This window comes from Trifolium pratense, linkage group LG5, assembly GCF_020283565.1.
Source record: "Trifolium pratense cultivar HEN17-A07 linkage group LG5, ARS_RC_1.1, whole genome shotgun sequence".
In the NCBI taxonomy this organism is placed as follows: domain Eukaryota; kingdom Viridiplantae; phylum Streptophyta; class Magnoliopsida; order Fabales; family Fabaceae; genus Trifolium; species Trifolium pratense.
The window spans coordinates 47555400-47823587 of record NC_060063.1 but is presented as its reverse complement, the minus strand read 5'-3'; the positions used below and the strand labels follow the sequence as shown (position 1 = coordinate 47823587).

General features: G+C 33.0%; 26 protein-coding genes, 2 long non-coding RNA genes, 3 other non-coding genes and 1 pseudogene across 34 annotated transcripts; 12 read left to right on the top strand and 20 right to left on the bottom strand.

Annotated features, from left to right (window-relative positions):
• Positions 1–2027: 2027 nt before the first annotated feature.
• Positions 2028–6286, bottom strand: LOC123883575 (calcineurin B-like protein 1). The gene is made up of 9 exons (XM_045932420.1): positions 5910–6286; positions 4812–4948; positions 3879–3961; positions 3579–3638; positions 3044–3152; positions 2892–2944; positions 2639–2719; positions 2396–2508; positions 2028–2289 (listed from the first exon to the last, which is right to left on the bottom strand). The coding sequence occupies exons 2-9, from the start codon at positions 4888–4890 to the stop codon at positions 2226–2228; spliced, it is 642 nt and encodes a 213-aa protein (XP_045788376.1). The 5' UTR covers positions 4891–4948; positions 5910–6286; the 3' UTR covers positions 2028–2225.
• A 7200-nt stretch (positions 6287–13486) lies between these two features.
• On the top strand, positions 13487–17287 carry LOC123883572 (serine/threonine-protein kinase SAPK3-like). Its single transcript, XM_045932417.1, has 9 exons — positions 13487–13761; positions 14420–14494; positions 15268–15369; positions 15486–15539; positions 15612–15704; positions 15825–15917; positions 16245–16349; positions 16440–16538; positions 16735–17287. The coding sequence occupies exons 1-9, from the start codon at positions 13639–13641 to the stop codon at positions 16996–16998; spliced, it is 1008 nt and encodes a 335-aa protein (XP_045788373.1). The 5' UTR covers positions 13487–13638; the 3' UTR covers positions 16999–17287.
• A 796-nt stretch (positions 17288–18083) lies between these two features.
• On the bottom strand, positions 18084–18155 carry TRNAW-CCA. The gene has a single exon. It is a non-coding gene; the product is annotated as a tRNA-Trp (tRNA).
• Positions 18156–19280: 1125 nt separating this feature from the next.
• Positions 19281–27667, bottom strand: LOC123883571 (potassium transporter 5-like). The gene is made up of 9 exons (XM_045932416.1): positions 27371–27667; positions 26232–26454; positions 23075–23323; positions 22951–22992; positions 22528–22788; positions 22391–22443; positions 21261–21375; positions 20911–21165; positions 19281–20560 (listed from the first exon to the last, which is right to left on the bottom strand). The coding sequence occupies exons 1-9, from the start codon at positions 27542–27544 to the stop codon at positions 19473–19475; spliced, it is 2460 nt and encodes an 819-aa protein (XP_045788372.1). The 5' UTR covers positions 27545–27667; the 3' UTR covers positions 19281–19472.
• Positions 27668–33750: 6083 nt separating this feature from the next.
• On the bottom strand, positions 33751–38176 carry LOC123883570 (cationic amino acid transporter 6, chloroplastic-like). The gene is made up of 5 exons (XM_045932415.1): positions 37693–38176; positions 37243–37465; positions 36236–36566; positions 34621–34849; positions 33751–34500 (listed from the first exon to the last, which is right to left on the bottom strand). The coding sequence occupies exons 1-5, from the start codon at positions 38051–38053 to the stop codon at positions 33917–33919; spliced, it is 1728 nt and encodes a 575-aa protein (XP_045788371.1). The 5' UTR covers positions 38054–38176; the 3' UTR covers positions 33751–33916.
• An 8987-nt stretch (positions 38177–47163) lies between these two features.
• On the bottom strand, positions 47164–47269 carry LOC123887805. The gene has a single exon (XR_006801799.1). It is a non-coding gene; the product is annotated as a small nucleolar RNA R71 (small nucleolar RNA).
• A 9555-nt stretch (positions 47270–56824) lies between these two features.
• LOC123883569 ((S)-ureidoglycine aminohydrolase) lies at positions 56825–62675 on the bottom strand. Its single transcript, XM_045932413.1, has 13 exons — positions 62518–62675; positions 62300–62419; positions 60878–60965; positions 60715–60791; positions 60287–60326; positions 60115–60181; positions 59063–59148; positions 58715–58796; positions 58190–58246; positions 58020–58058; positions 57857–57927; positions 57407–57460; positions 56825–57255 (listed from the first exon to the last, which is right to left on the bottom strand). The coding sequence occupies exons 1-13, from the start codon at positions 62549–62551 to the stop codon at positions 57186–57188; spliced, it is 885 nt and encodes a 294-aa protein (XP_045788369.1). The 5' UTR covers positions 62552–62675; the 3' UTR covers positions 56825–57185.
• A 4202-nt stretch (positions 62676–66877) lies between these two features.
• Positions 66878–90774, top strand: LOC123883568. The gene is made up of 35 exons (XM_045932412.1): positions 66878–67260; positions 67421–67514; positions 68007–68101; positions 68207–68709; positions 68798–69014; positions 69100–69411; positions 69761–69911; positions 70089–70226; positions 70668–70749; positions 71425–71690; positions 71795–71908; positions 74903–75165; positions 75417–75659; positions 75743–75898; positions 77543–77680; positions 77789–78028; positions 78248–78375; positions 78596–78719; positions 79241–79402; positions 79496–79643; positions 79744–79844; positions 80243–80404; positions 81268–81315; positions 81872–81979; positions 82454–82528; positions 83823–83873; positions 84216–84359; positions 84453–84583; positions 85358–85445; positions 86780–86839; positions 86928–87165; positions 88089–88240; positions 88349–88419; positions 89637–89793; positions 90164–90774. The coding sequence occupies exons 1-35, from the start codon at positions 67078–67080 to the stop codon at positions 90326–90328; spliced, it is 5508 nt and encodes a 1835-aa protein (XP_045788368.1). The 5' UTR covers positions 66878–67077; the 3' UTR covers positions 90329–90774.
• A 1153-nt stretch (positions 90775–91927) lies between these two features.
• Positions 91928–95044, bottom strand: LOC123883566 (hepatocyte nuclear factor 6-like). 2 transcript variants are annotated; one of them, XM_045932411.1, is made up of 5 exons: positions 94876–95044; positions 94441–94764; positions 92405–92563; positions 92304–92319; positions 91928–92140 (listed from the first exon to the last, which is right to left on the bottom strand). In XM_045932411.1, the coding sequence occupies exons 1-5, from the start codon at positions 94888–94890 to the stop codon at positions 92100–92102; spliced, it is 555 nt and encodes a 184-aa protein (XP_045788367.1). In that variant the 5' UTR covers positions 94891–95044; the 3' UTR covers positions 91928–92099. The 2 variants fall into 2 exon arrangements, with proteins under 2 accessions (XP_045788367.1, XP_045788366.1); XM_045932410.1 differs by lacking the exon at positions 91928–92140 and having other exon boundaries at positions 92169–92319.
• LOC123887704 lies at positions 93783–93903 on the bottom strand (annotated as a pseudogene).
• Positions 95045–98315: 3271 nt separating the features above from the next.
• LOC123883565 (glutamate dehydrogenase 2-like) lies at positions 98316–101644 on the top strand. Its single transcript, XM_045932409.1, has 9 exons — positions 98316–98571; positions 98731–98844; positions 99693–99914; positions 100013–100087; positions 100192–100308; positions 100415–100665; positions 100857–100932; positions 101023–101109; positions 101221–101644. The coding sequence occupies exons 1-9, from the start codon at positions 98464–98466 to the stop codon at positions 101404–101406; spliced, it is 1236 nt and encodes a 411-aa protein (XP_045788365.1). The 5' UTR covers positions 98316–98463; the 3' UTR covers positions 101407–101644.
• Positions 101645–102786: 1142 nt separating this feature from the next.
• Positions 102787–105177, bottom strand: LOC123883564 (light-harvesting complex-like protein 3 isotype 1, chloroplastic). Its single transcript, XM_045932408.1, has 3 exons — positions 104660–105177; positions 103358–103495; positions 102787–103248 (listed from the first exon to the last, which is right to left on the bottom strand). The coding sequence occupies exons 1-3, from the start codon at positions 105009–105011 to the stop codon at positions 102998–103000; spliced, it is 741 nt and encodes a 246-aa protein (XP_045788364.1). The 5' UTR covers positions 105012–105177; the 3' UTR covers positions 102787–102997.
• A 3724-nt stretch (positions 105178–108901) lies between these two features.
• LOC123886817 (protein FAR1-RELATED SEQUENCE 5-like) lies at positions 108902–109855 on the top strand. The gene has a single exon (XM_045936100.1). It carries the CDS (start codon positions 108902–108904, stop codon positions 109853–109855), a length of 954 nt encoding a protein of 317 aa, XP_045792056.1.
• Positions 109856–111343: 1488 nt separating this feature from the next.
• On the top strand, positions 111344–118357 carry LOC123883563 (ATP-dependent Clp protease proteolytic subunit-related protein 4, chloroplastic). Of its 2 annotated transcripts, none has more exons than XM_045932406.1 (8): positions 111344–111689; positions 112619–112822; positions 115724–115779; positions 116470–116596; positions 116696–116773; positions 117137–117250; positions 117333–117442; positions 118082–118357. In XM_045932406.1, the coding sequence occupies exons 1-7, from the start codon at positions 111426–111428 to the stop codon at positions 117393–117395; spliced, it is 906 nt and encodes a 301-aa protein (XP_045788362.1). In that variant the 5' UTR covers positions 111344–111425; the 3' UTR covers positions 117396–117442; positions 118082–118357. The 2 variants fall into 2 exon arrangements, with proteins under 2 accessions (XP_045788362.1, XP_045788363.1); XM_045932407.1 differs by lacking the exon at positions 118082–118357 and adding an exon at positions 117600–117631.
• A 1369-nt stretch (positions 118358–119726) lies between these two features.
• Positions 119727–122432, top strand: LOC123883562 (expansin-like B1). The gene is made up of 4 exons (XM_045932405.1): positions 119727–119991; positions 120243–120349; positions 120446–120760; positions 122056–122432. The coding sequence occupies exons 1-4, from the start codon at positions 119856–119858 to the stop codon at positions 122254–122256; spliced, it is 759 nt and encodes a 252-aa protein (XP_045788361.1). The 5' UTR covers positions 119727–119855; the 3' UTR covers positions 122257–122432.
• A 1093-nt stretch (positions 122433–123525) lies between these two features.
• On the top strand, positions 123526–124832 carry LOC123883561 (expansin-like B1). Its single transcript, XM_045932404.1, has 4 exons — positions 123526–123774; positions 123883–123992; positions 124095–124409; positions 124531–124832. Exons 1-4 carry the CDS (start codon positions 123639–123641, stop codon positions 124720–124722), a joined length of 753 nt encoding a protein of 250 aa, XP_045788360.1. The 5' UTR covers positions 123526–123638; the 3' UTR covers positions 124723–124832.
• Positions 124833–126977: 2145 nt separating this feature from the next.
• Positions 126978–128646, bottom strand: LOC123883560 (60S ribosomal protein L37a). Its single transcript, XM_045932403.1, has 5 exons — positions 128519–128646; positions 128272–128311; positions 127571–127659; positions 127382–127464; positions 126978–127292 (listed from the first exon to the last, which is right to left on the bottom strand). Exons 1-5 carry the CDS (start codon positions 128519–128521, stop codon positions 127229–127231), a joined length of 279 nt encoding a protein of 92 aa, XP_045788359.1. The 5' UTR covers positions 128522–128646; the 3' UTR covers positions 126978–127228.
• Positions 128647–130344: 1698 nt separating this feature from the next.
• Positions 130345–131183, top strand: LOC123883559. Its single transcript, XM_045932401.1, has one exon. It carries the CDS (start codon positions 130376–130378, stop codon positions 131123–131125), a length of 750 nt encoding a protein of 249 aa, XP_045788357.1. The 5' UTR covers positions 130345–130375; the 3' UTR covers positions 131126–131183.
• Positions 131184–134399: 3216 nt separating this feature from the next.
• On the top strand, positions 134400–138896 carry LOC123883558 (novel plant SNARE 11). Its single transcript, XM_045932400.1, has 10 exons — positions 134400–134778; positions 134867–134959; positions 135543–135636; positions 135795–135832; positions 135947–136035; positions 136498–136577; positions 137425–137481; positions 137580–137672; positions 137770–137844; positions 138415–138896. Exons 1-10 carry the CDS (start codon positions 134702–134704, stop codon positions 138505–138507), a joined length of 789 nt encoding a protein of 262 aa, XP_045788356.1. The 5' UTR covers positions 134400–134701; the 3' UTR covers positions 138508–138896.
• Positions 138897–140082: 1186 nt separating this feature from the next.
• On the top strand, positions 140083–143413 carry LOC123883557 (probable serine/threonine-protein kinase PBL19). The gene is made up of 4 exons (XM_045932399.1): positions 140083–140959; positions 141575–141835; positions 142114–142236; positions 142733–143413. Exons 1-4 carry the CDS (start codon positions 140627–140629, stop codon positions 143153–143155), a joined length of 1140 nt encoding a protein of 379 aa, XP_045788355.1. The 5' UTR covers positions 140083–140626; the 3' UTR covers positions 143156–143413.
• A 1489-nt stretch (positions 143414–144902) lies between these two features.
• LOC123886816 lies at positions 144903–147148 on the bottom strand. The gene is made up of 3 exons (XM_045936099.1): positions 147130–147148; positions 145803–146972; positions 144903–145714 (listed from the first exon to the last, which is right to left on the bottom strand). The coding sequence occupies exons 1-3, from the start codon at positions 147146–147148 to the stop codon at positions 144903–144905; spliced, it is 2001 nt and encodes a 666-aa protein (XP_045792055.1).
• Positions 147149–147159: 11 nt separating this feature from the next.
• On the top strand, positions 147160–149090 carry LOC123886815 (serine/threonine-protein phosphatase 7 long form homolog). Its single transcript, XM_045936098.1, has 3 exons — positions 147160–147824; positions 147911–148001; positions 148095–149090. Exons 1-3 carry the CDS (start codon positions 147160–147162, stop codon positions 149088–149090), a joined length of 1752 nt encoding a protein of 583 aa, XP_045792054.1.
• Positions 149091–153225: 4135 nt separating this feature from the next.
• On the bottom strand, positions 153226–154672 carry LOC123883555 (hydroquinone glucosyltransferase-like). The gene has a single exon (XM_045932398.1). The coding sequence runs from the start codon at positions 154670–154672 to the stop codon at positions 153254–153256; it is 1419 nt and encodes a 472-aa protein (XP_045788354.1). The 3' UTR covers positions 153226–153253.
• Positions 154673–156296: 1624 nt separating this feature from the next.
• LOC123883554 lies at positions 156297–157096 on the bottom strand. Its single transcript, XR_006800233.1, has 2 exons — positions 156906–157096; positions 156297–156804 (listed from the first exon to the last, which is right to left on the bottom strand). It is a non-coding gene; the product is annotated as an uncharacterized LOC123883554 (long non-coding RNA).
• Positions 157097–174180: 17084 nt separating this feature from the next.
• On the bottom strand, positions 174181–179659 carry LOC123883553. The gene is made up of 7 exons (XM_045932397.1): positions 179399–179659; positions 177513–177902; positions 176991–177047; positions 176284–176667; positions 175712–175897; positions 175486–175547; positions 174181–174958 (listed from the first exon to the last, which is right to left on the bottom strand). Exons 1-7 carry the CDS (start codon positions 179535–179537, stop codon positions 174503–174505), a joined length of 1674 nt encoding a protein of 557 aa, XP_045788353.1. The 5' UTR covers positions 179538–179659; the 3' UTR covers positions 174181–174502.
• Positions 179660–218338: 38679 nt separating this feature from the next.
• LOC123883552 lies at positions 218339–220472 on the bottom strand. Its single transcript, XR_006800232.1, has 3 exons — positions 220228–220472; positions 219227–219960; positions 218339–219112 (listed from the first exon to the last, which is right to left on the bottom strand). It is a non-coding gene; the product is annotated as an uncharacterized LOC123883552 (long non-coding RNA).
• A 775-nt stretch (positions 220473–221247) lies between these two features.
• On the top strand, positions 221248–221886 carry LOC123886814 (NDR1/HIN1-like protein 10). Its single transcript, XM_045936096.1, has one exon. The coding sequence runs from the start codon at positions 221248–221250 to the stop codon at positions 221884–221886; it is 639 nt and encodes a 212-aa protein (XP_045792052.1).
• A 9041-nt stretch (positions 221887–230927) lies between these two features.
• On the bottom strand, positions 230928–234397 carry LOC123883551 (NADH dehydrogenase [ubiquinone] 1 alpha subcomplex subunit 2-like). The gene is made up of 4 exons (XM_045932396.1): positions 234267–234397; positions 232117–232209; positions 231869–231975; positions 230928–231238 (listed from the first exon to the last, which is right to left on the bottom strand). The coding sequence occupies exons 2-4, from the start codon at positions 232200–232202 to the stop codon at positions 231135–231137; spliced, it is 297 nt and encodes a 98-aa protein (XP_045788352.1). The 5' UTR covers positions 232203–232209; positions 234267–234397; the 3' UTR covers positions 230928–231134.
• A 1135-nt stretch (positions 234398–235532) lies between these two features.
• LOC123883550 (RPM1-interacting protein 4-like) lies at positions 235533–239941 on the bottom strand. 2 transcript variants are annotated; one of them, XM_045932395.1, is made up of 5 exons: positions 239676–239910; positions 237043–237103; positions 236402–236938; positions 236101–236289; positions 235533–235847 (listed from the first exon to the last, which is right to left on the bottom strand). In XM_045932395.1, exons 3-5 carry the CDS (start codon positions 236834–236836, stop codon positions 235818–235820), a joined length of 654 nt encoding a protein of 217 aa, XP_045788351.1. In that variant the 5' UTR covers positions 236837–236938; positions 237043–237103; positions 239676–239910; the 3' UTR covers positions 235533–235817. The 2 variants fall into 2 exon arrangements, with proteins under 2 accessions (XP_045788351.1, XP_045788350.1); XM_045932394.1 differs by lacking the exon at positions 237043–237103 and having other exon boundaries at positions 239676–239941.
• A 2852-nt stretch (positions 239942–242793) lies between these two features.
• On the bottom strand, positions 242794–242878 carry TRNAM-CAU. Its single transcript is given in 2 exon segments — positions 242794–242829; positions 242841–242878. It is a non-coding gene; the product is annotated as a tRNA-Met (tRNA).
• Positions 242879–245323: 2445 nt separating this feature from the next.
• On the bottom strand, positions 245324–248825 carry LOC123883549 (probable lipid-A-disaccharide synthase, mitochondrial). The gene is made up of 8 exons (XM_045932393.1): positions 248511–248825; positions 248335–248434; positions 247650–247755; positions 247331–247554; positions 247064–247142; positions 246555–246793; positions 245877–246103; positions 245324–245756 (listed from the first exon to the last, which is right to left on the bottom strand). Exons 1-8 carry the CDS (start codon positions 248777–248779, stop codon positions 245558–245560), a joined length of 1443 nt encoding a protein of 480 aa, XP_045788349.1. The 5' UTR covers positions 248780–248825; the 3' UTR covers positions 245324–245557.
• A 706-nt stretch (positions 248826–249531) lies between these two features.
• LOC123883548 (beta-amyrin 11-oxidase-like) lies at positions 249532–264250 on the bottom strand. The gene is made up of 8 exons (XM_045932391.1): positions 263897–264250; positions 262791–263262; positions 262318–262581; positions 261974–262063; positions 261496–261571; positions 261295–261401; positions 251108–251229; positions 249532–250947 (listed from the first exon to the last, which is right to left on the bottom strand). Exons 1-8 carry the CDS (start codon positions 264127–264129, stop codon positions 250848–250850), a joined length of 1464 nt encoding a protein of 487 aa, XP_045788347.1. The 5' UTR covers positions 264130–264250; the 3' UTR covers positions 249532–250847.
• Positions 264251–268188: the final 3938 nt, after the last annotated feature.

The following is a 268188-nucleotide window of genomic DNA, read 5'->3' as shown; positions in this document are numbered from 1 at the left end:
TGTATAGTTGGTTTTTGGAAGTTAAAAGACAGTATAATTGATTTTTAGAAGTTATTAAAGAAGAGTGTGAATTTTAAAAAAATTATTAAGGGTATTTTGGGATTTTTGAAAAAAGGCTACACCAAAACACAATATTTTGCCTTTATCATAAGTATAGATATAGATATAGATTACTCTCATGACTATTTTTTCCGCATTCGAATTCCAACACTCTCTCCTCTCAAAATCATCCTCTCTCGATCAATTTTTTTATTTTATTTTAAAATATTTTTGAATGAAGTTTAAGTCGTAGAATCATAACAAAAAACAACAAGAATAAAAACAAATGGGAAAATTACACTAACCTCCCTTGAGGTCTTCTTAAATAACACAAACATCCCCTCTAGTTTTTAACATAACACTAGCCTCCCTTATCTAATCTATATATATAAGAAAGTTAATTGTTCTGGATAAGTCTAAACTACGCTTGCTTAAGGTGCTGCCATGTGTCCCAAATGAGGATAATTGATGTCCAAAAATTTGATAATTGGACTAAAAGTACACTCCTTTTCAAATGAAACCGAGCCATATTAGCCATTTGGGGCATTTGTGAGTGAAAAAGTGTTTTATCAAACCATATTTTTTATTGTAACCAAGTCATTAAGTCATTTATGTCTTTTTCAATTTGAATGAAACTAAGTCATCTAAACCACAAACACATGTGACATCTTTTCACTTCTCCCAATGTCTCACCAAATTTCAAATTCAAAATTTTTCACCCTCATCACTTATTTTTCATTAACTTCTATAAAAAATTATAAAAATAGGGAGAATAAAAATCATCAAACGTTCTAAATTATAAAACTTAAAAAAAAAAAACTTTTATTCGGGATAAGTTCTAACTTATATAAATTTCAAATTAATTATCATATACGAGACAAATTGTAACTTATAAAGATTTTAAAATAATTATCATATGTGAGACAATTTCTAAATTATAAAAATTTCAAAAAACTTGTTTTATACAGGATAAGTTCTAACTCATATAAATTCCAAATTAACTATCTATACATGATAAATTCTAACCGGTAAAAATTGAGAAATGTTTATTAAATGTGAGACAAGTTATAAATTATAATTTTTTTTTTAAAAAAAATTACTTTATATGGGATAATTTCGAATTTATATAAATTTAAAATTAATTATCATATACGAGACAAATTCTAACTTATAAAAATTTCATAAAACTTATTTTATGCAGGATAAGTTCTAACTTTGTTTTTCAATGTTCTTTTGGTTAACAAGAATGATGTAACTATTTAAAATCTTATGTTTTTTAGGTGCATGTTCAAAGTGAATCTTATGTCTTTTCACAATTTTATACCATATAATTATTTTTACCTTTAAAACTAATCAAAATTCATAATTAACACTTGGCAAAAAATATATTTATCTGCATATTTCCAACAAAATTCTAAATACTTATTAACTATATCTAAATTTTAAAAACATTTGCTTACAATTTTGATTACCAAACTATAACTTAAAAAAATATCATCGTAACATTACGACCCGTGCGATAGCACAAGTCTACTACCATCTCTTCTACCTCTTTGAGGAGGGTTTTTTTTATTTCTTCAATGTTGCACTTTTCCTTCCTGGCATGAATCTGTTTATTATGGGTTTTTAATTTTTATTCTAAGGTTGTAGCTAAATAATTAAATTTTAAAGAAAATCATAAAAGAGTGTAATCCCAAAAGAGCTATGCTGGATTACTGGTATTGAAAATGATGTACAGCCTCCAATGTTGGTGCACAAAGCATCAACAACCAAAAAAGGCACAATGCACAAACAAAAGATTTTGACTGTTTTTCAAATCTGGATATATCCGACCCATTGAGAAATGTTTGAGGGAGAGAGGTGTCAATATATTTTGGAAGAAATACAACTGCTATAACAATGATGAAATAAAAGTATACAACAGCTATATATTTTGGTTCATAAATTTGCCATAATTTAAATTTTTAAAATACGGAAAACACTTTAACTTGGGAAACTGACTGAAATATTTCAATGAGAATGTGATTTACAAATTATAACTCACTGAGAAAGGCTAACTATAGCAAGCATGTCATCTATTCTTTTCTGTTTGAGCTCTTACAAACACATCAAATTCTCTAAATAATATAATTGAGAACCTAAGGTCGTGTTCTTTCAATAATAGTAAAACCTAAAGTTGTGTACTCTCAAGCAGCAAGTTCATCCACGTTAGAATTAAATACAAAACTTGGGAAAGAAGTTGTTATGTCCCTGCATCAACAACAAAATAATAAATTACACTATAGTTTGAAGTTTGAACATCTAACTATGGATAAAAGTAGATTCATATATACCATGAAAATAATCCAGCAAATACCTTAAGTAGGGAAGGGTCATGATTTTGAGCAGTGATGGATTATCAGAAACAAATTTTTGCCACTCGACGATGTCTATTTTGCCATCTTGGTTCAAGTCAGCATCCAAGAAAGTCTGGCCAGGAAAATGAAAAGGAGGTTGGTTACAACTTATGACACAACTTTTAACAACAAACAATAGTTCTTCTGCAGATAGACTTATATATATATAATGTTTTTGTTATTTATGAATTTTGCGAACATACCTTGTCTAGAATTGATTCTATAACATCATCCGCCAACTTCATTTCAGACTCGAAAAGAAGTGCAATTAACATTTGCTTGACCTGTCAGAGATCACCAAAAAAGGGAAAGAAAAGCAAAGTCAAATTAAAAGTATATGAGACAAGAACGACAGAATGCTATAAATAAGAACAGAAGTTTTTACTTTGGAATAATAACAAATATGAACAATTTCATTAAAGACACAATTATATGAACAAATAATCACCATCTTACCTCTTGACGCTCTATAAAGCCAGTATTGTCCAAATCATAGAGCCTAAATGAGACTGCAGGGCAATACCAAATTTAATATATCAGGACAGCTGGATCAAAAATAAGGAATTTAAGGTAAACTACAATGAGTCAAGATCCAATTTTAAACTCACAGTCTATCTTGTCTTCTACTGCTGCATTTGGGTGGAAGACATTGAGGGATCTAACAAAGTCATCAAAATCAATAACACCCTTCTTCTTGACATCAAATAGATCAAAGATCTGCACGTAAAAAGATCTGATACCGTATCACTAGATATCCAGTCAATTGAAAAAGGTTATTTCATAAGGATGACATATAACATTGACCAAGAAATAAATAAGAAAGTTGAAAGGCTAAACAAACGTTGATTTCTATCTCCAGAGGAAATTGGGAAATGAGAAAAATAATCTACACATACGAAGTTGAAAAATGCTGGAGCTATTCAAATGGCTATCAATAGATATGCTTCTTGTTCATCTTAAAAGGAGTATTGAGTTTCTTCTAGAATAACATAGTGAAAGAAACAGCAAAGTTCTTCAATAAACTACATGCAAAAATTGTTGGTCTATACAGCACATTTAGGGATTCTTATAGGCATTTGACATGCTTGCAGAGAACAAACAATTATGGCCTCATTAGTAGAGAGTATAACTACGATATCGTACCCGATTAGCAAAGATATTTTCCTTTTTCTTATTCTTGAAGATTGCCAATTGAAATTCTTCCTGCAAAGAAAGAATAACCATAATTACATTACAGGGTACAAGTTCAATGTGAAGAACAAATATCCATAATGAACAAAAATGATATTTTGATTCAAAGACATTTGGAAGAGCTTATTTGGGCTTATCTTATCACATTAGCACGTGTTTGTAAGGGCTTGTTGTGACAATAGCTTATGTATATGTTTTCAACTTATTTTCATATACTCTTAAAAATTTCTTTTGCAGAGTTCTATGTAGTACCTTGCTTATTAGTCCATCATCAACAACAGAACTGCTGATGCTCTTAAAAAGCTCGAATAATGCTTCGACCTCACTGACAGTGACTGTGAAACAAAAAATTGATGCACAAGTTTAAACTACAAAAACTAACTTGAGTGCTTGAGAAAAAGAGAGCAATTCCATAACAAATAAATCACTAAATGGAAACATTTTTCTTAATAACAAACACAATAGTACCAAACTCCCATCAATTTCAATTGAGACACCAACACAAATGAACCAACAAGTCTCGTTTTGGTTTCTTAAATTAAACTAGAATACTTGCTGAATGCATAGGTTTAAAATTGTGTCAAAACCACGAAAACCTTTTAGCAAATGGGAGAGAAAGCGGCCTTTTCTGGTTGATTTGGTGAATGATGGAAAATAAAGGATTGCAGGCAAGCAAACATAAGAAATGAACAAAAGAATAGCAAATTTAGCAAAACTACAATGTTCTATGGTTTAGTTTACTTCCACAATGAGCAGAAGAAATGCAAATTTACACTATAGCCCATAGCCCAACATTTCCCACAGCCTATATTTACAGAACACGATGAAATTCATTTGTTCGACGTTGAGATATATGACATCAGGGTAGGCCACTAGGCCCTTATTACATTGTCCAGTTTTGCCTACTTCTAACAATAAATCAAACAATTTGAACTGTCTTACCGACTGTCAATACTCAATAACTTAGTTTTATCATCGTTATACTTTATAAGATTCATTCAACAAGACTGCAAAACCAAATGTAAATTCACACTAAGCAGTAAGCAGGTACATTCATAATTCGATAAACAGATCCAATCACAACAATCTAATAACTAAACATACAATTTCTCAAAAAAACTACAACAACTAATCATACAGGAATTACACCATAACACCATTATACTGAAAAACCAGTTGACTTACAAGCTGTCTGTGATGCAAGAATGATTGGATCCTCCTTCCCAGGAAACTGTCTTGTTGGTTTAGAGGTGAAACAGCCCATTTACAGATACCGAGGTTGGCAAGGCAGCACACGGCACAGAACCAGTGCTCAGTTTTACCTGATTTAAATATAGGAGAATGTTAACTTGTGCCCTTAAGGGCACATGTTAAGAAGATAAATGTGGAAAAAATTTATTGAACTTGTGGTGTATTCAATTCTCTAAACATTAAATGTTTTCTATCATTAAATGCTCTATTTCTATTTTTAGGTAGCTTAACATGTGCCCTTAGGGCACAAGTTAACATAACCCTTAAATATATCATTATAAGGATCTTACCCTTCCAATCAAAACCCAAATTGAAACACCATAACATAAAATATATAATTAAGTAAACTTAATTTCAAAGCAAAAATATAATACTCCTTCCGTGACAAAATATAAACAAAAATTGACTTTTTAGATTCATCCCAAAATGCAATCTCTCTACCAACTGAGCTAAGCTCACCGTCACCGAGACTACAAGTTTATAATTATATCAACTCAACATGACTAAAAATTATAATCAAATTAAAATAATGCCGGCAGTCTTAAAAATTCCACAACTGTATGTCAGAAATCAATAATTGTGAGCTCATGATCACAATTATTGAAGAAGACTGTCTGTTAGAAAATATTTTTTAAAACAATTTCTGGCAAATATAAAATAATAAACATATATTAATATAGCAGTAGTTACAGTTATTAAAAAATATAAACACTTGACCTCGAAATTGAATTAAGATTTTTCAACCAATAATCAAGATGAAATAATCTTCAATACAATTCTAAAATAACAATCAAAATCAACAAAATTCCATGAGAGCTAATCAAATAAATTACACAATAGATAAAAAAATTCAATAAAAAACAAACAATGTGATTACTTAGTTTATCCTTTTACACCTCTTATAAACCCTAATTATAACTAAGATCAAAACAAGAGATAAATTGGAGCAAATAATTCAAAAAGGGAATCGAAAAGGTAAACAAACATAAGCACAATAATTGTGAGAATTGGTAGAAAGAAACTCAAACTCACCTCTATAGTAGAAGAAGGGAAAAAAAAAAGTGACCTAGAAAATTGGCATAAGAAACGGTTTTGAATTTAGATTTAAGAAAAAGCGTTTTGAGATTAACGCTGTTTGTTGTTTGTATACTAATAAGAACGAATATTGAAGTAAAGTTGGAAACGGCGAAGTTGATTGGTGTGTGTGTGAGTGTTGTGATGTGTGACGGCACGAGGAATTTATAGCAAAGTAGTAAAATAATATTTAACTTATTGATTAAGAATAGTTAAGAATGGTAAAAATCTTATGACACGCTAAACATTGATTAACTTAGAATCTTTGAGCGTGTGATGGAATATTCTTGAGAAAACAAAAACCGTGTTTAATTAATAGCGTTAATTACGCATTCATGATGCTATATCTTCGTCTTGCTACTTGCTTTGGCTCCTATTGTCAAAACATTAATTCAGTTGACGTCTTTTCTTTAAATGAGTTACCGTCTATTCAATGTTATTGTTGTTAAAGATGGTAGTAGTACGTTTTACGAATGAACTTAAAAATTACTCGTTTATTAATCAATATACTAGAGTGTTAGGAAAATTTACTTACAAATAGGGGTGTTTATGGTTTAATTTTAGATGACTAATTAGAAAAACATAGATTTGATCTGATTTTGGAAATATTCAAATTATAGATTGTAATTATTTTTATTAAATACTAGTTAAAAGACTCGTGCATTCACACAAGTCTATTGATTACAATGAAGGATAAAAAACTTGCAACGAAATTAAAAACAATAAGGATAAATTAGTAACTTTTGTGGTAATCGATTTTAATATATTAGTAATAGACCGGTGGCAAAAACGCATTTGATTCATATTTTATACTATGCAAATTTATGTCAACAAAAAAAATATAATTTAGTTAGGGTGAGTTTGTTAATAAAAATTTTTTGCTGCGAAAAAAAAGGATATTGTTGGTATTATGAAAAGTCAACACTAAAATTTTTTATATCCTCTTTATATATAGGTATAGATTAATATTATAAATACACCGTAAATAATAGGTTAAAATATAATGTATAATAGATTAAAATTAGATTTAAATACAATTTTGGTCTACCTAGTTTATCAATTTGTGCGATTTTGGCCTACAATTTTAAATTTGCAATTTTAGTCCTCATATTTACCCCTTTTTTTTTTTTATTTGCTAACCCCTAGTCAAATTTTGACCAAAATGTGCTAACATGGCAATCTTTTAATACATGTGTGACAATAATTAGCTAGACAAAAATTTTCATTTAAAAAAGCATTAGATTTGGATCTTGAATGTCATCTCTTGTGCCCTATGAAGCATGGTTGGTACACCATGCTACGCACCGAAACCGTACCAATATTTTTAATTTTTTTCTCCGCATGGTACACTATGGATACACATGGGGTACGCCAAACACAAAAAAATAGGATTTTTTTTCGGTATTTTTTTATCAAAAAAGAGTAAGACATATGATAAAGGAGTAACAAAAATATAGGATATTGGTGTAAATGAACGAAATCTATTTAATGGAGCCGGTCTTGAAGTTGCAAGTCTTTTTCTCGATAAACTTAACCTAAAAGCCGCTCTTTTTGTGCAAATTGTTTTTTAGTTTTGATATGTTGTTGTCATTTGAAGAATGCGATTTTTTTTTTTTACTAAGGGTCTGTTTGGTAAAAAAAGCTATAAGCTAGCTGATAATTGATAAGCTAGCTTATAGCTGAAAAACTAGCTTATAGCTGATAGCTGAAAAGCTAGCTAATTGAAATTAAAGTGTTTGGTAAAATTAGTTTTAAAGTGGTTAATAAATATAAAATGACATAATTGATAGTGGGTAGTTTATTTTTTAGAGTGGGTAGTTATTAAATTAAAGGGTAAAAATGGAATAAAGTGTAAAAAGCTATAAGCTCAAACGCTACTTGAAATAGGCACTGTTTGGTAAGTCCAATAAGCTAGTTTATAGCTTATTGAACTAGCTTATAAGCTTGTTTGAAAAAAATGTGAAGTGTTTGGTAACGAGCTTCTCTAACTAGCTTATAGCGTTTTTTGAGATGCTATTTCAAGTAGCGTATGAGCTTATAGCTTATAGCTTTTTCATTTTATTCCATATTTACCCTCATTAATTTTATTTATTTATTTTTTAAAAATTATAATAACTACCCACTAACACTTACAAAAAAAAAAAAAAACTACCCACTAACCATGTATTTTTATGTCATTTTATATTTACAACAGCTAAATTTGCCAAACACTTTAATTTTATTCTACTAGCTTTTCAGCTATAAGCTACCAGCCATCAGCTATCAGCTATAAGCTAGCTTTTCAGCTATAAGCTAGCTTATCAGCTATCAGCTAGCTTATAGCTTATTTTTAGCAAACAGAGCCATAGCATCTGAAAAAAAGTATAAGCTAGTAAAAAAAGTTTGTTACCAAACACCTCTAATTTTCTGAAACAAGCTTATAAGCTCGTATAAAAAGCTATAAGCTAGCTTATTTGTGTTACCAAACACACCCTAATTTGAATTACTTTTTAAAGTATGATTTTTTAATGTTTAATTTTATTTATATAATTATATTAAAAAAAATTATACAAATGTACCCGTACCTTAGTTTTTCTAAAAATTTCGTACTTCGTACCTATGGGTGGCAAAGCGGGCAAGCCCGCCCCGTTTAGTCCCGGTCCGCTTAAGCCCGCCTAAAAATAGTACGAGCCGAGCCGAGCCAACTTAGGTGGCCGAGTCTAAAATCACAGCTCGTCCCGTTTAATGGCGGACAAGCGAGTTGGTGGGCCGGCCCGTCAAACAAAAAGTTTTTTTTGTTTTTTATTTTATTTTTTATTTTGACACTTGTGTTGTTACGAAAAACATGTATGTAGTCACTCTAATTATCAAGAAAGTATTTGACTTTGTGTTTAAGGTAATGAATCGGGAAAAAATATGAATCACACCGTATGTGATGTTGATTCAAGTAATAGAATAAAAAAGTAAGTTACGCTAGAAATCCGGTGAAGAAGAAGAACGAGTATGAAGACCGAAGAGACAAAAAGAAGCAAAAACGACAATAAGAGAGTAAAGCGGTAACAAGTAATCCTAAATTTGGCACCGGTCGTATTGTATGAATGAATAGAAGAAAAAAAACTAAATTTATTTTAAATAAGTCTGGTATTTTATTGGGTTGGGCCGTCTCATACTATTCATTACTAAAAAAAATAGATTTTAAATCACTAGGTTTAGTCTAGTGGTGAGAGATTTGGTTAGTACGTTATAGGTCCTGAGTTCGATCCGCAGCTCATTGTAAACAAAAAAAAAATATTTTTATGTAACTTGCGGGCCGCCCCGTGCTCGCCCCGCTTTTTAAGCGAGTTCGGCGGGGCGGGCCAACTAAAGGAGTAAAGCTCAAAACTTAGGCTCAGCCCCCAAAAAATGGCGGGGTAAACGGGTCGGCTCGACAGGTTGGACCCTTTTGGCCACCCCTATTAATACTATTGTACCATACCTGTACCGGTACCTAGGTAACATTGTGCCACTTCTACATTTGTCTGCTAATATCAATCATCAATAGTAAAAATTTGCAAAGCAACCGCATGAAGACTTGCGAGATGGATTCTCCGCGGTCAAATAGTAACTGCAGGTAAATCTCAACCACCCATTTTATTGATGTTTTTTTTATTTATTTATCAATGTTGAGATAAGCATTTTCCTATCACGGGAAAATTAATAGACAATCCCATCATAAATTTCACCTTAAGATAGTTGGAACTTGGAAGAGGTTAATTGTTGGGATGCACATTATGTGCAGTCAAAAATCATGACTGCATGCAGTCAGCAAGATCTGGACTGTCCGATTGAAATCAGACAGTTCAGGTTTTAAAGTTAGATTTTTTATTATTTTAAAAAATAAAACTGCATAAGATCTGTGCCGTTCAATTTTGATCGTACGGTTGGAAATTACTAACTGCAGCCTGACTGTATGGTTCCTGAATTCATGGTACAATTCCTAATTGTTGAGAGAAGGTGAGGGTATCGACTCAAACAAAAGGATACCTAATTTCACCATCGGAGCTAATTTTGCAATGATGATAGTAGCTAGCATAAAACAAAATTGCACCCATCATTCGCTAGCAATTGTCCAAGTGGACTGAACCGTAGTTTAGAAGAGCTAACCGCTAAAATTGACTCTTTGTTTTTTAATTTATTTTTGTCATTCTACTTCATTTTTCGCGCGCCCTATAAAATTATTAAAATATCTCCATCCGCTACTTAATAGTGGATTTTACGTTTAAAATCTTGAAAATTTCACGGTAGGAGGGTGTTTTTTTTTTTTCTCAAAAATCTCATTTTTACCAGTTTTCTATTTAAGCAGTGGATTATGTCTGCTGGACGTTATAAAAATGAGAAAATTTTATGTTAGGGAATTTATTATTTTTTTTGACAAATTTCACATTTTTATAACATCCACTACTTATAACACCCCCTAGCAATGTAAATTTCTCATTCCTACATGAAAATTCATTTTTATAACCTCCTCTACTTTAAGTAGCGGATAAAAATGTGAAATTTTAGAAAAAAAACTCCATAACATGAAATTTTCTAATTTTTATAATATCCGCTACTTAAGTAGCAAGTAGCGGCTAGAGAACTGATAAAAGACTGATTTTTGAGAGAGAAAAAAAAATTCTCTTATACCATGAAATTTTTAAGATTTTAAACGTAGAATCCGCTACTTAAGTAGCGAATGGGGGTATTTTAGTAGTTTTATAGGATGCGCGAAAAATGGAGTAGAATGATAAAAGTGAATCTCATCTATTAAAGGAGCAAATTAAATTTTATTTTCTAAATAAATAAAAAATGCAAAGGGTGATCAAATGTATAGATGTGAAAATAGGTCTTTAGAGATACCACCATAAAAACACATAAAGAGATCACTATATTCATTTACTTTTCAATAATTTTAATTTACATAGAACAAATTTCTATGGATGGTGCATTTGAAAAATATCCCTTGCAATTAACTAGGATCGACTATGAGTATTTGGGAGGTCTGTTTGTATGTTTAAAACGTTTAATTTTAATAAAAAATTTAGTTTATATGCACCGTCAGTGTAAAGTTATTTTACACATGCGTCAAATAATTTACTGACACATCATGTATGATATTTACAAACACATGATATGTCACATTCGTTAAATGATGTGACAACACATCATTAAATGTATATGTAAAAAATCTTTACATTTACTATGCACAACAATTAAAGTCTTTTTTTTTTTTGTCATACTTCTGTTATAAGAAACTTTTCTCAACTGTGGAACGAACTATTACTCGTTTTTTGCAAAATTGTTCATCCTTGAAGCATATAGATGGATTAGGATTGCATGACTATGATGCGTTTGGGACCATCTGATCTGTGTGATGAATCCATGTTCCTAAATCCTAATCTAACCATGTGTTAAGCTCTTTTAATTTATGTTTTCTTTTAAAATTTAAATAAGATATAATTTTTTGACAAAGTTTAAATTTAAATAATAAGATAATAAAAATTGGTTTTTGTGTAATTTTTTAATTTTTATTTAGATTAGCTGCTTGAATATAAGCATCCTTCTTGCAAGAACCGGCTTGACATGCTACGAATCCTTCGAAAAGAGAGAAATGGAATTTCTCTTGCTTTCTTTTCCTCCCAAAGTTCCACTTTTTCCAACGTGAGAGGGTGGTCATTCAAAACTTGCAGGCTCCAGTCGCAACAATATGAGCTGTATGGGCTAAGCCCCATATAAAGAATAATCAGATTATAGAAACATTGGTCCAAAACACCCTTATAACAAGCCAACTTTCTTGATAAGATAAAGACTGAATCAGTGATGCTTAGAAATAAAGACATGATATGGAAATTTTTACCGAGATTATATCTTTGGAATTGGAATGAACAAAGGGATGCAGATTCTATGCACTCAGAAAAACATGCATTCAGTCAGTTCCTCATATACCATTTGATTGAAATTACAAAATATATTAATCTGATCTGATGACTATGATTCACCTGCAGCCACTTTTTGACTGCAGGGAATCCAAATCCTAAACAAAGCTCTCACACGAGAATAAAACGTCCACCCCAACTACACCACAACGACTCTATGGACATGATAAGCACAATCATATAGAGTTAACCGCCAAAGTGTGTATATTATAACACACATTTCATATCTCATGGCACCAACCTTACTTGTCATTGACGTGTCTTTGCATATACATCCGCTAAACCCATAGCAGGAACACGTACTACTATAGACTTGATTCTCGTATTTAATTTCTGAAAATTGTTTTACAAAATCTATTTTTTCACAAATATCTTTGCGCGTCTAAAATATCAAAAAGATCATGGCCGAATAAAGCTGTATTTGTATTTGAAGTCTGAGTGTTCTCTACAATATACTACGTGCTCCCTAAAATTATCCAAATACGCTTTACGGCAAATAGGGAAAACTTAATCAATAGAAGCAAAAAATAAAATAAAATCATGAGACGATATTTTAAGGATACTACAATACTTCATTGATAACATATGCTATCAATTTGTATATCAAGGAAAAAATCCTAAGCATGTGCTACTTGTAAACATCCAAAATTTGTTTTCTCTTTTGTGGTTATGTCAAACTTAACTTTCATATCCTCAACAATTTTACCAAACAGAATATGCGCCAAAACATGTTGAGCTTTAAAGGAGGACATTGTCCTTCCTAGTAAATCCGCTTAAGTCAAAACCAGAAATCCTGTCATGAAGATCATCCAAAACAGTGTCAAAATCAGATTTCATATCACATATCCCATTATGAACTACACCAAAAATTAAGTCCTAAAAACCACAAAAGCGTATAAGGTGACATCTATTGCAGAGTTTCCACTAAATCAAACTTAATCAACCAACCTTAAGCGTATAAGGTCTCCAAAGAAATGACCACCACTAACCACAATATTTTCAATTAATAAAAAAAAATATGAAAAAAAAGGAGAAATGAGTAATGTCAAAGTGAAAAAGTGAAAAATATAATTAATAAATAAAAGATACATAATTTTTTTTATATAAAATTAAAAAGTGAAAATAAAATACTAACAAACAACAAACATGTATAAAACAGATTCCAAATCTCCCACCTTCTTTTGTTTGGTCGACAGCCACTCTTTTTGCTGTCAAAAGACAAAAAAGAAAAGAAAAAATGAGGCTGTTATTTTACTTTAGCCTCCTTCATAACAGCAGACACAAATAAAGAAATGAAATTGAAACTGTATAGTGTTTCATTCATACACGTAATAATCTCCAAAGTCCAATCCAATTATTACCTCATTTCCTTCCTATAAACAGTATACACTATTACATCATTCAATTTTGTTCTATTATAATGTTCATGAAAGCAACTTATGCTTCTAATTAAAATAAACATTCCACACTTAACTTTGTAACACATTAAAAATCTTGAGGTAAGCCTTCAGTTCTAATGGGTCCCTTTTACATTTTTCTTTGAACTTTTCTTTAGTTTGTCTGTTTCATATTAAATTTCATTACATTATCATTACAAAAATAAATGAAATTATATTATATTATATCTGCCACCTTGTATTTTATATTTTTTTTAAAGACATATTCTTTTGTATAGTGTCCTTTGTTTCTGTCTTTTTTATATCTCATTTGGTCTTTCTTTGTTGTTTTAGAGAGTTTTGGTGAAGAGGGTTGACATGGAAGAAAGATATGAGCCATTAAAGGAACTTGGTTCTGGAAATTTTGGTGTTGCTAGGTTGGCTAAAGACAAAAAAACTGGTGAACTTGTTGCTCTCAAATACATAGAGAGGGGCAAAAAGGTAAAAATTTCGTTTTTTTAAGATTTATTCACTGCCCATGAATTTTAATTTCAGTAATGCTGTTGTTTGTTAACTGATTTTTCTTGAGTAATATTGTTACCTTATTTTGCATATTTGTGATGCTGAAATGATGTTTTATGGTATGAAAATTTATTTAGAAATTAATGATTTTTTTTCTTTCAATTTTTTAATTTACTATAATTATTAGATATTGATTGTTAAGATTAAAGTAGCTTTCATAATCACACTCAGCAACACTATGGAAAAGTGTAGTGTATTAACAAAGCTTAATTATTAGCTTAAACTCTAACCAAGTAATTGGGCTCAACGCTTCACCAAAAAGGACAGATTTTGGGAGAACTCAGGTTCGATTCCTGGGTGGAACAATTTCTTGGCCAGACTTTACTTACCTCGCGGCCGAACTCTGGACTACTAGGGCCCCTTTCCCTGAGGAACCAGAGGGTTATAAACCAAAAAGTGTAGTGTATTAACAAAGCCTAATTATTAGCTTAAACTCTACATTAGGAAAAGTGTAGTGTATTAACAAAGCCTAATTATTAGCTTAAACTCTACATTAGGGATATTTCATTTCAAATTTTTTTGTTAAAATTCTTTGTGATATGTGTTTCTTCTAAGTGAGTTGTGACTGTTATACCAGATTGATGAGAATGTGCAAAGGGAGATAATTAATCACAGATCATTAAGGCATCCTAATATTGTCAGGTTCAAAGAGGTAACACTTTTTCTTTATTTCTTAAATTGTTTCTTCATTAGGTTTGAAGGGGTATTTTGTATGTAGTATTTGATTAATCTGCATTAGTTTATAATTAAATGATTGAAATTTGTCTTAAAAGAGATTTGACTTGTTCATAATTCAACGCGACCGACTCATAATTCATTATTTTGTATGTAGTATTTGGTTAATCTGCATTAGTTCATTATATTGAAATGTTAAAATGATCTTACAATAACCATGAGTGTTCTAGCTACTAGCATCTTTCATAAGTTGAAATTAACTTTTGCACCAATTCTTTTCTAGAAGTTCTCTCATTTGGCTTCTTTATATAACACCTAATCAGAATTTGATCATAATTGGCAATAAATTGAATGGTGTATGCGTCATTACTAAAAGAAAGAAGGTCATAATCATTCGCATCGAGACAATTGCTGTTGATAATACACTAAAATGTTTATGCTACATACTGTCATATTACTAGACCGTGCACGCCGATATCATATTTTGAAAGATGATGAATAAGTATAACTCATTGCATTTAATATTATGATTCGTTAAGCCACTAGGTTTGGTCTAGTGGTGAGGGGTTTGAGTAGTATGTTATAGGTTCTGGGTTCGATTCCCAGCTCATTGTAAACCAAAAAAAAAAAAATATTATGATTCGTTGAACTTTCCTTTCGTATTCAATCAGTGAAGCAAGATTCCAATTCGTACTATTTAGACCTTTCTGAAGTTATAAAAAAATTATGAATGAGATATTTGTTCCGCAGGTCTTGCTGACCCCTTCTCATTTAGCCATTGTCTTGGAGTATGCTGCCGGTGGTGAACTCTTCGAGAGAATATGCACTGCTGGTCGATTTAGTGAAGACGAGGTTATAAAATTAATGTGGTTGAATTCAACTGTCGTTTTTCATTTTAAATATTCGTATACATGAATAAGTTTTTCACATCGAAATTTCCTAAGTTAATGATGTTCCTAATGTTACAGGCAAGGTATTTCTTCCAACAGCTACTATCTGGCGTTAGCTACTGTCATTCAATGGTATGCAAGGACTCAGAATTTGTTGTGTTCTTCATATAAAACTCGTATCTTATATCATGCTTTGTGATGTAGGAAATTTGTCATAGAGATCTGAAATTGGAAAACACTCTCTTGGACGGAAATCCATCCCCTCGGCTTAAAATTTGCGACTTTGGTTACTCCAAGGTTATTAGTATTTCACATACATGATCCTTTTCAGAGATATATCATGTTATGATACTCCTATCTTATATTATATTCAAGGTTATTAGTATTTGATGATTTTCACATTTAATTCAATTGCAGTCTGGAATACTGCACTCTCAACCGAAGTCAACAGTTGGAACTCCTGCTTACATTGCTCCCGAGGTTCTATCACGAAAGGAGTACGATGGAAAGGTACCTGAGATTTTCTTTGTCATTTCTGTAAGGGCTTTAAAAAACATGTTTCAAGCCACACTGTACCGATGTTAACAGCCATGGTTTAACAATTGACATATAGTAATAGTAATGACTCGAGTCGATTAAGTGTATGTTTGGTATCACGATGAGTATGCCAGAATCACAGTGATCCAATGTGATTTTGCAGAAGCTATAGATTGTAGCTTTTGGAAAATCACGGTGGATCACCCTGTGATTCTGACATGCCCACCGTGATACCAAACATAGGCTAAACAGTTCATCGCTTGGTCCAAAATTGTCGATTCAATACGTGTTTTTGTATAGATTGCAGATGTTTGGTCCTGTGGTGTGACTCTATATGTAATGCTAGTTGGTGCATATCCATTTGAAGAACCAGAAGATCCTAGAAATTTCAGAAAGACTATTGGGGTGAGCTATTATTTAACTTCAACATTAAAATACTATTATGATTAATCTCTGATAGCAGGAAATTTAAACTCAGATTATATCTGTTTGTAGAGAATAATAGGTGTTCAATACTCCATACCCGACTATGTACGCATTTCTGCAGATTGTAGGAATCTTCTATCACGCATCTTTGTTGCCGATCCTGCCAAGGTATGTATCATTAAATGAGTTTAAAAATCATACAAACAGTTAGAACTACAAATGTTCACAGTAATGGCCTAAGAAACGGAAATTATGTAAGCGCCTCTAACACCACCGATATAAATCAAGAAAATAAAGAACTTAGATATTGTATAATGAGATTATGTTCATTTTTCATACTAATTACATTTTATCATTGTTAAAGAGGATCACCATCCCAGAGATAAAACAGAACCCTTGGTTTTTGAAGAATATGCCGAAAGAGATAATTGAAGCTGAAAGAAAAGGTTATGTGGAAACAAAGGACCAACCAAGTCAAAGTGTAGAAGAAATCATGAGGATCATACAAGAGGCGAGGATACCGGGACAAGGATCCAAACCTGGCGAGGATGGTCAAGCTGACACCGGTTCAATGAACATTGAAGACGACGAGGAAATTGATGTCAGTGGTGAATATGAAAATGTGTGATTAATTGAGAGGTTTCATTGGTGGATGGATGCTACATTGTTTATAAGACATCATGGTCTGCACTATTATCAACATTACATTCATGTTCTAATGATACACATTATACACCTAGGTTTGAAATAGAGTTTTGTGTTTATTTGAGTGTGAATAACATTTGATAAAAAAAGGCTTGAATTGGTTTTTATTCTGTAAATCCCAAACTAAGGGGGAAATGGTTTGATACACAGTTTATGAGCAGTTCAAAAACTTTGGTTTAATGAAAAAAGGTACATTTGCTACCTTCACTTAACTTTATGGTTGCTCTTCGCCCCCTAAGTTGATCAGAATCCCTCCTATATCCCCCCATCTATCGGTGAGCTATCTCCCGTCAGTCCAAATCTTATCGGGAGATATGTTTTTTTTTTTTTTTTTGAAAGAGCAAAGAAAATGATTATATATATAAACGGGAATTGAGGAGCACAAAGGAAATAGTACAAGACGTACTTTACCCACATCAGGGGATAAGTACATAGAAATACTCAAACCAAAAACAAAGGCTGGCCAAAATACAACTCCATCCAAAAAAAAATGCAATCTAAAGGATTAACATATCACTCATAATATAGGCAATGCGAGTTTGTTTTCTTCACCAACATTCATTTCCAAGAAATACACTCTTAATTCTTTCCAAAACCTCCCCAAGATCCTTATTGGGAGATATATCTATCTTCCGGTAGTAGTTTTTCTACTGTGAGCAATCCAGAGGGGCGAAGATAAATCATCTAATTTTGCAAACATAAAGGATTAAAAAGAAAATCATGATGTGTAAAAATATAAAGTGTGTTAAAATATGTGTTAGTCCAGTCCTATACTTATACCACCATGAAATCATTTATATGGAAATTAATGCATGAGATCATGATGTAAAAAAAATATTAATCAATAAATTTCCTTATCAAAATGGTGTGAAATTTAAAACTAAGGTAAATGTAGCAGACAAAACAGAAAAAATGGTTTCTGAAATTGGAAAAATCACATTGATATAAGATCTGATTTGGTCCTTTTGTGAATATTCTATAAAAAAAAGCTAAAAAGGTGGGAAAAATTGAACCTGACGTGAATCGAACACGCAACCTTCTGATCTGGAGTCAGACGCGCTACCATTGCGCCACAGATCCTTTGATGTTAATATTGAGAAACAATCATATAAGAAGCTAATTACATATATTTGTTCAGTGTTCCTCTCCACACAATATCAACACTGTGTAACATTGAAAAGAAAACATATTTTCCAATCCAATAACTGCGAGTAATTGAATAATTGAATTAAGGTTCAACCGAATTCTTCATAGTTGAAGAAAGTTAGTTGAATACAAAACAACTGAATACGAGACAAGCGAGAATTTCCTAGGTTCATAGAAGTTCACAAAGGTCGTGAAAGTGTTAGAATCAGTCAAAGATGCGTGGAACTTGACAACTTCATGTTTATAGTGTCACTAACTGAAATGGATAGTTACACTAAGAAAGTACAATTACCCAATGTACTCTAGTAGATGAAACTACAAACACACTAACAACATGCACTACATAAGCAATATATATTGGTGAACACTATGTTATACATATTATGTGGATATGTATCGGTACACGGTTTGAGTGGATATTGTGATTGATTCACAAATAATATTTTACATATTATTAACTACTTCAGTGGGAACATATTTTACATTCAACTCTTGCTGCTCCAATATTAGGGAGGCAAGTGTGCTCAAGAATGTTGGCTCAATCAATTTATGCAAATTTTAGCCATTTTGTTTTGGGTAAAATTCAGTTTTGTTAACTGACTAATTGCTTCTGTTAAACCAGTTAGTTAGTTTACTTTAACTATAAGTAGTTTGAGGCTCATTGATACCCATGTAAATAATAGATTAAGATAAAGAGAGTAGAAAAGAAGGCCATGGGCTCCAATGATGCCAATAATGACAATAGCAAAAGGAGGTTAGTAATGCAAGAGTTACAAAGAATATAAATATTAGGGGGTCAAAGACATAACCTCTGGGTTATGGCCCACAATAATAGTTCTCATTGTGCATCGATTAGAGTAAGTCTTGGGTGGTCACAAAGATTTAGTCACCTGATTTGGTCACACACACATGTGTGATAAAAGATAGAAAAATAATTAAATGATATGTATTTTTATGTGAGTGTGATTAAATGAAGTGACCAAATATTTATGATCATATAAGTATTTTTTCGCATCAATCATATATATAATAAGATAATATCAATTTGCACACAACATATAATTCACAATCTGCTTTTTTATTTATGTTAGAGCAATGCTTTTCACTTCTCCATGATTCAAAACTTACATGACTTGGTGGACAATTTACAAACTTAAAATAAAATTACACACAAATACACATTTATCAATATAATACACAACCTCAATTGTAGTCAACATAGATAGATACATAAGAAGTCTCAAACATATGTTACAATTCATATGTCATTCCAACCTTAAGAAGTCTCCTGTGTGGAATAGCTATGGATTGTTCTGCCTGCCTAAAATTCTTCCTCAAGAAACTATAAGCATAGTTGACAACAATCTTATTCAAAATAGAAGAATTTGGATGAGCTACTACTTCTGCTTCACCTATCATATAAACCACACCTCTTTCCATTGCTTTATCAATAAACTTAATTTCCTCTTCAGGTCCTTGGAAGATAGGTGCATAGAAATTTGATGATTTTGTCGCACTTCCAGGTAATGATCGTATCGAATCTGATGATACATGAGACACACCAAGACTTGGGATGATTCTACTTGATGAATTATTAGACCTTGGTTTCAATTCTTTAGCTGAATCATCTTCCCTTTGATCACTCTCATTAGTGGAAGTAGGTGCCACTAATTGTTCACTTGTAGTTACATTATTAGTATTAGTACCATCATTAACCTCAAGCATGAAATTCTCTTGTTGAATGAATCCTTTGAGATTTTGCATTAATTGTGACTCAAACTCTAAAGGATCCCCAAGTACATCACTGTAACCATGCCTCACAACACATCGAAATATTCTATACTCCCTCGGTTCAACTTGTCGAAACAAAAACCTTTCTTCCAATGCAACTCTACTAACAGGAATTGTCTTGATGGAAACAAATACAACAACCGAATGAATAGATGGTACACTAGCTATAAAATGTGGAAATATCGGCGGAATTCCTTGTACAAGCTCAGAATACAAAAGTCCAATTCCAGGCACTCTATGAACATCAGTGTTGTTGGCTAATCCCTTCAAATACTCGGTCGAAACTTTGTTTTTGAGTTCAAACATGTATCTTTCTTTGTGCACATAATGCCAAATTCCCATAACCATTGTCAAGACAGTAGCTAGTACAATTGGAAAATATCCTCCTGCTGTAAACTTGGTTATTTGAGATGATAAATAAAGAAACTCTGTGCTACCAAATACCAAAAAGAAAATGATGACCATCCATAAACTCTTCTTCCATATAACAAGCATTATAAGTGAAACTAGTGTTGTTGTTATCATCATATCACCAATAACAGCAATCCCTGCAATAAACATTTTCCATTGTTCACATGTTACTTTAAATTAAAATACTTATAAGAAATACGTGTTTGATCTGCTAAAAAATAAGGGACAGGACAAGTTCAATTGCACTGTGTTTGATTTTAAAATTGTTCTTGTGACTAGACAAATTGGGGGGCAAGGGACTCAACAGAAACTAAAATTCTTGTCCCTCACTAAGCCAAATGACAACTTTTTGTTCATCATACATCGTACAACAGAAAAAGTTGGTCAATACCTTAAAAATTTGACATGGACTATTCTGTCCGGTACTAACATTTTGCAAATCAAACGAATCATATAGAAATTACGGATTTATAAACTTGATTCTTACCATATGCATGACTGATATTTTCTGTGGTCTTGAAGGCAACACAGACTATAATACATCCAATCATGAACATGTAGTTGATCTCTGGAATATACACTTGACCTTGATGCTTAGTTGAAGTATGCACAACCCTAACTCTAGGGAAACAACCTAGACTTAAGGCCTGTGATATGATGGAAAAGGCTCCTGAAATCATAGCTTGACTAGCAATAATGGCAGCACCAATAGCCACAACAAATGTTGGCCAATACAAAGGGTCTGCAAGTTATTCACATCAATAGTTAGTAAAAGTGAAATTGATCAAATAAATATCCTTTGTGTTTATGATTTCACTTTAAAATTAATCAGCTTACCAGGTATACTATCATAGAAAGTATTTCCCACTTTGTCAGGAAACTTTCTTAGATATGCTGCTTGTCCAATATATGCTGTCAAGATTGCAGGGAATGTAACAAAAGAAAAGCTAATCTGCATACATATGATATATGTATATTAGAAATTGGAAAAATGTTGAAAATTAGAGATTGTCTAGCTATCACTTTTCTTAGAATTTTGAGTTATACATTACTCTTACTCAACCTTACGAAACTCGTTTGTAATGTGAGAATTTTGGGTTAGGCCTAACTCTAACTCGATCTTACTACACTGACTTGTAATGTGAGAATTTTGATTAGGCCTAACTCAATCTTACTACACTGGCTTCTAAGGTGAGAATTTTGGGTTAGACCTAACTCAACTTTAAAAACTCACTTATAAATATATGTTTAGTTCATCTATCATCTAATGTGAAACTATTAACACACACCCCACACGCCTGAGACTTGATCCAGGTGGATATCTTGAGTGTGACCCAAGTGGCCCGATTTTAGAAGAGGTTCTTATATCATCGTAAATTTTTATATTTGGTCTTATTCAGCCTTATAAAACCAACTTATAAGATGACAATTGTCTCCACTTATAAATATATGTTCAGTCTTAGAAATGAGTATTGGGCCTAACTCATCCTTACAAAACCGGCTTGTAAGGTGAGGATTGTCTCTAGTATATAAACACTTAGTCAGGCCATCTCTCAACCGATGTGAGACTCTTAACACACCCCCTCACGCCCAGCACTATTGGGCTTGGTGCGTGGATATAAACGGTGGGTGGCCCGATAGCGGAAACCTGATAACAGGTGGCCCAGCGGATCGTGGAGAGGGCTCTGATACCATCTTAGAAATGAGTATTGGGCCTAACTCATCCTTACAAAACCGGCTTGTAAGGTGAGGATTGCCTCTAGTATATAAACACTTAGTCAGACCATCTCTCAACCGATGTGAGACTCTTAACATTCAGGTCATCTCTCATCAATCTCATGTGTAACTTTTTAACATTTTTGGAAACAAAATAATGCGATATCAACTTTTTAGTGCACATATGTATCTTAATCAAAGAGTATATCATATCATATTACAAGTATAAATGTATAATTTTAATTACTTACTTGAATGGCTCGTACACTGAAGTGACCCAAATCAGCAAACATAGCCTCAGATCCTAAGATTATATGTATCTTAATTAGAAAATTTAAAAACTATACACAACTTAATAAGATTAATTAATAGAGTATATGTTACTCACCTGTAATGCATAAAAAGACTCCACCTAGTGATAACCATCCTTCTTTACCATTTCGTTTGAAGTAATCAACTATATATTTTGGATTAAAAGCTCTTAATACTCCAATGTCATGTTTGAATAAATTGTAGAGACCAATTCCACCAATAAATGTAAACCATACTAAAATAATTGGAGCAAATAAAGTTCCCACTTTATCAGTACCAAATCGTTGCATGCTAAATAGGACGACCAAAATTGCAACAGTAATGCCCACAACAGCATCTACAAAAAAAGAGAATAAACATTCTCATGCATTGAAAATCACATTTTAAAAAATTGTAACTCTTAAATTTATTTATTTTACTATTATTTCATTAATTAAAATAGAGACGATACAAAATCGATAATGATAATAATATATAAATATAACATTAAATGAATTACCTTGACCTAGTGATGTACTGATTCCGCTCACCGCAGAAAGGACTGTATTAAACATTACGATTGTATCAAATAATGTAACAAAAAAAAAAGTCTCAAAATTGTTAAGCTATAAATTATAACCAACCTGAAATTGATGGAGTGAGGATCCCATCTCCAATGACCATGGCAGTTCCCATTATAGCTAGAAGTAAAAGTAGAATTCTTGCAAAATGACTATTCTCAATTTTATGCTTTAGTTTATAAGCTCTTTTCTGCTGGCTAGATGGTATTTCAAGCTTGTAATTAGAAAGTTCCATGTCCTCTGGCTGTTGATTGGGAGCCAAACTCACCTTTAAATATCTACATATCAATGAGTATAGTGCAAATGCTCCACCTATATATCCATTGAATTTTTTTTGAAAAAGTCAGCACTTTATCTCTTTTTACATATCCTTTTTAAAATATTTTATAGAATTTAATTTTGATATATTGTGGCCAACAAATCAATCATAACTTTAATTTTAAAGAATTTATGATTAAAGTCAAATATAATATGTTTACAATTTGATTAACAGTGTGTAGAAATATTCATAATTTTTTATAATAAAAATATTCATCAGGTGAATATAAATTGATTTCTATTTTATTTCATTAAATAAATTTCATGTAGAATTAGTTAAAGTCAACATGACATATTAATAATTATAGTAGACATGATACAATTGTTGAGATAGTTACGTAAACATGACAAATTCAGATATCAAAAATGCATTTAATTTTATGAAAATGCTAAACACTGTTATCGGTGCACTATGTAAGCATATTAAAATTTATCTTACTAATATTAGTTTTATGTTTTATTTCTTTTTCTGTATGCTTAACAAGTTTTTGAAAATGACCCTTAATTTTAATTCTTTTTACAAAATGTTGTTTGATATTATAATTTAGGAAAATGTTATTCCAACACAATTTTCAAACAAAAATATAACAAATATACGCTTTTTCTTTTTTTAATATTATTTGCATGCATCGATTTCCATGAATATGAGTGGTAAAAAAGTGTGTCAATTTTATGTCCCCAAATTTTGTGTTTAGATAATACTCCTCTATAATTTATAGCTATAGAATAAAGAAAATTTCTCATCCCACCTACCCACTTTCTCACCACACCCCTGGAAATTCCATTTTTGCCCTTGGTCAAAAAATTCGGAACGCGTTTTCCGAATTTTTTTTGCCTTCAAAAACAACTTCGGAATGTGTTTTCCGAATTTTTTCCAAATTTGAACTAAAAAAATTCGGAAAACACGTTCCGATTTTTTTGACCAAGGGTAAAAATAGAATTTCCAGGGGTGTGGTGAGAAAGTGGGTAGTGGGATGAAAAATTTTCTAGAATAAAAATACAGTTTCAATTTTCAAAAGATAAAAAAAGGCTTTAACCCGTTAGTCCAATTATTAGGATAGTATCACCTTGGGAAGGTTTATCGATCATGATGTTATTAGTACTTGTTTATTTTAATGTAAGGTGCATTAATCTTTTTTTTGGTCAGTAAGGTGCATTAATAATCTAACTCGATGACAACGTAACCACGATAAACTAATTGCGTAAATAATAATTAAATCAAGATTGGATCTCGCTGAACTTAAGGACAAATTTGATGCTATAAGCCATGACCCATGACAAATGAAATAGTAATACATACCGCTTCACAACAAAAACATTACTTTTAAGCTCAATTTTTTTTAAAATTCTTAAATTCTTGAATTTAGTTTTTTTTATACAAAATTCTTGAATGTAGTTTTCAATAGTAACATTTTTGTTTTTATAGAACAAGTTCTCATACGGGATAATTTCGAAATTTTATAATAAAAAATTAATGAGTTCAATTACTTTTCTTACAAGGTGTGAAATACTCCTTTTAATACATTTTAATGAAAAATCTAAATATGTGCGTTTAATCTGCTAAAAAAACAGAGGACTGGACTGGACAACTTTTGTTATACCCTGTTTGATTTGAAACTGGACAAATTAGGTAGTAAGGGACATGACAAAAACAAGAATTTTTGTCCCCCACTGAACCACGGTACAACTTTTTGTCCATAATATAACTATAAAAAATATGCAAATACCCATTTTATTTTTGAATATAAAAATATTATCGCTCTATATCTCTCCGGTACAGTTTAGTGAAATACTTTTATAACAACAAAAAATAGTGGCGATCATCTAATTTATTTATTATTTTGTTTTTTACCATCGGTATCCGATTTACCGGGTCGCCAAATCTGATTTGAGGGTCAATTCTAGCAAGTTGTCCCTGTCCTCTTCGATTGTAGTTGTAATGGATCAAATCGTAGTCCTCCCTAGCAAGTCCAACATCAATCACTACTGAACCAACTAACTGTTAATTGATTATTTTATTTTATTTTGTTTTGATGAGTATTTTCAAAATATTAAATTTTTATAATTTTTACTAATAAACGATATTAGTTATCAAAATTTTTATAATTTTTGCTAATAAACGATATTAGCAACGGAGGTAATATATATATATGTGTATGGGATATTCATATAGAATATTAATTCCTCTTTCGTTTATGGATGTGTTTTAACTGAAGAGACTCCATTAGTATGACTTATTTATTATCAAAAAAAGGTTATAAAAAAAGAAATACGGCTTATTTAGAGACAACAATTTTTTCTTTATATATATATATATATATATATATATATAAATGAAGATTATATATTGTGACATATAGGTATAGCATCTATCTATTTTATCTAAAGGAGGGGACATAGGTATTAGGTATTTTATAATATAACAAAAATATCATAATTTCTTTTGACATACAAATGGTTGTTGGCTAGTTGCTACTTTTATGTTAGGTGTACAAATGGACAAATGGTTATTCATTAAAATATACATGAGTTTTGGTGTGAATTTTTTTATAATACCAACAATATCTTTGATGTTTTTTTAGTACTAACAAATTTTTTTTATTAACAAACTCACCATAACATAAGACATTTTTTTTAGCAGCAAAAATCTTTTATTAACAAACTGACCATAACATAAGGTATATATTTTTTTTTGACATAAGTTAGACACAGGTAGACGCGGAACGCGCCTGTCTAGCCCCTAATATATAAAAAATATATAAATAAATATAAAATTTCAATAAAACGTGAGACAATCAAGAAAATAGTTTTCTATTTTTATTACAAAAAAGTCAAGAAAAGAGTTAGATTAGATACGTACTATGTAATTTGATTGAGTCAAAAAAATAATGATGTTACGTACCATTGCCATTGTCATTAGCCCATAAGACAATAAAAACGTATTTGAGCATGGGAATGAGCACAATGGTATAGATGATTAGAGATAATACTCCAAGAATGTCATCGTTGTTTTTAATTCCATCTGTAAAAGTACTAGCATACACATAAAGTGGTGATGTTCCAATATCACCATATACAATCCCTATGCTTTGAAATGCCAAACTCAATGTTACGCTCCAACCCATCTGCACATTAAATGTTACTAACATTGTAAAACCTTTCTTACATTGATGGTGTATTAAAATAAATTTTGTATATCAACAATATATTGATCTAAGAACTCAAGAGCACTTAGATGAGATGACTCGGATCACTTTTAGCTTAACCAAGATCCTGGGTTCGATCCCTGACTTGGGCATGCAGAAGTGTTAAAACTCTTAGGGAGAGTTTGCCACCCATTTGGGTTCCACAAGGCTCGAAGGATTAGTCTCTGCAGTTGCGCGCAGAGGATACTCAGTTTACACAAAAAATTCTGTTGATCTAAGAAAAACTGAACTTGCAAGGTTTTAGATTAGAGTTTTTTTTTCTTCCGTAAATTAGATATCATATGCATGTAACTGTATAGACTAATCCTTTGAGTCTTGTGGAATTCAAATTGACGGCAAACTCTCTTTAAGAGTTTTAACATTGCATGTTCAAGTCAAAGATCAAACCTCAAACTTTGGCTAAGTTAGAAGAGATTCGCGTCATCTCATTTAAGCGTTTTTGGGTTGATTAGAGCTTTGTTGATGAAAAAATGTAGTTGACATGACAGACTCAATAAAAGTAGTCAGCCAGATTCTCCGACAAAAATTAGACATTACAAAAGCGGGAAATTCTAACTTGGGCACAAACCCAAGAAAAAATCATTTAGGCACACACTCACAAATATAATAAAATTAAAATAAAATTAATATTGTCTCATCATTTAGTCATTTATTCTTTAATTTTTTTTGCACATGTGTGTGTACCTAAAAGATTTTTTTTTGGGTTTGTGCCCAAGTAAGAATTCTTCTACAAAAGTTAGTGGATATTTCCCATCATTTTATAAAATAAAAAAAAACTTAAACTTTTAATAATAAATTACATAAATTAAAGGGAATATATGGATTATGTATAGACCTTGGAATGGTGGTTTGCATTCATAGAAACTCTTCCAGCTTCCAAGTTGAGAGAGTCTACACGACGTAGTTTTGCCCATGACACCTTTCTATCTTTCAGCTTCTTCTCTGAAATCTCCTTTGTTATCTCTGTCTCTTCCTCTATATTCACTTCATCTGTTTCACCTCCAGTCATCTTAATTAATTAATCACTTTTTCTTTTTATGACTTATATGGCTTTAAGTGCTGGAGGTGTTGAACTTTGTACTTGAGCATTGCTATTTATAAGCACAAAATTTGGTAGATCTCGATGTCCTACAAGTATAATATTATTTACCATGAATTTTTTTATGTAACAAAGTCATGAATTATTTTACAAGTAAACAATTTAATTTTAATTAAAATTATTCCAATCACCAATAATTGTACTATTTTAATTCTAATCCCGCCAACCCACTCAAAGTCCAAAGTTGACTATATAAAGTTTCTCTGTCAGTTAAATTTTATATATTATCAATTATTATCAATTATGTCAATTATGGGATGATCTAATTTAAAGTGTAATACTAAATTTCATATTGGCTCAATTATTTTTGGTTTTCTTCGTCACTACTGTAGAATTTAGTTGCACGTTGGCTAGATGACCATATACCATTGACATAAGGGCATGGGAAAGAGACATTGAAGTAGGAAAAAGTTGAAAAACAACACATAGATTCTAGATATTTACTTTTGTCACCCTATTGGATATTTAAGTAGTGGACGTTATTAAAAATGAGAAATTTTGAGGAAAAACACCCTCCAAGATTTTTACCTGTTCTATACTTAAGTAGCGGATTATTTTTCTACTTAAGTAGCGGACGTTATAAAAATGTAAAATTTGAGAGAAAAAAAAAAACACCCCCTAACATGAAATTTTTTCATTTTTATACATCCACTACTTAAGTAGCAGATTTTTGAAGGGAAAAAACACTCTACATGAAAATTCAAGATTTTTACCAGTTCTCTACTTAAGTAGCGGATTAGTTCTCTACTTAAGTAGAAGACGTTATAAAAATATGAAATTTGAGGAAAAAAAAAACACTCACTAACATGAAAATTTCTCATTTTTATATATACGCTACTTAAGTAGCAGATTTTTGAGGAAAAAAAACACCCTCATACCATGAAATTTTCAAGTTTTTAAACGTAAAATCAGCTACTTAAGTAGCGAATGATGATATTTTGGTAATTTTGTAGGACGCGCCCTAGAATCAGTAAGATGACAAAAGTAAATCTGAAGGCTCTAGGTTATGGGCTTGGACCCAACTAGTGATAAAGTCCAATGTGTGATAGGCTTTGAAGAAGAACATGCGATATAAGATGATTTTAATAAGGTATATTCCTTTTGTAAAAAAAAGGGTATATTCCTACTTTTTTTTAATAATAAAAAAAAAAAAAAAAAACTCATAACTAACCCTAGTGTAGTCTGCGGATCATCGAGTGATGTAGATAACTCCGTGTTTGCTAGTTGGGAGGTATGTTGGAGATGGCCGCTAAACAAGACTTTAATTTGGTGTGTATTTTTAGCTGAGTTTGATTCAGATTAGAGATGAGTTCATTTTGTCCCATAAGTCCTAATTCAACTGGCAAAAATATCAAAATTGATAGGTCGGACGTCGTGACCCAAGTTTGAACCCAGAATCTCACAATTATATGTGAGTTTAATTTCAGTGGATTACCACTTCATCTAAGACAAAGAAAAAAAAAGAGATAGAATTCATTCTGTAGCACAATATAAAAGTTATATTGGGTTGATTTTGACCATTATGAATTGATCTAAATGAACTCATATAAGACAAGGATATAACTTTCTCATATTTAAATTTTAATTTACAAAATGTGAATGCAAAGTTTAATTTAATTTTTTTTTCTTGATGCATTCAAGGGTTTGAAATTTGGCACAAAAGAGAACATATTGTGGTCCTCTCATAATGAAAGTTAGGTCAAGACGTTGAATACATCAAGTGGTTGTTTGATTTGGTGTACAAGAAATCCGGCGTTTCAATAATCATTTACCTTAATTTTAACGAAACTCGATAACGTCTTTGGTCAAAACTAAAATGTGCGGTTAACTAGGATTCCACCGCGAAAACAAACAAACCATAAGTTAACACTACGTGTTCAAACAAATTCATTCATAAATTCAAAACCTTATTTAGAAAAAGAGTTTTAGTCACTTAAGCAAACATTCTTTAACAATTCTACCAATTCATATTATTGTTAAAAATCTTACTACAAAGATTAGAGTTCTAACTTACTCCACTTAGTATTTTACTAAAAAGCTAAGATATAAAGAATTTTGTGTGAGAACAATTCTTATTCAAATTTTCCTTATTTTACGGTCGAAATTTCTAGATTATCGGAGGTTAACAAAAAAATGAAATTTTTGTATTGTCAAAAAGAATTTTTGTTCCAATTATTTTGGTTATTTTAAATATTGATCTCAATATCATCAAATTCTTATTTGTAAATTAAGATAGACATAGTCATGCATAATGACATGCATGAAGAATAAACCGGAAGAAAGCAAAAAACCAAGTTACTAGTGGTGGATAGCCGTAATAAGATTCTTATCTTTGAAAAAGAGAAAAATATATAGAAAATGAAGTAAAAGATAAAATTGTTTAAATCATCACTTTTACTTTTTGTATGGACCAATATCCTTAAACCCTATACCAAAATGACAAAATTGACGGCACTATATTATTGTGCCTGCAACATGCGTGAACAATTTTAGTTCATCTTACATAAAAATCACACTTTCAATAGTCTCTCTACACGTGAGTCAAAGCAAACAACTATTATTCTCTACACGTGAGCAATTTTTCCAATGTTCTTGGTAGTACTACTATTCTTCTTTAACTCTTTAAATTTCTCTAATTCTTAATTTAAATTAATTGAATTATAAAAAATTTAAATTTTTAATATTTAATATAAAAAAATGAGTTATGAAATATTCGGATAAAAGCTAGTCATGAAGATTGAAGAGCAACAAAATTTTAGGTAGAAAATACATCTAAGATATGACGACCTTCAAAACCTGCTGAAAAAATTATAAATAAATTGTTCGTGAATATGTAATTACATGAAGAGGAATACTATATTTGTTACAAAGTTAGAAAATTACTAACTCCTAGGAATAAAACATTTTCCGGAAAAAAATAACTTTCACTTTTCCATGATTTTAATCCCAAGAAAGTGGGTGAGAATAAAAGGTTCCCAACTTCCCATGAATAAGAGAATAATAATGAAATAATTACCTAAATACCCACTCTTACAAGAAACATGACTATCATTAACCAAACATTTTTTTTCTTTCAAAATACCCGGGAATAAAATGAACACTATTATTTCCTGGAAAATATATTTCGGGGAGTGAAATTCTCAACCATGAAACAAACGCACCCTAGGTGTTGTTATCTTAATTTACTTTAAAATTGAAAATGTTGAAATTTAGATCAATGACGAGTATTCATGGAGGAGATAATATTTATGATATTCGTGTTTGATCTATTGGATAAATGTATATTTTCTCCGTCTCAAAATATAAGGGAAAATTAGTCAAATAAAGTTGATGTATTTAGTCTAAATTTTTAACCAAATACATTAACTTTCTTTGACCAATTTTTCATTATATTTTGGGACGGTGGAAGTATACCTGCACCCCTATTTTATTGTTTTGGGAGAACAGTCTTCACTCATAGTAAATTCTTAGTCTTGTATGTGTAATTGTGTATTATGTCGATTTTTTTTTTTAAAAAAAAAATCTAAAGCATTAAAATAGGAGACTGAGTTGTTAAGCTCATTAGTTTAGTCCACTTTGACATAAGTGTCCAAATTATCTTCATCAATCTAAAAAGTTAAAAATAATGAGAAGCTGAATTGTGTATTATTCACTTTGACATAATAAGGGCTGCGCCGCTTTCAATTTTTCCAGCTTTCTTGTTTTTGATCTTTCTTTTTCCCATAGAAATTAAAGAGTTGAGATCTTCTCCATTTCTTATGTTTTCCATTTCTTCCATTACCAAAGTTTTTAAATATTTTGGGGTGTATAAATGACATTTGGACTCACTTGATGTCACATTTTTACATTTATATTCCCAAAACTATATAATAATGGAGAAAATGGAAAGAATTGGAAATGGAGAGGATCCTAACTCGAAATTAAACTTCACCGACTAATAAAAGTAAACAAAAACTTTTGCCATTCAAAAAAATAAAGTAAACATTAGGGATGAAAAAAAAACTCAAACCCGAGAGACCTACCCGAATCCAAACCCAAGTCAACGGGCGAAACCCAATTTGACTGGGTTTGAGTTTGGGTTCGGGTGACACCCGATAATATGGATGTGAGTTTGGTATCAGTCAAATCCACACCCGAAACTCATACACTCACCCGAAATATTTTATAATTACCTAATTATCCCCATAGTCTCCCTCAATTTCCTTGGAAGACCTTAAATTTTAGTTGTAATTTAATTTCTTGAAAGTCTATGTTGTAATTTCTTGAAAGTCTATGTTTGAATTTCCTTGGAATACCTTAATTTTAGTTGTAATTTAATTCAAAGTCTATGCTGTAATTTAATTTCTTAAATTTGCAAATTATTTTCAAATGTGCTGCGGGTTTGGGTTTGAGTAGAAAAAACCCGAACCCAATGGGTGTGGGCGTGGGTGTTGTTTTGCCACCCGAATAGCCTTTGGGTTTGGGTTTGGGTGATGATTTCGGGTGTGGGTTTGGTAAGTGTCAAACCCGCACCCATGGGCGCCCGTTGCCATTAATTCACCCAAAAAATAAATAAATAAAGTAAACAAAAATTCTCGCAATTTAAGCTATTAAATTTAGTTTTGTGGTAATTGCTGAGAGATTTAAGTAGTATGAGATTCTGAATTCGATCATCTGCTTCATTGTGAATAAAAAAAATTTGTACTTTTAAAATTAATTTACATTGATAGAAATGAGATGATTTGTTTTTGTGAATGTAATTCAGTTCACAGGAACAAATACTACTATTTTGATGGATCAACTAATTATTAATATTTATCTATAAAAATAAAAATCACAACTCAAATGTCCAAAAACATATTTGAGAATCAAATTGACTACTTAAAAATAGTTTTGAGGATCAAAATAACTAACAAAAAAAAAAATTGTGAACCTAATTGCAATTTCAATATATTCAGGGACAAATATGACAATAAGATACACTTTTAGGAACCAAAATAGCGGTTTGCCTATCATGACACTCATTTTCTTTTCAAATTATTTTCTGGAAAAATTACATGATTTTTTATTTTCTCATTGCACTTGACTTTTTTTTTGACCAATCCACCACACAACATCAGTCAAGTCAAATTTAATTTTCTTTTATTTAATTTCTTTAAAATATTTATCATTATTTTATATTTTATATAATTCATCTTTTTTAAGGGTAAAGTTAAATATTTTATAAACTTGTTGCACATAATTTGCAAAAATTTCCATAATCACAACTTAGTTGGTATCTTTATGAACGTTTGAACTTGCGCTTACTTCCTTCTCCACATTTCAAATGTCTAATTATCACCACTAAATTATTTAACCAAATTAGTAAAAAAAAAAAAAAAACTATTTAACCAAACAATAAACAAATAAATAAATCATTGCACAATCAACTTTAAGGCAATCGTTCTAAGACGAATGTATATGTATTGTGTACTATGCATAACTGTCTTTATAAATATGGACTAAAGATTAATTCAGTACAAAAATCCAAAGAGATTTACTTCTCGTGTCTCTTGGAAGTCCTCGTTTGTTCCTGATAATTTCAAAAATACCTCTCTCGCTACTTAAGTAGCAAACTCAGGGGGCGCCTAATCCAGGGAAAAATAGTTCACATCCTAGGAAGCGAACCTTAAAAAATAGGGGGCGAAAGAAGGGGAAAAATACAAAAATATTATATTTTATAACTGAGTTTACATTTTAGGATGCAAACAGCTTTTATAACTGAGTTTGCATCGGGCATTGCGAGGAGAGTAGTATTAGAAGGCCGGGGGAAGGCGGGCGTGTGAGACTCAAGGGTTGCGAGAACAATGAATCAAATCCGAATATCAAACCTTTTTATTTCAGGCAACATTTTGATGGGCCTGCAAAAGGATTTGTGTAGTCTTACAATTGGGCTTACACATCTGATCCTAATAGCACAAAAACTGTCATTTTAAAGTAATTTTAGAGGTGCAAAAAGTTCCTCCCAACTACTAAAGAATGATTGTTGGTTGATTAATTTGCTTGGTAAAATGACTTGTTTGAATCATCCTCGACTATGTTAAATTTAAGTTTGAGAAATACAAATTATTTCTCTTTTAAATTCAAGGATGGAAATAGATCCAAATATATCATTATCTTCAAAGCAGCATTCCTTTGGAAAATTACATCATTCTATCCCACAACATACATTTACAATTTTAGTGTGTAGGATAATAATTTGCTATATAAACTAACTAAATACTAATGCACTTTTTGTTAGGAAAAAAAAACAAAAGTAACTAATTAATGCACTTGAATTTCCACCTTAGTTTGTAAGTTAGGTACACTCAAATTCATGACAACTTGATTAACACCATCCAAATTTTCAATCTCCTCAGCTTGATATGTAGAGTGAACACCATAGAGCACATAAAACATGGTAATAAAACATGACCATATAGCGAAGCGTTGAAAAGAGAGTGTTTTGAGCGTCGTCATGAGAAAAACATTGAGAAAGATGGACATTGAAGGTGGCCATGGCATGAATGGAACATACCAACAATGACCATATTGTTGTTGTACAAGGTTGATGTCACAAGGCACCATGTGTTGGAAAAAGACTATGATTGTGATCATGAAGCCACCAAAGAGTACAAGACCCCACCATTGTTGTTTGAATTTCCACACAATGGAGAAGCATAAGGAAGTGATGGAGAGGAGAAATAAGAACAAGAGTGTGTGTAAAGGCGGAGTACGGCCGGTGATTACATATCGACGATATATTAGAGCATTGGCTACCATGTAGAATACCATTAGCGTGCCGATGCTGATCAACTCAATTATAATGTCTAGCTCGGTGAACAATGCAATTGATGCGGTGCAAAATCCTGCGTCAATAAAAGATACTAATTACTATACAACTGTCTCAAAAATATTTGAACTCCGAGGTTACAAAATCAAATTTTTACCACTGAATTGAAACCTCGAAAACAAAACAATTTGCTTACCCAAAAAGATAGTGGCATTCAATGGAGTGCCTGTTGAAGGATGTACTTTGGCTAACCAAGATGGAACAAGTCTTGCCCTTCCTATAACACAAAGGTATCTGGCTTGTCCTAACATTGCAACAAGAAGAGAAGCCACTATACCTAAACTTGCCCCAGCTCCAACAATGTTGCTTGCCCAACTCCAACCAATATTTAGGAAAGCCATTGAATATGATGCTTTCTCTGATATCTAGTAACCATGTCAAGAATATATAGCTTTATGATCATTACAATCGAAAAAAAGAAAGAAAAAAAAACTACAAAAAAATAATATATCATGTGCATCATTTGGATTTTAGACAAAAGTGGTCATTTTTTAGTAGAAATATTTTTGCCTCCAAAAAGAATTCATTCTAAAGTTGAGAATTGATTCTAGAATCGTAGAATTGATTTTGACGCGTTTTTGAATGTTCTTGAGTAGAAATAATTTTTCTCTATGAAAATTGATTCTAACTTTTTTTTTTTATCAAAAAATTGATTCTAACTTAAAAGCTAGAATTTGGAGATTTTGCTTCTACAATTGATTTTGAGCCTTGAATGTACTGTTCAGCCAATTTTTACATGAATGTATTCAAACATACATCATTTTTAGGCTTAATGGGCAAAATATGTTTTTCGTCCCTACAAAATTAGCGAATTTTAGTTTTCGTCCCTATAAATAAAAATCTCATGTCTTGACAAAAAAAAAACTCATGTTTTCATCCCTAATTTTTTTTAGGTTTCGTTTTTAGTCCCTAAGGACTAATTTATGCTCATTTAGATGTCAATGTAATAATCCGTTTATGTTCAACGAGAAATACTTAATGGGTACAAGCCCAAATAATTATTTCTGAGGCACATTTACAACATGTAAAAAAAATTAAAGAGAAAAGAAATGAAATAATATTAATTGGTGTGACAAATTTATTTCTCATTTAATTTTTGTGTATGCCTAAATTATGTGTCTAAATATGTTCAACATGTGTCTATATTATATCTAAATACTATGTTAAACCTATATATATATATGTTATATTGTCTATTAGAGACTAAAAAGCAAACAAAATATTTTATAAGGATGAAAACATGTGATTTTATTTTATAGGGACAAAAACCAAAATTCAATGATTATTAATTGTATAGGGACAAAAATATATTTAATACTTAATTTTATATAATCAATTCCTTCCAAGGTAAAACAAAACACACACTACTTGACAAAAAAAAAACACACACACTTTAAAAGAAATTTCCTCCAAACCTAATATTTGACATTAAATTGACTGTTCAATTCACTTTTAGTTGAATGCTTCCAAAAAAAATCAGTTTACTTTCAACCTACTTTTAATGAAAATCGATTTGATGCAAACCAATTTCTTTATGTCACAACCAAACACACACTTGCAAAGTTAAGGTCCAATTCAAAGCCTACTATTTGTTTTTTTTGAAGAAACTAAAATGAGATATATTAACAAACAACCTTCTCAGCACAAGATGTGCCAAAGTAGACTAAAAAAGTTTACAACATGTCACAGAACGAAAAGCCAACCAAAACATATGATTAAATACTATTTGTTTTATTATATACATCACTGACCTTATTGTAAGGAACCATGATGCACAAAGACAGAGCCATTAAGCAATAAAGCAAAGTGGTTATAAGAACTGAACCCACAATTCCAATTGGTAGGCTCTTATAAGGATCCTTAACCTCCTCAGCCATAGTTGAAGCTGAATCATAGCCTATATAACTAAAGTACACTATTGCTGCTCCATCAAGAACACCTCTAACACCATAAGGAGCTATCCCTTTTGGATTAACCATGTTTTTTGCACTTCCATTGCAATAACCAGCCACAATGATGAATCCAAAGAAAATCACATGGAAAATTGTCATGATGAGGTTCAATATGGAGCTTTCCTTTGTACTGCAATAAATCAAATAATAAGAATGATAAAAAAAATATAATGTTGACGACTCGTAATTACTCATAAATCCTAATCTTTTATTGATAATATAAAGGAACTGTAGTGTAGCTACTCTGCAGTCAGAGACGTAGGAAAAATTAATTGACTTTCATTACTAAAGACCGTGTGTTCATCGTTTATTTAATCTTTTAGAGATGTTATTCTAACAATTAATTATTTGGTTTCAAAAAAAGAATGAAAGAATCATTTTCAAAATCCACTAAAACTAGTTAAATATTAAAAAAAAAATAATGGTTCAGCATTAATTCCATTTCCATCCATTAATTAAAAAAAGTAAGAAAAGAACACCAAAATAGATGCAAAAGTAGTTTGTTAGATGTCACATAGTAGTATGATAATATATTCAAATATCCATTGAAATAAGGACGACAAATATAGTTTTAGATTATAGTCGCAACTGCAATTGTGGCCGGAATATAAAAGGTTTTAAGGTCTCTCCAGCGATATTACAACTCCAATTTTGACTGTATCAGACATATTTTTCTACATTTTTCCACAATATAATGGTTCGCAGTGTAATTCGCAACTACAATTTGAAACCATGATATAACATCAAACCAAACTTTTTTCTGAAAAAATCAATTAAAGAAACAGAAGCAACAAAACAAACCAAACCTATGACACAAGCAGAGAGTGAGAAGAAGAATGAGAGCCACTGCTGGAAAATCCAACATGTTATAATCCTTTGGTAATCCATGAACTTCCACTCTCCATACATTTGGATTATTTTCTCCAAAAGCAAAGCTCAAATATTCTGTAAAGCTTCTAGCTACAGCAGCATTTGAGAAAACATACTCCATTAGTATATTTGCCCCACCAAAATATCCCAAGAATTCTCCTACATCATCAATACCAACAACCAAAATTATGCAAAAATTACACGACACTGGCATGTAGACATCAGTAATAGTTTGAGAAAAGAAAATTATTGGATGTAACATGTGTCAGTGTCGGACGCGTTACTATATATATCCGACACCAACATGTGTCAGATACACTTTTAATTTGAAGTGTCGGTGTTGCATAGTTAAGTTAAAATAATAAAGTAAGATGATTTTTTTTTACCAAAGGTTAATCTTAAATAACTGAAAGCTCCACCAGCAACAGGAACTTGAACTGCAAATTCAGTGTAACACAAAGAAGATAAAAGTGCTGATATTCCTGCTATGATATAAGATATGAAAACTGAAGGACCAGATTGATGAAGAGCAACAGGACCAGTTGTAACAAACACACCAACACCAAGCATTCCACCAACACCAAGAGCTATAAGATCATACCAATTAAGTTTCCTTTTCATGTCTGCACCTGACCTCTGTCTCACTTGGTTGAATTCTTGGTCTGGTGTCCATGTTGCTAGCATTCTTTTTCTAAGCCTGTGAGGTGTTTGTGAAAGTGAATAGACATAATTTGACAATGTTGTCATGTTGTTGGTTGTTGAAGTTTGGATGATACTAGAAATTATTGTATTTATGAGCACTTTGTTTCTTGGCTTCAATAAGGTGTTGGATTGAAGGTTTTTAAATAAGAATTGGAGAGGGAATTATTATTGCTTTATTCTTTTTTTTTTTTTACTATTGATATATAATAAGAGGTCTTCATCTAATGTACCCTAGCTTAGCTAGCTCTTTTGAAAGTACATAAATGTCCCTTAATGTTTCTCAATATTACCAATCAAGCACATACTTCTTGAAATTATATCCTCTACGATTCTGTATGGTGTTGCAGTTGTAGAACCATTAAATTTAAAGATATGAATATAATGGTCACTACAATTTCAACATCATACTGCAATCGTAAAGGATCTAGGTCCCCCACTCCTCTACAACTGTGCAATCAGTACAGCTAAATATTTATCATTGAATCAAGGTGCAAATTAGATTCAATGGTAAGGATTTGATTGCTGAGGATTGCACTGCTGGTGCTTCGAAGACCAAGAACTGTGGCAAATTTTTCGAAAGAAAAACCATTGAACTAAAAATATGAAGAGTAATTAGAATAATGAGTAATGGTAGGGAAAAGCTTAATATTTATTAAAAATAATTATAGCTAAGAAGAATATAAGAATATGAAAATGAACTTTGACATAATTCTTTTGAAGTTTTCCCTTGAGATTAAACACTGAAAAGATGTGATTAGCATCCATAAAAGCACCAAAAGATTTCTGCACTAAACTCAAGAATAGTTGGACTTGATTCTTGTGTACAAATTAGAACATTGTGGAGTGGCCATTATACAATTGTAAATGAGAGGTTGCATGTATGCTTTTTATTTTAATTAGAAAAAAGAAACAACTCCTTTACTAAGAAGGAATCATTTTGTATAAATAGTACTAGTTTATTAGGCCTGAGAGTATTTCCTAAATTTTATGTGTGAGCCTATATTGAATTTCAATAAGTTTAGGTTTCTCACCATTGTTAAAATAATTTTTGCATATCTTGAAAGAAATCAATTATGTTCCTTTGATTGTGACTTTATATGTGTATTTACTTGTAAGGGATGTCTAAAATAATGGTAGTCCTGAAACACACAAAAAAGAGGTATAATTTGGGGGTTGTTTGGATAAACAGCTAATTTGCAGTTTTTAGCATAAGTTCTTACGATGATAATCGCTTATGTATATATAAAAAGATAAAATAAATAAATTGTTTCTATATATGTTACGTGCTGTTTTCATAAGCTGTATTGCAGAACTATGAAAATAGGCTAGAAAAAACTTATGAAAATTATCATAAACTATTTTTATGAGTTCTTCCGAACAGTCTCACAAAATTTATACTAGTAAATAAACTCAAATAAGTTAATACAAACAAGTCCTAATAGATATGTCTTCAAGATTGAGGTCGACTACCTTTCTAATGAAAGAATCACTATGATACGTCTTCAATACTTTTTCCAAACATTTGATAGGAAGATTGCAGTCGGATTTGAGTGGATTTAAAGATTATGACGTTGAGGTTTGACACCACATTTTAACTCTAAATCATCTCATTTATATGTTGTTCAATATCCAATTTTTTATCTAATGTGATGTGAGACTCTTATTCCTATTCATACTCGATATACCAACAATGATCAAGCATCATCACATATTTTTAGTTTTAATTTCCAACTGAATCAAGTCCTAGTGATGCATCTGGAATCCATATCCAACTCTTCACCTGTAATATTGTGTAGATTTTGTATAGTCTTCCTCGGTACGTCTTATGCTGGGGAGGCTGTTTATGTTAATATATCTCATTTTGGTTTCTTAAAAAAAAAAAAAATATTGTGTAGATTTGATGTGATTTTACATGAATGCGCACCCTTTATATATGTAGTATAGTTATGTAGTATAGTAATTTTATTTTATTACTCAATAAAGTATACCTTATTGAAACTCTAGCAATAAGATAACAACTGCTCTTAAATTAAATGTATTATACTTGGACACATTATATTTATAGCATATGCTTATCATGATTTTGGGTGGGTTCAGCCGGTGCTTAATTTTATGCCAATAAGATTGCAAGAAACATATACATGTAGGAGCAACTTTATGTACTGTAAAAAAAAACTTTATATGTACATTTTATATAAAAATAATTAAGATAATTGGGAATCCGTTATATAGCAGTTAACTGTTAGATTATTAATTTACATAAGTCAAGCAAGGTTATCTTGGGCTGTCGCTTTTTCAGAGTAAAATATCATACATGATCAATTGCAAGACCGAAAGCCACCTTGATAATAATATAAAATAAATTAATATCATTTTTTTTTGTGGAGAATTTATATAAATTCTTCAAGTTGTACTTATAATATTTTCAGAATAAAAAATATGATAAATTCTTCGATACACATCTTATTTAGATATGTATCGATTCACTCTTCAGGTGAATAATATAATTTTGATAGGTTTATTCATTTTTGCACCAATTAGAATTATTCATTCGGTTGAGATGTGGGGCATGTATATCGGAATGAATTTAGCTCGTAGGCAACGAATTATCCATCTTCAAGTAGAAAGTGATGGGAAGGTGTTGGTCGACAGATATGGTAACAGGAAAGTGCAATGTTAACTAAAATATTCCTACTTTGATCAAGCATATTCGTTATCTCAATAACATGATTTGACATGTTCAGTTTTAACCATACATAACGAGAAGAAAACAAATCAGTTGATTGACTAGCAAATTTCAGTCTAACTTTTTGATTTGCATGTTCTAGGGAGTCCTCCTAGAAAACTCCAAAGTCTCATTTTTTATGATGTTTCCGATGTTTGCATGTCTCGGAGTGTTCGCGTAGTATTTTAGTTTCTTTTAATTTCAGTCTAATAGGAAAGTGCAATGTTAACTAAAATATTCCTACTTTGATCAAGTGTATTCCGTTATCTCAAGAACATGAATTGACATGTTCAGTTTTACCCATACATAACGAGAAGAAAACAAATCAGTTGATTGGTTAGCAAATTTCAGTCTAACTTTTTGATTTGCATGTTCTAGGGAGCCCTCCTAGAAAACTCCAAAGTCTCATTTTTTTATGATGTTTCCGGTGTTTGCATGTCTCAGAGTGTTCGCGTAGTATTTTAGTTTATTTTTTGGGCCCACCCTCTTTTTATAACAAAAAAAATATATATATATTCACTTGCCATATATAAATAAGATGTATATTAGAGTCTTTACTTAATAATAATATGAATTATAAGCATTTATTTACCATTTAAAAAAAATACTTCTCCATAAATATAAAAAAAAATTATCTATTTTCTTTTATATTTCTTACCTCCAAGTTATCATCTCCCCTCTCTTCATAATTCTCAAATAAATCCTTGAGTGTAACTTAATCTAATTTTAATGGCCACTTTCAAGTGCTGATGCTGAGCTTATTAATTACACACGTTGATTTTGTCAGCTAATGTTTTTTTCCTCGTGTGCTCATTGTCTTTTGGAATAACTCCATTCACATGAATGTGTCGTAATCGAATTCTGATATTTAATTAACAAAGTTAAAAGGAAGCCACATTTCTTAGGAAATGATTATAACTTCATTATCACTTAATTATATTTATTACAAAGAAAAGCCGAAGTTTAAGGATGATGAATTGATATAAAAAGTATAATGGATACCTATATATAGTGTAGCAATTTCAATTTCCATTTCCATTGAGAGCGGATCAAGTTTGATCAAATACAGAAAACTAAATTAATGGAAATTTGATTCTTAGAGTCTGCTAAACAAATACAATATTAAATTATAAAATAGGACAAAAAGAAAACACTCTCGGTTTTTGAACAAGTAGGCTTCCGACTTAGAGATATTTGTGAATCAGACGCACAATTCATATTTCGGATTCCAAACAATATCAAGACCATAAGATATAACTTGAAGTTCGACATTAATAATAGAAGTGAAATCACAACTTCCTACAAAATCTAGTATCCAACCTTCATAAATGTTTTCCAAAAGACTACAAAAAAAGTCGGACGACCTTGAATTACCAATATAATTACCATCAACGTTGACCTTTATCACGTTCTCTGGGGGGAGGGGGCCAAGAAACAAGTCTAGAGGTTGATACCTTATCAGAACCACCAAAAGCCTTCTTGGTGGAGTGAAAGAGTAGAGATTTGGCGAAGAATATTCTAGAGAAAGTGACCATCATCTTTGAAGGATTCTTCGTACAATATTTTCAGATCATCGAATAACATATGAGAAAAGTATAATATTTTCAAAAAATAATATATAAATAATCATATAATATTTTATTCGCACTTAATTTAATTTTAAAAAATATTTTATAGTGTCCTTAATTTGTTTTAGAAAAAACTCTTCATCCCTCCTTTCTTTCTCTCTTTCTTTTTTTTTTAAGAATTCCCTCCCTCCACTCTCTTAGAAAACTCAAATGTGTTGGTAGTCGATTTTTGGTGTGTTAAGTGAAATATGATATTTTATATTTTTTTTAGTGAATTACATGATAGATAATGATGATCATATATATATATATATATATATATATATATATATAGTATTTTAATCAATATTTTAATTTGGATAGTATTACCAATCATACCACCATAATACTCCTTTAAAATCATTCATCAAGCTTAATGAAAGGTCTGAATTTTAGAAAATTTTGTTCACAATTTTCAAGACACATATAGATTCTCTCAACTAACAACCATGTAAGAATTTTCTTATTGGTCACGTAAGCATACAATGTCATGTCACTCGGTAAATGGATACATGGACATTTTTGTAATGAATGATCATTATAAGGGTAATAGTATAATCTATTACAAAGTTAAAGTCAATTTAAATTTAAAACTTAAAAAATTTAAAGAACCAATTTATTACACACGTTAAACTTAAAGCCTTTAATGCATTCGACTATTTATAAATGAAAAATAATTATGTCCCTCTCTTTCTCTCCAAAATTAATTAAGACCCCTTTTTTTTTGACAAAAATTAAGACCCATTCAAAATGTATTATTGTATATTGTATTAGATACCGATAAATGCTAAATAGTGCGAACACTAGTTAAAAGTATATTAACATGAAAATTTTATTTTGAAATTTGTGTATTTAATACCTTAAAAATATAAAAATTTATTTCTCTAACATTATTTTTATCTTGTTGTCAAAAAACAAAACTTTAATTTTATTTTACATTTTTTCTTAGTATGCTTAATAAATACTCCAAAAAAGACGTTTATCACCAAATTTAAATATGTCACTTTCAATTAAGATTTGCCAATGCTCAGTACTATGAGTAGTCAAATTTTGCTTATGTTTTAGTCCAGCAAGTATAATTTGTTTGTTTATATTTGAGTCCAAATGGAGAACAGTATATTTTGAAAATAAAAAAGAATTAAATGGGTAATGCTGGTTGGTTTTTGGAGCCAATTTCTGATGTGGGATTGGTGGTTACAAACAATAGAACTTGCACTAAATATAGAACAATCATTATCCTAAGAAGCCTAGTTAGACTATGAAAAATTCTATGCATATCCCTATATTATATAGACCACATATGTGAGACGTACATTGTAGGAACAAGAGACATTGATAATACTTCATCGTGAGGTATAAAATCTGACAAAAAATTGTTCTTATTAAAAATCGAGTTCGAATTCTCCCGAACAATTCATACCAGGGAAACTCAATAACTAATTGTATTTCAATTTTTCTTTTTGTGAATTTACAATATTATCAATGAAAATCGAACCTAAAATCTCATGCATACTATTCAAACTCTTTACCATCGTCCACTAGACAAAATCTAGTGGCTTATTGTATTTCAAATTTCAATGGAGTCAAATGTTACAAAAGTTAATTAAAGTTTCCTTGATTAAGTATCTAGAATTAATTAACAAATGAGGGTATGTGGCCAGAAAACTAGTTTTGAAAATATGCTAGAATCATTCTATGGTATGCACCTTAATCTAATATCTAGGAGAATGATAATTGGCTACAAGCCAAAGAATCATTAAGAAGGAACTTTAGAGAATCAAATTTGGAGACCATAAGGAACTAAAATACATATAAAAGATATAGCTTTAGGATATTATTAAATGCAGGATTTGATACCTTTGAAGACTCACAAAATACATGTAAAAGATGAAATACTTTCCAACAGAAAAGTAGAGACAATGTTAATTAATATGATTTTGATCTAATCTTTTGTTACCACTAATCATAACACAAAGGGTGGGACCAATTCAGATTTAATCACATAAATTCTCTAGTGAGTCTCGTGGAAGCTCATATACCACATGCTATTAGTTATTCTAATCCATATTCTAAATGGTTTTGTTTGGACCTTAGACAAAGATTAAACATCTTTTGATGATAATGTTATTGATTAATGATTATAATAATATTATCACAAAACCAAAGATAATGTAAAGGAGATTCCAAACATTGTGTTCCCATTGTTAAGACTCAGTACAATTTTATAAGTTGTGAAGTGCTCTTGGAGTCTTGTGATTTATACCACACAATCCTAAATAATAATATTGAAGAATTTTCATATTAGCGTTTTCACAACCTCTACTTTTAAGATAACTGTTACTTTGACTAGTAGCTATGAAGTTAGCTGATTTTACTACAGTTTCTTCACTCTTATATTGTCTCCTTAATGTTTCTCTGTTGTCTATTTTCAACCTCATAATGCATTCAGAGGTGTATACAATCAACTAGTTTTTTCTTACCAATAATCTTCACAGATATAATTAATCCTCAGATCAGATGTAATGGTTAAATAAAACTTTGTGTTGAGAAGCAAATCCAAGATTCAAATCATCACAAAGTTGCAATAGACAAATACAAAACCTACTTAGATTATGTTTGGATAGCAATTTAAATATAAGTACTTATGTATAAGTTATTTTTATAACAAAATATTAAACTAAGTCAAAATATTTTCATATAAACTGTTTTCATAAGCTGTCATGAAGAGCTTGTCAAATAAGTTGAAAACAGCTTATCTGCATGTCATAAATTGTTTATTAAGTTCTCTAAAACAGTTTTACATGTATTTATCTCAGTAGATAACTTCAAATAAATTAATCCAAACAAACCATTGTTTAGCTGGAACAGATGAACACACAAGGGGTTTATTCACTCCCTATTTCCCATAGCTGAATGATGACTTCACGTCATTACTATGTTTTAACCACATTTTAGGGCATTTCTAGATAGCATTTAGTATGTTTTTATGCAAGAATAAAGAGGAAAAGAATCATGACAAGAATGCTCGGAACACAAGGATTTGAGGCCAAAAAGTGAAGGAATAGAAGTGTACTGCGCCTAGACCAAGGAAGCATCACGCGCCGCGCCCAGAAGCTGCTACAAGTGTCTGTAGATTCTGCCAAGCTGGCGCGCCGCGCAGAAACGATGCTGGAATTGCCTGAAGATTCTGTCAGTCTGCGCGGCGCGCAGACGGGCTGGCGCGGGGCGCCGGTACGCAGATTACACCATATATATACTTTTTCTGTTCAGAATTAGGGTTGGACAGTTTTGACGGCGACAGAGGCACTTTTGAGATCAAGATCAGAGCACGAATTTCTTCATTGTTCTTCATTGTAATGAATTCTTTCACTCTAATTATTGTTGTTTCTATGATTATGAGTAACTAAACTCTATGATTGGATCCTAGGGGATTCTAGTTATTATTGTCTTGAACCATGAATTTCATATGATGTTTTAATATAATTACGAAGTTAGTTTCATTCTTTTATCTCTTGTTCTTAATGCTTTATACAACGTCGCGAATTGTTTGATGATTATAATTGTTTGTTTACTAAGACATTAGAAACGAATTGATTGACCTAGAGATAATTGTACAATTAACTTATTCTTTAGACATATAGGTTTGTTAATTGTGAATTCAAGGATTAAAGGGAAACAAACCTCAATTGATTATAGGTCATCCTAAGACATTAGGGATTGATAATCAATTGAGAGGACTATGTACCAAGACATTGGACATAGTTATTTATTTTAATCGAATCATGAAACTAAGTTTGTAATTTGTTAATACGCATGAGATATCCGAGACAATAGTGATCAGATGAACCGAAAAGATCCAATCGCCTTCGCATCTTGAAAGAAAACCTTATTTTCTTGTCATTTACTTTCTCAAGTCTGAAATCTGAACACTTCCCCCTATTTTATTTTATTGCAAATTACTTTTATATGATCCAATTTACTCGTATTTGATTCGGAACAATCCCTGTGGATACGATAATTATATACTTACTTTGATACTTCATCAAATGGCGTCGTTGCCGGGGATTGTTGAGTGAATCAACAAGGCGATTGGACCATACTTAGTAGTTTTATTGTTTTATTTTTATTTAGCATTCCTTTAAGAAGAAAAACATATAAAAATTAGTCCTAAATTGTTTTTTATTTTCTTTTTCATTCTTGTGTAGTGCAGTTGCTTCTAAAGGTATTTTCTGGTTGTTTATGCAAGGTAGGAAAGCAGCAAGAGAACTTGTCTTTGATCCTGAAATAGAGAAAACAGCTAAAGCAAACAGAAAAGCTGTTCGGTTAGCCCGAGAGGTTGCCCGGTTAGCAGGTGTTGCACAAGAAAGTAGTGAACAAGTGGTTTCTAGTCCAGACACATCAGACAACGAAGCCAACATCATGGCTGGAAATCCACCACCGCCCCCACCAGTTGTGCCTGAAAGGACGTTAGGTGACTATGGCCAAAGAAACAACGGAGAGCTTGCCAATTTGGGTTTTCAACCTAGGAATCCCGTGTCTTTTGACATCAAGAATTCAGTGCTCAGCGCCCTTAAGGAAAATCAATACTCAGGGGCTGAAACACAGTGCCCAAATCTCCATCTTGAGCATTTCTATGAAGCATGTGATTACACAGATCCACCAGGTGTAACCGCATCGGATAAGAGGTTGAGGCTTTTTAAGTACTCTTTAACTGGAAGAGCAAAAGACTGGTTAGACACAATACCACCGAATACTATTAACACTTGGCAAGAGTTGGAGATGAAGTTTATGGATAGGTATTTTCCCATTCATAAGTACCTTGAAAGAAGGCAAGACATAACAAGCTTTGAACAAGGAGATTCTGAAACTCTATATGATGCATGGGAAAGATTCAAACTTTATCTGAAGAAATGTCCTAAGCATGGGCTTGATAATCATACCCAGATGCAGCACTTCACTCAAGGGTTGAGAGCTCAAACTAGAATGTTCTTGGATGCATCAGCAGGTGGGTCTTTGAAGAATAAGAATCAAACTCAAGCTAGAGAGTTGATTGAATCCATGGCTCAAAATGAATACCGAGTTCAAAATGATCGTGGTGCAAAGAAGAAGCCAGGCATGTTGGAGCTTGATACTCAAACCGCTCTTTTAGCTCAATCAACTTTGATGAATACTCAAATGGCAGCAATGTTGAAACACTTTACTAATTCTTCGAATCCACAAATGCAAGTCATGGCAGCTCAAGATGTGAAATGTGATTTTTGTGGGCAAGGTCACTCAAATGGTGAATGTTTTCCTGAAGGTTCGGAGGAAGCTAAGTATTTAGCTAATTTCAAGAGGAACAACCCCAATCACAACCCGTATTCAAACACTTATAATCCGGGATGGAGGGATCATCCAAATTTTGGTTGGGGAGGAAATCAAGGTTCTTCTCAATCTCAACAACAACCATCTTCACAAAATTCTCAACAAAGGAAACCGTCTCAATTAGAAGATACTCTTACTCAATTTATCAAGGTGACTCAAGGAAATTTTGAAGCTATGAAGGTTAGCCAAGATCAGATGAAAGCTAACCAAGACATTGCCAACAAAAATCATGAAGCTTCAATCAAAAATCTTGAAACACAAGTGGGTCAATTGTCAAGGCAGTTCGCGGCCACTCAAAATAATGGATTTGAAGGTTCTACAAAAGATAATCCTGGTCATGAAAGCTGCAAGGCAATTAATTTGAGAAGTAGAGTGGTTCCTTCACCTGAAGTTGTGACGAAGAAAAAAATTGAGTCTACTGTTGAGGGAGTGAACGAAAAAAATGATGTTGAGGGAGAAGTTGAAAATAAACATGAGGGAGAAGTTGAAAAAGAGTGTGAGATAGTAGCTGATTCTGAAGTTGAATTTGAGGAGTTAGTTGAAAATGACAAAAATAAAAAAATTGAAAAAGAGAGTGATGAGAAGCTAGTTGAAAAGAAGAGAGGTAAGGGGGTGGAAGAGAAAGAAGTTTACAAAGAGAGGGAAAATTCATTCCATGCCAAATTACCATATCCGCGCAAGAAGAAGGCAAAGGCAAATGATCACCAACAATTCAAGAAGTTTATGAAGATGCTTAATGATCTTCAAATTAATATTCCTTTTGCAGAGGTGTTGGAGCAGATGCCGGTTTATGCCAAATTTATGAAAGAGCTTTTGACAAAGAAGCGGAAACCTCTTGATGATGACACGGTTGATATGACGGAGGAATGTAGCGCTATAATCCAAAAGAAGCTTCCTCAAAAGAAGAAAGATCCCGGAAGTTTTACTATACCATGTTCTATAGGCAACATTTCCGTTGGTCGCGCTCTTTGTGATTTGGGAGCTAGCATCAACTTGATGCCCTTATCAATGATGAAAAAGATACCTGGAGCTGTGGCAAAACCTACCAGAATGCAACTCTCTTTGGCTGATCGATCTATTGTGCATCCATATGGCATACTTCATGATGTCTTGGTGAGGGTAGCTGAATTCGTTTTTCCGGCTGATTTTGTAATTCTTGATATGGAAGATGATGCCGAGGTGGAACCATTGTTATTGGGTAGGCCATTTTTAGCTACCGGAAGAGCATTGATTGATGTTGAGATGGGAGAACTCATGTTGAGAACACATGGAGAGCAAGTCATGTTTAATGTGTTCAAAGCCATGAAGCACCATGACGATGAACCACAATGTTTCAAGGTTGACGTGATAGAGGAAGTGGTGGAAGATGTCTCAGTTGAAGAAACACCATCCTTACCATTAGAAAGAGTCATTGCTAATTCTATTGATGATTTGGAAGAGGAATGGGATAAAGAGATTGAAATTTGCCTCCGTCAACTTGAGGCATGTAAAGTAGAAGAGACTTCGAAAGAGTTTGAAAATGTGTATGCGGTAGAGGAGAAAGAAAGTGTTAAAGAAGATCCAAAAGACACTACTCCCGAGTTGAAAGAACTTCCTTCTCACTTAAAATATGTTTTCTTAGGGGAAGATTCTTCACAACCGGCAATCATAAGTAGTGAGTTGAGTTCACTTGAAGCGGAGAAGCTTGTAAGAGTATTGCGTGATAATAAAGAAGCTATGGGTTGGAGCATTGAGGATTTGAAGGGAATTAGTCCCGGATTTTGCATGCACAAGATAAAAATGGAAGATGAATATAAACCAGTGGTGCAACCTCAAAGAAGACTCAATCCAACCATGAAGGAGGTAGTGAAAAAGGAAGTTCTTAAACTTCTAAAAGCAGGTATGATTTATCCAATTTCGGATAGTGCTTGGGTGAGTCCGGTTCATGTTGTTCCCAAAAAAGGTGGAATGACGGTTGTAAGGAATGAAAAAAATGAATTAATACCAACTCGCACAGTCACCGGTTGGAGGATATGCATTGACTACCGGAGATTAAACCAAGCAACACGGAAAGACCATTTTCCTCTTCCATTCATGGATCAAATGCTAGAAAGGCTTGCGGGGCAGGCGTATTATTGCTTTTTGGATGGATATTCCGGGTACAATCAGATTGTTGTAGACCCGGCTGATCAAGAAAAGACGGCGTTCACATGCCCATTCGGAGTATTTGCTTACCGGAGGATGCCGTTTGGTCTATGCAATGCACCGGCTACTTTTCAGCGGTGTATGTTATCCATTTTTGCCGATATGATGGAAAATTCAATTGAGGTATTTATGGATGATTTCTCTGTTTTTGGAAAATCTTTTGATCATTGCTTAGCTAATTTGAATGCTGTTTTGAAAAGATGCATAAGTACCAATTTAGTCTTGAATTGGGAAAAATGTCATTTTATGGTTAAAGAAGGAATTGTGCTTGGACACAAAATCTCTTCAAAAGGCATTCAAGTTGACCAAGCAAAGATAGAGGTTATTAAGGATTTGCCTCCTCCCGTGAATGTTAAGGGAGTGAGAAGCTTTTTAGGACATGCCGGTTTCTATCGGCGTTTCATAAAAGACTTCTCCAAGATAGCAAAGCCCTTAAGCAACCTCCTTGTGAAGGAAAATGACTTTAAATTTGATGATGATTGTTTGAAAGCTTTTGTTGTTATCAAAGAAAAGTTGGTCACTGCGCCCATAATCATTGCACCTAATTGGGACCTCCCATTTGAACTAATGTGTGATGCAAGTGATTATGCGGTTGGAGCGGTTCTTGGCCAACGACATGAGAAGTTTTTCCATGCCATATACTATGCGAGCAAGGTTTTGAATGAAAATCAAATCAATTATACCACCACTGAAAAAGAATTGCTCGCAATAGTGTTTGCCTTGGAAAAATTTCGCTCTTACTTAATTGGTTCCAAAGTTGTTGTGTTTTCAGATCATTCAGCACTTAAGTACCTCTTAACAAAAGGCGATTCAAAGCCTAGGCTCTTGAGGTGGATACTACTCTTGCAAGAATTTGATTTGGAAATTAAGGACAAAAAGGGAGTAGAAAATGTGGTGGCTGACCACTTGTCAAGGTTGGATAATCCCATGGTGACTATAAAGGAGAAGTGCATCAATGAGGACTTTCCGGATGAAAAACTTTTAATGATTTCAAAAAGGCCTTGGTTCGCCGATATGGCAAACTTTAAGGTCGGTAATGAGATTCCGGAAGAGTACTCTTATCAACAAAAGAAAAAGTTTTTTAGAGATGCTAACTTCTACTTTTGGGATGATCCATACCTTTTCAAGGTGGGGCAAGATGGTGTGATCCGGAGATGTGTTGATGAGGAGGAGGCACAAAGTATAATGTGGCATTGCCATAGTGCTCCTTACGGTGGACATCATAGTGGACAAAGGACTGCGGCTAAGATTCTTCAAAGCGGTTTCTTTTGGCCAACACTATTCAAAGATTGCGTGGAGTTTGTTAAAAGGTGTGATAATTGCCAAAGAACCGGCAATGTGTCAAAGAGAAATGAGATGCCGCTCAATGAAATGCTTGAGGTGGAACCGTTTGATTGTTGGGGGATTGACTTTATGGGACCTTTCCCATCTTCAAAGTCTAACCTCCATATTTTGGTATGTGTGGATTATGTTACAAAATGGATTGAAGTCATTGCTTGTCCAGCTAATGATGCCCATACCGTGGTAAAGTTCATTAAGAATAATATTTTTACACGGTTTGGTGTGCCTAGAGTCCTTATTAGCGATGGGGGTAAACACTTTTGCAACAAATATTTGGATAATCTGTTGGAAAAGTACAATGTGAAGCATAAAGTGGCTACCCCGTACCATCCTCAAACAAGCGGACAAGTTGAAGTGTCAAACCGTCAATTGAAGCAAATCCTTGAGAAGACGGTGTCTTCTTCAAGAAAAGATTGGTCAATGAAGCTGAATGACGCACTTTGGGCTTATAGAACTGCTTTCAAGACTCATCTTGGGTTATCTCCGTATCAATTGGTTTATGGCAAGGCGTGTCATTTGCCGGTTGAATTAGAACATAAAGCATATTGGGCTGTTAAATTTCTTAACTTTGATGCAGGATTGGCAGGTGAGAAAAGATTGCTAAAGTTGAATGAACTAGAAGAGTGGCGGCAACAAGCTTATGAAAATGCCGTTATTTACAAAGCCAGAACAAAAAGGTATCATGATAAAGGCTTGGTAAGTAAGGAGTTTCATAAAGGACAACAAGTCTTGTTGTTCAACTCTCGGTTACAACTATTTCCTGGTAAATTGAGGTCTCGATGGTCTGGACCATTTGTTGTAAAGGAAGTTTTTCCACATGGGGCTGTGGAAATCTTTGCACCAGGAGAGGAAGATAGGTCCTTTAAGGTTAATGGACAAAGACTGAAGATTTACAAAGGAGGAGAGTTCAATCGCCATAAGGTGGCGATGCTATTTGATGATGAATGATCTTATGGAGCGTCAAGCCTCGGGACGTTAAACAAGCGCGTGGCCTTTCGGCCACGGACCGTCGAAGCTATGGACGTTAAACGAGCGCTGCTTGGGAGTCAACCCAAGGTTTTTAATTGTTACTAATGTCTATTCGTGTTATGCCTTAGTTGTGGTTGCAGGTTAAGCAAGTGCGGAACGCTGCTTGGGAGTCAAAGAGACAGGCACGCCCAGGCGCCAGGAGAGGCCTAGAAAGGCCTGTAAACACTGACTTGACACGCTCCAGCGCAGAGAATCGGCGCGGCGCGCCCAGAGGTGGCCAGAAAAGCCTGTGGATTCTGTTGTGCTGCGCGCAGCGCAGACTGTATGGCGCGCGGCGCAGGCACGAGTTAAGGGGAAAGAAAAGAAAAACATTGAATCATTCTTCTTCTTCCTTAAACCATCCACCGTAAAACCCTTCTTCTTCTTCTCCACCCAACACCAAACTTCCATTAACACCCAAAAATAACTCACAAAATCTCTAACCCAACACTTATACACCCTCAATCAACCTTAAACACTTTCAAATTCTACCAATCCAACCACAAATCCACCAAATTCTTTCAAAACCCTAACCCCCAAAACAAAAAATTTCTTCCTAAATCACCACACCCACACGAAATTACCACCATAAACCATCTTAACACTCTTCAAAAACTTAAACCCACACCATAACCAAGCCTTCAACCAACCCAAAACCTCAAGAACTCACAAAATTTCAATTTTCCAACCACCCAAAACCCTTACTCGAAAATTTCAATTCCACCCTCTAAACCACATTCAACCTTAACATGGGGAGGTCCAATACTGGGAAGAAGAAGGTGACACAACATGAGGAAGAACCAAGAGTCTTTTGATGTACACACTGATAAGGCTTATGTTAGAGGTGTTATGGTCGACTTCTCTGCTTTGGCTATAAATGAGTTTTTAGAAGCTAGCATTCCGGCAAGGTGTATTTATGAAAATGAATCAATTACCTTTGCGCAATGGCCTGAAGTACGACGACGAGAAATAAGAGATTTCGTGGGTCGACCGGGAACTCCATGGATGAAGTATAGTGGAGGAGAGTTCCCATCCAAGATTGATTTGCAACATTTCCGGCCAGTCGCTCGTGCTTGGGCTGAGTTTGTTGTGCACAATGTGGTACCTGTGTCTAATTCTTCAGAGTTTCAGGTAGAGAATGCGATGATAGTGATGACGATCATGAAGAAATGGGACATTAACTTGGGGCAGTTGTTAAATAAGAGCATAAGAAAAATTGCTAACCATGGGCAGGCAATCTTCCGTTTAGCACATTGCAATCTCATTACGGCTTTATGCCAACACAACCATGTTCCTGAAATTGAGTTGGATACACGTTTCAAGCCTATCAGGGGAATGACCTTGCGGTACTTTAATGGCTTGGACGATGGTCCCGTTGTTGTGAGAGCAAGGGGAGGTCCTGAGGAGCTGCGAGAAGAGGAGGATGAGGAGATGGCGGAAATCGACCGTTATGAGAGTGGCGAGCATCCAACTCAGCAACAACCACAAGAGATGCCTAGCCATCCTTATACCGAAGACGGTGTTTCGGCTTTGATGTTACAGCTGGCTATTGGTCGTGCAGTCGACGTGCCTCACACTTACTATGGTGATCAGTCCGTTATTTACCAGGAGGCCAGGGCAAGGGAAGCGAATTTCAGACCACCTCCCTTGTACCCTCGATACGGCACTTTGGCACGTCTACAGGCGCAACATGCGATTGAGAATGCCCAGAGAGCAGCCAGACAGTTGGATGAGGTAGAGAGATGGCCACAAGATTATGCTGCATATCAGGAGAGAAGTATGTTTGATGAGGCGGACCTGGGCCTCGGAGATCGACGTGATGGGAGCGGATCGTCCCATCCGCATTGACTCTATGGTACTACTTAATCCCTTCAACTTGAATTTGTTTTTGTCTTTTATGAATGCTTGTGTCTGCTTGAAAACTTGTGCACTTCAGAATAGTTTTGTTTAAATGTCATTAAGGATCATCTGTGTTACCATCCATGCGATATGATTTGTGAGTCTCTGTATTAATTGCTTGTTATATTTTATGATAATTAGAAAAATTGAGGAAGTTTCTCAAACATTGACCACTCGATAATCCGGCCTAGCCGTGAGTTTTCGAGCCCAAACACATAACTTTTTCTTGTTATGAGAGATTCCACAACTTAGCTAATTCTCTAGAACTTGCTTTTGTTCTCTTAATTGATTGATTGCTCTGAATTACACACCGAGGCACGTTGTTTGGTACCTTGAGCCTTGTTGAAGCCACCTTTAAAAATGTTATATCCTTCGTTAACCCCATTTGAGCCGAATGAAAAATTTTGTTTGTTTGACAACCCAAGTTTTGAAACTATAAAAAAAAAAAAAGATGATTTTCTTGGAGTTAGATCGTAACTTATGAATCGAGCACATTGCTCATCATTAAGTTTGGGGTTGCTTTTGGTACTAGCAATTGATGAAGTTTGGGGTGGGGTACTAGAGAACCAAAAAGAAAAATATTTTGAAAATATAGTGAAAAAAAAAAAAGAGAAAAAAAAAAAAATGACACCAAGAGAGAATGTAAATGAATCTCTTCAAAAAAAAAAGAAGAAATGAAAAAGGTTCTCTAGTATAACAATGCTTGATTTTTGGGGGAAGATGTTTGAATAAATAATCACGTGAATAGGTGATCGTTAAAACTCCAAGTTTTTCTGCTTACCATCCAAAAATATCCACCCTAAAACCTAAGCCCCGTTATAACCCTCAAGTCCTCTAAAGGTGTGAATTTTTATGCATGTTGATCGATTGTTAGAATGTTTGCAAGCATATGGTAGAATGGCTATGTATGTGTTGATTGAGTGAATTTAACAATGCAAACAGGAGAGAATGTGAGGGAGTGAAGTGATTATTGTTTGGTCAATATTTGTGAGAAGTTCTTGATTTTTCCAATGTTCATTTGTGTGCGAGTACATTGATAATAGGGATGATCTTTGAAATGTTGCATGTGTATGATTGACTTGACTGATTCTGATGTATTTGAATTAAGCTGTAAAGATAGTGCCAGGTTTTCCGATGGATGAAGGTATTCCTTGAGGACAAGGAAAAGTTCAAGTTTGGGGTTGTGATGACTTCACGTCATTACTATGTTTTAACCACATTTTAGGGCATTTCTAGATAGCATTTAGTATGTTTTTATGCAAGAATAAAGAGGAAAAGAATCATGACAAGAATGCTCGGAACACAAGGATTTGAGGCCAAAAAGTGAAGGAATAGAAGTGTACTGCGCCTAGACCAAGGAAGCATCACGCGCCGCGCCCAGAAGCTGCTACAAGTGTCTGTAGATTCTGCCAAGCTGGCGCGCCGCGCAGAAACGATGCTGGAATTGCCTGAAGATTCTGTCAGTCTGCGCGGCGCGCAGACGGGCTGGCGCGGGGCGCCGGTACGCAGATTACACCATATATATACTTTTTCTGTTCAGAATTAGGGTTGGACAGTTTTGACGGCGACAGAGGCACTTTTGAGATCAAGATCAGAGCACGAATTTCTTCATTGTTCTTCATTGTAATGAATTCTTTCACTCTAATTATTGTTGTTTCTATGATTATGAGTAACTAAACTCTATGATTGGATCCTAGGGGATTCTAGTTATTATTGTCTTGAACCATGAATTTCATATGATGTTTTAATATAATTACGAAGTTAGTTTCATTCTTTTATCTCTTGTTCTTAATGCTTTATACAACGTCGCGAATTGTTTGATGATTATAATTGTTTGTTTACTAAGACATTAGAAACGAATTGATTGACCTAGAGATAATTGTACAATTAACTTATTCTTTAGACATATAGGTTTGTTAATTGTGAATTCAAGGATTAAAGGGAAACAAACCTCAATTGATTATAGGTCATCCTAAGACATTAGGGATTGATAATCAATTGAGAGGACTATGTACCAAGACATTGGACATAGTTATTTATTTTAATCGAATCATGGAACTAAGTTTGTAATTTGTTAATACGCATGAGATATCCGAGACAATAGTGATCAGATGAACCGAAAAGATCCAATCGCCTTCGCATCTTGAAAGAAAACCTTATTTTCTTGTCATTTACTTTCTCAAGTCTGAAATCTGAACACTTCCCCCTATTTTATTTTATTGCAAATTACTTTTATATGATCCAATTTACTCGTATTTGATTCGGAACAATCCCTGTGGATACGATAATTATATACTTACTTTGATACTTCATCACTGAAAAGAAGGAAATAAATGCATAATGTTGGAGAATCTCAGCAAGCAAAATAAAAAACAAATGTAGGCATAAGACTTTCTTCAGAAAATAAATACTATTTTGGTTCAGCAGTGTTCTAAAATTTGGACCCCAAAGTAAAGGCTGTGTATAACTAGAATCTCTAGGATGTTTTTTAGATGGGAAATCCTGATTAAGTTAATCATTTCATATACTTGCAGAGATGCTTTCAAAGGCGTGTATTGTTTAAATAATTGGTTAATGATATAATATCAAAGTTAGTATGGTTGAGTAGTTTATGATTTAATCTTATCACAGTTGTATCATCTTCATCGAAAGTTAATTTCGACACTAAGTAATTAAACAACTTGAGAAGAACTGAAAATGCAGTAAAAATATACTGCCTTCATCATTTTGATTTTTGAGAGAATTAATTCATGGTTTCTAAGGGTTTTTTTTTTTTTTTTGGATTATTTGAAAACTCAACTTGGTGTTGAAAATCAATAGTTCAACAAACCTAAAGAACAACTAGTAGTGTTTATTCAATACTGAAATGGAACTAATGTTAACAAGTACTGAAAACATTAATCATATGATGGAACTAATGATATGACGACCTAAACATATGAAAGCTGATAAATATATACATCAACAAGCCTTCTTTTATTTAAATTATGAAATAAAGTGATGGCCAATATCATTCGCGTCGTTTATCTAACGTCAACCAAAATCACAATTATAATGGGCTTCTGTTTACATCTTTGTACAGAAGATAGCGTGATCGAGTTTTCCCCAGTGCACCATACCTGAAGATGAAGACACTGCATGTATTAGTCTATTTGTTGCATGGTGATATGGAAGTATCATGTAATGTAATATAATTGAAGAATGTGCTTGTATGCTCAGATGAAAGGGAACCATGGGAGGAGAGAACTGTGTAGTTTATGTATAGCTTACCATTGTGGGACGAAGGGTGCCATCCAAATGGCATCACCCGCCTGAACCGGGTACCTAATTTCACAGAAAACACACAAAAAACCAAATAAAAAAAAGAGATAATTGTTTATGCATTGTTAGTAATAGTATAGAACTTTTTACACTGTCATGATTGATTGATAGTGTAAAAAATTCACTCGCTCATACATGACCTGGCAAATTCAATGCCACTAACACTGTTAGTAGTCAATATAGGTCTTGGATCCCAGATTCAACACAAAAGCTCAAGAGATTAGATAGATTTGTTAGATTTCGTATATATCAGCCACACCACATCGGCGTAAACCAAGTTAAAATTTCTCTTTCAATGTAAAAGTAATGTTTATTGAATCAAAGAATGTCCCTATCTTGAAATCCATGCAAATCTAGGCCAGTATTTTTTTTTTGTCAGGTCAAGTCTACAACTCTTACCAACTGTCACCCAAACGATAAATGCCTTGCCCTTCCAATAGCAGCAAACCATGCTGGTTATAATGGACCTCCTGCAAAAGGCACAATTTATAAAAATTAAAAAAAGGCCATTAAACTTAAATGTTTAACAAACTAAGTGTCTCGTAGACTTGTATATGATTACCTTAACATTAAGAAATTCTCCAGGCTGAAAATCCATTATCTGCAGGCATGGTTACATCAGTTAAATTTAACTAAAAGTCTACAGCTGACCGAAACCATGATAATAAGAAGATTGGACAGACTTTGACAAAGTTAGGAAGGACCTTCAGTACATGAGAGATTTGGGCTTACATGTATATTGAAGTCATATGCCAAAGACGTTGGAAGTAGCTTTCGCAGTTCAAATATCTGATAATGCATACAGAAAGGAATTAAAACTGTGAACAATTGTACGTGCATAAAAATTCAATCTAGCTTAAAGAAAACTGGAAGACTTGATTGTTGAGAATATATGCCTCAAAAATGGGGAAATTCTAATACTTCACAAGTGTAGAACCATACAGTGACTTGTGTTAATTATTAAACATGGACTGCCGGATTAAATTAAATAAGATATCTAAATTGTTGAGCACGATACTTCCAGAGAAGCCAGGCATTAACATGTTCAAAGTAATTAAATACGGACTCTCTGATTCATGATAGTGATCTGAACCAAAAGCCTGTAAGAATTGCTTCAGGCATTAACATTAACACTGGTAACAGTAGCATTAACTTTTTAATAAACTATCATCGGATATTGAAAAAATATAATGGTTGAATTTAAACAAAAAGGGAGAAATAAAGTATAATGCATTCTAGAATATGGGAACAGTGTACCTCCCCTGGAGTTTCAAGGAGTGGCTGCTTATCTGTCGAATTAACAAGTGGCTCTGGGACATGATTTGGCAGCTGAGCATACCTGACAGGTTATTTAGATTATTCATGTGACTGCTGGCAATTTGAATGAATGCAAAAAAAATTCAATCCTTGAAAATGTACAAACTTATATTGTGAGCGACTACATGTCAAAGAATCTTAAAAAATATGAAAAGGGTTCAACAATCCATTTTCAATATAACTAATTATATGATATCTCATAGTGATGAATGATTAGGTCACGGGGAATTGAGGATGAGATACAATTATTTATAAAATCATAAAAGGGTGGCGGTAAAAAGTACAAACCTTCGTTCAAATACCACGATAATAGCCGGAGCATCAGATTCAATTGAATGTTCAAAATTTGGAGGAAAGTAAGCATATGAATCAACCTGGAATCGAAAACATGGCATAAACAATTCTTTAGCCTCAAGATTATCAGTTTTTCAAGGATATGATAGGCTAGAGGCCAGAAGAAAAAACAAATCAAAGGCACCCCAACTATCACAGTGGACATATTTTTCCCCTGATTTTCATACATAAACATTGGGGAAATAGGCAAATGATCAGAAATAATAATAAAAATATGCTATGCATTTTCCCTCAAACTAATTAATTAAAACAGCCCTTCTTCTACAAGTATAAGTTTATAAGTTGTTAAGAGTCCCACATCGGTTGCAAGATAGCCGGAATATATGTTTATAAAAGAGGGAAATCCTCACCTTACAAGCCGGTTTTGTAAGGTTGAGTTAGACCCAACTCCCAATTCTAAGATAAACAAATATGTGGTTTATGGATGCAGTGTAGATCTAGTTTAGAAACATCATCCCATTTTTTTTTTTTGCATTGTAAGGTCTATTGGTGAACATTGGGTGTATCATTCCGACTTGGAGCAATTTCTCGTGATATATTTCAAAGAGTACATTTGGAGTTAGGAGGCCACAAGTTTATGTCAGTGGAACTGGAGTCTCTTTGCTCTTAAATTTGTTATTGAACGATATTATATTCAAAGTTTCTCTTTGATGAAATTTATTCATGTTTTTTTTTACAGGAATTGCAATTACTAAACAGAAAGAGATAGGTAGATTTATTTCATTTTTTGCCAAATTGGCTCACTAAGTCGCAGTTGTCTTCAACTGTTTCTTTTCTAGGGATATCTTATTCTCCCGCAGATATGTTTTCTTCCTACCATATTTTTTTCTTTCATTATTAAAAAGAAAAAAATAAACATCGTTGCTTTTAAGGAAATATCAATCAAACTTGAATCATTATTAGGGAATTAATCATATAAAAGTACTCAAAACTATTATCAGACTGACATGATCAGTTTATTTGCATAACAATCATAAACTAATTACCTTCAGTACATGGCTCACACCATGAGCACTGGTGACTGTGACAGCACCGTGGAGCACAAAGATGAATCTACACATAACAATATCGTAATTCTATCAAACATGCATGAGCTAGAAACGATGTCAAATGTTTGGAGTTTCAGAAATTGAAAAGATGAAGTAAAGAGTTCACTACCTCTCTACATCATGCAGGGGTAGTCCTGATTTTGAATTCTCTGCGAAAGTGGCAAAGCACAAATCAGAAGCATACCGACTAAACCAGTTCTACTGACAATCATTAAATTGCACAGTCCATTAAAACAATGGTCACAAATGAAATGCTGACAAGCGTGAGTTAAGGGAAAATGTGAAGGTGTTCTTGGAGGATATAATGGCAATTGTAACCCGATATTCAAGGAAGGAAAGAAGCATCATAAATAATATGCATCATTGTATACGAGCAGAAAAATACATCATGTAATTATTAGTAGCGGCAAATATACAGTCTGGAATAATTTATTCCCCCTTGCTGAAGAAAGGTTTCATTTAATGATTGAGAGTACGGCCTATATCTACGCAAGTAAGTAAATATAATAAATTCTGTATAGCGAAACACAATCAAACCTTTCAACTTTGCTAGGTACATTATAAAGTGTGAGCCCGTTTCAGGTGAAATTAAATATGCCCCCAACGTATTGATCCTGCGAAAGGCCAAAGCCAATCAAATTACAACACATAGGGAGGATTACACATCATAACCATAACAAATGAGGATATTCAAGTGTACCAATCAGGCAATGGGCCATAAACATGACTTTCTGGTGATATCAAAGCATGATCTCTCTTATAAACACTGCGTGTGAATCCAGGCAAATCTGACAAACAAGACCACATTAAAGCCAGTTCAATACAATTTCACCAAATGTTTATGTTGTAGAAAATAAATCAGGACTCAACAGTAACAGGACCTTAAGATTCAAAAGATATTTTGATATAGTTGACAAATAAAACAAAGATCAGAACTCAAAACTCCGCAAGTATCTTAATAATAAAGCTTGATAGCTGGGTGTCACCTTTCATTTATTAAATTAAAAAAAAGTACAATTTACATTGTAATGCTATGTCAAACTATATCTTCACATTAAAAAAAAGTACAATTTACTGTAAAGTGAACTTGAGTTACTTGGGGTCAGTTAGAGTTGTTAGTTTTCTGTTTCAGATTCAGGTAGGTAGTTACAGCCATTGGCTACCCTATAAGCTAAAAGCTCTGTTTGGTAACAGTTTTTAAAAAAGAGCTTATAGCTTATTTTACTAGCTTATAGCTTATTTTTCAAACGCTATTTCAAGTAGCTTATGAGCTTATAGCTTATAGCTTATCATCTTTTCTTCCAATTTTACCCCTATCATCTTACTTGAAAAAAATTAAATATTAATTAAACATATCTTTTTTATGTCATTTCACACTTATAAGCTAGTTCAACCACTAATTTTACCAAACATTACAAATTCAATCAGTTAGCTTATGCTATAAGCTGAAAGCTAGCTTATAAGCTATCCGCTATAAGCTAGCTTATCAGCTATCCGCTATTAGTTGATTTTTCAATGGAGTTATCAATTCTTAAATCACTTTTTTTTGCATTTTCTTTCAACTTCTATATGGTATCAGTATCAACCCTTCAACAATTTTGTAAGGTCCTACAGCATGATTGCAGATTTTTTCTCTTCCTTGCAAATCTCGATTATCATTTCCACCTTCATACATTTGGTTATTGCTTTGCCGTGGCAAACCAAAATAATCCCTACTTATCATCTCCGTATCAATTGAGCAATTTATACTAAGGAATCCAATACTTTGTAAGTCAAGATTGGTTTGATTATTCCATACCACCCTAATTACAATGTACGAGGCACTGACACGGAAACCAGACACAACAATGCGATGTATACACTAGTAATAATTAAAATTAACTTGCATTACACAGTGAGGGTGTACAAATATATATACACAAAAGTGATTGAATGTAATCACATATCGGTGTCGTGTGGTGTATCAGACACGCCTTAAATCTAAAGTGTGGGATGCTTCATACTAGGTTGCAATGAAATTACAAACCACTAATAGTTATTGTTTGATTATTGCTTCATTAACCATTTCATTGATATATCAACCTAGAAATAATTTTGTAAAATATAAAGAGTTTACACTGACTTTGAAGGTTAAGAGGAGATAGAGTGGAATCGTAGATTTTCCAATAAAGAGGCTTCTCCGATTTTGATTCTGAAGGAACAGAGCAAAACCCTTCTTGTGCCAATGAATATCTAAACAAACCTGAAAAAATTAAAACATAAATTAAGTACACTACTCTAAGACTTACTATTAAAAATAAAATGGTGAAATGAAATGGGAAGATGGAGAGGAAATAGTACCTGAAATGAGGAAAAGGAGAAAGATACTCCGCATTTTGAGAGAAAGGTGATGATGATGATGAGTAATACTGAGAACGACTGAAGTGTGTGGGTGTGCTGTTGTTCTGATGACTAGACTACTGAAAAAGGGTTGTCAAACTTGTTATATCAGCCAATCAAATTCTTTTGGTTACATTAAACTAGAAAATCGACCCGTGCGGTGCACGGGTTTGATTAGCTGTAAGATATATAATGATTAAATAAGATATGATAATTTCAATAATGTAAGGTATATGAAAAAAGTTGAGTAACATTAAACGACAGTTCAACAATAATTTTGAATAAATATTCATACAAAGAAAATTATGTTATATTACGGAAGACTTCCTTATAGACCACATTCGAAGTCTTCGTCGTATCTTCACTGTCGTCATCGATGATCAATATTTTTAATCATTTTCTAGAAGTAACTCTTGAAATTGCAACATACAACTGACCATGTGAAAACACTTGCAACGGAAGATATATCCCAACATGATTTAAAGATTGTCCTTGACTCTTATTAATAGTCATCACAAAAGAAATCATTATAGAAAATTTTCTTCGTTGAAATTTAAAAAGAATTCTCACGTCAGTTGGTGTCAGAGAAAATCTAGGTATGAAAACCTGATCACCAATATTACTTTTTGAAATATTTTTTCCTTCAAGAGCACGTTTTCCCAATCTAGTAATAATAAGTCTTGTTCCATTGCATAATCCTAATTTTTGATTCAAATTCCTTAATAGCATAAATGGAACTCTAACTTTAAGTCTCAACTTGTGATTTGGAAGTCCCGACGTAGAAATAGTGTTCAAAAATTCAGGAGTATGAACATCATCCACTATTTGACCGTCTACATTTTGTGTGAGTGGAGTATCATAACTCAAATATGTTTTTTCTTCACTAGTAATTAAATCCAACATATAATCATTTATTGTGTCGACTATTGAGTGTATGTTTGGTTTCAATTCTGGAGCATCCAGAATTGATTCTGGACGTGTAGAATTGATTCTGACTTGTTTGGTTTCTCAAAAGTAGAATTGATTCTGCCTCCAGAATTGATTATACTTGAAGCTAGAAATCGTAGCTTCTGATTCTAGAATTGATTTTTACACTCAAATTTTTTGTTCAACTCACTTTTTCATGAATATATCCAAACATAAACCACTTCAGCTTAAAATCAATTTTGGCCAGAATCAATTTTACAGAATCAATTCTGCCAAAATCAATTCTCTCCGCCGCAGAACCAAACACACGCTGAATTTTTAGGAGCTAGTATAGCTCTATTTTGGAAATACGTTAATTATATCGTTCATGTTTTATAAAAGTTGGGGATAGGTGCTTTCAACGATAGAAGCAAGAAGATCACCTGAATTTGGAATCAATAATTCTGATGGAATGTCAAGTTCTAAATCATCGTCGTTGTCATCTCCAATTTCTCCATCGGCAACACCCAAAACCCATTCAGAAAATTCTTCTTTGTTCAACGTCTGCACTCGAAGCACCACCGAGAAGCCTCATGTTTTTACTCAATGTTAAAACTTCACAAAAATTCCAAAGAACCGAAAAATTAATAGTAGCATGAACAACTTCTAGCCTTGTACCTTTGGGTATTATTAGTAGAATTTGTCTAAAATCTCCGTCAAAAACAATAATTTTTCCATCGAAAGGAATGTGTTTATTTTTTTCATCAACAGACTTGAGAATATCTTTTAAAGTTTGATCAACAACTTCAAAACAATGTTTGTGCATCATTGGTGCTTCATCCATATAATGAGCTTTGCTTTTTGTATTAATAGCGCCAAAGGGCTTTTAGGAACTATGGTACATGTTGAAAACTCATCAACATTTAGAGGAATACAAAACCTTGAATGTGATGTTCTACCGCCAGGTATAAGCAATGCAGCGATCCCACTTGAGGCAACTGTTAAAACTATCTCACCTTTTGAGCGTAATGCGGCTGACATGACCCTCCAGATAAATGTCTTCCATGTACCGCCATAACCATAAAGAAAAAACACACCATGTTTGTTTTCGTTAACTCTTGTCATGATTGTGTCATATACTTTACGTTGCTCTGATGTCATAGTTGACATCAATCTAACATGTTCCTCAGCTAATGATTATTTGTTATAATTTAATTCGTCGTGTATTAAACTATTTTGTATATCAGGAACTAATGATGTGTCTGCTCTAGGCATCTCAATATCTGCTAGTGCATATTGTATCAATTGATCATCGGTTAATATTAAATCTGCAATGTTAAAATCAAAATAATGAATGTGATTAGTGACATGACTATGGTTGTGTTTGGTTGTATTGCAAAAAATTGATTTAGCAGAATTGAGTTTGATAATAACTTTCCAAATCTCACCTGATAATTATTCTCTAAATTTATGATCCGGTAGAAAAAAATCATTGATGAGGAAAAACATAAAAAAATTTCGTGATGAATAATATAGTCAACAATAATTTTGATATGATATACTTTTAAAATTGATGATGCTTATCAATTATTGCACATAATTTTAATCACATAATTTTAATCACAATTTATATACTTGCCATAGTGGTTGGAAATATTGCTTTGCATTGAAAGGTTGTGGGTTCAAATCCTAGTCAAGACAAAATTGTATTATTTTTTAATAAAAATTGCAAAATAAAATAGAGGAAAAACAGAGAAAACAAATTAAGGTTTAGTGTTTGCTTGTGTATACAAGCTTATAATATAAAAGATTACCTAACCCCAATAGGATATATTATATTTTTTCTCAATGAAATAAAAAGTTTATTAAATAATTTATATTATATTGTACCCAAAAAAAAAATTATATTATTTAATGAATTTATAAAGTGCTTTTTTATTTTTTTTTAAGAGATAAAGTGCTGTTTTTACTTCTTATTATAATAGAGATCAGAGATATACATCCATTTAGGTTAAATTAAGCATAGACGACCATTCATGTTAGATGATTAGGTCAAAGTTGAATATTCAATCATTCATTTTTAACAAGATTTTTTCTTGCATGTAAAAATTCATATTTAATTAATCATTTCTAACAAGATTTTAATTTTTTGTGAGAGATTATTATAACATTCTAAATTTATTTGCAAAAACTCATTCAAAATTTTGAAGCATACACATCAGTTAACTTAAATCGAAAACATTTGAGTGACCATTATTTGAAGAATTTTTTTTTAAGAATAAAAATGAAATATGATATATTTATAGGAATTAAAAACTTAATTAACCCTATATTTGAAATATGTTAATTTTTTTTTAATGACAATTTGTTAGCTATTAACAAATTACAATATTATGTTAGTTTTTCTCCTCGTCAGAATTTAAACGATATATTTCCAACTCCTTAACCCTTATTTTAACTACCTTAATCAGTTGAGCAAACTATTTCACCCCGATTAACAATTTTAGTTGACATACTTCTCGTGTGATATTTTTACTTTTGGAAATGCTAACGAATTCCCCAAACACTCTTTAAGCTATGTTGCATGGGTACTCCATTTTAGACCGAGTACCGGTACCGGGTACCGGATACGTACCGGGTACCGGTACGCGTATGGTACTCCCCCGGTACGCACCGACGCCGTACCTAATTTTTTTGTTTGTTTTTTGCAATGGGTACACGCGTGGTACACCTGTGGTACGCGCGTGGTACACCAATCCAAAAAAACACGATTTTTTTTTTCTCCTTTTTTTTTTATTATTAGTTTTCTTTTTATAGGAAGATTTACGTTTTTTATTTGTTTATAATATATAGTTGATATTCGTAGAGATGAATGAGATTTATTTAATATATAGTTGATATTCTTGAAATTGCTAGTCTTACTCGCGGTGAACCTAACTAGAGGTCACTCTTTTTAGTGATGATGAAGAGGGAAATAATTGACTCTTTTTGAGCTAATTGGTTTTTAATTTTTTGATGTTTCGAACAATTTAAATTACATTTAAAGTGTGGTGTGATCTTTTTTATGGTTAATTATTTGTTTTAACAATATAACTATATTATTTGATATATATATATAATTATATTTTTTTAAAAAAATTATAGGACGTACCCGTACCTTAATTTTTCTAAAAATGACGTACCCCGTACCGGTACCGGTAGCGGGTACCGGTACCGTACCCGCACCCGGGCAACATAGTCTTTAAGCCATCTTAAATAGTAAATTTTTGTGAAATTTTTATGTAAATAAATGTGTGAAGTCAATATTTTATAGTAAAACCCTTTTACTTTCGGAAATATTTGTGTTCATTTTTTAGTAAAACCATTTTACTTTTATAGAAAAAAAACAGTACTAACCAAAATAGAAAAGAAGAAAGTAAAAAAAATCGCATAAGAAAGAAGAAAGTAAAAAACAAACACACACCCGTGCGGCGGCCGTATATATTGATTCAAACAAGGCGCGAAGAATTAAAATGAATTCAGGGTTTAGCAACTGAAAATTAGGGTTTAACTCATCGAGCTTTGAAGTGAATAGCATCTTCAGAGAAGAAGAAGATTGAACACAATTAGACAACGATGTCTGAAGCTGAAGCAGAAACAGCTTCAATGGTTTCAGTCGTTGCTTCACTCTCAAAAAGCTTCGATCAAGTTCCTCCTTCTGCCGTTCCGGCCGTACTCGATTGCATTTTACTATCCACCGGATTATCTCCGCCATCACTCTTCACTTCACTTCTCAACGATTTCCCTCGTTTTCTCAAGGTATATTCATCTATCAATTTAATTCATATCTTCATTTGTTTCAGACCTTATATCACTGCTAGTTGATTCAGAAGTTTCTAGAATCTGTAGGATTGTTATTAACTAATTAATTAACTTTATATTAGTTTAAATGTTTGATTATCATGATTGGATGTAATAGGATATTATCAAGGAGGATGGTAGTTTGGATTCCGATAAACAACACCGTCTGGTGTCACTGGTGGGCGCATTTTGTCACCTCCTAAAGAAAACAGGTGAGTTGCTGTCTGATTTATGCGTTGTTCTGTTCTATTTGGACATTCACAAAAGGCTATTTTTTGTTAAATGGGTTTCGGAATGGAAATTATAATGCTATGCCGACATGGAGCATTTGCAGCAGCTGTCGTGATACACTTCGTGTATGTTTGGTTCCATTTCTAGAGAGGTCAAAATTGATTCTAGATGTGTAGAATTGATCTTGATATTTTGGTTTCCCTAAAGTGGAATTATTTCTGTCTCTAGAATTGAGTCTGCTTGAAGCTTAAAATTGTAGCTTTTGATTCTAGAATTGTTTTATGCACTCAAATTTTTTGTTCAACTCACTTTTACATGAACGTATCCAAACATAAATTACTTTACCTTCAATTTTAGTCAGAATTAGTTTTACACACTCGAAATCAAATTTTTTTTCACTGCACAACCCAACATACACTTCATATTTTGTTGTTGCAAGGAACCATGTAATTTATTTATTTATTTATTTGTAGGGGGTGATTGTGACGCGATACAACTGTTTTTGTGGAGGTGTTTTCTTCCTTTAGCTAAGGAGCTACAACCATCTCAGCATGACTTGCTGAATCTGGTATAATACAATGTTAAATCAATTAGCTAGGAAAATGTGTTTTGTTGGTGGTTATAGGAGAACTTTTTTTTTATCATCTAACTATTTTGTGATCGGATATGGTAGATAACAGAATCGCTCATGGATGTTGTGATTGAAACTAGTACCTTGGAAGTTCTCGAAGAAACATTGGTGCCAGTTTTTATAAGATCTGTTGGTCTTTCAATGGGGATGATTCATAATGATGATTTGAGTTTGTATGAATGGAGTGGAGAATCATCTCGCCAGGGTTCACATGATGTAATGGACAAGGAACAATTTATGTCTTCATCAAATTGTTTCAAATTGACAACATCATGCAATGTTTTGTCTGTAATTCTGGAAGTGTTTCTTCAGTTTCTGCATATAGATACAGTCACCAAATCAGTAGAAAGAGAAGGGTGTATTGCAGATACATTTGTTAAAGTTTTGACTTTGGAATTATGTAATATGACTGAACGGATGCTTTTACATAGTCCAGAACACAGGTCTTGTGCAATTGGATTTCTTCTTCCTATCATCCTCAAAGCATTCCCTGCCATTTGCTCATTTGAAATCTCAATTCGGGGGCATAAACATGTTTTTTCTCGGTATAACAAGTTGAATTAATTAATATTTATCTGGCTCAATATACATTCTTTTTTGTATGAATTTGTCTTGTATATTACCGGTTTTCAGGGCACATTTCTTCATGAAAATATGGAACTGCTGCAAAACACTATTTTCAATGGGACCTCTAGAGAGAAGAGAAGGATACAATACACTTTCTTTGTATTTCTCTTTTTCCTGGCCGGCAGAAGAATATGAATTTTCTGATAGTGATACAGTCATTAAAACCGAAGAATTTGACATAAGAGCAGAAAAAGAGTTTTGGGATGAGATAAAGACGGGGCTGGTATTTGAGTTCTGTTTAGTGGTTTTCTGTTTGATTGCTTAGTTTATTGCTTTTCTTACTTAAGAACAAAAATGAATCTGTTCAGGTTGACATGGAGAGTTTAGTGAGGAAGCAGAGCTTACATATATTGAAGATGGCTGTGAATATACAAGAAGGTAGCAATTCCCTCTCTAGCATTTCAAAAAGCAATACCAATGCTAAGTGTTCTGTACCTCGTGGGGTGACAAGGAAGGAATTATGGGCTTACAAAGAAGCCAAGTCACTTGGTGTTGGGAAGCTTTCAACGTTAGATGAGCTGATTTATAACAGCCAGCAGTATTGGGGTGCATTTGTGCTTTTATATGAGATGCTTGAAGAATATGGTACTCATTTAGTTGAAGCAGCTTGGAATCATCAGGTATATAATCATACATAGAAAATGAGGTCATAATGTGATGTTTAAGTTTATTTTCTTTATTTTGATATATGTATGATGCGTTTGTCTAGCTCAGAAACATTTTTGTTTTTGTTTGTCTTGTTAACAATTCCTTATATTGCTGGCTTTGTCAAGAAACCCGTTTAAATTGCAGATAATTTAGTGTATTTTGGAATATGAACTTGTCAAGACTTCCTAATTTCTTTGTCATTTGAAGTTTCAGTGAAATAAATCCTAGTAGTGTATGCATTTTCTTTTGGTGTTTTTGTTCTGAGTTCTGTCCTTTTCATAACAAATGCATCTAATATGTTGAAATAATTCTTTTACACAGGTATCCTTGATGCTTCAATTCTCTGAGTCGCATCTCAATGTTGCGACCAATATTAGTAAAGTTCATCAATATCAATTTGAAACCTATGGTGATCCTTTTGATTGGTTATCTATATTATGGGAGCGAGGCCTTCATCATGACAATCCTCAAGGTTAGTGTCGTCATCATTATGGACAAGTGAGGACTCAATCAATAATATATTCTTGTTTTGTTAGCAAAACTTTAAAGTCAGGATATGAATACCATCACCGAAATTATGGAGCTTGTCACATGTTAAATTAGTCCTTTCATCCTTTTTTCTTTTATGGTGTTTACCAAATAAATGCAGTAAGGTGCCTGATCATGCAGTCTTTCCTTGACATCAAGTTGGAGAATCATGGGAACTACATAAAATCAGTGCCTGCAACCTTTGTTCTCGGTCCATTTATGCAAGGGCTGAATGATCCAATACACCATAAAGAATTTGGTACGCGCTTCACTCCTTTGGACCCTTTCAAATGAATTTCTTCTTGTTCATATTTGAATTTATGTTAGGTTTTTCCCCTTTTAGAATTTTGGCTAGTCATAAATCAGCTCCAAAAGCCGTACATTGGTCATATCTCTAGTCAATGTAGGACCTCAACACACTCCGCTCATGTTCAAGATTGGACATCTGGAGTGTAGACAAATATGGGTAGCCCAATTACAAATCTAGGATAGGATTTATACAATCTTGGAATTTGGGATTGGTCGAACTCAATCGTAAATATGCTTATTAATGTTACTCAAATTATTACTTTATATCCAAATCTGATGTTCCAATCCATTTGTTGGCATGATAAAATATTTCTCCATCTCCGTATACTACTGCCTATTGTAAACATATTACATTCTTCTAAATACTGCCATGGTTTAATTGATATTTTAGGTGTAAAAGGAGTTTATACGTCAACTGTGATTAAAGGTGCAGCCCAGTTTTTACGGCAGTACGTTAGTTTTCTAGCTCCAAGGTATGTTTAGAAACTTGTTTTTGTAGGCAAACTGGTATTTGGTGTGTTTATAAAATAAAAGTTCACTAGATTATCCTTTTTATGCCCAAAACCTTTATGCAATCAGTTAAGAGACTTCCAAATTGGTAGGCATACCATGCGGTCTCTAAACAACTTAGACAACTTATTAGTAGTTTTAGTTTTATTAGTTTTGAATTAGTTTTGATGATAACTATCCCCATGTCTCTAAGATCTATGTGAGATTATAGAAGACATTTGATTATGTTTCATGGCTAATATGATGAATGCCATGCTTCCTGCCTAACTTAGTGGATCAATCTTTTTCTTGCAAAGTTTTGGGAGTAAAAGTGTTGTCGTGTAAAGTTCTGGCTTCAATTGGGCCCCCCAGCTAGTAGACGGTGGGATTGGTGCCCCTTGGATTAGTCAGTCCTTGAGTCGGATACCCAGTCTTAAAAACATGTTGTGTCGTTCCAGCGCATTTGACTTGAGTGAGTGTGAAAGTCTTCACTCTTTAACCAACAATTGTTGAATGCGTATTTGATGGATTTCGTCAGCACACATTTATAGGTGGAGGATAGAATCTCTTTTATGCTTATCCTTTATTCATCTCATGATGTAAATATGTAATGAAATACTTCGGCTTTACATTTCTTATTGTCTAAAAGTTATTTACAGGAAGCACTTTGCATTTTTATGCAATTTAGCATCCACTGCTAAACACCAATCTTTTGGACGGGCTGGACTTATGGGCCTTGCTGAATGCATTGCTTCAGCTTCTACTGGCATTGGAATACTTATTCATGCCAGGACAGAATCATCTTTTCCAGTGCAACTTGTTAATGGAATGGAAAATCAAACTGATAAAAAAGAGTTACTGGATATCTTTAGATATGTTGTTGAGAGCAGCAAACAACATTTCAATCCAAGTTACCGACTTCAAGGTTTATAATTTAGTGTACCTGGATTATGTGGTTTTTAATATTCATTTTGATATTCATAAATTTGGGAGTCATAGAATCATCTTACACCTTGATTATGTTTACAGTTTGTGGCAGGATTCTTGAGGCTGCTGCTTCTGTGGTGTGTGCATTTGATATTCCTCTTGAAACTCTTTTGCTTTTCATTTCAGCCTTGCCACGCGAATTCACGGATTGTGGTGGTAAGTGAATTTTCTAATAGGGTCATGTTAATCTATAAATAGGAATTTAACATTAAATGGTACAAAATATTTAATGTTTAAAAAGTGAAATGCACAAGTTCCAAGGAATCCTACATTTTCCTTTCTAATATCTAGTGCTTTCTAACAATCTAATTATAGTCATGAACTTGTGTCGCTACTCTATTTTCAAAAGTGGAAAGAAATAATGCTAAATACCCTGTTTTCCCTTAAATAAATTGTGCAAGAAAACAAATAAATTCACAATCTTCATGTTCTTCATATCTACTGATCCAAAGAAGCTGGAAGAGTGAACTATCAAACTCTTGCCATTTTCTATCCTAAGTTACTGTTAAAATCCCAGTGAACAGAAATAGGAATTGATAGAAGCAATAATAGAAGACATAGATTTTTATTGAATATTGAGAATATGAGAGAAATCTTTCCTCCAAGGGTTTTCCTTTCTTCAGCGGAGCCACTGATGTACACTCAAATGTTTAAAAATCTTAATGATTCCTGATGACAATTTTAGCAAGTGAACTAAATTCGTCGCTAAGTAATAAAATTTATAAGATTCGTATCCACAGGGATTGTTCTTATTTTCAACTAGACAATTAAATTAAATTAGGATTAATAAATAAATTGCAAAGGGGGGTTTTCAGATTGATTTGTAGTAACAATGACAATAATTAAAATCGCAAGAAAATTGAAACGTGAACTTTTAATAGAGAAAGACGATTAGGAATTAATTTGAATCCTCTCTTTGTCCCTAACTGGTACTCTAGGTTCTAGTCCTCAACAATGAAATTCTTATAATTACGACAATATAACAAAATAGACCGAGTCCAATTCCTTGGCTCATCAATCCCGTTTATCTAATAAAGTACCCTAATTCCTTAGGCGAAACTAATATTATCAAAAGCTTTAACGAACGTTATATTAACAATCTTGTCAATTAATTCTATATTCCTATAGCAATTACGATTGACAAACAATTAATCTAGTTCCAGTATAAACCCTAGGGTCAATAGTGATTTATAACTTAAAATCAATTCGAAAGTGATCAATTAACGAAAAGCAATAAACACAAGATTAACTGAATAATTATAAGTTTTCATTGAATAAACTAGAACACGTAGTTACATGGCTCAGATAGTTTCAAAGAGAATCATCTATAATTCCTAATCTATTGAGATTAGTTACTCATAATAATAATTGACATAACAAAAGAGTTAAGAAAATTATACATGAATAACCGATGAAGACCGCGACGGCGAAACCCTAGAATAGTCTTCTCTTTTGCTGCCGGCACGTATTTCTCTATCCAAGAAGTGTTCCCCTTTTCTGATTTTTAGTCGTATATATATAGGCTGTAGCAAATAAGCAGATTGAGCCTCTCCTTTTGACACCTCGCGTCCCTATTCATGCATATCAAAAGCAATTTGTTCTTTTAATGACGTGTCAACGCACCATAGGCAGATTGCATGGCTGGTCATATGCATATGCAGCAGCAAATCGTGCCCCTATGTGATCCTTGTAGCAGCGCGAGAAAAACAGGGGCGAGAATCAGCTCAAATTCTTGAAATTTTTCTGAGTTATTTTTCTCCTTTGGTCTTTATCTTCACCTCTTTTAAGGTGTCAATTTCTTCAAATATTCTTCTCTTTGACCATGTAAAACTCCTTAAAACTAACTAAAAAGCATTAAAATTACAATTAAAAATAACAAATGACCGAATGTCATCAATTCCTCTCTAGTCTCTACCTTGCATCATTCTATTTATTATGTTACTGATTCCCTCCAACTAACCAGCTAACTTCTCTCACTGTCCCGGACTATTTTTTCCTTCTTTTCTATCCTTATAAATATAATACCCTAACAATTACCAACAAAATATCTTCAACAAATTATCTGTCAAAAAAATAAAAATATCTTAAAAAAGTTATTCAAAAATGGTATGTTTTTAACAAATTCACTCATGTTTTTTGAAAACAAATTACCCTTTCTCATCTGTTGAAACTTATAAATGGTATCAGAGCCTATCGATTCAGGCCACTCACCATTTATATCCATGCACTGAGCCCAGTAGTGCTGGGTGTGAGGGTTGTATTGGGAAAAACTGAAGTCCCACGTAGACTAAAGATCAGTCCTGATTAAAGGATGAGTTAGGCTCAATATAGAAACCTAATAGACACAAGTGTCCGTGCTTGATGTTATCTTCTCTAATGTGGACACTATATGGCATCACCAAGTAAGAAGAAGCATTAGCACCAAGCAATGGTGTTAATTTAATAAAACCACAAGTCTATGTTCTTGTTTCTTGGGTCAAACTGAATGAATGGGCTCTCATTGATTATCTGACTACAATTGAACCAAATTTCCCTGGTTGGATATTTTGTAAATTACTTCCAGTTATTGTTCTTCCTTTCTGTTGTTAGAGTCACATTTTTTGAGTTTGGACTTGGGAGCATTACTTGTTACAGTATTTTGTTGGGATATATATCATAAAAAATTGACTGTAGATTGAATTTTCATCACATGCTTTTCTGCGGGATACTGGTGTATCTTAAGTTAGGATATAGAATAAAGGGAAGTAAGAGTAGTTAAAGTAGTTATGAGTTGTTAGAGAAGTTATAGTTATATCTGGATTAGTTAGAGACTTTGTGTATAAATAGTTATATTTGGATTAGTTAGGGAAGTTATAGTTATATTTAGATTAGTTAGAGAGTTTGTGTATAAATAGGAGAACACGAAGGTTAGAGAGTATCTTGGAATTTTGTATTTGTGAATAGTGTATTCTGTGAAGGGGAAACCCTTGAGGAGAGATCCTCTTGTATTCTATCCTATTTCTTACTAATAAAATTGTTATTTCCTTGGAATTCAAATCTTGGGGTTCCTAGCATCTTACCTTTTATTTGTCAATGAATTTGCCTCTAAAATCTGGGTGATATGTGATTTACTGTTGGTATAATGGGACTACTTTCCACTCTTCCCTGCAGGCCAATTAAGGTTGACTGTGCAACGATGGCTCTCTGGTTGTGGTTACAAGGATTGCTGTGCCAGTTGCTGTATTAATGAGATGAAGCTCTGCAAGAATCTTTATGACTTCCCACAGAGCTTTCTTAGCAATCATCTCTCCATTGATATTTCTCTTAATTTTGATGACGGTGACTTTAGTGCATGGGAGTTTGAAGCAAATAGATGGGCAAGAGTGCTTTTCCTTGCAATCACCGAGGAACGTCCTCTGGAACCTATTTTAATGGTTTGCTTTTGGCTTCTCCCTTTGTATTTTCTATATGATGCTTCCCAACTCCCTCTGAAAATTGGGCTATTAATTTATTCTACTAAACAAGGAGAATAACTATTAATGGATTGGGTTATACATAAATTTTACCATACAGTAATATGCCCATTCTATGACATACAATAGATACTGCTCACTGCATTGTCATCCTTCTATCATTCTCTGGCGTGAACACTAACGGTATAAATGGATATTTATTATTGTTGCAGTTCATTCAAAAGATTGGCTCTAATATCTTCAAGCAAAACCATGATTCAACTTACATAGGAGTCAAATTATTGATTCTAGCCTCAAGCTTGGTTCTGGAGCTTCGCAGAGCAAGGGAAAGAGTGATTGAAGGTGGCAATAAAGCCAGAACAAATATAGGGAGTGCCTTTCTTGGTGTAGTTGATGAATGGAGTTTCATAGATGACATTTCTAAGAAGCTTGTTGATACATTTATGTATTTTTTGGTATTATTTCTTTTAATCCTTCATATTATGTTGTGGAAGTCCATTTATCTGTTCACGGTCTTTAAATTATTATTGAAATGCAGGATGATCTAGTTCAGTTTGCAAACTATTCTTGTTCCATTTTCTGGTCTGGTGCTGTTGAAGAGGACACTGCACTTCCTGGTGCGGTTAAAGGAAAACTTGGAGGTCCTAGCCAGCGAAGGTTGCCAATTTCTGCCACCACTGCTGTATTGCATGCGGTAGGTACTTTCTGCACTTTTATTATTGTGGGCTGCTTGAATTCTATTCAGAGCCGGAGATTCTAGAAAATTATTCATTGCGGGTTACACCATTGTTCTGTAGAATTTTTATCTTAAATTGGTGAAGTGTAGATATACTGTTATACAAACAAGTGTCTAAGGGTTCAGGCATTCATTTTCTCAATGATATTTCTAACTTTCTAGCTTTAAAAGTCTACTTTATTCATCAGTGCAATCATTTTAATGGACATGCTTGAATAGTTTAGGCTCTCAACTCTACTGATTTCTATAGATAGAGTCTAGAGATAGGAACTATCCTGTTAAAAACTAAGCTGATAGGTATAAAAAACATAATATATATTTGCTGATAATATTTAACCCAGCCCTTCTTGGGAATATCTTTTGAGCTTGTGGTGAGGACAAAGCACCAAAGGATAGTATTAATCTGGATAGCAGCACATACCTGCCAACCAAAAAACACTAGCAGAATTACCGCCATCCAGAAATTTGTTATACAGGTTAAATAATACTATGCATTTAAATGCTAAAAAATTAACAATAAAAAGTCACAGGTCTTGAGCATAACATACAAGTAAATACAAACAAAAGTCAAGGAAAAAATAAGTTTCATCCTCAAAGCCTTAAAGTAACTAAACATTAAAATTCTAATCAAAGTTGTTGTTATTAGGAATCTTCAAATAAAAGTACCTAACAAAGTAACCAGTGTGGATGATAAAAAATAGAGTCTATGAGTTTGAGTCTTTGAAAGACAAATGACATGATAAACAGAGCAAGGAAAAGAAAAAGAAAAAAACTCTGTAGAGAAAAAATAATTAACAGTCACAAACAAGCACAAAGAATAAGAGGAAAAAGAAAGAAAGAAAGAAAGAAAGAAAGAAAGAAGAGGACAAGGAGGGAACAATTGCAACCTGCTGGATGAGTGGGAAGAGAAAAAAAAAAAAAACAGAGTACCTGATTGGATTGATGAACAGAGTGTGATTTGTTAGAAGTTGCTAGGTGCTGACCGGAAAACACCAGATCATGGCCAGAAAGTTGCAGGAGAGCAGCTGGTTGGATGGGGTCATGCAGTAACAGAGAGGGTAGGCTGCTATTTGGAAATGAAAAAGAGGCAAGGTTTTCTTCTTTGAAATCCAAAAATCTTAAAATACTCCCAAACCCACCTATGCAAGATTAAAACATTATGGGTATGTTGGGATACAGTTCCATTATCATAGCCCAAAAGCACACACTACAAGCCGCGATTTCCACCACAATAGCAGCCGCAACAGATGCGGCACTAAAACAGTTTCCATGCTGTTGTCATCCTTGAAACTTGCAGGGGTTGCTATTTTTGGAATTTTGTTTTTCCTTTACAGAACACCATATATAATACCTGAAAGGATGCTACACCATTGTATCCATGTACTGCCAATATCATTACCGAGACCCACAGTTTCATCCTGTTCTATTTCAATTTCTTTTCTAAGGGTTGATTTATCTTTGCTCAAAGCATGAATGTTTCTACAAGTTGATATGAATTCATTCATGTTCTTTTTTCTTTTTTTGAAAATTTTCTTTGATTAGGCCATACCTTTTGTTTCCCTCTTTGCAACTTGTCTGATTATTCTGTGTTTCACCAAGCAGATGATGTCAGTGAAGACCATGTCATTAATTTTGTTGTGGTGCAAACAAATTAAAAAAGATACTTTGCTTAGCTATGCTTTTACTTTCATGTGGCAATTCTTCTGGAGGACTACTAGATCTCCAAATTCTTTCTCAGAGGTACCCGGCATATTAGATGCATTATCTGCTATAAAAATTGTGTGTTACTGTCACGATTGAAGTATGTGATGATATTCTTTTTGCTGTTGCTTTGTATGTTTAATGCAGACACAGGCAGAAGTTTGTCTTGCAGCATATGAAGCATTAGTCCCAGTTCTCAAAGTTCTAGCTTCCACGTACTGTACTCAATCTTTTCATCTCATTGAGGAAAATGAGCAATTGTTTTCAGATATAGAAGGCAGGCCTCAGTTAGATTGTATGTGTGTATCTTTCATTCAAAATATCAATGATCTCCTAGGAGCAGGAATTTTGGCAAGAACTCGAAGGGCTGTATTGTTGGATATAAAGGTGAATCTTTCTTTTTTTTCCATATGATATTTGGACCGTGATAAAATTAGTCTCCAACTTTGCATATTCATTTCCTCATTCGTTTCTCTAATTCAATTGTACCTGTGTTGTGGTAAATCATACTTCAAATTAACGGTGATCAAGCTGTAGCTGTTAACACTAAATACAGGATGTTAATTGGTTAATTGAAAGCTTTTAACTCATTTTTTACCGATTCAGTGGGCGTGCCTAGAATCTTTGTTGTCAATTCCATCTCATGCTCTCAAAAATGGGCTTCATTTGGAGGGAAATCATGCTTTCTTCTCAGATGACACTCTGAGATGCATTTTTGGTGATCTTGTTGAGAGGTAAGCAACAAAATAATCTATATGCAATTATGCATGCATGATCACATGTGATTTATGGGATTTCTGTTGATGCAGTTTGGCTTATTTATAATTGAGACTATCAAACTTGATCAATATTGTCAACATCATGCATCTTCTTTACATTTTTTGGCTATATCTTCTTTTTCTCCTGGTTTGTCTTATTTTTGAAGCTTAGCTTACTGGAAATTGTATTTTGCAGCCTTGAAAATGCTGGAGAAAGTTCTGTTTTACCCATGCTGAGATCACTCAGACTGTTATTTGAGCTAGTTGCCAAAGTGACGCCAAATGCGCTTGTTTCCTGTAGTAATGTAATAGATGCACAGGTGTACTTCATAGCTTGCTATTTAGTTTGTAGTTTGTACATTCAATTCACTGTGTTGCCTTTAATTGAATGGATTTTAGGAGTACTTGTTTCCATTAGATAAACTTGAAGATTATTATTTTTTGTTAGGTAGCTTTGTGCCCTGATATAAAGCATCATATTTTGTGCTGATATTCCCCAAGGCTCTGATAAGCTACCTTGTTATTGATTCCTTTTGTTATCCGAAATCATAACTATGTAATTTACATCACACACAGATAGATACACAACTACCTGCCAAGAATAGAGCTATACCACAGAAAGAAAATGTGTTAATACTTGATAAAAACAAATAGAGCAACTAGTGTGGTCTGGTGAAAAGAAAAAAAAAGAAATCCATCCAATATTCCCCTGTTGTGAACTTGTGATGATTTCTAATCAAAATGCTGGAATTCTCATGTATTCAATTTAATTGCACGCATGCCCTTTTCTCACCCAACTAGCAGTGACCTAATTGACTTCCAAATTGCTATGTTTGATCAGTTGATGTGGAATTTGGTCCGTTCATCTTGGATATTGCATACAAATTGCAACAAACGAAGAGTTGCTTCGATTGCTGCTCTTTTGTCATCTGTTTTGCACCCTTTATTATTTAATGATGAGAGTATGCATCAAAAAGACAATGCACCGGGACCACTGAAATGGGTATGTGTTCTTACACAAGTTTTCTATTCCTGTGTTTTCTCTTCTAATTCTTGCAGAGTTGCAGATAGTGACTGTTTTATGTCTGACATTCAGTTTATAGAAAATCTTATTGAGGAAGGCACAAGAAGTCCTCGGACAATTCGACTTGCAGCATTGCACTTAACAGGGTTATGGCTCTCAAATCCTAGGATTATAAAGTTTTATTTGAAAGAGCTTAAACTGCTCTCTCTCTATGGTTCAGGTGCCAAACATGTTTATTTACTGCGACATTTTGCAATTTACTTGGCTAACTCTATTTATTTATTATTATTATTTTATGAATATTGCATTGTCTCTTTCAGTTGCATTTGATGAGGATTTTGAAGGTGAGCTAGCTGACAATAATGATGCTAGGCTGGAAGTCTCTTTATTAGCCAGGAGCCCTGATCCCGAGCTGACAGAAGTAAGCAACTCAACATTTAAAAGTGTTAATTGTAAATATATATTTTGTACTTATTATTTGATTATGTTATTTTATATTATTCTTTTTTCCATTGATATCTCGGGGCTGATATGATTTGATTCTGATATTATGGGATCTTGTTTCCATTGCTTCTTGTATATACACCTGTAAATCCCTTATGAATAGTATGAGAAACAGTCAGATTTAACTAAGAGTACTTTGTCTACCCAAATTTCTTAAACAACAAATGCATTTTATCATAATAACACAATGTATGCTTATTGTCATTAGTTGCTACTGCAATAACCTTTTATTTATTAGAAACAAAACAACTGTAGTCTGTAGAAGCTTTGACTTTATAATAACTGGTCGTAATAACCGGTCATTTATCTTTTCAGGCATTTATTAATACAGAGTTGTATGCACGTGTATCAGTTGCTGTTCTGTTTTACAAGTTGGCAGACTTGGCTTGTATGGTGGGATCACCAAATGAAGACACAAATTGCATTGTGGCATTAGATTCTGGCAGATCATTTCTGCTAGAGCTTCTTGACTCTGCGGTAGTAGATTACTATTATTTGACTATTTGTACTTATTATTGATTATTTTAAACACAGAAATACGCACTGTATGTTATGTACTTGCCTGCTGAGATATTATGTTCTTCTGGTATTGTATATGTCTGATTTGGAAGAACTGTTTGGGATTATTTCAAATTATAATTAGGTTAGAGGATGATTTAGATTGTTCCTGGTTTTGAGTAATATTAATGTGTGCAAAGAAAAATAAAAGTTAGCCCTGCTACTGTAAGCATGTATTAGGTTTTTATATATTAAGCCTCACTCATCCTTACAAAAACGGCTTGTTAGGTATTACTATTAGGTGTCACTCTATAAATTCTTAAGGACTTATCTCTATTTCATGTGCCCAACACTATTGGCTTGGTGCGCGACCTGAATGGATGGGCTCTGATACCATATTATGTTTTCATATTGGATCCAACTCATCTTTGCAAAACCAACTTGTAGATGAGAGACTGAGAGGTGCCACTCTTTATAAATGCTTTTCAGGCCTTATCTCTTATCAATGTGGGAATTGGGATTTTTCCAATAGTATCAAACACTGCCAACAAAAAGGAAAGCTCTTAGAATAGGGAGACTTAAACTGTTGAAAGCTATTTTTTGTTAATAATTTACGAGTTCAGAGAACATGATGGTTCTAAATTTGGGATAGGAATCTAATTGCCAGCTTCTTAACCATGGAATCTCAACTAATATATTATGTTTTGCATATATATATATATATATATATATGGTAATGCCATTTTTGGTTGTCTGTTTCTTGGTGCAGTGCAGCATGTTCATTTATGGCAAAGCTCAGATTATTTTGTTATGCTTATGTTGAATATAATTTGTTGATGTAGGTCAATGATAAAGATCTTTCTAAGGAGTTATACAAAAAACATAGTTCTGTAAGTATCCTTTGTTCTCTACAGTCTACATTCGTTTAACATGATGAGATGGTGTCCGAGAATATAATCCCTGTTCTATTTTCCTTATGTACTAGTTAGTTCACATTAGCTTCCCATTCATATAGAATATTGCACAGAATATACTAATGTGCTACGCATATTGAACTAGAACAATAACTTCTGAATTACAATCTAAAAATGAAATGCAAACCAATGGCTAATTTTACTCAAAGTCGATGTAGTTTTATCACTTACTGCAGATCATCTTTGAAAGTAATTTCCAAGTTTACATCTGACTTGTTATCTTGGATACTAAGCCCTTATGCCATGATAATATCTCTGTGATGATTATTATTCCAGCTACTCAGACCTTCTGTTTTTGTGTAACTGGAGTTATACCAATCAGCCTTATATCCAAGAGAATCTCTAAAGATTTTCCTGCTTTCAATGGTTTAAATATGGCATATACCAGAAATACCTTATTGCTACTGCAATTTGTGCACTCATCTATCTCTGTTTTAACTCATTCAGCTCAATGTGACATTCTGCATTACAGATTCATAGGCGCAAAATACGTGCTTGGCAAATAATATGTATCTTGTCTCCATTTGTCAAGGAAGATATAGTTGGGAAAGTCTTAAATTACTTGTACATATCACTTAATGTAAGTTAATTTCACTCTATCACACATTTGTGTTTATATTCTTATTGAAATTTTGAATATGCTATGGATTTTATTGTGTTGGATGCATGTATTTGTGAACTTATGTGTAAGCATATCTTCTCTATTTAAATTTCACTTTAGTATTTTATTAGATGATTGCATGCACTTTTAGGTTTTCATATCTTTGCCCTTAAGTTTAAGGCAGTTGCCAGGTTTTGCTTCTCTTCTCTTTCTATTTGTTTGTTTGTGATGCATTCTTACAACCTGTGATTAATTATATTTGCACTGTCATTTGTTAAATGGAAATCATTTTCATCCAAAAAAAAGGAATGATAAACATATTGATTCCTTTTTGACACCAAAAAAGATGAATACAAATTAAATGGAAATCATTTTATGTTTATACTATTAGCAACTTGTATTGATTCTTCTTTGATATGAAATTTGAAATAACGATATCTTGTTTTCCTGCAGAGAAATAACTTACCCGCTGTTCGACAATACTTGGAGACATTTGCAATCAACATATACTTGAACTTTCCATCACTTGTAGGACTTTCTTCTCTCTGTTTTCCCTGTTGTCATTTTTGTCTTCATACTTATGCTATTTATTTGCAACTAGATTTTTTTCACTGTTTCGATTGAAGAATAGAAATCAGAGGGCACAAGATCGGTGGATAAGATATCCTCCTTAAAGAAACCCAAAAAGCCATCTAAGCAAAGATCACCAATCTCTCTGCATGTCTCCAGTAGAGAAAGTGAGATACCCTTCTAAAAAGAAAACTTAAAACCATATAAGGTGTCTTAGAATTAGGAGTTGGGCCTAACTCAACCCTACAAAACCGGCTTGTAAGATGAGGATTGGCTCTTACTATAAACCCTTGTTCAGGCCAACTCGCATCCGATGTGGGACTTTTTAACACCCTCCTCGTGCCCAGCACTATTGGACTTGGTGCGTGGATATAAATGGTGGGTGGCCCGATAGCGGGTGGCCCAACGAATCTTCAAGAGGCTCTGATACCATGTTAAATATATTTGGATCTCATCCCCAAAAGCTAGCTCATAGGGTGAGGTTGCCCTCAAATATTTATACACTCAACAACCCAGAAACCTAAGCAATGTGGGACTTCAAACAAACTCCAACAACACAACTACATATTCAACACCTACCCTCACACTTAGCGTGGGTCTGAGCCAAATGCCTAAATTGTGGTCCGTAACCCGGCTCTGATACCATCTTAGAATTGGGAGTTGAGCCTAACTCAACCCTACAAAATGGGTTTGTAAGATGAGGATTGCCTCTTATAAACTCTTGTCCAGGCCAACTCGCATCCGATGTGAGACTTCTTAACAAGGTGCTTAAAACCACTTTTTCCATAAGCAAAGAAATAATGAAAAATTTTCCTTTTAATCTCTAGATCATTAATTACAGGAGAATTTCTGCTTCTGCTCTTATAGCAAAACAATATAGTTTTACTTTGGCCAAAACACAAAACGCTTAAAGTGCCTGTTTTTACTGCAGGGTAAAAAAACTATATTCTGGTGTTGGTTACTTGAGATTTGGTTTTCTGGGATCAGTATTTATCTAGGATTAGTATTTATCTGATATCAGTTTCAGCACATGTTAATCTCATTTTCGGATGATAAAAATAATAACTTTCAGGTTCCTTCTAAGTTCAGATTAATTTCACATACAGTTGTAAGAGAATGCTGGCAGGCTGTTTCTTGTATATTTGTTTTATGCAAAATTTAGTGTCAAACCTATTATGCGAGTTTGTAATTTTTGACCTTCCTCTGTTGAAATTATCTTTTTATTTCACTAATCATAATGTAAAATTCACAGGTTAAAGAACAATTGGTTCCTATATTGCGGGATTATGACATGAAACAGCAGGTAAATATTGTTTTCTATGGCATGAAATAATAACTTGAGCAAAAGATAAAAAGTACATTTTACATTGACAATCACAATAGTAAAGAATCACACTATTTCCTATGCCTCAGGATGACAGTTACAACTTGCATGTACTTGGTCAATTTGGCAAAATTTATATTTCCGTTTATCATCATCATCTTTTTCAGTATTATTATATTTATGATTTGGCTATTTTTCTACTACACTTTTTTAACATAAAATAGGATTTGCAAATAACAGATGTCTTGTTATACACTATGTGCATCAAACATATTGCTGTATGCTTAAAAATATTTCTTCTAATTTGTGCTCAAAATGCAGGCTCTATCTTCATATGTTTTCATTGCAGCTAACGTCATTCTCAATTCATCTAAAGATGTGCAATCTAGGCATTTGGATGATTTGTTTCCTCCTCTAGTTCCATTACTAACTTCACATCATCACAGCTTACGTGGTTTTACCCAGGTTATCATTTACAGTGTTAATATTTCTGTTTCTTAACTTATCTTTTTCACACTCAAATAGATAGGTCTTTTATATGCTTGGCTGTTTTTGCAGTTACTAATATATCAAATTCTGCATAAACTATTCCCACTGTTGGATTATGGATCTTCTGAGACACTACCTTTAGAAAAGAGGTGCTTTGTAGATTTGAAAACATACCTTGCAAGGAATTCTGATTGTGCACGGTATTATTATTATTTATCCATGCTATATTTAGCCATAAATCTTTGTTGTAGTTGATTTTTGTAGATTTCTAATTTTGTGCCATCTGTAAAAGACTAAGAATGTTTACTGTTTGATATGCTCTTCATCTATTATGTTGCTGCTGTAAACTGAATTTTATACCTTGTTAGAAAATTGGAAATATGAATACGAATGACTATTTCAATGTTGTAGTTTCCTTGTGTCTATATTTATACTTTGAATTTGGACTAGCTGCAACTTAACTCTGAAAGAGTGGTCAAGGAATGAAGACTGCCCATGTATTATAAGGACTACTTTGTCCATATCTCTAGTCCTTTTGTGTGATCTTAACACACACCCTCATGTCTATGTTAATACATTTTTTGATCATGGAGATATGCAGGGGGCCCAATGACAAATCTTTTGACAAAAATGCAGCTTCACTAGTTTTATTATTAGGGTATCTTGAATTTATTTTGAATATTTTAGAATATCTTTAAAATATTTTAGAATATTTTGAATTTATTATTAGTTTTATTATTAGTGTCAAAATATATTTTTTGTTTTTTATTTTAGTTGGGCTTGCAATCACAGTACTAATTTAGTACTACCTTATTTATTAGTATAATAGGTATTGGCATTTTATTTTATGCCAAGAAATCAATCTGGTATCATAGTTTTCTCCTTTTTTAATCCCCTACATAAACCGTATTGCAAAAAGCTGTTGTACATTTTTCTAATGATTTGTACTCAATACTTTTTCTTGTTTCTTATAGCTTACGCGTTTCAATGGAGGGATTCCTTGATGCTTATAATCCAAATTGCTCTGCCACACCTGCTGGAATATTCATCAATCGAGTTGAGGTGAGGATCTGTGTGTACTGTATTGTTGGATAATCAACTAATGTTGCTCTTTCGGGAAAATAAATCTAAACTGCAAATCAAGGCAGCTTATATTTTAGCTTTAAATTAATGAGTTGGACCCATGCTATGGTTTGGTCCATTGACAAATGCAATCTAATGTTGCACACTCTCTCAATCTGTGTGTAGGGATGGGAATAGGTCAAGACCGACAAACAGGAAACCTGTGGTCTAACCTACGTCTTGCCATGATGTCATCACTTGAAAGAGAAAAAATGATAAAAATGAATATTATTTCTAAAGATCGCCATAGCACAAACTCTAATACAATTATGTAGACAATGTACATAAATCCTGATAAATGGTTCTAAAAAAACAAATAAAATATGTCCTAATGATAACACAATTGGGGAAATATGAATAGAAGAAACAATAGGAAATAATGGAATATTCCAAACAGTGCTAAAGTAGTGCAACTATTGCTATTTACAAAAGTACACCTCACTCCCGGCAAGTTGGTGAATAGATATCAACTATTTCCAACTTACTAGTTGCACTTTTTTTTTGGGTGAAGACAAGTTGTTGCACTTTATTGACAAGTCTCTTAGAATTTGGGCTTGGACCTTCCTTAATCTCAAAAGCCTGCACATGGAGTGAGGTTTTCTCCCCACTCAGTTTTGGCCCCTAGCACCAGTCAATGTAGGATCTCTAACACACTCCATCTTGTCCAATATTGAGCATGTAGTTTGCAAGACCAGACATTTCTGGGTGGCCTGTTAATGGGCAGGCCAAAAACAATGTGGTTAGGCTCTAATACCACTTTAGAAAATGGGCTTAGGGTTTGACTTGATTTTTGTGAATTAGCACCCAACAGAATGTATACTTTTTACATATAATAAAAGATTATAATGATTATTAGTATGAAATGCAATTTACAGGAAGTCATTAAGCTATCTATATCCCCTGAAATGCATTGATTACTTGTGGTACACGGAATCAAAACTACATTGAATGTGGATCATTAATATGGATTTATTTCTAACAAAGCCTGTAGTTAATACATTTGCGAGCTAATTCATAGAAGAATCATTAGCAATTATCATTAAACCAGTGGTAATTCAACACTTATAATTTATTATAACATTCATACTTTTTCTATTTAAAATCCTCTGGCCTTTAATGCTTAAATTGCACATCCCTTGAAGCATGTGTCAGACCTGGAGAAATTCTGCATTCCCAAACCTCTGCTCCAACATTTCAAATATATGAGATTGTAGAATATTTATGCTTTTATAGACGTTACTTTTGTTAATTCTTGTTTTGTTTATTGTGTTAAGGAAAATGATTTTGAATGCGTTCCAACATGTCTCATGGATCATGTTCTCAAATTTTTAAATGTAAGTACCTTGTCATACTTCCCTATTTAAAGATATGTTATATTTTTTTTGTTCCATTCTGTGAGTTTTTCTCATCCAACCATCGCAGGATGCTAGAGAAGACCTACGATGTTCGATGGCAAAGGACGTGGTAACTATCAGGAATGAAACTCTACAATTCAATGGAGATAATTGCATGGAAAAATCATCTGGTGGCAGTGAAGCAACCTTGTTTAAGGATATATCCTCAGATTTCCAGAAAAAGATTACGTTTACCAAACATGACGCAGGGGAAAATGATGCAGGTTTACGTTACAGCAATGATGAAACTTACCGGAAAATGGCTGGTATGTTTTAATTTTTTTCTGCAACTAGCAGAGTATACTGCTCAGGTGACTGGGGCTTAGGATTCTTATGGTAGCTAAACTAGAATTCTGTTGTAACTGAAACCAACTGTGATATGGTATAAGAGCCATAATTTTCTTGTTCTATCTGTTGGATTACCTCTCTCTCAATTCTCTTCTACTCCTAAAGTCCTTCATCTTCCCCACTACACTCCTCGCTGGAAATCTCTCCTATTGTCAGAGCTCAACCACCGAGCTCCTCACCTCTGGTAGCAGTGCCAGCATCAATTTATTTCTCACACAATATATGAGAAAACTTTGACGAGTGTACTTTTCTTCTTTGCCTTCAGCAAGTTAAACCATTGATCAAATGTCGCCATCTTCACCGTTATCTTGTGAGTCCTCACACTCTGCCGTGCTTTCTATCCAAACACAATTGTGATATTATCAAAGTTATACTTAATCTGATATGGGAGCAACAAGATCAATTGCTCCTCTCATGGCTTCAATCCTCCCTCTCCAGCAGCATCCTCACTCATGATTAATGAAGCTAGTCGGTAGTAGTAGTAGTAGTCAGTAACCATCTAGAATGTTCATATGGTATTCGAATTCTGTGGTAACTGAAACTAACTATGACGATTGGCAACTAATAAAATTAGTGATTCTGACAGAAAAAAAAAAAAAAAAAAAAGAAGAAAAGAATAACAGTATATTATTTCCTGTACATTCTCGCTGTTAGATTGCTTTTTTTTTCTTTCTTAATTCTCTTATACTGTAATAGCAACTAACAATGCAATTAAAAAGAATTGACATGGATGGACCCTTTGTTTTTGTTGTGTTGTATATGATGTCTGTGTTCTGCATTTTATATGTGCTTCATAATTTTGTGCCCACCATAATTTAATATTTCAATATCAATGTGACAGAGATGGAAAGGGATGATCTACTTCTGGACCAATTATTGCAGTCAAGAAGATCATCTCTAGATGAACAAAAGGCAAGTCGGCAGAGTTTCATCCTTGTAGCATCACTTCTTGATCGCATACCCAATCTTGCTGGTTTGGCACGTACATGTGAGGTAAGCTACACATGCTGCTCTGTTTCCCAATCTTATCTATATTGTTTTATTTTATTTTATTTAATTCCTTTACATTTCCAAACACACTTCTCCTATTGTATAATGCAGGTGTTTAAAGCATCAGGGATGGCCATTGCTGATACAAACATCATAAAGGACAAACAGTTCCAACTAATCAGGTTTTCATGATAATAATACTTTTCTTTTTTCCCCTTTATACATTAATTATTCTAAATGTTCAAAGCTTTAAAGATTAGGGAATTTTGATGATGGACCAGGGGAATATATGTATTTTTGAATTGACTGTACTTAATATTTCACATATTTTTAACTGCTAAAATTTATTGCAATGAAACCACCTCTAACTCTGATGGAACAACAGTCGACCACAAACAAATGTCCTTAACTCCATCCGAATTGCCCTTTCATATTCCCATCACCTATCCACACGAATATATACTTCCTGTGTGCCATAAGAATCCTAATAAAGTGACAAGATTTTGGATTGGTGGCTGTTTTTTATACTAAAGAAGTTTCTAGATTAGAAAAGTTGGATTGTGGTCAATGAAAGGTTATAAATACATGTACATCTGTGTGTATTGGGAATCCACTGCCTTTATATGATTATCTACTTGTTTCGTAACTGTTCGGCACATCACAAGTATAACACATCTTTAAGGTGTGTACACTAACTATCCATTCATTGATGACACTGCTTGGATACCTAGCTGGTACATCCATTCGTCTGGACATTGAAAGAGGGACAAGTAGTATCAAAATTTTCATTTTTTCTAAAAGATATTAGAAACAAGTTTAACCTTTTATCAAAAATAATAAAATAGTTTTAGGTAGGGTGAGAAAACCTCCCCACATACACGAAGTCATGAAGATTTCACTCTCTGGTTTTCCAGCTTCTGTTTGTCTCTGTTTTGGTTGAATTCCATTTTCATTCTTATTTCCATCTTCATCTTCTTCGTCTCTGTTTCGTTTATGTGGCTTCTTTTGTTTGGTTTTGTCCACAGTTTGTCTATGGACTTTTTGTCGTCAAATTGTATGATGTTTCAAAGCAATAAATTTTCTTCCTCCAGTCTCCTCTAAAAACACTCTCCCAAATAAGATGAGGAATTCCCTCCATTTTCGCTTCCGCCCTTCTTCTTCCCTCTTTACTCCGAAACAAAGCTTCAAGCTACTATTTGCATATTAATATTAGATAAACTAATTTATTCTTTTATATAGACTTCATGTGCAATGATTTTCCTGTAAGGAAATAAAAAACATAGAATGTGGAGCCCTTTGTGTTAGCAGCATCTTTCTTTATATATGTAATATATATAGAAATGGTTTCAATGCATTGCATTATAACTGTGACAATCATTCACTTCATTATTGTTTACAGTGTGACAGCTGAAAAGTGGGTGCCTATCATAGAAGTTCCGGTAGATAGCATAAAGACATACTTGCAGAAAAAAAAGAGACAAGGATTTTCCATCTTAGGTTTGGAGCAAACTGCAAATAGTGTACCGCTTGATCAGTATGTCTTTCCGAAAAAAATGGTAAGCTGTGTATCAAACTCAAACCTACCAGCTGCTTTAATATTTTGTTGTAAGATTAGGGTTCACATCAGCATGAGATGCTTCAATAATAGTTAAATTTCCTCCTTGCACACTTGTTTTGATTTATTTTACTGTGGTTCATCACTCCCTCGTAGGTTTTCTGCTCCTAGACTTTTCTAACTTTCTCTATGTAGAATGCATTTTCAAAAATTGGTACGATGCCTTTTGTCCATTAGGGTTTCCCATTTATATTTAAGTGGTAGGATGGTTTTTGTCATAGTCTTTGGTATAGTTTATACTTCTTGTTTGATGCCCCAGATTTCTGGCATGATTTTAAAAGTCTAAGAATATTCTTTGGTTGTTTACTCAGGTCTTGGTTCTTGGCCGAGAGAAAGAAGGTATACCGGTGGATATAATCCATATTTTGGATGCTTGCGTTGAAATTCCCCAATTTGGGGTTGTGAGATCTCTCAACGTTCACGTCAGTGGTGCTATTGCTCTCTGGGAGTATACTCGACAACAGAGATCAAAATAGTCTATGATTCAAATTAATTTTACAAGCCAATCACATTACATTTAAAATATTTGGGAGTTGAGGCATTTTTCTCCATAGTTAGTCCATGAAGATATCTCTCAGGCTAGCCTTTTCGACTGGCCATTATTTTATACCCCGTTAGGCTGCACACACCAGAATTAATTTGTTGGATTTTGCATTTTCCAACCGGTACACCCCGTAAGAATTGAACTCGGGTTCTCTTCATAGAGGTTAGTTAGAGCGTGTATTCACCTCAACCAACTCTGTTGGTAATGTTTGTTGTATTTTACACTAGTGAATGGGACCACTTACATTTCGTTGAGAAACTCAATAGCTGTGATATTTATGTTGTTTTCATTTGCAGTAAGAAGGTATCTCATTACAAACTCTTTGTATCTCTCAAACGACTGCCTTTTAAACAATACAGTATATGATTTGCTGAGTAAGTTTGAATACTTTCAATAAATTGTTATGGTTGCGTCTTTGTATTAAATTAAACAAAGATATGCAGCGTCGACAGGATTGAATCGATGTGTAACCAAATTTTGTCGAATGTTTTCATCATCATTCTGTTTTGAATTAACCCCGCCACACTCGGGTCTTGCAGAAAAGGAGAAAAAACTTACGTGCATCGTTTTAGGTGTAGTTTTTATTTTTCCTCTCACAAACAAGTAGTTTTTTAAATTAAAAAACAGTTTTCTGTTATTTTTTTAAAATTAAAAAACACAAAAAAACTACCTCTTTGTAACTGGAACAACAAAAACTGCACATAAAACAGTGTAAGTTTTGTCCTAAAATTGATAATATCAATATTGTCGACCGTTAGGATTTAACTTATTTTTGAGTTTATTAAAATAACTTATGCACATAAATAAATTTTTATGTTAATTTATATGTTTTTATCGAAAAAAATTGTAAATTTTTTTCTCATAAACTACATTGAAAAACTTATAATAATACATAAAAGTTTATTTATTTGCATAAATTATTCGCATAAGTTTATTTATTTGGTTTAACGACAATTCAATTATAGAAAAAAAAATGACAATTCAGAAAAAGAAGTGGTTTGATCTGTACATGAGGATAAAGTTCTATATTGGGATTTTTGTACACTACAAAATTTGGTAGCTTTTGCATCTCATAAACGACAACATAAATGCTGAACGAAGTACATGAAGAAATTGTCAACAATCAGTATGAATGTATGACAAGAACTTAAACCTAACTAAATGAAATATTATTGTTAGATAATATATGCTATTGTGCTTCTGTTTATTTACTCGATATAAGAATAGTTTATCTTTGACTTATAGCACATATAAATCTCTACTAACTCTTTTTATTGCCTATCGTTTTTATTCTTGTAATACTGTATGTTTGAATTAACGGTGAAATTATCAAATGAACAAATGTGATTTTGATAAAAAGAAAAAGGGAAAAGATAAATGGTACGACTGAAGGGGCAATGAAAAGCAGCAAATTCATATTAGCGGATGAAATCTTATTTTATCCGTGTATTACTTTTATTCATTTTAAAAACATAAATGCACTATCCACGTTGCATCGTATTCCGTCTTGAGTTGTATCCTTCGCACCATATAGCAAGGCTAAAAAAAAATATACTTTTAAGCTTCACATAATTACAGTGCCACCATAATTTTTTTTGTTTTGAACTCACCGTCAATTCAAACATATATTGAATTTCCTCTTCTTTACAAATCTTTACCGTTGTCGCTTAAATCAATAATATTTGATACATTGAACTTCAACTTCAAGCACACTTCCATATTGAAATGAATTTTGGAATGAAACCTTTTCCTTTATTTTTTTTGTTTTGAACTCACCGTCAATTCAAACATATATTGAATTCCCTCTTCTTTACAAATCCTTACAGTTTTCGCTTAAATCAATATTTGATACCTTGAACTTCAACTTCAAGCACACTTCCATATTGAAATGAATTTTGGAATGAAACCTTTTCCTTTACTTACCTGACAAAACAATAGAACATATCAGAGTGTGCCTTAGTATATGTGCTATAATTGAATATTATTGAAGAATTTGCATTCAAAATACCTGCAATTTTTTAAATCCATTTCCTGAAATTCTTTGCTTTTTTTTCTCCTTTTTTTGTTCATTTGACCATGATCTTAAGAAGCTTGGAATTAGAAGTTTCCAATTGCCAAAGCAAGCTGACGCGCCTGCATGCTTTGGTTTCTTCTTGGAAGAATTCATCTACAAAATTTAGCAAAGAAAATAACTTTCTAAGATTAAATAAATAAACTTGTGTAGGGATGTCAACGTGGTCGGGAAGAGAGTACTCTCCTGCTCTCCGTCCCTGCCACTCAAAATACTCTCCACCCCATTCTTCCAACTTTGGAAGTATTTTCCCGTCTATGCTCGTGGAGATTGTCCTTGCGGTGCCGGTGATGCCCACTTATGGATATAAATTGACATTTATAATCTTGTGGTTGGAGTGTACTCCTCTTGAGGTCTGAGGTTCGATTCTCTCTGGTGCCAATTTGGATGGGCTAATTTAGCTTATTCAAAAAAAAATAATCTTGTGGTTACTAAATTCTCATAAATAGTTCACTAAAGAACATGTTATTTAGGAGAATTCAAATTCGATTTTTAGATAAAATAATTTTTGACCAAACTTTACTTAGAGATCCTTCCCCTAATAAACGAAAAGTTAACACGAAAAAAAAAAAGTCTCGCAATTAGCTACAAATATGTCACCATATAAAAAAAAACTACAAATGTGTCAAATAGAACCTATAATTAATGAACTTACCCATTTTCTCAAGGTGAATTAGGTTTAGCCGCCGCACAACAACACATATTCTTATTGCTTTCTCTTCTTGTTTATCTTTTAAAGAGGGATGGTTTAAGGTCAATTTTGATCCAAAATCACCCCTCTTGATCGTTTTATATTTGCTTTTGTTTAAATAAGTGAAATTTCACATAGATTAGAGTGTTCCTGTTTTATTTTGTGATTTCTTTGCCTTAGTGCGTCCCGTCTTCGTGCGGTGTTTGTTTGATCTTCGTCTTCTTGCAGTGCTTGTTTGCTTTCCTGTTTTTTGTGGCGTTCGTTTGGTTCAGATTGACAGATCAACTTTGATCAACTACCGATTCAATCAATGACAAGGTCATCAACGATGAAGATCCGAAGACATGAGTATTTCAGTTACTTTTATTTTGTCAATTATTTGTAGGCTTAAGCATGCCGTTTTATGCTATTAACTTGAATGTTGTGAGTTTGTTCGTAGATTCATCCTTTACGTTTTTAGCGACATTGAATTTGTGCTTGTATCTGATGTATCTATCGATTTGAATGAATGAATATTTTATTTTAGACAAAAAAAAAAACCTACAATTAGTCTTAAGTATTCCTTACTCAATTATATGTAAAAATATCTATTTTCATACTTATTAAAGATGATAGTTTTTTAATAATGTGCAACACAAGGACTTCTCAGGAGGTCACTCATCCTAGTACTACTCTCGCCCAAACACACTTAACTGCAGAGTTCTGATGGGATCCGGTGCATTAGTGCTTAACTATCATTAATTTTTTTATATATAAAAAAAATGATAGTTTTTTTATAAGCATTAGAGATGATAGTTAAGTGAATTTAATTTTCTTGATTTTAAAAGAAAATACATTTATGAGCTTACTCCTAATTATAGTGATCATCTCTCACGACATTACAATAATAATTAACTTGATAGTATTTTTGGAATAGTAAGTTTAAATGTACCTAGGTTGTGTGTTAACTTTTTCTTGTTTAAATTTAAGTGCAACACATTTATGTTTTGTTTTTCTTCATGTTTATAATTGAGTATGAAGTAGTAGTATCATTTATAGATACATCAAATTATGTGCATTAATGCAATTCTTGTCTCATAAATATGTTAAATTTTCACTTCTTATTTGTTTTAAAATAGTTATTATCACTTGGTTCATTGGATTTTACTTAATAAAAATATTATTTTAGTAAATAATATTAATAATACGGTTAAAATCAACACAATAAATAATTTCTTTAATAAATACGCACAACTCAGACGCGAACGTGACATTTAATCTAATAATAAGGAGGGATTACTACCTGTGTTTGGATTTGAATATTATTGTTTTGAGAATAGTTTGGGAGTAATGGCAAGGGCGATGCTCCTCCTCTTGCAGAATTCCTAAGTATACGAGAGTACATAAGCAACCTTGATCTTCTATCATAGTATCCTTTATTATTAATATTGCAACTTGATCCATCAACTACTTCTTGTGCAACCGTGTGATGAATATGATAATGGTGATGATGATGATGATGATGATGATGATGTTGTTGAATTAATGATGATGTTGATGACCTCTTCTTCTTAGATTTCTCAACGTATACCTTCATTAACACTGCCTTATCATTGCGGTAATTTACCTAAAAAAATTCATAGGGGTAAATTAAATAGAAACCTCAAATGTCAACAAAGTACATCACAAAATTAGGACATAATTAGAAGGAAAAAAAAATGTGGAAGTGATTATTTACCTGTTTGGTAGGCATTTTGGAACAAAGAGTGTAGCATGTATGACTTTTTTTGAGAATCTAATTATGTTAGGTTTTGGTTAAGTAATCTACATGTGCAGGCCTAGAGAGTAGCTAGGAGATGTTAACTATGTTAATGTTAAGTAAAAGTTTAGGCTAAGAGAATATTGCAAATTTATATATTTGTTTGTGTTGAATTTGGAAGGAACCAAACTATGCTTCCTGATAAATTAAAGAAGCATATTTGTGAAAAAATAAAATAAAATAAAATAAAGAAGCATAATGTAATTATCGATTTATCGTTGTCAACAATGTTGCGGCCCAATTATAGCTTCGTGTGACTATATATAACACCACCTTACACATGTGATATTATTATGGCTTGCTTACTTTGTTTTCCTTCAACAAAATTAAGTTGTTGGTCATACTAATGCCCGAGACACTAGTTAGTTAAGAAAAAAAAAGTATAATTTACAATGAAAATTTCATTATCTATATGTTTTAAATATTTACTATACAAATTTTAAGATGATTTTTCAATCTTTGGTTTCTTTAACTAGCATTAATGGGGCATTAGTTAGCATTTTTTTTACATAAGAAGAATGTTAACATGTGTCATAAGAGGGCACATATTAGACACATGTTAAGGAAATAAATGTAGAAATTTTTTTTTAGGCCTAGAGTAACTTTTAACATGTGCTAGAAGGTGGCTAAAGCACTTAATATCATCTTAAAGACAGACCTGAGATTAAGCCTTAATTTGAATGTCCATGTGACCGAGATCTTTTGCCCGTCGTGCGATAACAAAAAACTTCGCGAGGGTTGTTTCCTTCAGGCATTGGGAGACCAATGCTAGGGTGAAATTGCTTAGAGAGATTGTTAGCCGAGATAGAGGTTTTATGAAGGGGGTGACTGTGAATAGAGTTGCCAGGGCAGTTGAGTTAATGCATTCTTCCTTAGTTAAGGGGCCCACATAATGTTCTTCTTTAATTTTATTTCGATCATGCATCGGCATCACCAAACTTTTTTCGACTTAAGAACATGTCAATCAATTGACATGGAGGAGGAAACTATGTTGTTTGATAAAGAGTTGTGAGGTGCGATTGAAGACATTGTGGTTGGTAAAGGTCCTTACTTTGAAGACCTTCAATGGAGGGTGCCTTATTTACCTATTAGGGTTTGAGGGTTTGTTTTATACTCAGTAGTAGAGGCTACCTCATATGCTTTTGTGGCTTCCAAGGTCCAATCTTGGATGTTGCAATATCATATATTGAGAGACAGTGAAATATGTGGTATGAACTCTGATTTTGGCATCGCTTTGGATGGTCTTTGTATACGATTTTGACTTTTTACTTTAGTAGTTTCGCTACACCGTTCCCCTTAAAGCCTAACTTGCTTTGGCGAGTGCCCTTTTTAGTACAATTGTTCAGGACATGTAAGTCAACTTTGACATGACCACAAGACAGAAATCGATTTTGATGTATTTGCAAGCATCTCATACTCAAGATTTTCTTTTATTTATCCCCATCGATGAGTTAAGACAACATATGTCATCGATGGAGTACTGCACTATTCTCAGATACCACCTCATGATTCTATTTTTTTTTATTGTTTATGAGGTTTGCCCTATTTGTCGTAAGACATACTTGAATACATTTGGGGAGCATGTAATTCACTGTAAAGAGCTTCCAGGCTTCAAATACAAGTATGACTTTGTCGTGGATGGTATTTGTGATTTTTAGGTGTGCATGTGTATCTATGAAGAAAGAGGCGCATGTGAACTTCTTGACTAACCTACAAAAAGGGAAATTGACGCTTATACATGCAGATGTTCTGGTGTACTACTGGGTAGGAGGGAAACATGCATATATGGACTTGAGTGGATTTTTCCTCATTTGGGATGGGGGATCAGTGACTTTATTGTGGGAAACTTTTTTCTGGGGATGTCATTGAAGATCTTATTTGGCACAAACAGGTTTTCTTGAAGGTGTCTATTTTTGCTTGGAGACTGTTGCGAGATAGGTTGCCAACTAAAGTAAATTTGGTGATTCGAGGCATCATCACTCAAAAAGCTCAGTTTTGTGTGGCCGAATGCAGAGGCATGGAATCAGCTCAACACTAATTTATTTCCTGCAACGTCTTTGACTCTATTTGGTCGTCAATTAGGTCATTGATTGGCTTATCATTCGTGGATCCTAAAAATCTGTCAGATCATTTTTTTCAGTTTACTTTTTCTTTTGGCGATCTCAAAGCGCGCCGCTCCTTCCGACAACTTATTTGGCTCTTATATGTCTGGATTATTTGGAACGAAAGAAATCATAGGTTATTCAGAAATTCAGAACCGTCCTTAACACAATTGTTGGACAATGTCAAACTTTATTCTTACCGGTGGTTGAAGACAACAAACATTAATTTAGTTTTCAACTATCATAGCTGGTGGTTGAGCCGTATTACTTGTTTGGGCATGGTGTAACTCTGTTTTCTCGATTGTTTTTCCGATTATTGTATCTGTAAACTCTTGTAGTATTTTTTGGCACGCCTTGTACTGAAGAGACTATTCAGTTGATTAATAAATCTCATTTTGGTTTGTTCGAAAAAAAATGTCATCTTCCTAATATTTAAAATGTTAAACATAAGTGTCAATTTTTTATTTTGCATTGAATCAAACTAAGCTAAATAAATAATCCAATTTTGTATTGAATCAAACTAAAGAAAAAATCCATAAATTAAATAATAAAAATACTCATCAACTAAAAAAGAATTAAAATGCCCAAAAAGACTTGACAAAAAAAATAAATTGCATAAAATTTGTATTGTAGTATAAAATGCACTTTATGCGTGAATTGTTTTGTAAAAAAAATTAAGTACTAATTAATTCAGTCAAAAGACACCAGCAAAAACTTACTTAATAAGATATATTTTATTTTTTTTTTGGTGATAAAGATATGTTTTTTTTTATTAAGCTTAATAAGATATGTTAAGATATGATATGTCTGAAATTTAGAAGAATATATGCTCTAGCAATAATTATCCATGTAAAATAAATTCTAAATCCAATAAGAATAAGTCATCATAATATATCCTTAAAACATGATTGTATAGATAAGAATAAGAATACACATATATTTCACCAAAAAATTTATACAGATAAGAATAAGAAAACACATTTATTTAACCAAAAAAATAAAAATAGATAAGAATACACATGTGGATACAGGTGGATTTTATCAAAACCTAAATAAAATAATTTTCAATTTTTTTTTAAATATCAAATACGTCAATATTATTGCAGAAATTATAGAAAGATAATAATTAAAATACTATTATAAGTCAAAAAAAAATATTAAAATACTATTAAAAAAATTCTGTCTAAAAATAATAATTATAGTATAGTTTTTATTTATTATATGTATATAGACCAAAAATTTGGTTCCTTCCATATTTATTTGATTTGATCACTGTAATGAATACTTGCCGAAAATTTCTCTTTAACCTATAAATTTCAGTGTCATTGGTGAGTTTCTTCTTCACTCACTCATCACTGTTTCATTCTTTTCATTCATTCATTCTTCTTCTTCTTCAAACTCAGCTATGAATGCTTTAGCAGCCACAAACCGCAATTTTCAACGTGCAGCTCGTATTCTCGGCTTAGATTCTAAGCTTGAGAAGAGTCTTCTTATTCCATTCAGAGAAATCAAAGTATTGTTCTTTTTAATCAACCAATTTTTGTTTTTTTTTTTAATTCTCTGTTTTTTTGTTCTGTTTTTGTTTTGATTTAATTTGCATGGTTTTGTTTTGGTAAATCATGGGAAAAAATTGATTTTTTTTATGTGGGGTGTGTTGAAATTGATTTTGTAGGTTGAATGCACGATCCCTAAAGATGATGGTACTCTTGTTTCTTATGTTGGGTTTAGGATCCAACATGATAATGCTCGTGGTCCTATGAAAGGAGGGATTCGTTATCATCCTGAGGTAGAATTTTGTTTTATGATGATCCTATTGATTTGATTTGGTTGAATTGCATTCATACTGTTTGTAAATATTACTGATTGAATTCATGATATCATGATTTAGCCCTCATGTGTTCAATTTAATATTTTATGTTATGTGAGATCATAACATGACATATTAAATGTTATGTGAGATCATAACTGTTTGATAGAACCCCAGTTTGTGGCTTTGGAAATTTATGAATTTTTTCTGTTAAAATTGTATTTGGGGCTGTGTCAAGGTATTAATAATGTTTTGCATATTGATGTGATCAATTCTTTGAGTCCATATCTGTTAACAAATGAGGTCACTTTTTGTGGTAATGCTTGTACTTTCTTTTGGTGATCATGCAAAATTGTAAACATTCTCAGTTTCTGGAAGTCACATACTCAGACGAGGCTTGGGATTTTCTTGTGCACTGGTTTTCTTGTGATTATATTAATGCCTTGTTTCTGTATGCTTTTTATGTTTTTGTAATGTATTAGCATAATTCCCTTAAAAAATTTACTCGCCTATTTCGGTATTCTGAATCCAACCATGAGATACATGCTGCATATTCATTTATTCAATTTCGGTATTCCAAATCCAATCATGAAGTGTACATTGCATATATCCTTTCATTAATTGTTTCCCTGAATATGTAGATGAAATGCAGTTTGTTGTCAAGAGTTTAAATTGTGTCTATGCAAGCATTGAAATTGCAAACCAACAAATATGCCGACGTTGTGGTTGCATGTTGATGCTTTAGTTAAAGTTATGAATGTTAATGTTAACAATTTAATTCTTTAAACTTCTTTTGAATATCAAATTGTCAAATTTTCTGGTTCCAGGTTGACCCTGATGAAGTGAATGCTCTAGCTCAGCTGATGACATGGAAGACAGCTGTAGCAGACATCCCCTATGGAGGTGCAAAGGGAGGGATTGGTTGCAACCCGAGGGACTTGAGCATCAGTGAGTTAGAACGTCTAACTCGGGTTTTCACCCAAAAGATTCATGATCTCATTGGCGTTCAGCGAGATGTTCCTGCTCCTGATATGGGAACCAATGCTCAGGTATTGTTTTCACAATTGTAAATTCTTTCTGTCCAACTTTATAGATACTATTATTCAACAATTTTGTATTTCCTTCTCATTGATCTGTTTTTTCACAGACCATGGCATGGATTCTTGATGAGTATTCAAAGTTTCATGGACATTCACCTGCTGTTGTGACGGGAAAGCCTATTGTAAGTATCATATACAAACATTCCCCTGGAGACATCAAAATATCGTGTTCTTGTGCATATCAGTAATTAAGAAATTATCTTAAAACTGATGTTTCTGCCTGTAGGATCTTGGTGGCTCTTTGGGAAGGGAAGCAGCCACAGGTCTCGGAGTCGTTTTTGCAACAGAGGCTTGGTTAGCTGAAAATGGGAAGGCAGTTTCTGACCAAACATTTGCCATTCAGGTATTTCTTCATCACTCTATGTTCACCACTATATCAGGATGATGCTGTATATATTACATATTAATCCCATTTTAATCATTGATATGATTTTTATGACGCTATCCAGGGCTTTGGAAATGTTGGAACATGGGCTGCTAAGGCTATTTTTGAGAGAGGGGGTAAGGTGGTTGCTGTGAGTGACATCACTGGAGCCATAAAAAATCCCAATGGAATTGATATCACTGCTCTTCTGAAACACAAGGAAACCAATCCAAACTTGACAGAGTTCCAAGGAGCAGATACCATGGATCCAAATGAAGTGCTTGTTCATGAATGTGATGTTCTTATCCCATGTGCCTTGGGCGGAGTTCTAAACAAGTATGTTTTTCTATGTCACCCCAACTCAGATCATCGGCATACAATTGATTTCATTTTTCTCTTAGATTTGCACACTAAGATTAACATTGTATCCTCCCTATTTAATTTTGTCTTTCCCGCCGTTCTTTCAAGTTTAACCATAACATTTTTTTTAAGAGCTACAAGTTAATATTGGTATATCATTGTTCAAGGGACAATGCTGCTGATGTGAAAGCTAAGCTTATTGTAGAAGCTGCAAATCACCCCACTGATCCTGATGCTGATGAGGTATGGTTACTAATTCGCAGCAGTGCCGTTTCTTATTAGGTATATATCCAGAAATTATATTATGTAATGGAAGTTATATCTTTTTTTCAGATCTTGTCCAAGAAAGGAGTCACTATATTACCTGATATTTATGCTAATGCTGGTGGAGTTACTGTGAGCTACTTTGAATGGGTTCAGGTATAAATAAGACCAACAAAAGACGTTCAAATTCTAACCAAACTCGGAGTCCCTCTTATTAATATTTATAATATGATGCTAAGTCTCACTCTGATTCAATTTTGTTTGCAGAACATTCAAGGTTTTATGTGGGATGAAGAAAAAGTGAACCGTGAGCTGAAGAAGTACATGAGCAAGGCTTTCCTAGACATCAAGGCAATGTGCAAAATTCATGATTGTGACTTGAGAATGGGAGCCTTCACTCTGGGAGTGAACCGTGTCGCCCGTGCAACACTTTTGAGGGGTTGGGAAGCTTAAAGAGCGATTCAATATGCATTGCTCCTTTTTGTTTACTTATATCAGAATCAGTTACACCATTGCTCAGTACTGCAAAAGTAGAAATTTTGTCTTGTTTTACTTTTCAGTTAGGCTTTTGGTATCTTAGCATTAGTCAGATAATTGATATAGTTATTTGAGACGTCAAATAAAAATATTATAGCGCCACCATTTTTATCCAGGAATTTAAGATTAAGTTATAGCTATCCTTTGGTTCTCTTATGTGTTTGTTTTCCATTTTACTTTAAGATATTATGTCTAAATGTGCATCCAAGTCAAAAGTAACAACAATTAATACTTCATGGATCCCAAAGTTTTTGAAGAATTAGATATGAAACTCATGCTTTTCATATGCTTTTAGATATGAAATTCATGCTTTTTGAGGAATTAGACTACTGAAGTTGGGTTTAATTCTGCTTCTCAAAGTTGGAGGCAGAGGGATGTTGATATCAACCTTGAACCCACTCCATTTATCACCCTGATCTTGAGATACATCATTTTTTTTTAAGACAACCTCAAATGAGTTTTAAGGCCATCTGAATCTATCTACTTCTTTTATTTTATCTACTTTTGTTGAAGATATAACCCTAAGAAATCCCTTACAACTGAGAATAAACACACAGAATTTAGGAATTAACAGAGAAAAAGATAAAGAGAAAGAGTTTCAAAGGAATTCCAGAGCCTAATCTCTACTAACCAACCAACTGTCAATTAACCGAATGACCCTCTTCTCTCTCTCAATTGTCAATTAACCGAATGACCCTCTTTTCTCTCTTAATTGAATACCACAAGATTTACTTAACTTTTGTAAAAGTCTTAATTGAATACCACAAGACTTTTTTATAATAAAAAAGTCTTTTAAAATCCATTGAAATCTCAATCCAATAGACCCCCCTTAATCTCGATTTATCAGTTACTCCTATCCTAACTTCCTATGTATAGGCTGTCGTGATGGGAGACCTATTACTAACTGTCATCCATCCTGTTGTCTGTAAGAAAGCATGGAGAAACCTTAGCATGGTACCCTTCATTATCTCTATCGAAACTCGAAAGTGACAACTGATAAAGAAGGACCAGTCTGTGATGTGAGTATCATTCCTATGTTAAAAGATAATGGCATATTGGTCCCAATCTTTTAATTCCTTGAAAATTGAAATATACTCGGTTTGCATTAGATGCATGGCATTCCCTAATCCCACAACTGCAATCACTACATCAAGAAATGGAACATTATTGCTGACAATTCAAATGTGTACATTGCATACTCCTTTCTAGGATTGATTCACGTAATGAGTTCAATTCAAACCCTTTGTTATATTTGTCGAATTAGTTGTATGACTGTATCTGACTCAATTAAGAGAGTTACTCAAACCAATTTCATATTCACTTAAGAAAAATCCTACATTGCGAACATACAAAAACTCTGTATCATTCTGCATTAGGATCATAAAAGGAAATGAAATACAATGTCTAAATAATATTCATGTCTTGTTTCTGCACTAGCAAGATTAATAATAGAGCACACTATATTAAGGAACAAAAGGTGGTGGGAGAGAACTACATAACAGTCCCACTAGTCTTTTTTGGGAGTGCTTAAATTCTCATCCTGCCAAGTTGCTTGCCATTGCTTGTCATAAAATGTAGTCTCCTCCAATAGCTTCTTAAAAGTATCAACATCCTCATTCTTTCGGATGAGAAGTACTCCCGCCACTGCTACAAACAGAAGAGTTTTGCAAAAGAAGTTGTTCATTTGATCAACTAGACCTACTCCTGTCAAGCTATCAACCAGATATGTCATAAAGAATCCTATCATAGCAGCGCGGCCTGCATGAAACCAAAGAAGAAAAAGTAAACAAAGTTGATTTTCCCCCCTCGTATTGAAAAAACCCTTTATTCTCTCATTTCATTTTAGAATTTAGAATACAGAACTAACCATTAAGTAGTTCAGCTTCAGGGAGATGGAACCTTTTTATCCATGCCCACCAAGGTACGATAGAGGTGTCAAACACCACAGGATTGTCATTGCTGGATGATTCTGGGTTAGTCTGGAGCCATTTCCTCCTCCTTGCCTCTGTGTATTCTTCGGGTTAGTTGAAGTTCAAAGCATTTAAAAATAAAGAATAAAAGAAGAGGAGATGACAACATATGAGTTCAATCCCTATGCATAGTCAAATAGAATATGGTAATGACACAGTTATTAGGCACATTCATCCCATATACGCAAACCGGTTCATATTTATGACATAAAAGAGGCAGCATCAGGTGCCACTTTGATAGGCTTGATTTTGGGACGAGGAAGAATTGTTAATGCATCAACTATTATTAATAGGCGGAGTCCCGTAAAAAGTAGAAATCCCTTATATGCAATAAGAGGAAATGCATTGATATTCTGAGCCTAAATTCCATAGACTTCCAAACCAGAAAGGAATCACACCCTTTATCAATTCATTCAACGAGCACCCTATATCTGATTATAACAGCTGCACTGCACCATACCACTTCCTCAACAAATTAGGCATTCACCTCCTCTTTAACCAAAAAAAATAATGCGTTTTTGGATTGGTGTTGGAAGAGGCCAAGCACCTGCTGAGTCCAGAATAACTATTTGTTGTGTTGGTGTTGGACTTGCTTTGAAACGCATGCCAACGGTAAACCAAACACATTAAGGCTTTGTAGAAGAAGGAATAGCCAATAATAAGTCTAAGGCGCTTACTAAGCGCGTGCCCGCACATAGTCAAACAAATCTAGAATTTGAACTAAAACAGGAAGGAACTGCTCCCTCTACAGGCACCACACAAACAAAACTCCCTTTTTCAGTTTAAAGGAAATAGCTTTTCTCATTGAAATAACTTGTAATTCAGTCTCATTTGTTTGTGAGACTACTTAGTAGAGTTTACGGAAACAACTTATGACATGTCCATAATATGTTTTCAGCTTATTTCCATAAACATTCCAAGATTACTTACATGGAAACATATTGACATAATTTTATCTTTTGGAACAGAAATAGCTTATACATGCATATATGATAAACACTTAATTTAGCAAATTTTCCAAACAGGGTCATAGTAGGAAATGGATCTTAAGTATAAGTGAATACAGACATTGTAAACCACAAAAACATTAGAAGATAAAACAAATAGAATAGTGAAACTTAAGCCTACAATACAGACAAAAAAAAAAAACATAATTTACAAACTAAACAAGAAACATTAACCAAAGACAGAAAATTTACCAGCATCAATAACAGCATCCCAATCAGTGGTACCATTTTTCCTAAACTGCATCAAATCCCATGTCCCAGCTACCCATCTAGGGTCTACAAAACCAGTAGAAACCTTAACTTCCTCAACAGCAGTAACAGCAGAAGCAGACCCATTTGTCCCAACAGAGATTTTCTCCGGTGGTGGTGGTTTAACAGCAGTGTCAGCAGAATCAGAAGTTCCAGCAGATGCTCTCAAAGGAGAGAGTGAAAATAAAGGAAGGTTTTTTGGTCTGAGAGTGAAGAGATTAGAGTGTGAAGAATGAGTGGTTGAGATTCTAGTAAGAGGAGAAAAAGAAGCCATAGATATGGTCGTTGTTGACATGGTGATGATTTTAGAGTTGCATTGATGGTGTGGATGGATGGATATCTATCTATCCCCTTTCAGAATGGGCACAACAACACAAATGGGAGTGAAAGTAATCAATAAGTTACTATAAATATAGTCACATTGCATTTAATACTGAACTTTGTTTAGTTTGGAAGTGCATACAAATTAATTTTAATAAATTGATTATGTAAAACTGATTTTGCTCAAAGTTTTATTTTTTATTTTTTTGGCGGGGTGCATCAGTAGTGCAATGCAGGGGCGACACACGAGAAGTCCAATAGTAAGCTAATGTAGTGGTTTCTCTTCCTCAAAAAAGTAATTGAATATTGCGTAAACATATACTACATTTGATCAAAGTTAAATTGAAGGTAAGTTGATTTTGAGTAGGCATAGCAATATAAGTCATACGCGCAACTATCCGTCCGCCCTAATTTTAACGGGAAAAATTGATTTGATCGGGTTTGATTTTAATTTTTCCTGAAGTTAAAAGACGGGGTGGGGCAGATAATGAGGACATTGATATCCACCTCGAACACATTCCCAAATCCACCCCACTTATATATAATTATATTTTACCTCCCTTAAATTATAAATTTTTAAACAAAATCTTAAATTATTTTCATACGTTTGTTTTTAAATTGGGTATTAAACAAAGTTGTTTTTTCTATGTATATTTTTTTGTTTAAAAAAGAATCATATTATCGTAACAATTTTTTTTTTGACTTTTACTCATTTTTTAAAAAAAAAATACTAAAATTCAACTCAAGTTCACATGAAAGTGAGGCGGAATGAGAATACCCGAACTCATTGAGTATGAGTTTGAGATTCTAATTTTCATACTTGTTGAGAATTTGAGCGGGTTTGAAAACCTCAAATTTATGAGTTTTAGTTTGGGAAAGGTCCCCGCCTCATTATCATGCCTAATTTTGAATATATTTATATAAACAAATTTTTTCTTGAGATTGCATTGGGGTCGAGATTAAAATTACTAATTCACTTTAAAGTCAGACTTGATAAAAAAAATTATACAAGACAAAATCAATTATATATGTCGAGAATTAATTTTAACACCCCTAGAATTATAACCGAATATACACTTTATATTAAAATTTATTAGAATGTTAATATGTGCACATATGACACATATTAAGAAATCAAAAATATAACTTATGCTTTAGAATTTGTGTATTTTAAATTTTTAAGCATTAAATTTTTTGTATCATTAAATGTTAAATTTCTATATTAAGATATTTTTACATATACCCTATATGCACATATTAACAAAACACTAAAATTTATTAATTTAATAATAAAAACAATTGCCTTAGCTAGTTTAGTAAGATGCGTAACTTGTTTGTCTTTTTGTGGGTTCTCATCAATTCCACATCCAATCATATATTACTATGCACTATCTTTGGATTACATTACTCTTACACCAATATTCTAACTCCAACTTATAAACTACTACAAGCTACCTGATTTGTCTTTGGCGTTAAAATGATTTATGATTTATGTTTGAGTTATCTAATTATAATTGTTACTCATACATAATTAAACTGTGTTTGATTCGCAAAACAACAAGTACTGAACAGAACAGTACAAGATAGAACATGATAGTACGGGACAAAACTATATTGGAGAGAGATATGTCGATAATAATTTTTATATTCGAAAATAAAATGGATATTTTTCGTATTTTTTATAATTATATTGTGGACAAAAAGTTGTTCCGTGGTTTGGTGGGTGGCAAAATTCTTGTTTTTGTCATGTTCTTTATTACCTATTTTGTTCGGTCCCATAACCAGTTCTAATCAAACAGGGTATAACAAAAATTATCCAGTCCCCTATTTTTAGCAAATCAAACGCATTGGATTAAAAATGAAAATATTTTGATGTCAATTACCAATCTTCTATCCTTATATAGTAGCTTCTACTAGCTACTATATAATTTATAGGAATGTTATTTTAAAAATTTCACCATTAAACTTAGAATCAAAACAACTTAAATAAAAATCTAAACACATTATAATTATTAGATTAGATTTTCAATATAACTCTTGCATGTTAAATCAAAAACAACAAAAGATGATTAAAATTCACCACATTGCGAGTCTACCACCTTCACTATTAATCTTCTCACCCTTTATCATTGGACAAACTAGACCATTGTCACCACCAACACCACTATTGCGATCATCGTTTTACACCTTTATGGTTTTCTCATCGTTACTACTTCAAGACTCAGGTCCTTCACTATCTAACATCACTTATCAAAAACCACCTCTAAATGTATTTTGTTTGTAACACCCTTCATGATAAACATCAAAATCATAGACCACCTGTATCGTCCGATATCTTTCATTGGTAAAATTAGTTGACACACGTCATAACATCTCTCATCAGACATTATCTATCACTATCATTAACATCTACCATCATTTAGTTGTCCAATATCATTCATTATTACCTTACCGTTATCATTGTCGAATACCCTTTATCACTATTCACTATATTCAATTTATATTCGGCTCACTTTTAATCAAAAGAGAAATGCTCAATCGAGCGAAAAAATTATCACAACCACATCACGAAACTACGTGGCACTCCAACTTTTCCATTTTATTTCCTTTTTTGTTTTATTACTATTATTGTTTCTCTTACTTACATTAATTTATCTCCAAATTTTTCTAAGTTACTGTTTCTCTCTTCCACAACACCGCAATCGCTTCACATCCCATGGCATCCACCTTTGCCGACATAAAAGGATTCACATTTAGCTGTGTGTTTTTTGGAACATGGATATCACATCATCTATCATTGCTCAGTTCTTATCATAACTAGAATGAGAAAAATTGGTTAAGTTTTATTAAAATGGTAGGCCAAATTAAGATTTTATGAGAACAATGATTTCTTTATGGGCCACCAAAGAGTTTAAATACTTATTGAAAAGAGAGTTTATAGCGGTGACTCTTGTGTAGTATCTTTATATGTAGCTACAACAACTAACAAGAGAGCATTTTGTTGTGTCGGTATAGTATAGATAGATAGTGCATACTAATTGGTTAAAGAAAACAAATTAAAAATTAAAGAAGAAATAACAATTCGTGACATTTCGCGAGGAACGGCTTCGCTACAAATAGCATCCCTCTAATCAAAATCAATTTTACAACAAAACAATCTATAACAAAATATTTTTTTCCTAAACACATTTCACAAGGAAAATTAAATAAAAATAAGGCAAATTCTAGCGTGAGGTCGAAAAAATGGTCTCTTTGGTTAAACCGCCACTGTGACCAATAGAAAAGTAAGCGGACTTATTCAACTGCCACATACGATTATATAGTGCATACCACTTACCATGCATCTTCACATCTATTAAAATTGCAAATAAGTCTCTGTCATATTAAAAGTTACATAAATTATCTCAATATTTATATTGTTTTATTAATTATAATCATGTTGTAAAAATCAAATAATCAAAACGCAAATTAAAAAGAAAATATCACATATATTCAACTTCATCGTTCTGTTCATCAACATCGTATTTTCTCACCTCCCAACCTTCGTCCGCCATTGTTGAACCAACTGAACTTTTCTATTCTTACCAACACTGCATACGAGCTAGCCATTGATGTTATCCCATTGAATCGCTGACCAGAAATATACATTCGAGTGCGACATTCAGGTAAATACGAAAATGGTTTACATCTTCGTTGTAGTTATTAAGATTAATTTGGGAATTAGGGTTTACCATTCAAAAAATAAATAAATTTGGGAATTAGGGTTAGTTATATTTGATTTTAGTTATGGAATTAGGATGTTTTGTAATTGATGGTGTGCTGAGTTATGTTGTTTGACATATTGTGTTAATTCAGGATATAAATATGGAAAACTTCGACGAATCTGTTGATGTTGAGTCCAGAGACCTTCATTCCACTAATGGTGGTGATACACATGATTCAGAATTGAATGCCGACGAGGAGGAGAGTTATTCGGCATCTAGTGGGGATAAAAGTTCAGAGACTGGCGATGATGCATCTGATAATGGCAATAATGATGGAGATGCAATTGATAGTGAGTTAAATTTTGATTCAATTACTTCTGATGAGATTCGAGCTATGGAATTTGCTACTGTTTTTAGTGAAGCTTATGATTTTTATTACCGGTATGCTAAATGTAAGGGTTTTGCTTTTAGGAAAGCTTCTAGTAGGATAAGAGAGATAAATGGTAATAAAATAACACAAATGAAGCAGTTTGTATGCAATATACCTGATTTAAGAGAGAAGAAACATTTAACCAGGTTAGATAGAAAATTAGAACATAGACATTTGAGCCGTACAAATTCTGAAGATGGGCTTCGTGTGCAATACGAAAAACAAAAGGATAGATATGTAGTTACCGCTTTTGAAGAGTGTCATAACCATGAATTAACCCCAGTTAGGTTTGTTAACATGCACCCTGTTTATCGTAAAATTTCTGAAGCAGATAAGGCTCGGATTGATGGTCTTCAAACACGTGGAATTAGAACTTATCATATAATGGGGTACATGATTGCCCAAAAGGGTGGATATGCTAGTGTTGGTTTTTCAAATAAAGATTTGTACAATTATTTTGAAAAAAAAATGCGTGAGTGTATTAAAGATGGCGATGTTGTCGCTTCTTTAAATTATCTGAATGTAAAGTTGTCTGCTGATCCCATGTTATATGTTGAGTATGCTGTCAACAATAGTGATGGACGAATGAAGTCTCTGTTTTGGACTGATGGGAGTAGTAGATCTGACTACTTTTGTTTTGGTGATGTGATACAACTATCCATTGGTTGTATTTTCATGGTGTAACCACCACTCTCAGACAGTAATTTTTGGTGCTGCATGGGTATCAGATGAAACGACGGAGACATACAAGTGGGTGTTGAATTGTTTTTTAGAGTGCATGGAAGGTAAACAACCAAAAGCAGTGGTAACATATGGAGATGGGGCAATGATGGATGCCATAAAATAGATTGTCCCCAATGCCACCCACATGTCATGTGCTTGACATTTGAAGAAGAATGCAAGTGAAAATGTGAAGAATAATTCAAAAAATTTGGATGGTTTTCAAAAAGTCACGTACTCAAATTTCACAAAGGATAATTAAAGAAACTGAATTGGAAGAACAATCATGGGTTGTCAAAACTTATGAAAATAGGTCACTGTGGCAACTGCATATCTACGTGGTCAGTTTTTTGGACGTATAAGAACTATGTCTCAATGTGAAGTTGTTAATGCAATAATCAAGAGTTATGTCAGGACGAAAAGATGTATATTTGAATTCATGCACAATTCATGCACCAATTTTGTAACTTCAACTTACAAACTACAACAAGCTACTTGTTTTGTCTTTGTCGTTAAAATGATTTATGTTTGAGTTATCCAATTATAGTCGTCACTCATACATAATTAAACTAACTTTAAAGGTAGATATATTGGATTAAAAATGAGAATATTTTGATGTCAATTACCAATCTTTTATCCTTATATAGTAGCTTGTACTATATAATTTATATATTCACATATTGAAATTCAATGAAAGGATGTTATTTTAAAAATTTCACCATTAAACTTACAATCAAACAACTTAAAAAAAATCTAAACACATTATAATTATTAGATTTTCAACATAACTCTTGCATGTTAAATCAAAGACAACAAAAGATGATTAAAATTCACCACATTATGAGTCTACCACCTTCACTATTAATCTTCTCACCCTCTATCATTGGACAAACTAGACCATTGTCACCACCAACACTACTATTGCGATCATCGTTTCACACCTTTATGACTTTTTCATCGTTACTACTTCAAGACTCAGGTCCTTCACTATCTAACGTCACTTATCAAAACCACCTCTAAATGTCTTTTGTTTGTAACACCCTTCATGATAAACATCGAAATCATAGACCACCTGTATCGTTCGATATCTTTCGTTGTTAAATTAGTTGACACACGTCATAACACATCTCATCAGACATTATCTACCACTATCATTAACATCTACCACCTTTTAGTTGTCCAATATCATTCATTATTACCTTACCATTATCATTGTCGAATACCCTCTATCACTATTACTACATTCAATTTATATTCGGCTCACATTTAATCAAAATCTATTTCACAACAACAATCCATAACAAAATATTTTTTTCCTACAACAAAACTAAACACATTTCACAAGGAAAATTTAATAAAAATGAAACAAGTGTTTTTCAACTGGGCCGTTGGCCCAATCAAAGAGGCCCAACACAAGCAAAACGTACGTAATCAAAATTCGTGGCTTTCTCCTTCGTCACTCTCATTTTCATTTTTCACTATATCTTAATTTCTGAACAAACAAACACTCTTGAATCTGTAGAACCCAACAACCATGGAGGTTGCAACCGCAAACGCAGCGTTTACCTTCGCCGTCAACAAACCCTTGTTCGTTTCTCCATCTTCATCACGAACCACAAGCTCTATCAGACCCATCAAATCCTCTTTCAGAAACTCTATCTCCACCGATTTCGTTGCTCCTTCCACTGCAATCACCTCTTCTTCCTCTAGTCATTTCTCCGGCCACAAGCTCCGACCTCCATGCCTCAATCCGGCGTCGTTTCGAACTTCTGGCGGTAAAAGAGGCGTTGTTACTATGGTACTAATGTTTTTCTAACTTTTCTCAACCAATTTCACATTCGAATTTCTAATGTATAATTGGAATTGGATAAGAAATTGAAGTGAATTACAATTGTGTAATAATTTCAAGTACATTTTTAGACATTTGAACATTAATTGGTGAGTTACTTGTGTTTGGTAGGGAGGTTTGAAATTTGACTCGGAGGGTTAGCGGCGCAGCTTGTTTGTAGGTTTTTATTTCATTCATCTGTAATTATCCCGAGTCTTGAATATATAATAATATATAGTAGTTTCTGATGAAAAAGTTGCTAGGTTATTTTCATGGCTAAGGTATAAGGAATACGTTTTGTTTTACAAGAGTTATGCACTGGGGTTGGAAACTTAGCAATTAGGCAATCAAGACAAATGTCGTAATTATACTCATCGAAAATCAAGGTGGTAATACAGAAGATTTCAATCTTCCCTTTACCGTTGTTGTCTTTGATTACAAAATAAATGCAAATGCTTAGCAGGGGAAGATAGACTGATATGTGTGGGTCAATGTGGTTGTGGTGTAACATATAGAAGATTTATATAGTCATTGTTATGCACTGTCTCGATCAAACAAACATTCCATTACCTATGTTATCTAGAGTCTAGTTCGATCCTAGGACCTGTGGGTTGTGGACCTGATCTACTTTTGAGGGATTCTTTGTTCTGCTGTTTGAGCTCTTCCTGACTATGTGTAGTTCAACCTCACTTAACTTGGTTTTAGCTTCTGCCTTTGTTTGAGTAAAAAAATAAGCTTCTGCATTTGTTAGGTGACCTATAGTCATGCACGATTTATATATTATGCAAATAACGTATATAACATATATGCACAATAATTTACGGCACAGCAGGGCACAATATATGCTACTGATATTATTTATGCAGGTTTGATGTTCAATTTTTCTTGTCTTTGAATAGGTTATTCCTTTCAAAAGAGGGAATGCGAGGGAGCAACCTCCACCAGACTTAGCTTCTTACTTGTTCAAAAATCGAATTATTTACTTGGGCATGCCTCTTATTCCATCCGTCACAGAGTTGATGATTGCTGAATTTCTCTACCTTCAAAATGACGATCCAACAAAACCCATTTATATGTACATAAACTCCACGGGGACATTCAAGGTTAGTGGTGTTTTTTGTTTAAACATGTACTGTCTAGTATATTTGTCTTATTGTGTGAATAGAAGGAACTGCCTGATGAAGAACATAAGAGGGAACAGTGAATGCTGTTTTTGGGTGGGGTAGAAAACTAGGAATTAGGAAGCATGTGCATCAAAGGAGAGGCACCAAAGTAAACATGACAGTTCAAATTTTCCACTTTCTAAAGTAAAATATGTTTTAAGAGATGCATTTATTTAAGGAATTAGTAAGTATTGTTTTTTGATAATATTACATGTTGCTGTGTAATCAAAATTATGCTTGCTGGGGTGTTTCTTTAAAGTTAGACCTGCTTGTATCCTGCTCTTGGCCCAAAATTTTCGAGAGTGGCTCACACATTATGCTGTTAATCTCAGATGCATGTCTATGTGAATTTTAAAATGCACAATGTTAGCAGCAGTTTCTTATAATTGTGATGTAGACATATGGAAGTTATTGTAGAGGTGTTGATGAGTGCACTGGCGCGTGCTCTCATTTGATTGATTGAGATATAGTGCATAGAAAATGAAACTTTTAAGCTTAGTCAATCTAACCAAAGGTACTACGAGGCAATGATGTCAAGATCACTATCTTCCTTGTGGGGATTCACAATCTTATGCTCCATGACCCCACATTGTGCTGCACTGCACATAGTATGGTGAAATGTGCGATTGCAGGTATGTGTGAAAAAGGTGAAATAGGCTTTTAGTGCTCTTGGTCGGTTTTTCTTAAATGATCTCATAATCGTCACTAAGACCGACATCATCTGTTCCTTGTGCCTGTGTCTCTGTCTCTTCCTCTCTAGTCTCTCTTCCCATGCGACAGTGGTGTGTGGACATTTTGTTGCCTCTGCTTCTCATTATACGGTTAGGGTTTTTCTCTTCCAACTGGGCCTAGCAGGCCCAATTCTTTATCCAATCCTTCCACTTATTTTAAAGGAATGGATCGGGCTTTATGACCTATAGTCCCAATTTTTTTTTAACTATATCACTCTGTTTAAATGTTTCCCCTTTGTTATCTTCTTGTGAAAACAAAAACAGTCTTTGTTATCTTTTAGTTTATTGTTTTAACTTCTAAATTAATTATCAGTCATAAATAACTTAATTAGTTAATTTATACACACACACGTGGGAGTGATTAAATTACACCGGTGTAACATTTGGGTAATGTTACACCGGTCAATAACGTTTTAACGAATACAAATTTTATAAAATCCACTGTTGGATTGATAGTTTATATCATATAGATCATTCATGTAAATTTTTAAAGAAATATAAAACCCATATATATATGTAGTTAGGATCCGTTGACACCAGGTGTCAAATTTTAATTTGACACCAAATCTCAACCGTCTATTTTTTTAATCAAAGGCTAATAATAGTTTCCTAATATTAACTTATGTGTGTATCTATTTAGGAGATTCCTTATTTCCCGGTTTCATAAAAATTTGATTTGTTGTTCTATAAAAAAAAATCGATTTGATGTTATTCAATCTCGCCCAATATTACTATTCTCCTTGCGTTTTCATTCCTCTTTGATTTGTTGAGCATCCTTTCCTTCAATTATTATTTTGTCTATATTCCCCTTGTATGGAACGCTGTACAATTTATGCAAAATTTATAAAAACAATCCCAATTGGAGGTAGGATTCTATAGGAATATTTTGGATGGGATTGAATTTATATGTGGAATTTTAGATGTGACAATTGAGGTTATGAAATTACCAGATTTGTTGTTAAATCAGAATTCTACCTTGATATTTCAATTCCCAAATTTGAACTCTAAAAAAATATTAAAACAGGGAAGGGGTTGTGATTAAAGCACTGGTGAATAACGTATTGTTAGAGAACCAATGGTAGAGAAGAAATAAAAAATTTGGGCAGCAAGCAATGATAACAATTACTTAAATGAGAGAGATGACGAGAAACAATGGCACTTGAAAGGAGATGTTAAAAGAGAGTAATCAATTGGCTAAGATTTGGGAAAGTAATGATCTCGTGGATTTTAAATAAATAAATATGAACCTTTAGATCAATAAAAATACATGGATAAGATTTGGTGTCAAATTAAATTTTGACACTTGGTGTCAACGGATCCTAACTCATATGCATAATATTATTATTTTTTTTACTTAGGATTGTAAGTATGATTTTATATTATTCTGTATTTTAGCTCGGATTGGTAGGACCTTACCATTAGTGATTTGATCCTTGACCCTGAGTTATGTTATGTTTTTTCACCCCTCCTGATCCTAAGTAGGTTCTCGTATTTGACAACATCGCTACCATGTAGGAATGGAAAAAGACCAGGCTGCATGTTGGGAAGTTTATCACCTAGCCTACATCAGGTCTAGACAGGGACAAACTTATTTACTAAAAAACTAGGCCAAAGCTTTTTTAAAGCGTATTTAGCTATCTACTAACCAAGTTTGTTTTATTAAGTTAAAAGGTTTTTATCTTGGAGCCACTGATGCCTAACCTTTACCTAAGGCATGCATATTATTGTAAATAATTTAATAGGTAATTTAAATAGCATAACTACCTGAAGTTCACAAAATCAATAAAACCTACTATAATCTATACGTCTTTTTGTATCAAAATGTAGAAGTTATTTACGAATAGAGAGCCACCCAATTTCACAAACACATCATATTCAATGATGACAGCAGCAACAGTTAACTGATCCTGCCAGCCAGGAGTGTTGGCTGCGTTAATCTACATCACGGGGCTACAGTGCTTTCATTTCTGGCTTCTGACATGTGAATTATTGCTCCATTTCTTTGCCAAGAAAAACGATCCACAAATAAATCTTATTAGATACTACAACAATGTTGCTCAAGTTTCCATGAAAAGATCCATTTGCTAAGAACCTTGTTTCGTTTTTTCAGGGAGATCGTAAGTTGGGTTATGAGACTGAAGCACTTGCAGTTTATGATTTGATGAGGTTATAATCTCTATGATTTCTATGACCCTGCCATCTATTTTCTTTTATCATACTTTTGTTGGGTCTTAAACTGTATAATGGATAGGGGTCATTGGAAAATGTTTAACTACTTCAATTGGCTGGCTAATTGCTAAATCATCTATTCTCTTTCTTAAAGTCATTGTTGTGTGTGTTTTGTCATTGATTATATGAGAATGAGGTTAGAATGAGATCTAATAGTGAAGATAAATTGTATTTTCTAAAATTTTGTTTAGTTTTAGGCATAACAGATAATAGTGTTCAATTCTGTCACCAAATGCTCCTCTGTATTAAAAAATGTTTATTTACCTGGTTTTGCGCCTGTCATAGCCCACGTGCCGCAGACATGCTATTTGGTGGAGATTTTGCACTTGCATACTCCTTAGCTTCTTTCTCTGCTTTGTTTTCTGGATTCACATTTCTCCCCATAAATGTTAGAAATATGATGTCAATACTCAATATATATTGTTAGTTTTTAAGTGGACAACTGGACATAATATGAAATATTTATTAATGGAATAAATAATAATTATATTTACCCTTCACTGCATAGCCTCACCCACAAAGAAGAGGCATATTATCTCTTTATTGTATAATAACTTGTTCCCAACTTGCAGAAGTCCCCTGTAAAAAGATTGTATTAATAAACCTAGCTTAGTAATTCTGGTACAGGCATATGAGGACTCCTATTTTTACTCTCTGTGTTGGCAATGCTTGGGGAGAGGCGGCCTTACTTTTGGCTGCTGGTTCAAAGGGTAATCGTTCTGCCTTGCCATCATCAACAATAATGATAAGAGAGGTTTGATCTCAACCATTGAAATACTATAGGCAATTTATTTTATGTCTTCGGTTATCTTTTTCCAAACACCTTAACCATGTTATCTTTTTCAATTTGCAGCCAATTGCACAGTTTCAAGGTCAAGCATCAGATGTCTGGCTTGCAAAAAGAGAAATCACTAGAGTGAAGACAGCATTGGTTAGAACAATAATTGTCTAGTTTACTTCAATATAATTTTACATAATTAAGGTTCCTTTGCAAGTGACTATTGTTTTCTGTAAATCTAGTTATGTAGACATATGCGAATGTTTATGATTGTACTCCACTGAAATATCAAAATGTAAGTTTGTAGAGCCTGGCCAAATATATTTTGGTTTTCTTCAACCACAAAAATTGAGATTATAAATCATGACGTGTTCTTAAATAAGTATATTTGCGCTTCACAATAAGCTTCTTGCTTTTAAGCATGGACTCCCATTCTCATCAGTGTAGTTTTAAGTCACCATCTTTAACAAAGGTTATTATGGTAACTGACATGTACACTGTTTGATTTATTTCAAGGTTGATTTGTTAGCAATGCACACTGAAAAAACACCTGAGCAGATTGTAGCTGATACTCGGCGTCCAAAATACTTTAGTCCTACTGAAGCTGTTGAGTATGGAATCATAGACAAGGTATTGTCCATACCCAGGTTAGACTATTTTTTCTTGGAGTCGGTTATTTACCTTGCAAACTAACATATATGGTCTTTTGCAGGTGATTTACAATGAGAAGGGCTCTAAGGATCGTGGCGTTGTTTCTGACCTTCAAAAGGCATAGCTTATTTGACTGCCGGAAAATTAAGTCCCTGTTTTCTTGAAGCTGAGGTAAAGTACATCTGGTGTCATTGTCATATTAAAATTTAATGCAACTTCAATGTTGAATAAATTTATATCAGTAGAATGTAAATGTTCCCCATTAACCAACATTTTTTAAATCGTGTGGTTCTTCATTATTATTTGCATGGTTGTTTGTGATGTCTAGCAACTTGATGCATGTGAAGCCAGGATTGGTCAATTAGGTGATCCCCTGTTTTCATCATTTTACCTTTCAACTTGGCATTATGCTTTTGGTATCTGCTAGACTGCTACTATTAAATGGGGTTTTTGTCTAATGTGCACAACCACATTAAGTGGTGCATTGTGCGCAAGTTGTATTACCATTTGATGTTGAACTCCCATTAGATCTTATGGTGTTTCTTTCACACTAAATCTTTTCCCATTTTTTTCCTTCCACTCCATGGTGTTTCATTGATGGAGAGTGACGTCGAAATATTTGGCCATTATAGTAATTGTGACCCCTCCCTTTTTAACACAATAGACTTCCTCTGTGCCCCCTTACCACTTTTAATTTTCTGATTTTTTTCTTTTGAAATCGGGGGCATGTGTAAATTTGTGGCTGGTGTGATTTTTTTATTTTATGCAATTGTTCTTGATCATGATTCTTGACTACATAATTTTGTGTAGAAATTGATCAAGCCAAAATGAAGGATCCAGGAAATCAGCAGCCAAACGATGCAACCGTGCCAAGCCCTTGTACAATTAACTTGCAACATTGGAATCTCATGTTTATAACAACCATAGACTGCATTTGGCTCCCCTAAGATAAGGCAATAGGAGCAAATCCCTACGTGTTTGTAAAATGCTGTATACATAATTGTATTATGGTTCATTCAAATTTGAAATTTTATGAATTGTTGTCTCAATACATGAATGAAACTCAACTAAACACATTTGGTAAAAGGTTAAAAAGTTGCATTAGGCAGAAGAAGTGATCAATGTGACGTTAATAGTCACAGTAATTGAAGTACTCTTCAAGTGCAATAGCAAGTGGTGAGAGTAAAATAAAAGCTTCTCAAGGCATAATTGTTGATTTGAGTGGAGCATTTTGCGTTTTAATAAAATATTGTTGGCTTTCAAATTCAAAGCACTGTCCTCGTAGTGTTTACTTTACATACATGTCAATAGCTGCATGGTATGTTGGCAACTTAGGGCATCAAATCAAAGGAAGTAACGAAACACCAAATGTACGGCTTGGCTTAAGAACCACCTACTCCAGTCCCACTATACTCAAACCATCTTTTTTACTCTCCAATTTTCTAGGAGGAGATCTAATAATTTAAAGTTCGACCGAGATATGAATAAAATCTAATCTAACTAATGATTTATATTTAATTGGCTTTATTAATCATTTAAGTTGAATCACTTGATTAATTTTACATGTAATATGTGCCTCTTTGGCATAAAAAACATATAGTAATGGGAGTTCTTCTACTTGGCAAGCAGGCAGGTAGAACTCAAAATAAGGACTAAATTTGACTTTTTTTTTTTTTTTGGTTAAGTAGCCTAGCGGCTAGAAAATCCACCTTAAAGGTGTATAAGTGGAGTATCCATGGTTTGAATTCCGACTCTTGCACGTATAGTGCGATATCCTTACCAACTGGGCTAAGCTCACGAGACAAATTTGACAATTATTACTTCCGCAATCAGTTAGTTCATCATTGCTTATTATACTTTCTTGAATTATACTTCTCATATATAATCAAGTAGAAACTAATTCAAACCATTTTCTTGTTAGTCTCATTAAACTTTTTTCCCAAAATAATGGAGGGAATACCATAAATATTCTTCAATAGGGAGCAAAATAGTTGTTTATCTGTCATAAAATCTAATGGATGGAAATATCTTAGTGAAAACGTTTGAGATGTTAGGACTTTTGTAGACCTACTATCATCTATTATGGAAATGTGTCAAGAGAACGAGTTGATCCACTATTGGACCAACACTCATAACCCTATTATAGATCTTTATTTTTTGAGACAAATGATAAAATGATGTTTGTTATCATTTTTTTGTGAGACTGAATAATATTAGGGTTACACCCTCTAACACACCCCTTAAAACACACTCCAATCAATTAATGTCACGTCACTTATTTAATGTATTGATGTCTATATATATTTGTGTCGTGTCTGGTGTTCCGTGTCCGCCGGAAGTTTGTGCTTGAGACTCTACGTGTACATATCATTATTATCCCACTCATTTTGCACATTATATAGTCCCTAAGTGGGAGAAAAGATAGACTACCACCTATACTACCATGGCTTATGTACTATAAATATGACCCCATCCTATACCTTAGCTTCCCATCTCCTAAATCCAATTGTATACCCTTGATAGTTATTCTTGCTTCATATACTTAATTAGTAGCTCTTTAAATTTGGGAATTTGTCATTTGAACATGAAACTCACTTTTAAGCACCAACTTGGCCTTGTTTGTGTCATATTGCTCTTACCTTACCTATGTAACTCACAAGACTCTTTTACTGACTCCAGAGCAACATATTATGGTAGTCCTGATTGCTATGGGACTCCAAGTATGACCCTCCTCTTCTACCTGTTAATTTAATTTCTTTATTTGTGTCATCTCACTATGTTTGGTGACATTCAACACTGATATTTGGAAACAATTTTGATAGCATATACCGGCGACCGTATAAAATCCACCCAGTTTTTAACGTATTCGGATTTTAAGGACAAATTTTAGCATATAGAATATTGCTCGAAATACGATGATTGATGTCAAATTTTAATGTCTAAAAATATTTCTGTTTACTATATCTTTTAGGGGGAGCTTGTGGCTTTGGAGAATATGGAAGGACAGTGAATGATGGCAGTGTAGCAGGTGTGTCTAAGCTATGGAAGAATGGTAGTGGCTGTGGTGCATGCTATCAGGTAGAAAAACAAAATACAATTACATAAGAAAAACTATATGTTTCCACTAACAATTGTTTATACTAACTATATGAATTGTGATGATTGATTAATCAGGTGAGGTGCAAAATACCACAATACTGTGATGAAAATGGAGCAACTGTGGTGGTAACCGACTATGGTGAAGGAGACAGAACAGACTTTATAATGAGTTCTCGTGGTTACTCGAGATTGGGGCGCAATGCAGATGCATCTGCAGAGCTATTCAAATATGGTGTAGTAGATATTGAATACAAAAGAGTTCCATGTATGTATAGTGGCTATAACATTGTGGCTCAAGTCGATGAACGCAGCAAAAACCCTGATTACTTTGCTGTTGTGGTTCTCTATGTAAATGGAATGTATGATGTCAATGCTGTTGAGATGTGGCAGGTATATACTGTTATACACATAGTCATACAACTAGATCTCTATGCAACTGTTAGAAATAATATAAAACCATTGATGTGACTCTATCCTAACAGCTTAAGGTTTTGGGATAATCGGATATTTGACAGCAACATTCTAAATCGAGTTATTAGGAAAATTGGTTCTCGAAATTGTAACAACCGGTCGGAAGAGTTCATGATTTTTGCAAATTAGACTATGACGTGGCAGGTTAACTGGACATGCCACATCTAACTTATGTTGTTACTAGCGGGCCAGGCAGGCGCGTTCCGCGCCTGCCTGTGTCTAAGTTATGTACCCAAAAAAAAAGATACGCCTTATGTTATGGTGAGTTTGTTAATAAAAGATTTTTGTTGCTACTAAAAAAAAGCAAGGGTAATGTTGGTATTATGAAAATTCTACCCCAAAACTCATGTATTCTTTTTATATATTATAGTATAGAATAAATATAGATGAAAAAACCATAAAAAAAAAAGAGAGGAAGTTAAGGGCAATTATGGAATAATTAAAAAACCATAAAGGAAGTTATGGGCAAAATGGACCAAAAAAAATTCAGCCCAAACTCCCTTATCCCCTTTATATATTGTTATAGATATAGTATAGAATAGATATAGATGAAAAAACCATAAAAACAAAAAAGAGAGGAAGTTAAGGGCAATTATGGAATAATTAAAAAACCATAAAGGAAGTTAAGGGCAAAATGGACCAAAAAAAATCCAGCTAAAACTCCCTTATCCCCTTTATATATTGTTATAGATAACTATGATGTGGCACGCTAACTGGAAATGTCACATTGCAGGTTGATCCCATGTCAATGTCAGTTCAATAGGGACTAATTTGCTTATGAAATTTAGGTCATTTCAAGGACAAATTTGTTATAAATTGCAATTGTGCGGACACTAGTTACTACCAAATTAGCTCTTGAGAAACCTAAATTTTATAGGCAAATTAGTTAAGGTGTGGTGACATTGATATAAGAACAATGTGGAATGGTCACATATTATTTAGTGAACATGACATTGACATGTCATAGTCCCAAAGAGTAAAAGTTTATAGATGAACCATTTTGACCGCGACATTTTACAATTTCATAGATGTATTTGCTAATTCACAAGAATATGGACCATTTTGAACGATGCTAACAATTTAAAGTATCAACTTTAGCGGCGAATGTTAGTTTAGATAGTAAGAATGCGACTCATACCCCCCCCCCCCCCCCCCCCTTCAAGGGTGATTCAATTTGGTTCTTGAATTGTTCTTTTGTTGCGAATGATTTGCAGGAAGATTGCCAAGAATGGAGGCCTTTGAGGAGAGCCTATGGAGTAGTGTTTGACTCAGCCAATCCACCAAGTGGTGAAATATACTTGAGGTTCCAAGTGAGTGGAATTAATGCAGGTGTCTATTGGGTGCAGTCCAAGAATGCTATTCCTAGTGATTGGAAAGCTGGAGCAGCATATGACACTATGGTTCAGCTTAATTAGAAAGAATTAACAAAAGCACTTTTGAGATTCCAGAAGCATAATATAGGAACCAGTATCTGATTAGTTTATGATTAATGTCTGTCACTTTGTTTTGTGGTTTAAATAAGGATTCATGTATTTTCTATATGAGACTACATGGAATTTGAATAAAAAGTACTAGTATTACTCTTTCTCCTTTGTTTAATAACCACTTTCAAAAATTTGTAGATAGCTTATGAGTCAAATTACCCCTTGCTTAATACAATAATAATGAAAATTTGGGACATTTTAATAATGAATATAGGTTCTTGAAGATGACAAGTAAATATATCTATAACTCTAATGTAACAAATGACAACATTGTTTGTACTATGTGTGTGTGGGTTAAAATCTGAAACCATATGTTTTTCTAAACTATATTTTTAGGTTAAAAATTTCAGTTAATAACACCTTACTTTAAATTAAAAAAATTTCATAAACCTGGGTGGAAATAGATTGAGCCGATCAGAATTGAATTCAAATAGTTAGATTATATTTGTTCAAAAAATTCAAAGTTCAAGGCTAAATTGTTACGCGTCATAAACATAAGTTTGACCAAATTTCTACTGCTCTCTGGTATTAATATAAAAAATAATTCACTTTTTAGATATATTGAAAGATAAATGTATCTAGTCTATAATATTGTCTAGATACATCAATGTTTCAATGTATTTAAAAAGTAAACTTTTTCTAATATTAAGGACCGAAGGGAGTATTATTTTTAAATATGGTATCGTCGAATTTGGTTAAAAAAAAAAAAAATATGGTATTGCTTAAATTTATAAGAGGAGTTGAATAGCTCAATTGATTTGATATAGTAATTATTAATTAATTATCAAATCTGTGGGAGAATTGCAGCAAAACTTTCCTAGCTACATACATAGCTAGTCATCATTAGTAGAATATTAAAATTCCTGAATTAACTAATGGGGTGTGAAATCTTGAATAACAATCAACTGCAGTAGTATATCTAAAGGATCGTGTATTTATTTATTCAAATGATGATCAAGTCTATCATGCATATATTATGTACAAATTCTCAATGTTCCCTCTGTTTTTATTTGCTCCAAGCCTTTGATTTTGACCCAAGAAACAAACTTTTGACAATTAATTAAATATAACATTAAACCATATACTATATTGGATAAATACTATTGACAAAGTGGGAGAAAACGTTGGCTTCATCATCACTAGTATGCATAAATCTTAGACCAAATGTTTGTACTATAAATACTTATCTCTAGCTATCTTGTTTTCCATCTCATAAAAACATTCTCTTTTGTTAATTGTTTATTGCATTAGTAACACTCAATTACTTGCATTTGCATTTCATAACTTGTGTTGCATCATTATATATTTAAGACATGGTTCTTAGTTTTAAGCACCAATTTAGTCTTGTTTGTGTCATACTGTTATTTCCAGCGCTATGTAACTGCAAAGAATATTATACCAAATCCAGAGCTTCCTATTATGGCACATCTGATGGTTATGGAAATTCAAGTATGTCATGTGATTGTGATCCTCCATTTCTAGCAAAGATATATACACACTACATGATTCATGATTGACCAATTGATATATATATATTAATTTCATGTATTATTTTAGGGGGAGCCTGTGGTTTTGGAGACTATGGAAAAACAGTGAATGATGGCAGTGTCACAGCTGTGTCTGCAAAGCTGTGGAAGAATGGAGAAGGCTGTGGTGCATGCTATCAAGTATGTAATTTTTCCTTCCATTCATTCTTAATTTCAAATACTTTTAATAAACTTTAGTAAATAATGTTTACAAAATATGAATGATGATGACACATGATTTAGGTGAGGTGCAAAATACCACAATTCTGTGATGACAATGGAGCATATGTTGTGGTAACTGATTATGGTGAGGGAGATAGAACTGATTTCATAACGAGTCCACGCGCCTTCTCAAATTTAGGACGTGACGCAATTGCATCTGAAAAATTGAAGAAATATGGAGTATTGGATGTTGAATACAAAAGAGTTCCATGTACATTTAAAGGCAACAATATAGTATACAAAATCAATGAAAATAGTAATAATCCTGGCTACTTTGCTATTAATATTCTTTATGTTGGAGGAACTTATGATGTCACTACTGTTGAAATATGGCAGGTATACGATGCTACTTTATTAGTATTTGACTAAATTTTGCTTATATTTAAAACTAGAAGGACAGTATAATACAGACGGTCTATTTTTTTATACAATCATCTAATTAGATTTTGTTATTCAGAGAGAACAACACCAATGGGTGGCGATGCGTAGATCTTATGGGGCAGTATTTGACTTTGCTAACCCACCAGAAGGTGAAATCAGATTGAGATTCCAATTGAGTAGAAATATTGAAGCTCATCATCATGTAGTATCAAGATTTGCAATTCCTGCAGCTTGGAAGGCTGGTGCTACATATTCCACCAAGATTTAATTTGGTATATATCATGTAACTTGATTCCATATGAAACTTACTTCATTGTAATGGAGTATCAATGATCAATGAAATAAATGTAGTACACTACACTAGTACTCTATTATTAATAATGTGTACTTTATATTTGGCTTGCAATGCAAAACATGTCTTGATAATATTGTTACAATTAAATTTATATTCTTTTTAGCTTTACGTTTAAGGATGGAGTAATAATAATTTAATAGTTCTATCAACTCATGATAAAAGCTATGGTTTGTAAAAGAATCATATGCAACCGATGGGGTTGCGTCAGCATAGTGGCTTCTATTCCACTGCTTACACAAACCTGTTGGAGAGTTCGGGGAAGCTCGGGAGAAACAATGAGTCAATACTCCAGAACCACACAAGAGAGGGAGACGCCACATCACAACCCACTTATATAGTTGTAATATTGTCTCCATATAATCAATTCATTATACTGCAACAAATTATAAAATAAGGTGAACAGTTCGGTATCCAACTTATATTGTTAGGTACCGGTATACTCCAGCAAAATTCAATGTCATGTGATATTTTCATATTAATTTACATTTAAAAAAATCATATTTTAAATGGACTTTGCCTAGATGCACTGGTATCAGACAAACCAAAGAATTCATCTTAAGATTAATAAGAATACTAATGTGTGTCTTAAAAGTATTGATTAATAAACTTAAAGATATAACTTTACATAAAAAAGTGTTGCAATTATTAATAACAACTTTTTTTTTATGTTATGATCTTGATCCCACTTATTAAAATTTCTGTCTGCAGTGCTTCATTGGGTTGATACTCCATTCATATAAGATGCATGTCGACCCTCCCTTTTTCTTTCCCACTAACCACTTTTAAGAAGTGCTTTAATATTTTCTAAACATTCTTCAAGTACGTGATTGGAAAGGCTCCACAAATGGAATTTCATTCCCAAAAATTCAGAATCGTTCTCACCATAAGAGAAATTCGTTCATCAATGAAATTCCCAGCCAGCTAAAATTATTACACCCCGAAATATGAGCAAATAAATTGTACTAGTATGGTGGATGCAGACAGTCATGATGTTGTCAAGACCTATAAATTGCTATGTAAAAATGCTTAGAAAAGAGTGGAGTGTTATTATTTGGATGTTCAGATCTGGACCGTTTGATTAAATATTCTTTATATTTGGATCGCCTGATGTTAATCAGATGGTTAGATCTTTCTTGACTTGAAGAAGTTCAGATCTCATCTTATTCGCACACACAAAAAACTTTATTTGTCCCATAAGTGTAGCTTAAATTGTAGCTACCAGGGACATTATTGGAGTGGTCGGAGTTCGAACTCCGGATTCCACATTTAAATGTGCGAGTCTAGTCACTAGTCTCCATGAAAAATAAATAAATAAATAAATGGAGTGCATGTGCTGCTTAATGCTTAGAGACATTGTTGGTGCTAGTTTCTATTATGTCTCAAATAAGCATGTAAGAATCAATTTAATTTAAAATTAGACTTGTAAGAAATTATTATTTTTTTTTTTTTGGTAGAGTTGTAAGAAATATTATTACTGTTGAATATAGTTTGTTTGTTTTTGGAAAATTGTGGAAGGTAATTTTACACTGGAAAACTTGCTTATTACCACTCGATGGAAACCTTGTATATGTCGAAAGTGCATATGTTCAAAACATTATTTCAAAAAATCATTAAATCTTTTTATAGGAACACACAAACATCCCATGATATTTTATAGAAAATAAAATAAATAAATAAACTATTGGTAGAAAAAACAACCGATTTAATCCTTAATAAAATAAGATGAAAATGTAACATAATCAACATATTGACAATATATTTGCACATATTATAGAACTTGATGTGAAGAAAAATGGTTACAATTGTGGAGTAAACATCATAGGCCAAAATGATTGGAAAGCAACAATGTTAAAAATCGGCCATTGACAGCAATTTTTATGGAGTAAACATCATAGGACAAAACATCATGACAAGCCCTCAAATTAATCTCAAACAAAAACAAGCTCAATCACAAAAGAAAATCACCGGGCAAACTAGTCTTTATATTGAAAAAAAATAATCAAAAGAAACTATAGAGGCGTTTGCAGCTAATGAAAGTAAACATAAGAAACTATATAGAGGCGTTTGCAGATAATGAAAGTAAACAAAAGAAACTACATAGACATTTGGAGATAACGAAAGGAAACGTTCATATCGTGAAAAACAAGCCCAATCAGAAAAGAAAATCATTGGGCAAACTAGTCTTTATATTGAAACAAAATAATCAAAAGAAACTATATAGAGGTGTTTGCAGATAATGAAAGTAAACATAAGAAACTACAGAGACGTTTAGAGATAATGAAAGGAGACATCATACTCCTAGGTAATTGCTTTAACAGAGTTGCAGAAACAAAACTTAAAATGGAGTACTATCAATGTAGATCTCTGAAATTCAACTAAACTTAATTTAAAGAAACTAGCATAAGCAATAGCTAAAAGCTTAACTTTCAGTTTGTTCCCTCAACCTCCTGATGGTGCTCCGAACAGTCACGGCACTTGCAGTGCTGTCAAAATAATTAAAACAAAGTCAAGTGGCTGCCATTTAAAATAAATAAATAAATAAAACATTGAAAAAAGGAATAAGAAAAATTACTTCAAAGTGTAAGCTCCCCCAGCTTTCACTTTACCGCAATCCTTGCATCCCCATATTCCTACAGCTTTTCTCTTCACGGCATACTGCAACGCGTAGTTAATGATCAGAACTCAACATTTCAAAAGCATTACATTATACATACTAAACTAAATGGTTTGGTATTTGACAGATGATATGCACTATATATACCTTTCCACAAAATTCACAGAAAAATTTGCTGTGCTGACTAACTTCCATCTTCTTAATCTGCTTACGCAAACTAGCACCATAACGGGTACCTAACATAATATAATAAATCAAACAAATTAGCTTCTTGGAAATTAACAAAAATAATTAAGACTTACATATAAATCCAAATATGTGAAAAAATATAATAGTGGTCTGCAAATACTTCATTATTATCAAATACTAATAATGCTAAAATAAAAATAAATAGTGATTTGCAAATACAATTCATGAATTCCCAAGGCCATAAACATTAATTCTCTCCAAAAATGTTAATCAACCTATGGTTCCAAGTTGCAACTACAATTTAAGGTGAACATTTCGGTAGACATCTTATGTGGGAATGTACTGGTACACAGCTTAGATGGATGATTGTAATTGATTCACAAATAGCCACAAATAATATTTAATATAGAAAAATTAATAAATACTATTTGTAAACCAATCATAATCATCTATCTGAACAAATGCACCGGTACATATACACATAATATGTGTACTAAAGAATTCACCCTTATTATTTTATCAGAATTATTATATGACAGTGCATACATATACCTTGCAAATTTTCATACAATTAATCATCTACATCTTAACTACAATACATAGATCACTAATCATATAATATACATCAGAAACAATCAGATTTCACTAAGAAAAAATACCATATTTGCCAACAATGCCAGCCTTCTTTGTTCTCTTAGTCTGCAAAAAAAAAAAAAAGTACAGATATTCAGCTTAGAAAAATGATGCAAAATATAAAGACTAGTATTTAACAATTGCAAATCTGAATGAAAAAAGTGTTCAAACAAAAACTCTGTATATAGGTAAAAAAAAATTGAATGAATCAAAGATATGCTTAGAATTGGATGATGGTGATGGAAAATTTATGGAGGAAGAGAGAAAGAGTACCATTTTGAGAGAGATCGGAGGAGGCGCTGTAAGCGTAGCAGCAGAGAGGAGTGGCAACGATGGAATGGAACAAGCAGAGAAACCCTAATTTTCTATTTGGCCGAATTTATAGAGATCCGTATTGGGTGAGTAGCTGGGTGGGTCGGTAACGTAAATATGCACCCGACCCGATCTGGATGTGTGGATATGGATCCTCATCAGCCTTCTCTTCTGTATCCTACGGCTGACATCTCATCCCTTAAAACAATCCAATGGTTGACGTTTAGTTCTTAAAGAAAAGTTTAAATGTTTTTTTTTGGTAATTAAAGTTTAATTTTTTTTTCATCACCAGTTTAATCTGATTCGGGGTCAGTTTTGGTATCAAGTGGTTTCAGTTCTCTCTCGATCGCAGTTGCGGGAATCGAATCGTGGTCTTCCCTACCAAGTTCAGCGTCAATTACCACTAAACCAACTAACGATTGATTAAGTTTAAATATATAAAACTGAGAGTTTTCATGTTTAGTTCTTAAAAATAAAATAAAAAAAGTGTGCAAGTATGTTTAAAAGAATAACAAAGTTTTTAAATTAGACAATTCACATCAATTATTACATCACACAATGAGTATATTGAATTCATACCCGTCTATTTCACAAGTAGTAGTTTCAAACTTTCAATCAAAATTATTAATGATCTTAATTTATGTTTTTCTTCCGATGCCTATAAGTTTTTCTCTTGAATTATAAATCCTCAACCATCTGATTGCTTCAAGGATTGATATGTCTATCGTAAGCATAACAATAGGCATTATTTTCTTGTCTCTAATAAGATTATTTCCATATTACAAACCACATAAGACAATACTCTTTCGGGTAAAAGATAAACTTTTCTCCTTCACGGTTTTTTGGAAGCCCAATTTTGTCTCTAATGACAAAAATACTGATATAAATTAGTCCTTGGTATTTTTAGATGAAGGATTGGGTTTGTATCCAAACGAAGGTGGGAGAAAATATTATTAAAAAAAATGCTAACGAGTGTCTCCGCCTCCTCAAAGAAATATGACAAGTTACTGGTACGAACCTAATTCAAGTGACAGGCAAGAAAAGTCCTACGTCGAGAGACTTCCAAAGGAGATAAAAGACTTGTCACCTTCCCTTATTCTACTTCCTTTCCTCATCATGGCATTTGGACCTTAATTTAAAGAAGATGCTTAGTCGTATGAATGTGCAGCTGAGTCCTCTTAATTGATTCAATCCTGCTTGAAGTCAAAGCGAGATATTATTCGGCAAAAAGAGTAGCTAAGAGGTATTCTCTATGGATCTTAAATAGTAAATTTATAAAAAAATATATAAAGTCAATATATTGAGAACTAAAATATTTAACTTTTTGAATAAATAATTTATTTAAATAAAATCTTGAAAAGCCTTCCGATGACACTTGTTAGAAAACCTCTTAAAAAAACACGTCGACCATATCATTATAAGGTGTTAGTTGTATGATTTGTCTTCACGAATCATTTATGAAATATATTATATATATCATATATTTTTTTATCCCATTATTTTCAATGAGAAGATAATAACATTTTAATAAAAGATTCACAACAGAAGTGCGTGTGTGTGGGGGATATTTTTACCTAATTAAGAGGATAAAACTATATATGTTTATGTCATGCTTAATAAAAAAACAATTTTCATATTTGCTACCTATTTGACCCTCCAAATGATCATTCATGAAGTGTGTAATTATGGTTGGTGACGAGCAATGTTTGTATGTGCTCACAAAAACATTATCTCCATATTCAAATATCAAATTCCATAATAACATTTGCATGATAAAACCACCCTATCAAAAAGAAAGAGAAATCACACAACTTGCAAATGAAACGAGACATGAAAATTAACACTTTGTTATTGGTGATATTCCTCCTCGTGACATTGATTTTCCCAATAGAAGGTCATGCAAGAGACCTTCTTGAAGCCACTAGGGAGATGCAAAGAGCAAATTACTTCACATTTGTAATGTTAATTAAAATGTCTCCACCTAACACAAGACTTGAAGGTAATGTTACATTCTTAATGCCCAATGATCGAATACTTGCTAACGTGATACTTCAGGAAGGATTTGTTTCTGACTTTCTACTAAGACACTCCATCCCAACACCTCTACTTTTTGACACACTGAAACAATTTCCTAGTGGGACAATTGTTCCTAGTTTATTGTCAAACTGCATGCTGAGAATATCTAACAATGGTAGGAAGAATTTTGTTGTCAACAATGTTAAAGTTATTAGCCCAAATATATGTGTGTCTGGATCTTCGATTCGATGTCATGGTATAGACGGGGTCTTGTCAAAAACATGTACATCATGGGATAACTATAGTGTTCCTCTACCTCCATCTCCATGTCCTAATAATAACACAAACACTTATTGTAAGTCATCACCACCAATTCCATCTCCATCATTTCCTGTAAATCCTCCTATCGAAGACAACATTAACCCTCCTACATGGATTGCACCCGACCCAACAATTGCAAATGTTGAACCGCATAAATCAGAGTCTTTTCGCTGGATTTTTAATGATACATCTATGATATTTGTAGTGTGTTTGATGTTATCTTTTGTTTAAATGTATTTGCAACATGTTCAATGTTGTATAATATTGTCATGATATTTTTTGCTTATTTATTTTAAAATTGTTTTTGCTGTTATTTATTTAGCAACAATATTACAAAATAGTAAAATGATTAAATTTTTAGTCTAAATAAATTAAAATGATTAAATTATATTTCATGTATTATTTTAAAGAATTAAATATGTTTATTTTTTATAAGGAGAATTAAATATGTTTTTAGTCCTTATGAATATTAAAAAAAAAATTTTAGTTCCTATAAAATAAAATTATTTACGTCTCTATAAAAAATTTCAACATGCAGTTTTAGTTCATAACATTCAAATTTGTTTATTTATAGGGACTAAAGATTATTAACCCTAATTTAAAAGGATTGAATTATGGTGTAATTTTTAAAAACTTATGGGTCAAAATAAAATAGAAACAACAATTATTTTAAAAAACTTTACATTCTTTGACCTTTCAACTTGAAATTAAAACTCATGCAAACGCCCGTAGACTAAAAGTTTGGATGATTATATTTTTTGACAAAGCATGTACAAACACACTATCGATGATTTTGTCTAAGTAGGATAAAATTCGAACTCTTTAAACAAGTAGTTACAATTCACATGATTGATTATACAATAGATAACTTTGATTATTTTCTGCTATGAAAATTGTGAAAAATTGGTTGAGAAATAAGATAAAAAATGAATTTCAAACTAATTATGTGATTACTTACACCGAGAGAAGAATTGCTAAAATTTTTAATACAAATTCAGTTGTTGATGAATTTTATGATATAGAGCAATGTCGTGTATAATTTAGATAAATAATGTGATGTATTTTTTATTGAGTATATTTAAATACTATTATAATTATTATTTATTTAATATTTATTATTTAGTTATTCCGGCCCTCCGTTTTATAGATTCTTGGATCCGTCCATGAATGAAATATACAGTACAATAGATAACTTTGTTGATTTTATAAAAATGGAAATAGTTTAATTTGTATGTACTGTCAGTGTAAAGTTTTTTACACATGCGTTTAATAACATATCAACATATCATGTATTGTGTTTAAAACATATGACGTGTCACATTCATTAAATTATGTGGCAACACACCATTTGATGCATGTGTAAAAAATCTTTACACTGACGGTGCATACAAATTAAACTCAAATGGAAGAGTTTAACACTTATGTGGAAACATTTAACACTTACAAATTATAATGACTCTCTCTCTCTCTCTCATGTATGATTAATCAAGTTTTTGGAAGTTAGTTTGCTTAGCGGATAGAGAGACCGAAAGTGTCGGAACACGTCATTCGGGAAGAATCCGTGAGTTGAATTCTCGTGAGATATAGCATTTTCTTTTTTTCTAAAATTATTTTTCATTAACTCTATAATTAATATGAGAATTAGAGATTATAAGAATTAAAAAAATAAAATAATAAATAGTTAAAAAAATAATATAAAAAATTATATTTATTTTTAATATTGTAAAATACTTTTTTATTTTGGTACATATATTGTAAAACACTTTATAAAATGAGTTTTTTTTTTTTACAACTGTCCTGCATTATATTATGTTGTGCACTCATGATGATCGAGACGACAGACTTTGCTAGATAAGCCATTTGCTTAGAATAGTATGCATGCTTGTTGCTTCCACGTTATGCTTGAGTATCGCCGGTGATTGGCAAAAAATAATCATCACATTACCAACCGGTGGGCCGGCACCCTACTTGTGAGAAAGGTGATTATTGAAAGTGTTGTTTTTTCTTCTCGTTTTTCAACTAAGGAATATTATATACACATACTTAGTAGCTTACCGAATCAGCTGTGACACCGATGGGAATGCATGCTACAAAAGATAGGGTCGAGTCTAAAACATCAACCGTCTACTCAATATTCTTGTACGAGTCCACAATCACTTCACGATATGAACCTTGATTTGGTGAATTGAAGTTTGCTTTAGGTGTAAAAGAAAAAGTTTAATTAACAATTTTTTATATGCATCTCTCAAATAAATAATTAAGCTTAGTCAAAAAAATAAAATAATTAAGCAACCTAAAGCTACTACTCGTGTAACATATTGTTAATTATTGCAATTGTGGTTTTTATTGCTTGTAGAATTATTTATGTACAAACAAAAGAGTTAAATATATATTTTTTACAATGAAATTGAAGATTGTGTTGAGGATTTCTAGCATATTATCTAAATTCTTTACCACTAAATTAAATTTAGTGGCTTGTTGAATAATTTTTTTGTCCCAAAAAATAAAATAAATATTGATTTTAGCCTCTTAAAATTAAAATGAGATTTTTCATCTTCTAAAATTTTCAAATTCATTTTTAGTCATTCTATCAAGTAGTTATATAAGAGATATTGATATGTCAAGTTAAATGACATCGTAACTTTTCAAAGTTGAAGTTACACCACACGTAAATCTCGACCTAAATTTCATCTTGTGTTGGTTAAAAACTTAGATAGTCAATGTAGTGTCGTTGTGACATGACTTCAAACTTGAACAAGTCACAATGTCACTTAAGGTGACACACATCATCGTCTTTGAAAGATATAATCGACGGATGAAGCATTTTGATTGATGTTAAACAATATAGGAGAATAATTTGATATTTCGTAAATTTAAAATCTATATTTATTAGGCATTTATAATTTTAAGTTTTAAAATGACAATTTACTCGACAATGTATTCTTAGTGGTGCACACTCCAACGCAGTTCTAGGCTTCAACATCGCATTAGACCTAATCTCTCTCTATATGATACAAAATTTTCTATGCATTTTGTTATCTTGATTTTTCTTTCTCGATAAATGATAACTTGCTACTAGTAAATTGACAAGCCGAACACTTTTTTCAAATTTAAATCTAAAATTTCACTTTTGTAAGTGTGAATTTTAGTGTCTTTGTCATGTCATTTATAAAAAAGTATTTATTTTTTCTTGGTGCCAAAATAATTTTATTTATTTTTTGAATCATTTATACTATTTTTTGTTGCTGCATTTTTTCCCAAATGGACTGTAACAAAAAATTTCCATCGTAGTGTGACTCAAGTTGTAGATATTTGAGTTCATTAATTATTTAATCTTGGGTTCAATCTCCGACTGACGTGCATAGAGAAGAATTTGTTGAAAAATATTTATCCATTAAACGAATCTCACTCACCTCGAAGATACATTTGGTTAAAAAAAAAAAAAAATCACAAAACCATCACCCATTTTGTATAGTCGTTTAAATTAAACGGCCAAATTCGTTTAGAACCAAAAATACATTTTTTTGAAGCTAGAACAAAAAATACTAAAAAAACAAAATTTCTGAAAAAAATAATAATAATCACGATTCACGAGAGAGAAGAAACACAACAATACAATACAGTGTAATCTATTTTCCTTGCAAAATCAAAATCTCAAAACAGAAAAATTAATCAACATTACATAATCTATTCTGCATTATAAAATCTTCATCCAAACAAATCCTTATAATCCTCATTCAGATCTCGCCATTGGTGCGGAATCTGAAGGTTGAGGTAGATCGTGTTGCATTGTAGCCACCGTTGAAAATGGATCAGTTGTCGGCGATCAGCGAGGATCTGGCGGAGATCGACGGACGCGTCGCCGACAATTTCCGCGCTCTATCGTAATGATCTAAATTTCTACGTCGTTTTGCATTTTCAATTGTTGATTCTTGTGTCATTTTTTTTTGAATCGTTGTTGTTTTTGTGTAGAAATGGATTTCAGAAGCTGGAGAAGATTAAGGATTCGAGTAGACAGAGCCGGCAATTGGAAGATCTCACGGAGAAAATGCGAGAGGCTAAAGGGTGATTTTCCTCTTTCCTTTGTTGTTTGTGAAATTGTGATTGAAATGTTTGGATTTTATGTGACAATGTGAGCTTGATTTTGTTCATATTATTGGCTAGAGTTAAGAGTTGTTTGCAATTTCTAGATCTGTGTTGAAAATGTGTTAAAATATTATTAACAAGACATATGAATGCGATTTTGATAGTTGCGTGTTTGGTTATGAGCGGCGAAAATTGATTTTAATTTAATTGATTATACAAGATTGATTCTGGCTAAAAGTGAGTTAAATGTAAAATGATTTATGTTTGGAATTGGATACATAAGTTAGAAGTCAATTGTAGAGGCAAAAACTTCTAATTCTAGCTTAAACATCCATATATGTCAAAATCAATTATACTCTTCTACAATTAATTTTGTCTCCTTTAAAAGTGGAACCAAACACAAATAACCGGTATTCAATACTTTGAAAAGGTTGGTTGATTGATTCCATTTTGGCATTGGAAGCACACTGGAGTCTTCATCATGAATTACCTTGATTTAAGATCTGAGGTTTGGCTGTTTGCTTACCCTTTAGTGTGTATATTGTTTGATCTGTGTCTTCAGGCTTATTAAAGATTTCGATAAAGAAGTCAAAGCCTTGGAGGATCGTTTTGACAGTAAAACTACCAAATTTTTGAATGAGAAAAAGCAGTCAATGGTAAGATGTTTAGCTCTGGATATTAACATATGATGATAATACCGTTCTATTTTGACACCTTAATTTTTCTACTTCTTTGTTTTTTAGGTTTGTTGGTGTCTGTAAATTATAAATGGCATTCATCCTGTTACTAACATGATTTTGCATTTTTGTGGCAGATCAAAGAGTTGAATTCATATGTTGCTTTGAAGAAACAGTAAGTGAGAACATCAATTTTCTTCCTAAGAATGTCTCATTCTGCTCTTGCTTGAGCGTAATGCATACCTTGATAACATCAATATTTAAGTGCCTGTGTTTTATGGCAATGCAGATATGCTTCAAATATTGAGAATAAGCGAATTGAACTCTTTGAGGGACCCAGTGAAGGTTACACAGAAGAAAATGTCTTGCTAGCTTCCTGTAAGTGTTCTGGCTTCTTCATATCGCTTATCTGGTCATTTATGATAATCATGCATCAGTGCATCACAACATGTTTTCAGCAGTAAAAAAAAGTCCATGATCATTTTATTTCTATAGGTGTGACATTATTGATTGAGCACTCTTTATGTTTTGTCAACGAATACATTTGCCAGTTAGTCAGCTTTTAGACAAAGGCCTGTGCTTCTACTACCTTCTTGTTATGCTTTATTTATATGACTCATGGTTGTATTCATTTTGCATTTGTATTGTGACATTACCTATGTTTAGCAAATATTGGTGCAATATAGGAGGAAGCATACATAGAAAAATGTGACTGTATGAGTGGGAGATAGTCTAGGTGCACTTTGATGTGTAACATATACATTACTTGAAATTCAACATGCATGCTTAATAATATGTTTACCCTTTTAGTTAATTTGGAGCATTTATGATGTATTACAGCAATGACAAATGAACAGCTAATGGATCAAGGGAATCGGATGATGGATGACACAGATCAAGCCATTGAAAGGGGGAAAAGGGTCGGTTTATACCTTGAATTTATAATATGCTATAGTATATTATTTGTCCTAAATAGCTTAGCTCCGCATATTATGCTTGCTGTACTTTCATTAGCAGTCGATTAAGAAAATATATGGTTTTTAGAACACAATTTAATTTCTGGTAGTGAATCTGACCTTCAAGTAATTGGGACCGTACGGTCTTTCTTTTTTGTATAACTGTTGTCTTGGTTGTGTCCTATTGTTTATTGTTTATTTAGCACCTTCTCGTCATTTTACTTCCATAAATATCTTATGAGAATTTAGCTATCTCTTTCACAACATGTTCCTCCTCACTTAAATTAATGAATACTTCTAAGTTTGTTGTGTTTATATTGATCTAACATTATGCTACTGAAACAACACCTTCCCAACCTTGCTTTTATTCATTTACAAGCTTAAATAAACTTAATTATGCATTTCCACATTATCCTCTCTGTCTGCTCTATAGGGTATTGCTAAATCATGAAATCAGTGAACTAAGAATAAAAAAGTGAGGGGATGGAGACGGAATATTTCTATATTTTATTTTCAAAGGAAACACCAGTTTTTGTCTTTCAGAGGATTTTACATGACACAGTACACTCTAGCTCCTAGATTGCGTGTAGCAAAGTAGTTATCCACGCACCTCCTTGGATTCATGTAGAAAATATGTGCATTTTATATTGAACTCCCTGTCCCGTCTCCTTTGGAAGTTTGACGGACAGAAGAAGTTGCGAAAGAGAACTTAAAAATACTGAATGCTGTTGGATTTAAATATTCCGGATACTCAAATTCTGTTAATTTGCTGACAGAAAGTTTATTTCCATGAATGCTTCTGCATTAACAGATTGTTCAAGACACAATAAATGTTGGTACTGAGACTGCAGCAGCTCTTAAGGCTCAGGTATGAATCTTATGCATAGACTTGCACCACAAAATAATCATATAAAAAATATTGAATTTGACACGGGAACTAAGGGCTTTAATCTCTTTGTTTTTTAGACGGAACAAATGAGCAGAGTTGTCAATGAGCTAGATTCTATCCATTTCTCTATAAAGAAAGCATCTAAACTGGTCAAGGAAATCGGTAGGCAGGTCAATTTCTACAGAATCCAAATCATTTTGTTCAGTATATTTGCTAACCTACTTTATGAATCGTTCATTGATAAACTTGCTGGTATTTTTGTAACAGGTTGCTACTGACAAGTGTATTATGACATTACTTTTCCTTATCGTCATTGGAGTAATTGCTATCATTATTGTGAAGGTAAGAGAAGTTTACTTTCTAACTTACGGTTCAATTCAGCAAAACCCTCTGTTGTTGATGTGTTTCAAAGTGAGTTTACTGGTGCCTAGACGCCTTGCTTACTTATGGTAGAAATTGCTTGATAAATAACACGTGGAGGCATTATGTTGCTTATGAAGCATATAATATATTGATTATATTTACTGATTAACCATGAAAAAGAACTCCCATCCCCAAGTATCCGCAATGCATAGCTTTTGATGGCCTTTTACATATTAGATTTATAGCTTTTAGTTTATGTATGCATTTATTAATTATTATGTTGAAAATTTCTCTTAGATCATGATATTTGTAAGTACAACAAACAAAATTACATTTCAAATTCTATTTGGTGTTGTTGAGGTTGTCAACAGAAGGTCAAGATCAAGATCTCTTGATTTATTGTGTATAAATGCCATTTTTACCACCTTGGTTTCTACCTTGTAAAACTTTTGTTGTGTATGAATATGTTGACGCCCTTATTATTACTGATTAAATCCTTTGACAATGCTCAAATTTGACTTAATGCACTACTATCTTTCAAAATTTCAGCTTGTGCATCCAGAAAACAAGGACATTCGCGACATTCCAGGATTAGCTCCTCCGGTCATGAACAATAGAAGATTGCTTTGGAATCACAGTTGATGATTTAAAGTGAAGATTGTGATGAACTTAGACAAGTGACAATTGCTTTGGGGACATAAAAGGATTAAAACGAACATTGTGAGGAGCTCATTTTGATTTCGTGCTCTTTGGTTTGATGGTGATGACAATGGACGCAGCTGTTGCTCGAAACAAATGTTGCTAATTTTCGTGTTGTTATATAATAGTGGATTGATTGGTTGACCCGAAGTATGATAGAACATTCATCTAAGCTTGTACGTTTGATTATTTTTCATGAACTGAACAAATTTTGTTCCAGATATTTATCTGTCGAATCATAGGGAAAGCTAAACAAATGAGCCCTCTCAGATTGTTTATTGATTGTATTGTTGTCAATCTTGTAATATACAACGGCTTTTATTTATTATTTATGTATCGTTCTTAAAAAAATATAATATATCAATTATTATAATATAATTTGATGATTTACTTACGAATATTTTAGTTTTGACCTAAATCTATAACCGAAGTTGAGGCAGGTTGTATAGCTAGCTGGTAGGAGTCAATCGTATCCTTTGTTAAGGTGACCATTGACCAATGTTAGTGTTGGCCATGCATGACATCTACTACTACCACAGTTTCGAACATGATTTGATGCGATAGAAATACACACTGTTTTATATCATGACCGTCTGATAAAAAAATGTGTGGCTGAGATCGTTTATATCAATTTTAAAACTGTATTAATCTAAACTGTTTAATGACTGTGATTTAACACTGCTTTTTTTATAGTAGCAAATGTCAATCCATGTTCCTTGTCACTCATTTCAATAGAGCTGTAAAAAGAGCCTTAAGGGGCCGGCTTTTTAAGGGGCGGACCCACTTATTCCTGATTATTAATTTTATTTAAATTTTAAACACAGTTTTTTTAGGGTGCCGATCGTGGACAGTGCTGATTGAAGAAAAAGAGAATAAGTTCACGACACTAGAAAAATTGTTTAAAATTTAAATAAAATTAATAATCAGGAATAAGTGGGTCCGCCCCTTAAAGGGCCGACCCCTTAAGGCCCTTTTTACAGCTCTACATTTCAATAACACATTTTGACTCAAATATTACAATTCAAATGGTATGATTTCTCAACTGCTGGAAATCTAAATTTCACCAAGTCACCACCATTATGTGACAATCTTAGTGGATTCTCTTGTGTGGGAAAATTCATGAGTGTGTCATGTTTTTATATCCACGTGTCATGTTTTTATATCCATCCATGATTTATGCCTCATTTTTAAATATATTAAATCATTCTGTGTGCCATTTTTTCATTTATTTAAAAATATGTGTGTGAATTCAATCTATTGGTATTTGCAGCATATTCATCAAATGTTACTAAAATCTTAAACACCACACAGCCTAACAATTTTGATATTTGTCACATAGTTGATCTCATGCTTACAAATTGATTACTTCCTTTATATTTTTATTAGTTAACTTACGTCCTTCAATTTAGTTTGTTCGTGTTTTATTATGACCTAATAAAAACAACAGAGCCTAATTATGGGACCGCATGCGTCCAAATTAGTGACAACTAAATTGAAATAATTTCTATGTCCTAATTCAATTCAAAGGTTAAGGTTTGAAAGGTCTTTATTCTTCTTCCTTCTCTTCTTCACTTACGTTACGTCCTTAACGCGCTCTCACACTCCTGTCTTTATCTTTTCGGGTGGGTTTCATTCGTAAAACAGCAAGGACTACGGAACAACACAAGACATGACAAAACAGTACCGCATAGATATATGGCGATAATAATTTTATATTCGAAAATAAAATGAATATTTTCATATTTTTTATAGTTGTACTGTGAACAAAAAATGTACCGTAGTTAGTGAGGAACAAAAGTTGTCTAGTAAAATCCATGTTTTTTAGCTGATCAAACGCGCTATCTATCTATCTCTCTCTCATGTTATCTTCCTCAACCACTTCTCACTGTTCCCATTCCTTACAATTCATATTCATTTTCCACTTTTTTCTTCTCTTTTCCACTTTTTTTCTCATATCTTTCATCTCTTTTCAACTTTACCCTTTTCTCTTTTTCCCACTAAACATTCATCAAATATATAATTCATTTCAATCACTTCAATTTATCACCTTGATGATCACAAAATGAAGTGTTTCTTCTTCAAAGAAAAATCCAAATCCGCCCCAGAATTGCAGAACAAGAAGAAGAACAAGAATCCTGCTTTCAACCGTGCAACAAACTCAACTGGCTCTATATCTTCTCCCAGAAGTGTGAAGGATTTGTACAGAGAAAAAGAACATAGTTTTAGAGTTTTCACTCTTCATGAACTTAGAGATGCTACCAATGGTTTCAATAGGATGCTCAAGATTGGTGAAGGAGGTTTTGGAAGTGTTTATAAAGGATCAATTTTGCCACCAAATGGACAAGGTGATCCAATTATAGTTGCTATCAAAAGGCTTAACACTCGTGGATTTCAGGTATTGATTATTGTAACTGTTTCTTGCTTTCATGATTTTGCTCCTATGTATGTAGTACACCAACACATCGGTTTGAAGACGTGTCTGGTGTCCAACATGGCATTGACAGATGTAATTACTTCTATTTTCTTAAATTATTTACCGGTATCTAGGTGCCGGTGTTGTGTCTGTGTTTGTGCTTCATAGTTTTGCTATGTAATAATTGAAGGAGCTATTATTGAAATTTGGACCCTTGTGGTTGTGGAGTTGATAATTTCTTCACGTGTCTATGATTGATTTAATTAGTAGTGGTTAATAGTTTTTGTGTTTGATTATACTTCACGTTTGGACCTATATAGTACTAATACTTTAGGTACAATGGACAAATTATTTGCTGTGCAGACATGTTATGTTACCCTTAATTTTATCCTTATGTGGTTGCTGTTATGTTATCCTTATACTTGTGAAAGTTCTAAGAATCATATAATTTTTTTTAGAAAATGGCTTGAATAATCTAGAATTATATCATATCATTGGCATTGTTATTACTTGTTTGCCACTGAATTATCCAAATACTTGTGTTGTACTTTACAATTATAGCTCCATTTATAGTTGTTTTTTCTTTTCTTGTAAAAGGGTCATAAAGAATGGCTTGCAGAAGTTCAATTTCTCAGCATTGTTAATCACCCAAATTTGGTTAAGCTTTTGGGATATTGCTCTGTAGACGGAGAAAGAGGAATCCAACGGCTATTGGTGTATGAGTTCATGCCAAACAGAAGCTTGGAAAATCACCTTTTTAGTAAAACTTTACCAACCCTTCCATGGAAAACAAGATTGGAAATCATGCTTGGTGCTGCTGAAGGATTAGCTTATCTACATGAGGGATTGGAGATACAGGTAGGTACCTCAAAGTGATGAAATTTGCTGCCATAACATTTTCCAATGTAGATTTAATATTCACGTGTTTGTTTCTCATCAACGATCGTTATTTCTGAGTTGGACCGTTCATGATAATGATGCGGATTTCTAAAACAGATTTGTCAGAAATTTTACTAGCTAGGATATGCTAATTTTTCATGTGTACAATGCAGATGTTTGTCAAGGTTCTGATTGCAAATTGTATTAATTGAATAACTGCTTTGGTTGATAATTTTTTTTATCGGTATGTTTGGAAGGTGATCTACCGAGATTTCAAATCTTCAAATGTCCTATTGGATGAGGATTTCCACCCGAAGCTCTCAGATTTTGGTCTTGCAAGGGAAGGGCCACAAGGGGATCAGACTCATGTATCTACTGCGGTAGGTTTATATTTATTAAACATGTTTTTCCTCATTATGCACCATTCATAAAGTTCGTTTATGACTTGGAATTGGAACCCTCTTGAATTGACTTATTTCATTTGAGCTTATTTACTGACGTATTTATTTGTGACTGCTTTGAAGAGTTTATAGTAGAAACTACTTAAGACATGCATGTTCATAAGTTGTTCTTAGTTTATTTACACATGTTCTTCAGGTTGACAAACTACTAACATGACATTTTGAAAACAAAACAATTTGACTTTATTTTATCGTTTGTTATAGAAATAGATTACACATCAAAACTTATATATTAAGCGTTTAATTAAGTTGTTTATCCAAACTGGGCCTAAGGCCCTAAACCATATCATGGGTACGGTCCCTCAATTCATGATTTAACCAACATTACTTAGATTTCCATTCATCTAAAGGCAAAAACAAAATTATGTTTATGAGTTTTCACGTGAATTGAATCGAAATATTCTTTTGGTATCAGGTAGTTGGGACACAAGGATATGCCGCGCCGGAGTATATTGAAACAGGTCATCTCAAAGTCCAGAGTGACATGTGGAGTTTTGGGGTCGTACTCTACGAAATCCTCACAGGAAGACGATCATTAGAAAGAAATCGTCCAACAGCTGAACAGAAACTACTAGATTGGGTTAAACAGTATCCTGCTGACAGTAACAGATTCAGCATAATTATGGACCAGCGACTTAGGAACCAATATCCGATCGCTGCAGCTCGCAAAATAGCAAAGATAGCTGATAGTTGCTTGAAGAAGAATCCAGAAGATAGACCAACTATGAATCAGATAGTGGAAGGGTTGAAACAAGCATTGGAATATTCAGAAATGTCAAACACTCCTCACGATAATGCTGAATCGTCTCGGTCTAAATTGGTTCAGAGAAGTAAATAGAACTTAGAATTCTTTTTTTTATATAAATTTTTAGGACCAGGGAACATATATCAGTTAATGATGAGTTGAATTAGAAGCATTCTGGTCAATCTTTGAAGTCAGAGTGGGGGTTTGGATGATTTTTCTTTTCTGTGGTTTGAAGTTTCTTGTTAGTTTGGTCCATTGTTGTTTCTTATACTTTGTCAACCATTAGAGCTTAATGTTATATTTATACAAATAGTCATTACTTGGAATTGGAAGTGCACAAGGTCAATTCAATATTGGTATAAGAGTGTCATGACTCATGATTGTGAATGATATTGTCACCTTCTAAAGAGATGTAAATGCCTAAATGCATTGGCGTTTTAAGTTTATAAAACGCCAGGGCGCGATATAATCTATAAAATATTGCATTGACATTTGAGGTTTTTAAAATACCAGTGGGCGATATAATCTATAAGATATTGCATATTATGGCAATGATCTCAAAATAAAAGTGAATTATTAACATCCTCTATGCATTCTTTGAAAATGTCTTTGAATATATGGAGAAAATGATGTTGTTCTTCTTTCTTTTATTCAACCTTATTATTTCATCATCATTCTTTTTTACTGATTTTTGCGATTTTGAATCTTATGAATTAGTTATTAAAAGAAAATCTTAATTATAGAAGTATTTTAAAATAATCCTACAAATCTTTAAATTCTAACATTATTTTTAAAAAATGTGAAAGAGTTTGTACCAAAAAAGAATGTACAATACTTTTTATTTATTTATTTATTTATTTATTTATGCAGAGTAGCATTTTAAAAAATCTCAATTCACAAATCGTTAGTTGGTTCAGTGGTGATTGACGTTGAATTTGGTAGGAAGTACCACAAATCAATCCCTACAACTGCGATCGGTAGGGACTGCAATCACTTGATGCCAGAACTGATTCCCGAACTAGATTAAACTGGTGGTAAAAGTAAAAAAAGAAATAAAAAAGAAAAGCTCAATTCAATACACTCTTAATATTGAGATTTGATATATAACTATGTTATAATATATAGTATTTAAGATAATTAAACTTGAATCAACGAAAAATATTAAAAAGGGACAAAACTCTATGGTCGTTTCATGGTACAAGGACCATTGAATATGAGAGGAATTTTTAACATTTTAGATCTAATGAATTGATGAATTTTTTTTCAAACTGCACCTGTCAAATATTAAATACACCAAAACATCCTATCTGAGGAAAAATTAACCGAAATACCCTAGTGTTTTTCTGTGAGTGGGACGCGCCATCCATAGGTTGGTGACACTATGAAGGACGCGCCATTGGGAGGTCAGCGTCCTTGTGAAGGACGCGCCATCCCCAAGGCGGCGTCCTGAGTTGGTTTTTTTTTTTTTTTCATTTTCGTTTTTGAAGGTAAGGGGTAGGGTTTTGGAAGGGTTAGAAGGGTTTTGAGGTTAAGGGTTAGGAGGGTTTTGAGGGTTAAGGGTTAGATGGGGGGTTTTGAGGGTTAGGGTTTAGGGTTTTTTTTTTTTTAAAGAAATTATTGAAAAAAATTATACAAAAATTATATTAATTAATATAAACACACTACAACAAATTTTTTTTTTTTTGACATTTTGTATTTTTAGGGTTTTTAAGGGTTTTAGTTTTTTTTATTTTTATTATATATATTATGTTTCTATTTTACTTGTTTATCAACAAAACAAAATCGTGCAATAATAATATTTAATATTATTTTTTACAATACAATACAAAAAAATTGGAAATTAATTGGAATTTGGACAATTCCTACGATCATGGCCCGGCACCCTACATAACGCACACTTATTCAAAGTTTCGATCTCGTCGTCCATTTCCGTCCTAATGCGCGTACTTTTCGGACGACCTCTCTTACATCTTTTCATTGCTGGGTCGGGGCAAAGTCGACGGCCATAATATTGGGGCCAATATGATTGGTCTTGAATTCCCGGGAAGGTGTTATTGTATACACAAAATACACTTGCAGCTTTGTACACGTCATGTATATGAACTTGATAAGCTTGTGCAGCATGGGAGCATGCAGCGATAACATGCGAACAAGGCAAATGTAAAGCTTGAAATTCTCCACAATCACAGCAGCTTTCACCCAACTTGAGCAGAAATCGACCCATTGGTCGACCCTCGTTGTGATTGACAGTTTCCATTACCCTGAAAGTTTGATTGAGTCGATCAAAAGCAATGACTTGATGTGAGTTTGCTTTATGCATTGCTTCTTTAATCCGTTTCTGACAAGCTTCTGAATATTGTTGTCCAGATTGCAACACAGCTGCTGATTCAGTGGCTCTTCTTTGAAACAGTACGACACACTTATAGAACGTTGATTGGACCAAAGCTGTGATGGGTTCATTGCGAATACCCTTAAACACGTTGTTCATCGACTCAGCAAGGTTGGTTGTCATATGACCCCACCGACGACCTTCATCGAATGCTTGCGTCCACTTCGCTATGGGGATATTATCAAGCCACCCTATTGCATTAGTGTTCTGCGCAGCAATTTTGCTGCGGTAGTATCTGTGCAAAGGTTGATTTACTGCAAATCCTATATAAGAAGAGCAATTAATAAAACAGCATAAAAAAAATGTATCGTTGAAATTATAGAAAAGTTGTAGTGACTTGCAGATAGTTACCCATGTTAACAACCAACTTGCGAAGCTTTTTATTGTTGAACTTTCGCATGAAGTTTTGGGCAATGTGTCTGATGCAGTACACATGTCTGCAGGTAGGATCATTCCAACCATTTGCAGGATTATCATAAGCACTTTTAATGGATGGATGTCTATCTGAAATCACACAAAGATGTTGTTGTGGAGTGACATATGTTCTCAAATTTTTTAAAAAGAAGTTCCAAGCTTCCTTTGTTTCACCTTCCACAATTGCAAAAGCGACTGGAAATATATGGTCATTTCCGTCTTGTGCAACAGCTAGCAACAATGTCCCTTTATACTTCCCATATAACCATGTTCCATCAACCTGCACAATTGGTTTACAATATGCAAAACCTTTAATAAGTGGTTCAAAAGACCAAAACAGACGATGGAAGGTCACATCATCAGGAGTGTCTGCCGGTAGGGTCTCTAATATTGTGACGACATTTGGAAGATAATGTTGCATTGTCATCAACCACTGCGGAAGAGCATGATATGAGTCCACCCAGCTCCCAAACATGTTTTCGATGGCCTTATTTTTTGCTATCCATGCCTTTCGGTACGTGACAGTGTAATTGAACTTATCCCTTATGTGTGCAATTATAGTTTTCACTTTAATTGATAGGTCTTTGTGCAAGAGTGAGGCAATGCTTTCACTTATCATAGTAGAATTAAGTTTGTGGTGATCTTGTGTCAAACCCAAAGATATGCATGTGTGCTCATTTTTTATAACACCAATTACCCAACGACCATTTGTTCTCTCAGATGCTCTCAAACTGAATTTACATGCAGGTTGCTTACATTGAATGACATACCTTTCTTTGTCGGACTGTTTTACCTTATAATCCCGAGATTGTTTAATATGGTACGTTCTTATTGCACTCACACAATCTGCTTTGGTATGAAATTGCATTCCCACCTCAATCCCTTGATCTACTGGAAGTCTCGGATTCATTGATCGCAGAACTTCGGTACGTTCATCAATGCTTGCATCCAAGGTAAGCATGTGGGGTGGTGGATTATACATGGGGTGGTCGTCAACGTCTTCATCTTCAACGTCACCGAATGCTTGTGCAACATATTCTTCTTCATTCTCGCTTTCCTCACCGACAATTACTCCATTTACGATGTCATCTTCGTCTTCCTCTTCTCCTTCATGGTGATATGAGGATGATGGTTGTGAGTAAAATTGTGAGGCTTCGTGTTGATGGTACGTTTATCTATTTAATTTATTTTCACATTACTAATTTTTACATTTGTTGGTAAAATGTAGAACAAATCCAACGGGTTAAGATTGCGCACCCACAACTTTGAACCAGCTCCTCCATCATTGATTCCAATGTTAGAAGACGCTGGTTTTGGTGAAATCGTCAAAATCAAGCATTGTGTATCAGACCAACACCTTTGCACCGCTTTGGTTGAAAGGTGGAGACCCGAGACACATACTTTTCATCTTCCTTCCGGTGAATGCACTATAACATTGGAAGATGTTTCAATGTTACTCAGTTTAAAAATAAATGGCGAGGTCGTTACCGGAAGCACCTCAAATAACATACTCCAAGAATACGGTCACTTAATTGGAATTCAAGATGAAAATGACGTTCCTCGAGATGGTAATAGTATCAATCTGACATGGTTAAAAAGGAAGATTCATGATATGCCATTTGAAACAACGGGTGAAGAACGACTCCAATATTTTAGGATTTATCTCCTGATGTTCATTGGATGTTTTTTAATGCCTGATTCAACTGGTAGTCGTGTCAGTGTTAAGTACTTACCACTATTAAGTGATCCGAATACTGTTAGCAAGTATAGTTGGGGATCGGCATGCTTGGCAACATTATACAGAGGATTATGTGTCGCGGCGGACACAAGTACCAAGGCGAAGAAGACGAACTCAATATCTGGGTGCGGCTTCCTACTTCAAGCATGGGCACGATTTCGAATTAAGTGTTTCTCACGTATAAGAATACTTGAAGTAGGTGATGGTCCTTATGCACTCGAGTAAGTATAAACTATATTATTTTCAAATATTTAAACATGTCTACTTAAATTATATATTACTAATCATGTTAATAAATTCTTTTCAGAGTACTATCTCGTGGCACAAAATATGGTGGAAATCCAGCACACGATGTAGTTTCAATGAGGAGTAGGCTCGATGAAATGACTAGAGATGACGTAACAATTCATTTTTTTATCCATCATACTTGCAGTTTATTTATACTTTCATAATGCACTTTCAAATATCTTAATCATTTTTTATACTTGCAGTTTATTTGGAGGCCTTATCAAGACATAGCACTTAATGCTATAGAGGAGGACACTCATTGTTGGTCTGCAACCACGTACCTAATATGTTTTGAAATTTTGGAGTACCACCAAACCGACCGAGTTAAACTCCAGTTTGGAATCAAACAAACTAGATTGCGCCCAGCAGAAAACATGTCAAAATATCACAAGCAAACTAGGCGTGGAGGAGCAAAAGATAGATGGGATGTTGAATATGAAAGTTTTATCGACGATTGGAATAATCGTCACACTAAGGTGATAACTGGCACACATGCAAATAAACTTCCAAATTCTTATTTTGAGTGGTATTATAATACCTTCAATCCGTTCTTCTTCAAACCCCCACCCACACTAAACAATCCATCTACCTCAACCCGTGAATTTACCCCTGACCCTGACCAAACACCCATGCAAACCACAACACAAAATCAATCAGCTCCATACCTAGATTATACCCCTCCCCAATTCCCAATCTATGACCATCAAACCTACATCTCACCACCAACAACAAATTTCTACGACCAACAAAACTTCTACCCATCTAATGACCCAAATTTCCACACACCAGCCCAACAAAATTTCTACACACCGGCCCAACAAAATTTCCCCAACAACCTATTCACTTCACCCCAACACAATACCAACGACACTCAAAACTCTGTGGGTTCGTCATGGATTAATGAGTTGATTACTCTTGATGATCCTAATAATCCTAATATTTTTGACAACCTTTCTGGTGTGCCATTTACCTCCTTGTTCAACGACACATCTACATCAAACTTTTTCAATGCCTCAATTTCGAGTAATCCTACTGCATCTTTTCAGTATCAACAAGACGATGTGGAACAACATCAAGGAGAACTTCGAAGAGGTGATCGTGTTCGTCATGCTCCTACATGTGGTACTGGAGGTCATTTAGGTGACGATGACGTTGGTGGTGGTGGTGGTCGTGGTCGTGCTCGTGGTCGTGATAATTAGTCCAAATTCCAATTAATTTGCAATTTTTTGTATTGTATTGTAAAAAAATATTATTAAATACGATTTTTCCTCAAAATCTTTTGTTTTCTATTTACTTCTAATTTTTGTTTTGTTGATAAACAAGTAAAATAGAAACATAATATATATAATAAAAAAAAAAAACTAAAACCCTTAAAAACCCTAAAAATACAAAATGTCAAAAAAAAAAAAAATTTGCTGTAGTGTGTTTATATTAATTAATATAATTTTTGTATAATTTTTTTCAATAATTTCTTTAAAAAAAAAAAAACCCTAAACCCTAACCCTCAAAACCCCATCTAACCCTTAACCCTCAAAATCCTCCTAACCCTTAACCCTCAAAACCCTTATAACCCTTCCAAAACCCTACCCACTTACCTTCAAAAACGAAAATGAAAAAAAAAAAAAAACAAACTAAGGACGCTAAGCTGTGGATGGCGCGTCCTTCATTAGAACACTAATGTGGGGATGGCGCGTCCTTCCTAGGGTCACTAACCTTTGGATGGCGCGTCCCACTCACAGAAAAGCACCAGGGCATTTCGGTTAATTTTTCCTCAGGTAGGATGTTTTGGTGTATTACTCTAATGACAGGTGCAGTTTGAAAAAAAATTCATGAATTGATTACTATGATTTGGTTTTTAAAAGAACATAGGACAGTAGTCAGGGTATTAAATTGTGGTTGGTTGGCTTATTTGTAGAAAAATGAAATAGAATGGTACTAGTAGTAGTTGTCTATTAATTTGGTGTTGAAAATATGAAACTTATCGTGCATGTCGACAAGTACAATAACTATTATGCATACATAATGCACATGTCATTCATTTGGAAGTACTCTCGTCATCAATGTATAGATCAAACCGGTGGTACTGTTAATTATGTCACGGATGAAAATCATTTATTATTTAACGCAGCTGGTATTAGGGATGACAATTTGACCCATATTCAGAGGGTACCTGCAAAAATTACTTACAATGAGTATGATAAAAACTCGTATAAAAACTCGTATTTTGGGTACGGGTATGGGTAATTACCCGCAAACTATTACATATTTTTAATAAAAATGTTTATTTATAACATAATATAAAAATAATGTGAATATTTAACATAAATATGAACTTTAACACAAGGTTAGTAATAATTTTGTTTATAATTTTCATTAGCCAATATTAAAATCTTTGAATTTTTTTTAATTCTATTAAAATTATATGATATTTTATAATTGATCAACTTATTTTTAGTAAAAATGCGGGTAACGGGTACGGGTATGGGTACCTATGTAATAAACAGCGCAGTGAAGTTACTTTGGACCTAGTGTTGATTGAGCATGATCGCTGTAGTGAAGATCGGTGGTACCATTGCCGACAAAATATAAAGGTTGTGAATTGCCTGTCATCTAAGTTATCTGTTGTTTCACTGACGATTTTGTTTGGCAGGCACGTTCCTCGAGGACGAGCAACAATTTATTATTTTTTTTTTTGGTACAAGGACGAGCAACAATTTAAGTGTGGGGTTGTGATGACAATCAATTATATGGTATTATTAGTAGTAATTTAGGGTAGTTTTAATATTAATTGAAGCCCAAAAGCAAGCAAATATCTGGAAAAGTGAAGTTACTTGACCTAGAAGCAAGAAAAGTGGAAAAAGCAGCAAAAAGGGCAAAAACATAATAAACAGCGCAGCCATCGTACCCACGATGAGATCCCAACGTGGCGCGATGAGAAGGTGGTTTAAATTGAAGAAAATCTGCAACAAATCTTTTCCATCGTACCACGATGATGACGGCAAAAGAACTCAAAAAATCTTGATCAAATCTTCCATCGTACCACGATATGATCCATCGTGGCCACGATGAGGCAAAAATACACGTCATCGTGACCACGATAGGTGCGATGGACGCGCAGAAAAAGCCCAAACCTAGCTGAAAAACTATAAATAGAGCCTTCGTCCTCCACTATTATTCATTCAGAAATATTGAGAACAATTCAATATTCACAAGAGAGTTAGGAGAACTCTAAGGAGGAGACAAGGAGGGTTCAGGTGCTCCGAGGGCATAAGGGTAATCTTTATGCTTTCTTTTCCTTATTGTTTTGTTATGGTGTTTAGTAGCTAAACCCTATCAGGGTTAGGTCAAGTAGATGAACTCCCCTAGGAATGCTTGAGACATGTAATCTAGTTATTTTCCAAGTTTATATACAAATTGCTATTCATTTATTATCTGTTAGTATCTGTATTTATCGTTTTATATACTAGCATATATGGTCGGCCGCATATGTTGTTAGTACTTAGGGTCGAAGTGGATATCGTGACACATCTAAGACTTCAGAAACAAAGAGATACTATAACCTACTTATATGAGACCATTAAATTCAGTATCTGCGGTTAGGTTTGAGATTAAGAATCACACGTAGTTAAATTCTGTACTGATATTAGGGAAACCGGTTACGCTAGAGAATTTGTTAAATTAGGAAGCTCTAATGGTAAGGATGCCCATTAAAGGCTGAACTCGTTAAGGTAAGGACAAGAATTAACGAAGGCTAAACAGATTACAATAGAAGTAAGTATAGTTGTACGTACTAGACTTACTTTCATAGAAATTAATCTCCAGATAATACTTCGATAGTAAGCAGATATAGCGCCAGTTACCAAGCAGGAATATAGGAGGAATTCGAAAGTACTTAACCACCAGTTCTCATCTGAAACTCGACTCTTTATTACAATTGCTCTTTACTTTAATTGCTATTTACTGTTATTTGTCAAAACCCCCACTCAATTAAACAAATCGAATGCAAAGTCTTTTACTTTAATTTACTTTTATTGCATAAAATTCCTAATCAAAACTGGTAACTTTGACACAATCCCTGTTGAGAACGATAACTTATTACTTTATTACTTGGTTGCGATTTTGTGCACTTGTAGAGCCACCATCACTAACTTATCAATTTATTGACTTAATGTACCGGTACATTCGAATTATCTTAGAAGCTCCCGAAAAACAATGTAATGCCCAATATGACGTGAGTTGCATTGAAAATTAACATGCAGTACAAAAATATGGGCCTTTTTGTTATAGATTTTTTTGGGCTTAATTACATATTTAGTCCTTTATATTTATTTTAGGTTTCAATTTGGTCCTTTATGTTTAAAAAGTTTCAAGTTGGTCCCTTATGTTATTGATCTCAACATAAGTTGGTCCTTTTCGTTAAATTTAATTTGAGTTAATTTTTTCTAATTTTTTGTTAAATTTTGAGTTAATTTCTTCTAAAACTTTCACATAGTACTCTCCTAAGTTGTCCACGCACGCAAATTCATTAGACAAGTCGATGATTTAAACAAAAAGTTGATGAAAAGGACCAACTTGAAACTTTTTAAACACAAGGGACCAAATTGAAACCTAAAATAAACATAAGGGACAAAATATGCAATTAAGCCATTTTTTAAAAATAGATTCTTATAGTGTTACATATAATTTTGTATAAAAAATATTTACAAAGAAACTTTTTATAAAAGCTTCAAATGAAAATTTGGTTTGAATTTTTATTCTTAAAATGTTATTTTAGGTATTTGATCATTTTATTGAAACTTTTTTTGAATGTCAAAATTTCGAAAAATCAATTAATTTTGAAGTTATTTCAAATAGATCGATTTTCATAAAAATCATTTTGGAAATACAACTTTTTGAAAAAATTGTGATTTTGACTATGTTTTGATCTTCAATAATATGTGTTTATGTTATATGATGTCAAAATTAGTGTTTCAATTTAGAAAAAATGAATATAAAAAAACTTTTAATATTTTAAAAAATGGTTTTAGAAATCTATTTTCAAAAATTTAAAAAAAAAATTATTTTTTTAAATTTGAAACAAACAGGTCCAATATATATATATTTTTTTTTCTAAACAACAAAATTTCCAACGTTTCTTTCTCAAAAAAAAAAAAAAAATTTCAACATTCATATGAAGAAATGAAAAGTACTAGCAACACACTCCCTATAATATCTTTTTTTTTTCCCAAACGTTCACTCTCTATTAAAGTGAAACACATGTAAATCTTATTCGATGATTTACTCGCCAAAAAGGAAAGAAAAAAAAACTGCATCGAACATTTAATTTAATATTAATAGTAAAAGACAAGCATATTTTAATGTTTTATTCATGAGATGCATGGCTTTCCATTAGAGTAGTGACAAATTGAGAAAGTGTCCTTGTGGATGACCCATCTTCTCCTAATGCACCTTTAGCAACATCTTTAAGCTCTTCAATTTTTTGTTGAATCACACTTCGTTTTTCTCCTAGCATTAAATCTCTAATTACATTAGAAATTTCCTCTCTTTCAGCAATTCCATTTTCATTAAATTTTACCTCTAAACCCACTTTTAAACTCTCTATTAACAAAATAGCATTCATTCTCTGATCGGCAAACAATGGCCAAGTTATCATTGGAACTCCTAACATAATGCTCTCAAGTATTGAATTCCAACCGCAATGTGTTAAAAATCCACCGATTGAAGTGTGACTTAAGATTTGAGTTTGTGGTGCCCAAAAAGGAACGACTAAGCCATGTTCTTTTGTTCTCTCTAAAAATCCTTGTGGTAAAAACTTTAAAATGTTGTCATCATCATTTGAAGCACTTTGGTAATCTACATTTTTAGAATTACTAGGTTCTCTCAAAACCCACAAGAATTTCACACCACTCAACTCCAACCCGAAAGCTAGTTCATTGATTTGTTCCTGAGATAATGTGCCTCCACTTCCAAAGCAAACATACAAAACGGAGTTTTGTGTTTGATTCTCTAACCACTTCTCGCAATCAGACCCTTTTGGCTCGGTTTCTAAACCCGTTTGTAAGATTGGTCCAACCAAATAAACTAATTGGGTTTTGTTGTTGTTGTGGTCGTTCCGCGTTAAGGCTCTCATTGTATTTTCCTCCATTTCTAAGAAGCTATTAACCAATACACCATCAGCAAGAGAAAAATTCTTAGTATGTCGAAGAACTAACTCGTAAACTAAACTAGACCGATCCATTAAGAAAACAGAAGGGAGATCTTGGCCACGGATAGGTACGCAACCTGGAATGAGAATAGGCTCGGTGTGATCTATGTATTCACATGAAATTTGTTCATGAAGTGAAAGCAAATGCAAATGTAGTGACGATACCATGGCCGAAAGTGGGAAGTATATGAAAGAAAAGAGGTTGAACTCTTTAGCTATTTCTAATGCTTGGCTTACCAATAAATCAGCAACAATTGATACCACTAGTGTGCTTGAACGGAGTGAAATCAACGAGTCGCGGAAGGCTGGCATGGATTGAGAAACGGCGAGAAGGATTTGTAAGGGACCATCTTGTGGTAAGTCTTGTTTGTTTATTGGAGGAAGGAAAGTGCATGTTATGGATGAAGGAAGAGAATCAAGTAATTTGAGGGTGGCTGGGATAGGTGCATCAATGGTGGGGAAGATGCATGTTACATGGAATTGGTTATGGAGATGAATGAGTCTCTTGGAGAACTTAATAATAGAACTTTGGTGGCTAAATTGAGGAATTGAAGTTACTACTATTGTTTGAGCCATGGAGTTGTAATTGATCGGTTCTAAGTCTTGACATGGTTTGGTTATTTATATAACTAGTATTCGGACCCGTGCCAAACACGGGTAAAAATGACACTACAGAAATAAACACCCAAACACTCAATTGGAGGAAATAAATAATTCTCCAAAGTTATATATATTGGATTCATGTAATTTTGATAATCAGTAACTTAAATATTTATTTTTGAGATTTTAGTTTAATAAAAATGACATTTGTTTTTCAAAAGAAATTTTTCAAAGTGATTTTAACTTAATATACATCTCATGTTTTTTACAGATATTTTTATAAATTAAAATAACTTTTTAATTTCAGCTTTTTATAAATTTTATTATGCAAAGAAATTCATAAAAAATGATAAAATATTTAAAATTAACTTTTTATAAGAAGTTATTTAAACCATTTTCTCATTATTATTGTATATATTAAACACAAAAAATGTCAATTACCAAAGGTATACAATGTACCAAATAAATCTGCATGGGTTTCCTCGTTATGCATGATGGTGGTGCATACAAACCGGCTTTCCATATTCAAATAAACCTACTTGAATTGGTCCGTAAATTTGGGATCTCAGAACATGCACTCCAGTTATAGAATATTCAATTAAAAATGCATGATGGTCATGGTGGTGCATACAAAATATGAAGTCACGAAGAGAGCAATTATAATTCTTTAATAGCAATTGTAGTTCTTTGATATTAAAGTGTCTTCAACATTTAGATCCAATGATTAAGATTAAAAAATATATTGTGGTATATGGTGGACAACCTTTGATGTTGGTCCACCTAATGTATTTGTGATTGATAAATTAACGGAAGAGATCAATGTGACAAACAAAGATGTCTTTAAGGGACCAATTCAGATTTTTTTTTTCTTTAAGGGATATTGTAAAACCTAAAATGTTTTTAAGAGATCAAACGAACTAATTAAGCCTAAAATAAAATATTTAATTTATTTTTCTTCACCCTTTGATTCTCATGAAAATGAGTTTGGAAACCCACTTGGGTTGTTCTGGTTCGATTCTCTTTAGGTGAACTAATTTAACTTTTTCAAAAAAAAAAGAAAAAAAGAAAAGGAAAGCCATTAGGTTTGGTCTAGTGGTGAGGAGTATGAGTAGTATGCTATAAGTCATGAGTTCTATCTCCAGCTCATTGTAAAAAAAAAAAGAAAAAAAGAAAAAGAGTTTGGATAATTAATTCAGAGTTTGATCAAAACGCAAGTAAAATCTTGTCGAATATTATATTCTTCAATAAATATTCGAATTTGGTTTTTTCCGAAAGAATTTATTTTCCGATAAAGACCAAAAGATTTGTTATAAACTAGAGACCAATTAGTTAGAAGAATTGGACAAAACTAACTGAATATAAGATGATTAAGAACACTGAATAAAACAAACTAGAATAGAATAAAATAAAATAAGACAAATTTTTTTTAAGAGGCTAAAATGAATATATAAAAATAAATAATTAAAAGGGATATATCATATAGTTCAAGATGTACAAATTCCTTGTTTGGATTTGACTTATTTTTGAGTTTATGAAAATAATTTATGCAAATAAATAAACTTTTATATTAATTCATAAGTTTTCACTAATAAAAATGGTGTCTTAATAAATTGGTTTTTCCATAAACTACCTTAAAAAATTTATACTAATACATAAAAACTTATTTATTTATATACATTATTTCGAAATAAACTCAAAAATAAATCAATCCAAATGGACCCTAAAAATGGAACATTAGAGGCAAAATCTAGCTACTAACAACCTCTAGGCGCAAAACAGAATTACTAAACCAGTGCGCAACCACCTCAGATAACTAAACAGACCCCATAAACAACCAGAAACCAGGTGCAGAGTTGTCTCGTCTTCAGAAGAAAGGCGCAGAGCAGCATAAACTCGTCGAGGCCTGCATTCACTGTCGCATGCAAATCACTGGTGGTTAATTTCTTGATCTAAAACCTAACAATTGAAGAAGCAGAAGCAATAAGAGCCTTCACAAGAACCTAACATTGCATCCAACTCCGAATCAATGCACTCTTTATCACAGTCCCAGTCAGTACAAGGACCTAAATATGTTCTACTTGGCCTTCCACAAAGTTTTGCTTCCGGTACTTCACATCAAAAGAAAAATATTAATATTAAATAAATCTTTTTTGGTGAAAGAATATTAAAGAATAAAGCATGAGAGAAATATAGGTTACTTAGTTTTTACCACATGAGGAAATAAGGAGAAGAACAAGACAGAGGAACATGTAGAATTTAGCAACAGAAGAAGTGAATGCAAATGACATTTTCCACAAAAAGGTCCAATAGAATGTTTCTATGTATACATAGAAAGGAATATAAGTACAAATGATCTAGCTTAAATTTTTGCAATATGGGTGGAGACTTTTATTTTCATTCTTATTTAGATTTTCAATTTAATATTTTCAATTTGTTTTAATCCGCCCATATAGTCTTTTTAGGAGCCAAGACATGGGAATTGCGAAAGGTTATTGAATAATTTTTTATTTTTATTTTTTAATTTATTGTTACCAATCAATTTTATTTTTTGGGGTCAGTATTACCAATTAATTTTAATTCACCTTTATTGTGTTTCTAGGGGCCAAAGCATGATACATGTCATACACCCTTATAGTGAATAAGCATAGTGTCAAAAGTTTAAACACTAATTTTTATAATGTGATATTGCTACCTGTTGAACTAAGCTCACAAAGACATACCATGTTTTGTTTCCGGAGTTTATTTCAAAAATATACATGTTGTCGGTGCATAAAAATTGTATTATATACTCAATTGTAATTCTTACCGCATCAAAAACACTTGATTTTCTAAATTAGTGGAAGAATGATAGCTTATGGAATAAATTAAGGGTTTCTTTGTTTGTGGTTAGAACAGAAGAATTGAATTATATAGATGTCAAAATTTCAGTTATTGAACATCAACAGTTGCTTGCTTTATCTTATGAAATTTTTAGTTTGCTTGTCATTCTTTTGAAGAAGCAAAGAATAATAAGTTTGTATTTTTTTTTTTACGGTCAAACATGCATTCAATTCAACGAAAGCAAATCGATACAAGCAGCAGCTGCGGGGTCAGGGACATATCCCACCCAAGAACAAGATCGTTTTGCTATTCCTACTAAACGATGAGCAACAACATTTTTGCATTTTCGAATGAAAACTACATTACAATTACTAAGATTAGACAAAATATCAGAACAATCTCAAGAATAATATTCTCAATTGATGACACACAAATGGCACCATGCAAACATTTTACAACAACTTCAGAGTCAGTTTCAATAATGTAATGGCCATCTTGGCTAGTTGTTAGAATCCATTGGAGGCACCATCTAAGTTGCAAGTTTGTATTCTTATAGTTTGCTTGTAATAGTCAAATTTGTAATGGGGTGAGGAGATTCACCATATGTCTTAATTGAGATTGTGTTTATTATTAGTTTGACAATTTTCTTATTTATTTCAATGGTGTAGACAAATTTATTAATAGTTGATGAAATTTGCATTTAAACTAATAGTTAGTTTGATCCAAAATTATTAATTCAATAAAATAGATGATAAAAATTGCATTTAAACAAAGAGTTCGTTTGATCCGTAAAATGTAAGTATTTCACAAAACATACATGAGAGAATAACGTACTCAGGATAACATTTAAGGTATTGTACAAATTTATTCTTGTACGATGTTTAGTGGACAACTTGTGAAATAATAAAAAATTGTCTCGTGGTTCAGTGGGGACAAAAATTTCTATTTTTTGGAAGTATCTTGTCCACCAGTTTGTTCAATTTCAAAAACAATTTTAAAATCAAATACAGTACAAACCAATTAAAATTGTCTTGTCTAATAGCTAAATTTTTAGCAAATCAAACACATTATAGTTGGTGTCATTTATTTGATCATAACCTATAAAATAAAGAGAGAGAAACGATATTAAGACAAGAGAAACGACATTAATGAATAAATTGTATCCAATTTATACATAGTTTTTTATAGTTTGATACTCCTTCCGTCTCAAATTATAAGGGAAAAAAACTCATTTTATTTTGTCCCAAATTATAAGAGAAAAATCATTTTTAAGAATGTTTTTTCCTTATTTTCATAAAATTAAATGCAAATTGCATTTAATTTTTTTTTCTCTCTCATTTTCTCAATAAACAACAACCAATAAAAATTGTTTTTACATCTTCCTATGCAACTTATTCCAAGGAAAACCCACAAAAATATACTTCAAATTCTCATGTTTTACCTTTTCTTAATAAGTGTGATTTTTTTATTTTGTTGTAGAGAGTGAGGATTGATAAGTGCTAAATATTGGTTAAAATGCATGTTTAAAAGGCACTTATTGAATACAAATCCTTGGAATATAAATCACTTTTGATGTAAATATAGTGTGTACTAAGAAATTGCGCAAGAATTATCAAATCCAACCATTTTGTTAGGTTCATGCTGATATTAAAGAAAAGAAACAAAATCCTGAAGCATTCGCTGCAGCGAGCATGCAGCGAACGAAGGCAGGGAGTCCAAGGTACTTAGCGAACACGCAGCGAGCATGCAGCGAATAAGCTCGCTGTAGCGAGCACCTAGCGAGCAAAGGATGAGTCACAGCTAAATACACGTGTCAGCAAACCTCTTCAACTAAGCAATTTCTTCGCGTAGCGAACACGGATTCGCGTAGCGAATAGGCCTATTTCAGAAGTCTATAAATAGCATTTCAGATCATTTTGTAAAATATCAAGTTAGTTAATATCAGATAGAAAAACACTATTTTCATAGATATATCCTGTTAGTGAGGCTTTGAAGGTGGATTCCACACAACTTGAGAAATCAAGCCCAATGGTCTTTCAATCCTTCTCATCTTCACTCTTTTGTAAGTTTATCATGGCTATTCATAGCTAAATCTCTTTTGTTGGGATTGGATGTAATTGAATTATGATCATGAATCTAGTTTAACTTTGCTATATGTGTTTTATTTATCAATCAATATTAGTGATGTCCTTGTTTTCATGCTTTTATTAAAAGATTTAAATGATATAGACATATGTTATTTGAATCAAAGGTAGGATAATCACTTGTTAAAGTTCAAAGTTTAGACATAGATTTTGAGATTTAATAGTCACTTAAAGTATTAGAGCTTAATGCTGTTTTATCGATTAATGATTCGAGAGATCGGAAAGTTAATAGATACAATAGATTTCAAGACATATTCCGGACACGGATATGATCAACGAGTAATACGTGACGATATTGATTAGTAAATGAAATATATATATCAATAGTTAACTGATACATGTGAATGATTTGATGAAATCCAATTCCAACAAGTTTTTATCTCAAAAGTTTATCACGCACTTTTATCGCAATTTTATGTTACGAAACCAAATTGAAACAAACCCATACTTAGAATCATGGAATTTGTGTATTTACAATTGATATCACACTAGTCCCTGTGGATACGATATTTGAAACATACTTGCCGAAAGTTCTTTCAACAAAATGGCGCCGTTGCCGGGGACTGGCGTTTGATATTAGTTGTTTAATCGCAATTTCTATCGTTTTAAGCAATTTTGTACTTTTTAATTTCAGTTACTATTCGTTATTTTTTGTGCACGCTAACTTGTCTGGTTAGGTTGTTGTCCTGTTTATGCGAGGAAAGATTTCTGCAGAGAATTTACTGTTTGATCCAGAAATCGAAAGAACAGCTCGAAGGAATAACAGTCAAAGAAAGAAAAGGAAACAATTAGCCAAACAAAAGAGGCTGCAAGAAGAAAATTCTGCTTCTATTTCTTCAACATCCTCAATAGCCGAAGAGATGGCTGAAGATCCGCCACGAAACGAAGGTGCCGGTATGAGGCCATGTCACAACAGTCCACGAAGGCTTGCTCATCTTGCAAGACCTCCCAGAGGTGCAAGACAGACGGAGATGAAAACCGGTCTCTTGCAACTGTTATATGCTAACCCTTTTACAGGTTTATCACATGAAGATCCATACAATCATTTGGTGAAGTTCTATGAAATAGCCGGTTCACTTGGTGCTCCTGAAGCGGAGGAGGAAGCGGTGTTCATGAGAATGTTTCCACATTCATTGATAGGAAAGGCCAAAGATTGGTACCTTGATTTACCAGCTCAAGTCATGACAAATTGGAATACTTTGGAAGAGAAGTTTCTTGATCGGTTCTTTCCACATCATAAATTCATGGAGTCAAAGACATCAATTGCGGTGTTCTCTCAAGGCTCCAATGAGACTCTATGTGAAGCATGGGATCGATACAAAGCAATGCTGCGTAAATGCCCTAATCATGGATTTGATGAACTAACCCAAATTCATATTTTTAGAAATGGTCTTTTGCAGGATTCAAAGCTCCTTTTAGATGCGACAGCAGGTGGTTCTCTCTTATCATTAAGTGCTGCAGATGCTACGACTATCATTGAGAAAATGTCACTTAGTGATCGACAAAGTGAACGCAGCAAAACTCAAAGGAAGCCTGGGATTCTTGAACTTGATCCGTCAGATGCTGTATTAGCTCAAAATAAACTTCTTACCAACACAGTGGAGGAGTTATCCAAACAAATGTCAAAATTGATGACTCTTCAAGAAGGATCGGGGAAAGCAAAGCAAGTAGCATCATGTGAATTATGCACCGGAAATCATCCAACTGGTCATTGTCCTCCATCTCATGAAGAGGTGAACTTCATGGCAAATCAACAAAGACAAAGTCAGTATCCGAATAATGCTGGCTATCAAAGGGGAAACAACTCAAACTATGGTCAAGGTTGGAAACAAGATGGTGGCTCAGCAAATAGGCAAAGACAATATGAAAGCTACAGTCAACCACCGGTACAACAAACTCAAAATTCAAATTTGGAAGAAGCTTTGAGATCATTCATAGAGATGCAGACCAAACAAAATCAACAACAAAATGTGATGAATCAACAACAAAATCAGTTTGTGCAAGAAACTCAAGTCTACCAAAGAGGCAATGATGCGGTGTTAAGAAATCTTGAGACTCAGATTGGTCAAATAGCAAAAGAAATGGCCAATAACAAAAATCAAGGAGGATCATTTGCAGCAAATACCGAACCAAATCCAAAAGAGCAATGTAAGTCTGTCACAACTCGAAGTGGTAAGGAGGTAGGAAAGGGAATCGGTGACAATTTGAAAACTGAAGAGGAGGTTTTGACAAGAAAAGAAAGAGAGGGAGTAGAAGTAAGTGAGAAGGAAGTTGAAGAAAATAATGAGGGAGATTTAGTTGAAAATCAAAAAAATGAAAAAAATGAAAAAGAAGAAGAGTTTGAGGGAGAAGTAAGTGAGGAGAAGAGGAAAAAGAAACAAAAGGCAAGAGAAGAGAAAAGTATTCAGAAAAATCCACTTGTTCAACACTTACCATATCCTCATGCTCCATCAAAGAAAGACAAGGAAAGGCAATATGCAAGGTTTCTCGACATATTCAAAAGATTGCAAATAAACATTCCATTTGCCGAGGCCTTAGAGCAGATGCCGACATATGCAAAGTTTATGAAAGAGATTCTTACAAAAAAGAGAAAGTTTGATGATGATGAAGTTATCCAGTTAGATGCAAGCTGCAGTGCTATCATTCAACGCACTCTTCCGACAAAAGAAAAAGATCCGGGAAGAGTCACGTTGCCGGTTACCATTGGTAATGTGAATGTTGGAAAAGCTCTCATTGATCTAGGGTCAAGCATTAACCTCATTCCGTTATCAGTAATTAAACGGATTGGTGGTCTTGATGTTACCCGAACAAGAATGACACTACAGCTAGCCGACAAGTCAATCACACGTCCTTCGGGAATGGCGGAAGATGTTCTTGTAAAGGTTGATAAGTTCATGTTTCCGATTGACTTTGTGGTGATGGATATTGAAGAGGATGACGATGTTCCATTGATTCTTGGAAGGCCTTTTATGAAGACAGCTCGTATGATGATAGATATTGATGACGGGGTGATGAAAGTTCGAGTACAAGATGAGGAAGTTAGCTTCAATCTGTGGGAAGCTATTAAGCATCCAAATGAGAAGGATATATGTTTTAAGTTAGATGCAACTGATGAAGCCATCTTAGATGTGAGGAAACAAGCACATCAACCTTCATCACTCGAACAAGCTCTAACTGAAAGTTTTGAAGCACTTGATCCTGAGAAAGAAGAAGAAGTTGAGAGCTTTCTGAAGCAGCTGGATGCTTTGAAGGAAGTAACTCCTTTAGAAGCAAAGATTGAGGAGCTTAAAAATAAAGAAAGACCGGGTGAAGTGAAGCTTGAGTTGAAAACATTACCATCTCATCTCAAGTATGCATTCCTTGAAAAAGAAGAAAAGAAGCCGGTGATCATTAGCAACTCTTTGACAGCTGATGAAGAAAAAAACTTGATTCAAATTCTGAAAGAAAACAAAGAAGCAATCGGGTGGTCTTTATCCGATCTCAAAGGTATTAGTCCATCTTATTGTATGCATAATATTATGATGGAAGATGATTACAAACCTGTTGCTCAACCTCAACGTCGATTAAATCCAACGATGAAAGAGGTGGTGCGAAAGGAGGTAGTGAAGTTACTTGAAGCTGGCATGATTTACCCTATTTCTGACAGTACTTGGGTGAGTCCGGTCCAGGTGGTCCCGAAGAAAGGTGGGATGACAGTAATCACAAATGACAAAAATGAGTTAATTCCATCAAGAACCGTCACCGGGTGGCGGATGTGTATAGATTACCGGAGACTCAACAAAGCAACCAGAAAAGATCATTTTCCATTACCATTTATGGATCAAATGCTTGAGAGATTATCCGGTCAGAAGTTCTATTGCTTTCTAGATGGATATTCGGGGTACAATCAGATTTCAGTCAACCCCGAAGATCATGAAAAAACAGCTTTCACATGTCCTTTCGGTGTTTTTGCTTATAGAAGAATGCCTTTCGGATTGTGCAATGCACCGGCAACATTTCAACGGTGTATGCAAGCAATTTTTTCTGACTTGATAGAGAAATGCATCGAAGTGTTCATGGATGATTTCTCCGTGTTCGGTCCGTCATTCCAACATTGCTTGAAGAATTTGGACACCGTACTGAAGCGGTGTGTTGAAACGAATCTGGTTCTTAATTGGGAGAAGTGTCATTTCATGGTGACCGAAGGTATTGTTCTTGGTCACAAGATCTCTTCCAAGGGTATTGAAGTGGATAAAGCAAAGGTGGAGGTCATTGAAAAGCTTCCTCCTCCAGTCAATGTCAAAGGAATCAGAAGTTTTCTAGGTCATGCCGGTTTCTACCGAAGATTCATCAAGGATTTCTCCAGAATTGCCAAACCATTAAGCAATTTGCTTAATAAAGGTACGTCTTTTAAATTTGATGATGAATGTTTAATTGCTTTTAATGAATTGAAAGACAGATTGGTGACTGCACCCATAATCATAGCACCCGATTGGAAACTCGAATTTGAATTGATGTGTGATGCTAGTGATTATGCAGTTGGTGCAGTCCTTGGCCAAAGAAAGAACAAAATTTTTCATGCTATACACTATGCAAGCAAAGTATTAAATGATGCACAAGTTAACTATGCAACAACCGAAAAAGAATTGCTTGCTATAGTGTATGCATTTGAGAAATTTCGTTCTTATTTGATTGGTTCAAAGATTATTGTGTATACTGACCATGCAGCTATCAAGTATCTGATTACAAAAGCTGATTCTAAACCGAGACTCATTCGGTGGATGCTTTTATTACAAGAGTTTGATCTTGAGATAAAAGATAAAAAGGGAACAGAAAACTTGGTAGCTGATCATTTATCAAGACTTGTAAACAATGAGGTGACCAAACATGAACGTGAGGTTCTTGAAGAATTCCCCGATGAAAAACTTCTTATGGTACAAGAAAGGCCATGGTTTGCTGATATGGCTAATTTCAAAGCATCCGGATTAATACCGGATGATTTCAATTGGCACCAAAAGAAAAAGTTCCTCCGTGAAGCAAATCAATATGTTTGGGATGATCCTTATTTGTTTAAAATTGGAGCTGACAACCTGTTGAGGAGATGTGTTACCAAAGAGGAAGCCACAAGCATCATGTGGCATTGTCATAACTCACCATATGGAGGTCACTATAATGGAGAAAGAACAGCAGCAAAAATTTTGCAGTCAGGATTCTTTTGGCCGAGTTTGTTCAAAGACACTTATGAACATGCTCGGAGATGTGATAACTGTCAAAGAATTGGTGGAATTTCAAGGCGCAATGAAATGCCACTTCAAAACATGCATGTTGTTGAAGTATTTGATTGCTGGGGTATTGATTTTGTTGGCCCTTTTCCATCATCATTTTCAAATGAATACATTCTTGTGGCAGTAGATTATGTGTCTAAGTGGGTGGAAGCAATTGCGTCACCAAAAGCCGATGGCAAAACGGTGATAAAATTTCTAAAAAGAAACATTTTCACTCGTTTTGGAACTCCTCGTGTGCTTATTAGTGATGGAGGGTCACATTTCTGCAATTCTCAACTAGCCAAAGCACTTGAGCATTATGGAGTCAAGCACAAAGTAGCATCGCCATACCATCCTCAGACCAACGGACAAGCAGAAGTTTCGAATCGTGAAATAAAGAAAATTCTGGAAAAAACTGTGTCCGCATCAAGAAAAGATTGGTCATTAAAGTTAGACGAGGCATTATGGGCATATCGAACTGCTTTCAAAGCACCAATAGGCCTTACACCTTTTCAGATGGTATATGGTAAGGCATGTCATCTTCCGGTCGAGCTTGAACATAAAGCCTATTGGGCTTTGAAATTTTTGAATTTTGATGAAAGCCAAGCCGGAGAGCAAAGAAAAGTTCAGCTTCAACAGTTGGATGAATTGAGATGCCAAGCTTATGAATCTTCTAAGCTGTACAAAGAGAAGGTCAAAAGCTATCATGATAAACGGCTTGTCAACAAAGAATTCAGGCCAGGCCAAATGGTTTTGCTTTTCAACTCAAGATTGAAGTTATTTCCGGGAAAGCTTAAATCCAAATGGTCCGGTCCTTTCAAAATCCGTGAAGTGAAACCATATGGTGCAGTTGTGTTGGAAGATCCAGCTACCAATGACACATGGACTGTGAATGGTCAAAGATTGAAGCTCTATTTTGGTGGTGAATTTGATCGTGGCACTGCCAAAATCCCACTTTCCGATCCTTGAAGCACAAAAAAAAAAAAAAGAACGTCGAGCTAATGACGTAAAACAAGCGCTTGTTGGGAGGCAACCCAATTTTGTAAGTATTTATGAGTTTTAGCATGCATTAAACACTTTTGTTATGAAGGAAGCAAGTTGGCCAGACACAGCAGGCCAATTATGCAGAAAAATTTTTCTGGTGTGTGTTCGCTAAGCGAATAATCCATTCGCTAAGCGAATAGTGCGAAATCTGCAGTTTTATAATTAAGTGACAGCTGGCCATTTTTGGCCACCTCACATGCCACCTCACACCCCACTTCCACAAAATCAGAGGGGAGTACGAATCTCCCCCTTTTCAACCCTAATTCCACTTTTCTAAAACTCCATCTTCTCACAAAATTCTCAAAACCACCATCTCCATCCTTCACCATCTCCAATCTAAGACAACACCCACTACCCCATCCATTTCTACTTTCAGTTTGTGCATCTCCATCACTCAGGTATGCAGAAATTTTAAACTTCAATTTTCAATTTTTATCATTTTTTGTTCATAGTGAAAGATGCATGATATTATGGGTAGAAAGATGCATAATTGTATAGATAGTTTGAAAATTTTGATGAAATTGTGGGTAGCCATGTATGTTCTTCAATGAATTAGGGTACACAAATTTAAATCTCTTCATGTTGAAATTCTTCTTGACAAAATTGTGAACAATTGTGAATAAATAACATTGCTTTTGAATTGTGTAAATTTGTTCACTCATGCTACAAATTTGTTTCAAAAGATTGAATTTGTCAACCCTAACTCCAACCCTTTGTGTGTGCATAGTTGTGGTTTGCCAAAATGAAAATCCTTGTGTTATATTTTACTTCAAAAACCCGAAAATTTTCGATCAATTGAACTGAGAAAAGTTGAAATTCATGCTCTGTCATATGAATTATCTAAAATTCTGAGCAAAAGACTTATGTGGTTTTTCGAAGTAATTTCAGGAATGGCACCAAAAAGACCCGCAGCAAGCACCGGAAAGAAGCAAAAGACTGGGGCAAGTTCATCGCACACAGCCTTTGACCCCAGCAGGTTTCTTGGACCGGAGCAATTTGAGCGGTACCAAATACTTGAAAAGAAAAAGATTTGGAATGAAAGGAAATTCGAGATTTTTGAGCATGGCAGCTATGAGAGGTTTGCAACAATCATCAATGATAGGCGTTGGGGTAGACTTATTGACCCACCAAAATATTTCAATACTACCTTTGTGAGAGAGTTTTATGCAAATGCTTACCCATCTGCGGGTGAGCCATTCTCTTTTACCACTATGGTACGCGGAAAAACCATCCGTTTTGACCGCAATGCCATCAATGAGTACCTTGGAAACCCTTTCACCCTACCCGCCCATGAAACCTTGTGTGATTTTCAGAAGCAAAGAGCCCGCAAGACTTGGGACATTGACACCATGCGAAGGAAACTTCTTAGGCCTAACCATGACTTCGTATATGGCACAACCAACAGACCTTTGAGGGCCCTTAGAGATGATATGCGCACCTTCACCCTACTCCTTTTCCTACTTGTTTTATATAACATCCAACCTAATTCTCACACTTCTGATGCTGTCATGAATATACTTGGCCTCATTCATTACATAAATGAAGGCCTTGAAGTGGATTTGGCCGGTATCATCTCTGGTTGGATGAAAGAGATTACCTTGTGTGGCCACCCTGACAAAAACCTTAAGTCCACTGCTGTGAGATCCGACAGTCCTTTGGGTTTCCCGTGCTTAATTATGGGATTGTGTACAGCTAATAGGATACACATTCCTGAAATTGGACGTGAGGAGATTGGGAAGATTGATGATGATTATGTGGATCGGTACTGCAAACCGAAGAGGAGAAGAGCTGCACAACAACCACCACCACCCCCACCACCCCAGGCCTCCACCTCTGCTGTTCATGATCAGAATTTTTATAACCATTTTACTTATTTGTATGATCAGAATGATGCAGGGTATAGAGCCATGAGTGCAATGCAGCAATCTTTCTATAATCAGCACACCGGGCAGTCGGTGATGACACCACAAGATTTCGAAGCCTATGTTGCATGGCCTGAGGTCAGGCCTACTTTTCTCGGAGGGGGTAATGCAGCAGATGCTGAAGCTGCTAATGAAGGAGACAATGCAAGTGAAGGAGAAGCTGGTTCTGATGCATCTATGCAAGAAGGAGATGAAAGTGATGCTGGCTCCGAATCTGGTTCGGAGGCCGGTTCTGAATCCGAGTGAAGAAAGCAAGGAGATGGCTGAAAAGCACGCCAAAATGAGTGAACTTTAAAAGCTTTCAGTCATTTAATGTTTAAGTTTTAGTAGTTTATCTTTTGTATTGACTATGTGGAACATGTGGAAGTATGAATGTGTGTCACTTGATTTGTGTTTTGTTGTGAACATATGATGAATGTTTGAAGTTTAATGCATGATAATTAGTAATTTAATATAGTAGTATGGTAGTCTAGTAATGTGAAATATTGTGATTAGCATTTTGAAGAACAAGCTCACATATGAAATTGAAAGATAGGTTTGTGATAAATCAATGTGTTGAGCATGATAGTTGATTTGTAGAGATATATGTCAATCTTCTTTGATTAGTGTTCAAAATAGGCTTAGAAACTTAACATGTTTTTGAAATGTGTTACTTGTCCTAAGATGATTCTCACTATTTTTGTTGAACATGATTGAAACTTGTGTTATCCAATCTAGCTGGGTGAGAATGTGTGAACTTTCCATTGTTTACATAAATATGAGAGTGCCGGCAATTGTGTATGCTCATTTGATTTTAGCTTAATCTTGCTGTCACTAATGTATTTGATGTTGTGGATATGATCAAGGCCTTGTTTCTTTTTGAGTGATAACCACTTAGCCAAATTTAACCTACCCTGTGAGATAGTGATCTTTTGTGTCCCCATTTGAGCCTTAAAAATTGAAATTTGTTTGTTTTATAAACCCTGAAACCGAAAGAAAAGAAAAACAACTACTCTACCCTTGTCTTAGGGTAGGAGAGCAAGTGTATTTTTATAAGGGTTATTTGATAAGATTCAAGTTGGGGAGAAGTAGGTTGAAAAGTAGATAAATAAATTGGTTGAAAAAGGTAGTGTTGTGGTGATTGAAAAAGAAAAGAAAATATGTGAAAAAATAAAAGAGTTGCTTGACACAATTGAAAGTCAAAAGGAAATGAGAAAAGAAAACAAAATTTTGTGAAAAGTGTCAAAACAAAAGAATCACCACAAATGGAAATAGGGGGAAAAAGAAAGGGAGTGAATGAATCTTGAGATGAATTTTGCAGATTTTGTGCTCTCTTATCCTTGAGGCTTTTTGAATCCATAGAAAAACAATGAATTTTTGTAGCCCAGCCCCATTACAAGCTTGATAAAGTCCTTAGTGATCCACAACTGATAGCATGTTTTGTGATTTTGCTTGGATAAATGTTTGAATTGAATTGTTGCATGCACATTGCTTGGATTGAGTTAAACACTTACCCTTGAGAGAAATAATGGTGAGAAATTTGAGATAACACTTGAGTCTTGATTGTTTGATAAAAATGTTGAGAATTTTGCTTAGGCATAGGAATCATTTCATGATCATGCTTTGTTTTCTTTGAATGTTTTGGGAACTAGTCTTTGAGATGACATTGCTTTACTTGTGCTCTGAGATTTTGAAAAACTTTGATTGATTACAAACCCACTCTTTTGAATGAATTGTGAGCTAGTTAAAATACCTTTTGTTTGAGGACAAACAAAGTCCTAAGTTGGGGAGATTTGATAAGTGCTAAATATTGGTTAAAATGCATGTTTAAAAGGCACTTATTGAATACAAATCCTTGGAATATAAATCACTTTTGATGTAAATATAGTGTGTACTAAGAAATTGCGCAAGAATTATCAAATCCAACCATTTTGTTAGGTTCATGCTGATATTAAAGAAAAGAAACAAAATCCTGAAGCATTCGCTGCAGCGAGCATGCAGCGAACGAAGGCAGGGAGTCCAAGGTACTTAGCGAACACGCAGCGAGCATGCAGCGAATAAGCTCGCTGTAGCGAGCACCTAGCGAGCAAAGGATGAGTCACAGCTAAATACACGTGTCAGCAAACCTCTTCAACTAAGCAATTTCTTCGCGTAGCGAACACGGATTCGCGTAGCGAATAGGCCTATTTCAGAAGTCTATAAATAGCATTTCAGATCATTTTGTAAAATATCAAGTTAGTTAATATCAGATAGAAAAACACTATTTTCATAGATATATCCTGTTAGTGAGGCTTTGAAGGTGGATTCCACACAACTTGAGAAATCAAGCCCAATGGTCTTTCAATCCTTCTCATCTTCACTCTTTTGTAAGTTTATCATGGCTATTCATAGCTAAATCTCTTTTGTTGGGATTGGATGTAATTGAATTATGATCATGAATCTAGTTTAACTTTGCTATATGTGTTTTATTTATCAATCAATATTAGTGATGTCCTTGTTTTCATGCTTTTATTAAAAGATTTAAATGATATAGACATATGTTATTTGAATCAAAGGTAGGATAATCACTTGTTAAAGTTCAAAGTTTAGACATAGATTTTGAGATTTAATAGTCACTTAAAGTATTAGAGCTTAATGCTGTTTTATCGATTAATGATTCGAGAGATCGGAAAGTTAATAGATACAATAGATTTCAAGACATATTCCGGACACGGATATGATCAACGAGTAATACGTGACGATATTGATTAGTAAATGAAATATATATATCAATAGTTAACTGATACATGTGAATGATTTGATGAAATCCAATTCCAACAAGTTTTTATCTCAAAAGTTTATCACGCACTTTTATCGCAATTTTATGTTACGAAACCAAATTGAAACAAACCCATACTTAGAATCATGGAATTTGTGTATTTACAATTGATATCACACTAGTCCCTGTGGATACGATATTTGAAACATACTTGCCGAAAGTTCTTTCAACAAGGATCAGCCGTAAATAGAATATGTTTCCTTATATAGTGCCTTCTTCTATCCTTATAATATATAGATCTACAACCAATACTCATAAACAACAAAATATCATTTTCATTTACATATATATAGTGATATAACTAGCATGGCTTCTTCTTCTCCTAAAGTGTCCACTATCTTTCTGTTCCTCACCCTTGCACTCCTCCTTTTCTCCACATCGGGTATGACAGACAATATAGTTATTTAAATATAGGCAAAATTACACTACAGGTCCTTTATCTTATTTTTTTGTAACAATTTGGTCCTTTATCTTTTTTTTGTAACAATTTGATCCTTTATCTTTTTTTTTGTAACACTTTGGTCCTTATCTTATTTATTTATAAAAAATAAAGGACCAAAGTGTTACAAATAAAAAAAATAAAGGACCAAACTGTTACCAAAAAAGGGACTAAAGTGTTACAAATAAAAAAAATAAAGGACTAAAGTGTTACAAATAAAAGATCAAGGACCAAAGTGTTACAAAAAAAAGATAAAGGACCAAAGTGTTACAAAAAAATAAGATAAAGGACTTGTAGTGTAATTTTGTCTTTAAATATATAATAATAACTAACCAACTTTTGATATTTTCACCCACAAATTAGAAATTGAATTAATTGCAGTCTTGAGTACATGCCGTCAGCTATTTAGAATCGTCTGATTAAGATTCGATAGTCTATATTTTAAAGATTGTTTCTTATTTTTGTACAATATAAAATTCTAAGATAACATTTGAACCGGCCGATCAAAATCGTACAGCCTAAAACCTATATAACTGCATGACGATACCACTTTTTGAATTCAAATCCACTTGGGTTGGTCTAGTGGTATGGTTTGAAACTTGGGAGTGTGCTCCTCCTTAAGGTCTCAGATTCGATTGTTGCTGGTGCCAATTTGAGTGGGCTAATTTAGCTTATTAAAAAAAAAACCACTTTTTGAATTCACTAATCCAGATCCCACAAATTTAGCTTAGTTCGAATATGTGGTTAAGTATGTTTCATAGATGATTAATAATAATAAAATTGTTTATACCAAAAAAAAATAAAATTGTTTCATATATAATTGCTCATTAATCTATTACTAAACAAAATTAAGGCACCAGTAGAAAAAGAATAAAGGAAATGCACAAACATAATAATATATCATTACACATACATCCAATAATATCTTTTCATTTTGTCATGTCATTATTTTGAATTAAAATATTAAAAAAAAAACAAATTCTTCTCACTTGCCAACTACTTCTTCACTTTTTGTTCTTTATTTAACTTTATCCATTTCTTCTCTCAACTCTCATTCTCCCACTTTATTTCTCTTTGACAAACATCTTCTTCAGGTAATTAAGCGTTCAATTTCATTTTAAATTTCTTCCACTCCTCTTCTCCACTATTCACCGTAACTCATCTTTCTTTATTCTCAAAACATTCATCTTTTAATCTCTCCCTTCCAATAAAGTGACATCTTAATCTACAATTTTTCTCTATATTTTCTGTCATGAATCTCTCACCCTTAATTTCATATACTTCTACACCCCGTGATTTATGTTGGCAACCCATCAAATACCTCATCCCCCTGATTTCTATCCATCCCCATAATTCAATTCAGAGAAATTGTTTCTCATTAATAGAGATGAGTTGTTGATTCTAGAGAAACAATGATTGAGATCATAGTGGGAGAAAAAACACTTACAAATTTGCATTTAACTAATTATTAAAATAACAATAATATAACAATTATTGGTCGACCGTGTAAAGAGTACATTACACTGTTCGTACTATTCTTAAACTCCAGTAGAAAAGGGTATTTTACGTCGGATTTTTTGATAATTTAGACCGACTGTGTGGATTGTGAGATATATATAGGACGATTTTACATCAGTTTTAATTAGTTTCGGTGTAAAAAGATTACTTTTACACTTGTTTTTTCCATAAAACAGATGCCATTGTTTGTTATAGTTCACATTTTTTTTGTTCATGCCTGTGCAGAGGTAGAAGCAAATATTTGTCAAAGGCTGAGCAAAACATTTTCAGGGCCATGTTTAGACAATGGAAGCTGCAAAAATCAGTGCATCAATGTGGAACATGCTACTTTTGGGGCTTGTCACCATAAAGGCCTTGGATTTGCTTGCTTCTGTTACTTCAACTGCTGATCAAAAATCATCACAACATTTTTCTGTTCAAGCAATGGTTACTTTTTTTATATATAATATAATAAAAAAATATAATGAAAGGAAAAGTTATTTTTCCTTTCTTTGTTCCTGTTTTGCATCTCTCTGCACATGATGAATCCCATGGATCTAAATCTTGCTATGTGTTTACCTTAATTTGAATAATTGTAAAAATATTTTTATTGAAATTTAAAGTTGCAATGGAAATTCTATTTATTTCTTTATTTATATATATATATATATATATATATATATATATCAGAGTCGTTCGCTATTTATGTAACAAATGACAAAAATTTCAGATTTTTCTTAAGGAATTTTTAAGGGGCATGAAGTTTTAAATTTTTGTGGAATTTGAATATTTTTTTCCCATCTGCTACATATTTAGTGGATTCTATTCGCCGCCTAAGTAGCAAATTGAGACATTTTGGAAATTTGAGTTTAATTGATATGCACTGACGGTGTAAAATAGTTTAATTGATGTGGCGGAAAACATGATTGGTATTGGTTGACAGTGTAAAATTATATATCTTACACCGTCGGTGCATATCAATTAAATCCTTCAAAATTTAAGCAAGGCCTAGGAGAAAACTTAAGGAGTGTTAAAAGAAATTATCGAGTGTAGAAGTAATAGATAATAGAAAGCTTCCTATTGGGCCGTGTGTGTCACATTTTAGGCCAAGATGTCGTGTAGATTTGGACAAAGGGGGTGTAAATTTAGTTCTTTCCATATTTCTCACCAATATGTAGTGGCACAATGATAGTTTGGATTTATTAGTATTAGAGGGCTTATTAGTTTGGAGAATAATGAAAAAGAAGGTGCAAATCAAACAAGATGCTTTCACAAAATTTAAAAACTAACTATTATAAATACTGGCGACCAAAAAATTCTGTCTCTAAATATTTTGTTCATGTGCTACAAATGATTATTGTTTCGTTAATGTGCCTGTTAAATGAGTTTTGATCTCACAGCTAAAAACTAACTTATAAGATGGGTTGTCTAAGCGCATATATACATCTAACTACTCGAAAATCTTGACAACGTAAGATTTCAACGCAACTTCAATAGTGCCAAACTAACATAGTACATATAAGATGTCACTAACAACTCAATGATATATTTGCACTTCCAATTTCTTTTTACCTAAAATTAATATACCATAAACATGACTAAAAAGTCATCCAAGTAAAACAACTCAAATTTGTAGTCTCAAAATGTTAAAGCAGAGGCAACAATTTCCCTAATTAACCAAAAATGAAATCCAAAACATAAAATAAAACATGAACAAGAAATTAAAAACACTTAATCAATCTCTCAAACAAATTCAACAATCCTTAATCAACTTCCACAGTAAGCACATGACTTTTCTCTCCCACGTTTTCCTAGGAATATTTCCGCGGTAACTTATAAAGTTTGTAAGAAACCTAGTTTCCTCGAAAATAATCGTAAGAAACATCTGATTTTCTTAGTGTTAATACGATCCGAATCCAGATTGATGCTGCGAGGAAAAAGCAAAATTTGTTTCCGGTTCAAACAATCCAAGCCTTTCAATAAGTTTCTTCACCATGTCGCCGGCTAAGTAACAAACCACTGTGGCAACAGCACCAGTACTAACATAGTAAAACACTGTTTGAAAATATGTTATGTAACTGTTTGGTCTCTTGATATAAGCTTTAGCAATAGAAAGCAATGTGATGCATAAAAGTGAAGCTCCTGCAACTGCTGCTAGCTTGAAATCTTTTTCATCATTCTCACGAAATGTGAAACCATATACTATTGGTGGTATTAGTCCAAAAACAATGAATGATAAGATTGCAATAAATGCATGAAGAATGAAATTTTTCCTCTCTCCTAGGACTTCTTTGTATTGATCCACTATTGTTTCTGTGTTGGATCTTTTTGGTTGTTCAGCTTTTAGTTCCTTGAGCTGCAAATATATACATTTATTAGATTTAAGGCTAAATTACACTTTTAACCTTCTAATTATTACAAACTAACGATTTTGACCTCTAACTTTCATAATAGCACTTTTATCCCTCTAATTTTAGTCACTTTTGTAAAAGATAGACCCCCCATTCATTGTCCATGTGGCAAGACAAACTGATGTCGCATGTGAGCCACTGTCTACATGTGCGTTGACTTGGTCAAAATCAGTGAGACTCAGCCTTTTGCAAAATAGGTTAAAGTTCGGGTAAAAAGTGCTATTACATAATTTACGGGGCCAAAATTACAAGTCTATAAAAGTTGGAGGACAAAAATGCAATTTTTTTTATAAGCAAATGCAGGTAATAGTATTTTTTTTATAAGTAAATGCAGGTAATAGTATAAAAGAAGCATGTAAAATCATGTAGCTTAAATAAATATTTGTCTTAAATACTCTTTAGTTACGTTTCAATTAAAATAAGACAGAAGTGTATTTAAGCCTAACTATAATTTGAACATATTATAACTCACATTATGACCAAGGGCAAAAAGTCCACCAATCAGGTTTGCAATAGCCAATGCAACAATGTTCACTGCAAAATGATGAAACTATCAGTAAAGTTGTAATGGATTCCCAAAATTGTTGTATTAATTCCTCAAAATTAAATAATCATTAGGAAAGAAAAATTATAATTTGCAAGTAAAATTTTTTGCCTCTTCAAAAAAAAAAAAAATGCAAGTAAAATTGAAGTCCTACATGTGGCAGCATCTGCACTTGCTGCAGATGTAACAACACTAAGACTTGCTAATGATTCAGTCAAACCACCATACACAATACTTTTCAGAATCTCCAATGACTTGTTACTTGTTTCCACAATTGGCTCTCTATGAGTAATGAGTTGTGTTCTTTCAGTCACAGATGGAACCACTTCATCATCAGATCCTGTTTAACAAAATGTACAATATTATCTCATTGACATAAATCAGACTGATCATTTCCTTAGTAATGTCAAGATTCCGACATTTTGTCCACCGTAATGTCAGAGAATTTTGGTTTACCCTCTCACTTAACATGTGACGTCATCATTTATGAGGAATTTTAAGCCAACATATTTCATGAGGGGTAACAGCCTAAAATGACCGAATCTTGATATTATAGGGATAATCAAAAAGAAAAAAAAAATTATAGAAGGTAAATCAAAATTCGCTAACATTACATGTAAATACTATTTTAATTACCCTTGTTTTAATGAAAAGCAAAACTATAGTGCCAAAAAGAAAATTCATTCATATTTCTGATTACTCAACAAGAAACTAAATGGTATTTACCTGTGGATTCTCCAACAACTTTAACTTCCACAAAATCTTTCTTTTTGTTGTCTTCAAAGTCAATTTCAGGTTTTTTGGACAAAGTGGTCTGAGAAGCATGACCAATAACTTTCCAATCAGTAGAATCAGTTTCAGATTTGTTGGTTTTAGAGGCTTCAGAAGAAGCACCACCTATAACACCCCAATCACCCCAAAAATGCTTCTTTTTTGTTACAACTTGACCTTTTTGACTTTCAACAATGACCACATTTTCAATTTTAGTGACTGATTTTAAGGGACCTCTATTCACTTCCTCAGTTTGAATAAGTTCTGAAGTTTCATGTTGTGATCCAACTTTGAATGTTTGTTCAGTGACTTCAGTCTTTCTTTGAATATTTAATGAACCTATTTTTGAAAATCGTGAATCGAATTTTATTAGGAATCGTAATATACATTTTCATTAAAAATAAGACATTTTTAATTAATATACAAAAAATGCGACATAACAAAATAATTCGCAATTTTTTATAATTTAAATGGTATAGATTAAAATGAGTCAATAATCGTCATATAGTGAATCAAAATTCAAGATACATTCTTATCCAAATAGATATATAGATGCACTGCAGTAACCGAGTCACACAGTTACATGTAGTACCAGATCTCAACCGTCTATTGGAAATTATTCAAAAAGTTAACTAGTCAAATAGATTCATCAAATACATTACCTTGATCATTTAATTCTCCATCATCATTAGATACCAATCCAGGGAATAACCAACTTCCTGTTTCAAGCCAAAGAAACAGAGTTCAAAACTTTTTGGTATTGGTCATGTGTATATTATAGACATAAAATATTTAAGGACTATAAATCAATGTTCAAAAAAATCAGACCGAAGTAAATAAAAGTATTGCTCATCATTCAATTTAAACCATATAAAAAATAAATAGAAGTATTTAAATAAAATAAAAACCGGTTAAACCAACCACAACACAATTGGTTCAATCTAATTCAATCTCGATTTGATCTAGTTCAACTAGATTGTAACGTAATCGAGATCTAACTAACAGAAAAATAGTCAGTTGATTACCAGTTAAACCAACCGCGGTGCAATCGGTTCAACCTAATTCAATCTCGATTCAATCTAGTTCAACCAGACTGCAATGTAATCAGAATCAAACCAACCGAAAAATAGTTGGTTCGGTCCGGTTTTTAAAATATTGCCATAACAAAATGAAAAAAGTTATACCTATTGGAATGAGGAAACTGAAGCATGATGTGCATCTTATTGTATCAGGTTTTTGTTGAATGTAGATCTTTTGAATGTAAACCTTTTGGATACAAACATTACAATTAGGACAATAGAATCCATGTGTTGGTGGTTTCTCAAACACATTGTCCAAATAAAATTCTTGTCTTTCTTGACCATTTTCTTTTACTATGATAACTGTCTCACTTTGATTTGTCACATTGATCAAAGAAGTGGTAGAATCCTCTTGAAGAGGAGGATCAGAAGCAGGTAAAATTGTGTCTTTCTCATCAATATTTTCTTGTGGGATGATCATTTCAGCATTTCTTTCTGCTATCACTATTTCAAATTTTGGTTTTGTCTCAGATTCAATGAAGTCTAGGCCTCCACCTTTTTGAGTAACAAAAAATTCATTAGCACAATCAATAGAAGTCTAGTTAGGCCAAATAACTTTTTAAATTGGTTGAAATTGAATTTTTACATCGTTTCACAACAAATGTAGATTATTCCATTGTAAGATGTGGAAACTTTTAACAACGGTTGAAGAATTAATGCGAAATAGCTTTTTTTTCAACGGTTAAAAGATAAGGCCCGAAATAAGTTTAATTATAAAAGGGTAACACTCTCCATTTTATAAACCGGTTTTAGTAAGATGAATGATTTTATATATAATCACTTAATTAGGAAACTTCTATTTTTTTTTTTTTTTTTTTTTTAAAGTTGATGGTTTATAAGTACCACCAACTTATTTACAAAGAAAATACTACAATTGCTGCTGCCAAGGATCGAACCCCTGACCAACAGCCTACACCCGCTCAGTCAGCAAGTGCCAACTGAGCTACCCCACCCACCCAATTAGGAAACTTCTATGTTTTTTGGTTTTATATAATTTAAGATAGACCAAGAAGTAAATAAATCTTGTCAATGATGATTTAAAATTAGGTCCAGCCATTAGGTTTGGTTTCGTGGTGCGGGATTTGAGTAGTACGTTATAGGTCATGGGTTCGATTCCCAGCTCATTGTAAACCAAAAATAAAAATAAAAATTAGGTCCTTTCCCACTATGGGCCCGTTTAGATTAGCTTATTTTGATAAAATAGCTTAAAAAAAAATACAATTTTCACTAGTGTGAACTTATAAATCGCATAAAACTTAATTTATATTGCATCAGTTGTTTGCATAAACTCAAAAATAAGCTAATCCAAACTGGAATTCGTCCTTGATTGAAGCTTATGAACGAAGTCAAATCACTTCGTAAAAAACTTCTTTATTAAAAATTCAGTTTTAGAGGTGAGTAAGTGGGAAATCTCATGTTCGAACCCCGGATTCTGCATATAAAATGCAATAAGTATGCCGAAGATGACAAATTATGGCTCTGTTTGGTAAAAATAAGCTATAAGCTAGCTGATAGCTGATGGCTGGTAGCTTATAGTTGAAAAGCTAGTAAAATAAAATTAAACTGTTTGGCAAATTTAGCTGTTGTAAGTACAAAATGACATAAAAATACATGGTTAGTGGATAGTTTTTTTTTTGGGTAAGTGTTAGTGGGTAGTTGTTATAATTTTTAAAAAATAAATAAATAAAATCAATGAGGGTAAATATGGAATAAAATGAAAAAGCTATAAGTTATAAGCTCATACGCTACTTGAAATAGCATCTCAAAAAACGCTATAAGCTAGTTAGAGAAGCTCGTTACCAAACACTTCACATTTTTTTCAAACAAGCTTATAAGCTAGTTCAATAAGCTATAAGCTAGCTTATTGAACTTACCAAACAGTGCCTATGTCAACTTTTATGTAAGAAAAGTAAAAACCTTCTTAGCTAGAAATTCACAAGTATCAATTTTTATGTCAATATATTACAATCTAAATCTTCATTAATGTTTACCTTTTGCTTCTATATCTGAACTGCTGGCACTGCTGCTGCTACTATGTTGGACATGACGTTTTCGTTGCAAGCTCATTTCTTCAACTCCATTTTCATCAGCTTCATTATTATTCCATTGATTTCCATTCATAACTTCCATTTTTCTCTGCCACACTCAAAAGAAAATGGCCTAGCTATATATAGCCAATTAATTTTGATGTGTGAAATAATATAAAGCAAATGATCAATATTTATAGTGAAGTTTCATTTGAAGATAAGGGCACCATATACAATTATATATATGCATGTTTTGGCACGGTAGTTAGGTGTGAAATTCCATTGTAATATATGTTTAATAAAGTCAAGTTTGATTTGGAAATCATCATAAGGTGATCAGGTTTTCATACCTAGATTTTCTCTGACACTATTTGATGTGAGAATTTCTTTTAATTTTTAACGGAGACAATTTCCTATAATGATTTCTTTTGCGATGACTATTAATAAGAGTCGGGGACAATCTTTAAAGCATGTTGGGTTATATCTTCCGTCGTCAGTATTTTCACATGGTCAGTTGTATGTTGCAATTTCAAGAGTTACTTCTATAAAAGGATTAAAAATATTGATCATCGATGACGACGGTGAAGATACGACTAAGACTTCGAATGTGGTCTATAAGGAAGCCTTCCGTAATATAACATAATTTTCTTTGTATGAATATTTATCTAAAATTATTGTTGAACTATATATCGTTTAATGTTACTCAACTTTTTTCATATACCTTACATTATTGGAATTATCATATCTTATTTAATCAATATATATATCTTACAGCTAATCAGACCCGTGCATGTTTTGGCACGGTAGTTAGGTGTGAAATTCCATTGTAATATATGTTTAATAAAGTCAAGTTTGATTTGGAAATCATCATAATCATAAGGTTCAGTTCCAACTAGGCCAACTAGTTTTTTTTTTTTTTTTTTGAAGGAAAGAAACTTCTATTGATGACAACTAACTAGTTGATACCATGAATAAAATTAAATTTGAATTAAGTGGTACCAAAGCTATCATTATTGAATTTATTTGTATGTACATGGCTACCCTAAAATTATTTTATACATGTTTTTAACGATTTGTTGTTACATTATTCAATATAATATGTTTTTGAAAATATATATGATTTACGGGCTTAGGCATCATGAATATCAATTTTTTTTTGTCTTAAGTGGTAAATCCACTTAAAATAAACTCACATAATTGTGAGATCCCGGGTTCGAATCCGGGTCACGATGTTCGACCTAACAATTTCGATATTTTTTTCCAGTTGAGCTAGGATTTATGGAAAAAAAAACGATTTAGTTTTCTATGATTTGTCTTGTTCATTAATTGTCATGACAACACATCAAAAGATGTATGTGTATAATAATTTTACACTAACGATATATATATATATATATATATATATATATATATATATATATATATATATTTCTAATATGATCAAACAGACGCTGGAAATCTGCACCTTCACCTCTAAAAATGATATTATTTCTCATTCGTCAAATACACCACGTAGTTGTCAACCAAATTAAATGACGAAATTTCATTCCCTTTTGAGCTTTCACTGCAGCTCCAAATTGCATAAAATGAATATGGCTTATCCCCTGATTGTTGTAAGGCAATCCCAACCAAGCATAAATCTTGGTATTGGTTCTCGGGTAGAGTAGGTCGGCTTGGTAAATCTACTTTTTTTGATTGGTGTAATAACCCTTTAAAATGTCTGAGTAGCTTTTAAGGGTGTTTATTTTGTGAATTATAAGGGATTGAGTACCCCTTGTACTCCTTATTAATTCTATCATTTGCTTATCAAAAAAAAAAAAAATATATATATATATATATATATATATCAAATTAAATTCATCATTATCATTATAATATTAAAAAAATGAAAACATGATGTTTGCGGGGTGTTATCAATAAATAAAGGATGATGTCTTGACCAAAAAAAAAATGAAAAATCAAATAAAGGATGATGTTGTTTGCACGTTATTTCTTTGACCATTCATACATTGTTTTCAAAGTATTTAAATAGAATACATTTTTTTTTTTTTACAAAATCTAAATAGAATAATTAACTATATTTGATTGGTTAATAATATTTTTTGACGTCCTTCCTACCAAGTCCAGCGACAATCGTCACTGACCAACTAACGATTGGTTAATGATTTGCATTTTAGTTTTATACATTTCTTAAAATAATTAATTATATTGATTTAATGATAAAATGAACTATAAGGCACTAGGTTTGATCTAGTAATGCGAAATTTGGGTAGTAAGCATTGAAGTCCTAGGTTCGATCCTCATTTGTTAAAATTGTAAAAAACAAAAAAAATGATAAAATGAACTTTGTTGTTGGGAGATAAAATGAACTTTATTTGCTAAACACTTTTATTCACAGTAATTAGGTGCATAATTAGGTAAATTGAAGTATAATAAATAGTTGTACATTATTAGTGGACAAAATTAATAAATGTTGCATTACTATTTTATTTTTTTTGGTCAATGCTGCGTTACTTTTTTTTTTTACTAACAACAAACAATATTCATTCATTCAAATAAATAGAGTATATGTACATCGATCGAAACCATTACATATTCAAGTTCGCTAAAAACTAAAAATGATGAATCTGCAAACAAGCTCACAACATCCAAGTTAATAGCATAAAACAGCATAATGTCTGTGACAAAGCCAACAGTTGATATGATAAGATTCAAGTGTCCAGAATAGTCATGCCATCAGATCTGCAAGGTTGAGAGACCAATGAAGTATAAAAAACAATGACACTTACAGAAAGACCAAGGAAGTCCTCGTGAGCATAACTTAATTGATAAAAACATTGCATGTAATAAAAGGTAGGGATTGAGGTTCGAACCTGATACTCCACTATTTCACTTTAAAAGTGAAATTCTAGCAAACTAGACTACTTGAAAAAAAAACCAAATACAAGGGAATAGATATCATCTCTATAATAAAAACTAAAGAAGTACCTCGAACATTAATATTATTATTTTTCTCTTAACTGATGGTTAATTAATATCAAGTGAATATCAGTTAAAATTTCAATTTTTCCAATAATGTGAACACCACAATTCCATTTTTCCTTCTTTCTTTCTTTCTTTATATGAAGTATTTTGCTAGCTATGAATTATATACGAAGATATGAAATACAACGTTAGAGACACGGACATACCAACACTTATAAATTTTTTAAAAAGGGACAAAACTTACATGCATTTCCATACATGCATTTCTTACTTTTCCACTCACAAAGAGGTGGTTATTTGTGTTTTTTCATTTTGAAAAAATAAAAGAAAATTATTTTTAATAAAAAAAATTACCTCTTTGTGAGAGGAAAAGTAAGAAATGCATGTATGAAAATGCATGTAAGTTTTGTCCTTTAAAAAATAATATAATTTAATTATAAGTATTGGTGTCAAACTCTGACGTGTATTCAATATTAGAAGAGGTCTAATATAAAAATTGTCGGTACTTCATGAGTTACAACTATAAAACTTTTTTTTCCTTTTTTTTAGTATACCAAAATTATTTTTTTCTTTCCTTTTGACTTGACAAAGCAAGTGTGAAATCTTATTGCATAATTAATTAACTAATACCTTATTTTTAAACACGTCCTGCCCATGACCTATTTCTGTAAGAATCCAAACAGGATATGGGTCATCAAATAAAAAATTAAAATTGGATGTAATGTAATTAAACCTATGACAGATATCGAGCTATACCTATAAATCTAACTTATAACCAATAACTGAATTGTTTATAATGGTATTCATTATATAGCTTTAATATCGTATATCATATTCATTAAAGCTATATCTTGGATTTGGTTTAGTGGTCGATCCGGATGCCATTCTTTGTTGTCTTTTTCTGAGTGGTGTTTTGATCCTTATGATTATTTTCAAAGCATACTATAATTTGCTTTGCATTGTAAGGGATTTAGTACCCCTTGTACTTCCTTTTAATACTATTTTGCTTATAAACTATAATATAAAGGTCAATGAAAAATGGATCCAGCTGGCTCTTAACTCATCTTTACATGCTGCTGAGATAGTGAAAGATTTAAGGAATATAAATAATACTACGTATCAAGATTTTCAAATTCTAAATCTAATGATATTATTTTTTTTTTAGTTAATTAGCATGTTATAAATATAAAGTTTTGATCACCATTGTAAGCATGAAAGAATTAAACTTTTAATCATTTGTTTAAGCGGTTTAAGACATTTATTACATGGACCAATCGGGTCATTGTTAGTATGAAAACTATAAAAAATTCAATACAAAAAGAAATACTCTCAAAACTATGAAAACTAGTCCAAGACATTACTACCTAACAAATTTAAGATTAATTTTTTTTTGTATATATGGAACCATATTTAGGGTACCCCACACCACGTTAGACTTAAAATGAAGTAATGAACCGTGAAAAATTAAGGTTTTTGGTCTGATAATATTTTATTATAAATGCGAATAACATTTTATTAAATTTCTTTTTCAAAAGATAATATTTTTGGTCTGATAAATTTATCTTTAAACTCTCTTGAAATTCAATGAAAGCTTCAAATCTTTTCTCATTATTTATTTGGATTTATAAACTTGAGTTAAGTAATATTTATATTTATATTCATACGCAAATTAATGAAATTTATATATTACGAACTTTTACCCAAATTTTATGTGAATGTTGCTTTGATTTTTACCCACAATATGCAAAAAGAATTGTACGAAATAGAGGAGGAATATATCACACATATCATTCAACTTTTCACAATTAATAAAAAACGAAATTTATTTGAACACACAAAATTTATTTCAACCATATCATATAACAATGATATGTATATTGGTACAAAAAAAACACACACAAAATTTAAAAAACTAAGGCCCAACCATCGAGGCCTATGAAAGTTATTTAATTATATATTATATATTATTTTCATATTATAATAATTCCCTTTCACACTATTACCAACCAAAAAAAGAAAAACTTTCACACTCACAAATATAAATATCTATATAAGCCACATAGCCACAATATGTCATCATGGAGTGGAGGTTTTAGCAACGGTTTGTTGATTTGGACCAGCTAGAATGCTTTTGTTATAAAGACACGACTTTTGGTACTCAGGACAAAAGCTAGGAATGAACAAACAAAAATTAAATAAAACGATACAAGGTAAAATCTTCTGCGGCGGTGGGATCGGAAAACCTCCAAGCCATTGAGGATTGTAATCACTACCATCCTTCCCCGGTTCAGCTCCTCTACCGGCAGCTTCAATATGGCCATTCAAAATCGCCATAACAATGAGAACTAAAACAAGAGTGCCAGGAACGATTTTCGCCATAGTGTATATGAATTACTCTCTAAGTTTTATATTTCTCTTGTTTGTGTGAATACATTTGCTCCAAAGTTGTTACAATTTATAGGACTTAAGGTAGAGTGATGAGAACTACTTGTTTCCTAAAATGGGAAGTGAATTAAATTTACCTTATCATGAAGAAAAACATTTTAACTAAGTTTAATTAATTATGATAGCTGAAAATTAAACGTGTTGCAAGTTGCAACCATAGTCTTAAATATTAAGGATTATATTTTTCCTCTTACTTATGTTATTTAAGGTTGACCCTCTTTTTGGAGTCCAGATCAGCTCCATTTCCTTATGCTCCATTTTGCTCCAGTTTCTTATAGATGTTTGCCATGTGTCAATGAAGGTTTTTAATGGTCCAGATTTAATCTTAAAAAATCAACAACAACATTTTCCTTCTCCTTCAATGACCTTTCTCTCTTCTCCGTCAAAAGTAAAGTCATTACGGCATTGCTTCGACGGCGATTACATGCTTGCTGTTTTCCACTTTCTCCCATCTTTTTATCAAGTTACAGATGTTATTTCATCTTCTTGTTCTTTTATTTTGTATTTTGTTGATCCACCATACCTTCTTTTTCTGGTTTTTATTTTCCCAGTTAAAATTACAACCTTTAATTACATAAGCTTGTCATCCCTAAAATCGAAATTATAATATTAAAGCATAAAATTAATTACAAACATACAATCTTCATTTTCAGTGGCAATTAAAAATGCAAATCCAAAACATTTGGGAAAAATTTCAGATCTCTTTACCAAGATTATTGCTAGAAAACGATTTGGAAAAAAATGCAAATCCAAAAGATTTGGGTCAAAATTTCAGATCTAAAATAGTAATTGTGTGAGAAAGATGAAGATCAAGGATATAGACACAGTGGTGGTGGTGGTCGAGCTTTGGCACTGTGTTTATGAAAAGAGTGAAGAGGGAGCGTAGTAAACACAAAATGTTAATCTACATTTCAGCTTTTAATCTCAGCCATTGGAACTTTTAATTGCCATATGTCACTCATCGGTAGGAAAACTGGAGCAAAATGGAGCATAAGAAAATGGAGCTGATCTGGACTCCTCTTTTTGTTACATGAGGAATATATAGAAAGTAATTTATGGTAGGATAACATGTGAATGAATACAAAATTAGTGTGATCCAATTGGGTTATTGATATTTTTTCAATAGTGTAGCATTTTTTTAATTTTGTGGCATGCTTGTGTGAATGTAATTAATAGTTAGTTGTTTCTTCAGTTTGAAACTATTGTGTTGTGGACGGATCGAGAATTCGAGATTAGGATCATCCTTTATATAATTTATTTATTTGATTAGATGCAATAACATAGTGTGGTAAATTCATATGTAGCTTAGAGTTTGGTTGGATACTAACATTGTTTAGATAAAATTTATTTAAAAATTTTAAAATAAATTAATTTAAAATATAACATGACGTATGAATTTTTTCTAGAGACATGTATTCAACTAAATTCTAAGTATTGAAGTATTCGGCTAAAATAATGTCAACATTGTTTAACCCAAGGACGGAACCAGAAAAAAATGTTGAGGGTGACAGAAATATAACATATGATAAACAACATTGATTAATAGGTCTATATATATTTTAAAATAAAATCAAAGATCGTAACAAGCTCTAATTTGTCTTGGTACATATAGACGAAATGACAGACTAATAAAAACTTACATACATAAAGTGAAGGAACTAAAGTTCGAACTCCAATCATAATACCCGACTTAATAATTTTTAGTATTTCTACCCGTCAATTGAACTAAAATTTATATAAAAGTTGTACAACAAACTATAGATTTTGACTTGTATTTTTAAGTGTTGCTTTGGTTTTTCTTTGATACAAAAGTATTTCTTTAATGTACTCATAATCAAATAATATATTACTATATTATTATATTTGCAAAGTGTAATACAATTTTTTAGTCAAAGTATAATACAATTTATATTAAACGGTGGCGAAGATAAATTTATGGATGAGATTTACGGGGCGAGTATGTATACATGTGATGGGGTTGTATAGCATTATATAATTGAAGGGTGGTGTGACTGCCACTTTTGTTTAACACTTGGTTCCGTCCCTGGTTTAACCTAATTTTAGATGAAAATTTACACACAGGTCCAATAGGAGGATAGTGTTCAAGCATGAAAGGAAGAGCGTCAAATGAGTCTGTCCAAGACAAAGTTGCTCTACCTCGGTTAATTATTGAGATGAAAATTATCATGAATGACCCAATTATCATGGTGAAAAGTGTTGGTTTTTTTTTTTCCACCGCTAGTTGAATCTGGTTCGGGGGTTAGTTTTGACACAAGTGGTTTCAACTCCTTTCTGATCGCAGTTATGGGGATCGAATCACAGTTGCTTTTGTTTTGATTCTTGTTCTCCTTGTTAATGTTATGGCGACTCCTAATATTGAAGCTGCTGGCGGGAAGGTATCTGAACAGACATTCTTCCTAGAATGTCCACGTTGGTATCTAGAATGTTTTAGCTTACATATTCCTTTGTCTTTTGTTCACTTTATTATCAATTTTGCATATTTAAAAATGCTGCTCCTCCTAAAGCTTAATATATAGTGATTAATTGTGGCTATCTATATATTATTATAAATAATTAAATAATGATGTGTGATTGTGAGAGTATTATATTATAGCTAAATAATAATTAGCCTCTTCTTAACTGGGCATGTCCAGTTGATGAGGATATATAATATATATTTGAATATGTATGGTTATATTATTATTACGCAATATTAATGAAATATATAAATTTGTGTGAGACTAGCTAGAAAGTGTTTTTTAGTAGTTGTTTTTATTTATCTTTTTGGCTATGTCACCATAATATATATACATGTTATTGTAATTTTGGGATTATGATACAAAACTTATTTTTTTGTTTAATAAAATTATTATTCATTAAATGTTTGAATTTGATCACCTAAACAAAAATTAATTAATACGAAGAGAAATTCTTAAGTGAGTCATAACTCAAATAAATATTAATGATTAGGCACAACCAGGGACGGAACCAGAAGTTTTGAGTAGTGGGGTCATTATAAAATTGCATCATTAAATAAATATAGCATTTCATTTTCAAAAGCATAAAAAATACATTATAATTGTTCTCTAGGATGTTTGATATTTCTTTTTGTTTACAATGAGCTAACGATCGAACCCAAGACCTATAACGTACTACCCAAACTCCTCACCACTAGACCAAATCTAGTGGCTTTACGTTCCATATTTTGATAAAATTGAATAATTTTCTCTTTTTCAAGATCAAGAAAAATATCTCTCTCAATATAAGTAACTAAACAATTATTTAACGGTCATCTCCCATAAATTTTTGGGTGTGGGCAACTAAGTAAGTTTTGAACTGATTGTGTGTGGGCGTGAGTGTGGACTACTATGAAATTTATCAACTAATTTATTTGTTATATAATATAATATATGCATAGTAGTACAAAAAAATTCACATCAAAGTGGGGGCATAGACCTACATAGTGGCCTTCCTGAGTCCGTCCCTGGGCACAACTAATCATATAATACCAAATGAATCATCACGGATGAATAATTACCAAATTGTAGTCACTCTTTAATCTATAGAGAATAGAGATCCTCTTTAAGGGCATATATTCCTGAAACGTAGGGGTATTTAAAGATTATTGAGGACTAATAAATATTCCTATGAACTAGTAGTAAAACCATCTATGATCCGAATCTTCATTAAGTAAAGTAGTGGATCGATGCATCGTTGAAATGAATCACATTACATTCCATCCAAATAGTATGCAAAGTATGAATATATTCTCACCAACACGATGTTACGAACGAACCGTGAAACTCCAAGTGGTAATGCAACTTTCAAATAATGATAAAAAAATTTCGCCAAAAGATTAAGTTTTAGCAATATCAGACGAAATGATCCATAAAAATTCATTGATCAAATTAATTACTTTAGTATTTAAATTATATATTTCAATAATTCATACCTATAACTTATGAACAACGGACATTCAACAAGTTTAAAAAATATATTACTTTTTTTTTTGTGCCATCTCTGTTTTCAATTTAAGTGGTGTTGAGTGTATAAAAGAGATAGCAGATTTACCATAATTAATCGCTTGGACAGATGCGGATTCAATGTATGTTACCTTTTTGCTGATGATTTTTTTGAAGAGAGGACAAGCCTTCCGCACATAAGATATAAAGATAGGGAGATAGAGGGCACCCTTGACGGAGGCCTCGTCCCGGAATAATAGGACCAATGGCGCCATAGTATATAATATCAATGAGATTTTACTCTTTAACACTTGTTTTTAAATATTTATTTTTTCTGATTGAATGTAATGAATTGTCTACAAAATTGTTCCAATTTATAAGAATAATGTTTTCCTTAAATGAAGTGAATGAATAAATTAAATTTGAGTTTTCGTAAGAAAAAATATTTTCACAAATTTGAAGATTGTGTGGAAACCATTGTATTAAATATATTTAGGTGTGTTTTTCCTTTTATGACCGTGGTTTAAGGTTGATTAGTTTATGAGTTTAAGATTGTGTGGAAACCATAGTATTAAGGTTGCTAGAAGGAATAAATTACCAAAAAAAATAGAAGGAATAAATTAAAAGTATAATATATATAAAAAAAAGAGTTTAATTGCTGTGCACCTTCAGTGTAACATTTTTTTACACATGCATCCAATAACACGTTGCCACATCATTTAATGAATGTGACACATCATGTGTTTTTAATTAGAGTTTAATTGATATGCACCGACGGTGTAAAATAGTTTTACACCATCGTCCAATAAACAACCATTATTTTGCCATGTCATATCAGGAAAGTGGGGTGAAGTGGGGTGATGTGGCGGAAAACATGGTTGGTATTGGTTGATAGTGTAAAATTATTTTACACCGTCGGTGCATATCAATTAAATCCTTTTAATTACCATACATGATGTGTCGGTATATTATTGGATGCATGTGCAAAATAACTTTACACCGACGGTGCATATAAATTAAATTCTAAAAAAAAAGAGCTAACTTACGGTAATTAATTAATGCGGGTAGTTGAGTTATAATTTTCTAGATGATACTAATTTTTGAAATATGGACTTAAATATTGAGTTATAACTAGACTAGATGATATTAATTTTTGAAATATTTGAAACTCAACTAGTACATTTTAAGAATGGACTCAAATATTGAGTTATATCTAGATGATATTAATTTTTGAAATATTTGAAACTCAAAAGTCAATTTATGTATATACGGAGTAATTGAGATTACACTACACATGATTTTTGTTTTTTTTGTATAATAATTAAGTGGACAGATTCACACACTTTAAAAAAATGAAAAGTTTAGAATTCGAAATTTGACTAATTTATATTGTTCTGCGTCATCGAAATGTGTTGATTGTCGATCAAAGTTTAGTCACGTTTTATAATTCAAAGTTAACATTATTATGTTGTAGTTAATTGACTTAATTCAGATTTAGTGTTAATAGTTGGGTTAATCACAAGTTTTTAGGATAGTAAGTAACTATTGTTAGTTATAATAATTAGTTGAATGATTAGTTGTGGATTGTATGATATGTATTGGAACTAATTAGTATTGGGCCTAATACAAATGTTAATCTTTTTTTTTTTTTTAAATTATATTCATTCACCCTTTAGTTAAGTTCCAACATCAACATATTAAACCTCTAAAATTAAAGTTTGCAAACATATTATAAGAAGTTACGAGACGAATTTGCACTGCCTGCGAGGCTGTGACTTGGCAAACTGATTATAGTGCTCTATCGGATTCATAGATCAATCATTTTACCAGGAGAATGATTTATATAATTGGCTGCAGATTGGCATAAAAGGTAAGTCTATTTCTGGTTGCGGTTTGTTGGTTAATTATGGGGCGCTAGGAATTTTTTGTGTTTAGCAAATGAGTCGGTTTCACCGGCTACTCTTAAGATGTGGACGGAAATTATGTGCATTTGTTGTTTAAGTGCTTTTTTAAGCAAGCTACGACTTCGGATACTAGGTGGGTTCGGTGGAATGCTCACGGGGGGTACCGGTATGATTTTGAATGTTGACGGGAGTAGTCTCAAAAATCCTGGTATCTCAGGCTTTGGGAGCTTAATTCGAAATAAGGATGGCGTTTGGATTCATGGATTTGTTGGAAACATAGACTTCTCTAACATCCTTCATCCGGAGCTATTGGCTATTTATTAAGGTTTAGTTATGGCGTGGAACATTGGATTTACGGAGTTGTGGTGTTACTCAGATTCTAATCATGAGGCATATTCCCCCCCTAGTTGATCGTGTAGATGGAATGAACCTCCTCCCTATTAGCTAGCTGATGCTAATGTGACTTTCTTTTTTAGATGGTTTGGTTTCTGTTTGTTATGTGTTTATGAACACAATACATATGTATGAATATATTATTAGACGCATGTGTAAAATAATTTTACACTGACGGTGTATATAAATTAAATTATTTTGTAAACCCAAGTGACGGTTATTGAATTTACACTCTCTCTCTCAATTTTCTTAGACTCATGGTAAAATTCTTGGATTCATGCAAAAAAAATAAAAAGTCCAAAATTATATTTAAAAATGAAAAATAGAAATCGCAAAACGCTAATATCTAATTACTAGTTTTGTTCACATTTAGCTTGTTTACCATAACCTTAAAAACTCACATTCATGTGTACCCTTTTTTATTTATCTTCTTACACATAGTTTTGTTCAAGACCATTCACCGGAGCCATGGTGGTGAATTGTTAACATCTCATCAAAATCAACAATGAATTTTTTGAATAAACCTAGTATTTTGTTATATATTCCCTCCGGTCCTTTTTATAAGAAACGCTTTGAAAATATTAAACAGACCAAGAAAACACATTGTAAATAGTTATTTTTATTTAATACTCTTATAAATTTAAATTTATTCTATGTATATCCTTATTTAATTACTCTTAATTCAACTAATTTACTTATTTTTAATTTCCTTATAAAGGCATATATGAAATCAAACATTTAAAACATTTGAAAATTGGTCAAAATTTCTTATAAAAAGGACCAACTTTTTTCCCAAAGTGTTTCTTATAAAAAGGACCGGAAACAATTTCACGATTCACTCGGCCGTCACACACTTTCCACGTCCGTGAGGATTGCCCATCACTGAACTTGTTAAAAATTAAAATTACTTGCTTTATTTTTTTTTAACCAAGTTATAGGTAACATCTCTCCTCTCAATAAATTACTTAAGATGTCTAAGTCATTTATCACTTGAACCATTTCACTGTTAATAAATTACTTATTTTATAATCAGTAAAAAAAAGCTATAGGAGTATATTCCCAAAACTATCAATAAAATCAACATGAAAGTATATAATTTATTTCAATATTACATATATAAACTATAACTTGAGAACACAATACAAATTTATAGCATAAATATAAAATATATACCCTCGACCATACATGCATATACCTAAAGAGGGTAATTATTTAGTTATTTAGTTACACACAAGGTGGTGTGTTTGTGCAATACTTTGTGTACAATTGACAATAATTAGGATCCTCCAAACACATCTTGTGTAAAAATTCACAATATTTCGTTGGCAGAAGGTACAACATACCATCCTTATGATTGTAATCACCTATTAATCCAACACCCTCCTCAACACTATAGGAGCCATTCATAATTGCCACAACAATTAGAAGGACTAAAACAAATGAAATAGTGATGACTTTTGCCATTATTTTGATGATCATTGAGGTTATAGACTTTGCACTTGTTTTATGCAATGAATTGGCTCTCAAATCACTCATATTTATAGAATTTCTTTTCCCTTAAATGAGAAGTGAAGGAGTTAAATTTGAATTTGCGTGAAGAAAAAATATTTTCACATAATTAATTAATTTTTTTGGTACATAATTAATTAATTAATTAATCTTGGTGGTTGATTCCTAATTTTTTTTTCCTGAATATGATGACATAATGGTATGTGGGTGGTTGTGAAATTAATTTAGACTTATCTGCTTCGTGATCATATATCTTTGCTATTTTAAGTGCAAAATTTTGTTGTAGAGGATAAGTGAACACATTAAGGAATCTTTTAACTTGCTTGAAATGGATAGCTTTGTTTCCGGGAATTCGAGGATACTGCCAATCAATCTTGCGCTTCAACCAACCGTATGCTCTTTCATGATGTTTGTAACAATTATGTTCTTTAAAGTTTTCGGGTAAAAACAAATAGGTCATGTAAGTATCTAACTTGTTGCACCGTTATATACCCTTCAAGTCAGGGGCGGAGCCCCTCATAGGCTCTGGACAGGGCCATGGCCCATCCCAAAATTTTCATTTTATTTTCATAGGTATACTATTTAGCGGTGCCCCCGCTAAATAGTCTGTTTAGTTTATTAATTCTTAGTTTGCGGGGGTTTCAAGCACCTTTAATTTTGACCACCAGAATTCTTTAACAGGTTTCCAGTTTGCGGGGGTTTCAAACCCGCTCTATTTGGATGATCCAGAATCCACCCTTGTAAATTAATAATTCAAATATCCTTCTTAATTTATTTTTTTTGAAGCATCTCTTCTAATGTTTTATTGTTTAATATTTATAGAAATTTTAGAATGTGTAATTTAATTTAAAATAGAGTTTTTGTATAAAAATTCATGTTTGGTCAATCTTTTGTTAAAAAAGTTTAAATTTATTTATTGAAAATGGTAATGTTTCACCTATTGACTCTTTTTGAGATATCTATATTAGACACGCCCTCAATATGATATGTCTTTTTTTAGTAATATTTTTTTGCATATTCGATTTATATTCGTAGCGGCCCGCCCCAACTTTTTGGGCTAGCTCCGCCACTGGACGTAAGCGGGGGGGGGGGGGGGGGGGGGGGGGGGGTGTTAGAAGTCTCACATTGGCTAGAGATATGGTAAATATATCCTTTATAAGTGTAATGCAAACCTCAACTCTCAAGCTAACTTTTGTGGTTGAGTATAGGTCTCCTATATTCTAATAATTATCTTTAATTTGGATCAATTATATTAAGATCAAATAAATCTTATAGACTTTAATCATGTTCCAAAAATCTAGTTCTTTAAGAACTCAACAAAAAATATCTATCTAGAATGACCCAAGAAAATCACAATTTTATAATATTCTTTCATGAATGTCTAATATTAAACTATTAGTTCTTCAAGAACTATACATCCAATCTTCATAAATAGTGATTATAAAAAGTTATTCTTGAGCAATACTACAAGAATGCATGAATATTGAATTTTAAACTTTTCAAGAACTATACAAATAAAGTAATCCTTTGTATTTTTTTTCTCTCTTATGTAATCAAGAAAACCCTTTGTAGAATAGAATTCAAGCAAATCAATTGTGATTTAGTCATCAATTTAGAGCAGACAAAAAAAAAAAAAAATAACTAGTCAAGAAAATCTCTATCCCGATAATAATCCAAGAAAATCACTATTTTACATATTCTTTCATGAATGTCTAATATTAAATTATTAGTTTGTTCAAGAACTATACATCCAATTATTCATAAATAGTGATTATGAAAAGTTATTCTAGAGCAATACTACAAGAATGTATTAATATTGAGTTTTAAACTCTCCAAGAACTATACAAATAAAGTAACCCTTTGTATTTTTTTTCTCTCTTATGTAAAAAAAAAAACCCTTTGTATGAGTAAAATTCAAGCAAATCAATTGCTATTTAGTCATCAATTCAGAGCAAGAAAAAAAAAACTTAGTCAAGAAAATCTCTATCTCCGGAATAATCCAAAAAAATCACAATTTTACAATGTTCTTTCATGAATGTCTAATATTAAATTATTAGGTTCTTCAAGAACTATATATCAAATATTCATAAATAGTGATTATGAAAAGTTATTCTTGAGCAATACTACAAGAATGCTTTAATATTGAGTTTTAAACTCTTCAAGAATTATACAAATAAAGTAACCCTTTGTATTTTTTTTCTCTCTTATGTAACAAAAAAAAAAAAACCCTTTGTATGAGTAGAATTCAAGCAAATCAATTGTGATTTAGTCATCAATTCAGAGTAGGAAAAAAAAACTTAGTCAAGAAAATCTCTATCTCCGGAATAATCCAAAACAATCACAATTTTACAATATTCTTTCATGAATGTCTAATATTAAATTATTAGTTTTTCAAGAACTATACATCCAATATTCATAAATAGTGATTATGAAAAGTTATTCTTGAGCAATACTACCAGAATGCATTAATATTGAGTTTTAAACTCTTCAAGAACTATACAAATAAAGTAACCCTTTGTATTTTTTTCTCTCTTATGTAACAAAAAAGAACACTTTGTATGAGTAGAATTCAAGCAAATCAATTGTGATTTAGTCATCAATTCAGAGCAGGAAAAAAAAAACTTAGTCAAGAAAATCTCTATCTCAAGAATAATCCAAAAAAATCACAATTTTACAATATTCTTTCATGAATGACTAATATTAAATTATTAGTTTCTTCAAGAGCTATATATCAAATATTCATAAATAGTGATTATGAAAAGTTATTCTTGAGCAATACTACAAGAAAGCATTAATATTGAATTTTAAATTCTTCAAAGAACTTTAGTCAAAAAAAAAAATCTTCAAGAACTATACAAATAAAATAACCCTTTGTATGAATAGAATTCAAGCAAAATCAATTGCAGAGCAGAAAAAAAGAAACTTAGGCATGATGAATATTAAACATAAATTTATTTAATTATCATGCTTGGAATACATAATTTATAGTAGTAACACACATTATTATATATATTTCAATAGCACACGATTAACATAACACACTGGACTGATTTTATTCAAAAAAAGAAAAAGAAAAAAGAGTAGCACACATTATTATTATTGTATTATATAAAATAGTAGAAGTAGGTAGCTAAGCCTCAAACTGTGGCGGGGTGAGCAGCTGAGCCTGAATCCATGAGACAATTTGCAGTAAATAAGTCACAATACAGATGTATTGTGACACACTGCGAGTGCCAAAACACACATAACTCAATCCATGTTTTTTGATCACCGAATTCCTCTCCTTGAGCACCAAGTATTGTGAGTAAAATAAATGTGAAAACAAGTGCTGAAGCCATAATGTTAGTGAATATATGAGTAGAGTTGTTAAATAAACTCCAAACCTCTAAACCCCACTTGCTGAGAGATTTTTTTTTACCCCAGCCTATTATGTCATTATTTTTTATAGACTCACATTTTATACGTAATTTGTATATTTTCTTAAGAAAAATAGAAAAAAATAAATGGGGAAAACTAAAATTTAGGGGATATTTAGCCTCCCAAATTTAGGGGATATTTTATACGTAATTTGTATATTTAGTCTCCCAAATTCTAATATGGTATAAGAGTTTATTCTACATCCATTTGTTGTTTGTTATGGAGACCTCCCATTCTAATATTGATACTTAACCAAACACTTTCACGTTCCAGTTTGTTTCGTTCTGGACGTAACCTAGCCCAAACATTCGAGTTGTACGTGGTGATGATTTTTACAAATGTGTGTCTAAGAGAGTATACTCTTTTACACTAGTTTTATTTTTCTCTTGTGAATTCGGTTTGCTATGAATAATTTGGAACCAAAACCACTCCAATTTATACAGGAGGGTTTTAGAGGATATTGGATAAAACAGACAGTATAGAACACCAAAATTTTAACTTTAAGGTGTGTATGTGCGTGCACTCGTGCGTGCGTGCATGCGTGTCTCGGTATGTGTTAAAATAAAAAAATTATTATATAATTATTAAAATTAAATTTTAAAATAGACTTAATATCTTGATCTAGATGGTGAATCTATTTTAAAATTAAAATTTATCACACTCACACATCATTATTTATTATATAATACTCTCACACTAGCTCATCGTTATTTATTATAGATGACAATAAAATACAGACAAACCGTGGCCACAAATAATCACTAATCATGGAAGAATTTCAACTTTAGGAGGAGCAGCTTTATTATATATGCAAAATTGATAATAGTGAGAACAAGAGAAAGGGATATGTTTATTGTAAAAAAAAAAAAAAGGGATATGTAAGTTAAAACTACTGCTGGTTCCTAAAATGAGATGTGAATGAATTAATTGTTATGAGTTTGCGTAGGAATATTATTTTAACAAAATTATGGTATAGTTAAAAAATGGGTCAGGCTAAACAGTGCCCCTGAGACACTAGTTAAGCATACTAAAAAAAGAAAACAAATGATAAAGTTAATGATGAGAGAGAATAACTTTTCACATCATTAAAATATTGAATTCACAATTTACGAGATAAAACTTTTATGTTTGTATCCTTAACTAGTCCCCCAGGAGTACTGTTTAGCATTTTCCTTAAAAAAAAAATTAGGTGTAAACCGTGTGGGGTCATGGGTGTAAATTTAATCGAATAAAATTAAGGGATAATTAAGTATCATACGTTGACCCAATTTTATGAGTGTATTTTCAGATTCCTTTCCAGCAGCTTCAATAATTATGTACTACTAGTATATAACAAGGAGAATCATCATAACAACATCAACAGTTTTCACATACACCGTAGTTTTTATTTCTTTTAAGTTTTATTTCTTTCTTGTGTTTGTTGTATGAATGAATTAATTAATTATGGAGTTTTTTTTGTTATTAATTATGGAGTTGCAACCATATATAGTCTTAAATATACTATTAAAGAACATAGTTTGTTTACCCAATTTTTGATACATATAGAAAGTAGTAATTAAGTAATTAAAATGTGATAGCATAACTTTGTGAAGTTGTTTTGCTATGAATAAATTGGGACCAAAATCAGAGGAACAAACATATAGAACACCAAAGTTTTAGAACACTAAGATGTGGATGTGCATGCACTCACACACTTGTGCATGCGTGCGTGCAGTGTATCCCTGTCTATTAAAATAAATAAATTATATAATTATTATAACTAAATTTTAAAATGGACTTAAACTCTTATAATCTAGATAGTGAAATCTCTTTGAAAAATTGAAAGTTATTAGAGAAATATTAACCTAGGCACAAACCCAAAACCTCAGTGTTGGACACAACTAATTAATAAACACCACATTTTGTTTGCATAATCACCACAATATTATTATATTACTCCTACACTCACACAATATTATTAATTTATTATATAGTTGCAGGAACCCATAAAATTTGTTTGGGTATCATGTTGAGTTGCTCAAAGTATAGATGGGAAAAAGAGAAATGACCCCGAGTTTAAATGCTTTTATAATTGAACAAATGTAAGAATTTATTACGTTTAAGTCAAAATTATAAGCCCAAATATTATGTTAGCAAGCAAGTTAATTGAATAGTCAGTGAGTTACAATGGCTAGTGTTTATGTTAAGGGTCATGCTAAACAGTGTACTCGGGCACTAGTTAAGCATACTAAAAAATGAAATAAATGATAAAATTAATGATGAGAGAGAATAACTTTTCACATCATTAAAACATTGAATGCACAATTTACGAGATAAAACTTCTATATTAGTATGCCTAATTAGTACCCGGGGACCATGTTTAGCATTTTCCTTATGTTAATTCCCATATCATTGAGTATTGTCCACTTTGTATCAAGAGTATTATCTTGAATGAATTGAAATACATGAAGTTTTCTGAATGGCAAATAATATTATATAAATATAGAAATAAATTACAATGTTTCTAAATGTTTTGGTTGTTTGAATTTAGTCACATTTAATTTTACGACACTAACAAAGGTTGTTGTCATTAGACTTGTAAAATAAATAAATACTATAAGTTGATATATACGAGCTTTTTATATACGAGTGTACACTAATATTGTTTCATTCAAACCAACAAAATTATCTTTTCAAAAAATAAAACAAAGTTATTTTCTTCTCTTTTTATTTTTTTAAATGAACTCCATGGATTAAAACCTTGCCTACAATTTGGTTAGGAAACTAAATATAAACTCGCAACAAGCCACTTTGTTTGTTATTTATTCGTGACCATTCATTTTGTATGAATTTAGGTGATTTGTTGTTTCGAATAGTAAATATTATATTAAAAAAAAGATCAAAAGATCAAAGTACAACGAGTATTAATTACAGATACTTTGAATAATGATTTTTTAACATAATAACTAGTAGTTAATTAACTTTGTCAAAAGAAAAACTAGTTAACGAATTAACAGGGCCTTCACTATTTTTATTGCGCAATAATTTGTTAATTTCAAATTGATGAGTCAATGCCATTGTTTAAACGACACATGTACACACCAACACATTGTGAAAATATATGGACACAACACATTATGTTATGTGACCAAGTAAAATCATTATTTTTACCAACAAATTTTAATTTAAGAATAAATAGTAAATACTTTTTTACTATGTTGAATCCTCTGTCTTGTGTCTTGTATTTTTCTATTTCCGTGTCATTGTTTATACTTTCTTGAATTTATCTAATTCTTTTAGTCATAACAATATATAATTTGGTGTTCATTCATAGGTTCTGTGTCATTGTTATTATTATCTTTGCTAAAGAACCTAACAATCTAGCTGCTAATGGGATGAAACTTGTCATGTAAGTAACTGATTCATTTCATGATTCCCTATGTTGAAATCCAATACAACTAAAAAACAATCTTGAGAAGGACATTAGGATGGTAATTAACAACATTTTTTCTATATCATTTACTCATTCGAATGTACGAGAAACTATCATTTTTTCTGTCTAGATTGTATTTTCAAATAGGATCGATTTAAAATTTAAAGGGGAAAATAATGTTTACTGCCTACAATGTTAGAGAATTTTGATTTACCACTTTGTAATTTTTTTTCTTCAGTAATATCCAAATTTTGTCCTTATAGTCCCTAATTATATATGCTGGTTTAAGATTTCGCATAAATGGTGACGTAGGAAAATGATGAAATCATAAGTCAGCATATCCAACGAGCTAAAAGGACAAAATTTTAACATTACATAGGATAATCGAAGAAAAAAAATATTACAGGGAGTAGTAAATCGAAATTCGCTAATATTAAATTATGATTAGATCAAAGATAATGATAGAATATTTTACATTTAAATACAATTATGTTTGTAATTATTTTCCTATAATTGACTCACACATTGTAACATATATATATATATATATATATATATATATATATATATATATATATATATATATATATATATATATATATATATATATATATATATATATATATATATATATATATATATATATATATATATATATATATATATATATATAGGCTTATAGATCATCCATGTTAAATGTTATAAAAAACTAAAATCGTTTGATATGTTTTTTAGACTAATCAAAATTAATGATTTATGCGTTTTTATTAAATACTGTTAATCTTGATCGATCTCAATAACATATCAAACGATTTTATATTTTTATCAAATTTAACAATTATTATTTCCAATTTCATTCTATTCTCCTTTATGGTATCATGAGGGTATTTCCACGCGTGACCTAACAACCAACTTTTGCAGCGCTGCCGCCTTTTTCCTCACATACGGCCGCCACTGCCTCTCCCTTGCACCGCCCACTTGGTAATTAATTTCATCTTTTAAATAGAGGCATGGATTATTTACAATTTATTGACACTAATTAATGAAATTGTCATTCCTATGTATACAGGAAATTCCATAACTCATCAATCACCTAAACTTTTGCCAGCAAATTAATTCTTCAAGCTAAGTTATCACAAATCAACCTCAAGATGTATTGCCAGCTAACAATATTCATAGTTGGAATTATTGTGGTGATTTTATTCTGCATAGTTATCCCGAAAATTGATACTAATGACCGATCACCGATCGAGTTCAACATAACCGGTGCCTCAATTACGCAGTTCAACCTCACAAGCAACAACACTTTATATTACAAATTTAAAATCAACATTACGGTAAGAAACCCTAACAACAACAACCGCATAGAATTTTATAAAATGACCACCGCAATTTCTTCATATAAAAAACAAGAATTTGGTTGGGGGACCGTGGATCACTTTGTCCTCGGTAGTATGAATACCATTTCGCTTAAGCCTGTAAAGTTTGAAGGGCACAGCGTGATCAAACTCGAGCCTGAACAAGTTGTTGAGTATAAAACTGAGACGCAATTAGGGTTTTACAATTTGTCTTTAGAACTTGAAACTACATCACCAAGTTTGCATTGTAGTGATTTCATAGTTCCTTTGATTTCAAAGGGTGATGAAATAGTACCTCCTTTCCATGTCACCCAATGCTTGTAAATAGATGTGTTTCAACTACAATTTGATTAGATGAGATAATTTGATTTGTGGTTTGAAACTTCAAATTCTTGATAAAATGTAAAGCACTAACTTTCTATTCTTAATGAATAAGTGATTCCCGATATAGGTCCTTTTTTTTTATGGGATTGATATAGGTCTTTATTTCGTTCAAAAATGGTAATTAAATTTAGTTGAGTTTTTCTAAAATTCTAGTTACTGTATACTATTATATATAGCTGTGTACTTCTTATTAAAATGGTTAGAACTTAATCTCAAAGTGGACTTTTAAGTCGGTTAGAGCGGTAACCAATTTCAAAACAAAGTTTTTAGCATCCACAACAATTTAACGCAAATTAGAGTCGGTTTTGGATTCAAATTTAGTACTCCATCCGTTTCAAATTACTTGTAGTTATAAGAAAAAAAAACAAGAAATTAAATTAAAAAAGTGTATTTTTGCACCTTATCTTCCTATTATACACTTATTTTAATTCACCAATAATTTTTTTTCCAAACATTTTATCTTTCCAGTAAATTTAATATATTATGTACAAAAAAATAAAAAATTAATATAAAATAAAAAAAAATTAGTTTTCAAAATATATATATATATATATATATATTAAATCTTTTACAATTTCAACAACTACTCCTAAATATTTAGAATTTTACATGAGTGTATAATAGACAAAATATAACCTTAAATTATTAAAACGCCAAGTAATTTGAAATATTTTTTTTCTAAAATGACAAGTAATTTGAAACTTAGAGAGTATCATTTTTAGCGTCCGTTAATGTTAAGGAAAATTAGCATCAACATGGACGCCAGTGTTTAGCATCTAAGCTTTTAATATTGACGAAACATGGAGAACTAAAGTTTTTTTAATTTTTTTTTGTACATAACATATTAAATTTTTTTTGTACATAATATATTAAATTTATTGAAAAGAGAAATTGTATGCATAAAAATATGAATGTATTGGTGGATTAGACTTAGGGTATAATAAAAAGATAAGCTTTCTAAATTTGGGCTTCTTGTTTTTGGGGTAAAATACATAGTTAAGAATAAGACAAAACTTACATGCATTTCTATACATGCATTTCTTATTTTTCTACTCACAAAGAGGTGGTTATTTGTGTTTTTTCATTTTGAAAAAATAAAAGAAAATTATTTTTTACTAAAAAAAACTACCTCTTTGTGAGAGGAAAAATAAGAAATGCATGTATAAAAATGCATGTAAGTTTTGTCCTTAAGAATATTATAATTGTTATACGACTAATTAGGGGGGAATCATTTTCATAACGAACGAGTAGGGTGTTAACACCTTTCTTACTCATAACCGACTCCTGAATCTAGTTCTTAAGTATTTTTCATTTTTTTTTCATAAATAAATTAAAATCAATGACACTAAATTAAAAATAAAAAACTAACATATATTATGATTTTCCTTTAATTAAATATATTATGATTTCAATTTTGACGTTTATCCATACATATTTGTTATTATGAATGGATAAACATCAAAGTTTGACCCCTTTGAATAATAACAAGTGCTTGTAGATAGACATCAAAATTGAAATCAAATCTAAACAATAAAAAAAAAAAGGAAGAAACAGAATTATCCGAAGGAACAACATCTAATTAAACAATAAATATGCATAAAACAAAACAGTAAATAGAAAAATAGGAGCAACTGAAGTTGAGTTGAGATCGTATGCAAGTCACTTAGAAAGGTAGTAGTATTAAATTTTATTAGTAATTCATTGTAACATTTTATGCATGAATTCATGATTATGCTTTGTGTTTTACTCGTTTAATTAGTTGCCAAACAGCAAAAGTGTTTTTGTTTTCATAAATTTCAATTCCAATTGACCAATCATGACATAGGTTTTTGGATCTTTTTATGTTGGTGAGTTAGAAATATTTAACTTTTGATATGCCCTTATGAATGTTAATAAGGAGTCACACATAATTTATTTGATTATAAATTTGCAATGACTCCTAGAAAATTCTTGTTCATTTGCTCTATGCTCGTTCTTTGTCTCATATTTTCCTTTGATATTATCTTGATTGTTTCTCCTGTTATTTTCCTTTTCTTATTTCATGTTCAATGGATCAAACATTGAAAATTTGCCCTTGATATATATCTTACTAAAATCAAGGTACTTTTACTTTAAACTACTTCCTACGTCCCAAATTAAATGAAACAGTTAACTACGTGCACTATTCACACATATTATTTTCACCATAATTTTCTACTAATAAATAAAATAAATATTAACATATAAGATGTTGTTGGATTCGTCTGAATCAGTATTTTCGAAATATCAAATTTTTATAATTTTCACTTTAATACTTGTATCAAATATAGTGCCAATTTTTGCGGGTTTTACATTTTTTTTTTCTTCTTTACTTTAAATTATGTGTTGAAATATAGAATATTAGTCCCATTAATTTAGTTAATTTATAAGCCATAATTAACTCATTTTGTACTATCTATTATTTTCACTTTCATCACTAGTCACTACAATTCATTAAAAGTTTTCTCTCTATATTTTTATGGATGTCATATTTCGTTATATATTGTAAATGAAAGATAAATTTTGAGAAAAAAAAAGTACTGACCTAAATAATCCTTTTGTAGGTACAACAAGACCTTGCGTTACGAATTCATCATCATCATCGATATGTCCTACTTCCAACTACCATCAGAAGAAGAAAGTTGTAAATATATACCATGCTTTGGTGTAATTCTCTTATTTCTTGTGCCCTTCATCATAGTATTTCTTATGATATTCGCAATTGCCACTGAACCGCCTCCGACCAAGTTCAGCATAGTTGAAGCCTCAATCACGCAATTCAACCTCACAACTAACAACATCTTATATTATAATTTTAAGATCACCATTACGGCAAGAAACTTCAACAACGAAATAAAATATTATAAACACAATTTGAATGCCATTTTTTCATATAAAGGTAATACCTTAGCTTGGGTGACATTGGAACCTTTTGCTATAGGTCGGAAGAATATTGTTACACTTCAGCCTATAGTGCTTGAAGGGAATAGTGAGATGAAATTCGAACCTCAACAACTTGTTGAGTATAATACGGAGACAGAATTGGGAAGTTACCAAATAAATTTGGATTTATTTAGAAAAGTGCATTGTCCAAGTTTGGCCATTCCTTTAATTTCCGATGGTAAACTAGCCATTGCTTTCAATGTCACTGCATGCAAAACCAAGGATGATAATGATGCATCATTGTTTTAATTTTTTTGAATATATAATTTATATATTGCTCTTTGTTCTTATATATATATATATAGCTCTTTATTTATCGGGTCTTGTTAACATGTTACTATTTTCTTTATTTTATAGTCAGCCATTACTCTTATAAATTTGTTGTATATGATTTTAGCAACAACATATATATTCTTTTATTAGTAGTGCACAATACACCTTAAATAGGCTGGTTAATTAACCAAGAATTAAACAAAAATTCTTCTACATGTATTTATTTATTATAATTGTCGCTTAAACTATTATCAATCCGCCAAATGTTATCAAATGGTAAACATTGTTTGCGAGTTTGAAGGAGGGAGAGAGAGAAGATGACTTTGAAAAGAAGGGAACAAGAGAAATCTTTGGGGGAGGGGAGAATTTATTTATCAAAATTCTCCCATCTCTGTGAATTCTATGTTACATATGTACCGGTACATTTGTGGAGGTGAATGATTATGATTGATTTACAAATAATATTTATTAATTTTTTTTTCTTTTTTTTGAAGATTTATTGATCTTTTTACATTAATACTATTTGTGTATCAATCACAATCATCCACCTAAGTCATGTATACGTATATATCCACATTTATGTGTACCAGAATGTATCGCTAAAAACAAAATTCCGATTAGTATGAAAGTAAGGAATCTGTTTCTAAAATAAATAAAAAAATATATGTTTTGCTATGCTCTAATGAGTCTTTGATCCCCAATGAAAAAAAGTCATTCAATCTTTTGTATGTTGGCTACATTTTGCAAAATATCTTTTGGCCAAGTGTTGAGACATATGTGCATATATCATGTGTTGAGACAGATGTACGTACACTTTGGAACAACACCTGCGTGACTGACTGCGGGCCAACTAGCGTTTTCATTTTCTACTCAATCTTTCGAAGATTTGATTGAAGAATTGTTTCGTGGTTTCTTACACAACAAGGCGCACGTGGTGTATTGGTTTCTGAAGGCAACCGAACCGTAGTTCTATTTTCTAAAGGAATAATAACTTTAGAAAATATATTTATGTGTTTCAAAAATATAACTATTGATTTCGAAAATATGTCTGCTGCTGCCGCAATTCCAGAAGACCTAATTTTGTCTTGAAGACCAAGCTATTCTACTACTATAAATACGAAGTCAAGCATATGGTTTCAAGTATCTAAAACTATGGTATTACAAAGCGTGTGTTCTTAGGGTTTTAGAGTTTTAATTGTGAGCCTTTCTTGTATCTCATTGATGCAAGCTTAGGACCTGTGTTTTATTGAGTTGTAATTGTGAAGTTTTCCTAAGCTTTGAAGTACGGAGATTGTTCTAGTGTTATGTGTGATTTGCTCGTAAGCTTTTAAGCAAGAGTGAATCTTAGTTTCATAGGAGTGTGTCTCCACCATTCGTGTTCATTGAGTTGATAACAACGCTGAGTGTGTTGTTAAGGTGGGAATTAGGACGAGGTCTCATATCTAGGAGTTCCTAGGTAGAAGTTGCATTGGGTAGTGATTAAGTGAGGAGTTGTAAACGGGTGAGTTTAGCTTCGAATTAATACTGCTGATAGTGGACTTCATTCCTGGATTGGTATCCCCAAAGTAGGTGACGTTGCACTGAACTGGGATAACAACTCTCATGTGTTATTTATTTTACTGTCTTTGTTATTTGTGTTCTGTGTAAAGACAAGTGTTGACACACCTTGGTCAACATCTGTCTACTGCGTGATAGACAAGTGTTGACACACTTTGATCAACACATGTCTACTATGTGCCAGGAATTTCAATTGGCATCAGAGCAGACACACTGTTCTGACTTTTAGGGTGAGCTCCAAGGAGTTTTTTCTGGCAGATATGGACAAAGAAGGAGGACTTGTCAACAGCCCACCTCTTCTGGTTGGTGCTTCAAACTATGATTATTGGAAGTCTCGCATGATGGCCTTCCTAAAACAAATAGATAGCAAGACATGGAAAGCAGTTCTAAGAGGTTGGGACCACTCTGTGAAATTGGACAAAGAGGGCAAACCAACTCTTGAGTTAAAACCTGAGGAGGAATGGTCCAAAGAGGAGGATGAGCTTGCTCTTGTAAACTCAAAAGCACTATATGCATTATATAATGATGTTGATAAACACATATTCAGACTCATAAAAAAATGGGTCTCTGCTAAGGAAGCTTGGAACATTCTCCAAACTGTTCATGAAGGTACCTCTAAGGTGAAAATGTCAAGGCTGCAGATTTTAACCACTAAGTTTGAGAATCTTAGAATGAATGATGATGAAACCATTCAGGAGTTTCACATGACCTTACTTGACTATGATAATTAGTTTGATGCCTTGGGAGAAAAGGTTCCTGAAGAAAGATTGGTAAGAAAGATGCTTAGGTCCCTTCCTAAGAAATTTGATATAAAGGTCACCGCTATAGAAGAAGCCAAAGATATCATAGAAATGAAGTTGGATGAACTGGTTGGTTCATTGCAAACATACGAGGTGGCTACAAATGAAAGGATGGATAAGAAACCCAAGAGCATTGCCTTTGTCTCAAATGTTGAGGAAGAAGATCAACAGAGTGACACGAAGTCTGAGAATAACATCTCTGATGCGATTGTTCTTCTAGGGAAACAATTTAATATGGTGCTAAAAAGAATGGACAAACGTCCAAGAACAAGTGTACCTGACACTAGTCGCAACACCAACAAAAATTTCAGAAAACCTATGTCAGATGAGAAGGCAATTCAAAATAAAGATGTCCAATGTCATGAATGTGAAGGGTATGGACACATTAGAACTGAATGTACAACCTTCTTGAAGAAACAAAAGAAGGGGTTAATTGTTTCTTGGTCTGATGATGACTCTAAAGGAGAAGCTGAAACTGCAAAATCTATTCATGCACTGACAGGTGTATGTACATTTAACACTGAATCATGCGATGAGGTGTTAATATATGATGAACTTGCTGAGTCTTACAAGGAGCTTTGTCTAAAAAGTGAAGAAGTCTGCAGAGTCTCAGAAAAATAAAAGGAGACAATCTCAAAGTTGCAAACTGAAAGGATTGTCAATCTAACAAAAATATTTGAGGTTAGTGTCAAATGTGAAGAAGGGTTGAGAACGATTGAAGAGCAGAAGGCAATCATCGTCAATCTGGAGACTGATAAGCTTGAGAAACTAGCATAGATATCTAAGCTGAATTAAGAGGTAACTGAATTGAACTCTCATCTTGAAAATCTAAAGAAACAAGTTGTAATGTTATTTAAAGGAACTGATTTACTAGATGAGATCCTAGAAAAACTACCTACCCCTAGTAGAGCCAAAATAGCCATTTGGTATTAGTATAAGAGTGTCAATATAATTAAGGATTACAACAAAGATGCAAAATATATGCCTGAGACACGTAAGCAACCCTTTCCAACAATGTATGGAATAATGTCACCACACCTGTCTGCAGGACATCATACTGCACACAGACAAATGTTATCCATATTTGTTATTATGAGTGGATAAACATCGAAGTTTGACCCCTTTGAATAACAACAAGTGCTTGTAGATAGACATCAAAATTGAAATAAAATCTAAACAATAAAAGAAAAAGAAAAAAAAAGGAAGAAACAGAATTATCCGAAGGAACAACATCTAATTAAACAATAAATATGCATAAAACAAAACAGTAAATAGAAAAATAGGAGAGGCGTGGAGCAACTTATGCAAGTCACTTAGAAAGGTAGTAGTATTAAATTTTATTAGTAATTCATTATAACATTTTATGTTCATATTATGCATGAATTCATGATTATGCTTTGTGTTTTACTCGTTTAATTAGTTGCCAAACATCAAAAGTGTTTTTGTTTTTATAAATTTCAATTCCAATTGACCAATCATGACATAGATTACATTAAAAAGACTCTTTATATATTTCATATATAAGCAAAAAAATTATTTTTTAAATTTATCGAACAATTGAGAAATTTTTAGAGAGAACATTCGTTAGAGATTAGAGTTAGCCAGCAGGGTGTAATTTGGCCTCGCTTTTATATTAATGCAAATTCGAATTTGATTTGTTTTTAAGTGGAAACCACTAATAGCAAGATTAGTCTTTCTTTGAGGAGTTTTTGGCTATGATGTTAATGGTAGCAGCGCGGCATCAGACCACATCTCCGCTATGTTATTAGGCCGCTATCCGTTATTTGCAGGATAAAAGCCATGTGATAGCGGTGGCGTAGCGAATCGGTAGCGTTGCTTTTGCGTTTTGGAGGGGAACAATTGATAAAAACCCTTATTTTCGAAATAAATCATAAAGTGAGGGGTATTTTGGACTTTTCTGCATATCATAAAGTAACCCTCACATCAGCTTATTACTTTTATGCTTTATTTTAAGGACCAAACTTATGTACAGTTCCATATACACAGTTCTTACTGTGCTAGATACATGGGGGAAAGTTATTTTTATTTAAAAACAATTTCCTTTTTTTTTTTAATTAAAAAATATAAATAACTATCTTTTTGTTAGAGGAACAGGAAAAACTGCATCTAAAGAAATGCATATAAGTTTTGTTCTTATTTTAATGGGATGTCATTTTGAGTACTTCTAGAACTTCATGGAATATTATTAGTCTTTATTTAAAACATATTTTGATGGTAAATAACAATATTTAGTATAATTATTAAGTAAGAAATTCCTTTTAACTTTGTGGTTTTTTTCTTTTTATTTTTTAGTATTTATGTATGTTGTTGGAATTTATGTTTAATTTGTACATGACCGCTATACCGCTATCGCATTTGACCACTATAGCATTTTTGAGGGCCACAATCTGATATTGTTTTTGGATCTTCTTGTGTTGGTGAGTTAGAAATATTTAACTTTTGATATGCCCTTATGAATGTTAATAAGTAGTCACACATAATTCATTTGATTATAAATTTGCAATGACTCCTAGAAAATTCTTGTTTATTTGCTCTATGCTCGTTCTTTGTCTCATATTTTCCTTGGATATTATCTTGATTGTTTCTCCTGTTATTTTCCTTTTCTTATTTCATGTTAAATGGATCAAACATTGAAAATTTGCCCTTGATATATATATCTTACTAAAATCAAGGTACTTTTACTTTAAACTACTTCCTACGTCTCAAATTGAATGAAACAGTTGACTATGTGCACTATTCACACATATTATTTTCACCATAATTTTCTACTAATAAATAAAATAAATATTAACATACCAGATGTTGTTGGATTTGTCTGGATAAGTATTTTCGAAATATCAAATTTTTATAATTTTTACTTTAATACTTGTATCAAATATAGTGCCAATTTTTGCAGGTTTTACCATTTTTTTCTTCTAAATTATGTGTTGAAATATAGAATATTAGTCCTATTAATTTAGTTAATTTATAAGCCATAGTTAACTCATTTTGTACTATCTTTTTCAATTGTATTATTTTCACTTTCATCACTAGTCACTTCAATTCATTAAACTTTTCTCTCTATATTTTTATGGATGTCATATTTCGTTATATATTGTAAATGAAAGATAAATTTTGAGAAAAAAAAGTACTGACCTAAATAATCCTTTTGTAGGTACAACAAGACCTTGCGTTACGAATTCATCATCATCATCATCGATATGTCCTACTTCCAACTACCATCAAAAGAAGAAAGTTGTATCAATACTAATCGATGTATTGAATATATACCATGCTTTTTTGTAATTCTCTTATTTCTTGTGCCCTTCATCATACTATTTCTTGCGATATTCGCAATTGTCATTGATCCGCCTCCGACCAAGTTCAGCATAGTTGAAGCCTCAATCACGCAATTCAACCTCACAACTAAGAACATCTTATATTATAATTTTAAGGTCACCATTACGGCAAGAAACTTCAACAACGAAATAAAATATTATAAACACAATTTGAATGCCATTTTTTCATATAAAGGTAATACCTTAGCTTGGGTGACATTGGAACCTTTTGCTATAGGTCGGAAGAATATTGTTACACTTCAGCCTATAGTGCTTGAAGGGAATAGTGAGATGAAATTCGAACCTCAACAACTTGTTGAGTATAATACGGAGACAAAATTGGGAAGTTACCAAATAAATTTGGATTTATTTAGAAAAGTGCATTGTCCAAGTTTGGCCATTCCTTTAATTTCCGATGGTAAACTAGCCCTTGCTTTCAATGTCACTGCATGCTCGACCAAGGATGATAATGATGCATCATTGTTTTAATTTTTTTGAATATATAATTTATATATTGCTCTTTGTTCTTATATATATATAGCTCTTTATTTATCGGGTCTTGTTAACATGTTACTATTTTCTAATTTATTTTATAGTCAGCCATTACTCTTATAAATTTGTTGTATATGATTTTAGCAACAACATATATATTCTTTTATTAGTAGTGCACAATACACCTTAAATAGGCTGGTTAATTAACCAAGAATTAAACAAAAATTCTTCTACATGTATTTATTTATTATAATTGTCGCTTAAACTATTATCAATCCGCCAAATGTTATCAAATGGTAAACATTGTTTGCGAGTTTGAAGGAGGGAGAGAGAGAAGATGACTTTGAAAAGAAGGGAACAAGAGAAATCTTTGGGGGAGGGGAGAATTTATTTATCAAAATTCTCCCATCTCTGTGAATTCTATGTTACACATGTACCGTTACATTTGTGAAGGTGGATGATTATATGATTGATTTATAAATAATATTTATTAATTTTTTTCTTATATTTAGTATTTATTGATCTTTTTACATTAATACTATTTGTGTACCAATCACAATCATTCACCTAAGTCATGTATACGTATATGTCCACATTTATGTGTACCAGAATGTATCGCTAAAAACAAAATTCCGATTAGTATGAAAGTAAGGAATCTGTTTCTAAAATATTGTTGGGTTTTTGTATGTTGGCTACATTTTGCAAAACATCTTTTGGCCAAGTGTTGAGACATATGTGCATACATCATGTGTTGAGACAGATGTACGTACACATTGGAACAACACCTGCGTGACTGACTGCGGGCCAACTAGCGTTTTCATTTTCTACTCAATCTTTCGAAGATTTGATTGAAGAATTGTTTCGTGGTTTCTTACACAACAAGGCGCACATGGTGTATTGGTTTCTGAAGGCAGCCGAACCCTAGCTCTATTTTCTAAAGGAATAATAACTTTAGAAAATATATTTATGTGTTTAAAAAATATAACTATTGATTTCGAAAATATGTCTGCTGCTGCCGTAATTCCAGAAGACCTAATTTTGTTTTTAAGCCCAAGCTATTCTACTACTATAAATACGAAGTCAAGCATATGGTTTCAAGTATCTAAAACTGTGGTATTACAAAGCGTGTGTTCTTAGGGTTTTAGAGTTTTAATTGTGAGCCTTTCTTGTATCTCATTGATGCAAGCTTAGGACCTGTGTTTTATTGAGTTGTAATTGTGAACTTCTCCTAAGCTTTGAAGTACGGAGATTGTTCTAGTGTTATGTGTGATTTGCCCGTAAGCTTTTAAGCAAGAGTGAATCTTAGTTTCATAGGAGTGTGTCTCCACCATTCGTGTTCATTGAGTTGATAACAACGCTGAGTGTGTTATTAAGGTGGGAATTGGGACGAGGTCTCATATCTAGGAGTTCCTAGGTAGAAGTTGCTTTGGGTAGTGATTAAGTGAGGAGTTGTAAACGGGTGAGTTTAACTTCGAATTAATACTGCTGATAGTGGATTTCATTCCTGGATTGGTATCACCCAAAGTAGGTGACGTTGCACTGAACTGAGTTAACAACTCTCATGTGTTATTTATTTTACTGTCTTTGTTATTTGTGTTCTGTGTAAAGACAAGTGTTGACACACGTTGGTCAACATCTGTCTACTGCGTGATAGACAAGTGTTGACACACTTTGATCAACACATGTCTACTGTGTGCCAGGAATTTCAATTGGCATCAGAGCAGACACCCTGTTCTTACTTTTAGGGTGAGCTCCAAGGAGTTTTTTCTGGCAGATATGGACAAAGAAGGAGGACTTGTCAACAACCCACCTCTTCTGGTTGGTGCTTCAAACTATGATTATTGGAAGTCTCGCATGATGGCCTTCCTAAAACAAATAGATAGCAAGACATGTAAAGCAGTTCTAAGAGGTTGGGACCACTCTGTGAAATTGGACAAAGAGGGCAAACCAACTCTTGAGTTAAAACCTGAGGAGGAATGGTCCAAAGAGGAGGATGAGCTTGCTCTTGCAAACTCAAAAGCTCTATATGCATTATATAATGGTGTTGACAAACACATATTCAGACTCATAAAAAAATGTGCCTCTGCTAAGGAAGCTTGGAACATTCTCCAAACTGTTCATGAAGGTACCTCTAAGGTGAAAATGTTAAGGCTGCAGATTTTAACCACTAAGTTTGAGAATCTTATAATGAATGATGATGAAACCATTCAGGAGTTTCACATGACCTTACTTGACTATGATAATCAGTTTTATGCCTTGGGAGAAAAGGTTCCTGAAGAAAGATTGGTAAGAAAGATGCTTAGGTCCCTTACTAAGAAATTTGATATAAAGGTCACCGCTATAGAAGAAGCCAAAGATATTATAGAAATGAAGTTGGATGAACTGGTTGGTTCATTGCAAACATACGAGGTGGCTACAAATGAAAGGATGGATAAGAAAACCAAGAGCATTGCCTTTGTCTCAAATGCCAAGGAAGAAGATCAACAGAGTGACACGAAGTCTGAGAATAACATCTCTGATGCGATTGTTCTTCTAGGGAAACAATTTAATATGGTGCTAAAAAGAATGGACAAACGTCCAAGAACAAGTTTACCTGACACTAGTCGCAACACCAACAGAAATTTCAGAAAACCTATGTCAGATGAGAAGGAAATTCAAAATAAAGGTGTCCAATGTCATGAATGTGAAGGGTATGGACACATTAGAACTGAATGTACAACCTTCTTGAAGAAACAAAAGAAGGGGTTAACTGTTTCTTAGTCTGATGATGACTCTGAAGGAGAAGCTGACACTGCAAAATCTATTCATGCACTGACAGGTGTATGTACATTTAACACTGAATCATGCGATGAGGTGTTAACATATGATGAACTTGCTGAGTCTTACAAGGAGCTTTGTCTAAAAAGTGAAGAAGTCTGCAGAGTCTCAGAAAAACAAAAGGAGACAATCTCAAAGTTGCAAACTGAAAGGATTGTCAATCTAAGAAAAATATTTGAGGTTAGTGTCAAATGTGAAGAAGGGTTGAGAACGATTGAAGAGCAGAATGCAATCATCGTCAATCTGGAGACTGATAAGCTTGAGAAACTAGCATAGATATCTAAGCTGAATTAAGAGGTAACTGAATTGAACTCTCATCTTGAAAATCTAAAGAAACATGTTGTAATGTTATTTAAAGGAACTGATTTACTAGATGAGATCCTAGAAAAACTACCTACCCCTAGTAGATCCAAAATAGCCATTTGGTATTAGTATAAGAGTGTCAATAGAATTAAGGATTACAACAAAGATGCAAAATATATGCCTGAGACACGTAAGCAACCCTTTCCAACAATGTATGGAATAATGTCACCACACCTGTCTGCAGGACATCATACTGCACACAGACAAATGTTACCACATGTGTCTCCACATCATCAAAGAAGGCAGAATCCTAGATTTATACAAAGACATAAAAACAAATATCGCTCCTGGAGATGTCATTACTCTGGAAGAAAGGGGCACATAAGACCTTACTGCTATAAGTTATATGGGTATCCAAATGAAACTATTCAAGAAAAATTTGACCCATCCATAACTAATACAAAGAAGGAGTGGAAACAAAAGGATGATGCAACCAACACCAAGGGTTATGAAGCTAAAAGTTGTGAGAAAAGCTTGATTGCTGACACTTCTCTTCGAGCCTCATCAAAAGAAGATTGGTACTTTGATAGTGGTTGTTCTAGACACATGACCGGTTTTGAAAAATATTTGATGGATATAAAATCCTATGCAACGAGTTTTGTAACATTCGGAGATTGAGCTAAAGGAGAAATTAAGGGTATAGGAAGGCTGATTGACAATGGTCTACCTAAACTTGAAAATTTTCTTCTCGTAAAATGGCTAACCGCTAATCTAATTACCATTAGCCAACTATGTGATCAAGGCATGCAAGTCAACTTCACAAAAAATGAATGTCTTGTCAGCAATGTTGAAGGTGACATCTTGATGAAGGGTATTAGATCAAAAGATAACTGTTACTTGTGGGTTCCTCTAGAAGAAGCTAATGTATCTATATGTCTCTTAACTAAAGAAGATGAGGTTAAGTTGTGGCACCAAAAACTAGGTCATCTAAATCTGAAGAGTATGAAGAGAGAGATATCTGAGGAAGCTATCAGAGGCTTACCAAACTTACAGATAGAGGAAGGAAACATCTGTGGTGAATGTCAGATTGGCAAGCAAACCAAAGTGTCGCACCAGAAGCTGCAACACTTGTCTACTTCTAGAGTTCTTGAGCTACTGCACATGGACTTGATGGGTCCTATGCAAGTTGAAAGCATTGGAGGTAAGAAATATGCTTTTGTTGTTGTTAATGATTTCTCTAGATACACTTGGATTAATTTCATTAGGGAAAAATCTGAAACCTTTGATGAATTCAAAGATCTTTGCTTACAAAGGACGTAGAATCTTATTATTATGGGTTCACGGTAATTCCTTGTTATAAAGGTAATCAATTAGCTCCGATGGGTATGGCACCCTTTGTTCTAGGTAGTAAGAATACTGTTACTCTTCAACCGATAGTGTTTGGAGGGAATAGTGTTATGACATTCAAGCCTAAAGAACTTGATGTGTATAATAAGGAGAAACAATTGGGGATTTACAACTTACATTTGGAGTTAGATTTGCACATATGGCCAACTCATTACGTGCATGAGGAGTGCTAGCAACACACTCTTTAATAAATACACTCTAACACACTTTCTTCTATTGGTTAAAATTTAAATGGGTCCCATAAAAGTTATATGGGTCCACATTTTTTTATGGGACTCATGTAAATTTCAACCAATAAAAAAGAGTGTGTTGGAGTGTGTTTGTTAAAGAGTGTGTTGTTAGCATTATTCTTACGTGCATTGTTCAAATTTGAGAGTTCCTTTGATTTCCAATGGTAAAGTAGCACCTATGTTCAATGTCACTAGATGCTCACAGGAGAGTGATGGATTGTAGGATTGATATATTTGGTTTGAAACTACGAATTATCGATTAAAAAAAAAAGATAACATTATTTTTATTTTTTTAATATATTGTTCTTTATTCATATGTAGTTCTATTTTTTTTTTACTTTTTCATAATCTTAATTAATTTTGTTTTTTTTGATAATTAATCTTAATTAAATTTAGTTGATGCTGTTTTGACTTAAAGTTTAGTTGATTCTTTTTTTTTTTTTTTTTTGATCAACAGTTTAGTTGATTCTTAATTACTGGATTTCTATGCAAAGTATTATTTATGTTAATTTCTTTTCTTGTTTAAGTGTTTTTGTATTGAGTTTAATTATTGTGCACCGTCGGTGTAAATTATTTTTAGACATACATTCAATGACGCGTTGCCACGTCATTTAATGAATGTGACACATCATGTGTTTTTAATGACCATACATGATGTGTCGGTTTATTATTGGACGCATGTGCAAAATAACTTTACACCGACGGTCCATATAAATTAAATTCTTTTGTATTAGGGTTTTGTATTAATATGTTTTGTTGCATATAAATTACTGGTGTATATAAGTTAAACTCATAAAAAAATACTTTGCATACTTTGTTCATATTACTTTGTAGACCAGTATTCAATTGATCATAAGTAAAGTTTCAATGTTGAATTTTAAGTGAAGAAGTGGTGTATTCGGAATCAAATTTCAACCTATCAAATAATATATCGCTAACAGTCAGGAACGGATTCAGACTTTACATACTGGTGTGGCCAAATATGAAAGAAACTAACTAACTAAATTATACTGAAAATAGGAAATAATATTTTTTATTTTTTAAATGAAATAATATTGGTAAATGCAATACATTTACGGTAAAAAAAAATCAACAAATTCTAATTTGTTTTTTGGCTTTCATTTTCAGGATATATAATATGGATTAAATATGTTTTTTGATCCCTATAAAATGGTGATCTTCTAAATTTGGTCCCTAAAATATTATCTCGCGCTCAATTTTGGTCTTCACTCTTAAGTCGACGTGTATTTTTGAATGATTTTTTTTTCGCATGCATGCTGAGAACATCATAAAAGTTCTTAAAAAAAAAACAAGCTCAAAATTTTCGTTATTTTTTACTTGAAGTTTTTCCGTTTAAAAATTTCATATTTTAGTAAATACCTATATATGATTTTTGTATTTACGCAATATATACGATATTTTAAACATGGCTATAAATAATCATTCAAAAAATTTAAGAGTTTAATGATAATTAACAAATTTAATATTAGTAGGAACTAATGTGCAAGAAATTTTTTATAGAGACTAAAATTATACCGTAATAAAAAATAAGTAAGGACTAAACTTAAAATGTCTACATTTTATATGGACCAAACACGTATGTAATTTCTTTTGGTGTGGCCATGGCCACACTATGCCACAACATGCATCCGTCCCTGCTAATAGCTTTTGAAGTTAGATTTAGCGTTTTTATTTATTTATTTATTGTTTTGGTATTTTAAATGTACGATTTGTCAATTACTCCTTTGTCAAATAATCTTATGTTTTTCAATAAAACTACTTTTTTTTTTTGAAGCATTCAATAAAACTACTTAATGATATATATTTTGAAAATTAAACTTTGTCTTTAAAAAAAAAAAATTGATACATAACATATTAGGGTGCAAAAAGCAAAGACTCTTAAAAAAAAGCAACGGAGGGAGTACTACTAAAATTAAGAATAATTTCAAAATAAAAAAAAAAAATGAAAAGAAAAGGAAGAAACAGTATAATTTGGTTTATTTGTTTTCTAATTAGTAATCAGGTCTGTTGTTTGTTATCCTATTAAGTAGATTTAGTCTTTTAAACATTCCTTCTTTGTAGGATATTTACTATTTAGTTTGTGATTACAGTGTTTTTAGCCCACGTTTGTGCAAGGTATTGAATTTTTATTTTATTTTTTAAGTCAAATTATGAGTTGTTAATAAAAATCCTGAAAATTAGGAATCAGATGTGTTGTTATCCTAGTAGAATTAGTCTCTTAAATATTCCTTTTTCTGATATTTAATTAACATATATAACAATAACAATAAATAAAAAAGGAGAGAAAAAGGAGCAAACAAAGTTGAGTTTAGAGATTGAAAGTCATTCTAAAAGGTATTCAATTTCGTTAGTCACTTGTTATCTCTTTTCATGAATTTCAACTTGATGCGCATATTTATAGGTTTCTCTTTTCATGAATTAAGACGTGTTACTGTTTTGCATTTAGGTTTTTAATTACTCTTCCCTTTTTTTCCTATAGATGCTGCAAACTCGGATTTGATTTTCTTTCATAAGTGAAACATAGAAACATAGGAGAATTTACCTTGTACTTACTCCTATGTTTTTATAAATTTTTCCATTTAGAGAGGGAACAAATCCGTCACTAAAGCAACAAATTCCCTCACAAACTGATTTGGCAACGGATTTGTACCGTCTCAAAGATAAAATCCGTCACTATTTGTAAGCCAAAATTCAACTTGAGAGCACATTTCCGTAGCTAATAGTGAGGGAATTTGTGAGGGAATTTGTGAGGGACATATTTATGAGGAATATTTCTGTCACTAATATAAAAGAATGTATTTTTGTGAGGGATTTTTTCCCTCTCTAATTCACAAAAGTATATCATTCATACCCAGTTTTTCATTTTCTAATGTGAATTCTTTTTTAAAAAAATTTAATAATATAAATTTAATTGCATCCATAAGTATCACATATTATTCAATAAAATACATCAAATTGATCCATATAAATTTAATACAATAACTACATTGTTGAAAATACGTTACATCCAAATTCTCAAAACAAATTACTCACAAATATAGAGTAAAGATACATTTTAGGGAAAATAAAACACTCTTACAACAACCTTACACATTCAAACCAAAACATAAAAAATGAACTCTTCACCAAATTATTGCCCAAGAGTATCATTTAATTCACATTTAATACAAATTAGAACATATAGCAAAGCAAATAGCAAAAATACAACATTTATCAAAGCAAATAAATCTTTTGTTACTAATTCATTTAGCTCACATGTAGAAAATAAGGAACAAGAAACCTACCTCCCAATTGTATTTCATTTAGTTAGACGGCGAAGCACATCACTGTTACTAATTCCCCGCTACTTAATCATGTGTTCTGGCACTTCTATTGACATTGAGTAGGAAGGATAAGTGTCTCATCATAGCAAGGATAATTGGATAGCATAGCAAAAATACCATATGAGTACTCAAGACATTTTAGATACAAATTTCAGATAACTTTGACTTTTATAGCAGTGCAAAGCAAATGTGTCTACTAGACTACTACTTCTAGAATATTGTAGAACATTAACTGAAGATAACTTCTAGAATAAGAATAGTAGAACATTGTCTGTGCCTGGCAGCAACTATAATCTTTGCAAGCGAGAAAAGCCACATTAACTGAAGATAACTTTGGTGGGGTAAGTATCGAAACCTTGGTTACAATTCCCAAGGAACCTTTACTTCCTGCATCATTGTAAAGTTGAGTTACAATCACATTATCAGGTAGTTGTGAATTTGATCTCCTGTCTAAGACAAATCGTGTTAAACAAACTATATCTTATAGTTTACAAACCATACATAATTCTTCGACTAACCCATCCTCCATATTCATCTTCAAGTGCTTGTGGTAGATCCCAATCTGGAACTGACAACTCCCATCTGTATTAAAATGAGATCAAGGTCAAAATAACATTTGGCTTTAAAACAATATGATCCTAGTTATAACATCAGTGGTTATTGCTTCAGAGTATACACATGATTTAAAACTGAAACTAGAGTTTCAACAACACTTTAATTCGACATCTAGCATCCATCCAATTAATATAATAATAATATCATAATCACAAATAAAAGAAGTTCAAGATGATCACTTCAAAAGACAACAACAATCAAGCTTTAATAAACTATGGGCGTCATCTACTTATAGAATATTGTGTGGTTTGTGAGATGCGAGTGCTGCTAGCCCATCATATACTATATGTACACCGCTGCAATAAGAAAAAAGAATGAACAAAACAGGCTTACCACTTTGTCTGCAATTTTGTTGAATAAAAAACATTTAGCCACATTGACTGAAGTTCATTTACCAATAGAGGTCAAGTTCGGGCAACTTTGTGCAGTTGCAGGCAATGTGTGCCAATTCCATGTCCGATATGTTTGTGCATAACACGACTCCAATCTCTTTACAAATTCAATAAGAGAGATTCTAGAAAAATTCTGGTTTACCAATGTCCTTCATGCCACAGCAATCAGTAAAGTCAAGCTCTTCAAGCATCAAGGAACTTAATCCCCTTAAATCACTTCCAGCAACCCTAAAATCAGTACAAGAAATTGAATCCCTAAACTTTAACCCTAAAATCATTAACAGACACTCAAATTGAATCCCTTCACATTTACATTCCATCAATCAAAAACATTAGATAACAAAGTTAAACCCTAAAATCAGTACAAGAAATTGAATTCCCAAACTTAAACCCTAAAATAATTAACAAACACTCAAATTGAAACCCTTCACATTTACATTCCATCAATAAAAAACATTAGATAACAAAACACAAATTGAATCACTTCACATTTACCTCAAATTCATCTTTACAACATGCGATTTCGAACAAATTTCAGTTGAGAACGATGAACGATTCTGATTGAGTTGGAACGAGAATGATGAAATGCGACTTCAAACGATTGAGATCAATTTCGAATGATCCAAAGCCATTCTAAAGGACTGAGAGTGGAGTTTAAGGAACGATTGAGTGAAATTTCGGAAACGCGGTGAGAATGATCGAGAGCAACCGTGAGCGAGTTGGTTTGAAATTTGGATCGATAACTCAGTATATCTGTTTTTCTTACTTTTGATAATAATAACAAAATAATAAATAATTACAACAAAATAAGATACTCATAAAAAAACAAAATAATATAATAAAATTATAAAATAAAAAATAAATAAAAATTTCACTGACGGTATTAGTTGTTCGTAGGTACAAATATTCCATATAGTGACGGAATATATCCCTTTGTGACGGAAATTTAGTGAGGGAAATATTTTGTCCCAAATTTCCTAACTAAATTGAAATTATATAGATTTGGGACGGAATGTATGACGGAATTTAAGGAGGGAAAAAAATCCCTCACTAATTCTGTCAATAATGTTTGTCCCTTTGATTTCCGTCTCTAATTCCATCATAATTAATGAGGGATTTTGTTCCCTCTCTAAATTCCCTCACCAATTTGCCTTTTTTTAGTAGTGAATTAGCTATCTGGATTCTAAGGGCGGACCCGGATTCTCTGCTATAACTGCTTCACACAGTTACACACTCAGTAGGAAATCGAACCGTTCTCATTTATACACTTTCATAATGACCCGGATTCATTCACTTTTGATCAAAGGCTTATAGCAGTTATGAACCGTGGAATATCCAATCCCCTAAAGTTATGCATTAAGCTAAAAGTAGAAAGTTAACATTTATATTTGAATGACTTGAATTTATTTGATTATTATATAATTTGTACTACTTGTACAAATTGTTGTATTTGCTCTATCCTTTCTTATTTTCCTTTTTGTTTTTTTGTAGAAGTAACTAACATTCATCATGAAGATGACTTACAAATCATTAGAAGAAGCAGTAAGTTGCACCCAAACTGATCAAATAGAAGAAGCAAGTTGCACCGAAACTCAACAATCCTCTAAAATAGAAGAAGTATGTGGTGCAATACTCTTACTTTTGGTATTGGTACTATTTATTGGCATTCCTAATATTGTCACATTTAACAGTGAGCCGCCTCGAACCAAGTTCACCATAGCTGACGCCTCAATCGTGCATTTTAACCTCGCAAGCAACAACACCTTATATTATAATTTTAGGGTCACCATTGCAGCAAAAAACTTCCAAAACTACATAAAATCTTATGATAAGGCTACCGCAATTGCTTCGTATAAAGATAATCAATTAACTTCGGTGAAAATGGCACCATTTAAGTTAAGTAGTAAGAATACTGTTAGGCTAGAGCCTATAGTGTTTGAAGGAAATAATGTGATGATATTAGAGCCTCAACAACTTGCTAAGTATAATAAGGAGACACAATTGGAGATTTACAACTTAGATGTGGACTTAGATTTGGACTGCTATAAAGTTTATATTCATTGTCCAAGTTTAAGAGTTCCTTTGATTTCCAATGGTAAAGTAGCACCTACTTTCAATAGCACCACATGCTCGTACAAGGATGATAGGTGGTAATTGATATATTGATGCTATAAATCCTCGAATAAATAAATCAATAACTTTATTTATTTTTTTTTTTTTATTTTTAATATATTACTCTCTATTCATATATGTAGCTCTTTGTTTTGTTCAAAATGGTAATTATATTTGGTTGAGTCGTACTTGATTTCTATGTAAAGTATTCTTATATTATATAGTGTGTCATTGCTCTTATAAATTTGGTATACTTTTTTAGCAACGACATATATTTTAACATTGATCGCAAAATGGTAATCTCAAATCTTTTTAACCACAAGCCTAAGAAAATTCATACCATGCTTCTCATTATTCCTTCAATACCAAAGGCAATGACAAGCCAAACTCCAAAAATATTCCATCCACTCAACTTCAATATATCCACCCTACTTCAGTGCACATGCTCTCACTTTGTATTCACATGTGTTAAGAAGTCTCACATCGGTGGTTGAGAGATGGTCTGACTAAGTGTTTATAAACTAGAGACAATCCTCACCTTACAAGTCGATTTTGTAAGGATGAATTAGGTCCAATACTCATTTCTAAGATGAATTCCTTTATAGAGTGTAAGAAAAAAAAAATTAAGTTTAGTCTATAAGTTAATACGACGACTAAGATAGATTTGTTTGACTAAAATGTATTTTTTTTTTTTTGGTGTTAACCTATCAGCTTCTAGAGGAAGGGGCTTAACAAGTTATTGTTCTGCCCAGGAATCGAACTCGAATATTTCCGAACGATCCGTCCTATGGTAAAGCTCATTAAAATGTATTATTCTTTTCGATTTACACACAAAAGACACTTAAAGATATAGGGGTGGAAAAAAAACCAAAAAACCGAACCGAACCAAAAAAATTGAACCATAACTAACAGTTTTAAAACTAAACTGAAACAGTTCGGTTCGATTTATGATTATCAGTTTAGTTCGGTTCGATTCTTTTAATGGTTTGGTTCGCTACTATGCCGAACTCAAAAATACCATAAACTTCAACAATTAAGTTTGTAATTTGAGTTCGGTTATGGTTTGGTTCAAATTACAAACACATCTTTAAGTAGGGGTGGGCATAACCGAACTATACCCACCCCTACTTAAAGATGCGTTTGTAAGAAAAATTGACTAAAAAAATCTCAATCAAGACATACGGTGAATCTCCTCACCCCATTACAAACTTATTATTCTTTGCTTCTTCAGAAGACATACAATCACAAAGCAACTAAAAAACAACACTTATAACTAGAAAATTCATAAGAGAAGCAAGTAATTGATGATTTATACCATCTATTGTTGTGACTTTAAAACTAGCTACTCTTTTGTCATATATATAATCCATCCATAAGTATTTTTTGACTGCGAATTTAATGTTCCTATTTAATTGTCGTTTTAGTATTTTTAAGGTTACGATTTGTCGGTTTGTTTCAAAACAAAAAAAAAAAAGTTACGATTTGTCAAATATATCCTTTGTCAATTACTCTTATGTTTTTTAATAAAATTAATTAATGCTATATATTTGAAAAACTAAAAAAAAATCTTACAAAACATATTAATTTTTTTGGTACTCTTTATTCCTTCAATACCAAATGCAATGACAGACTTTTTTTTCCCAAAAATTCTGATTTTTACGCATCCGCTACTTAAGTAGCGGATGTGTAAAAATAGGACGAGCGAGTAGCTAGTAGGGTGACAAAAGTAGCTCCCAAAATTCTTCCACTCGACTTCAATATATTGCAGCCCACTTCAGTACTCATGCTCTCTCTGGCATTCACATGCACAACATTAAGCCATAATGGTATAAAAAGCGATTTGGATCCTCTGCTGCAGTTTTCACTGCTGCAGTTTCTGCTGCAAAAATAACTACAGTTGGATCAATCTAGTGGTCAGTGTATTATATTAGAAATAAATTATTTTTTAGGGAAAAACATCCCATCACCACAATTTTTGCGTGAACAGTTTCTACATTCTTTTTCTTCCTTTTATCAAATTCAGATCGGAAACAACAAAGCCGGCGGTGGTGACTAGCAACCGGAAAGTTGTTGTCAGCCGGCATTTTTTTCTTCCCTCTTCTCTTTGTTAGCCACGTTCACTTTACTTCTGTTCATTTAAGTTTCATGTTTTCTTCTCATCTCAAAGTTATGTTATTAAGCCATTAGTTTAACAAAAACAAAAAACTGATTTCCTGTGGGTGGCAACAACCCAAGACAATAGTATATTCTACAATGATATTATAAGTCAGCAAGATGGCAATTATAAGCCATAATTTGATTAAGGATGGTTCGAATTTTTACAATCTGGGTACGCAACAATGAAAGTAGGAACATTAACAGTGTATTTGAGAAAACAAAACAGTGTAAGATCCCAATATTATTGCTTCTCGACACATATTTGACAGAGATAAAAACAACACCAACATAATAGAATCAAATAAATCTCAATAATTAACTTAATAATCTAGTACAAAAATTGAAAAGAAAAAAAAAATCAATTTTACATAATCTCAAACAACACAATCAAACGCAAAATACAAAGAGGGGAACAATGGAATCATCACCATAAACCCAAAAATCAAAATAGTCACTGCTGCTGCCATAAATTAGTCGCCGCCATCTTTAAACAATCACCTCCGTGTAAATCTATCATCTATGATGTGTAGTTGCGTTGAGAGTGGAAGTTGTAAAAGAAGAGAAGAAAGAAAGAGTGAACTTGGAGTTTGCTAGAGAAATAAAAAAGGATTGCCATGAGGAAGAAGTTACTGATAAGTATGCAAAATAGAGATACAAATAGAAAATTGTTCCATCAAATTCAAAACCCCAGATTTTTACACGCCATTGATAATGTTGTTACCCGCGTGAGACAAAAGTAAAGAAGGGAGGACCAGTCTTTTTTTATTTAAAAAATGATAATGTATTGATCCAATATGCCAACCGCTAGATTGATCCAATGGTAGTTATATTTGCAGCAGAAACTGCAGCAGTGAAAACTGCAGCTGAGGATCCAAATCGTATAAAAAGAGGGCAATCACGCCCGACTTGCATACTTGTTTCCATGATACTACAACAAAAATCACACATAGCACTCCTATTGTATTTGTATGTGCCTTGACAAATGGTGAATTTCGTGATTCTGGCTACTGCCTCATGTGCGGGGTGAATGGACCCAGCAGCATTATAAAAACTGCATTTTTATGACATTTGATAGCATGAAAAGAGAGGAAATAAGAGTTCTTTTGAAGTCCTTGGTGGCTAGGGTTTGGAAAACACATAGAGAGACAAAGATAGGGGAATCAGCGGGTAATCAAGAACCCATTGTTGGGATTGATTGCAATGTAAGTCCCACATTGCTAATGAAGAAAAAAAAGGAGGTTAAAAAATAGCTATTGAAAGTCCCATATCGCTTAGAATTGTGAAGCAAGGGGGAAATCAAAGCTATATAATGGACCTAAGTTCTTTGTTTGTAATTGCACCAGTCAGTAGCACTTTAAGCTTATATCTGACTTTTTTGTTTTTCTCTTGTACTCTTGTATTAGAGGGTTGAGAGATGTAGTTAGGTATTTGCTTTGGAGAGTGTGGGTGTATTGGGGGCCAAGGGAAGGTTGAGGGTAGTCTATGTGTTGTAACAATTTTCACATAGTGTTTATTCTCTGGTTGTCGGTTTTGACAACGGCCGTGGTTTTTTCTCCGGTTTTGGAGTTTCCACGTTATATTCTTGTGTTGTTGATTGCGTTCATTTATTTTCTCTATGCCGGTTTTTCCCAACAACTGGTATCAGAGCTCTTGGTTTGATTCAGGAGGAGGGAGTTCCGCTGTGAAGTTTAGGCTTGAGAAAATTGATGTTTGGCTTGTGGAAAATCAAGTTAAGGATGTGGTGATGCAATCTGGGTTACACAAGGTCAGCCTGGAGAGGCGGTGGTAATAATACTCAACATCAGTCTGGAGAGGCGGTGATAAGAATACTCGGGTTACGTCTGAAACAACAACTTATTATGAGGATGCGAAGGTGCTAGTGGAAGTTGAGAATCGGTGGAGTGTTGAGTCATATGGACTTTGGAAGCTCCTATCACATGTGGTTGAAGAAGAAATACTTTTGAATCCCTATAGCTAGTTGAAGGTGGATTTGTTCATCTTGGTGACGGAAAGCTTGTAAGGTTCAAGGTATGAGTGAGTTTCTTTTAACACAATGCGAGGTATTTTCTTGAACTTTGATGCATAGATAGTAGGTAGATACTTGTTAGATAGTTATACTATTATTGGTTATGCATCTGTTACTAGTGGTGATTCTCATGTTTTGGTTAAGTTGTGGATCTTCGGGTGGGTACTTGTTAGTGACATGAGTTTAGTTGGACTAGTTAAACAAGGTTTACTAGGCGGTGTAACTAAACTGGAATTGTTGGAGCCTAACAATGGCCTGAGGTGGTTTCACAGATGTTTGAAGTTGTTCAAGTGACACATGGGCATCGGTTGACATGGATGCAAGGTGTGTGATGATAGCGTGCGGGCATTGGTTGGCATTGATGCAAGGTATGCGGTTATCTCGATGGCTGATGAACTTCCGGAGAAAGCCAACATGGAAGTTGCACCATAAATTTTCAGCGAAGTTTCGAGATGAAATTCTTGGGATGGCTTGGTTCCAAGTGAAGCAAAATCTTGGGATGGTTTAGTTCCAAGTGAATAAAATTCTTGGGATGGTTTAGTTCCAAGTGGAGTGTACTCTTTATGGTGGAGTATGATAATTTAATTTGTTGGTATAGACAATGAGAATTATGATTGTCGGTGAAGACAATGATTGTTGGTATAGACAATGAAGATTGAAGACCATTACAATCAAGGTGGAGATTGTTGGGATTGATTGCAATGTAAGTCCCACATTGCTAATGAAGAAAAAAAAGGAGGTTAAAAAATAGCTATTGAAAGTCCCACATCGCTTAGAATTGTGAAGCAAGGGGGAAATCAAAGCTATATAATGGACCTAAGTTCTTTGTTTGTAATTGCACCAGTCAGTAGCACTTTAAGCTTATATCTGACTTTTTTGTTTTTCTCTTGTACTCTTGTATTAGAGGGTTGAGAGATGTAGTTAGGTATTTGCTTTGGAGAGTGTGGGTGTATTGGGGGCCAAGGGAAGGTTGAGGGTAGTCTATGTGTTGTAACAATTTTCACATAGTGTTTATTCTCTGGTTGTCGGTTTTGACAACGGCCGTGGTTTTTTCTCCGGTTTTGGAGTTTCCACGTTATATTCTTGTGTTGTTGATTGCGTTCATTTATTTTCTCTATGCCGGTTTTTCCCAACACCCATGAATGAGTGTTCTTTGAGAGTAGATCTAAGGTTGGGAAACACTTTGAGTATGAGATTCATTGTTTGTTCATGAGTAAAGATTTTGTAGAGAAAATGGATATTGTTTTGGAAGCAATTGTGAGCATTGTGAAAGGGACTTTAGCAAATTGAAAGATCTGGATGATAAGGTAATTCAAGTTGCTATTTCAGGACTTAGGCCCGTAATATAGTTGGTTGTTGTTGGTGATTGAACTCCATTGTGAAAGGGGTGGTACCTGAACACATTTTGACGATCAAGTCAGTAAGCATCGTAGAGTGGGAGGTACTTAGAATTAGATATTACAATGACTTTCCTTTTTTTTTTTCTTCTTATTAATCTATTACATACATGTTTGTTACTTAAGTAGTGAATGACAAAAAAATTTAAAAATTTATTAGGAGTTCTTTGAGGGCGTGAAATCTTCGAGCGTTCTTACATTTAAATAGTTTTATCCTACGTTATGTAGCGAATTTTGTATTCTTTGGACATGAGTATTCTTGAAAATGGGCACGTGATAAAATTAAGGGGTGGCAAAACAAAATAACCTCTGGTTGTAGAATAGGATTTATTTCCATTTGCAAATGTTACCACGTTTAAATATATAAAGCCTTTGAAAATGTATCTTCAAGCGTATTACATTTGAATATTTTTGTCAAAAAAAAATATACAAAGCCTTTAAAATTATTTAATATCATGGTCTTAATATTTATTTTTTCACAAAGTAAATATTTATTTATTTTTCACAAAGTAATTAAGTAACTAATAATTCGCTCATATTTTTTCATAAAATGTTAAATTTGTTTATCTAGATATCTAATCTATCTATAATCAATAATATTAACAATTAAAGACATTAGGTTTGGTATAGTGATGAGAAATTTGGGTAATATTCATAAGGTTCTATGTTCGATCTTCATTGCCAACATTGTAAACAAAAAAAAAATATTAATAATTACCAACAATTTGAAATTCTCTCTTTTGTGTTGTGCATTAAGCAATTAATTTATTTATTTAAAAAATTAAAATGGATTGTGCATTATAAGCTGGTGTTAAAATCATTCAAAAAAAAAAATTGTACCAAAAAAAAAACAATATTATGGCTATTCGTTGTATAATTGTCGCTTAAACTATTATCAATTTGAGAAATGTTATTGAAAGGTAAATATTGGACAATGGTTGAATGTAGTTTATATTTATATTAATATTGTTCAACCTTAAAATTTTGTTTGCGAATTTGGAGGGGAATATTAATGGAGGACTTTGGAAGATGGTAAATTGAGAAATTTTTGGGGAGAGGAGAGGAGGATCCTCACCACCACCTCCAAACTCACAAATAAAGTCTACATTGTGAAATCTATAATTGTTGCTAAAAACTAAATTCAATGTAGTATGAAAGAAATGAATTTGTCTCAAGAAAAGAAGAAGAAAAAAAAGACTTGTATATTAAACCTGCACTCCCATTAATTTTGCAAGACCCATCTCTATTCAATCAATTTAACCCATCCTTCCATATTAACATATCCTTGAGTGCAAAATGGTAATCTCTAATATTTTCAACACATAAAGTGACCGGAACCACAAGCCTATAAAAATTCAAATCATGCTTCCCTTTATTCCTTTAATACAAAATTCAATGATAGACCAAAGTCAAAAAATTCTTCCACTCAACTTCAATATATTCCTTTAATACTCATGCTCTCTCTTTGCATTTACAAGCACAACATTAAGCCATAATGGTATAAAAACAAGAGGGCAATCACGCTGTACATACACTCTTGTTGTATGTACCATAAAATATGTCATATGAAGTTTCAGGGTCTCATGCATGCGCGAGACGCATGGAATTTTGAGAAATTGTGAATTTCGTGATTTTGGCTCATGCGCGTAGGGCGCATGGACTAGTAGCAATATAAAAACTGCACTTTTCTAACAGATTTGACAACACGAAAAATAGAGAAAAATAGTGCTTTTGAAACCCTTGGTGGCTAGGGTTTTGGATTAACACTTAGAGTGACAAAGAGAGAGAATCACTTGGTGGTCAAGAACCAATGATCGAGTGCACTTTGGGGTAGATCAAAGGTTGGAAAACACATTGGAAACACCTTTAGAATGAGATTCATTGTTCATCTTTGTTCATGAGTGAAGAGGGAAAAGTAAGGAAAATGGATATTGCTTTGAAGAACAATTGTGAGCATTTTCTTGGTACCTTTTTTTCCCTCGCCGAACTTGAGAGATATGGATGATAAGGCTGTGGAAGTCACTTATTTAGAATTTTAGCCGGTAATATAGTTGTTTCCTTTTTTCTTTTTGTTTATCTGTAACATACATGTTCGCTACTTAATTAACGAATGACAAAGAAATTCAAAAATTTATTCGCTACTTAATTAACGAATGACAAAGAAATTCAAAAATTTGTCAAGGATTCTCTAGGTGGCATGAAATCTTCAACCATTCTTGCATTTGAATACTTTTTTACCCTACTGTTCCTTACGTAGTGAATTGTGTTCGCTAGTTAACTCGCAGACAGGAGTAGAGTATTCAAGTGTGCCCAATGAAATACCCTCTAGTTTTAGAATTGGATTTGTTTCTTATTGCAAATGTTATCATGTTTAAATATTTAAAGTCTTTAAAATTATTTAATATCATGCTCTTAATTAATATTTACTTTTTTCACAAAGTAACTAATAATTCGTTCGTTGGGTGTCGAGTTGGTGCCTCCTCATAGTGTTTTAGGATTTTTTTTTTTAGGCTTTCTTGGGCATAGGCATGGGTAGAAAAGATAGATTATGGTGGTTGTTAATTTGGCATACTATTGTGTGGACTATTTGGAAATCTCGAAATGAAGTTTTCTTTTTCGAAGGGATCTTTTCTGTCGAGTGTCTGGTCGATAAGGTGAAACTTTTATCTTGGAAGTGGTTTCTAGGTAAAAATCCTGACTCCCCCTGTTCCTTTTACGAGTGGGACATACACCCTACTTTATGCTGGAACCGATAGAGTTTGTTTGGGTGTCCTTTTAGGTGTCGATTGGCCAAGGGGATTGGAGGTTATCTTGTTGTTTTGTCCTACTTGTGGTTGTTCCTTGCCTCTCTCTTTCTGATGAGTGTTCTTCTCGTGGTGGTGCTTTATAGGGATTCTATTTTTTTTTAGTGGTGTGTCTCTTTGTTTCCTTGTATCTTTTTTTTCCGTTTGTTTTCATTTGAGAAGGTTAGGTTTGCCTGGAGTGTACTTCTAGTACCTCTTGTTTTTCTGAACTTTTTCTTGTATTTTTCTCATTATTATTTTTATAAATATATTATATTTGCCATTCAAAAAAAAAAAAACTAATAATTCGTTCATATTTTCTTTTTCATAATATACTAAATTTGTTTATCTAGATATCTAATCTATCTATAATATTAATTGAAATCCTCTCTTCAAAATGCCCTCCTCTTATACATTCTTTTGGTAGAGCATTACATTATATATGTTATATATGCAGGAGTCGGGTTTCGAACCCGGACACCCCGCTTATATTTTTCCATCACTTATTGAAACCTGATTTCATGAACTGCAAATTAAACTAAAAACTAACCAAGCTATAAATTTCCAAGTTATAATCACACTCATAAAACTGGGTCATAAAAAGTAAAAGTTTTTTGAGTCATTGAAATTGCATTGAGTGCTTAAAAAGGTCTATTATACTACTCCTACCTTGTTGCTGAGTCCATGTATAATCATGATCTCAGCAAGTCAATGTGTCACTTAGAAAAATCATATGAATCCAATTAAATAGGTTTAATCTGTGTTTTGAAAAAACATCTCAACATAAATGTGCTCGCAGTGCATAACCCGAGACCTTCAACTTAAAAACTCAACAGGTTCATCCTTGAAATGACCAAAAGTCGCACTGTAATAACGAGTGCAACATAACATTTATTCCATTTCATACAGTGAATATAAGCTGTAATATCAAGCTTTAAAAGCCGCCGCTGCTTTAACCATAGATTCAAGTAACTTAGAAATCTGTGGCTCTGTCATGCCTTCTAGTTTGATGCCTTTCTCAACGCCCAAATCTAGTTATTGAAGAACAAATTAGAGGAAATGAGTGTGCTGATAGAAATAGAGAACCAGTATATAATAATGAAGAATGAAAATGATGAGTTAAGAGATATAATGACATTGCAGAGTAAGTATACCAAATTTGACATTATAAGGTAAGTCGTTTTCTAATCGCATTCTAGGCCATTGACGATAAGCAAATTAATATGAAGTAACAACCACAACAGAATTGACAATATAATATACACAACTTATGCCTTTCTCAATCCAGGTTGGGTCATGTTAACACTTTAAGAGGGCAAAGTTCTTTTCTAACCGACTTAAAGATATTGTTTGAAGGGTATAAAAGTACTTTTTTTGCCACTCAGATCAACAAATGTTTGTTGATAAAAGTCCAAATCGGGAACATATTGATATTTAGTTTTGCACACACTACTAATACTATTACATTCTCATAACAGGCCTTGATGTGAAATTAAGGGGAAATCGATAATTAGCAGATTTCCAATGTGAGTGTACATTAATGTTAATTTTCTAAGAATCCCTGTTATGAAACTAAGGGGGGAAAAGCATGTGAAAGATGATATAGAATATGAATGCAAATTACAGGGCGATAAAAGAATGAAAATTAAGATAGGCTATACCATATCTTAGCCATAACTGGGGTTCAACTCCACTGCATTCACGGATCAATATTGGCAATTTTGGGTTCAATGTCTTTAGTTCCTTATAATTCTTCTCAATAAATGCCCTGAGATAACAAAAAGTAATAAGAGTTCATTTTATTTTATAGTCATAAATGTATGAGATTTGGTCAAAAAGCAACCAAATGATATATAAAAGATAATGCTTTGAAATTTTGGTCCAAATAAAGGTAAAAAATATATTTAACCTTGCAGATGAGCTTGCAGGAGATGACTGGCACAGTAAAAACCGAAGCTCTTTTATGTTCTTTGAAAGATTTCCTCTCCATGCCATTGCTTCCCTAGATCAAAGTTATAATATTTGTGAGATTTTATCTTATCACAAGGCATAGAGAAAAGGAGGTAAAACCTAACAATGCAAAGTTAACCAAGTAACCAACAATTAGCATCTAGTTGTAGTCTGACTGGAAAAGCATACATCTAAACCATACTCTACAACAGTTTTGGTACACTCCCTTGCAGCCTCTCATTATATATGAAAAAGTGCATTCTAGGATTCAATTGTGATAATGAAGAAAACAGTAAAAGGATAATCATCCAGAGATCACATTCAAGCCTATGCTTCACATACCAAAACGTTTTCTTCCTATATTCCTTCCCACCCCGATACTCTTTCCAACATATCTAATGGACAAATACTATCAATATCTCCTACATGCTCCTCTCTCCAATTTTCCCTTCTGCTTAAAAGCTTCTGAATAGATCACTGCTAGCGGCTCAGTGATGCTGAGGGCCTACTACAATTGCAAAGATGCAGGCAAATTTCTCCACCTTATGCACCTTTGCAACTTATGTTTAACTGAGATATAGAAAAATTGATGGATCCACCAAGACTTTGGAATCAACAGCTTATATGTGAACTTGTCAATCTTTTAAACAATTTCAAGAGGGACATAATAATGTGCAGCCAACTTAGGATAAATTATCTCTGCCATTGACTGTTGTCTATGTAGTCACTTTGAACTTTAAAAAACATCTTTGGATGAGTCGCAACAGTTTACACCAAAACTTTCACTTTTTAGTCACGGAAGAAATTTGGGGTTTCTGGCCATATACAATCTCAAAAGGAGATTTAGATGTAGGTCCATGGTAGGCTGTGGTATAACACTACTTAGGTCAATGAAGCCAATTTGACCATTTATTTGGTAAATATGAGGCAAAACCTCAAGTTTCTGAAGTCAAAATAAGTACCTAACTAAGCCTATCAGATTGAGGATGATAGCAAAACTGATAGGCAAGAATTATTCTCGTATTAGCATCTTTAAAAAGTCCCTTCCATAAAAAAAAAACTCATGAAGGTAGCTCTTTTTCATGGTTCTAACAATTTTACAGCTCTTCGCAATATAAAGTTCAGCAGCATAACCACAACCACTAGTTCAACCGAAACTTAGAATCATACACCCTATGGTTATAACTGACAATAGACTTGGGTATCCCATGCAACCATTTGATATCCTTTGCAACGACATCAACTATGTGATTAGAGGTAAAAAGATATCTAAAGGGAATATAAAAAGATCACAATTTGATCAACTTGGGTATCTCATTTCTCATATTTATTTTAATGGCCAAGCCCAAAACTCTATTATATGAAGAAACTAACTTAACACTTATTTAATTACATTTGTTTCACAAAACTCAATCATAAATGGGAAAAGACTTGACAACAAAGAAGTTCACGAATCAGTTTTGGTCCCTGGAAGTGTATCTCGTTATCACATTCGTCCCTGAATGTATCGAAATTGAAATTAGGTCCACAAGTGCCTCTTATTAGTCATTTTGGTCATCAAATCTGTTTTTAAGTAGTCAATGTTGTCCTCAAATGTGTTTTTTTTTTGTCAATTTAGTCCATAAAATTACTAACAATATAGGCACTAGGGATGTATTCGCAATTTTGATACATTCAGAGACCAATATGACAGCGAGTTACTTAAATGACATTCATGAGTGGGATAAGTGGTTAGTTGGAAAGCTACCAAAGCTTCTAAGGAAGGTCCTGATGCAATTTCATCCTCCAAAGAGAAAAATAAAGTAATCGAAGATAATAAAAAATCATAATTTGTCCATTAGAGGACAATTACGAGTAATCGAAAACATGAATTCTTTAACAAACAAAAAAAAATAGCATTTGGGATTCACTGAGATTTCATCATTACTTTCAATTAAGCTCAACCCTAGAAAAAGCTCTAGAGACTAAAAACTAAAACTTTAGCATATATATACAAAAAATGCACCTTCTAAGCATACGAAAATGAATGAAATCATTGTGGTGATAAAATCAACACATAATAAAAGCAAAATTTCAATAAACATTTTCCGGAAAGAAAAAGAAGAAAACCTGGAGGCGTTTGTGGTGGCCGACGAGCGAACTCCGACTGAGGTTTCCGACCAGTTGAGTTTAGTGCGATTGATGAATTGGTTGATAGAAAGGGGAAAATGCTGAGTTTGTCGATAAAGATTGTAATTTTTTGATTAATTTTTTATTTGAGATTTTTTAATTATTTTATGAAGGAGTGTGGTAATTTTTATTTATTTATTTATTTTTTAATTATAATTATGGTATTGTGAGTTTGTTAATAAAAAAAAATTTGAAATTAAGGGTATTGTTGGTATTATTGTTAAGTGTTACATATTTCAAATTATAGTGAAGGGCAAAATGGACCAAAAAAAGTCAGTCAAATTGTCTTATCCCCTTTATATATTGTTATAGATATAGATAAAATATTTAATAGTAAAATATTGTATGTAATATATAGGGATCGAGTTCGAATGCATTCAGTTAAGAAAAAAGCTTAATGGTGCGAGAGAATGACTGACGAAAAATAACGAATGCATAATGACCGCAGGATTATGTTTTGAATTTGATCATGTCTAACTTTTATTGATTTTAAAAATTCAAAAGCACTACCTCTATCCGTATAATTAAAGTCGTGCATGGATTCCTTCGCACCATATAGCAATTCTCTTCGGTTAAATTAAATTGTTCGATGTATAGTGACTCATTTTATCCATTTTCAGTGTGTTTCCTATCGGTTGTTTTTCTATTGTTCTAGCCCGCTTGACATCCAATTTTTAGGTGTCGATTTCATCCTCACTCGGTGTTTTAGTCTAGGGTCGATTGACTTTTCAGAGCTTCATCGTCACTCTTCCACATTGATGTTAATATAGGAGAGGAAGTACAACTCCCTCTGGTCAGAGCAATAATAAGCTTTGCCTTGAAAGAAGTTGGAGACTCACTCCATTCAACTAAGCTTTGGTTGACAACTAAAAGAAAAATCAACTTTCATATTCAACAAATCTTCTTGGATTTCTTTATCTTTGCAACTTTAGTTTACTGATTACACTTGATTGCAAATGTTTAATCCGATCGGTCACGGCCAAGTGAAGCGCCAAATGCATCATAGTTTGTTATGGAAACTTTCTATCGTCTAATTCAGATTGAATGAATTACCGATTAAGTACGTACAATGGTAAATTCAGATAAGAATATGAACTTTGTAACACCATAACTTTAAATATGTCCTAATAAGATCATTTGTAACAGATTGCAATTGGAACACATGACTTGAGTTACATGACATAAATTCATTGGAAAAGAATTATATATAACCAATCTCATATACTCCATATTTTGGATAAATACAGTTAATTTGAATCATAAGAGCATAACAGTAACACAACAGAAGGCCAAAAAAAAAGAAAAATCACAATCTTGCATGCAAAGTGTTTTTGCTGAGCACATTTGAAAGAAAAGAGCACAAAGTAGTTATATGATATTGATAATGTAATTCAATGATGTCTTCCCGCAAGGAAAGAGAACCGCGGATATTTACAAGTGCTACACAAACCTCATGATCATTCACAGACACTATTCAAACTTTCCAACAAATTATTTTCTCCCCCAAGCAAAGCAGCAACACTGGAGAAGCAAACAGTGCAACGATAAGCATTAGTACAACGAAAATCTCCAAAATTATAGATCTGTCAATGTTTTAAAAACCGGACTGAACAGACCAATTTTCAGTTAACCAGGGTTGAACCAGTTTAACCACTCATTTTCTATTTATTGCATTATAGTTTTTATTTTTTTAATAAGTTTTTAGTTGAACCAATTGAACCATGGCTCAGAAGTTGGTTTTTAAAACACTGTTAACTAGGAATTGTCAGCATACCTGAGCTTTGCCACTGTTAGCTTGGTTGCGGATAACATGCGGCCTCTCATTAGGTGTTCCGGGTGCATGTCCGGCCCCACCTTGTCTCTCTTCTCTCACTTTGTTGAAAATGTGAGTATAGCCATCAGCTGATGCAGGGTTACTCACATCCCAATCACCAAATTTTGGAACAGCTGCACCTTTATCAGGCTGCAACATCAAAATGGAAAAATCAGAACATATTTACAATAGAAAATTGCATTCAAGATTCAAAGATAGAATAACATGGTAATAAAATGGGATAGTAGAAAAGGAAACTAACAGTTTCATCCCCTCGATTAGCTGGTCTTAATCGAGATCTTCCTGGTGTACCATGGCTGCTGTCGTAGGAATTCTTTCCGCCTTCCCATGAAGGACTATCTTTTCCAGCAGGAGCTCTAGCCTGACGATGAAGGGGTGATCGTTCAACGCTGTACTCAGATCCAGCAGTACTTTGTCTTGAAGGTCTACGTCGGTTATCAGCAGAACCTACTCCAGGAGCTCTATTGCCTACATTGTCATTCCGAGCTGGAGAGTCAACATAGTTCTTACGATCACCATCTTCAAGACTCTTATGAGACTCAATTGTTGGTCGCACTGATCCTTTTCCAGATAGATCCTCTGAATTGGCTCTAGGTTTGGAAGGAGGAGGTAGATCAGACGATGAATTGTCAAGAACTAAATCGACATTTTCCTCAGGGTCATTTGGGTTTATCATCTTTGTTCCAGTTCGACCTTTCCGCGCCTTGTCAAAATATGCTGTATAAGGAACATTGTCATTACTTTCCCAATTGCCAAATTTTGGTACATGAGTACGTTGCTGCCAAATTCACAACATTTAGAAGAGTCTGTTACGTGAGTTTCGATAAAATAGATGCCAGAATACATGTTTCAAACACTAACGAATGTCTTTTCACTACTCACATTCAAGATTCAATAATCAATTATCTTGGTCCTACCATGTAACTGCTAAACTTTATAGAACCTGGAAGAGATTACAATATAAAGGCTTTGTTTGGATAAAGAACTTAATTAAATGCTTATGTACAAGTTATTTCTATAACAAAAGATAAAATAAAGTAAAATTATTTTTATATAAGCTATGAGCTGTTTTAATAAGCTATCCTCGAGAGCTTATGGAAATAAACTAGAAACAGCTTATGGACATATCATAAGTTGTTTCCACAAACTCTCTCAAACAGTTTCACAAGTGTTTATGTCATCAGATCAACTCAAATAAGTCCATCTAAAAAGATCCTAAGTCGCAAGGGGACTAATTAGACTATCGGATTTCTCCTCAAGTGAGCTTTCCCCACTATATTTATAGAGTTAAAAATGGCTCTCCCTCACACACTAGCCTTCGTCTTGAGCGCCCGAATGTCTTTTGCTTGCATCCCACCACATCCGGCACAGTACCACCAGCAGAAACAGCATTCAGCATGCGCCTAAAGGTCAAGTATGCGTATACCTAGTTCTTTGGAAAAAAACGCTATATCAAATGAAAACCAGACTACAGTGTTCAACAATCGACATGTTAGAAGATTATTACTTCCAAAGAAAACCTGCATCTTACCATCAGAAGAATACACAAGTAGAGAAACTTATGATAATCTTATTACCCTAACTTATATTATGCATTTGTGAATGAATACACAAGTAGACCAACTTATGATTATGTAATAATGTAGTGCTTGTTTAGACAAACTTCTATGTAATATTAAAAGTTCTTCAATAACTATGAGTTCTCTCATTTAACTTCTCAATGAACATCTCTCATATAATCACTTTCCATACGCTAAGAAGTAAGAACCATAAACTTATTTTAACTAAGAAGCTCCCATAAATTAGAAACTAAACCATACTAGGTCATAGATATATGCATAGATAATATTGTTCCATGTATGGAATAATTGAATGTTGAATGTTAACTTTAATATCTGATTAACTAAATATTCCAGATTCTTCTTTTCAATACGAAAAGGTCAGAACAATCATCTTGATCATATTTTCACATTGAAAGTAGTTTTAAACCTAAATGATTTCGGTTGAGGAACATGATGGAACAATAATGAGGTAATTTACCAACGAACATGTTAAAATCAATTAGAAATCAAATGTTATGATTTGCTAGTTTTTTTTGAAGAAGTAGGATTTGCTAGTTGTCAGGGACCATACCCGAAATCCACAACAGCCGATCTTGGCTACAAATATACCCACATTCCATAGTTCCCGGCCTTGATATATCAGATTCAAAATTTCATTCCTCTAAAATAACATAAAATTATATAATAATCTGTAAATTACTAATTTTCCTATTACTTTTTTTTGGCATTAACCCTCTGGTTCCATGGGGAAAGGGGCCCTTGTAATCCAGAGTTCGGCCGCGAGGTAAGTAAAGTCTAGGCAAGAATTAAATCTCCTAATATAAATCTCCTAAAATAACATACAAATTCGGACCCTAAAACCACTCTCAGTTCCCTGCCTCACTTGAGAACGAAGAGGAAATTTAAGTGTCTTTCCATATAAGAACACCCTCTCCATCTTCTGTGGAAACTTCACTTTCTAAAAGGAAATTAAAACTTTCATTTGGCTTTAATATGCCAAGGAGGGAAATAACAAATTGGTTACATTTACTCATCTAAATAAGTATACTACTAATCCTACAGTGTGTGCATGTTGATCTTTGACAAATTGATCTATCAAATTTAAATTTAGGAAACAAAGTACAATTTAGCATGAATGATTAATTACTTCTGCCAATTAGGATTGATATTTGAAACAGAAGTGAAGGTTATATGGTACAATCTGTCAAAATCCACATGCATCGCCAAACAGTCTCTAAAAGTCCAAAAACCATACAGTACCTATGAAGCACAAACATGACACTAACACGTCGACACCGTTAATAATTTGAGAAAATGACATAATTGAATGTTATCACATGTGTTGGACACCAGACACATCTTCGATCAGAAGTGTCGATACTACAGAGAACGGTACAAACAGCACATGTGCTACAGAAAAATCCAATGAGAATTATACAGCTCATCCGAGTTATTCCACAAACTCAAACATTGGATTACAATAAAACAACAAACTCAAAGTTACAACTCAACTAACAGCTAACTTTCGATTAAATCAAAAACTAAATTAATAAACAATTACACATCCAACTAGAATTATGATAATTAATTACCAACTAAGTAATTGATTCATACTTTAGCCAAAATTAGTAACAAAAAGAAAAATCTAAATAACAAACATAATAAGATTATAATTCAAAATCAAATTGAATCTTCATGTTTCTAAGAAGCCAACAAATTAAGATGCAAATGATTGATCTAGCTATAGAGAAATAACTAAGTTGACCAAAAGAAATTTAAGTCTAATTTTGGTCAACTATTTCAAATTAACAGAAGATGAACACAAAAGAACAAATACAACATAATGCAAGATATTAAAATTGAATCTTTCTTACTTTTTCCATGATTTTCTCAACAATCAAAGACATAAAGAACAGAAAAAATAAACAAAAGAGATGAAAAAAAAAAACTTACTGCCATTTTCTTGAAGCTTGAAAAAGCACAACCCAGAAAGTGAAAATCAAAATTCTTTGAATAGAAATGATAAAAATTGAAGCTTTTTTGGATGAAACTCACAAGAGGTAAAAATTGAGAGAACCCAATAAGCTCCTCCACAAAATTGAATGACCCAGCAAGAGAGAGAGTTAGTTTTAGAAAGAGGTTTATCAACCGTTGACCGGAGCCACCGGTAACGTTTGACTATTATTTTCTTTTGTCTGTAATTTCTATGTCAAAGTCATGCAGAGCAATAAGATTATTTTTATATAAATAAATATAAAAAAATCTGACAAGAAATTTTTCTCCAGATTTTAATCTGAAATATTATAATTGTAGTTAAATTTTAATTGTGATTGTTATTTCGTCTATAGATAAAATAAATCACAACTTCTTCTCAAAATTATTGCAAAAAGACTAGTCAAAATTACATTTGTAAATTTTTTCTTGACTAGTGTTTTAAATTTTAATATTATTTTTTAATTATGTTACATTTTATTTAGAAGGTTAGTTTTAAGTGTTAAGAAGTCTTACATCAAATATATCAAAAAAAAAGTCTTACATCGAATGTGAATTAGTATGGAGAATAGTTATAAGTAAAAGACGATATTCATTTTACTGATTGATTTTGTAAAGTTGAATTAAGTTCAAACTCTCAATTTTAAAAGTGAATCTCACCTTTAATAAGAGTAAGTGTAATTTGAACAATTTAGTCATTAAGATGATAACCCTTTAGAAAGCAACCTACCACAAACTTATAAACCTTCTACATTTCTTGAAGTTATGTGTATAACTATCAAGACACTGAAAATTTGGTAGTAAAGATCTATATATAATCAATGTCATTAACATCATCTACTTGTAAAGTATTTTCGCTGGTCTACTTATAAAGTGTTTGTGTTGTCGTGAGACTCAGTTTTGGTGGTATTCATGAAGTTAGGGTCTTTTTCTTGCCTCTTTTTTTAGTGATCTTCTATTCTCTCCTTCTGGTTGATAGGCTGAACCTTTTCATTTTATATATATATATATGTTTTAATTACTCATTTGAAATTTAATTTATTTGAGAGTGATGATGGATTTGTAGAAACTATTTAGCACGTTTTACATTTTTACGCAACCTTTTATATATTTCTACGTTGCTATTTTTTGAGGAGTAGAGATCCTCTCAATTTTTTAAAATAAATGGACACCACAAGTACTATAGTTTTAGTGTATAATAAATACTTAAATGATGTCACTAATTTTAAAAAGACATACATTTATATTATTTATTTACTTCAAAACTATAATAATAGACATTTTCATTTTTTTTATAGGAAATGGAGAGAATCTCTACTTCTTTTTGAGGCATTGGCTTAGATGTTTATTGTTGTTATAATTTTGTGTTATGTTTTTCATGTATTTGTGAATTCTTCTGTGTAATTATTCTCTATTCATGACATACATCCTTGTGGGATGAATAGCTTTTGTTAATATATTACCTTTTGACCTTTTTAAAAGATGTTATATTTTTAATAAAAAAGTTATATAATGTTAACTTACATTTGTAATTAGTTGATTTTTTTTACTTATAGGTAAGAGAGGTGCAATTTACTTGTTACTCAAGTAAGTACTGTGGAGCAACTTATGACTATTTGAAATATGAGAAGCAAATTTGAGTATTGGAATCATGGAATCACTTTTACTGCTAGTTCATGATTTGAGTATTATGTATATGGCTTTGGGTTTTCAGTTTTGCATAGTTTTTTTTTTTCTTTCTAAGATAATGGTTAGGCATATAATAATTGAATAATAATAATAATAATGTGAACATTTTGGTGGTTGAATATTCATGACAAGTTGGTGAATTACATCGTCATCTCATCTTAAAAGATGGCGTAAGCAAATAAAAAAAATTCATTTAGAATTAAATATTAAATACATTTTCTGTCCAATTTATTGGACATCTTCTATTCCATCGATCCTTATCAAGTAAATATATGATTCAAATTGTCATTTAAAAAAAAACTTCAAATTATAATTTATTCACGTGCCCTTGAACTTAGCTCAGTCAGTTGGAACATCGTATATATTTTGTGAAAGTCGAGGTTCGGACTCCGGACACTCCACTTATTCACATCTAAGGTGGAATTTTTAGCCACTAAACTTTGCGACGGTTTTAGAACCGTTGCAACCTCTGCTTTAAATTAATATTAAAAAAATTGCGACGGTTTTAGAACCGTTGCAACCTCTGCTAGTGTTTTGTAGGAAACTACAACTGCGACAGTTGTTACAACGATTTTTAAAACTGTCGCAAAGTTCTCTTGCGACACACAAATCACCAACGGTTATACAACCGTCGCAGATGTGCAATTGTGACACTTTCAACCGTCGCAAATGGCAATTTTAACCATCGCAAAGTGCTTATTTTCTTGTAGTGCATGTTCCCTCACGCTATCAAATTGCTGACATATTCATCAAAAGACTTTCGTTGCAACTCTTTTCTGATTTTCGAGATAATCTCAACATTCGTCAACCTCCAATTTCGACTACGGGGGTGTATTAGACAATTATGTGCATATCTCTATATTTAAAATAGAAATCAATGTAAATGATTAATCATGATTGTATGATAATCATTAGGAAAATAATTAAGGAAACTATGTTGTATATATTTGACAGAAAATGAATGAAACGCAAGGCCAATATTTCTTACATGGACAAGCTAGGAGCTAAGGGATAGGACAAGAGCTGAAATTCTTATCGCAACTAATTAAACCACGAGATAACTTGCGACATGCCACCGCACCTTTTTGGAAATCAAAACAGACTAACCATTTGCGACATGCCACCACCCCTTTTTATTTACCCGTAACCCATTCAGTTTAATTTTAATTTATAAAAAAATTGTTGGTAATATAATTTTTTTTGAGTTTAATTGTTGTTGGTAATATAATTTTAATAAATGTGACACATCGTGTGTTTTTAATTACCATACATGATGTGTCGGTATATTATTGGACGCATGTGTAAAGTAACTTTAGACTGACGGTGCATATAAATTAAATTCAAATTTTTTTTCTAATTACCAAATTATTGGACCTTAGAAAAACAAAATTGGGGTGAGAGAGGCTCGAACTCTCGACCTCAGGATAACTCAGAAGCTATGAGACCTACGCGCTAGCCAACTGCGCCACCACCCCTATGTTGTTTCATAATTTCATCATAGTTTTTTATTATAATAAATGTTGCTCTTCAGATTTACAGATTTATTAAAAAAAAATATATATAATTTACTCTTTGTACCAATAAAAAACAAAAGCTGAAAATATTTTATTTTGCCAAACCAAATTGAAAAATAAATAAATAAGGGCTTGTTTTTTGCTCAATTTTAGAAAAATTTATTCTTATTACATAAAATATGTATCACGTTATTTTCACTTTATCTCTTTTTATTTTACGGTTAATAAAATATGTATCACATATTATATATTTTCATTTAATGATCAAACTTTCAGCCACATATTTAAGAGTCCAAAACTTATATCACTTCATTATCAATATTTTTGTATTTCTCATATTAACATTCCGGTTCTCAGGATAAAAGTACCACGATAATCAAAAGTTCGACCGTGAAGTAAGTAAAGTCTCGAAAAAAAATTATTTTCACCAAAATCGAACTCGAGTACTCTCAAATGATTCATCCTAAAGGAAGCTCATTAGCTACTCGAACCCAATATCTTGGTTAATATTTTTGCATTTAATTTATTGATATTAATTTTTTTTTATTTTGTTGAGAATAATATTAATTGTTATTTTGTTATCACAAACTTAGGATCAATAATAATAATCTAACATTTTATCTAAACGTACACCATTAAAAAGATCTAGTGGGAGTGGGACACAGACGGCACTGAACACCAATGTAGTATTAGAAAAATGAACTATACAAAATAAGAAATCATGATATGCAGTTATGCACACACGAACCATATATAAAATATTAAATCGTGCCATTAAAAAAATAATAAGAATGAGAAATCATGTGTATGTAAAAATAATATTTAAAAAAGTAGGTAAAGCTTATAAATCATATATGACAATGTCAGAGTTTGTGACGGCTTTTATTAGAAAGGAAAATTAATGCCTTTTATTCAAATTAGAAAACAATATATAAATGTGAAATTTGATTAACAAAAACTTGCTAACTAGTTTTAGTCAAAAAAAAAAATAAAAAAAATATTGCTAACTAGTTAAAAATTAAGGTATTCTACGAGTCCGTTTGGTTTTATGAAAAGAAAGTGAGAGGAAAAAAAATTACGTAAAGCAATGCATGAACTTGAAAAAATAATTGTTTTTTTTTTTTAATTAAATTTATGTCACTAAGACTATACTCTAAAATGTTTAATGAAGTATTTATTTCATGGAAAATGCTAACTAGTGCCCCCGGGGCACTAGTTAAGGATACTAATTATAGTAAAATTACATTGAAACTTGTGTAGTCAATGTTTGTAAAATATAAAAAGTGTCATTTCCAATGCAAAAATTGCTTTTTTTGTATCCTTAACTAGTGCCCCGGGGGCACTAGTTAGCATGACCCTTATTTCATAGGCTATGTTTGGATTGATGGAATGAGATGAAATGGAATGGAACAAGATGGAGTATAATAACATTCCATTGTTTGGATTTGTAAAATAATAATTGAATGAAATGGAATAGGATGGAATGAATTCCATCAAATACCACCACTTACCTTCAATTTTGTTCATCTCCTTTTTAAAATATACAAATAACAGAATTGAAGATTTATTCCATTCCGCTCCATTCCATTCCACTCTATTCCGCTCCGCTCCATTTCATTGTATTTGATCAATCCAAACGGAGCCATAGCCACAAACAAACAATCTCAACTCATAGTTACCAAAAAAACTTCAACTCAAGCTACTGTGAAAAGACAAAACAAAAGTAACAATCAGATCAATCGATGTGCAATTTTGGATCTGTGTAATTTGTCACTTTAAATTGTATTTTGAGTTGTGATTGAGAAAGAATTCTCTGCGGTACTTTACCCCCTACAGTTGAATCCTGTCTATTCATTTTTTTCATTACATATTATTTTATTAAAAACTATAATTATGAATGATGGGGATATAAACTAGACTCTCTCCAGTTATATTCCCACTGGAGAGGATCTGCTCTCGTCCTATTGAGCTGAGATGTTTGAAAACAACAAAATATCTATATTTGTAAATCTTGAATGAAGACAAAAATGTCTCTTTAGGAGACAGTTGAATATATTATTTTTTTTTTTTGGTCAGGCAGTTGAATATATTATTATCAACACAAAAATATTATATATTATACATTGTCTTATTGAATATTATTGAATTAACATTAAAATGTTTCATAACATAGTAGAAAAATAAAACAATGTATTCTTTCACTTAATTATCTTTATTTATACTACACTTTTTACTTATACACACTCAACACATTCCTTCATTCAATCTTAATGATCCTTCTCAGCTTACTTTTTATCTGCTAAATAGGAATGATAAGGTTTTTGCAAAGTAAAGTTTTGAGCTTTCCCTCTAACCTAAGATCCAAACTTTTCCCCCCTTTTGGTTGAGTTTTTTTTTTTTTTTTTTCTTTTCATAACCAACAGGGTTTTTATTAGAAGGGTTTAATTTGATCCTGCAGGTTTTTACATCATTGCTTGGATTCATAATCAATGGCTTCTATCAAGAACAGCAATAGAAAGAACACCATTATAACTAGCAAGTACTAACTGATTTACATGTATAACTGCTTTAAACCTTCAACTTTTGTAAAAAAAAAAATCCAATGCCACAGAGACTTCATCGATAAAAAGTCCTTTTATATTAGTCATGAATCACAGGCTTCCCATAGTTTAAGATAGTCAATGCTGCAATGGCACTTGGACTGTAATCAGAACAAGTTCTCATCAAATTTTGCTTTGCAAGGTTGTGCTTCATTCTTTCTGAAGGCATTAAAAGCTTGACAAACTTTTGCGCTGCAATTATTTGTTCTTCTCGACAAACATGATCAGGTATTAAATCGCTGCAAAATAAAGTCAAGACCTAATGTCAAATATGAGAAATATTGCCTGCAACTGATATATTATAAGCTTTTGAGACACTCAGAATTAGTAATGCAAATGAAATAAAATTTCAGTCTTACTTGAGCAATAAGGCTAGGTTTTCGGGTTTGCAGGATTGGAAGAGTGCTTCAGGAATAATGGCTGAATCCAAAAGAATATTGGGAAGTGATATGTATTGTATTTTTGCCTTGTACTTGATAAACCATTCAGTCAAAATATGGGCACGATATGCCACAACACAAGGTAAACGTGCAAGCTGCAGCTCCACAGCAACTGTCCCAGATGTGCACAATGCAACTCTACTAGCCTGCGATGTGTTGATTCAAATTAACTAGGCACAAAATGTAACATTAATGCACAATATGCAGGAATTTGAATGCAGGACTAATCCAGCAATGGAAGCTTCAGTCAAAATAATATGTAGATATATTCACATTGTAAGTTGTATGCATCTAAAGTAATTCCTGTGCCAGAAAAAGAAGGTACATTGGATTTGTGTAAGTTGAACACAAAATACAGAGGAAACTAGGAAATTTGGCAATTATTATGTTATTAAAAAATTAGATTCCGGTATTCAATTAAGCATCCTCTAGAGGAGTCGGTAATCATTCTACAATGGATCATAAGAACAACTGCCACGGAGCAAAAATCAGGAGTATAAACCAAGTTTTCTACTACTTCTATGCTATAAGTATTGACATAATGACCTGAAAAGAATTGTTATGCAAATGGAAGTCTGGTGGGACAACGGGACGTACACTAAAAGCATCATATCTCATGTGTGTTGTTCCACCTGGAATCAATACAACAGGCACAGGCCATCTATGAACAGCACCACCAATGAAGTTTTCCACATGCTCATTAGGTGCAACATGAATGGCAGTCATCAACTGTGGAACGTTGTCTTTCAGTAGTTCCATTGTATTGGCGAAGATGGGTAGCATCCGGCTGACCTCTTGTATTCTGCTTCCAGGAAGCAAGCTAATAACAGTGGCTCCTTTTAAAGTTTAAGTTGATAAGATAATAAAGCAAACAATAATATTAAACAAAATTGAGCAAAGTGTATCTAGAAAATGGTTCTCACAACCATTCTCTTTCCAAATATATCTCTCAGAAAAGAAAGTTAGTTGAGTATTAGTAATGAAACGTTCTGTTTACTCAATAGTATTAGTAATGAAATGTTAAGCATGAGCTTTTACATATTTACATTTCTTAAAGATATGTATATGAGCTTGTGGAGCTTTATTTGATTAGAATTTAGAAGTACCTGGGGGCACTTCATGTTTCCTTCGGAAGTCTCCACCATTTCCTTCAGCCCTCCATTCATTTTTTGAGGAACTGTTTCTCTGAAAAAATATTCAGCAGTCACTGACAAAACTCAACCATAAAGTTCAACTACACAAGGAAAGTAAAAAATGCTAACGAAGAAACAGGAATACAAATATAAACATCACTAGTAATAACATAATATGATCATTAGTATAAAGCTAGAGAGATCATATGCAAAGGTCTTGAGAAACTACAATGGTCATACCGAATTCAACTCCATAACGTCTTCCAAAACAGGATGCCCAACAAAGGTTGCAGATAATCCATTCAATCTACAAATTGTATCCTCATTTGGAAGTATACACAACAGATGATCCACAAATTCTGCCAGTCCTTTTAGCCTTTCTTCACCTCCCTTCCATGCCCAGAATGATGGTGCTACATAGTGAAAATGTGCCGGCGAATGCAACTTCTGCTGATTGTATCTAGCTGCAAATGGCATTTCCCCATTCTCTTACAGCATGCCTCTAAATTACAAACTTGCTACAGTTTTTCCAGTAAGGTGTGTTCATTAGTAGTCATACCTCTTAGCCGTTTCAAGAACCGAAAAGAAAAGCCCTTAGAATCAACTGTTACTACAACATGAGGCTCAAATAGAGTAGCTGCTTCTACAGCTTCATTCAATCTCACCTGAAAATTTAGCACACACATCTTCATTCAGCACATTCTAAACAATTCAGACACGGGCTCCAAATAAAATAGAAAGTTTGGCAAACCGATAAGAATCCAAACACTAAACCTGTAGTATATCAAATACAACTTATGCATTTAAAATAGCTTAACATATATTCTTGAACTGTTTTCACCTTATTTTACAAGTTTTCGAATATAAGTAGATTACCAATGCAAACAACTTTTACAAAATTTATGCATAGTATAATATGAAGCACGGCCACTCCTCGGATTAGGCATGTCCCGGTGTCAGACACGCCTTGGTGTCTGACACCGACACATATGATTACAATGAATCATGTCATTTTCTCAAATTATCGGTATCGATATGTCAGTGACCGTGTCGTTTCCGATGTTCATATCTGTATTCATGCTTCATAGATAGTATACAATCTCAAATTAGGTCATACTAAAGTTCTCATGAATTAAAACCAAAAACTATAGTTATATTGAATCTTAACAATTAACAAAGTTAATCACATTTGATAAATCCAAGCATGCAATTAACAATGTACTCATCAATTCATCACAACTCACTTTAATTCTATACAAATGTGGCAATAATTCCCAAATCCCCATTACTGAGATATCTTCAATAGGAAACAAAGATTCCAATCCTTCACTTTTCATCTTAATCCTGAAATAAATTAAACATTCTCAAATAAAATTTCTCAAGCATCTTCAAAATTTTGAATGAAAGAATGAAAATTTACCCTCCAATGCCGGAAAAACGAACAGGGAAAGGAGAGAGAAGTTTAAGCGAAGCCATGAGACGAGAGGCAATGGAATCACCGGAAACTTCACCAGCAACAAGGAAAACCCTAAATTCACCATCTTTTGCAGCCATATCAATGGGAGCTTTGAACTTCACGTGATGTGAAGAAGATGAAAATGAAGAAGAAAAGCACGCAACACAGTTTATTGGATTCAATTTCCATTTCCATTTTGTTCTCAACAAAATCAAAGCTTTTGCACCAAACATTGCTGCAATTCAGTTGAATTGAACACTGCAATATCTTCAAACTGAATTTCAAATGGTTATGTTTTTTGTTGGGCTTGGGCCATTTATAGCAGCAGCCCACCTTGTAAATGTTATAGATTTGACTTAATTTTTTTTTCCTTAATAATCATCACGAGCCTCTCAAAAATCCGAAATTATTATGTTTGGTAGCTACAAGAGATATTATTGGAGTGGCCGGGTTCAAACCCCGAATTTCACGTTTTCCCACATTTAAAATGTGTGAATCTTGCTATTAGGCTAACTGACAAAAAAATACAGACATGTTTTATCTGAAATTTTGAATATAGATGAGTAAAATTTCTTATTTTTAGAATAAATTTGAAATATACATTTGAATTTTGAAATGTGGACGCACTAGGAACAGAAACATGATCATGGTCATGGATGAGCCAAGTTAGTAGCACTCTTTCAAGATGACGATATTTCTTCATATATATGATTTTTTCGAATATATGAACATATATGAACAAGGTAACGTTCTAACTCGATTGGTCTCTTAGAATTATATTGAATGAATATAGCTCTCACATCTTTGTCGTTTTAAAATTTATTTTGATGAACTGAACACATCCATCTAAGTCGATCGATGGAGTTTGATACTAACACTGACGAATGACGATCCTTCTTTCTCATATCACTAAAGTTGAAAAGATCATTCATTTGGTTCTTCAAATCACAACGGTGTAACATTATCATGACAATTTAGTTGATTCTTCAAATAACAGAATATAACATTATAATTGATCAAAACAGAAATAATTCATAAAAGAAGTCTAACAAATACAAAACCCAAAGGCAATTTTTTTCCCATAAATTTCTTATACCGAAAGTAATCATACTTGAGACGTATTAAAACAATAAAAGGCTCAACACACAGTAAGCAGCATAGACCCCAAAAACCTACACCAGCCAAAAGACAAACACTTCCACACATCAGGCACCAAGTAGACAGCAGCTAGAGCCGAAAACAACATCACTTCCTCAGCTGCTTAAAGACTTAGAAATGTCTTCTAGGCTACACGGTGTCGCTTTTAAATTACCTAAACTCCATCGCCAAGAAGTCGCTTTTATGTCATCCATTAACAGCTTTTTATCCATTGCCTTGTTATTAAAGACTGCGTCGTTTCTAGCCTTCCACAGCAACCATAGAGTTGTATGACAGATCAATCTAAACCTCTTTCTTGATTTCTTAGTCTTTGCAGCGTCACTCAAACGGTCAAACAAATATATACAGGTTCGGTGGCATTAAAATCACAACATCAAGACACCTAAAAACCTCATACCAAATAGTTATAGGAAAATTCACAGTGAAGGAAAAGATGAATAGAGGCCTCTAACTGTCTCCGGCAGATCATGTAGTCCATAGAAACAACTGGTTGTAAAATTCGACGCCTTGCTAGATTATTCTTGGTTGAGATACGATCATGGAGAAGTTGCCACAAGAACACAGTGACTTTAGAAGGAGCCGGGTTGTCCCTAATATCCAACAACACCCCGGACACCTCAACAGCCTCGTCAACAAAAAGTTCCTTAGCTAACAAGTTGGTGTTGGACTTAACTGAAAAAGAACCGTCTGGAGTGCAGTCGGTGTCCAGCTGCATCTGTCATCAAATAGCTACACATTCACCATTTCATCAGCTCATTCATAGACACAATAAGTTCTTCTTCCCACATAAACCTCCGTAATAACTGTCTCTTTTTGCGTCGACAAAGAAAACAGACGAGGAAAAATGACACAAATTAAGAGGTGCATCACCTATCCAACGATCAAACCAGAAACAAGTTGAGTCACCGTGGCGTTACCTACTTTCCGAACCATAGCATACTCAAACCAGTTGTTACCTACTTTCCACCATCTTGAAGAATAATAAGGGAAATTACAATTTCTCATGCTTAATTAATACATACACAAAGTAGTAACACAAAAACGTCAAACTAAGAAATCCTAGGTCTTTTAGAAGGCCATACAAGAAATGTTGATTTATAACCAAATATATGACACAAAATCTCAAACTTGCTTAGTAACTAATTAAGAATCAGACAACTTTATGACCTTAGCGAGGCAGTTGTCTACTGGCATAAGATATGGCAACGCAGTCATTGGACATTCTGGATTTATCCTCTCCAACCTATAAAATGAAAAGAAAAAATGAATATTTCCATCTATATATATATATATATATATATATATATATATATATATATATATATATATATATATATATATGAATGTAAAATAAATGAATGTAATATGTTGGTTTAAAAAAAGAAATACATAATAATACTAACTTGTAATTAAGGATGAAATAATGTAGAAATATGATCATTTCATATCTGGTTAAGTCTCTTCCTGGACAAAGCCTCCGACCTATTCCGAAAGGAAGAAAGGTTCCTGTTGCGGGATTATAATTCTGCACATATAATTACCTCATAAGTTTAATGAATCATCATTATTGTCATCAGGAGAATGTATTTAAACTTATATACACTTATTTAGTTGCCTGGATGTTAATCCAACTTACATCCTGTTGGATATTTGAATTGGCTTAATTTTGCTAAAACAAATATACTAACAAGATGTTGGAAAACATGTTACAACATCATATTTATTCAAGGAAATCTCGCGCATTTATGAGAGCATCTGCTATATATGGAAATCCACTTTAAAAGCACGCGTAATGGAGATCTGATCTGATCAGGAGTTTTAAGGATAAGACAGACTTAATGGTACAACGGCATGATCACAATTATCCTATAAAGTCCTTAAACACTTTTGGAAAGTTTCTATACATTCTTGATGAAGATCAAAAGAGAATCAGATCACCTTTTATGAGCTACAAGGAGCGTCCTATCAGTAATGAAGAAAGAGGAGCGTGCTAGATTATTATATATACGAAGACCAAGCTCAAGAATAAAAATCTCATTGAAAAATATTAGTTACACATATTGAGTCTTTATTGAGTCTTTGTTGAGTGTTTTATTGTTTGATTGTAATTCTTGCTTGTGGATTCTATAACACGAGTTAAGAAGTAAGTTTGTTATTTTAAGGTTACTCCTAAGCTTTGAAGTACGGAGTTTACCATGTGTGATTCACTTGAAGCTTTTAAGCAAAAGTGAAGTGTTGTCTTGACAAGTTGTCACCACATCTTTCCAAACATTGTATAATCAACACAGGTTGTGTTGTGTGAGTGGAAGTGAGATGGGATCTCATGTCTAGGAGTTCCTAGGCAGAAGTTGCATAAGTAGTGTCGAGGTTATAAGGCGTAAACCAGGGGTTTGCTGGAGGTCTTAGTGTAAGGCGTAAATCCTAGGGTTTGCTGGAGGTCTTAGTAACTAGAGCTATTAGTGGATTTCCTTCCTGGATTGGTATCCCCCAGAGTAGGCAGTTGGCTGAACTGGGTTAACAATTACTTGTGTCATTTATTTATTTTCTGTCAGTTTTTATATGTTATATAAGATGTGCCAACAATAGCAAACAACATTATTCACAAAGTAGTTGTTGGGACATCTTAGCCAACATCATTCTAGTGATACCAGAATTTCAATTGGCATCAGAGCAGGCACCCTGTTCTGTTATTTTGGGTGAGCTCCAGGGAAAGTACTTTCTGGTACAATGGATAAAGAAGGAGGGTCAGTGTCTAAACCCCCCTTACTGACAGGTCCTGAGAACTATGATTATTGGAAAGCTAAAATGGAGGCTTTCATAAAATCAATTGACAGCAGGACATGGAAGGCTGTGTTACGCGGATGGGAACCACCAATGGTTCTTGACAAAGATGGCAATAAAACTGATGTCAAGAAGCCAAATGATGAATGGACTAAAGATGAGGATGATCTGGCACTTGGCAACTCCAAAGCCTTGTATGCAATTTTTAATGGTGTGGATGCAAACATGTTCAGGCTTGTTAAGAGATGTATTACTGCTAAGCATGCCTGGGAAATTCTGAGAAAAGCTCATGAAGGAACATCAAAAGTTAAGCTATCTAAACTTCAGATGCTCAAAACCAATTTTGAGAATCTCAGAATGAAGGAGGAAGAAACCATTCATGACTTTCAAATGAATGTGCTTGACTTTGCAAATTCGTTTGATGCACTTGGAAAACCTATCTCAGATGAGGAGCTTGTTGGAAAAATACTCAGATCTTTGCCTAAAAGATTTGATATGAAAGTAACAGCTATTGAGGAGGCTCATGACCTTTCAAGTCTAAATTTAGATGAACTCATAGGATCACTTCAGACCTATGAAATTGGTCTAAACAGGAGAAATGAAAAGAAAGATAAGAATCTAGCCTTTGCTTCGAAAAGTGCTGCTGATGATTTACAAATTGAATCTGAAGGTGAAGAAAGCTTAGCTGAGTCTATGGCTATGCTTGGAAGACAGTTCAACAAGTTGATGAAGAAAGTGGATCAAAGGCACAAGCCAAATGGTCGACTCAACAACAACAAACAGTCCAGCTTTCAGAAAAAGACAAATGAAGATGAAAGAGGAGTGAAATGCCACGAATGTGAAGGTTTTGGCCATATCAGACCTGAATGTCCAACCTTTCTAAAAAGGCAAAAGAAAAGTCTTGTTGTTTCATGGTCTGATACAGATTCAGAGGAGGAAGAATCTGCCAAATATGTTAATGCTTTAACAGGAGTCTGTGAATCTGATTCAGAGTCATGTGATGAGGAGGTAACCTATGAGGAACTAGCTGCTACTTATAAAGATCTTCATACTAGAAGTATAGAAGTTTGCAAAGCATTAGAGAAACAAAAGAAGATCAATGGTAAACTACAAGCTGAGAAAAATGACTTACTCATAAACATTGATAATCTCAATGCTAAGGTTGAAGATCAGAGTAGTCAAATTCAACAGCTGGAAATGGAGAAGTCTAACCTCCTGTGTAAAGTTGCTGAACAGAATGTAGAAGTAACCAAATTAAATGCTGATCTAGATCAAGTCACAAAAGTGGCTAAAATGATGACCAAAGGTACTGATGCTTTTGAGGAAATGTTACAGAGACAAAACTATGGGAAACCTAAGCCCATTGGTTTTGAACATGAAAGAGTAAAGCAGCAGATGAAGTTCAACAATGCTACTATACATACTCCAATCAGTAGCACGTTTGTGTCAGGAGGATTGTCGCAACATCTGATGGGACATTCTATGCCCAGGTTCTATAACTGGACATGTCATCATTGTGGCAGGAAAGGACACATTAGGCCTTTCTGCTATAGGCTGCACGGATATCCAAGAAGAGTTCGTCAAGAATTCTATACTCCTGTCTTTCCCAATGTTACGACAAGACAGGAATGGAGAGAAAAGAAGAAGATCACAGGTCTAATAGCTCATACATCCTTGAGAGCTTCTTCAAGAGAAACCTGGTACTTTGATAGTGGCTGTTCTAGACACATGACAGGTGTTGAACATTATCTTGAAGACTTGAAGTCATATGCTACCAGTTTTGTAACCTTTGGAGATGGAGCTAAAGGGGAGATCAAGGGAGTTGGTAAACTTGCAAATCATGGCTTACCAAAGCTAGATAATGTGCTGCTTGTAAAAGGGCTTAAAGCAAATCTAATCAGCATAAGCCAACTTTGTGATCAAGGCATGAAAGTTAACTTCACGAAAGCTGAATGTCTAGTTACAAATGAGCAAGGAGAGTTGTTAATGAAAGGAGTAAGGTCAAGAGACAACTGCTATCTCTGGATCCCTAAAGAAGAAGATGTAGCAACATGTTTCATTAGCAAAGAAGATGAGGTAAAGTTGTGGCACCAAAAACTTGGCCACCTGCACCTTAAAGGCATGAAGAAGGCAATAGCTAAAGAGGCTATCAGAGGACTTCCAAAGCTCAAAATAGAAGAAGGAAGTATATGTGGAGAATGTCAAATAGGGAAGCAGACAAAGATGTCGCATCCAAAGTTGCAACATCTGACCACAACAAGGGTTCTAGAATTACTGCACATAGACCTGATGGGGCCAATGCAAGTAGAGAGCCTTGGAGGAAAAAGGTATGCATTTGTCATGGTAGATGATTTCTCAAGGTTCACATGGATTGAATTTCTAAAAGACAAATCTGAAAGTTTTGATGCATTCAAAGAACTTTGTCTTCAACTCCAAAGAGAAAAGAACTCTGCTATTGTTAGGATACGAAGTGATCATGGTAAAGAGTTTGAGAATGCAAGCTTTCTTGAATTCTGCATCTCTGAAGGAATCAAGCATGAATTCTCAGCTCCAATCACACCACAACAAAATGGTGTTGTTGAGAGGAAGAACAGGACAATACAAGAGTCAGCCAGAGTGATGTTGCATGCAAAACATCTTCCATATCAATTCTGGGCTGAGGCTATGCATACTGCTTGTTATATTCACAATCGTGTCACACTCAGAACTGGAACTTCTACTACACTGTATGAGCTGTGGAAAGGTAGAAAACCAACTGTCAAACACTTTCATGTGTTTGGAAGTAAGTGCTATATCCTATCTGATAGGGAGCACAGAAGAAAAATGGATCCTAAAAGTGAAGAAGGATTGTTTCTTGGATACTCAACAAACAGCAGGGCTTACAGAGTTTACAACCAGAGAACTAAGGTAATAGTAGAATCTATCAATGTTGTGATAGATGATTTGACATCTGCTAAAACATCTGATACTGAAGAAGATGTTGCAACAACTTTGCCAACATCTGAAGAAGCTGTAGCAGAAAAGGAATCAGATTCAGATGATGAATCAACCATTCCTACACCTCACCCTGTGAGTAAAGTTCCTTCAATAAGAATACAGAAGAACCATCCCAAGGATCTCATCATAGGAAATCCTAACCAGGGAATTGCTACAAGAAGGACAAATGAAGTGGTTACTAATTCATGTTTTGTATCAAAGGTTGAGCCTAAAAATGTAAAAGAGGCTCTCACTGATGAGTTCTGGATAGAAGCCATGCAAGATGAATTAACTCAGTTTAGAAGAAGTGATGTGTGGGATCTTGTTCCTAGACCCAATGGTGTTAATGTCATAGGCACAAAATGGGTGTTCAAGAACAAGTCAGATGAAAATGGTGTTGTAACAAGAAACAAGGCAAGGTTAGTGGCTCAAGGGTACACTCAGGTTGAAGGACTTGACTTTGATGAAACATTTGCGCCAGTAGCGAGATTGGAATCTATCAGACTTCTTCTTGGTATAGCCTGCATCTTTAAATTTAAGCTGTACCAAATGGATGTCAAAAGTGCCTTTCTTAATGGGTACTTACATGAAGAAGTTTATGTGGAGCAGCCAAAAGGTTTTGTAGACCCTGCTAATCCTGATCATGTGTACAAGCTGAAGAAGGCTCTTTATGGACTGAAACAGGCTCCAAGGGCTTGGTACGAAAGGCTGACAAATTTCCTTGTTAGTCAAGGATACAGAAAAGGAGGCCATGACAAAACCTTGTTTGTTAAAGAACAAGAAGAGAAGCTGATGATTGCCCAGATTTATGTTGATGACATAGTATTTGGTGGAATGTCTGAAAAGATGGTGCAACATTTTGTACAACAAATGCAATCAGAGTTTGAAATGAGTTTGGTAGGTGAGCTGACATATTTCCTTGGTCTGCAAGTTAAACAAATGGAAGACACCATATTTGTTTCTCAAAGCAAGTATGCGAAAAATATGATCAAGAAGTTTGGAATGGACACTGCAGCACATAAGAGAACTCCAGCTGCTACTCACCTGAAGCTAACCAAAGATGAGAATGGCATTGATGTTGACCAAAGCCTATACAGGAGCATGATTGGCAGTCTCTTGTATCTTACAGCTAGTAGACCAGACATCACCTTTGCTGTTGGTGTTTGTGCAAGATATCAAGCAAAGCCAAAGATGAGCCATCTTGTACAAGTCAAAAGGATTCTGAAATATATAAAGGGCACCAGTGATTATGGGATTCTGTATTCCCAGACCAAGAACTCAACTTTGATAGGGTACTGTGATGCAGATTGGGCTGGAAGTGCTGATGATAGGAAGAGTACCTCAGGAGGATGCTTCTTTTTGGGTGACAACTTAATCTCATGGTTCAGCAAGAAGCAGAATTGTGTGTCTCTGTCTACTGCAGAGGCTGAATATATAGCTGCAGGAAGCAGTTGTTCCCAGCTGATGTGGATGAAACAGATGCTGAAAGAATATAATGTCGACCAAGATGTCATGACATTATATTGTGACAACTTGAGTGCAATCAATATATCAAAGAATCCAGTTCAACACTCAAGAACCAAACACATAGACATCAGGCATCATTTTATCAGAGACCTTGTTGAAGAAAATTGTGTGGAACTCAAGCACATTGGTACAAGTGAACAGCTAGCTGACATTTTTACAAAGGCGCTTGATGCTAATCAGTTTGAATTTTTAAGGGGCAAATTGGGAATTTGCCTGCATGAAGATGCATAGCAGTTACAGCAGTTGAGGCGTGCAAAAGGAAACCGTTTTCTCTCCCATCAATCAATGCACGCTAATTTAGGGAAATCATTACACACTTCCCTTAAATATGTCTTTACACGCAATCAATACACTTTCTCCCAAATCCTAATTTTTGATCGTGAACCCTATTCAACTGCTTCTCACTACAATCCTCATCCATTCAACTTCTCAAACTTCAAAAACCTTCATCCAAACATGTCTGAATCTTCCCAAACTACAAAGTCTGGTCGTTCTACTCGATCAAAGGCGAAGATCGATTCCTCGAAGATCATCAAGGACGCCGTCCCTGTTACGACTGTTCGATCCAAAGCTCAAACAAATGTCGCTGAGAAGAAAGGAAAAGAAAAATCTGTTGAGAAAAAGGAAGAAATCGTCAAAGTAAGTGATGCTATCTCTCCGTTGGGTAATAAATCTAGTAAAGGAAGTTCTAAAAGGAAAAGAAGGGATTACAAATCTAAGTTTTCTCTGTCTATGTCTGATTTGGTTTTTGATTCGAATGTTAACACATCTGAGAAAGCAACTGAAGTAAACCCCAAAACTGTGTCTGATGTTGTTGAAACAATCGTGTCAACCGGTGAAAACCCTAGTCTAGAAAAATTGGGGTCTGAAGCTGAAAAGAGAGATCTTAACTCTATGCCTGTTGATACTGAGATGGAAGACACTCCTACAGAGGTTGAAACGGAAACTGCTAATGAATCACCAACAATTGCTGAGATGATGGCTGAAAAATCAATCCCTGTTGTTACTGAAGAGGTTGTCATGCAAGATGTTGAGACATCCTTGAATGAGAATGAAGATGCTGAAACTGTTGAGAAAGAACCTGTGAAAGTTGCTGCTGAAAAAGATGTTGAGACAACTATCACAACATCTGAAACCTCAGATGAAGAGACTGAAATTGCTAATGAAGGAGTTTCTGCTGATGAAGAGGAAACTCAATCTGAAGAGAGCAACCAGTCCATCCCTACAGATGAGCAAGAGATTGAAGCTGACAAGCCTGCAGAACCTGAGAAAGAAAAAGAGAAAGATGTTGTTGATGTTGATGATTATGTCACCACCAAGACTGCTGTAAAACCAACTAGTGGTATAACAAAGAGATTGAGAAGCTGTACAGGGAAGGCTGTGGCCACTGCAAGCAAGACTCCTGCACCAAGAGTGAAAACAAAAGGTGTTGGACCAGTCAAAGGTTGGAGCAAGGTTCTCTCCCCTCCTGCCAAGAAGAAGGAAACATTGAAGAGAAAGAAGGAGTCATCTAGTGACTCAGACTATGATGTTGCTGAAGATGCTGTTAACATCTCCTCTGCCAATCCTAAGAAGACTACTGTGAAGAAGGCTCCACAAGGTGTTGAAGAAGCCCCATGTGATAACATCTCCTTCCATCGTGCTGCCTTTGCACTGAGATGGGACTACATTTACCAAAGGAGATTGGCTGTTGAAAGGGAACTGTCCAAAGATGCTCTCAAATGTCAAGACATCTTTGAATACATCAAGGAAGCTGGCCTGATGAAGACAGTCTGTGATTTCAGTCCATGCTATGAGCTGCTGGTGAAAGAATTTCTGGTGAACATCCCTGAAGAATGTGATAACCCACTGAGCAAGGACTACCACAAAGTTTTTGTCAGAGGTAAATGTGTCAATTTTTCTCCTGTTGTGATAAATAATTACTTAGGTAGGTCTGTAGAACCTAAGGCTGAATTAGAAGTTGCTAATGATGTTGTGAGTGCTGAGATAACTGGTGGTAAGGTTAAGGTCTGGCCTACAAAGAAGCTGATACCCACGAGTAAATTGAATGTCAAATATGCCATCCTCAATAGGATAGGGTCAACCAATTGGGTACCAACTAAGCATGCAACCAATGTTGCAACCAACCTGGGTAGATTTATATATGCTGTAGGAACCAAGGTTGACTATGACTATGGGACCTTTATTTTTGATCAAACCATTAAGCATATTAGATCAACAGCTGTGAAGATGCCAATAGCATTTCCATCTTTGTTATGTGGAATTATCTTGGCCCAATATCCAGAAATTAAGGTTGTGACTGATACACCTAAGAAGAGGGAATCTGGCTTTACCTTTCATCATAAGCTTTTTGGTAACCATAATGTTGCTGAACATGTTGGAACATCTGCTGCTGGAGCTGGTGTTATGACCAAAAAGGAGATTATTGCTGGCTTAAAGGTTCAATGTCAGGACATTGATAAACAGCAGGCTGAGCTTGAGGAGAGGAAGAATGTGTTCTTGAAAATGATTGAAGGATTGGAAACTGATGAGATACCTGTCAAAGCTAGTGCAAATGTGGCTGCTACAGGTGATCAAAACAATGCAGATGAGGAAGAAGGTTATGCTACTGCTACAGATGAGGATGAAGCCTCTGACAGTAGTGATGATGAATGATTTTGTAATCTGTTTAATATTTTACTGAACTTTGTTATTTGTTTTTTGTGGGTTGTTTGTGACCTGGATTTTAGCACCTTCTGAGTGCATGGTCTGTACTTTTAATTCTGCACTTTGGATACTTAACTTTCCTGTTTTGGCACATTTTGTGGCTAAAAAGGGGGAGTAGTATTGTTTGTTTGTTTCTGCTACATGTTGTTGTGTCTTTTGTTGTGACATGTTTTTAAGTAGCAGTAAGCAAGTATTCAGGGGGAGTAAAATATTACCCTGAGATGATGCACAAGCTGATGAAGTCAGGGGGAGTTTGCTACTGAATGGATATGCTGCCCTGATTGGATGAACAGGTGCTAGAAGATGTGCTCCCATATGTCACAACATCTTTGATGACATATGACATATGATATATGTTTTGCTCTGATACCACGTTTTATTTTGCTCGAGGCTAATTGATGATAACTCCGCTGCTGCTGCCTCTGATGCATATATTTTCACCTATGTGAAATTTTGTTTAACTGATGCTCTAACATTCCTTCTTTTGTGTGACCATGGTGATTTGAAGGATTGCGCTCTTTATATCTCTCAAAGGTAATGGCCTGAAATTGTTTTAGCCAAAAATTGCCAAAGGGGGAGATTGTTGGATATTTGAATTGGCTTAATTTTGCTAAAACAAATATACTAACAAGATGTTGGAAAACATGTTACAACATCATATTTATTCAAGGAAATCTCGCGCATTTATGAGAGCATCTGCTATATATGGAAATCCACTTTAAAAGCACGCGTAATGGAGATCTGATCTGATCAGGAGTTTTAAGGATAAGACAGACTTAATGGTACAACGGCATGATCACAATTATCCTATAAAGTCCTTAAACACTTTTGGAAAGTTTCTATACATTCTTGATGAAGATCAAAAGAGAATCAGATCACCTTTTATGAGCTACAAGGAGCGTCCTATCAGTAATGAAGAAAGAGGAGCGTGCTAGATTATTATATATACGAAGACCAAGCTCAAGAATAAAAATCTCATTGAAAAATATTAGTTACACATATTGAGTCTTTATTGAGTCTTTGTTGAGTGTTTTATTGTTTGATTGTAATTCTTGCTTGTGGATTCTATAACACGAGTTAAGAAGTAAGTTTGTTATTTTAAGGTTACTCCTAAGCTTTGAAGTACGGAGTTTACCATGTGTGATTCACTTGAAGCTTTTAAGCAAAAGTGAAGTGTTGTCTTGACAAGTTGTCACCACATCTTTCCAAACATTGTATAATCAACACAGGTTGTGTTGTGTGAGTGGAAGTGAGATGGGATCTCATGTCTAGGAGTTCCTAGGCAGAAGTTGCATAAGTAGTGTCGAGGTTATAAGGCGTAAACCAGGGGTTTGCTGGAGGTCTTAGTGTAAGGCGTAAATCCTAGGGTTTGCTGGAGGTCTTAGTAACTAGAGCTATTAGTGGATTTCCTTCCTGGATTGGTATCCCCCAGAGTAGGCAGTTGGCTGAACTGGGTTAACAATTACTTGTGTCATTTATTTATTTTCTGTCAGTTTTTATATGTTATATAAGATGTGCCAACAATAGAAAACAACATTATTCACAAAGTAGTTGTTGGGACATCTTAGCCAACATCATTCTAGTGATACCAGAATTTCACATCCCATCTCGACGGATTATATTCTTCTGGATTTGAGTGATGTTCGGGAGTCATATGCATAGCGCTTAGCCAAACTAGCACTTTCCATCCCTTTGGAATGAAATAACCTAAAGTTATTGAGCAAAAAGATACATTACATTCATTATTCCTTTTTAATAATTGAAAGTAGCTATCAATAGAGCACAAGGAATATAACATAACCATTGATGTTCACATCAGTCGTTGCCTCTCGAAAAAGTGAAAAGACAGACGTATGGCGTAATGTTTCATCAAAAACCTGCAAGACAACAAATACCAACCTTATTTTTCCTCTTTGTATACTGAATGAATGAACCAAACAAATGAAAGAAAATAGATTGCCTAACATAATAACAACAAACCCAAATCGCCGGAACACCTCATACTAATAAGAGGAAAAAATGACCTCACTCTCGACCACAAAACGAGATGGATTAGGAATACATTAAGCTAACAATAATGAATACCCTAACTTAACAAAGTATTGCTCACCAACCAACCAACTCCAACGCCAATAGTCCTCTTGACGTGAGAGTTGAATCGAAGCTAGGAACCATAGGCTATCTTTTACTATTTCTTTATAAGATTCTTATAGTAATATAGGGTAATGTAATAATACATAGTATATAGATGATACTATAGATTATATCCCTATGCTTACCTGAGAAAGATAAACCATTTTTTTAATTTCCTCAATACTTAATCGTTTTTGCGAAGATGGTCTTGCTTTCATGATTTCTTCTTGCTCTTCCTACAAGATAAACACAGTTTTTGGTAAAGTTTACAAAACTTTCTTAAGAATACTAAAGCATCAAGAACAATTTTTGACAATCCAAGAAACATGTAGAGACTGATGAGAAATTTTGAAAGACCAATGTATAAAATAAATAGGGACTTATGAAAAAATTTAGAAACATATAGACACCAATCTATAAATTTAGAAACAGAGAGACCAATCTATAAATAGGGACTGATGAGAAAATTCTTAGTTGTTAGGTGATTTACCTTGGCTTTCTTCAAACAATGTGGATGTTTAGTGAGATGCAGAATTGTCAACATCATACCAGCTGCAGTTGAATCGTGACCGCCAAATAGAAGCGATATAAGCAAGTCAATAATGTCCTTATCCTCCAATTTTTCACCTTCTTCATCATTAATTTCCAAAAGAATGTTTAATAAATCATTCTTTTCCCCAATTTGTCCATTTTTTGTTGTCATTCTCCTTTCATCGATAATAGATTGAACTATTTTGGCGAACTTCTTGCGCGCCTAAATTAGTCATGCAATGTGAGAATAGCAAATTCAAAAAGAAGAATAACACTACAAGAAATTTGTAAATTTCCTACGAATATTTATGACAAATTTAATTTCCTCGCAAAACAACTACATTTCCGAGAAAATTTCCTAAAAAATGCTTGACAAAAAAGCACAATTTTCCAGGACATTACTGAGAAAAATGAGAAATAGAAGTAACTAACCTTAAGTGCTTTGTTGAAAAGAAAACCAGGTGCATTTATGGGCATCAAAGAGAACAAGGCACTACTCATAACATGAAATAAATCACCAATTTCATTCACGGTACCTTGATCGCAAGATCCCATGAAAATTTGAACGACAAATTGAAAGGAAACTTTCCTCATCTCAGGAAGGAACTCAATAGGGTGTTTCATGCTAGACAGTTCTTCTAGCTTGTTGATCACAATATCTTCGATACGCTCTAGATACATTGTTGATACATTGTGACCGGCAATAGGAGCCGTGACTAGTCGCTTAAGGCGTCCATGTTCGCTACTTAGTATCCTATTGTATGCTAGTACAGTGACGGCTTTTGGATAACCAAGCTTAAAGGTCACCTCATCATTTAGGACTTTCTTGCACATATCATGTGCAGTGACAATAATGCTTGGACTCCCATATAAATGTGTCTTGTAGATACCAGTTCGTCCATATCTAAAACATCAAGGGTTGGAATGTTTTTTTAGAATAGTATTCATTTTGTCATGTCATGGTGAAAGACTAATTAAGGAGAGCGCATTTTAAAATATAATGAAAATAGATCTGTCATCCATAATGCATTTTCAAAAATGTTAAATTCTCATAGAATTTGGGTTGGTATAAGAGCCGGTTTTGTAAAGTTGAGTTAAGTCCAACTCCCAATTCTAAGATGATATCAGAGCCTTTCCAAAATCCATTGGATCACCTACTATCAGGTTTTTCTATCGGATCACCTACCATTTATCCACGCACAAGCCCAATAGAGTTGGACGGGGGTGTATTAAGAAGTCTCACATCGGATGTGAGTTGACCTACACATGGATTTATAACTAGAGTTGGCCTGGACATAAGTTTGTAAGAAGTTTGTAAGGAGAGACAATTTTCACCTTACAAGCCGATTATATATAGTTGAATTAAGCCTAACTCCCGATTCTAAGAAATTCATTCTTCAATACCTATATTACTTTCAATGAAAATGTACTAATTACTAACTGTTAAGAAGTCTCACATCGATTACGAAATGACCTGAATATATGTCTATAAGTGAGGGCAACGAAAACAAAAGAGCTAGAAAATGAAAGACAGATACCTGAGAACAATGTTGTTGATGAATGTTTCACGGTGACCAGATGAGAAACACTTGAAGAAGGGCCAGAGGTTTCCAATTAAAGGCCATCCCATGTCACCAGGTGGCAATGGATTTGGTGTTTTTCTGAATTTAAGATCATAATACCAATCATTCAAATTCCTCAAAACTTTGTTAACAAATATGTAGCATGCAAACAAAGTGGCAGCAGATATCCAAAACCATTGAAATTTCATTCTTGAATCTCTTCTGTCTTTGGATCCACTGTTCTTCTTGTGTGTGTGTGTATAGTTACTTCCTAATTTGATATAAAATCTTATAGATGTGTATATAGAGCCTCAAGTGAAGTTGTGAGTCACATAACCAATAATTTAGTATGGTTATTTATATGGTCACATAACCAATATAAAATCTTATAGATGTGTATATAAAATCTTATGTCAGTGATAATGAGTTGGCTTTTATTTGTTTATTAGTATTGGCTTTGAATATTAAAATAGAAAAAACTATCACATGACACAGTGAATATATAAATTGGAAATTATTTATATGGTCAGTGGTCACATAACCAATATAATTTTTTGTGTAAGAAAAAAACGAAATATAATTTTTTGATAACACTCATAAAATTTAATTTTTTATTTAATTTTTTTAATTATTTCATAAATAGTAAAAAAATTATATCAGTGTAATTATATTACTATATGATCATGTGAACATGGAAGTCCTGCCCATAAAGTTACGGTGACTTACAACTTTCAAAGTGTTCATTTTCCTAATATTATAACTAGACAAGTTTATTTTGACTTTTTTTGTTAAAGACAATTTAACAAATAATTTGAAGAAACGCCTTAGTAGTTGGAACGGTCGGAACTTGTCCATCGGTGGTAGATTTACCTTCATCAATTCAGTTTTATTTAGTCTTCCGCTATACTTTTTCTCTTTTTCTAAAGCACCTGCTTGTGTTTTAAAAGAATTAACAAGTATCCAACGAAAGTTTTTATGAGGTAGGAGCTTGGACAACAACAAGATGTGTTGGGTTAGTTGGGATACTATATATCTCCCAAAAGATAAAGGAGGTTTGGGTATTAAGAATCTTGATTTGTTCAATCAAGCTTTACTATGCAAATGGAAGTGGAGAGGGCTTAATGAAGATAACACTTTGTGGTGCAAGTTACTGGTGTATTGATATGGGTCAATGGCTAAAAAATTTCTTCTGGATGTCAACAAGAATGTTAGAGCCCAATCCATTTGGTGGCGCGACATCTTAAGGATAAGAGGTGAAGATAGCGGAGGTTGGTTCAAATCCAACGTGTGCAATGTATTAGGATCCGACAATCTTATCCGTGTTTGGCAAAAGAGATGGTTGGGTCATGAGAGTTTCATGAATTTATTCCCTCAATTGTATGCAAAATCGTTGCAACCTGATGCTTCTATAGCTGTGTTCGGTTCTTGGAGTGATGATAATTGGACTAGGAGTTTTGATTGGGTCGTGGAGCTAGCGCAGGATGATATGGATGCTGCAACTGAGATGTCGATTTTGCTAGCAGATATTAGGCCTAAGAAGGAATGTTTGGATCATCGAAAATGGCTCATGAACCATGCTGGTATGTTTACGGTAAAATCAACATATTGTTTCTTGCAAAACTGTGATTCATTTTTGACTATTAATAGTAATGTGGTGGATGCGCTGCAAGATTTATGGGTGAACGATGTACCGTCTAAAGTGAACATATTTGGATGAAGATTGTTATTAGCACGACTTCTGACCCGTATGACTTTGGTAAGAAAATGAATTATCAATAATCCACGTGAATTTTGTTGCGTGTTTTGCTTTAGAGAAGAAGAAGACATAGATCATTTATTTTTTAATTGTTATGTCTCAATTCAAGTTTGGAATAAAATTTATAAATGGTTGGCTGTGGATTTCATCCCCTTTGAGGAATGGTGGAAACACTTCATGTTTTTTGGTGATTTGGTGAAGAGTAAGAGACTTGTTAAAACTCGTCATGTCATTTGGTTAGCAACTACTTGGAGCATATGGCGTACTCGGAATAATATTGTGTTTCGAGGAGATGTGTTTAATTTGGATGCTTTGATAGATCAAATTATCTTTGTTTCTTGATTTTGGTTTATAGGTCGTTTAAGAGTTAATACTTCCTTTGTATTTTCTGATTGGTGTAACGATCCCTTAGTTTGCATTGAAAGCATCGAATGATTTTCGTTTGAATTGTAAAGGTTGAGTGCACCTTGTACTCTTTATAATTCAATTTTTGCTTATAAAAAAAAACAGAGGAAGACCTGAAACTATTAAGAAAGATCTAGAGATTAATGAGTTAGAGTGTGTTGGATATTTGAATTGGCTTAATTTCGCTAAAACAAATATACTAACAAGATGTTGGAAAACATGTTACAACATCATATTTATTCAAGGAAATCTCGCGCATTTATGAGAGCATCTGCTATATATGGAAATCCACTTTAAAAGCACGCGTAATGGAGATCTGATCTGATCAGGAGTTTTAAGGATAAGACAGACTTAATGGTACAACGGCATGATCACAATTATCCTATAAAGTCCTTAAACACTTTTGGAAAGTTTCTATACATTCTTGATGAAGATCAAAAGAGAATCAGATCACCTTTTATGAGCTACAAGGAGCGTCCTATCAGTAATGAAGAAAGAGGAGCGTGCTAGATTATTATATATACGAAGACCAAGCTCAAGAATATATATCTCATTGAAAAATATTAGTTACACATATTGAGTCTTTATTGAGTCTTTGTTGAGTGTTTTATTGTTTGATTGTAATTCTTGCTTGTGGATTCTATAACACGAGTTAAGAAGTAAGTTTGTTATTTTAAGGGTACTCCTAAGCTTTGAAGTACGGAGTTTACCATGTGTGATTCACTTGAAGCTTTTAAGCAAAAGTGAAGTGTTGTCTTGACAAGTTGTCACCACATCTTTCCAAACATTGTATAATCAACACAGGTTGTGTTGTGTGAGTGGAAGTGAGATGGGATCTCATGTCTAGGAGTTCCTAGGCAGAAGTTGCATAAGTAGTGTCGAGGTTATAAGGCGTAAACCAGGGGTTTGCTGGAGGTCTTAGTGTAAGGCGTAAATCCTAGGGTTTGCTGGAGGTCTTAGTAACTAGAGCTATTAGTGGATTTCCTTCCTGGATTGGTATCCCCCAGAGTAGGCAGTTGGCTGAACTGGGTTAACAATTACTTGTGTCATTTATTTATTTTCTGTCAGTTTTTATATGTTATATAAGATGTGCCAACAATAGAAAACAACATTATTCACAAAGTAGTTGTTGGGACATCTTAGCCAACATCATTCTAGTGATACCAGAATTTCAATTGGCATCAGAGCAGGCACCCTGTTCTGTTATTTTGGGTGAGCTCCAGGGAAAGTACTTTCTGGTACAATGGATAAAGAAGGAGGGTCAGTGTCTAAACCCCCCTTACTGACAGGTCCTGAGAACTATGATTATTGGAAAGCTAAAATGGAGGCTTTCATAAAATCAATTGACAGCAGGACATGGAAGGCTGTGTTACGCGGATGGGAACCACCAATGGTTCTTGACAAAGATGGCAATAAAACTGATGTCAAGAAGCCAAATGATGAATGGACTAAAGATGAGGATGATCTGGCACTTGGCAACTCCAAAGCCTTGTATGCAATTTTTAATGGTGTGGATGCAAACATGTTCAGGCTTGTTAAGAGATGTATTACTGCTAAGCATGCCTGGGAAATTCTGAGAAAAGCTCATGAAGGAACATCAAAAGTTAAGCTATCTAAACTTCAGATGCTCAAAACCAATTTTGAGAATCTCAGAATGAAGGAGGAAGAAACCATTCATGACTTTCAAATGAATGTGCTTGACTTTGCAAATTCGTTTGATGCACTTGGAAAACCTATCTCAGATGAGGAGCTTGTTGGAAAAATACTCAGATCTTTGCCTAAAAGATTTGATATGAAAGTAACAGCTATTGAGGAGGCTCATGACCTTTCAAGTCTAAATTTAGATGAACTCATAGGATCACTTCAGACCTATGAAATTGGTCTAAACAGGAGAAATGAAAAGAAAGATAAGAATCTAGCCTTTGCTTCGAAAAGTGCTGCTGATGATTTACAAATTGAATCTGAAGGTGAAGAAAGCTTAGCTGAGTCTATGGCTATGCTTGGAAGACAGTTCAACAAGTTGATGAAGAAAGTGGATCAAAGGCACAAGCCAAATGGTCGACTCAACAACAACAAACAGTCCAGCTTTCAGAAAAAGACAAATGAA

Coding starts and splice junctions, on each gene's coding strand:
- LOC123883553 (XM_045932397.1), bottom strand. CDS start 179,537: ATGGAAGTTATGAATGGAAATCAATGGAATAATAATGAAGCTGATGAA. Junction 176,668..176,990: donor TGGAGAATTAAATGATCAAG/GTAATGTATTTG, acceptor TTTCAAAAATAG/GTTCATTAAATATTCAAAGA. Junction 175,898..176,283: donor AGTTGTTGGAGAATCCACAG/GTAAATACCATT, acceptor TTTGTTAAACAG/GATCTGATGATGAAGTGGTT.
- LOC123886814 (XM_045936096.1), top strand. CDS start 221,248: ATGACTTACAAATCATTAGAAGAAGCAGTAAGTTGCACCCAAACTGAT.
- LOC123883572 (XM_045932417.1), top strand. CDS start 13,639: ATGGAAGAAAGATATGAGCCATTAAAGGAACTTGGTTCTGGAAATTTT. Junction 14,495..15,267: donor ATATTGTCAGGTTCAAAGAG/GTAACACTTTTT, acceptor TTTGTTCCGCAG/GTCTTGCTGACCCCTTCTCA. Junction 15,370..15,485: donor GTCGATTTAGTGAAGACGAG/GTTATAAAATTA, acceptor CTAATGTTACAG/GCAAGGTATTTCTTCCAACA.
- LOC123883558 (XM_045932400.1), top strand. CDS start 134,702: ATGGATCAGTTGTCGGCGATCAGCGAGGATCTGGCGGAGATCGACGGA. Junction 135,833..135,946: donor TATGTTGCTTTGAAGAAACA/GTAAGTGAGAAC, acceptor ATGGCAATGCAG/ATATGCTTCAAATATTGAGA. Junction 137,673..137,769: donor TCAAGGAAATCGGTAGGCAG/GTCAATTTCTAC, acceptor TTTTTGTAACAG/GTTGCTACTGACAAGTGTAT.
- LOC123883549 (XM_045932393.1), bottom strand. CDS start 248,779: ATGTTTGGTGCAAAAGCTTTGATTTTGTTGAGAACAAAATGGAAATGG. Junction 247,756..248,334: donor CACATTTGTATAGAATTAAA/GTGAGTTGTGAT, acceptor CTAAATTTTCAG/GTGAGATTGAATGAAGCTGT. Junction 246,104..246,554: donor TGAGATATGATGCTTTTAGT/GTACGTCCCGTT, acceptor AACACATCGCAG/GCTAGTAGAGTTGCATTGTG.
- LOC123883564 (XM_045932408.1), bottom strand. CDS start 105,011: ATGTCAACAACGACCATATCTATGGCTTCTTTTTCTCCTCTTACTAGA. Junction 103,496..104,659: donor GGATGCTGTTATTGATGCTG/GTAAATTTTCTG, acceptor AAGAATACACAG/AGGCAAGGAGGAGGAAATGG. Junction 103,249..103,357: donor TGAAGCTGAACTACTTAATG/GTTAGTTCTGTA, acceptor GGTTTCATGCAG/GCCGCGCTGCTATGATAGGA.
- LOC123883563 (XM_045932406.1), top strand. CDS start 111,426: ATGGAGGTTGCAACCGCAAACGCAGCGTTTACCTTCGCCGTCAACAAA. Junction 112,823..115,723: donor ACTCCACGGGGACATTCAAG/GTTAGTGGTGTT, acceptor TCGTTTTTTCAG/GGAGATCGTAAGTTGGGTTA. Junction 116,597..116,695: donor CAACAATAATGATAAGAGAG/GTTTGATCTCAA, acceptor TTCAATTTGCAG/CCAATTGCACAGTTTCAAGG.
- LOC123883575 (XM_045932420.1), bottom strand. CDS start 4,890: ATGGGCTGTTTCACCTCTAAACCAACAAGACAGTTTCCTGGGAAGGAG. Junction 3,962..4,811: donor TCTTGCATCACAGACAGCTT/GTAAGTCAACTG, acceptor TTTGTTTCACAG/TCACTGTCAGTGAGGTCGAA. Junction 2,945..3,043: donor AGTAGAAGACAAGATAGACT/GTGAGTTTAAAA, acceptor ATTGCCCTGCAG/TCTCATTTAGGCTCTATGAT.
- LOC123883557 (XM_045932399.1), top strand. CDS start 140,627: ATGAAGTGTTTCTTCTTCAAAGAAAAATCCAAATCCGCCCCAGAATTG. Junction 141,836..142,113: donor ATGAGGGATTGGAGATACAG/GTAGGTACCTCA, acceptor TATGTTTGGAAG/GTGATCTACCGAGATTTCAA. Junction 142,237..142,732: donor AGACTCATGTATCTACTGCG/GTAGGTTTATAT, acceptor TTTTGGTATCAG/GTAGTTGGGACACAAGGATA.
- LOC123883561 (XM_045932404.1), top strand. CDS start 123,639: ATGGTTCTTAGTTTTAAGCACCAATTTAGTCTTGTTTGTGTCATACTG. Junction 123,993..124,094: donor GCTGTGGTGCATGCTATCAA/GTATGTAATTTT, acceptor CACATGATTTAG/GTGAGGTGCAAAATACCACA. Junction 124,410..124,530: donor CTACTGTTGAAATATGGCAG/GTATACGATGCT, acceptor TTTGTTATTCAG/AGAGAACAACACCAATGGGT.
- LOC123883571 (XM_045932416.1), bottom strand. CDS start 27,544: ATGACTGGAGGTGAAACAGATGAAGTGAATATAGAGGAAGAGACAGAG. Junction 23,324..26,231: donor GGCTAATGACAATGGCAATG/GTACGTAACATC, acceptor ATGGATATATAG/GTGGAGCATTTGCACTATAC. Junction 21,376..22,390: donor TCAGTGTACGAGCCATTCAA/GTAAGTAATTAA, acceptor ATATGTATGCAG/ATTAGCTTTTCTTTTGTTAC.
- LOC123883560 (XM_045932403.1), bottom strand. Junction 127,465..127,570: donor TCTGTGAATTTTGTGGAAAG/GTATATATAGTG, acceptor TACGCGTTGCAG/TATGCCGTGAAGAGAAAAGC. Junction 127,293..127,381: donor GGGGGAGCTTACACTTTGAA/GTAATTTTTCTT, acceptor TTATTTTGACAG/CACTGCAAGTGCCGTGACTG.
- LOC123883565 (XM_045932409.1), top strand. CDS start 98,464: ATGAATGCTTTAGCAGCCACAAACCGCAATTTTCAACGTGCAGCTCGT. Junction 98,845..99,692: donor GGATTCGTTATCATCCTGAG/GTAGAATTTTGT, acceptor TTCTGGTTCCAG/GTTGACCCTGATGAAGTGAA. Junction 100,933..101,022: donor CTGATCCTGATGCTGATGAG/GTATGGTTACTA, acceptor TCTTTTTTTCAG/ATCTTGTCCAAGAAAGGAGT.
- LOC123883551 (XM_045932396.1), bottom strand. CDS start 232,202: ATGGCATGGAGAGGAAATCTTTCAAAGAACATAAAAGAGCTTCGGTTT. Junction 231,976..232,116: donor CCTGCAAGCTCATCTGCAAG/GTTAAATATATT, acceptor TTGTTATCTCAG/GGCATTTATTGAGAAGAATT. Junction 231,239..231,868: donor CCAGTTATGGCTAAGATATG/GTATAGCCTATC, acceptor TTCAATAACTAG/ATTTGGGCGTTGAGAAAGGC.
- LOC123883559 (XM_045932401.1), top strand. CDS start 130,376: ATGAAACGAGACATGAAAATTAACACTTTGTTATTGGTGATATTCCTC.
- LOC123883569 (XM_045932413.1), bottom strand. CDS start 62,551: ATGCGGAGTATCTTTCTCCTTTTCCTCATTTCAG. Junction 60,327..60,714: donor GTACCTAGCAAAGTTGAAAG/GTTTGATTGTGT, acceptor CCACTTTCGCAG/AGAATTCAAAATCAGGACTA. Junction 57,256..57,406: donor GCACCCTTCGTCCCACAATG/GTAAGCTATACA, acceptor CTTCATCTTCAG/GTATGGTGCACTGGGGAAAA.
- LOC123886817 (XM_045936100.1), top strand. CDS start 108,902: ATGGAAAACTTCGACGAATCTGTTGATGTTGAGTCCAGAGACCTTCAT.
- LOC123883566 (XM_045932411.1), bottom strand. Junction 92,564..94,440: donor ATATTCAAATCCAAACACAG/GTAGTAATCCCT, acceptor TAAATTTTGTAG/ATGAATTCTTCCAAGAAGAA.
- LOC123883570 (XM_045932415.1), bottom strand. CDS start 38,053: ATGACAACATTGTCAAATTATGTCTATTCACTTTCACAAACACCTCAC. Junction 37,466..37,692: donor TTATTTAAGATTAACCTTTG/GTAAAAAAAAAT, acceptor TTGATGATGTAG/GAGAATTCTTGGGATATTTT. Junction 34,501..34,620: donor GAATGCCACTATCTTTTTGG/GTAAGCAAATTG, acceptor TTATTGACGCAG/GATTTTGCACCGCATCAATT.
- LOC123883568 (XM_045932412.1), top strand. CDS start 67,078: ATGTCTGAAGCTGAAGCAGAAACAGCTTCAATGGTTTCAGTCGTTGCT. Junction 71,909..74,902: donor CGAATTCACGGATTGTGGTG/GTAAGTGAATTT, acceptor TCTTCCCTGCAG/GCCAATTAAGGTTGACTGTG. Junction 77,681..77,788: donor CTCCAAATTCTTTCTCAGAG/GTACCCGGCATA, acceptor TGTTTAATGCAG/ACACAGGCAGAAGTTTGTCT.
- LOC123886815 (XM_045936098.1), top strand. CDS start 147,160: ATGTTAGAAGACGCTGGTTTTGGTGAAATCGTCAAAATCAAGCATTGT. Junction 147,825..147,910: donor GATGGTCCTTATGCACTCGA/GTAAGTATAAAC, acceptor AATTCTTTTCAG/AGTACTATCTCGTGGCACAA. Junction 148,002..148,094: donor ATGAAATGACTAGAGATGAC/GTAACAATTCAT, acceptor TTATACTTGCAG/TTTATTTGGAGGCCTTATCA.
- LOC123886816 (XM_045936099.1), bottom strand. Junction 145,715..145,802: donor CAAGTTGGTTGTTAACATGG/GTAACTATCTGC, acceptor CTTCTTATATAG/GATTTGCAGTAAATCAACCT.
- LOC123883550 (XM_045932394.1), bottom strand. Junction 236,290..236,401: donor CTAATCGAGGGGATGAAACT/GTTAGTTTCCTT, acceptor TTGATGTTGCAG/CCTGATAAAGGTGCAGCTGT. Junction 235,848..236,100: donor CTAACAGTGGCAAAGCTCAG/GTATGCTGACAA, acceptor TTGCTTCTCCAG/TGTTGCTGCTTTGCTTGGGG.
- LOC123883555 (XM_045932398.1), bottom strand. CDS start 154,672: ATGGCTCAAACAATAGTAGTAACTTCAATTCCTCAATTTAGCCACCAA.
- LOC123883562 (XM_045932405.1), top strand. CDS start 119,856: ATGAAACTCACTTTTAAGCACCAACTTGGCCTTGTTTGTGTCATATTG. Junction 119,992..120,242: donor TGATTGCTATGGGACTCCAA/GTATGACCCTCC, acceptor TATATCTTTTAG/GGGGAGCTTGTGGCTTTGGA. Junction 120,761..122,055: donor ATGCTGTTGAGATGTGGCAG/GTATATACTGTT, acceptor AATGATTTGCAG/GAAGATTGCCAAGAATGGAG.
- LOC123883548 (XM_045932391.1), bottom strand. CDS start 264,129: ATGAAATTTCAATGGTTTTGGATATCTGCTGCCACTTTGTTTGCATGC. Junction 251,230..261,294: donor ATAATCCGTCGAGATGGGAT/GTGAAATTCTGG, acceptor TTATATGTGCAG/AATTATAATCCCGCAACAGG. Junction 250,948..251,107: donor TATTTCATCCTTAATTACAA/GTTAGTATTATT, acceptor TTCATTTTATAG/GTTGGAGAGGATAAATCCAG.